Here is a 222,656-nt window from a genome sequence, read left to right on the forward strand (position 1 = left end):
ACACACACACACACCGTGCCTTAGAAATATAACCAGTCCTGTCAATGTCTTCCAAATGTGATAAACTCTGATCCCTTTCATTAAAGAAAAAAAAAAAGAAGAAGATTGGGTTACAAAAATTACCAGCTGCAAAGAAGCATAAAAAATACAGGTAACAAGGACACATTGAACTTGTTGCAAAAGAAATACTACTGCTAGTAAATATATTCGGTACATAAAATAGGCCTTAACATTTATATATTTATGTATTTACTTGATAATTACATTACTAATGTCAACACTAGTCCACAAAATCATTCACGGTGAAGCTCCAGCCTACATGTCTGACTTAATAGACCTACCACCCAGAAATGCTAAAAGATCATCCCGAACTTTCCTCAACCTCCACTTCCCTAACTGCAAAGGCATAAAATACAAAGTGCTGCACGCGTCAACCTTTTCTTATATGAGCACACAATTCTGGAACAAACTACCACGAAACCTGAAAACGGTCTACGAACTAACAGACTTCCGCAAACTACTAAAGACCCATCTTTTTGAAAAAATATATCGAAAAGATCAAAAAACATGAAGTCCACACACACTGCTAGCAATGAATCAATACATTCTTTTCTGTACGCTTATCCCCCGAAAATTCAACACATTTAAACCCAACTTACAGGTAACAACAGAAAATAGTACACCCGAACGATCTCTTGCTATTGCTCTGTTGCCCTATCAGTATCTGTTGCTCTTCTATTGTTTAGTTGTTCTTTTCCATTGTCTTATTATCCTCAACGATACTTGGACCTTGTTTTAAATTAACTCCTCACAATGTAACCATAATTATGTTGTAACAGATTGTACTTCCATTACTACAATGAATTGTAAGCCACAATGAGCCCGCAAATAGGTGGGAAAATGTGGGATACAAATGCAATAAAATAAATAAATAAACACAATACAATAAAAACATCTTAATAGATAGCATAGGGTATAAGCACAGGTGGAAAATTTAAACAGAATAACAGGAATTAATTAGAAAATACGCAACTTAAGGACAAATTGCACATGGAATCAGAAAAGGAGCTAGAAAATCATCTCAGCTGGAGGACGTGCAGATAAGCATGTCCTGCTACAGTGTGTGAAGCTGATGTCAGTCCTTGAGTATGTGACTAGCTAGTTAGTTGCTTCTTCCACAGAAGGCTTTGGAAAAGAGCTAAGCTTTCACCTGCTTCCTGAAGTAAACGTGGTGGGGCATTTTTGATATGATATCTAAATCCAACTTTGGACGTATTGCTGAAAACGGCCATTTTTGAACCTGAAAATAGTCTACCTTTTTGTTTAAAAAATGGCCATTTCTTAGTTGTCTTAGATGTTTTGAGCTCTGTACGTTTTTCTTTTGTGACCAAAAAAAATGAAGGCAAAAAACACACAAAAATAAGACACTGGGACATCTGGCGAGAGGGGGGGGGGGGGGGTAAGCATTCTCAGTAGGATTGGCCACACAGACATACCAGCAGAGCAGTGGGGCCCCGAAAGAGACCCTACAGTGGACTTCACATAAAAGGTCCCAGGTACACATCTCATCATTATCCCCTTATATTGTATGGTGAGCCCTCTAAAACCCACCAAAAACCTGTTGTACCCAACTGTACACCACTACAATAGCCTTTAAGTATGCAGGTGTCACCTATATATGGGTACAGTAGGTTTTTGGTGAGTTTTGGATGGCTCACATTTTATACCACAAGTGTAACAATAACAGTGGGATATGGGCCTGGGTCCCCTTCTCTACAGTGCACTGCACCAACCACTAGGCTACTCCAAGGATCTGCTTGCTGCTGTAATAGAGCTGGCTATAACATCTGAAGCAGTCATAGAGGCTAGTATGTACTGTTTCTTTCACATCTTTAGGGGGTGGGAGGGGGGTCAGTGACCACACGGGGAGTAAGTTGGGGATCGTGCTTTAATCCCTCCAGTGGTCATCTGGTCATTTAGGACATCTTTTTATGATTTGGTTGTTACTGAAACAGGTTTAGACCAAAACATCCAACTTTTAGCCCTGTAAAGTTTTGCTTTGTTCCGTTACGACAGAAAACGTCCAAGTAATAAGAATGCCCAAATCTCATCCCCAACTTGCCCTCCTTGTGATCTGGATGCGCTGCAGATGAACGGCATAGAAAAACGTCTTAAAAATGTGTTTTTCAAAATAGCGATTTGGACGTTTTTGCAAGAAAAACACCCATCTGCCTCTTTGTGCCCTTTTTGGGATGTTTTTCTGTTTCAAAAAATGAGCCCCATAGTCTTGGGTTAAGCGAAGCCTTTCTGGGAGTGCATTCCAGAGTGTGGGGGCTACTCTGGAGAAGGCTTGTGTCACATCGTGTGATTTCCTTTCGAGAGGGTATAGTTAAGGATACTTCTCGAAAGGACCTTAGTGACCGAGGAGGTCCTATTGAAGTACTCTGGCCAATTTCCTTTAAGGGTCTTGAAGATCAGAGAGTGTCTTAAATTTATCCCTGTATAGTACTAGCAGCTAGTAATTTCATTATTTTTAAATTTCTTTTTCTGATCAAGTAGCAGAGAAAACGCTAGTGAGAGACCAAGCAGTAAAATGTGTTTAGAAAGTGCTAACCAGCAGGGAGAGGAGGTTGCTGTACAAAACAAATTTAGCCAACTGCGGTGACAGATTCAGGAACCACAGGACCAGCAGTAAGGAACAGAGAAATGCAGCCGCACAACCACAGGTGGGATGAGTAGGCTGGACTGACCTAATTTGGGCTCAGGCCCACCCAGAATTGGTCATATTTGCTGTGACTGGCAGAGATACCCAAATCCTGACAGTCGAAGACCTCCTCCTCCCGCAGCCAGAACTGCTACCAAGCTTGGCCGTCTGCAACAATGTCTCTGGGCCACAGCACAATGCACATGCATGAAAACTGAGCATGTGTGGGGATGCTGGCGGCAGCTCAGGAACAGTGCCACAGACTGCCGAGCTTTGTAGGAGTTCTGGACACCAGAGGTGGTCTTCAGCTGCATGGGATTTTGCCAGGTATTTGTGACCTGGATTGGCCACTGTTGGAAACCTTTGGTCTGTCCCAGTGTGGCAATATTTATGTACTTATGGGTTTAAGGATCCCTTCCAGCTAAAGTATTTACATTTTGAGCTGAAGCAATGAGGGCGGGAGGGAGGGGCAGAGAGAAAATTTCCTACACATTCACTGGACTAAGGCCCACCCAAATTTGGTGGTCTGGCAAAACTACTGCTGAGATGCTGAGGTTTTTTTTAGGGGGGGGGGATGGAGAGAAAATCCTGTCACTCCTACACCTCCCTTTCTCCTTCCCCCTGGGCACTGTGGCCTGCAGATTATATCAGTGTGCAGGTCATTGCAGTCTAAGAACTGAAGTGATGTCTCAATGAGAAACTGACCATAGAATACAAAACCTATTTCACTCTCAGTGTTGTTTCTGGATACAGTTACGTTGAAGCATAAGTAATTTAGGGGTCACTATTTACAACCCACCTTTTTAAACTCTCTAAAATCCTTGAGACTAATGAAATGTTTCCCACATCATTAGTGGAAGGTAGAGGGAGACTACCTCATTACAGAGACCGTGCTTTTGCATCGGTGATGATTAGTGGCGTTTCTCCACCTAGAGGATTGGGGGCCGGACCATGAATCTTTTAGGTGCATTTGAGTGGAATAATTACAACAAAAAGCAATCATGTTGCAGCAATTCTTTTAATTGGATTTTCCTTGCATGCTGCTTCCTTTAGAGCAAGAAAAAAAAAACCAACTTGTGTCACATATTCATCACCCAAAGCACGGAATATACATTGGGCAAAGGAGTTCAATGCCAATAGGCTCATAGACTGTTTAAGATATGGCATGTTTGCTGTTAGCAGGCAGAAAGGCCAAAGTAATCCAAGATTCCCCTAGGAAGGATTTGGGGGGGGGGGGGGGGGGGGGGAAGAGAGAGAATCAAACAAGTACTAATCTTAGGATCACAGTGGATTGTTAAAAAAAAAAAAAAGTGGTGACTGTTAAAAGTAATTTTGAAGAAAGATGATTCTTGGTCTCTCCAGCACTAAGAAGCCACTGTCCCTCGGGTTCTATATAAGGTGCCAAAATTTGGGTGGGGATCCCAGATCCGCACACACACACAGAGTGGTTAATAATTGCTTGGGTTCCTGTGGCAGAGGTGCCAGCGGGTGGGGTTGCAATGCCTTATGTTACCGGTAGAGTTCGGTGGAGTTGGCCCCCCTAATTTGAAGGCCTATTATCGGACGGCAGTGCTTAAGGCCTTGAAAGATTTTTATGATGAACAAAGGCATAATTACCGGGTCCCCACTGAAAGGGAACTGAATACTTCTTACAGTATTTTTGAGGAGTTTCGGAGGGTGGTTGATCTAGGCCGCCCAGTTTATGTGGGCGCTATGTGGCCTCATTTTTTTGTGCGGCCCTTGATACAGCATTGGGCTCATAAGAATGCTGATGGTTCAAGGCCACTTACATTCTTTTAATCGTTTGTGGAACCACCCCCTTTTTCTACAGCCCATTTTCAGCCCTTGCTACATTGACTAAAAGGATGTAGGTCTCAAAATCTCACAAGGTGTGCTGATTTATTTATGCAGGATGGACTGCTCTCCTACCAACAGTTGCAGGAGCAAGTGGACCATAATATCCTCTTTTTTTCAGTATTTTCAATTGCGATATTTGCTATAGGGAAAGGATGTCAAGGTTAATCTGCCCAGTTGGCCTCCCTAATGAAGACCTATTATCAGGCGGCAGTGCTTAAAGCCTAGAAAGATTTTCATGATGAATAGAGGCATAATTACTGCATGCCCATTGAAAGGGAGCTGCATAGGACCCCGTTGCCTGTGGAGGTGCTCTTGTTTAAGGGGGGGACCCAATAAAAAGCTGTTATCGAACCTTAATAACACCCTAGTTCCCATGCTTTATCACATTAGGAGAGGTCATATTTTAGCCTGGGAGACTTGGTCTGGCAGGAGTATGGGGGTAGGCTAAGGGAAAAGGACACGTTCATGCTTTCTGCTGTTCCCCTGTTGCTGTTTATAAACAATTGCAATCGTATCTCATGCACCAGATTTACTGGACTTCCAGGTTAGCTCAGGGACCCTGGAGAGTGCAGGTGGGGGGGGGGGGGGGCTGTACTGGAGGCACTGTGGGGGTTGGTGGGATTTTGAGCTTATGTGGAGGAACTGCCCTAGGGTTCAGGTGTAACGGGATATAATCTAGGGACATATAATATCAGCAAAATTCGCCCTTTCCTTTCTGAGCACACTACCAGAACCCTCATCCACACTCTTATCACCTCTCACTTAGACTATTGCAACTTGCTTCTTACAGGTCTACCACTTAGCCATCTCTCTCCTCTTCAATCTGTTCAAAATTCTGCTGCACGACTAATATTCCGCCAGTGTCGTTATGCTCATATTAGCCCTCTCCTCAAGTCACTTCACTGGCTTCCTATCTGTTTCCGCATACAGTTCAAACTCCTCTTATTGACCTATAAGTGAATTCACTCTGCAGCTCCTCAGTACCTCTCCACTCTCATCTCTCCCTACATTCCTCCCCGGGAACTCCATTCACTGGGTAAATCTCTCTTATCTGCACCCTTCTCCTCCACTGCTAACTCCAGACTCCGTTCCTTTTATCTTGCTGCACCATATGCCTGGAATAGACTTCCTGAGCCGGTACGTCAAGCTCCATCTCTGGCCGTCTTCAAGTCTAGGTTAAAAGCCCACCTTTTTGATGCAGCTGTTAACTCCTAACCCTTATTCACTTGTTCAGAACCCTTATTTTATCATCCTCACTTTAATAGTCCCTTATCTCTTGTTTGTTCTGTCTGTCCTAATTAGATTGTAAGCTCTGTCGAGCAGGGACTGTCTCTTCATGTTCAAGTGTACAGCGCTGCATACGTCTAGTAGCGCTTTAGAAATGATAAGTAGTAGTAGTAGTACATATTACTGCTTGGATACTGGTAAATTGGATAGCTTTGCCTGGGCTTTGTTTGCTGGGGATTTTAATGAACATACATCACCTATACAATGCTTCCAACCTAAATTAGAACCTCCCAACACTATTAAACTGGTGATGCTATTGCTACTGCCCACCAAGTACATAAGTATTGCCATAATGGGAAAGACCAAAGGTCCATCAAGCCCAGCATCCTGTTCCAGGTCACAAATACCTGGCAAGATCCCAAAAAAGTACAAAACATTTTATACTGCTTATTCCAGAAATAGTGGATTTTCCCCTAGTCCATTTAATAATGGTCTATGGACTTCTCTTTTAGGAAGCAGTCCAAACCTTTTTTAAACTCCGCTAAGCTAACCGCCTTTACCACATTCTCTGGCAATGAATTCCAGAGTTTAATTACACGTTGAGTGAAGAAACATTTTCTCCGATTCGTTTTAAATTTACTACATTGTAGCTTCATCACATGCCCCCTAGTCCTAGTATTTTTGGAAAGCGTAAACAGACATTTCACATCTACCCGTTCAAATCCACTCATTATTTTATAGACCTCTATCATATCCTCCCCTCAACCGCCTTTTCTCCAAGCTGAAAAGCCCTAGCCGCTTTAGCCTTTCCTCAAAGGGAAGTCGTCTCATCCCCTTTATCATTTTCATCACCCTTCTCTGCACCTCTTCTAATTCCACTATATCTTTTTTGAAATGCGGCGACCAGAATTGAACACAATATTTGAGGTACGGTCGCACCATGGAGTGATACAAAGGCATTATAACATCTTCATTTTTGTTTTCCATTCCTTTCCTAATAATACCTAACATTCTGTTTGCTTTCTTAGCCGCAGCAGCACACTGAGCAGAAGGTTTCAACGTATCAACGACGACACCTAGATCCCTTTCTTGGTCCGTGATTCCTAACATGGAACCTTGCATGACATAGCTATAATTCAGGGTCCTCTTCCCCACATGCATCACTTTGCACTTGCTCACATGAAACATCATCTGCCATTTAGATACCCAGTCTCCCAGTCTCGTAAGGTCCTCTTGTAATTTTTCACAATCCTCCCCGGGATTTAACAACTTTGAATAACTTTGTGTCATCAGCAAATTTAATTACCTCACTAGTTACTCCCATCTCTATGTCATTTATAAATAGGTTAAAAAGCAGCAGTCCCAGCACAGACCCCTGAGGAATCCCACTAACAACCCTTCTCCATTGAGAATACTGACCATTTAACCCTACTCTCTGTTTCTATCTTTTAACCAGTTTTTAATTCACAATAGAACACTACCTCCTATCCCATGACTCTCCAATTTCCTCTGGAGTCTTTCATGAGGTACTTTGTCAAACGCCTTCTGAAAATCCAGATACACAATATCAACCGGCTCACCTTTATCCACATGTTTGTTCACTCCTTCAAAGAAATGTAGTAGATTGGTGAGGCAAGATTTCCCTTCACTAAATCTATTTTGACTTTGTCTCATTAATCCATGCTTTTGAATATGCACTGTAATTTTGTTCTTAATAATAGTCTGTACCATTTTGCCCGGCACCGAAGACAGACTCACTGGTCTATAATTTCCCAGTTCTCCTCTGGAACCTTTTTTAAAAATCAGCGTTACATTGGCCAACCTCCAATCTTCCGGTACCACGCTCGATTTTAAGGATAAATTATCAATAGAAATCAAACAAAATAAAACATGGAAAAGAAAATAAGATGATACCTTTTTTATTGGACATAACTTAATACATTTCTTGATAGTCTGACAGGGTGGGAGGATGGGGGTGGGTCGGAGGTATGCATGGGGACATCAAAGCATATCATTGATATTCTAACAGGATGGGTGCATGCATACCTCCGACCCACCCCCATCCTCCCACCCTGTCAGACTATCATAGTAATGCTTGAATGTTTTCACTTATATACACTGTCAGCTAGCACATTTGCTTATTTCCGATCTGACGAAGAAGGGCAACCTTCGAAAGCTAATCAAGAAATGTATTAAGTTATGTCCAATAAAAAAGGTATCATCTTATTTTCTTTTCCATGTTTTATTTTGTTTGATTTCTATTGATAACCTTAAGAGTGGACTAACACGGCTACCACACTCCTCTACTTAAGGATAAATTACATATTACTAACAATAGCTCCACAAGCTCATTTTTCAGTTCTATCAGTACTCTGGGATGAATACCATCTGGTCCAGGAGATTTGCTATTCTTCAGTTTGTAGAACTGCCCCATTACATCCTCCAGATTTACAAAGATTTCATTAAGTTTCTCCGACTCATCAGCTTCGAATATCATTTCCGGCACCGGTATCCCACCAAAATCTTCCTCGGTGAAGACCGAAGCAAAGAATTCATTTAATCTCTCCGCTACGGATTTGTCTTCCCTGATCACCCCTTTTACTCCTCGGTCATCTAGCAGTCCAACCGATTCTTTTACAAGCTTCCTGCTTTTAATATACCTAAAAAAAGTTTTACTATGTGTTTTTGCCTCCAACGCAATCTTTTTTTAAAAATCCCTCTTTGTCTTCCTTATCAGCGCTTTGAATTTGACTTGACATTCCTTGTGCTGTTTCTTATTATTTTCAGTCGGTCCCTTCTTCCATTTTCTGAAGGATTTTCTTTTAGCTCTAATAGCTTCCTTTACCTCACTTTATAACCATGCCATCTGTTTGGTCTTCCATCCTGTTTTTTTAATACGCGGAATATATTTGGCCTGGGCTTCCAGGATGGTGTTTTTCAACAGAATCCATGCTTGAAGTAAATTTCTGACCCTCACAGACGGTCCTCTAAGTTTTTTTTTCACCATTTTTCTCATTTTCACAGTCTCCTTTTTTAAAGTTAAATGCTAACGTATTTGATTTCCTATGTATACTTACTTCAAAGCTAATATCAAATCCGATCATATTATGATCACTGTTATCAAGAGACCCCAGCACCATTACCTCCCGCACCAGATCATGCGCTCCAGTAAGGACTAGGTCTAGAAGTTTCCTTCTCTCGTCGGCTCCTGTACCAGCTGCTCCATAAAGCAGTCCTTGATTTCATCAAGGAATTTTACCTCCCTAGCGTACCCCGATGTTACATTTACCTAGTCAATGTCGGGGTAATTGAAATCACCCATTATTATTGTGTTGCCCAGTTTGTTTGCGTCCCTAATTTCCTTTAACATTTCTGCATCCGTCTGTTTATCCTGGCCAGGTGGACGATAGTACACTCCTATCACTATCCTTTTCCCCTTTACACATGGAATTTCAATCCACAGTGATTCCAAGAAGTGTTTTGTTTCCTGCAGAATTTTCAATCTATTTGATTCAAGGCTCTCCTTAATATACAATGCTACCCCTCCACCAATTCAAACAACCCTATCACAACAATATAATTTGTACCCCGGTATGACAATGTCCTACTGGTTATCCTCCTTCCACCAGGTCTCAACTAAACTAGATCCTGCAGTGCCTGCTAGATTTTATCTATTAATGCAGTGGTACAAATTTTTTAAAACCAAGTGGAAAAGACTATGGGGATTAGTTGATAAAACTTGCTTTTTATATTTTTATTTTGCCTATCACTAACCTACAATTCCTCCTTTAAACCCCAATCTTTAAGTTCCCAAAGCACAAAGCAAAATAGTGTTCACTTACCAGAGAAATGTCCTCTCGGAACTTCACAGAAAGAAAGTTCAGTGGGACCTTTCCTCTTTATATAGTTTTGAATCTAAGGGGCCTTTTTTAAACAGGTTCTTTGAAGCTGGCTCAGCAACCTATGCAAGTATTCTACTTCCCCACACCTTAATTAACACTTAATTGAGGTCGCTGGATGTGCTACCTCTCCAGCAGCCAAGGAACAGAAAATAACTGCCTTTTAGAGCAAGAGTTTTTGGCTGTTTAGTTTCTACCTCTAGAAAAGGTTTCAGTTTAAAACTATGGGGAAAATGCTTATTTCTAGAGAAAATTTCAGTTTAAAACTATGGGAAAAGGGTTTGTACACTATGGCAACTGGTTAATAATGCTTGCTTTTCTCTCTCTTTTTATTCCCCCCTTAATACTGAACAAGATCCTGCAGTGCCTGCTAGATTCTATCTGTTAATGCTGTGGTACAAAGTTTTTAAAAGTAAGTGGAAAAGACTATGGAGATTAGTTGATCAATTTTGCTTTTTATATTTTTATTTTGCTTATCACTAACCTACAATTCCTCCTTTAAACCCCAATATTTAAGTTCCCAAAGCACAAGGCAAAATAGTGTTCACTTAACAGAGAAATGTCTTCTCTCAGAACTCCTCTGTGAGAACCTGGTTTTCCATGTGTAGAGAGCTGCAGCAATTCGACACAAATATGGCCTGACAGAGGCAAAAAGCAGAAGCATGATTGACTCTGGTGCCTCTGGACTTGGCCACGCCAGTCTAATGGGTTTTATTGTGCTTTAAGATGTACAAGAGGTCGGAGGAGAGCTCTGTTGTATGTGGTTTTCTACCTGTTGATGGGTTCTCCTTCCTGTTGGGTCAGTCTTGGTTACAGGGAGGGGTGTGTTCTTTTAGGGGGTGGGTTGGTGGGGAGGGTGGTGAGTGTCTTTATGTTCAGGAACTGTGGGCTTTGAGTGTTGATTGGGTTTCTTTGTTGATGTTCAGAGTATATTGTTCTGAGATTTCCATAGCTTCTCACAGTCTTCTATATGTTGTATATGATGACCACTATTTTTGAATAAACATTTATAACATTTAAAAGCAGTGGAAAAAAGGATCAGAATGAAAATAAATACAGAAAAAAAGCACTGGCAATTTACAAGCAAAGCGTTGTTAAGGAAGGCTAAAATGAGAATTTGTGAAGAAGCTTGCCACAGAGACAAGAACTCATAGTAAACACTTTAAGCTATATTAGAAGCAGAAAGCCTGTAAGGAAGTCAGTTGTAACAGGTCATACTCCTTGGGGTGACAATTTATCTCAACATCCATCTGCATCACTTTCTTCACTAGCTTCACAATTACTTTAGCTGGCTTTCTGCTCTTACCTAGGCACAGTTTCACTTCCATTCCCACCCCCCACCCCTGAGTTTGAATATGGCTATTGTTCCTGTGCACTGGGCAATCACCCACCCTGCACTTGCACCTGTCCTGCTTTGAGGCCCAGAACTTTGACTGCCTGCACCTCTCCTTCTATGGGACCTCTTCCCCCTCTACCTTCTCAGTTGTCCACCCATTCCAATAGGGCACTCGGTTTGCTTTCTCTATCACTGTTACTTTTGAATTGTAGAGCACTTCGAAATAAGACCGCTCTCATCCATGATTTCTTTTCCCTCAACCTCAAATTCTTTTCCTCCTTACGGAGACTTGGCTCCACTCAGGATAAGAACCCAATCTTTCTCAGTGCCTCCCACGTCAATTCTCAGCATTCTCTGCCCATAGATCTTCTAATAAAATGAGCGGAGGTGTGGCCATGCTGGCACCCTCTGCCCTATCACTGTCCTTTCATCTAATAGTTCATATTTCTATGATGTATTACTACATCATAAGGAGGTTAACCCTTCACCTTCCCCTGCTATATTAGAGCCTTTCCCCAGTCCTCGAGGCACACCCAGCCAGTCGGAGTTTTCAGGATATCCCCATTGAATTTAATGCTAGAACAGTAACTGTTCTAGACTTTTTTTTATATCAATACAAAATGCTTTATTAAATTTCCATAAACACATAAAAGTCTTCTATCCTTAATATCAATCACACACTCTCACCATACATACCAATCTAACTTAAATTCTTCATACATTTCCTCTACCACTAGAGAATCTATGCCTGCCAACTAAATTAGTACGCGAAACAGTTCTTTATACATTTCTTAACTTTTTAAACACATGACAAAGTCTTTCTTTCAAATTCCTGTCACTTCAAATACTTCACATCATCATGTATTTACTAAACAAATTGTAGTTTTCATAGGCAGTCTTATGACCAGTTAACTTGCTCTATCGGCTTTCTCAAGCAAATAAATGTTCTCTGCAAGTCACTTAAATCTGTTTGTTTATTTATTTTACAGCACTTATATCCCACAATTTCCCACCTCTGGCAGGCTCAATGTGGCTTAAATCTATTGTTTAAAATCAATACGTGGTTGTTATGCAAAACTCTAGTTTCCGAGGATAACTTTACAACTTGTAAGCTGACTGATACTGTCAGCTTTTTCAGCAAACCAAACATTGCCACAGTTTCTTATCTTTTTTTCTTGCTCCGGTTATCCTTGTATTACTTCTCCAGTTGCAGGTTCAAATCTCCTGCCTCACTCCTCTTCCATGCTAAACCCAACACAGTCGCTGTGTTTCGCTGTAAGCATCATCATGGGTTCAACTAAAAAGTATGGACTGATATTAAAAAGGACACCTACAAAATTAATTCCAAATCCTCTGCTATACCAAAAATTTATTTCAAACCTGTTATATTTCAAAACCACTATTAAACCAGATATTCAGGGCGAGTCTCCTGACAGTGCTTTGAGAAATGGCGCCATGCTCAAACGCCAGTGCATGCACATAACTACTTCTCCACCTCTTTAACCAGGGGTGTGCTGGTAAATTTTTAACAACAGGCTCTTTCTCCAGACGTAGCCAGCTCTGCAGTTGGAAGGGCCATGGGTGGCCGGGGAGGGGGGGGGGAGCAACACCTGCCTCTCTCTCCTCCCTCCCTTCATGCGGTCACGCTAGGCATACCTTTGCTGGCAGCCAATAAATGGACTGCCACCACTCCCAACGTCTTGCTCTGAGCAGCATGCTGGAACTTCTCTCACATGCTCGAGAAGTCCCAGCCTGCTGCCCAGAGCTGGAAACAAGGAGCGGGGAGCAGCAGTAGTCTATTTACTTGGCTAGCAGGGCTCAGCATCCCCACCAGCAAAGTAAAAGATAATTCAGCTGGGGCCCCAAGCCCACAATTTTGGGAGCCAGTTGTTAAAGGAGCCATGGAAGGCCCTACTTTAACAACCGGCTCCCAAAATTCTTAAAAACTTAACAACCGGCTCTTGCGAGCCTATGAGAGCCTGCTCCAGCACACCACTGTCTTTAACGCTAATGAATATTATCACACGTTATATCCCCTAGCCATTCTACTTCTTTGTTGAAGCCTAATGGAGTCACTATTCTCCATTCATAAGTCATACTTTGTTCCCTACTGAACATTTTTTGCAAAATGTTACCTCCCCTAGCTACTTGTTGTCATCCATGTTTCTATCCGTATGTTTTCAATAAGCTTTAGTGATAAAAGTACCTTCCCTATATTGTATTTTAACATTCAAAAACTTCACTGTAACGCCTCCTATTTGTGTCGTAAATGTAATATTTCAATCACCTAGATTAAGATATTGTAGAAACTCCTTCAATAACTCTTCATCACCAACTCAAATCAAAAGTACATCATCTATATAACACTTCCATCCTAATACATATGGAGTATACTATAACACATGGAGTGATTCATATTGTGCCACATATAGGCAAGCTACAGTAGGAGCCACCATGGCTCCCATTGCTACACCTTGAGTTTGTATATAATATTGCTGTTCCAAAAACATCATCCCACTCCATTGAAAAATAGTATACTGGTAGGTCAATTTATGCTTATACGATGTTTATGTCCTAAAAGGAAGAATTTAGTAGTCAAGCCTTAGAAATGAGTGATAGATTTAGAAATAGAGGATATCCTCATACAGTGATCCATAAAGCAATGAGAAGAGCATTCATTTACGCAGATGATGTTACAATCTACATGCCCTTCAGACATGACCTTTTAGAAATAACCAACAAAATCAACGATGGCCTGAACATTATGGACTCCTGGGCAAACTCATTCCAACTGAAACTGAACACTGAAAAAAACACACTGCCTCATCCTCACTTCTCAACATAAATACAAACCCACAACTATAACTACCCCAGGACACACCCTCCCTACCTCAGACAGTTTGAAAATACTCGGCGTCAAATATCATCAAGAAACTTTAGTCAGCCCAGAATACAGCAGCTAGACTCATTTTTGGAACGTCAAAATACGAAAGTGCAAAACCCCTTAGAGAGAAGCTCCATTGGCTCCCAGTTAAGGAACGTTCTATGTTTAAAGTTTGCACATTGGTCCATAAAATCATTCATGGAAATGCTCCGGCATACATGTCAGACCTTACTGATTTACCTCCCAGGAACGTTAAAAACTCAGCACGTACATTCTTGGGACTCCACTTCCCTAGTTGTAAAGGTTTAAAATACAAACTAGTTCATGCATCCTGCTTTTCTTACACTGGCACACAACTGTGGAATACACTACCACTTAACGTAAAAAATATTCACGACCTTACCAACTTTCGAAAATTACTAAAGACCTACCTTTTTAACAAGACTTACCATAATAATCAATAACAGGAACTCCAACACATCATTACTTACTAGAAAATGTGTCTGTTTTTTGGTGTATCAAATTGTTTAATCAGTCTGTTTCTGATTTATTGATTATATCCATTATGTTACACTTGCTCTTTATGTAACCAATTGTTTTATCTACTCTTGATTGGCAATTGTCAGGATGTATTATTGTAAGCCACACTGAGTCTGCAAATAGGTAGGAAAATGTGGGATACACATGCAACAAATAAATAAATAAACATTTGCAGGTGTCCTTTTTAATATCAATCTGTGCTTTTTAGTTGACCCCCTAATGATGCTTGACTGTGTTGGGTTTAGCATGGAAGAGAAGTGAGACAGGAGATTTGAGCCTGCAACTGGAGAAGTAATGCAAGGACAATTGGAGCAAGAAAAAAGATAAGAACTGTGTGGCAATGTTTGGTTTGCCTAAAAAAGTGGACAGTATCGGTCGGCTTACAAGTTGTAAAGTTATCCTCAGGAAATAGAGTTTTACTTAACAACCATGTAATGATTTAAAAAAGAGATTTAAGTGACTTGCAAGTTAACTGGTCACAAGAGTGCCTATGAAAACTACAGTTTGTTTAGTAAAAACATGATCATTTGAAGTATTTTAAAGTGACAGGAATTTGAAAGAAAGACTTTGACGTGTTTTAAAAGTTAAGAAACGTATAAAGAACTGTTTTGCATACTAATTTAGTTGGCAGGCATGGATTCTCTAGTGGTAGAGGAAATGCATGAAGAATTGTTTTAAGTTAGATTGGTATGTTTGGGGAGAGTGTGTGATTGATATTAAGGGTAGGAGACTTTTATGTGTTTATGGAAATTTAATAAAGCATTTTGTATTGATAAAAAAAGTTTAGAACAGTTACTGTTGTAGTAAAAAATGTTGTAACTAGATATAAGTGTATACTCAGTAGGTGAATTTACATTGAATTTAATGAGGATATCCTGAAAACCCCAACTGGCTGGGTGTGCCCCAAGGACTGGGTTGAAAACCCGTGTAGTATATGCTCCACCTTCCTTATACACTATAGCCTAGGACAGTATTTTCAATTTCTCTCCAAGACAGTAAGAAAATTTCCCAACATTTTAATTCTTGGAAACTTCTGTGTTCATGTAGATAATCCTTCTTGTCTGTCTGATAACCATTTTCTAACCTTCCTTTCAAAACTAAATCTCATTCTATACATCACATTTCCTACCCACTTGGCCGATCATACGCTGGACTTAGTTCTCAGTCATCAGCTGGCAGAGATGGGTAGTAACAAAGTATTTGTACTTTGTTATAGTACTTAAGTACAATTAGAAGTACTTGTACTTGTAACGAGTTACAAGTGAAAAGTATTGCAAAAAAAAAAAAAAAGTAACAAGTTACATTTAAGCTGTACTTTGGTACTTAGTAATAAAGAACAAATTTGGAAAGTAGTTTAAAAAAAAATAAAGTATTTTCCATCTCTCTGCTTCTCCCCCTCACAGGATTTCCAAGCGATGTCAGATGCGGCTTGCAGCTGATTGGGCCAGAACCTTCGGGCTCGTACTAATAAACTACCATTGCGGACATGTGGGACTGGAATCTCTGCAGTGCCGATAGTGCTTCCTGCGCCAGGCCTGCTTCCTCTGATGTACACTTCCGGGACTGGTGCAGGAAGCACTAGTGACGCTGCAGAGAGCCGGGTCCTGCCTGTCTTCCATGGTAGTTTATTAGCACGGGCCCAGCAGAGGTACACGGGAGGGAGGGAGAGAGGGAGACTGTGCTGCAGGGTAGCAGTGGATGGGAGGGGAGAAAGAAATTAGGCAAAACTGGATGGTTCAGAGAGAGAGAGGGGGGGGGGGGGGCGATATTGGAAAAAAGGGGGAGACAGAGGCTATGGGCTGAGGGGAGAGAGAAATTGGACAAGTCTGGATAGGTGGGAAGGGAGAGAGAAACAAGACAAAACTGGATGGGAGGGGAAGGAGAGAGACAGATGGGGCAACACTGGATAAAGGTGGGGGGGGGGGGGAGGAGAGACAGAGGCAATGGGCTGGGGAGAGTGAGAGAAATTGGGCAAGAATGGATAGGTGGAGACATAGGAGTCAATTTTTCAAAATGATTGGGGATGCTACAGTAGCGTAGCCAGACCTCATTTTTTGGGTGGGCCTGGGGGTGGACTGGGTGGGCATGACCCACATATTTCCTCTCTGTCCATCCCCTCCCGTAAAGATAAATATCTGGGCTGACGGGGATCTCCGGGCCCTGCCAGCTGAAGAATCTTCTGGAGGCCTCCCAAGGCTTGAGAAGTCTCAGCCCTGCGCCAGTCACCAGCGTGGCGGGAAGCAGCGCGCCTGCCTTTTAAAATAATTCGTCTCCCCAGGCTCCACTGCATTTACTTCTTTGCCCGTCGCAAAACGCTGCCGTTTGCACAGGCAGGTCCGTTCCCCTTTGCCGCGTCCATCCGGCCCTGATCCACTTCCTGTAGTGGATACGTAGGGCCAGATGGACGCAGCAAAGGGGAGCGGAGCTGCCTGTGCGAACAGCAGCGCTTTGCGATGGGCGAAGAAGTAAATGCAGCGGAGCCTGGGGGGATGAATTATTTTAAAAGGCAGGCAGGCAACGCTGCTGAACGCTGCTTCCCGGACCCGGCAGAGCTATGGGAGAAAAGGCAGCGACAGCAGCAGGATGTTGGATGGGTGGGCCTGGAGGGAAAGTGGCTGGGCCTGGGCCCGTCCAGGCCCGCCCGTGGCTACGCCCCTGGGATGCTAAACCCAATAGAAATGACCTCTCCCTGGTTTGCTCAATATTGGCGATGCTCAAGCACCCGCAGAGCTGGAACATCAGTGTTGGAGTTTATAGTGGAAGAGGTGAAGAAGACAGAAGAGAAAAAAATGACACATGAACAGGAGACCCTTGGAAAGTGAGTTAAAAGAAGACAGGAAAGAAGAAACAAGGTTGGGACCAACAAAATTAGAAACATTAAATGGCTAGATAGCAAAGGTAGAAAAAATAATTTTATTTTTAATTTAGGATAAAGTAATGCAGTAACAGTGTTAGTCCACTTTAAAAGTTAATAAATATAAAGAAAAGAATAAAAAAAAATTAGGTGATACCTTTATATTAGACTATATACAATTTTTTTTTTTTACTAACTTTTGGAGACCAAAAACCTACTTCTTCAGGTCAGGACAGTATACTGCTTAATAGTATGCTCATCCTGACTTAAGGAAGGTTTTTGTCTCCAAAAACTAGTCAAAAATATAATAAGTTAATTTTGTTAATTTTGAATGTAGCAATTGAAATATGTAATTTTTTGAAATTTACATCTGCTCTTTTTATATTTTGCATGGTACAAAGGGCCATGTAACTGTTTCGGTTCCAGAGCTTAACTATTCGTTGAGTGAAAAAATATTTCCTCTTATTTGTTTTAAAAGTATTTCCATGTAACTTTCTTGAGTGTCCCCTACTCTTTGTACTTTTGAAACGAGTAAACAATCGATTTACTTCTACTCGTTCTACACCACTCAGGATTTTGTAGACCTCAGTCATATCCCCCCTCATCCGTCTCCTTTCCAAGCTGAAGAGCCCTAACCTATTTTGCCTTTCCTCATACAACAGTTCCATCCCCTGACTCAGTATGGTAATTGATGGGCTAGAATGCTATTCTGCACATAAACTGGCAGTGCAAAAATGTTGCATGTATACATGGGCAGCTGGGTGCCAATACATGTTTTTCTGCTCAAATATGCCAATAGGATTAGCTGTCCTTAGTGTAGAACCTTGTGCACCAATGTCCTGTGTGTTCTCCCTGTTTAATGCACAGGTTTTGCACAGATCTTATTTGCATATAATTTGCTTACTGCATTGGTGCAGAAATTAAGCTCTACGCTTGCGTTAGGAAGCCGTATCAGTGCATGGCTCTAATGCAAGCTTCTTACTTTGGACCCAAAGCGAAGGTAAAGCCAGAGAAAATAATGAGGTCTGCAGTACTTCAGTAGGCAGGAGACTAAAGACTGAAAAACCCATCAACTTGTTTACTTGCCCTCATATTCTAGTCACTGATGAAGGGAATGTTTAGCAGGAGACAAGCGAAATATGGAAACACTTTTAGCTTTTAAAAATGTCTGTCATTCCTCCTTACAATGGAGATTTGTCCAAGCAAAACTCCAGAAGAGGAATGAAGAGAGTTAAACAAAACAAAACAAAAAACTATGCCAAGCACTAGTAATTAAAAAACAAAACAGGGTTGTCATGTTATTCAATTAACAATACAAATCAAGGTGCTGTCCTAGGATAAATTAATCCAGTGGTTCCCAAACCTGGTCCCAGAGGCACTCCAGCCAGTCAGATTTTCAGGATACCCACTCAATGAATATTCATGAGAGAGATTTGCATGCACTGCCTCCACTGTGGATGTACTGAAAACCTGACTGGCTAGAGTGCCTCCGGGACCAGGTTTGGGAACCACTGAATTAATCCCTTACACTCTGAGATGAGGGTACATTCTGCAGCCACTGCCGATCTCACATAGAGCAACTAGCATCCCTTCATGTACAGCAGTCTCACCCAGTGCCTGTCTCCTTTTGAAAAAAATATTCTAAGTTGTGTAACATTGGCAAGACAAGAGTCACCAAAGCACCTACAAGCTTCAAGTCATTGTTTCAGGATTTTTTTTTTTTTTTTTAAGAACCCACTTCACTTATTTTATGTTAACAAGTAATCAGAAAAGTGGCACAAACAGAAGCCTAAAAATCAAGGGAGTAAACTTTAATTTATCATCTGAATTTTAAATTCTTATTCAGAATGTAGGGTTCTTCATATGAAAAAACCCTTCATGAGGGAGGAACGGGCAGCTACTCCCACCAAACAATTCATCAATGATTTTAAATTAGTAACCACAAGTATCTTTATAAAACACAGGAGTGTTTTGAAGTGATAATAAGAATTTATTATGCATAAGGGGGGGTGCTCTTATATTATCCAATTTTGTCAAACAGATACGCTAAGGAGTAATATAAATGCTGATTGTGAACGCTGGTTCCTTTTTTGCATTGTTTCTTGGTTACTCAGGTGACAGTAATATGAACAATTTATGAAGCTAAACCCACGTTCATCTGCGTATGCTCACAAGCTGCTTATTTTCCTCCTCTCCTACATTAATTAAAAAATGTACATGTTTTATCCATAGGGAAAAGTCAGGTGGGGGAGGGGTAATTATCCATCTGGATTGCATAATCAACATCCACATGTCATATCTTGTGTTTAGTTCTATGGTCTGGCTCAGTGGGTGTACCTAGCTTGCTTGCCACCCAGGATGGGTCAACACTGCACCCCCTGAGGCATGTCACACACCCCTCCCTGAGGTGCGTCATACCCCTACCCCTGAGACGTGTCATGACCCCTCTTCCTCCTAGCAAGGGGGTACACGGAGCAGTCGAATAGCTTTCAGCTCTGTCGGTCCCCTGCCCCGGAACAGGAAGTAGCGCCAGAGGGGGCAGGGGACCGGCGGAGCCGAAAGCTGCATGGCTGCTCTGTGTACCCGCTTGTTGCCTGCACCCGGGGCAGACTACTCCCACTGCCCCACCCTTGGTACGCTACTGGGTCTGCTGGTAGTTTGCAACCTTTGCAAGGAGTTCCATTACAAGCTGCTCAGTGTCATAAAACTGACCGGCTCTGGGATGTTTTCTATTCTATATACAGAAAGGATATCTCATATTTGCCCTCTCCTCAAGTCTTTTCACTGGTTTCCTATCCGTTTCCGCATACAGTTCAAACTCCTCTTATTGACCTATAAGTGCATTCACTCTGCAGCTCCTCAGTACCTCTCCACTCTCATCTCTCCCTACATTCCTCCCCGGGAACTCAGTTCACTGGGTAAATCTCTCTTATCTGCACCCTTCTCCTCCACTGCTAACTCCAGATTCCGTTCCTTTTATCTTGCTGCACCATACGCCTGGAATAGACTTCCTGAGTCGCTACGTCAAGCTCCATCTCTGGCCGTCTTCAAATCTAAGCTAAAAGCCCACCTTTTTGATGCTGCTTTTAACTCCTAACCCTTATTCACTTGTTCAGAACCCTTATTTTATCATCCTCACTTTAATATTTCCTTATCTAGTTTGTCCTGTTTGTCTGTCCTAATTAGATTGTAAGCTCTGTCGAGCAGAGACTGTCTCTTCATGTTCAAGTGTACAGCGCTGTGTACATCTAGTAGCGCTTTAGAAATGATAAGTAGTAGTAGTAGTATATCCCAGAGCTGATCATTTCTTATACATGGCTACAAACAGGGAGCAGTTTTATAACTGATAAACCACTCATAATCATCTCAGCTTCAGGAATCTACCTCAGACCAGCCTATCTCAGATAACCTACTCTTAGGATTCATCATATAACCACCAGTCCTTCCTAATAACATCTTCATGGACCATTTTAGACTCTCTTGCCCTTTCCCTCTCTTCCCTTGTTCCTTCTATCCTATCTCATTTGATTGTAAATGTATAACAACTGATCGGGCGACCGCCTTATCATTACATTGTAAGCCACTTTGAGCCTGCACACCAGTGGGAAAAGGTGGGATATAAATGTACTAAATAAATAAATAACAGGAAAGCTATTTTAAGCCTAATTTGTAAAGTCAAACTAGGTGCCTATGTGCCTTTATACAACAGACACCTAGAACCAGCCTCTGAAGATGGTCTAAAAAGGGTGCAATCACTAGGGAGGGAATTTAAATAAATTAAGTGCTAAATGCTATTTTATAAACAGTGCACACCATATATAGAAAAGCATTTAGCACAGATCTTGGGCAACAGACCTACACCTGCTGAAACCCGGTGTAAATGCTGGCACCCAAGTTAGTTACAGTTAGGCAGTATTCTGTAAGTATTCTGTAATTCTGCATTCAAACTTTCAGAATGCCCCCAACATGTCCATGGCTGTACCTCCTTTTGAGATACGCGCCATGAGAGTTGGGTGCCACACCTTATGGAATTGTGCACATCCAGATACGCTCACATTTTTTAATGAGGGCCAATTAAAAATAATTGGTTATTAACACCTAATTATTGATAGTTCAGAGCTCATTATCTGATTTATTTACACACACACATATCGGAAGTGCACCCAAAGTTGGGCCCAAAACTTTGGGTACCATATATAAAATCTAGGGGTATGCACATATCTGCATATTTTATAATAAGCTCCTACATTATATCACTCCACCCACATGAGCCAGGATAAGTGTACACAAATCCTTTTATTAAAAACACCCTGAACAAAGGTGGACCAAATATACTCAAATCTCATGATAAGAGAAAAAGCACGCGATTGGAGATGGACACAACTCGGTCCGTGTGTCGGCTAACAAGCCTTCATCAGGACACCTCATAGAAACAAATAATAAAAGCAGAATATGGACAAAAAATATGCAAGTATTAGAACAGGTAACTAAAAAAATGGATGAAAGTGATGTAAAAAACGTGTGGAAAATAACCCAACGATGTGAGACTTGGTGGTGTTGTGTTAACCAGCATGTGCTCGTGAGCAGATATAATAATTTCAAATATGAGTGGATAACCATGACCATGCAGGAAAAATGAAACAGAGCGAACTATAGGTGGTCTAAAGAAAATATGACTGAAAAAGTACAACACAACAAAATTTCTATCCCGCTAGATCAATGCAAATTACAATTTAAATGAAGACTAGGCTATTACTAGTGAAAAAATACAAAATCAGACATTAACCATCCAAGCTACCTTAGCATATCAAACAAACTCAAATAAAGTTACGAAAAATAAATAGAAAACAAGTAAGTCTTTAACAGTTTATGAAATCTCAGATTGGAGTTGAGATTGGTTGAATCTTAAGGAAGGGAATTCCAACATTGCACAGAGCAGTATACAAAACCGGAACTATGATGGGACTTCTACTTCACATGCTTTACAGAAGGAAACTCGGCAAACGACGGTCCCTAGATCTAAGAGAATGAACTGTTCCCACAGTAAATAACTCTAGATAAAATAATTTGTGGACATGACATAGCACTATCCCGTTAAATCCCAAACCAAGCTACAGACTAACTTATTAAGACAGGAAAAGGAGAAATATGCCCCCCTTTTATATAGAGCCATGCTAGCGGCTGCCAGTGCGGTAATGTCGACACAGCCCATTCAAAGTGAATGAGCTGTGTTGGCATTACCACATGGCAGCCATTAGCGCAACTTTAGAAAAGGGGGAGAACAATGATTTCTACAGAATTCAGGCAAAATATTTCCTAAATGTGTTTTTAAATGCTTACAAAAAGCAGTGTAAGAGCAAAGGGAGGATGATGGGGGGGGGGGGGGGGGGGGAAGGATGTTGGACATAGCAGGATTATTGTTGTATTAGATAGTTATGGGGGAATTGATCTCCAAATGTTTGATATTCAGATACAGTAGGATTACTATTGTATTAGAGGGTAAGGGGAGATTCATTCTCCAAGATTTTGTTACTTGAAGTGTTAATAAAAAGTTTTATAAATCAAAAAAAAAAAAAAGCAGTATAAGAGGTAACAGAGCACAGGTCCTCGGGGAATGAGAGTAGAACTGAACAGCTTGGTAACCTAAAGATTTTTCTACAATTTTCTTATGCTTAATAACAACGAACAAAAAATAGTGACATGTATGCCATATTGTGTTATAAATATATGTATATAAAAGAACGCAGAACATAAACATCTGTGTAGAATAACACATGCAAGAAAGCAGGCACTTTATAAGTGAAAGAGTACTGAACAAATTATATATAGAGAAAAAAATATGATAGAAAAAAAGAGAAAGGGGAGGGGGGATTATATTTCTTCCACAACAAGCAAATGATCCACATTTAGTGATGTCACAATGTACAAAACAGCCTGAGAGAAAATGTGAAATGGACCAAAGTGAATGACAGCAGCTAACAAAGGGCAAACACATGAATTGTATAACAAGAAAAAAAGTTCTGCTGGAACAAGGCTAAAAAGCTTATAAAGAAGGCAAAATGTAGTCCATTGGAGCACTTACAGCCAAAATTAAAGCTAAAAAAAAAAACTATTTCACACTACTGAATATGCTCTAATATCATAATACTAGTGGAACCATGCCCGTTTCCTCAACAATGAAACAGGCCCTAGGCAGGCTGTCATGTAAGCTTTTTTCTCTCTCTCTCCCCTGCCCTCCCCTCCATGTCCAGCGATTCTCCTCTTCCCTGCCTTCCCAACCGTGTCCCGCGATTCTCTCCTCTACTGTCCTCCCATCCCATCCATGTCCATCAATTCTCCTCTGCCCTGCCCTCCCCTTCCTACCTTCCTCCTCTTGATGCCCCGCGATTCTCTCCTCTCCTCGATTTGTACCTGAACATTCTCTGGCTGGCTAGCACTGGCTTCCGTTCCGTTCATAACATCCCTCCTGACGTCAGCTCGCCTCCAGCATTCCCTTCCCTCTCACTGTTCCGCCCTCTGATGTCATTACGTCTTGATGCGAGGGTGGGACAGTGAGGGGGAATGGAACGCTGGAGGCTGGCTGATGTCAGGAGATGTTACGAACCCAGGCAGCCAGACATGGAACGTTGGACGTGCAAATTATTATATAGGATATTAAAAACATTAGACACTGCCTAAGAGGAATAGTTACGTCAAGTTGAAGAACAGTTAAAATCTTTTTACAAACAGAAACTTGTAAAAGATGTGTACATAATAAGTTACAACATGGACAACCTTAAAAACGTGTCTAGGAAAGGCAATGAACAACTTAGGGGTTTTTCTGAAACACTACCTTATTAGAAATATAAAAGGACATATCTGGCACATTAAAAAATAAATGAGGTGCAGGGCAGTGAAGCTGCTCAAAAATAAAGGAACCATAAGGCCTTGTTTACACTTAATGATCCATCGTAAAGCAGGCAAGTAAATGCCAACCGGATACTGTTGCAGCAACAGAGGAATTACATAAATGAAACCACAAGATAAGTGCATGAGAACATCTAGCACCTTTTGAACAATGATGCACAAAATACTACATTATTTTATCACCTTTTAAAAAAGCAGCGAATAAAAAAAAAAAAGTCACGTTTGCCTCCTCATGTAACTTTTCATAAGAACGCATCTGACACATACGCACATTGTCCCTGGGATTCTATATATCACGTCTAGCGTTCCATGCCGAAATCCAAGCACATTCTATAACAATGTGCATAACTTAATTGGCTTAAAAGCCGATCAGCATTTTTAACATCTCTAAACAATCAACAATGAGAACTAACTGGCAATAATTAGAATTTACGCACATAACTCGTTATGTGTATTCTGTAATGCACAGCACCTAAATTCTAATGCACGGAGCCAAAAGGGGCAAGGTTATGGGTATTTTGTGGGCGTTTCCAAAATTTTTCACGCAATGTACGAGAATGCAAAGACTTCCTCCAACTATGGGAGCTCCACTGGCCAAACACACAACCCACCCATAACAAAGGACATACACTAGACATCGTCACCCACAAACTCTCATCAGAACCAAATATTACACTAATAGACACAAAATGGACAGCCAGGCCATGGTCCGACCACTACAGTGTAAACCTTTCCCTCCACTGGAGAACAGAAAAGACAAAACAAAAACAACAAACTTATACTACGAGAGGCAAAATAGACCCACTAACATTCTGGCAACAATTCTACACAGACGAATGGACAACACCCACAGACTCACCCCAATTTCTTCAAGAATGGGAGAACAGATGCAGGACAATACTAGACAATATAGCACCACTTCAAACCAGAACCTCACATAGAAAAAACTCAATACCATGGTTTAACGAAGAACTGAAAGAACTAAAAACACAGGTCAGAAGTCTAGAAAGAGCATGGAGCAAGAAAAAAAAGACGAAAACACACTTAAAAACTGGAAACAACTACAAAGAAAATACAAATACACCATCAGACAAACTAAAAGGACATACTATAAAACCAAAATAGGACCAAACTACAAGGATACACACAAACTCTTCTCACTCGTAAATAATCTCCTAAATACTACCACGGTTACATCCAACAATACAGATACCCCATCAGCAACCAATCTTGCAAATTACTTCAAGGAAAAAATCATAAAGCTCCAACTCATGATACCTACTAATGCAACGAATTAAGCAAATATCCTTGAATGTCTAGACCCAAAACCCGAGGAATGCCCAGCAGATTGATTATGGACCAACTTTGGCATGATCTCATCAAATGAACTCTCACACTGGCTCGGGAAATATGCCAAATCACAATGCAAACTAGACATCTGCCCCAATAATCTAATAAGATCCGCACCCAATGATTTCAAAACAGACCTCACGAACCACGTATATCACAGGCTTCAAAATGGGCTCCGCTACCAAAAGATGCTAAGAAAAGCACAATGGACCTAACCAACTACCGCCCAGTAGCATCTATTCCACTTACAACTAAACTCATGGAAGGCATAGTGACGAAATAACTTACTGAATACCTAAATTTTGCATGACTCTCAATCAGGATTTCGTTCAAATCACAGCACCGAAACTGTTCTAGTGTCCACAATGAACTCATTTAAACAAACAATTGCAACTGGCAACAACATACTACTCCTACAATTCGACATGTCCAGTGCCTTTGACATGGTTAATCATGAAATACTATTACATATACTAGAATACTTCAGAATAGGAGGCACAGTTCTCAAATGGTTCAAAGGATTCCTGACCACAAGATCATACCAAGTAACAACGAATGCGGATAGATCACCCCCATGGACACCTGAATGTAGAGTTCCCCAAGGATCCCCCCTCTCGCCAACCTTATTCAACCTGATGATGTTACCTTTGGCCAAACTGCTAGCCAATCAAGACCTCAACCCCTACTTATATGCAGATGACGTCACAATCTACATCCTGTTCAAACATGATCTAATTGAAATCACCAACGAGATCAACCAAAGCCTCCAAATAATGCACACCTGGGCAGATGCATTCCAACTAAAACTTAATGCAGAAAAAACAATGTCTTGTACTCACCTCACAACATAACAGAAAACACTTCTCTACCATAACCACACCATACTGTTCTCTCCCTGTCTCAAAAAACTTGAAAATTCTAGGAGTCACCATTAATCGAAACCTCACTCTCGATGACCATGTGAAAAACACGACGAAAAAGATGTTCTACTCCATGTGGAAACTTAAAAGAGTAAAACCTTTCTTCCCGAGATATATCTTCCGTACCCTGGTACAGTCAATGGTAATAAGTCATCTGGACTACTGCAATGCATTATACGCGGGCTGCAAAGAACAGACTATCAAAAAACTACAAACTGCCCAGAATACCGCCGCCAGACTCATATTTGGAAAAACTAAATATGAAAGTGCAAAACCCTTAAGAGAGAGGCTCCACTGGCTCCCACTTAGGGAACACATTACGTTCAAGATCTGCACGATTGTTCACAAAATCATTCACGCAGACGCCCCAACCTACATGCTAAACCTCGTTGACTTACCTCCAAGAAATGCCACACGATCATCCCGCAAATTTCTTGACCTGCACTTCCCCAGCTGTAATGGACTAAAGTACAAGCAGATGCATGCTACCACATTCTCGCACCTGGGCATGCAATTGTGGAATACACTGCCTACAGACCTAAGAATAATCGACGAAACAAATATCTTTCGCAAATCTCTGAAGACATATCTCTTCAACAAGGCATACAATGAGAACTAATAGCCACACTAATTGACCCGACAACCCACTCAGTCAAGATAGCTCACCTAATATAGCTACCTTAATTCATCCTTTCCTTCCTCTTTCTACCCTTATCTAACCTCTGAACAATATTAAATGTAACTGTCACCCTGCAATGACAATGTTAACAAAACTATGTAAGCCACATTGAGCCTACAAATAGGTGGGATAATGTGGGATACAAATGCAATAAATAAATAAATATGCCCCTGTGAGTCTAAATCTATGCGTCTGTATTTATGCCACGTTTTCCTTGGTGTAAATAGATGTGCCTAGATTTAGGCGCCAGGATATCAACTGAGTGTATTCTCTATTCTGCACCTAAATCTAGGCACGACTTATAAAATACACTTAAGTGGAAATTTATTCCATGTGGATTTCCAGGCACCATATGTAGAATCTAGCCCTATACGTATATGTGCAAGTATATCTCCTTATGTGTCATCAATACGTCAGATCTGCATTTTTTAAGCTTTCTGTTTTGCATTGTTTTACTCAATGGCATTCATTTGCTGGCTCATGTAAGATTTCACTGCATACATAAGTACATAACTATTGCCATACTGGGACGGGCTGAAGGTTCATCAAGCCCAGCATCCTGTTTCCAACAGTGGCCAATCCAGGTCACAAATACCTGGCAAGATCCCAAAAAAAGTACAAATAATTTTATGCTGCTTATCCTAGAAATATTCAATAGAAAAGACCACCAATTTATTTGTGGGGACTTACCAAACTATACACTGTTAAACCTTGTCCCAAACAACCATACCGTTTTCTATACTCTTATTTTCTTTTTCTCGTTTTTGTATATGTACTACAATAATTTATTTATTTATTGCATTTGTATCCCACATTTTCCCACCTCTTTGCAGGCTCAATGTGGCTTACATTACATCATGAAAAGTGGAAATATATAAAAGAATAGACATTTAGTATTGCATAGAATCTTGAGTAACATGATAATGATAAAGCATGATAGTAGAATAACAAGCAAATATCGGAAGGCAATTCTGGATATATGTGTAGGAGCTCATATTTGTTGATCTTTGTGGTATACCTTGTTAAAGGGATGGATCTTCAGTAGTTTACGGAAGCTAGTCAGTTTGTAGATCGTCCTTAAGTTGCGCGGCAGGGCGTTCCAGAATTGTGTGCTCAAGTAGGAAAAGGTTGACGCACGCGTTAGTTTGTATTTTAGACCTTTGCAATTGGGGAAGTGAAGATTAAGGAATGTGCGGGATGATTTTTTGGCGTTCCTGGGTGGTAAGTCTATCAGGTCTGACATGTAGGCTGGGGCATCTCCGTGAATGATTTTGTGAACTAGTGTACATATTTTGAACGTGATGCGTTCTTTAAGTGGGAGCCAGTGTAGCTTTTCTCATAGGGGTTTAGCACTTTCATATTTTGTTTTACCGAATATGAGTCTAGCTGCGGTGTTCTGGGCTGTCTGAAGTTTCTTGAGTATTTGTTCTTTACAGCCAGCATACAGTGCGTTGCAATAGTCTAGATGACTGAGTACCATTGATTGTACCAGATTACGGAAGACGGTCCTTAGGAAGAAAGGTCTTACTCTTTTTAATTTCCACATTGAGTGAAACATCTTCTTGGCTGTGTTTTTCGCGTGATTCTCAAGTGTTAGGTGTCAATCAATGGTAACTCCAAGAATTTTTAAGGTGTCTGAAATTGGAAGGTTTAGTTTTGGTGTGTTAATGGTGGTGAATTTGTTCGTGTTATGTTGAGAGGTATTAGGCATTGGGGTTTTTTCTGCGTTGAGTAGCATCTTCTTTAGCAATAGTTTTTCAAGCACTGTCATTTTTTACCATTTTTTTCGGGGGATCGTCAGATAATAATGTTGCTCTCACCATATGAACACAAAGTTCAATGTTCACTTATCCATCCAGGAAAAGAATGGTTGAGGCTCAAATCCTCATAGATCAACCCACATCGTTTTTTTCTTATATATATATATATATATATATATATATATATATATATATATATATATAATTATTATTATTATTTATTGCATTTGTACCCCACATTATCCCACCTTTTTGCAGACTCAGTGTGGCTTACAGAGTGTTATAATGATATAGTCATTACATGATCTTAAATACAGTCGATAATAAGCTCAAGGTAGATGAGGATTTAGATGGAAAGGTGTTAGGTAAGGTCGAATGAGAAGTGTTTTTTGAAGCACTTGGGTGGTATAAGGAGTGATTTGTTTCGTTAAGGATATCTTTTGTAGGCCTTGTTGAAGAGACGTGTCTTCAAAGATTTGCGAAAGCTGGTTAAGTTGTCCATGGTTTTTAGGGCCATGGGTAGTGCGTTCCATATCTGTGTGCTCTTGTACGCAAAGGTAGTCGCCTATGCCTGTTTGTATTTAATTCCTTTACAGCTGGGGAAGTTCAAATGTTTTCAATGGATATTTTCAAATGTCTTTCTTAAGGTTTGAAAATTCATGTTTACATCTTTCAGATGTGAAAGATAAGTGTAAACATGAATTTTCAACCCTGCAAAATGATGCACATTGGAAAGAATAATCTGAACCATAGCTACCTGATGCTAGGGTCCACCTTGGGGGTCAGCAGCCAAGAATAAGATCTGGGTGTCATTGTAGATAACAAGCTGAAATCTTTTGCTAAGTGTGCAGCGGCAGCCAAAAAAAGCAGAAAGGATGTTAGAAATGATTAAGAAAGGGATGGTAAATAAGACCGAAAATACCAAAATGCCTCTGTATCACTCCATGGCGCGACCTCACCTTGAGTATTGCATTCAGTTCTGATCGCTGTACCTCAAAAAAGATATAGTAGAATTAGAAAAGGTTCAAAGAAGAGCAGGGCCAGTGCTAGGATTTCTGGCGCCCTCCTGCAGCCTATTAATCAGCGCCCCTACCCATCCAGGGGTGGGATCGCTATGGCTCCACCCCTACAGTAGTCACAACCACAGTAGCCACACCCCTTTTACCAGCCATGGCACACAAACAGGCATCACTAAAAATATTACACCAGTATGTGTTACATTTGTACCCCGCACTTTCCCACTCATGGCAGGCTCAATGTGGTTTACATATTGTATACAGGTACTTATTTGTACCTGGGGCAATAGAGGGTTAAGTGACTTGCCCAGAGTCACAAGGAGCTGCCTGTGCCTGAAGTGGGAATTGACCTCAGTTCCTCAGCTCCCCAGGACCAAAGTCCACCACCCTAACCACTAGGCCACTCCTCCACTCCTATAGGAGAAGAAAAATAACTTGTGGGTTTTTTTTTTGTTTTCATTATAAATAATTTCTGTAAGCTGTTACAGCTCCAGTATACCCAAAATGACACAAACCAAATTAGCATACACACCAGGAATTAGGAGAACAGTCTTGCCAAATCTGAAAAACAATATGTTATCAAAATCTCAGAACCTAACAAACAGATCCTTATTCAGAACAGAAATAGCCCCACTTCAAATTCTTCAAAAATGAACCTGAAGTCCTAAGAAGCTAGACTCTGCATGCAGCACAATACCACACACATCGCTATACATTGCAAAATTAGACAGCAGATGTAGCAGATGTAAATTCTCAAAGTGGACATATTCCAAACACTAAAATTAAAATAAAATGATTTTTTTCTACCTTTGTTGTCCGGTGACCGTTTTTCTGATCATGCTGGCTACAATGTCTGATCCTGCTGCAATCTTTTAAAAGTTTACAGACAAAATATTCTCTCCCCTCCCCCCATCGGACTATTTTGCCTACATCACCTTCACTATGTTTGAAGTCGTCCATGGACAGAATTATTTGAAGATTTTCAAGATTCACTCAATGAGGCTTTCACATTGAATTCCCAGAATCGAGTGCCACTCGCTTACCATCACAAATACTTACAAGACACAACAGAAGACTTTTAACTGTGCTAGCCTGGCTACCCAATGGTCAAGAGATTTGCAAGTAAATGTTACGGCGAAGCACTTGCGAGATGCTTTATTATAAGTTTACCAGTGCACACCTCAAGCCCAACTGTGGGAACATCAATATAAATTTATATTACGGGCTTATGTATCACCACGTCAATCTCATAGGCAGATTTTGCAGCCTCAGCTGAGTGTCCGAAATCTAAATTTAGCCCTGCAACCTTGGGGCACATGTTTTGGAGTTGCCCGGTAGTGATGATGTTTTGGACACAAATAATGAGAATGACTATGAAACAGTGGGGTCGTCCCCTGCGACTGGTCTCCACTCTGAGGATTACAATTTAACTGCTCCTATCCCACCAGGTTTGCTAACCTTTTTGCATCGCTTAGTGTTGATGGCCAAACGAGTGATTTTACAACAATGGAGAGAATGTACTCCACCATCCTCTTCGGCTGGGCGACTGCAGATGATAACCTTGCTTTCCATGGAGAGAATGGATATTACAGATATAACATCGATGAAAGGACACCAATACTGTCACTGCTGAGAACACATTCGGTCTACTTTGCAGCCAGCAGCCCGTAGTCATATACTGAACTGATAGCGGGGTTGGAAGGGTGAAAATGAGGAAAATGTTGTTCTGGGTTTAATTGACGTTTGTATTGCTGCCTATTGTAAGTTCTGCATTGTGTTTGATGAAACTCAACTGAGTCAATAAAATGATTTATACGGGGGGATATTCAGATCCGGTACAGATACAGAGAGGAACTAGACAGGGGTGCCCACTTTCACCTTTGCTTTTCGCTATAGCAATTGAGCCGTTTGCACAGAAGATTAGGGAGACAACACTGATACGAGGATTTCAAGCGGGAGCAGGGGAACATAAGATAGCTTTGTTTGCCGATGATATTCTCTTTTATGTAAGTCATCCGGAAGAGTCTCTGACTCGCATTTGTGATGAGATTCGAAATTTCGGAGAGTTGTCTGGATTTAAAGTAAACTATGATAAATCTGAAATTTTGAATATCAATACATCCCAAATTGTGTTGGAAGCTTTGTTGCAAAAACTTCCCTTCAGGCATGCACGAGATAATTTTAAATATTTAGGAATTTGGATATCAAGAGATATCACAAAGATATACGGATTGAATTACGCTCCGTTATTCCGGGAACTGCGTACAGATATGAGCAGGTGGAAAAACAGACTTATCATGGTGGGGCAGGATAGCGGTGATAAAGATGAACTTGGTTCCCCGGATGTTGTTTCTATTCCAAACATTGCCGCTGGAGGTTCCCACAGCAGCTCTAAATAAATTACAAGCTGATTTGTCTCGGTTTGCGTGGGGGGGCAAGCGGGCTAGAATATCGAAAAAAATTATGTGGGGGAAGGTGGAGGAGGGAGGAAGGGGGCTACCCAATGTATTGTGGTACTATCAAGCAGCGCAGTTGAAACAGGTGGCGGAATGGAGCAAAGGGCATAGATCACCGGTGGCGACTCTGGAACAGGACTTAATACCTTGGTGTAACCTGGAAAGAGGAGTGTGGGGATCTGTAAAGATGTATAACTCTCACCAGGGATATTATAATCCATTCATATCTCACTTGCAACATATCTGGGATGTACTAAAGAACAAATTTAAGAAGGGGGTAAAAACCTCTACCTTAGCATATATTAGGCAAGAAGCTGAGTTTCCCGCAGGGCGAGAGGGAGGGGTATTTCGGGAGTGGAATCGAAAGGGACTGAAAAGATTTAGGGACCTTATGTCTGAAGGGGTGTTAAGAGAGTTTGTAACCCTTCAAAGGAAATTTGAACTGCCAGATTCCGATCATTATGCTTATTTACAAGTTAGGCATTTTATGAAGGGACAAGGGTGGTTGCAGTCCGATCCACGTGAACGAGAGATATTGGAAAACATATGGGTAACCTTGGAGGGAGGAAAGAAGGGTATATCCAGACTATATAGATATATAAGGGGAGACAAAATGAAGAAATTACCCTATATGACAGTGTGGGAGCGAGATCTAAATATTGAACTGAGTGTGAAGGAATGGGAAAGGGTGTGTATGGAGGTGAAAAAAGCATCAATCTGTGTATTAATAAAAGAAAATGCGTACAAAGTTCTAAGTAGATGGTATTACACGCCGGACAGGTTAAAACGAATATATCCCAGGGTATCGGATCAATGTTGGCGATGTAAGGACGGGGTAGGTAGCTTTATACATGTATGGTGGGAATGTCTGCATATACAATCATTTTGGGTGGATGTTACCACACATTTGACACACATTCTGGATACACAGTTTCCAACAGAGCCAAAATGGTGTTTACTAGGTTGGGGAAATAAAAGGGGTCAGAAATGGCAAAGGAGGCTTAAAAGATTAGGGTTGGCAGCCGCAAAGTTGGAAGTTGCGGCCCACTGGAAACAGAGACTTGGCCCCACTATTGCATCATGGAAGATGAGAGTTAAGAATATTGTAGGCCTGGAACAGTTGACTGATAAGAGAATGGGTAAATACAAACCTGATGCTAAAGAGTGGATTCATTTGGAGAAATTATGGATTAATACATTGTAAAAACAGGGGATACAACCAAGAAGTGGACAGTAATGAATAGGGGAGGGTGGGAGAGGGAGGGGGGAGGGGGGGGAGAAAAAAATATTAACACTGATGATATACCGAGATGTAACTCAACTGTTTGATGTATTTCAGAATTTTGAAGGCAGCATAGCCTTACACTGTGTTCTTTAAGTTGTGTCTAATAAAAATTTTCAAATTAAAAAAAAAAAATGATTTATACAAAAAGAACATAAGAGTTGCTATACTGGGACAGACCAAAGGTCCACCAAACCCAGTATCCTGTTTCCAACAGTGGCCAATTCAAGTCACAAGTACCTGGAAAGATCCCAAACAGTAGAACAGATTTCTATGTTGCTTATCCTAGAAATAAGCAGTGGATTTTCACAAGACCATCTTAATAGTGGCTTATGGACTTTTAGCAAACAACAGTTTCTGGCAGTGAATTCCAGAGTTTAATTACACGTTGAGCGAAGAAATACTTTCTATGATTTGTTTTAAATTTACTACTTTCTAGCTTCATTGCATGCACCCTAGTCCTAACAGTTTTGTAAAGACTGAACAAGCGATTCACATCTACCCGTTTCACTCCGCTCAGTATTTTATAGACCTCCATCATATCTCCCCTCAGACATCTCTTCTCCAAACTGAAGAGCCCTAGCCACCTTAGCCTTTCTTCACAGGGAAGTCATCCCATCCTCTATTATTTTCATTTCCCTTTTCTGTACCTTTTCTAATTTTGCTATATCTTTTTGGAAAAGCAGTGACCAAACCTGCACACAGTATTCGAGGAGTGGTCATACCATGGAGCGATACAAAGGCATTACAAAGTATTCTCATTATTGTTCTCCATTCCCTTCCTAATAATTCCTAACATTCTATTTGCTTTCTTAGCTGCCGCTGCACACTGAGCAGAGGGTTTCAACATATCATGAACAATGACGCCTAGATCTTTTTCCTGGGTGGTGACTCCTGATGTGGTACCTTGCATCACATAGCTACAGTTTGGGTTCCCCTTTCCCACATGCATCATTTTGCACTTGCTCACATTAAATGAAATCTGCCACTTGGGTGCCCAGTCTCCCAGTCTCGTAAGGTCCTCTTGCAACTTTTCACAATCCTCTTGCAATTTAACAACTTTGAATAACTTTGTGTCATCAGCAAATTTAATTACCTCACTAGCTATTCCCAATCTCTAGATCATTTATAAATATGTTAAAAAGCAGCAGTCCTAGCACAGACCCCTGGGGAACCCCACTATCTATCCTTCTCCATTGAGAACACTGGCCATTTAACCCTACTTTCTGCTTTCTATCTTTTAACCAGTTCTTAATCCACAGTAGGACATTACTCCTATCCCATGACTTTCTTATTTCCTTAGTAATCTTTCATGAGGTACTTTGTCAAATGGCTTTTGAAAATCAAGATACACAATATTGACAAGTTTACTTTATCCACGTGTTTATTCACCCCTTCTATTCACCCCTTCAAAGAAATGTAGTAGATTGGTGAGGCAAATTTCCCTTGACTAAATCCATGTTGGCTTTGTCTCAATAATACATGCCTATGTATATGCTCAGTAATTTTGTTCTTTATAATAGTCTCTACAGTTTTGCCCAGCACATCAGGCTCACTGGTCTATAATTTCCAAAATCACCTCTGGAATCCTTTTTAAAAATTGGCGTGACACTGGCTACCCTTCATCCAGTCCAGGCGATTTGCCACTCTTTAATTTGTCAAACTGCCCCCATGACATCTTCTAAGTTTACAAAGATTTGTTTCAGTTTCTCTAACTCATCGGCACTGAATACCATTTCTAGAACTGGTACCTTCCCCACATCTTCTTTGGTGAAGACCTCTCCTCTATGGCCTTGTCTTCCCTAAATGCCCCTTTTACCCCTCAGTCATTTAGCAGTCCAACTGGTTCTTTTACCGCCTTCTTGCTTCTAATATACCTAAAGTTGTTGTTTTTTTTTTTTTTTGGGAGGGGGGGGGGTTGACCAGTCTCCTCATTTTATCATAGTCTCCTTTTTGAAATTTAAGTGCTAATGTATTGGATTTCCTGTGTTTACTTACTCCAGATATTATATCAAATCCATTCATGTTATGATCACTGCTATTAAGTGGCTCCAGCACAATTACTTCCCGTACCAGATCATGCACTCCACTAAGGACTAGGTCTAGAACCACTAAGGACTAGGTCTAGAATTGTTCCTCCTTGTTGGTTCCTGACCCAGTTGTTCTATAAAGCAGCTACATTACAAACATTTTGGGGTAATTTTATAAAGAATGTTTCACATGCACAATCTCTCTCTTGAAACTGTGGCCAAACACATGCATGAAAAGTACATATATGGAAGAGTGCACCTGCATATATGTGACCAGTATATAGATATTCTCAAGGACAGATTTTGGGCAGAGTCACAATATACACACATACATGCTTTGTTGAAGCATGTATCAATTTATGTATCACAATGTGTGCCTCTGGAATTAGGTGTGGGTGCCTATTTTATGAAGGTACATAGGTGTCTATCACGCTTATTTTCGCAAGAGAAGGATGCCCATCTTTCGACACAAAATCGGGAGATGGGTGTCCTTCTCGCAAGGTCGCCCAAATTGGCATAATCATAAGCCGATTTTTTTTTACACCCTCAACTGCTTCACGTTCACAGGGGCGTGTTGGCAGAGTAGCGAAGGTGGGACTGGGGCGTGATTAGGAGATGGTCGTCCTCAGCCAATAATAGAAAAAAGAAGGGCGTCCCTGACGAGCACTTGGCCGACTTTACTTGGTCCATTTGTTTTCACGACCAAGCCTCAAAAAGGTGCCCGAACTGACCAGATGACCACCAGAGGGAATCGGGGATGATCTCCCCTTACTCCTCCAGTGGTCAGTAACCCCCTCCCACCATAAAAAACAAGTTTAAAAAAACTTTTTTGCCAGCCTCAAATGCCATACTCAGGTCCATCGCAGCAGTATACAGGTCCCTGGAGCAGTTGTAGTGGGTGCAGTGTACTTCAAGGCAGGCGGACATGGGGGGGGGGGGTTGGGGGGCTCAGCACCCAAGGTAAGGGAGCTGTGCACCTGGGAGCAATTTGTGAAGTCCACTGCAGTGACCCCTAGGGTGCCCTGTTGGTGTCCTGGCATGTGAGGGGGACCAGTGCACTACAAATGCTGGTTCTTCCCACGACCAAAGGGCTTGGATTTGGACGTTTTTGAGATAGACGTCTTTGGTTTCCATTATCGCCGAAAAGCGAGGATGACCATCTCTAAGGTCGACCTAAATGTCAAGATTTGGGCATCCCCGACCGTATTATCGAAACGAAAGATGGACGTCCATCTTGTTTCGATAATACACATTGCCCCGCCCCTTCGCGGCACCATCCTTATAATTGGGCACCCTTTAGACATGCTTGTCCCTGTTCGAAAATGCCCCTGCACGTTGCCTTTCTAAATTAGCAGTGATGGGCAGTAACGGTTACTTCATTACAGTACTTAAGTACAGTTTGCAGTAGTTTTACTTGGAATGAGAAGTAAAATGTAAAAAAAAAAAAAAAAAGTACGTCATTATATTTAAGCTGTACTTTAGTACTTAGTAACAAAGTATAAATTTTGAAAGTAGTTTTTAAGAAAAAGTATTTTCCATACCTCTGCTTTTCCCCCTCTACAGGCTTTCCAAGAGATGTTGGACATGGCTTCCATCTGATTGGGCCCAAATTTCTGGTCCCCAAAACAGCTGAGCCATTGTCTGACATCACTTTGAAACCTTAGTCCCCACCCTCTATGCCCACAGAGGTCAAGCTTTCTTCTAAGATATACTGGGTTCTATTTTTGGCTGCTTTCTCGTTACCAGTTGCAAAAAGAAAGTTTGTCTGGCATATTCTCAAAAGCACTTCTCTCCCATCTCCAACAAAATTCTTCAGAGCTTAGAAAATCGCTGTCTCAGTGCCATTTACTCCCATACCAGTCATATTTTTTCATGAGCATCCCAGCCAAAACTTAACAAGCTAATCAGATGTTTTACATGTTAAGAAAGAACTCTTTCAGATATAAGAACATGCAGCCAGTGCATTAGGCTATGTGAACGCAGCAATGTGGATAAGAATTCTTCACGTACAAAGGTCAGTTGATAAGATGTTAACACCAAGAACTGGCTGATCAATTGGATTACCTAATTCTAAAAATGCCATTAGGAATTAAAGCGCCACATTATTAATGGAATACTTCTTGGAAGAACTATAACTGCTGAGTTTTAGAAACTTTGCTCCCTGTAATTTAAATGAAAATAAGTAAATAAAAGTCATAAGTACAAACGCAGCAGAGGTCACCTGACTTGTCACATGTGTGTGGTGAATTCCACATGCAGCGCCAGTAAATCTTCTAGAGACTCTAGAAGATTCGCTGGTGCTGCACATGGAGGTCATCAATCGCATGCACCAGTAGGTCCGGAATCCTCTGCTGCTTGCCCGTGCATGTGTCAAAGAGGGCTAGAACAGTCTACCATGTGATATGCAGCATGGAGTACTGCAGCCAGGAGATTGGTGCTGCTGCTCGCCTTGCAGTGCTCGCTGTTCACTCGCTCCATAGCAAAGTTTTTAAAAACACTGCATCGATGCAAGGAAGCTGAATTCATACAGCTATTTTACTGTAAAGTTAATAATCGTGATATCAAGGTGTGACATTCAGACTATGATGCACAGTCAGTCATTTTCAAGCTCAAGCACTCTAGCTATAACGCAAGCTGCTGTGGACGACCCAATCCTCTACTTCATTACTTCAGTACTACTACTACTTATTTCTGTAGCGCTACAAGGCATACGCAGCGCTGTACACCACACACAAAAAGACAGTCCCTGCTCAAAGAGCTTACAATCTAGATAAGACAGGCAGACAGACAGAACAATTAAGGGTAAGGGAATAAAGAGGTGAGGATAAAAAGGACAGGGCAAGTGAGCAGTGGTTAGGCGTCAAAAGCAGTGGTAAAGAGGTGGGCTTTAAGTTTGGACTTGAAAACAGCCAAAGAGGGGGTTAGACGTACAGGCTCGGGAAGTTTACTCCAGGCATGATGTGCAGCAAGATAAAAGGAACGGAATCTGGAATTAGCAATAGAGGAGAAGGGGACAGATAAGAGAGAGATTTATCAACAAAACGGAGTACCCGAGGGGGGGCGTAGGGAGAGACAAGAGTGGAGAGGTACTGGGGAGCAGCAGAGTGAAAGCACTATAGTACAGTACTATAGAAATCACCAGCATTTTGAGATTTGATTATGGGCATTCTTCCAAATCAGACAGTTATGAGTAGAAAACTGCTGTACAACGGATTGAGGAACATTTTCAAGAAATGAAGATGAACTTGATTTGAGAACTGCCACAGGTACAAATAAGTACCTGTATAAAATATGTAAGCCGCATTGAACCTGCTATGAGTGGGAAAGCGCGGGGTTCAAATGTAACAAAAGAACTGGAAAATCAACAGTTTGTTGCTACTACGGCAGATTGTTGGTCTATCCATCACAGATCCTTCCCTGGGGTGCCAGTCCTCTGGACATATCAGATGCAGTGGCGTACCAAGGGGGGGGGCAGTGGGGGCGGTCTGCCCCGGGTGCCAGAGGGTGGGGGGTGCTCCGCTCCCGCCGCCTCCCGTGGCCGTTCCCGCGGCGCCGCACATTAAAAAAAACGGCGAAGCGTCGCAGGCAGCGCCTCGCGCCCTGCTTGTAAAAAAAAAAATCAAATCTCCTTCCTTCTCCTCCTCGTCTTGACGTCGACTCGGGCCTTCCAATCAATTTGATTGGAAGGCCCGAGTCGACGTCAAGACATCAAGACGAAGAGAAGGAAGGAGATTTGATTTTTTTTTGTTTACAAGCAGGGCACGAGGCACTGCCTGCGACGCTGCTTCGCCGGTTTTAACGGGACTGAGGTGGGGAAGGAGAGGGGCAAAAGGGACTCGGGTGGGGGTGTTCAGAGGGGAGAAGGGGACTGGGGTGGGGGTCTCAGACAGGGGAGGGGAGAAGGGGACTGGGGTGGGGATCTCAGACAGGGGAGGGGGAGGGGAGAAGGGGACTGGGGTGGGGTTATTCAGAGGGGAAAAGGGGAGGGGAGAAGGGGACTGGGGTGGGGATCTCAGACAGGGGAGGGGAGAAGGGGACTGGGATGGGGGTGTTCAGAGGAGAGAAGGGGACTGGGGTGGGGGTCTCAGACAGGAGAAGGGGAGGGGAGAAGGGGACTGGGGTGGGGGTGTTCAGAGGGGAGAAGGGGGGGCTGAAAAAAGGGGCAGAGAGAGAGAGAGAGGGGACAGATCCTAGATGGAAGGGGGAGCGAGAGGGAGGGCAGACCCTGGATGGATGGGAGAGGGAGGGCAAATGGTGGATTGAAGGGGCAGAGAGAAAGGGCAGGCAGTGGATGGAAGGGACGGCAGAGAGAGCAGACACTGGATGGCAGAGAGAGAGTGAAGACAGATGCTGGATGGAAGGAAGATGAGGAAAGCAGAAACCAGAGACAACAAACTGTAAATAAAATATATATTTTTATTTTTTTTGCTTTAGGATAAAGTATTGTAGATGTGTTAAATGTTTATAATAGAACATGTAAATAAGGTAATCTTTTTATTGGACTAATTTTAATACATTTTGACTAACTTTCAGAGAACAAAACCCCCTTCCTCAGGTCAGGATAGGATACTGTAACAGCACTATACTGTACTGACCCGAGGACGGAGGTTTTGGCCTCTGAAAGCTAAATGTATTAGTCCAATAAAATGGTATTATTTTACTTTCTATATTTGTTTTATTTCTATTTGTTAATTTGTAAAGTGGTGATTGGTACTTGTTAGTTTTTTTCAAATTTATATCTGCTATCTTTATATTTTGCACAGTACTAGGAGACATTTTCTGTTTCTGTGGTGTTGCATTGTATGCAGAGTCTGGCATCGGGGGTTCAGTTTAATTTTTGTCTAAATAGAAAGTTTATGATTACTAATTCTATAGTGGATTAGGGTGTATCTGTGTTTGTGAAAAAGACATGGCTTTCAGTTGGCATTGACTGTGCAGGATCGACGATCTGTTCTATTCTGTCTGGTTTCGTTTTACAATAGGTGAATTGATGTTCTAGTGCTCACTGTAGTGTTTAAGATGCTTTCCTTTTCCTTGTGTGACTCGTAGAAATGACTGCTTATGGTATGGTAGAATTGCTCTATAGGTCCTGAGTGTTTTGTATTCTCGGCATGCCTAGTACTGGATTTGGGGGGGGGGGGGGGGTGTTAAAAAATGACCGGCCCCGGGTGTCAACTACCCTAGGTACGCCACTGATCAGATGACAATGCAAAAAAGATCTGCGGCTTTGACATGTCATCGCCTAAGGATCACAGACATATGGTGTTACTGCAGCTGCATTAGAATCAATTCATTCTGAATTCCACCTCCAAGATAAAATCACCAAAACAACTACTGACAATGGCTCCGATTTCTACAACGCTTTTATCTCAACAAAATGATGATCGAATTACGTCAAATGACCACTATGAAGATGAGATACAATCTCAACTTGCACAACATCTTCTCAGCTGGCGATTTCCATTTGCCACCACATCAGAGTTGTACTCGTCACTTCTTAAATCTGGTTGCTACAAGACAGAGGAAATTCCTGGGAATATGGCAACCTTACCTCAACAGCATATCCAGTAGAGCTCGCAGCCAAATTCTAAATAGATTACCCGGGAATACAATGAGGGAAGGGGATTGTTAGACACTGTTGGTCTTTTTGTCTTTTTTCTTTTTCTCTTTCTTCTTTGACCTGTGTTCATCAATATTTAAGATGTTCAAATGGGTTCCATATAGCTGGTATCAAAATAATAAACGGTGGATCTTAGGGGTGGGGATGGGGTTGGGGGAAGAAGAAATGTAAAACATTGATGAAGAGAATGTTACTATGCTCTTTTGTGAATGTTCTGGTTTCACGGCTCAGTACATGGAGCTTGTTGGTTGTTTATCTTGTCGTTTCATCAATAAAAAATTGTTGAAAATTATAAATCTGGTTGCTACACATGATGCTACAGAAGCAAAATCCGATTCGGTTTACAAAGAGCTGTTATTACTCCACTTTTGTCAAACGCCAAGCATTACGGAATGAACAGTCATGAAGTGCGATGTCTAAGGTTATTGAGCACGCGTTTAGCCTCTATTTTGTTACACCTAATCAGACTCACTGGAACTCCATCTACAACTCAATGGAACGACTTAATCATCTAATTGCAGAAAAAGGCATTGTCATCATGCTTTCAGTTTGCAAACAGTTAGATGTTGCAGAGTTTCGTCATAAAGAAATCATGTTTACCGCAGGAAAATATATCTGTCATTAAATCTTTGATGAAAGCTTGGGATATTCTTTAATGTGAAACTAAAGCATTCATGGCCTACCTTGTGCCCACTCCCTGACATTGACAGAGAAACTACAAACATTTGAGAGAAAAAAAACACATTTCATATGTGTCAGCCATTAGTAAGAGGATTACTAAATGGCACACAGAAACACTTTGAAGAGCAGTTAAAGGATGAGGAACTTATATAGCAGCTACAATATTACATCCAAAGTTCAAGACTGCATGGATCAAGGACCCTAGGCAGAAATTATTAGGAATGGAATTTCTGTTGGAAAAAAAAAACCCAAGCCAAAAGTTCAGTCACAGTTAACTCTACTCAAGTGATGATCCTAGGTCAGCTGCCACCCGGGGCGGATCGCCAGTGAGCACCCCCCCCCCCCCCCGGCTGCAGCACGGCACCCCCCCCCCCCCCCCCCCCGGGTGCATTCTTGGCTGCTGGGAGCAGCCTTGCGGCTCTCGGCTCTGCTGGCTCCCTGCTCCCTCTGCCCCGGAACAGGAAGTAACCGCCCCCACCGCCCCGCCCTTGGTACGCCATTGACGCTACTGCAGATGCCAAAGCTGCTCAGACACAATTAGACGTGGATGATGATTTCTTCACTTTCAACACTCCAGACACCAACACAAGTGGCAAAGCTATTCTGTCTGCCTACATGAACAGTTTCAATTCTGTGGCAGAACTTGTTGGATATCCTGTTCTCAAAGACGTCTTTTCTGAACTAAACGGTGTTTTTTTATCAGCCAGTGCTGCATGTGAACATTTGTTTAGTGTTGCTGGACAGTTGTTTAGTCCAAAAAGAGGTAAAATGACTGATGACCATTCTGAAACATCAGCTACTGCTGGGCCTCAATTCAGCATTTTTTTAAAAACTCAAAATAAGGAGGACTAAAATAATTACACGTCCAACTTATTCAATAACTTAAACAGACATCACACTTCATTGGGGGGGGGGGGGGGGGGGAAGATGACAGATTTTTGGCCAGTCCTAGTTTTCAATTTAGATCTCCAATGGACTATGGTGTTTATAGTTCCTGATTCTGCTTGTTTTTCTGAGATGTTTCATGTTGAGATGAAGACGTGGATGCTGTTTCTTTTCTTTAGGCAAAAGTAAACAAGGGATCACTCTGGTGTGAATGCAGATTAGAGTTAGAAACAATGGTTTCTGGATTTCCTCGGGGCTCCTAATCTAATCTAATCTTAACATTTTTATTCCGCTAAACCTAATAAGGCTCAAGGTGAATCACAATGTGAAATGACATGGACAAACCAATTAAAATAAAATCAATTACTTAAGTTAACCCAAAAGCTTCAATATGAGTTTAGGGGAAGGGTCCTATTCCACCAAAATAGTTTCAGCGTAGGGTCACAAATAAAATTAACAATCTTGTTAAAAAAAAAAGTATTAATTTAAATTTGTAATTTCATTTATTAAGCTTCTGTTCCATTGTACCCTCAGAGATCTAGACAGATTTCAAATTGATAAGTACATATTCACAATACAGTACTGCTTGTAAACATTCTAGATTCTGTGGTCCAACTTGTTAAGAACTTTGTAATTTAAAAAGTAATTTTAAGAGTCTGTACTTTATTACTTTTCCTTGAGGTCTGTTTGGTTTTTTTTGATAAGAGACTTTCTATCTTTACTTCACTACTTTTGAAGCCAGTACTTTTACTTTCTACTTAAGTACTTTTAAAAATTAACTACCCCATCTCTGTAAATTAGACACTTTTTGGACATTTCATGTAGATACCCTGTTAAAACATTAGCCCCTTTAAGTCAGGCATAGCAGTAAAACTAGACAGGCTAAAACATTTGGATTTCTACTGGCACATTAACCAGAACAATTCAGTGGATCAAGCAAGACTGACTTGTCATTTATTAAACAGTTTATACTTTCTCTTTTTAGAAAAAGTGACCCACTTGCTCATAATTTCAACAGCTTCTCCTGGACACAGAAAAGGTAATGTACTGTACTGACATTATGAACATCATGTTATTTGAATGCTCTAATGCAGTGTTTCCCAAACCTGATGCTCAAAACCTATAAGCACTGGACCAGAGTCGGCATTAATCTGTACAGAATGTTCGGAAGGGTCTAGTACAGGAAATGGCTGCAAACTGTATTCTAAAGGACGTTGATCAGGTCTTTTGGTATTCATTCCCAATGCTCAGACGACAACACTACAATGCGCAGAAGAATTGGATGGCTTCTAAAGCCAAAAAATTAACACCAGGTCCAGGGCAGATGACTTGTTGAACTTTTACCGTCTAGAACTGGCCATTCGTCCTGTTTTAGAATTTTTAAAAAACGTGTGCTTTAAGAGCAAAACCGCAAGTAAAACAGTCTTTAATCTTGTTGCGTAGCATGTATGCGTTTGCCACGAATTTGTCAAATACGGGATTTGAAAAGCGAAATTGTACACTTTTTTATGCTGTTCATGTTGCTTAAAAATAACAACCAAAAAAAGGATGGGGCATTTTACTTTGAAGCGATATGCACACAGCAGAAGTATGTTCTTCACCCCCTCCCCCACGCCAACGCACAGATGCTGATGCAAAGCAAAGAGACCAGTGCATATAACAAGCCTTATAAAAATCCTCAACATTTACAGCACTTTTCAGCAATATTTCTGCACTTTACAGCGTGCACATGATGCCCAACCACAGTGCAGGCACACCAGAGAACTGTGTTATTCTGGGCTGGTGTCAGTGTAAAAAATGCGCATGCATTTCACCTACTTTACATTTTGTTGTTAGCAGTTCCACCACGCATATAATCTGAATACCATTACGTTTTGAGTATTGGAGGACTATTTTTCAGCGTTGTTTCTGCAATATTTCCAGGACACAGTTTGCTATAACGCCAGAATTATGATAAATGTCAGCAGGGTACAAATCATATATATAATAGGCAGTACGGAGGAACATTCATATAATACATTTGCGATGTCAGCACGATACAAATCAAATCTCTTAATAGAAAACGTATTAGAACATATATTTACATAAATATGATACACACGACGACAGCAAAATACAAACGACATACCTTAAAGGGCACACATTAGAGCAGTGGTTCCCAGACCTGGTCCTGGTCTCTGTGTTATATGAAATGTTCCTCCATTCTACCTACTATTATGCACGATCTGTACCGTGGATTATGTTATTCCTATTACTAGGATTCAAATTGCCTGTCTCCAAGTTTACTTCATTGATTTTATTTTTGCATATATTTGGTCAGTTTAATATTACTCTATACCATTAACAAATTCTGGGGGCCTTTTTACCAAGCTGTGGGAAAATGGGCCCTGTGCTGGTGGCAGAGGCAGTTTTTCCTGTGTGCCAGGGCCCTTGTTACCACAGTGGGTTAAAAAAGCCCCCAGCACACATAGCCATGCAGTAAAAGAACTCTTACCGTAAGGCCATGCGACGGGGAGCCATTACTGCCACCCACTGATGTGGTAACCGGGCAGCACGCGGTAATGACCGATTACCAGGTTACCACCGCGCAAGCCATTTCCAGGGGTTTTCTTTTTCCCCCGGAAATGGTGCGCGCTTAGGGCGGGACTACCGCCGGCAGCCATGTTGGGCCAACAGTAGTCCCCGAAAGAGCAAACGGTAAGCCCGCATTGGGCTTACTGCTGCTCTGTAAAAGGGCCCTTCTAAGTTTTATACCATCCTCTACCTGCTGTACACTGCCTTGGGAGTAAACTTTTTCTTCCAGATGTTCCCTTGAGTCAGAATTCACTCCTGGCAGCCACACAATGAGGGACTCCTCCCCTCGTGGTTTTCTTGGCATGATACATACAGGATATATGACAAACCTCATTGACCTACCAATCAGAAACATATCTAGTTCATCTCGAACATACCTAAACCTCCACTACCCAAACTGCAAAGGACTCACATACAAAGCAACCTACGCATCCAGCTTCTCCTATATAAGCACACAATTACGGAACGCACTGCCAAAAGCTGTGAAAACAACCTATGACCACCTAAACTTCAGGAAATCACTGAAAACCTACCTATTCAAAAAGGCATACCCCACCGACCCAACACAGACACCTACAATCGGCAACACAGCAAAACCAAAGCTCGTAATGGACACTATATAACCTTCCTCTCATCAAACCACATGTACCTTTATTCGACCACAATATCACCTTGTATTTTTTTTTAATTTGTACCCTGCGCTTTCCCACTCATGGCAGGCTCAATGCGGCTTAGGTACTTATTTGTACCTGGGGCAATGGAGGGTTAAGTGACTTGCCCAGAGTCACAAGGAGCTGCCTGTGCCTGAAGTGGGAATCAAACCCAGTTCCCCAGGACCAAAGTCCACCACACTAACCACTAGGCCACTCCTCCGCTAGGAGTATTCCATGTAGAAGACTGCCCTTGCAGCCGCGCAGGCTTCTGTTTCTGTGAGTCTGACGTCCTGCACGTACGTGCAGGACGTCAGACTCACAGAAACAGAAGCCTGCGCGGCTGCAAGGGCAGTCTTCTACATGGAATGTTGCTAGTGGAATAGCAACATTAACATTCCATGTAGAATCTCAAATAGTAGCAACATTCCATCTAGAATCTCCAATAGTAGCAACGTTCCATGTAGAATCTCCAATAGTATCTATTTTATTTTTGTTACATTTGTACCCTGCGCTTTCCCACTCATGGCAGGCTCAATGCGGCTTACATGGGGCAATGGAGGGTTAAGTGACTTGCCCAGAGTCACAAGGAGCTGCCTGTGCCTGCAGTGGGAATCGAACCCAGTTCCCCAGGACCAAAGTCCACCACTCTAACCGCTAGGCCACTCCTCCACTCTACCAGACTAGGCACAAGCCTTTACGGTACTATGTAAGCCACATTGAGCCTGCAAATACATGGGAAAACGTGGGATACAAATGCAACAAATAAAAATAAAATACAGGGTGTCGATTTTGCCCTTGCATTTTCCTGAGGCACGGAGGGTTAAGTGACTTGCCCAAGGCCACAAGGAGATACCACGGGATTTGAAACCAGGCCTTCCGGTTCCCAGCCTGTTATTCTAACCATTAAGCTAATCCGCCACTCAATGTCTTAATAAATGCGGTTAATACATCCCAGTAAATCATAAATAACATTGGCTGTAGCATAGTGAAAAGAAAACCTGAAGTACAATAAAACACATTTTCATTTGGCATTTCAGCTTCTTGATATAAACAGTGTTAAGTGCTTAGTATATTCAAGCTGGTGTCTACTTTGGACGGTAAACATGGCCTATTTCAGTTACCAATTATATCTCTTATTACTCATACACTCACTAATGTTTCAAGCCACCTTCTTTTCTTTTACACTATCACAAACACTTATTTTATGACGTATGCGCCCACTGCAGCCATGTGTATCTATAAACAACAGGCACAAGCAATCAGCCCAGGAAGCAGAGAAAGCAGACAAAAGCATGATAAAACCGCAGAACTGTAAGCAACAGGTCTGCCCCTCTACCCACCATCTTGCCCTCCAACTCAACTCCGCCCACACTACTCCTGCCAAATTTTTATGCACGCTTATTCCATCCCCACATCACATCTCTGAACCTCTCACTGTGGCTGGTACATCTTCATATAATCTCAATCCCCTCACTCATTAGACCACACAGTACTGCACTCTTACCGCCACTGCCACCGATAGGAACAGCACAATTACACAGCAAATGGCAGCAGATAATAATGAGCTTGGCTCTTGCAGCCTGCCCAAAAAGTTGTCTAGGGTTGTACCTGCTGCTCTGCGAGAGTCCCCCTGCATTTTTAGGGTTGTAAATGTCACTCCTGGCAGATTAAACAATGCGTGGGTGGGGGGAGAGTTAAAGTGTGTAATTTATTCAAGTTTTGCAATGAGTAAAAATTCACTATACTTTGATTCCATCTTCTTGCCATATAGGGACGCTCTATATCTATCCAATGTCTTTTTGAATTCTGTTGCTATTTTCTTCCCACCACCTCCTGCAGAAAAGCATTCCAAGCACCCACCACCCTTTCCGTGAAAAAAAGTACTTCTTGATGATTTTCAGTTTCCCTACTTGCAGCCTCATTTCATGTTCCTCTAGTTCAGCCATTCCCAACCTAGTCCTTGGGGCACACCTACTCCCATTGGGTTTTCAGGCTATCCATAATAAATATGCAAGAAAAAGATCTGCATGCACTGCCTCAATTGTATGCAAATCTAGCTCATGAATATTCATTGTGGATATCCTGAAAACCCAATGGGACTAGGTGTGCCCCAAGGACTAGGTTGGGAATGATTGCTCTAGGCCTCCCCACTTTTGGAAAAGGTTTGTTTGCTCATTCATATCTTCAAGTATTTAAATGTCTGCATTATATCTTACCCATCTCTGCTCTCCTCTAGGGTATACACATTCAGTCTTCAAGTCTCTTCTCATACATCTTCTGGAACAGACTCCATACCATTTTGGTTGTCTCTCTGAACAGGTTTGAGTCTATGTATTTGGCAAGATACGGCCTCCAAAACTGAACACAGTACTCCAAACTGGGCCTCAACTACAGACTTGACCAGTAACATCACCATCTCCTCCTTTCTGCTCGTTATGCCCCTCTCCATGCAGCCAAGAATTCTTCTGGTCTTGGCTACCACCTTGTCACATTATTTCACCACCTTGAGACCCTCAGACACTTGTCACTCTGAGATCTCTTTCTTGGTCTGTGCACATCAGCCTCTCACCTCCTGCTGCATACAGTTCCTTTGGATTTCTGCACACCCAACACATAATTCTACATTTTTTCACATTAAAGCTTAACTGCCAAGCATTAGCCCAAACTTCTAATTCATGTACAGCACTTCTTATGCTTTCCACTCTCTCCAGGGTATATTAATGACAGAGATTTGCATTCACTGCCTCCAACTGCATGCAAATCTATCTCATGAATATTCATTGTGGATATACTGAAAACCTGACTGGCTGGGGTGCTTCCAGGACCAGGTTTGGGAACCACTGTACTAAGATCTAGGCTACATGTGGGAAAGGAGAAAGAGCAGAGGTGGAATTACAAGATTCACAAGTGCTGAGGACCAATTTGTTGAAAAGGACTAGGGAAAAGCAGAAATGCTGAACAAATACTACTGTTCAATGTGAAGAAAAACCTGCAGATGGTTTAGTATAAGTGCTCACAACATACATACTCTAGTCTTATAGTTTTGTCTACCATGGGGACAATTTTTCTTTTAGAAGGCTTGAGCTGCCTAACAAAGGATTTTAAGGTAAAATTATGCATTACCTGATAATTCTCTTTCCTTTTGGTGCAGCAGATGAATCCAGAAACTAATGGGCTGTGTCAATCTACCAGCTGGTAGAGATAGAGAATACTGTACTGAAGACAGTGACCCTGGATGGCAAGCCCTCAGTCAGTATATATTGTATGACAAAGCAGAAGCAGAAGAAATATAGAGAAAGCCTTCCTCACAAATGGAGAAACCATAAATCTCAGCTGAAGAACAGGGTAGATCTCCCCATTCTCTGTTTGCTTCCCCCCCCCCCCCCCACCAAAATCTAAACCTAAAACACAAAATCACAAAGGAGACCCCAAGAAAACACAAACAATCTGGCATGGCTAAACAGGTGGGAGCCTGGATTCATCTGCTGCGACTAAAGGAAAGAAAATTATCAGGTAAGGCATAATTTTACCTTCCTATGTGTCAGCAGCAGATGAATCCAGAAACTGATGGGATGTACCAAAGCAGTGTCCTAACGAAGGTAGGAAGCTGTCACTCCCAGACAACACTGCTGCACCAAAATGGCCATCTGACCAGGCTGCAACATCCAACCTATAATGCTTTGAAAACGTAGGCAAAGAAGCCCAAGTGGCTGCCAGACAAATTTCCTCAAGAGAGAAAACATCCACCCAAGAGGCTGCCTGCACCCAAGGGGAATGGGCCTGCAGCACAGAAGGAGCCATCCAGCCCTCCAAAAGATAGGCCGCAGAAATTATTTCTTTGAGCCAACATGCAACCGTTGTCTTGGAAGTCACATAGCCCTACTGGGTCCTTGAAAGGGGCACGAAAAGATGATCCAAACACTGAAAATCATTAGGCATCTGCAAATAATGGAGGAGAACTTTCCTCAGATCCAAAAACCGAAGCCTCACAAAATCCTCCAGATAATCCTCCCTAGCAAAGGAAGAAGGCAGAAACAGAGACTGATTGATATGAAAAGCTGACAGAACCTTGGGCAAAAAGGAGGACACAGTACGCAATGTAACCCCAGCTTCCGAAAATTGGAGAAAATCATCCTGGCAGGACAACACATTGATCTCGGCCACCCAGCAAGCCGAGGCTATAGCCACCAAAACAGCTACCAGAAAGACATCTTCAAGGTAAGATCTTTGTCGGAAGCCTTGTGCAAAGGTTCGAAGGGATCCCGCTGAAGAGCTTTAAGAACCAAATTCAAATTCCAGGTCTGACACGGATGACGAATCGGAGGTAGCAAATGAAGAGTGCCCCACAATAACTGAACCACATAAGAATGCACTACCGAGGAGCCCGACACACGCCCACAGTAACAGGCAAGTGCCACCACCTGAACACAGAGAGTTATACGCCAAACCCTTTTGCAAACCCTTCCGAAGAAAAAAGTCAGCAGCTGGGACACTGTTGCCTGCAAAGGGGATCAGGCACGTTCAGCGCACCAAGCCTCAAATGTATGCCACGCCCGAGTATATGCTGTAGTTGTAAACTTTTTCCTGGCACGAAGAACAGTAGCAATGATTGCATCCGAATAACCCTTTTTTCTCAATCTTGACCTCTCAAGAGCCAGGCCATAAGACCAAAGTGGGAGGGATCCTCCATCAGAACCGAGTCCTAATGCAAGAGATTGGCCAAGAGAGGGAGCTGCAAAGGAACATCTATTAGAAGACGGACCAGGTCCACATACCATGAGTGTCATGGCCAATCAAGAGCAAGCAGAATGACTGTCTCTTTGTGCCTCTCGATTCTGTGCAGAACTCACCCGATTAGGGGTCAAAGAGGGAACACGTACAGGACAAACAACTAGGGTCAGGGCTGCAGAAGAGCATCCAGGCTGACGGAGATGACCTCTCTACTCCTGCTGAAGAATCGGGGAACTCTAGTGTTCCGGCGAGACATCATTAGGTTGATCTGCGGCGTTACCCACCTATGCTAAATCTGGCAAAATGCCACCTCTGAGAGCTCCCATTCTGCCTAATCTAGGAGACTGTGGCTGAGAAAATCTGCTTGATTCAACTAGCCCGCAATGTTTAGCCGCCAATAGATGGGCCTCTGCCTACTCTAGAGGTTCAAAACCTCAACATCCATCGCAGCACTACGCATGCCAACCTGTTGAGTGATGATAGCCACTGCAGTCATGTAGGCCGAGAAAATATGAACTGCCTTGCCCATTAACAATTCCTGAAAAACACAAAGAGCATTGTTCATCACACGCAGTTCTAACTGGTTGATCAGCCATTCATCCTCCTTTTCTGTCCAACCGTCCTGCTCTTGCCAGTGGAGGCAATGCGCCCCCTACCCAGCCAGACTGGCATCCGTCACTACCACCATCCATGACGGGGAGGTTAACGGCACCCCCCTCTGTCGAGTGTTAACCTGAAGCCACACCACCATACTGCGCCTTGCCTGGGGCAACCTAGAAAGATGTCTGTGATAATCCAGAGACACTGGCAACCACCTTCTCAGCAGCAAGTGCTGCAGAGAACGCATGTGAGCCCTCACCCATGGAACTACCTCCAGGGTGGCCGCCATAGACCCGAGCACCTAACATATTCCCAAGCTCATGGACTCGCCACTGCCAAAAGCTGGCAATCTGCACCTGAAGCTTGTCCCTCTGAGTTTCCAGCAAGAACACCTTGCCCTGTGCCGTGTCGAAGCACATGCCTAGATAATTCAAAGAACTGAGTCAGAACAAGTTGATAATCCATCCAAGGAACTGCAGTAAGGACACCCTGACCGGTGGCCTGGCAACTCTTCTGTTCCAACACTGCTCAAATTAGCCCCTCCTTGTGCAGAAAAGCCGCCACCACTACCATAACCTTGGAGAAGGTCCTGGGAGTCGTAGCCAGGCCAAAGGGAAGTGACAAGAACTAAAAGTGATGGCTGAGCACAGCAAAACAAAGAAACTGTTGATGAGGAGGCCAAATGGGGATGTGCAAGTAGGCCTCCTTGAGATCCAGTGCCGTTAAGGAACGCTACTGGCTGCACCGCCACTACCACAGACCGAAGGGTTTCCATACAGAAATGCCTGACCTTCAGAAAATGATTCACCTTTCTGAGGTCCAAGATGGGATGGAAAGAGCCTCCTTTCTGAGGAACGACAAAGTAAATGGAATACTGACCCTATTGCTCCTCAGATCGAGGAACCGGCATAACAGCTCCTAGATCTAAAAGAGACTGCAAGGTGGTCTGGACAGTGGATCGCTTGGAAGTTGTCCCACACTGGGACTCCAAATACAAATCGGCGATGGGCGAGGAAAATTCTAACCAGTAACCGTCTCGGACAATATCTAAGACCCATTGATCCGAGCTGATTTTGGCCCACTCATCGAAAAAGAGAGTCAGCCAACTTCCTGAAGAGTGGACCAGCGACACATCATTGAGAGGGACGTCCAGTCATGCCCTGATGGGCCGCTGAGCCTGTATTCCTCTTATCTCCCCAAAAGGAGGACCGCAACTGAAAACAGGAGCGCTGAAAACCAGAGCCGATGTCTCAAACCTCAAGCCAGCCTTCGGCTTATCCTCCGGGAGGCACTGTGATTTGGAATCACCCAAATTTTTAACCAGTTTTTCGAGATCCTCTCCAAAACAGCAGCTTGCCTTTAAAAAGCAACTTGGTGAGGCATTGTTTGGATGCCATATCTGCCGCCCAGTGATGCAGCCACAAGAGACGACAGGCAGTGACTGCCAGGCATTTCCTTGGCAAAGGCCTGTACCAAATCATACAAGGGAATCCACCAAGTAGGCCAGCCTAGATTCTAACTGCAGTGCCGAAGCTACCATAGCCGACGAGGAACCGCAATCCTGCTCCAGCGCCTGCTGAAACTAGCTAAGCCACGCCCTAGCCGCATAGGAACTACAAATAGAAGCCTGTAAGGCCAGAGCCAGCACCTCAAAAGAGTGCTTCAACGAAGCCTCCAGTCTCCTATCCTGCATATCTTTCAATGCCACGCCACCCTCTACCGGGATGATAGTCTTTTTAGTGACCACCACCACCACCAGAGTGTCCACTTTGGGTAAGGTAAACTGCTCAACCTGATCCAGTGTCACAGGATAGACACAAGCCATAGCCCTTGCCACCTTCAAACTCGGATCAGGGTCGGACCACTGAGTCGTAATGAGATTCTGAATAGCCTCATGTACAGGAAAAGCCCGGGAGGGTTTCCCCATACTAGCCATCTTCAAATTTACTGCAACTGCAGCTTGCACTTCCGGCTCAAAAATGTTCAGGGCTTCCAAAGCCCCCAAAATGAGAGGGTAATTCCTCTCTATGAAAAATATGAACAGCCGTGGGTTATCAGGCTCCTCCTGGAGAATCTCCCCCTCTTCAAAGTCATCCAGACGAGAGGGAAACAAGGACACCCCTGAAAAGGTCGCCAGAGAAGGGGAGGCTGACAAAAGGGCTACTGACCCCCACCTCAGACATGGAGGTCAAACACTGCCTCTTCTGCGCAGGATCTTCTAAGGGGGAGGGTCAAAAATAGGCCCATGACCCCTGAGGGGTCAATCGGAGGCAGTCCTATCTGCTGAGAGGAAGCCTGAGGAAAAACACGCTTCAAGAGGTAGGCCTGATGTAAAAGGAGAACAAAATCTGAACTTGGACAAGCCTGGTTTACACAAATATGTATGTGCTAGCATACTGATAAACATATAATAATTCTCCACAAAATGGAGACAAGTTAAGGACCTCCTAGTGGAAGTGGCAAAGTAAAAACGGTAAGAGCATTAAAGTGTTATGGGGGAAATGAACATAAACTTGGTACTGTCCATAAGCCTTCGCAACTGCAGAAGCCTTAGAGTCAACTCCAGCCTCATTGCTGTGGTAAGAACAAGCAAGAGAAGTGTGTGTGCAATGCCAGAGATCAGCATTGTATGAATCATTGAAAAAGATGACCAGGCTTGAAATGGCCTACAAGTAGAGGTACAGGCTTGTACATTAACTCATTATAGTCACCCTTGAGAATGATATGGAATCATGGAATTTTATTTTGGGGGATCCTGCCAGGTACTTGTGACTCTGTTGGAAACAGGATGCTGGGCTAGATAGACCCTTTGGTCTGATCCAGTGTGAGAATTCTTATGTTCTTATGGACAGCAGTGGTAAGACATGGGTTTAAGGTCAGGTAAATGTTATGAGAAGAAGGGGATTGTGTTGGTTCGAGCATGAGAATTTTGTAAACTCATCTACTCACAGTGGTAGAATTGCCAGAATGGATGGACTAATTTTCTGCAGTCATTTATTTTAAAAGCACTAAAAAAGCAGAAGTTAATTTATTTACATAAACCAATCAATTCCAATTATATCTAAAAAAAGCAATTAGCAGTAGAAAACCTTAAAACTTCAGAGGTGACAGCATAACTCCATGAACACCCAATATTTTTTGTCCAATCTATTCATTACATAAAATAACTGTTCCAGGGTACTCTGGGATATATTCACCTGCCTTTCAGTGCTGGACTCCCAGAATATTTGAAATGAGAGCACAGGAGTGGACACATCAGAACTCTTAACCATCCATCCAGTCATCCAAGTTACAGTGTGGATTCTTCGCTTCAGTTTCTACCAATTTGCTGCACGGTAATCACGTTTTTATAAAGATTCATAATGGAACGCTACTTTGAAGCGATTATTAAATAATGTTCGGCTCACCTGGCCATCTGTTTGTAAGCCTCTTCTGCCACTGCAAAGATGTGAGGATCCATGTCTCCCATATTTTGGCCGCTGTATGCATAGATGACATCTTCCCCGTAGATTGGCAGCTGTTCGTATGGATTAATGGCAACAAGTACAATACCTAAAATACAAAGGTCCATGGGTAGTATGTAAGGACTGTATTCCAGCGATACTCAACCAATTCAAGGCTGTTATTATTTGTTACATTTGTACCCCGCGCTTTCCCACTCATGGCAGGCTCAATGCGGCTTACATGGGGCAATGGAGGGTTAAGTGACTTGCCCAGAGTCACAAGGAGCTGCCTGTGCCTGAAGTGGGAATCAAAATCACTTCCTCAGTTCCCCAGGACCAAAGTCCACCACCCTAACCACTAGGCCACTCCTCCACTCCAGCAAGCTGTATTCACACTCCATTTTTAATCCTGAAATTAAAAGTATTAGTTCCATGTGATTGTAGGTATTTTTTTTTAAGTTAAAGCATGTGCTTTTTTTCTTTAAATTTTAAGGTACAGAAAAGTCACAGAGAATGCCTGAAAGGCTAAAAATTAAATATTACACCTTTATTCATACATTTCCCTTCTGATCATAGTAGGAACATGTGACCTTGGCCATATATGAAAAACATGATCAATATACATTCCAAGGTTAATGCAACATGTCCAAATGAACAGGGAGATCCCTTCATGGAATATTCCAGAGTAACAGTGCACAATGGCTTAGGTCAGCGTTTCTCAACTGAGTGCTTGAAACGCACCCATGTAAAACTCCCTTCATATGAGTATTGATCCCAATCTTCCCCTCAGAGATGCAATTAAGTGCCACTGGGCAATTGGGGTGTCTGGAACGCATAGCAATCTATTGCCTCTCCTATAAAACGGCATTCCTCCCGCTTTCCTTTCTATTTTGATATTTTTTCTACTTTCATATTTAGTTTAACTTATAACTATAAGTCACTCAGAAGGTACAACAAGTAATGAATAAACTTGAAACCCAACCAGTCTCGTTTTTACACTATCCGCAGTAAATATGTATGAGGTAGCTTTGCATACAGTGAAAGGAGTATGTGCAAATCTGTCTTATGCATATTCAGACATCCCGAAGGCCAACTTACTGTGTTCTGTCCAAACATTGAACACAAATAGACCCTTGCCAAGTTCAGAATAAGTGACCACAATCTTAAAATATGATTATGTAGAGACGAATTAAATATAAACCCAAAACACCACACTCCGCCCGCAGTGCAACACTACAGAAAAAAAACAGCACCCTGCATTCTGCAAAATATAAAGAAATCAGTACAATTTCTTGTAAAACTGACATTTTCCATTCATTGAATTAAAAATGAAATCCTTTCTACCTTTACTGTCTGGTTGTTTTGTTTTTCTGATCATGTTTGTCCTAATCTCCAATTTCTGCTTTCCACCTTCTTTTCTTAACTTTCTTTCCAAGGTCTCCAGTTCGTCTGTCACTTTCTTTCCTACATCCATCTGACTGACCTTTTCCTTTCAGTTTTCCTCCATTTTTTTCTATCTGCTCAGATTTTGTTCATGCTTACTATTTTTTTTTTACTGCATCTACCTACTGTTTTCCACCTCCCTTATCCCAGACCTCTCATTCTTCATCCTATTATTCACCAGTTTTTTTGCTAACTCCCTCCTTTCTTCCAGTACCTTCTCTTTTCCTCTTTCCCTTTCCTCCCCTCTTCACTTTTCTGACCAGTATCTTCTCTCTTTCTTTCACCATCTCCATCCAGTATCTCTCACCATCACCCTAGTCTTCCCTTGTATCAAGCATGTTCCCCTCGCTCTTCTATGTTAGCATCTCCCTATTCCTCCCATGTCCAGCATACCACTTTCTCTGTCTCCATCCCCAGCCAATGTCTAGCACCCCCTTTTGTCTTATTGCCATGTCCAGCATCTCTCCCCTCTGTCTTCCTATTCACCCCATGTCCAGTATTTTCCTTCACCCTACAATCCACCCCCACCCATGTCCAGCATACTCTCATATCCTTTTTTCCTCCCTATCTGATCTAGCATCTCCTCTTTCTTTCCTCCTCCTCTAAGCCTGCATCTTCCCCATTCCATTCCTTCCCTCTTTTCCTCCATCCTTACCTGGCATCTCCTTTCTGTCACTTTACAGCTCCCGTGTCCAATATCTCCACTTTTCTCACCCTTTGATGTCTGGACATTTTACTTTTCTAATGGGGCTGGTCCCACTCTGTTTTCCACTTTCTTTGTGTTGGTCTTCTCCTAAATTCTTCACCAAGTTGGCCTTTCCATTTCTTCTTTTTCCTCTTTTCTTCCTTTCCTTCTCTACATCTGTCTGGAACTTATCTTTCTTTTTATGGTTTTTTCCCCACTTTTATCTTCACTATGTTTATATCAGCCCACTTGATTTTACCCTCATTCTCCCTTTCTCTCACCCTCTAGTTCTTAGTCACCTCCTTTTCACATCTCATCTACCTACTGGTTTTTCCTATTTCCCTCTCATCCCCCCCCCCCAGTACTCCCAGTGCCCCCTCTGTCTTCCCTCCCCTCCATCTCCATCTCCTGTACTCACCCTCTCAGCCCTAACCTACCCTCCACTGCCTTTCATCTTCTCACTAACCCCAGTTCTAACCTTCTCTCCTTCCTTCCCTCAAGACCATTCTTCTTTTACCCTCTATCCCATCTCCTATTGCCTCTCTTTTACCATCTTTTTAACCCCATTTCAATCCCTTCAGAAACCTATCCCCTTATATAAGTGCATACGTATTGCCATACTGGGACAGATCGAAGGTCCATCAAGCCCAGCATCCTGTTTCCAACAGTGGCCAATCCAGGTTACCTTGCAAGATCCCAAACAGAAGAACAGATTTGATGATGTTTATCCTAGAAATAAGCAGTGGATTTTCCCCAACTCCATTTTAATAATGGCTTATGGACTTTTCTTTTAGAAAGCTATCCAAACCTTTTTTAAACCTTGCTAAGCTAACTGCTTTTACTACATTCTCTGGCAATGAATTCCAGATTTTAATTACACGTTAAGTGAAGAAATATTTTCTCCAATTTGTTTTAAATTTACTACTTCATAGCTTCATTGCATGCCCACTAGTCCTAGTATTTTTGGAAAGAATAAACAAGCAATTCATGTCTACCCGTTCCACCCCACTCATTATTTTATAGACCTCTCCTATCCCTCCTCAGTACCCCCATTCCTTTTCAATGCCACTCATCCTCTCTCCATTCATTCAGATCATTCATTCTATGTCTCAACTTTTCCCCATATTTATCTTCTTTCTCTTACCCCCTATTTCACACACTCACTCACTCTCCCAACCCATCAATATAACAATTGATAGGTACAAGTGGGGGGAAAGTAAGTACTCACTATTCCCTAAAAACTCCCACTTGACCTCTCCTATCCGTAACTCTCTGCTCCCAACATCCCTTTCAATCAAGTCCTAATCATCTTCTGCTCTATCCCCCTCTCCTGAGTCCTAGTCATCTGCCCTATTCTCCCTCTCCCCCTAGTCCCATCCATCTTCTACTCGGTTCCCCCTTCTTCCCCCACCCCCTAGTACCATCCATCTTGTATACTGTCCCCCTTATCCCCTACCCATTAGTGCCATCCATCTTCTATTCTGTTCTCCTCCTTCCAGACCCATTTTCTGATCTTTCCAAAGTGTCCTATTTGATACTTCTGCTCTATCTACGGTCATTCCTTCCATACCCTTGTACCTGTCCCTTCTCCTGCGTTACTGTGCCTCCTTGGATCCAGCTTTTCCCCCACCACCCAGGGCCAGCATCTCTCCCCTGCCCCCTCCCAATGGTACTGGATCTACTGAGGGAGAGAGAGAGATGCTGTATCTCTCCCCATCTTTCCTACCTTCAAGCCCTTACCCCCCCCCCCCCCCCCCGACATCTCCCATCTACTCTGGTCACCCAAGCATATTCCTCATTACTACCCCCTTGCTGTCCTTTGGGTCCAGTGTCTTTCCCTCTCTCTTCACCACCACCTCCCTCATTCAAACTCTCTCTTCCTGCTCCCTCCACTCACGATCTGGCACCTCTCCCCCCTCCCCCCATGTGATTTAGCATTTATTTTTCCCTTCTCCACTACCCATAGTCCGGTTTCTCTCTCCCTTCCCTCCTCCCCACAGTCCAGCGTCACTTTCACTAGCAGTTCTCTGACCTTCCAGTAGCGAATCAGCTCTCAAGATAGCCAGCCTCATCCTTTGCCAACCCCAGAAGCTTTCTATCTGCACAACTTCCTGTTCCCGAATAGGTGGGATGCTTACAGAGAGAAAGCTTCTGGGGCCTGCAAGAAGCAAAACTGTCTTGAGAGCTGACACCGCTGGAAAGTCAGAGCTGTGTTGCGGGGGGGAGGGGGGGTAGTAAAAGATGCAGGACTAAAGTGAGAAGGGAAAAAAAAACTACAGGGGCCTCAACCAAGAATAGGGGGCCTGGGACCCCCGTGGCTATGCCCATGCCTAAAACATGAGGCTTCTTAGATTTAAGATTAACGTAGACCAGACGCAGACCAGGTGACCCTGAGGCAGGTAACGAAACGCTGGCCACCGTTGGTCTTGGTCTTACACAGCGTCTTGGGAGTCCAGATGAATTTAAGCTAAGTGTTATTTATAACGAATTTCTAAGTAAAGGAAAAGCAATAAAAGAAAAGTTTGTAGAGGTGGCTGCCGATGATGAAGCAGCCCAGCCCCTGTGAGCTTTCAAATTGTGTAGCCGGGGGCTTCGTGAGGCGTCACCTCTCGTACTTATAAACTTAAAATATGGTCAGCTGAATTGCCAGTTGGATTTTTGACTGCTCCTTTCCATCAATTTATATTGTTGTTTAAGCATAATGCTTTAACATACAATGTCTAGCCCGACAAGAAGCAGAAGAGCAGCAGGTGGTGACAGAGTTGCTGAGGGCTCTGCATATCCCTAAAAGTGTAATCTGGGCAACTGCAACATTGCTGCTTCTAAGGAAAAAGAAATTAGTTAAGCAGCTTCAAGAGACTAGCAGGAAGCCACTGGTCCAGGAAAGGAGAAGAGAACTGGTCAAGGAGGGCCAGGCAGCAAAAAAGGAACAGCACCTGTGATTACATCTAAATTCAATCCAGCTCTGGGAAGTATTCAAGAGAAAAGAACGAAGAGGAGACTTTGGGGATTTGGGAGCCCTGGGAGAAATAAGTGGCTGGTATTATTCTTTGCTCTCTGACTTTACTACTGTTATTGTTGTGAAATCTGTCCTTATTGTTTAAAGACCATTTTCTCAGTAAGCTCTCTGGTTCACAACCCCAATTCTGGCCTGGTCTTAGTTACTGAGTGCTGCTAAAGAGTGGGCGTGTGGCTCAGTTTGCCAACAGCCCCCAAATTATACAGTACTGAATACAGCAAGAATATTTATTTGGATTTACTGCCTTTATGAAGGAATTCACTCAAGGCGGTGTACAGTAAGAATAGATCAAACAGGAGCAGGAGGCATTTAGAGCAGTAAAAATATTCGAACAATACAAAGTATGTCATGGTATACTACTTAAATCCTATCTAATTGCTCCTAATCACATAGGTTTTAATGAGTCTTTGAACCAATAAAATAACCTTTACTAACATGTAGCCTCATAAGCCCATATTGAGAAATAAGAAAGATTGGGAGTAACAACGTGTGAGATTTATAAGATACAGCCTTGGACGGGCTTAAGGAAAAAACAAGCAGCGACTGAGCTTTTGAAAAACTTGGAATGGCAAAGCTAAGTGCACGTATAGAACTGTTCAACCTGGCTGACTTTTGATTTGATGTAGAAATGCATTTTGGTCTTCTGTATTAAGACCTAGTTTAGAGTTTCATAGGTCTGTTTGAAGATTTGATGAGCATTTGAACTGTGAATTTATAAAATTATTTGTCTTCATGAGCCTGGACACTGCAGACTTTTCTCTCATGGTTAAATATAGATAGGAGAGTTTTTCTCTGCGGTGTCAGGTAGGTGGGGTAGCCGATGATGAAAGTCAGTCAGTGGTGTCCTAACAAGAAAGGTACCCTGGGCTTATGAGGCTACATGTTAGTAAAGGTTATTTTATTGGTTCAAAGACTCATTAAAACCTATGTGATTAGGAGCAATTAGATACGATTTAAGTTTCTGATTTCATATTGCTCCATGCAGTTTTGAATTTGTTTGCTTTATGGTATACTACTTGCAATGACAACACAATATGTACTAGAACATTATAATTGGTAGTGAAGGGTAAGGCAAAGTTGTAACATATAGATGAGTAAGAAAGTAGGAAGAATTAGAAAGTAAGGATATTTGATTTGAAGAAAGTTGCACGTGAGGTCAGAGAGATGGTTAAATATTATCTCAGCTAGGGTAGGAGTGGATAAACAGTATGTGCAGCCCGAGTCAATCCTAGTGTGTGTGAGTGAGACTAACAAGTTAGTTACTTCTTCCATTAAAGGCTTGGTTGACGAGCCAAGCTTTCACCTGCTTCCTGAAGTAGAGGTAGTCTCGTGTTAAGCAGAGCCTTTCAGGCAATGCATTCCAGAGTGTGGAGGCTACTCCGGAGAAGGCTCGCTTGCGGGTATCACATCTGTGTTGCTTCCATAAAGGTATGCCCCCAGTCAAGTGTATGATTGCCTTAATGAGTTAGGACAAAAGTGGTAGATATGCCACTTACTGAAGAAAAACTAAATCACTTATCAAGTCAAAGAATACAGTGTATCTACATCTGGCTTAGATAGTCACTTGGAGATTAAAATCCCCAATTACCAGAGGATTGTGGGAGCAAATAAAGAGTTGAGAGCAGTGGCGTAGCCAGACTGCCAATTTTGGATGGGCCTGAACCCAAAGTGGGTGGGCACAAAATTTTCTCTCTACCCCCTCCCCCAGCAAAATTTAGTCACGCTAATCAGATGCATTTGTCACACAGGGTAAAGTGCTGCTATTCAGTGCATCAGATTTCAGAAAATTTATTTAATAGCCTAACACCCTTTTCAGTGAGCTTTCAGAGGCCAAAACCTCCTGCCTCAGGTCAGTATAATGCTGTTACGGTATCCTCGCCTGACCTAAGGAAGGAAGTATTGGTCTCTGAAACTTCATTAACACAGGTACCATATTACTTTATCCTAAATTAAAAATACCTTTCTTGTATGGCCATTTACTTTTTCTCATTGTGTCGCTCCCAGTCTCTAGATTCTGCTTTCCTTCGTTTTCGCTTAACTCTTCTGCCACGGTTTCCTGGCCATTTCTCATTTTTCTTTCCTTTTTCTTTGCTTTCTTCAATATTTTTCTGCCTCTCTCTCTCTGTCCTGATTTAATTCATTCTTACTATCCATTCTTTAATTTCCTTCATCTACTTATGGCTTTTCATCTTTTTCTCACCCTTGTTCTCCCCATGCCCCTTCCTCTTATTCTCCAGTCTTTCACTACTCTCCTTTTCCATCCAGCAGCTCTCTTCTTTCTCTCCCCATCCTTCCAGTCTCCCCTCTCTCTCCCCATCCTTCCAGTAGTCTCCCCTCTTTCTTTCTGAATCCTTCCATCCAGTGTCACCTTTCTCCATACCCTTCCATCCAGCGTCTTCCCTCTTTCTCTCCCCATCCTTCCATCCATCTACCCTCTCTCCTGATCCTTCCATCTAATGTCTCTCTCTCCCTCTTTCTAACCAGTGTCTCTGTATCACTCTACCCTTTTCTGTTCAGTGACCCTTCTCTCTCCACATCCTTCCAGTCTCTCACCTTTCTCTCTGCATCCTTCCAGTCTCTCCCCTTTCTCTCCCCATCCATCCGTTTTCCCTCTTTCTCTCCCCATCCTTCCATCTGTTTTCCCTCTTTTCACCCCATCCTTCCATGTTTTCCCTCATTCTCTGCCATCCTTCCATCTGTTTTCCCTCTTTCTCCCCATCCTTCCATGTTTTCCCTCTTTTCACCCCATCCTTCCATGTTTTCCCTCTTTTCTTCGACGAGGCCCGCCCTGCATGCCAGCGCCAGCCCCAGCTCCCATTGCCGGCCACTGCTGCTTTTCCTGTTGAGCAGCAGGGCCGGCGCTACAAAAAGAAGAAGCGCTAACGGCGCTAAGGACGAGAAATGTTTAAAAAAAAAAAAAAAGCGCAGCACCGGCAGGCACTGTCTAGGCAGCCTTGAGGCATTGGCTGCTGGCTCGCAGGCTCCTCCCGTCTGGGAGGGGCCTGCGAGCCAGCAGCCAATGCCTCAGCAGCCAATGCCTCAAGGCTGCCTAGACAGTGCCTGCCAGTGCCGCGCTTTTTTTTTTTTTTTTTAAACATTTCTCGTCCTTAGCGCCGTTAGCGCTTCTCCTTTTTGTAGAGCCGGCCCTGCTGCTCAACAGGAAAAGCAGCAGTGGCCGGCAATGGGTGCTGGGGCTGCCGCTGGGCGGGCCTGGGCTGAAATTGGGCGGGCCTGGGCCCAGCCAGGCCCATCCGTAGCTACGTCCCTGGTTGAGAGTTGAAGGGGAGTAAACTAATAAGTCAACAGCTGAGGTGTTATAAAGTTAAAAGAACAAGGCCTCAAAAGAACTGGAGATGGGCATTGCCACATCACTACTGAGAAAGACTTTGAATAAAACACCATCACTCCATATCACCTATCTTATGGTCTCTGTTGTAAAATAAGGAAGGAAGAAAAATTTCACGAGTGGGCCTGCTGTAAATACTTAAACTTCCCATCTCTAAACCAAAAAGTACATTATACACAACTGAGCCACATTATCAAGCATAGAATGTGACCCAAAAGACAGTAACAAACACATTAAAATCCAGACTGAATCCTTCAAACAACAAATGAGCAAAGCATGCAAAGCATAATTTATGATATTCTTTCCAACCCCACTTGAGGTGGGGCAGTTGTAGGAGGTAGTTTTGTTTTGGGGGGGGGGGGTTTTGTGTGAGGCAGTTCGTGGGGTGGTCTGCATATATGTGTCTCTCTGTTATGTGTTCTATATGAGTTGTACATGTGATGGATCTGTGGGGGGTAACTGAGTATGGTGGTATAGCCTGTGGGGGTAATTTGGGGGTCTGGGTAGTTTGAGAGATGGTGGGGCAAGTTGCTGCACTTTTTTAATGTAGGGCCTGAACAACTTCAGAAACGCCAAAAGATCAGCCCGCAAATTCCTCAATCTGAACTTCCCCAGCTGTAAAGGACTTAAATATAAGCAGGCATACGACACTACCTTCTCGTACAGAAGTACACAGCTATGGAACGCACTACCCACAGCCCTGAAAACCATAGACAATCTAATTAACTTTCCCAAATCCTTGAAGACATATCTCTTCCAACAAAGCCTACAAAATGAACCCTTAATGACACAAATCGCAACCCAACTCACCCAAATATCAAAATGCAACTCTTACACCACCCTAACACCTCCTTCTCTAATTCCTCATACATCTTCTGCTTATACCGATTGTATACAAGATCCTGTCATGACTATGTCATAACTACACTCTGTAAGCCACATTGAGCCTGCAAATAGGTGGGATAATGTGGGATACAAATGTAATAAATAAATAAAACTATTTTTCTGGGGTAGTTGCAGGATAGCTTTTGGAGGTATGGCAATTTGGAAGGTGGTGGGGTGAGATTCTAGAGCATTTCAGTGGACCTACTTTTAGGGATGGGGCAAGCTTGTAGGGGAGCATTTTTCTGGATGCAAGGCAGTTAGCAGGGTGGTGGAGCACTTGCAGAAGACTTATTTTTGTGGATGGAGCAGTTTGTGCTGTGGTGGGAAAGTCGCAGAGCAATTTCTCAAGATGGGACAGTCACAAATAGTAGTTCTTCAAGGTGGGGTGTACTTGCAGGGTGGAGAAGGAAAGTTTGATGAGAATGGGGATGCTTTGCAGAGTGGTATGGCAGTCGCCATTCCATAGATAAATTTAAGGAAGCAGCTCAATATTGGAGGTGCTCAAGCACCCACTGCATCCACAGAGCTGGCTCCTCTTCTAATGTTAAACAACGCAAAAAATGTGAAAAAAAATAATGCTACACTGGCGAGACATGCCAAACGTTAAAAGTAAAGAAATCTAATAGAAACCCCAACAGAGGACTTAGTAACTGCTTCAACCCTGTTAGTTACTTTAGCTCTATCTTCGATAAAACTTTAATCATGAAAAAAAATTTTAGAAGCAGAGACAATGACTTCCTGGTTTTCAAAGTACGAATATTCCCAGATGTGTCTAAAGATACCCAAAAAGACGCAGACAATTTCTTCTGCTAAAACCAGAGGTTCTCCGTATGGGAGCCACTTTTCTTCTACAATATCCTTGCAAGTGTATTGTATACTGTCAGTCAGTTAAATATGTTTTTTTTGACTCTTTGCAGCTTTCCAAGTTTATAGTAGCCAGAAGTTCTCAACGGTAAAGCTTTGAATGTGTATGAGAACCATAGAAAACCGGTTTATAATTTCTTGTAAAATTTCTTACTTAATTCTCCTTAAATGTTAATCTTGGATCCCATTTGTGGACTGGAAGTACTAACTCAATTAATATTAATATGTTCATAATTCTTCATTAGTAATTTCTGAGGAATGTACTTTTTCTTTTTCAAATATGTTATGATATTTGAAATAAATATATATGATGATTAAAAAAAAAAAAGTAAAGAAATCAACTCACACAGTCATAAGTGTACATGTCGCAGAGAAAACCAAGATGGCATCCTTGTGGGGAGCTCTTTTTGGGGCCAGACAGCTATATGATCAGCATACTTCAAAAGAAACGTAACACAATCCAGGAATGTAAGACTTTTTAAGTTCAATAATTCGGAAAATGTTGCCAAAAACTAGTGGGCTCATTCATTAAGAGGAGAGAAAGAACTTTCAAGGGTCTGTGCTAAGTTTGTGCAGCTTCAAGCCATGAGGTATAATCACTGATCAAAAAAACTCCACTTTAATTAGAAACTCTTTCATCACTTTTGAAGATGCGATTCTTAAACCAGTGATTATAACTCATGGTTTGAAACTGTACAAAGTTGTAACTGCACAGAGCATGAAAATTCTGAGGGTTCTTTTTTTTCCTCTAAATGAATGAGTCCACTAGTTTGGACTATCGTCTGAAACTTCTATTCATTTTTGAGATCGTCAATGAAACTGTGAAAACCCACTCGCTATCTTAAAATGTAATTGTCTGTAGGGAGAAAAAGAAAATCCACTGGCTCACTTACTGTATTAAGATTCATCAAGAGTTGCCCCAGATCTCAACATCAGGCATCCTGCCAGGCATCCAAATGAGGAAATTTATCTATAAGCAGCTTCTTATAAAATACTAACCATAAAAATACAAGCTTCCAAGTAACATGGCTCTAAGAATATTCTTAGAAATATCTGCTTTCATCCCAGAATGTCTTAACTGAAAAGATTGGAAAAACAGGATATGTGACCCACCTTACCCTTCACAGAGGAGAAAAATACCTTATTCAAACAGCTGAGATGTTTTACATATTGACTTTCTATTCCAGCAACCCTAAAGGGGTAACAACACTCAATTTTGCAACATCACAAGGTGTCTTCTTCTACAAAATTAGATTCCCATAGTAACAGTCGAGAAATAGCTTCCAAACTTCCAGTATATTGAAGGACAGCCCTCAAGATATTACAACACAGAGGAGACCTATGTATCAAGCATTATTCCCATGGAATCCAAAGGGGCTTAAACCCTTTAGAACATCGGACCCAGAGTGAATTAATGCATTTTCTCTTTGAGCAATCTCAACGACCCCAAAGTTTATAGGCCCTTCTCAAAAAGTTATCTCCCTACAGATCAAGTCCTGCAATGCCTGAAGCCCACAATTTTAAACAAAAAAAATCTTACCAAACTACCTTTACTTACCACAATAAGTATAGATGTGATTAGACTCCAAAAAGCGGACTTTCAGATTATGTAAGACAGCAGGCTCATGGAGGTAACTAAGAGCAGTGAGGTCATTCTCTCCCACCAGAATGTCAGGGTTACGCAAGAAGGGCAACTGCTTAGTTTTGGAATCAAGAGGATATTCATAGAGCTGAAAGTAAATATAGTTTAAAGATCAATTTTTAAAACTCCTAAAGAACCATCCTGCTGGTGATACATGTTCAAGACACAAGCACCAAGAGCCTTCAAAAACGAGAGACAGTTCCTTTAATTGTAAAACCTGAAAACCAATCTTCCATTGATGGCCCGACATGGGCCATGTTTCGGTGCACAGCGCCTACGTCAGGGGTCTGCATTAAACATAGACCGAATTTGTTAACATATTCTTTCCCTTTTGAAACAATGTGACTGTGTTGACGTTTGCTCACACTGTATGTATAATACGCTCTTTTTTTTAGGAAAAACACTTCACATGCATGCTTACTTCATACATGGAATTATGTTATTATTTTATTAGATTTTATCCATTGTCTTAAATGTACATTATACTTCCTAAATTTTTTTTTAATCAACATTATCTATGTTTTGATATATATTGTTATCCATGTTTAATTCAGACCCCTGATGAAGGCGCTGTGCGCCGAAACACAGCCCGTGTTGGGTCATCAACGGAAGATTGATTTTCAAGTTTTACAATTAAAGGAACTGTGTCTTGTTTTTGAAGGCTCTTGCTGCTTCTTTTTGCGTCTTGGACTTTGTTCTGTACTTTGGACCCTCCCTGCGCTGTTTTGGTAATACATGTTCACCTGGTTCCATGGCCAGTAGCTCAACTAGAGTACAAAAGATCCGGGAGGCTCACTAGACATGGTAGCTATTTAGGACCAGATTCAGTAAATGGTGCCCAAAGCTAGGCGCCATTTTGATCCGTGCTAAGATCGAATTCTATAAGGGTGCTCTGCGCAGTGTGCCCTTTACAGAAAACTAGCTAGGTGCCAGTGATGATCCTAGGTCGGCTGCCCCCCCCAGGTGCAGCATGACACACACACACACACACACCCCCAGGTACACGCCATTGGAGGGGTGCAGAGAGCAGCCACGCGCCTGTCGGCTCCGCTGGCTCCCTGCTCCCTCTGCCCCAGAACAGGAAGTAACCTGTTCCGGGGCAGAGGGAGCAGGGAACCAGTGGAGCCGACAAGTGCACGGTCGCTCTCTGCACCTCTCCAGCAGCGTGCACCCGGGGCGGACCGCCCCCACAACTCTCCCTTGGTACGCTGCTGCTGCTTGGTGCATTTCTTCCACCTAACTTTGGGGGCGAGCACTTCTGCCAGCCAAAAGCTAGTATAAATGCTCATGTCCAGCTGATCAAATTAAACCAAAAGGAAGTGAATCTCAAGCAGGGGAAACCAAAGAGATATGTGGCTAAACCATCCCAGCACTATCATAACTTCAAGTGCTTACCATAAGATCCGCACTCAACCATATAAATCTTGAAAACAGCTTTTAATATCTTCATCTGTATCACCATTTAAATATCTGCATGACTGCACTGTCCTGTGGCCCGATTGAGCCCCGGAACGGATTTCACTGTCCCCGATGTACTTCAATGTCATCCAGGCTAGACTCCTTAAAACTGTCTCTTCCCTTCGGATTGCCACCCCGAAAGTCTCACCTCAGCCACAGGTAGACTGCATCCTACCCGAGCCCCGGTAATGGCCAGACTCCCTAAATCCGCCGAGTTTCTGGCTCCTCAAATGGCTGATGCAATGTGACAGCTTACTGTCAGTGAATCCAATCCACTGGGTTTGGTATTACAGACCCCCCCCCCCCCCCCTTTTCCTTGCAATGGGTCACCCGGTAGAGGGCTGTAGGTAGCTCAGACGTCAGGCAACCAATGACAATCCTTTACCCCTGAACTTCTCTTTTATAACCTCTGAGCTTCTCCTGGGTCCTTCAGTCACTTCACTAATGCCTTGCTGCTCAGGGCTCACTATCATAGTTACCAAACTAACTCAGGTTATACAAAGAGTGGGCCAACCCTTCCACACCACCTCAGATCTAGCACTCATTTTCTAGTGTTATGTTCACTTTAAATCCCTCAATCGCGATAAAAAAATAAAAATAAGATAAATCAGTTATGTGGGTTTTGTAAAATGTGCAATAAATGCATTCTCACCAACTGGATTCGACCAGAGGCCCCCACGCTTACACAGTGGAAATCTTTACTTATCACCCAGGCATCATTGGAATGGCGAGAGTTTGAAGATATGTACACAAGGTTGGGTAAAATAATGTTGTACTGTTTGGGAAAATTTTTAGAACGCACTCATGCCTCTTATATGAGGAAAGGCTAAAGAAGATAGGACTTCTGCTTGAAAAAGAGATGGCTGAGTGGAGATACGATTGAGGACTACAAAATCTTGAATGGTGTAGAACTGGTAAAAGTGAATCAATTTTTTACTCTTTTGAAAAGTACAAAGACTAGGGGACACTCAATGAAGTTACATGAAAATACTTTAAAAACAAATAGGAGGAAATATTTTTTCACTCAATGAATTGTTAATCACAAAATGTACACACTTTAACACATGATGAGAGGTTTCTTTTGTATTATTTTACCAACCCCTGATGCAGGCATTTATGTTATTTGTTATTTTTGTTACATTTATACTCCGCACTTTCCCACTCATGGCAGGCTCAATGCGGCTTAAATGGGGCAATGGAGGGTTAAGTGACTTGCCCAGAGTCACAAGGAGCTACCTGTGCCTGAAGTGGGAATGATCCCAGTTTGCCAGGACCAAAGTCCACCACACTAACCACTAGGCCACTCCTCCACTAGCAACATTCCATGTAGAAGCCTGCCCTTGCAGCCGCGCAGGCTTCTGTTTCTGTGAGTCTGACTCAGACTCAGTGGAATAGCAACATTACCATTCCATGTAGAATCTCAAATAGTAGCAACATTCCATGTAGAATCTCCAATAGTAGCAACATTCCATGTAGAATCTGAAATAGGGAAAGGGAACTGGGACTTGATATGCTGCCTTTCTGTGGGGTTTACATAGTATATACAGGTACTTATTTGTACCTGGGGGCAATGGAGGGTTAAGTGACTTGCCCAGAGTCACAAGGAGCTGCCTGTGCCTGAAGTGGGAATCAAACTCAGTTCCCCAGGGCCAGAGTCCACCACCCTAACCACTAGGCCACTCCTCCACCGAAACACGGCCTGTGTTAGGTCTTTTAATAAAGTTCTGCTATCCCTAACTTGAGGCCCTTGGTGCATTTAATGCTGCTGTTTTCTACTGTGTGCTTTGGACTCCTCCTCTTCTCATTCACTAATTGTTAGCAATCAGTTTTGATGGTGTTTATATGTGGGCAAACTAGTTTTTCTACGGGGAATACCTTGTGGCAGAATAAGCACCTGTCTCTTATTTTTGTTTGTTTTACCTTGTTATTATTACATATGGTTAGTTATAATCCACAGAATAAAAATAAACAAATGTGAATCAACTGCTTTGCGTTCGTCTGCTCCCCAGGTTCATGTTCCAAAACAGGATTATATGCAATGCACTGGTACTGAGATAGTTCACTGGTAAAAGGCGTGAATTATTCACAGAGTGCTTAGAGGGTTTATATTGGAGAAAGTAGGCATTTGTTAATTGTTTTAGGAATACAAACACCAACCCCAAAAGATTAACAAAGATGCCTGCTCAGCAAAAGGACAGCCAAGTAGCACAAATCATTCATGAAAAAATTAATTCCCTAGATTTTTGTTTGGTCCAGCAGTTTTTCTGCTCCTTTTCAGATTCCAGCTCAGCTGGAAACTGCTTCTGTTGAAATACAGTTACCATCGGTCTTCAGCTAGAAGTGAACGCAACTTTACAATCTCACTGCTCAGCTCATCCCAGATCAAAGCAAAAAGTTAATTGCTAGGGAGGCCACAGCTATGGGGTCCTCCAGAACCCAGCTAACAGTCTAGCCCATCAGATGTCACCATTCTGCTACAAGAGTTCTCCTCATGCCACCTCTTCTTAGAGACGGATGTACTACTTTTCTACGTCCACTGCCAGGCCAGAAAGCACAGAAACCGACATTTAAACTAGGTCCTTTACAGGACTGTTCTGTAAGACACCAAGCCAGCCCTTCCAACAACCATGATACGGTTTGGGGAAGGAAAGGGTAAATGGCGACTCTTCTGTTCTATTTCCTGCAAGACTCTGAAAAAAAAATTAATTTGGCTACAATTGCCATTTAGCCCAGATCAACCCAAAGATATGCCTGGTTTTCCCTATTGCATACACAAAGATGTATTCTTATTATGTTCCATAGGAAAAGGTGAAAGGCAATGCCATGCATTCAATGAGGCAAAACCAAGAATGGATCAGCCTCTCCACACAGATGTGACACAGTCACTAAAACGCCATAGTGTGTTGATAACATTTGATAGTTCAGTGACTGATTTTATAGTGTTTTAAGTTGCAGCCGTTATCTCTAGCCCTGATAGCAATATAATGTATAGCAAGAGGAGTAGCTATGTACGTGACTTCCCAACTGGAAATAAGAGGAGTTATAAAAATGTGTAGATGTCAAACAAGAATATAGAAGTCCTAGGTTTGGAGGAAATAAGAGGAGTTATAAAAATGTGTAGATGTCAAACAAGAATATAGAAGTCCTAGGTTTGGAGGAAATAAGAGGAGTTATAAAAATGTGTAGATGTCAAACAAGAATATAGAAGTCCTAGGTTTGGAGGAAATAAGGTCTTTCCCTCTTTGTGCCACCCAGAAGCAGGCTCAGAGCTTAGGAGTCTGGAATTTCCAGCTTCGTATGGTTTAGGCCATGAAGTACCAAACTAGTACTGAAGTTGAGGGAAAAAAAGAGGAGTCATTGATCTTCTGCTTCTTTTCTGCCATCCTCAAGAGAACCCTGACCTCCAGGGCCTCAAAGATTAGGCCCTGGAAACCAACCCAACTGAGGTAGAGAGGCCGAGATGTATTCCTTCGTCTATGGCAGAGATGCCCAGAGAGAAGTCATCCCCAGAGTGGGAGTTGAGAAGTCCTAGTTCCGATAACCTGTTCGAGTAGGATCAGACTGACTAGACTACCTAGTTCAGGATCCTGACAGTCAAGTGTTCTTTAGCATAGGAGCCAGTTCTGCGGGTTCTGTAGGTGCTTGAGCACCTCCAATATTGAACGACTGTGTCCAGGGAGAGGTAAGTTCCATTGGGTTTAGCACCATCCAATAATTTTAAAAAGTTGGCTCCTATGTGAATCTGCAGGATCATACTCACTAGAGGAGGCTCAAGGAGCCACAGCAGAGAGAAAAGTTGGGAAAGTGCCTATTTAGGGTTTCAAGGAACTCAGAATAAAGAAAAGGCAGCTGAGAGAGTTGAAAATGACATGAGTAGCTTTGCAGGCCAGACATGAGAATTCCCGGATGCAAGATGGGAGATAACAGTAAGTTGCAGTGTCTTTGGGACAGATGAGTGAGTTCCTGACTGTGAACCAAAAGAAAAGGAAAGGAGGATTGGAGCAGGAAGGGCCTTGGATCAGAAACTGGGGGGGGGGGGGGGGGGGGGGGGGGGGAAGACATTCACAAGATATAATATATACAGGCAATTTAAAAAGAATGCCCCAGCATATCTTGATATATCAGGCCAGTTGTCCCCAATAAAACCGTGACAGTTTTTCTATCTTCCATCTCATTTTCTTGGTCTTTGTTTGCATTAATTAGTACTTGAGGATTTTCTCTTTTTCTCCATGTAGTAACGTAGTAAATGATGGCAGATGAAAACCTGCATGGTCCATCTAGTCTCTCCAACAATCTGGCCACAGCACAGATTAGTCATAAAATACTCTGTAAAGACAACATACAAAACAATGGACCAATATATCCATCCCTATACTATCCCTAATTACGCAAAGGACAGAATGGGAGAGGACAGAAATCTGAGCTGAGCCTTAAATCGCTCTGATTTACATGAACTAATCTGTGTTTTGTGCAGTTCCTCTTATTTTTAACCAGCATGGATTCCCCATATTTAATCCAACTTGGTTTAGCCATCCATATTTAATAAAATGTTGTCATGAGCAAGTGGAAGAGAATGCAGCAAGCAAAAGGAATGTGTACCTTCAGATTATTACCTATTTAATAGATAAATCAACTTTATTTTGATTGGGTTTTTTTTTTTTGGGGGGGGGGGGGGGGGTTGGCAGCCTCTTGTACCTATTACAGACCATGGGCTGATGATCAGTAATTCAACAGTACAAGTTTAGAGAACAGAAAACGAGAATAAGTGTCAAAATGACACATTTCATAAGGTCACCCTATTTTAAACCACCCCTTTCACTGCTTTTTCTATATTTCCTTGGTGCTATTTTCACTTGGTCTTGCCCACCCTAGACCCAAGATACGCTATCATTTGCCGACTTCACTTACCTAAATCTTAGTTAATTCAGGCCCTCAAAATGCAGAAGGCAGAGACTGGTGGTGCTGGTGAGTAGGGGGTGGGGGGACACAACAGCAAAAGATGTAAATCATAAAGAGAGCACCCCATCCCCTTAACGTGTCAAGTCGATGCCCTAGATAACCTGAAGGTTGTTCTTAAGTAAATATAAACAAAAATAAAAATAGCATGCTCTAAGTTTTTATTTTGTTTTTAATATGGCCAGATATATTAAAGAAACATCCATCTAACCTGCAGGTCAAATAAGACAAGAAAAAAAACTAGCTTCCTTGTATAAGAGACTAGTCTAAATATACAATAGCACCATTGAACTCTACACAAAAAAATAGTAAAACAAGTGATAATAATGAATCGAATCAAATATATGTGAATGTGGGAGTCCTCAGTTCTAAAACCATGACATCCAGCCCTCAGTCTGAAAGAACAAAGGTTCATGAATAAAGCCTCAATATTAGGCTCTCATTAATGCTCTTAATACATCACTAGGCTCCCACAATCTATATTATATATGCAATTGTATTGTAAATACAAACTCAATCACATGAAAGTTAAAAAAAAACTTAGGGCCCTGTTTACTAAGCAGCGTTATAGGCGCGTTAACATTTTTAACACACGTTAACCATGTACGTGCCTACAATATCCCTAAAGGCGCCTACATGGTTAGTGCATGTGCGCTAAAAACACAAACGCACCTTAGTAAACAAGGTCCTTGGTCTCAATAGCATTGTGGTTGCTGTGCTGCTCTCAAACATTTTTTTTTTAAGTAAATGAAAGCACGGTCCAATGCAAATTGCTTCCACGTTATCACATCAATACAGATCAAATGAACTTAACTAAGGAACTTAAGAGCATTAATGATAACCTCTAGTCATTAACCTTTGCTCTTTCAACCGAGGACTGGATGCCATGGGTCTTAAGACTGAGGCCTCCCACAATCCCACATATTTGATTTGATTCATTATCATCACTTTTGTTTACTATTTTTCCGTGTTGCTATTATTTATTCAAACTAGTCTCAGCATTTAGTAGTATTTATACAGGGGAAACTACTTTTTCTTGGATAATCTATTGTTTCTCCACTTGGGTTCATTTTTCTGTCGGTTAAATATAACAGAGGATAATTAGATGCTAAAAACTAAAACAGTGCGTTATACTTTTTTGCTGAAATAACTAACAGTGGAAAATGAGACACTGGCCAGGTAGCGCCGCCTCTTTCAAGAGTGAGTCACTTTCAGCTGGAAAATTCAAAGTCAATTCTCCTTCGCTACTGCACATGCTGGTGAAATATGAAAAATTAAAAAAAAAGACACATTACCCTTTCATCTTCAAGCTTCAGGTGCAGGCTTTCATCTCCCTCCTTATAATCCTTAATGATTTCAGCTGAGATCCAAACCTCGTCAGGGTCGGGAATCCAGACCCGTGTATACTGAAAGAAACCACAAACAAACAAAGCAATTTTAGAGTGAAGATTACCTATTTTCCCCACTCGAGTGGCTTATGGTGTTCGCTAGACTGCAGCTGGGACTTTCCCCGGACTAGATTGGCTGTTTGTTTTTTTTTCTCATTGTATGATCAGAGATGCAAGAGGATGAAAACAAATAAAATGTCCTTATTTGAAATGACTTGTTATCTGGTACAACTTCACTGGTATGAGCAGTTTAAATGCCAGTTTTTGCATGACAATATAAACAAGGTGGATGTAGTACAGCAGAGCGTGGGAGGAAGAGTGGCATCAGAGGTTCAAGCTTTTCTCATAAAGACACACAGTAAAGTTCATCCTCTTCGTGCTGGAAAGCTAGGACCACAGCATCATCTCTTTAATTTCTTAAAACCTCTTTTGCAAATGCTATGTCTTTTCTACCAATTATAAACCTGCCTTGTTTCACTCCAAAATGTTTAATGCACTTTCAGTAGTTTGCCTTCTCTTTTTCTCCCTATTTTGCCACATTCTCCTTTGAAAACTTTTCTGCCCTGCATAATGTCACCGAAAATACAAAAAATGCCAGCAGGGGAGTAATGAGAAAGCATTGAGCTTAACCACAGATGCTGTACAGCCATGCTTCCTAAATTTTTATCCAATATTACCCTGTTGTAAACGCTTAAAAATTCATGTGACCCCCCCCCCCCCCCAGATGATGATGATGAGAATAAAATAGCAAGCCTCCACTCCACTCCCCCATCCACTTTCTACTCCTTCCTGGCTTATCTAGCATATGAGGGCAGTAGCAGCCGCCAGCACAGGGCTGTGTGTGTCTGGGTTCACTCACAGACCCCAGTACTCTGCATGGGTTTCCAGTGTAACAGGAAGTCCATAGAGTACGGGGCAGCACCTGTGAACATTCTCTGAATCAGAGGCTCCATTCTGACTGCAGCTACTAGTCTTAGGTCAGAGTGGAGGTCCAGAAGAGGAGGGAGCAGAAACAGAACTTCACCATTTGCAATTAATACAAGATACTGCCAATAGATTACTAAAAGGGGCAAGGAAGTGAGATCATGACACCCCACTAATCAAGAGCACCGGCTTCCTGTTTCATATAGTATCACATTTAAGATCATTTCCTCAGCTTTCAAAATTCATCAAAAGGGGTTTCGAAATTCATCAAAAGGGGATTCCAGTTCCACTGTCATGGTTGTTGATTCCCTATATTCCCTACAGATCATGATGCTCTTAACAGTACAACCTCTTAGAAATTTTCTCAAGATGACAAATTCATCTAGAATCCATACGAACTAAGATTTTCTGGGTAGTGGGGCCTACACTGGAACCACATGCCTCCCCATGAATGTACGAAATCCTCATACAGACATTACATAAAAACATAAAAATAGCCATACTGGGTCAGACCGATGGTCCACCTAGCCCAGTACTCTGCTTTCAACAGTGGCCAATCCAGGTCACAAGTAACTGACAGAAACCCAAATAGTAGCAACATTCCTTACTACCAATCCCAGGGCAAGCTATGGCTTGCCCCACATCTGTCTCAATAGCAGACTATGGACTTTTCCTCCAGGAACTTGTCCAAACTTTTTATTTATTTTTTTATGATTTACCACTTTTTTGAAGGAATTCACTCAAGACGGTGTACAGCAAGAATAAGTCAGTCAACATAAGCAACAGACAATTTACAGCAGTAAAAATTTTCAAACAATGCAAAGTATAGCATAGTATACTACTTATGTCAACAAAAAACATAATAAAACATTTTTTTAAACTGAGCTATGCTAACCATTGTTACCACATCCTCCAGTAACGAGTTCCAGAGCTTAACTATTCTTTGAGTGAAAAAATATTTCCCCCTATTTATTTTAAATGTATTTCCATGTAATTTCAGTGAGTGTCCCCTGGTCTTTGTACTTTTTGAAAGACTGAAAAATCAATTCACTTTTACCCTTTCTACACTACTCAGGATTTTGTATACCTTAATCATGTCTCCCCTCAGCCATCTCTTTTCCAAACTGAAGAGTACTAACCTCTTTTAGCCTTTCCTCATATGAGAGGAGTTCCATCCATTTTATCATTTTGGTCGCTCTTCTTTAAGCCTTTTCTAGTTCCACTATATCTTTCTTGGCATATAGTGACCAGAACTGAACGTAATATTCAAGGCGAGTTCACACCATGGAGCGATTCAGAGGCATTATAATATTCTTGGTCTTATTTACAATCCCTCACCTAATAATTCCTAGTATCCTGTTTGCTTTTCTGACCGCTGCTACGGCACACTGGGCAGAAGATTTCAGCATCTTATCTACAAAAGACACCTAGATCTTTTTCTTGGGTGCTGACTCCTAAGGTGGACCCTAGCATCAGGTATGATTTGGATTATTCTTCCCAATGTGCATTACTTTGCATTTGTCCACAATAAATTTCATCTGCCATTTGGATATCCAGTCTTCCAATTTCCTAAGGTCAAGAAAATAAGTATTGCGGTACTCGGACAGACCGAAGGTCCATCAAGCCCAGCATCCTGTTTCCAACAGTGGCTAATCCAGATCACAAGTACCTGGCAAGATCCCAAAACAGTACAATACATTTTATGCTGCTTATCCTAGAAATACTGTCAAACAATTGCAGACCGTCACTCTGTCCGATTGCACAAAATATCAAAAAAATATACACAGAGTGTATATAAATGCAAATGAAATAACCACAAGGGCTATAACAATAAACTAAGGCAAGGTAGAGTCTCATATATTATACACGATAGTATTTGTCTCACTTCTGAAGTGAATCGCTTGTTCGTGTTTGTTTCTTAATCATTGACTCAGCCTCCACCATCCTAAATCTACTAACGAAATCGTATGTGGCTAATAGCTTTTTGACTTTTACAACACCCTCAATACTATAATACACACAGCACTTAGCTTAGGCAGGTTGGTGCGCTCTTAAACCCCGACAGGTCCCCGTTTTGTTTTCACTTTGTCAAGGGGGAGTGCCACCAGATCCGGTTACTGCCACGAGCCAGCACACATTGTTTTCTGAGGCAGTAACCGGATCTGGTGGCACTCCCCCTTGACAAAGTGAAAATGAAACGGGGACCTGTCGGGGTTTTAAGAGCGCACCAACCTGCCTAAGCTAAGTGCTGTGTGTATTATAGTATTGAGGGTGTTGTAAAAGTCAAAAAGCTATTAGCCACATACGATTTTGTTAGTAGATTTAGGATGGTGAAGGCTGAGTCAATGATTAAGAAACAAACCACGAACAAGCGATTCACTTCATAAGTGAGGACAAATACTATCGTGTATAATATATGAGACTCTACCTCGCCTTAGTTTATCGTTATAGCCCTTGTGGTTATTTCATTTTGCATTTATACACTCTGTGTATATTTTTTGTTATCCTAGAAATAAGCAGTGGATTTTCCCCAAGTCTGTTTTCATAATGGCTTATGGACTTTTCTTTAGGAAGCTATCCAAACCTTCCCGCAATTTTTCACAGTCCGCATGCCATTTTGACAACTTTGAATAGTTTTGTGTTATCTGCAAATTTAATCATCTCACTTGTCATTCCGATTTCCAGATCATTCATAAATATGTTAAATAGCACCAGTCCCAGTAGAGATCCCTGCGGCACACCACTATTCACCCTCCCCCATTGAGAAAAATGGCCCTTTAACCCTACCCTCTGTTTTCTGTCCAATAACCAATTCCTAATCCACAAAAGGACATTGCCTCCTATCCCATTACTTTTTAAAACTTTCTCAGAAGTCTCTCATGAGGAAATTTGCCAAAAGCTTTCTGAAAATCTAGATACACTACATCAACCGGCTGACCTTTATCCGCATGTTTATTCTCACCTTCAAAGAAATGAAGCCAATTGGTGAGGCAAGACTTTCGTTAGCTGAACCCATGCTGACTCTACTACTACTACTATTTAGCATTTCTATAGCGCTACAAAGCATACGCAGCGCTGCACAAACATAGAAGAAAGACAGTCCCTGCTCAAAGAGCTTACAATCTAATAGACAAAAATAAATAAAGTAGCAAATCAAATCAATTAATGTGAACGGGAAGGAAGAGAGGAGGGTAGGTGGAGGCGAGTGGTTACAAGTGGTTACGAGTCAAAAGCAATGTTAAAGAGGTGGGCTTTCAGTCTAGATTTAAAGGTGGCCAAGGATGGGGCAAGACGTAGGGGCTCAGGAAGTTTATTCCAGGCGTAGGGTGCAGCGAGACAGAAGCACAAAGTCTGGAGTTGGCAGTAGTGGAGAAGGGAAAGATAAGAAGGATTTATCCATGGAGCGGTGTGCACGGGAAGGGGTGTAGGGAAGGACGAGTGTGGAGAGATACTGGGGAGCAGCAGAGTGAGTACATTTATAGGTTAGTAGAAGAAGTTTGAACAGGATGTCCCACTAAATCTTGTCTATGTGTTCCGTAATTTTATTGTTTATAATAGTTTCCACTATTTTGCCCGGCACGGAATCAGGCTTACCAGTGTGGAATTAAAGACTCTACTATATAAAGGTGCTTTTGCCTTCTGAATATAGTGTAACAGTTTTGTCTAGAGAGGCTGAGGACATGTTCCTGGAAACACTTATTACTGTGCTATTCTTACTGTAATTTGGATTGTAATTTTAACGTTTCCCTATAACTTGCACCTCTCCTTGCCTTCTCTGTATACTATTTTATTTATACTTTTATGCTGTAAACCCTGATGTTAGTATTTCCCAAATAGCAGTATATCAAAACCAATAAATTAAACTATATATTTAAGGTATAGGACTCCAGCAGGCAACTAAAACCCACGAATGACCTCTTTTGAGGACTGCACAGATACGAAGTGGACGGTAGTGATCAGTCACCTGCGGTGGCACCTCTTTCTCCTCATCCTGAACAGCTTTAAGCTATGCTAAGGATCCTTTTGTCAACTCAGAACGTCTCCTTGAACAGACCTTTCTATGAAAGATGTCCTCTGGGAAACCCTGAATATCCATGTTTGTTTGCCCAAAGGAGGATAAAAACTGCAGGCACGAATAGACCCTTGAGTGCTCTCTCTCTCTAACCATCCTGTTTATTTTTTTCATCCCGTGCTCTCCTTCCACCAGCCAAGGTCACCATCCCTAATACCCAATTCCTTATAATGTGAGGATTAACTAGGAACAAAAATGAACGTAAAGAATCAGACGAGAATCCAAATGTTTCAGTGAAACCAAAGTAGAATTGTTTTGAACCCCTTTGAACTAATATAAAGTTGTGCTTGGAATTCAGTAACCTAGTTTTACAGTTAATTAAATTTAAAGCTTATTCCTTTTCGGTGAAATAAAAAATGATTATCACTCAGATGCTATTACAGTTGCTCCAGGAAGGCGTGACCCGAGACTGTGCAGCCATGTGAATTTCTTCCACATCATTTTATACGAAATATTGAATTATTATGGTGCTTCAGTACCTAACAGGCCTTTGCAAATGCTCTCAAATTGATCTGTTCCCCCTTTTGTTTTAAATTTTCTGTAAACCATGCTTCAGCCTTCAGGAGAATGATGAAAGGATAGAGCTTTACTCAAACACCCTTCCCTGAAACCTTGCAAATAATAAAACGATCACAAACACTTAACTGTAAAATGCTTAGCACAGATTTATGAGAACTGTGCACTCACGAGATAATTCTATAAACTTTTTCTAGTTTATGTATTTTGTAAAATTATCCTAGGGGTTGCACACAAATTATGCACAATGACAAAAGAGAGCCCGTTTTACGTCATGCCTATATAGGCAAGTTCTGGGGCAGAGAACAGGCAAAGTCGTAATTTATATGCATAACACACAAGTAGGCTTCTGGATCCTACATGAATACATTTACACCTGCTCTAAAGCTAGTTTAACTGTCTCTGGCTTCAATCTAGGCATGATTTCTTTCAGTTTAGCCCTAGCACTTTATTAAGACATATAGGTCTCTTTGTAAACTATGATCCTTCTTACCTATTAACCTAGGTGACCTGTTATAAAATTATTCTCCATCTGGTGACTGCAGTGCAGCTCATAAATAATTTTCACATAAATTAAAGTCAGACCAGTCTCGAGCCACAGCTCGGGAGTTATCTGCTGCTATCTCAGATACTGACTAAAGTAAAGTGTGCTGCAACACTGAGGAATGGGCACCTGCGACTCAATGTTTTTTTTTCCTGCAGTTCAAAATATCTGACAGACAGCAGGTTAAAGAACCCAAAAGACCATTCACCTTAAAACAGATACAGTGGAATTAGAAAAGGTTGAAAGCTGGACAAACAAAACGATTAAGGGAATGGAACTCATCTCATATGAGGAAAGGCTTAAGAGGTTAGGTCACTTCAGCTTGGAAAAGAAACAGCTGGAGGGGGGGGATATGCAGTGGCATAGCAAGGGGGGGCGGGAGGGGCGGTCCGCCCCGGGTGTCAGCTCGGGGGGGGGGGGTGGTCTCTGCCAGCTCCTCCCCCCTCGGCGCAATCGACACCCCCCCCCAGTGCCCACCCTCCTCCATCCAACCAGCTCCCTACCTTTAAAAAAATATCAAATCCGAAGCGAGGCACAGCGCCTCGCGCCTGCACGTAAAAGAAATGTGGACCGTCATGTCTTCTCTCGCTCTGTCTGTCCCGCCCTTGCGGAAATAGGAAGTTGCGTCAGCGGAGGGCGGAACAAACAGAGCGAGGGAAGGCCCGATGAGACGGTGCACATTTCTTTTATGTGCAGGCGCGAGGCGCTGCGCCTTGCTTCGGATTCGATATTTTTTTTAAGGTAGGGAGCTGGTTGGACGGAAGAGGGTGGGCACTGGGTCGGGAGGGTGTCGATGTGCCGAGGGGGGGTGTCATCGTGCTGCACCCGGGGGGGGTGCAACGGCAAACCGCCCTGCCCCGGGTGGCAGCCCCCCTCGCTATGCCACTGGGGATATGATAGAGGTCTACAAAATCCCGAGTGGTGTTGAAGGGGTAAACGTGAATCAATTGTTTATTCTTTCAAAATGTACAAAGACTAGGGGACACTCAATGAAGTTAAATGGTAATACTTTTTAAATGAGTAGGAGGAAATATTTATTCAATCAATGAACAGTTAAATTCCAGAACTCGTTACCAGAGAATGTAATAACAGAGGTTCGCATATCTGGGTTTAAAAAAAAAAAAAAAAAAGGTTTGGACAAGTTCCTGGAGGAAAAGTCCATAATCTGATATTGAGGTAGAAATGAGGAAAGCCACTACTTATCCCTGGGGTTGGTAGCATGGAATGTTGCTACTCTTTGGGATTCTGCCAGGTACTTGTGACCTGGATTGGTCGCTACTGAAAGCAGGATACTGGGCTAGATCAGCGTTTCCCCAAGTACCCCTTTGCCAGTCAGGTTTTCAGGATATCCACAATGAATATGCATGAACTTGATTTGCATACACTGGCTCCATTATATCCAAATCTCTTTCATGCCACTAAGGCGGCAGAAGCCACAATAGTGACAGCATTTAAGGATGCTAGAGACCATCACAAAAAAAACCCTAGAGGTAAAGAAAGGGAGAGATGACCACATCTGTTTTTGGACTCCTACCAGGTACTTGTGACCTGGATTGGCCACTGTTGGAAACAAGATACAGGGCTTGATTGGCCTAATATGGCATTTCTTAATTTCAGATAGATGATCTATAACAGCACAAAAACGGACAAACTGGATGGGGAAGGTAGACCTTATGTACCAGCATGTATCCTTTTAACATTGTTAAGCTGTTCAGTTGAATTTTTTTCTCTCAAGCTAATTATCAACTACCATGAATAAAGTCAACAATCCCAGGCAGCATAATTGTAGTGTTCATTCAAAAAGCTCCCAATTATACTAAGAGGTCAACAGCTGGCAAATTATTAAAGAGCAAGTATATCACTTGTTGGCAAAAGCAATGTTTCACAGTATAGCATAAACATGTTTCTTAAAAAAAATGCACCTTTAATGAGCTCTTGATCCTTCATACTGTATTAACTGAAGAACTACCTTCTCTACCAATACAATGTTTCTAATGCTCCTTCTGAAGCAACACAATCTGAGCTCTCTCTTGTCCCTACTTTGTCCTAGCACTAAGATCTTTCTGTGTCTGCCCCAAGCATGCTTTATTTCAAACGATAACCAAAATTTCACCTTAAAACATCAGGCCTACTTTTTACTTACGGGCACAAAAAGGGCAGTAACTCAGGATCCTGCGTTAAACAGGGACCCTGTTGCCCATTATTTATTTATTTATTTAATACATTTGTATCCCGCGCTTTCCCACTAAAAACAGGTTCAATGTGGCTTACATAGTATTAGGTTATACAGAATTTTGTTAGATAGGTAGGAAAATTAAATGTAGCATAGGAATAGCTTGGATAGGTCAGTAGTGATTGGATGGATAAGTGGAAGAATGGATGGGTTGGTAGGGGTAGGTGATGTGGGAGATGTAGTCTGGGTCAATGTCGTTGTAAGCTCAGCCCCAATTCTGAGCAAAAGGGAAGGGAAGGGAAATGGAACTGAACATGGCCAAGACCGAGGTTATTGTATTCCCACCCAAACCCACTTTTCCCCTCCCTCCACTCTCTATCTCAGTTGATAACACCCTCATCGTCCCCGTCTCGTCTGCCCGCAACCTCGGAATCATCTTCGACTCCTCCCTCTCCTTCTCTGCGCATATCCAGCAGATAGCCAAGACCTGTCGCTTCTTCCTCTATAACATCAGCAAAATTCGCCCTTTCCTCTCTGAGCACACCACCCGAACCCTCATCTACTCTCTCATTACCTCAAGCCTTGACTACTGCAACCTACTCCTCACTGGCCTCCCACTTAGCCATCTATCCCCCCTTCAGTCTGCTCAGAACTCTGCTGCACATCTTATCTTCCGCCTGAACCGATATACTCATATCACCCCTCTCCTCAAGTCACTTCACTAGCTTCCGATCAGGTACTGCATACAGTTCAAGCTTCTCCTACTAACCTACAAATGCACTCAATCTGCAGCCCCTCCCTACCTCTCTACCCTCATCTCACCGTACGTTCCTACCCGTAACCTCCACTCTCAAGACAAATCCCTCCTTTCAGTACCCTTCTCCACCACCGCCAACTCCAGGCTCCGCCCTTTCTGCCTCGCCTCACCCCACACCTAAAATAAACTCCCTGAGCCCATACGCCAGGCCCCCTCCCTGCCCATCTTCAAATCCTTGCTCAAAGCCCACCTCTTCAATGTCGCCTTCGGCACCTAACCATTATACCTCTATTCAGTAAATCTAGACTGCCCCAACTTGACATTTCGTCCTTTAGATTGTAAGCTCCTTGAGCAGGGACTGTCCTTCTTTGTTAAACTGTACAGCGCTGCGTACCCTAGTAGTGCTCTAGAAATGTTAAGTAGTAGTAGTAGTATATGCCGCCTTTCTGTGGTATTTTGCAACTACATTCAAAGCGGTTCACATATATACAAGTACTTATTTTGTACCTGGAGCGATGGAGTTGATCCTGTCTCTAGTTCCTTCTCTGCACAGTTGTGGTGGCTGCAAGTGTGGCGCAGCCGTGCCAGGGTACAGGCCGCTTCTGGAGGTCAGAATATCTTGAGGCACTCCACTACTCACCTTCCTTCCTCCATGTAAATTCCATTGACCACCACCCTCTGGCATCTGTCAACCAGTTTTTAATCCAGTTCTCCACTTTGGGTCCCAGCTTCAGTTTGTCAAGTTTATTTAAGAGCCTCTTATGAGAGACTGCGTCAAAGGCTTTGCTGAAATCCAAGTACATTACATCTAGCAAGCGTCCTCAATCCCATTCTCTAGTCGCCAAGTCAAAGAATTCAATCAAATTCATTTGGCATGATTTACCTTTGGTAAAGCCAAGTTGCCTCAGATCTGGTAATTCATTGGATTCCAGGAAATCCTTTCCTTCAGCAGTGCTTCTATAACTTTTCTAATATCTGAAGTGAGGTTGACTAGCCTATAGGTTCCCATTTCTTCTCTGTCACCACTTTTGTGAAGAGGGACCACATCCGCTCTTCTCCAATCCTGCGGAACCTCTTGTAAAAACGTCTTGTAAAATAAATCCCTGCAGTATTGAAATCAACAGTTTTTCAGAATATCCACAATGAATATGCATAAGATGGATTTGCATACAATAGAGGCAGTGTATGGAAGTCAATCTTAATCTCATGAATATTCATTGTGGATATTCTAAAAACCTGATTGGCTAGGGGTTCCTCCAGGACAGGTGTGGGAATCGCTGATTTAGACAGTTTCAGATGAAACAGAACGAAGCCTTGCAGAACGAAAGAAGAAGAGGACCTCGGTTGGTGGGGGTTGGGGTCCCCCGCCAGTAAAGGTAGGCGGCGGCGGGGGGGGGGTCAGCAATGGCGGAGGGGTGTTGGCAATGGAGGGGGGGGTCAGCGGTGCCGGGGGGGGGCAAAATGTGCCCCCTCACCTCGGGCTCTGGACCCCCCTCCCGCCGAAGTCTGGCTACGCCCCTGCAATGCATATGTCTGAGACAGATCTGTATGCATTTCCTCTGTTCATGCAAATCTATTTCATTAAAAACACTATGCAGCACTGAGGTATCCTGAAAACCAGACTGGCTAGGGGGAATGACATGAAACACACTGCTGTACCTGACCCCAAAACAACTAAGTCACAAAGAATGCCTTAAATCATTTAACAGTGAAAGTTAATCCATCAAACACATTACTGGATTGTGGCCAATTTCAAGATTTTCTTTTTTTGTTGTTGCTGTTCTTTGGACAATGTTATCTGCTGCTTAGAATATCTTTGTCCTCAGCTCAAACAGCATGGCCAGAAAAGCCCTTGAAGGCCCATTTGACTAGCAGGTATAGGCTTTTCTGCAATTAAGAACACATAGGGGCTCTTTTACTTAACCGTAATGTGCATTAACGGACAGAAAATTAGCACATATTGGTTTCTAAGAATAAAAAATTGGCCATGCATCATTTTATGTGCGCTAATGTCCGTCAGAACACATTAAACTTTAGTAAAATGGCCCCATAGCATGTAAATTGGACCAGAGCATAAGTAGTCGTAAGTGCTTCAGGAGTGTAGTGGAAAGGTGGCTAGCAACAACCAGAAAACTGATAAGGCTATAACGGGCCCTTTTCCTAAAGGCTTGCTATGTGGCAACCCAGAACTACCGCTGGCCCGAACGCAGCCATTTCTGGTGCAACGAAAAATGTTTTTTGTAAATTTTTACCTCGCCGCTAATCCAGCTGTAATTGGGCACCGCCGGGTTACCAAAGAAGCCTTTACTACAACCCTCAGTGGGTGGTGATAAGTGCTCCTCAAAGCATGGCCACGCGGTTAAAAATAATGTTACCGCCTGGTCAATTCTTTTAGTGGTTTTTTACCCGCTGCAGTAAAAAGGGCCCTGGCGTCCTGGAAAAACGTTTCCCCCATCGCAGGGCCCTTTTTACCGCAATTTGGTAAAAGGACCCTTAAGTTTTCAGCCTGGGAGCAAATGATAACTACGTTTTTGAAAGGAAATTACGCCAATCTGACAACACGCCTGGTTGGAGTAATCCAAATCAATAAATGCATTTAATACCAGTTAGGAGTTCCACAGTTGCTTTAGAAACAACTTAGCACTGTCAGTAATAAATACTTATCTGCTCTGGGCTGGCTGAACAATAGTTTTAATGTTAGTGCGAGTTAAGTCCAGCCTGCACCATTTTCCTCTGGAAATTCGAGGAATGAAATGAAGTGCATCGATAAAGATCTTTATGACAGATACTGCCAAAGCAGGTACCAAGTGACAGCTTCTAATCACCAGGGATTCAAATGAAATACAAGCATTATTTACTGCTTAAATGTTTAGATATGAGGAAATACATTGATAAACTTCTAGCCCAAAGCTCTATGCATTATTTTAATGGATATTGCAGTCAAGAAAGGCTCTCCGAATATTTTGTCCTTGAATCTTTCTAGATAAACTCAAAACAGTCTAAAACTATGGTTTATCAGATAATTGGAAGCCATGCTCCTCTTTTTTTTTTATTTTTATTTTTATTTATGCTTTTCAAATAATACATCATATCTATACAAAGCAGGATTATAGATTAAATGTAAGGCAATAAAAAAAACTCTTCCTTTCCCTATTAAAGGTACAAAAGAAGAAAAAAAAAAGAAATTAATTAATATATATTGACCACACTAATTGAAGGACAAGATATAAGTAAATTAAATAAAATTTAAGGAAATTTAAGTAATCAGAGAGGATAGCGTAATAAGCTCGCTAGCAGGCATTAACAGCATATTTTCCATGAGATCATTCAGGTTGAAGCATTCCCTTTTTCCTTGGCACTTAAATATTTATGCATTTTCTTTGGATCAAGAAATACATAATTTACATTATTAATTGATACCAAACATCTACACGGATATTTCAAGATATATGTACCACCTGTTCCTCTTTAATAACCCAGATACAGCAAATAAGTGAAAAAAGACTCAAGATGAATGTAAAAGTATAAAGGCCATAGTTAAGCCATGGAGAATTCCTCACTTTACTTTCATGTGCAAGCTTTCCGTATTTCCTAAACTCAAACACGGGTACCCTGCAAGGTAAAGCAAAGTAGCACAAATCCTGCAGACACTGCTAAATTTGGTTAAAGTGAAGCTGTGGAAATTTAAACTAGCTTGGGAACAGGTATCAACTTCCATGCGTACAATACATGCATGCACGTACATCACAACTCCGTGTTCCACCCAAAACCTGCCCCCAAACAGGCCTACACACCCAGCTTGCATAAAACTACTCAAGGGGGTCATTTCATAAGTGGTATTTTATACACACACAGACCCATATAAGTAAAATGCCTTCAGAAAATTGCACTCTTAATGTCCAGCTATGTATTTACCGTTCAGCAAAACCAGACTGTACACAAAATTATTCACGCAGATGCCCCACTCTACTTGCTAAACTTAGTGGACTTGCCGTCCAGAAATGCCAGAAGATCAGCCTGCAAATTCCTCCATTTGAACTTCCCCAGCTGCAAAGGAATTAAATACAAACAGGCATACGCTACTACCTTTGTGTACAAAAGCACACAGATATGGAATGCACTACCTATGGCCCTGAAAACCACGGACAACTTAACTAGTTTTCGCAAATCCTTGAAGACATACCTCTTCAACAAGGCCTACAAAAGACATCCTTAATGAATCAAATCACTCCTTAAACACCCAAGTGCTCCTAAAACCACCTCTCACAGGACCTTAACTAACACCTTTCTATCTAAACCCTTATTACCCTCAGCTTATTACCGACTGTATCTAAGATTTATGTAATGACTATATCATACTAACACCCTGTAAGCCACATTGAGCCTGCAAAAAGGTGGGATAATGTGGGGTACAAATGCAATAAATAAATAAAATTAATTAATTAAATCCCGCTCTGTTTAAAAATAAAAACTTCTTCCACTGCAGTGAGCTCCGATTAACACTGCGACAGGCAACGTCCCTGACCTGCACAATCCAGCAATGGCCACCACGAGCATTAAACTTTAACAAATCCAAATGTTAAGATCTTTACGACCAGCAGTGCAGCAAAATACGATTTTGTTGAATTACTGTAAAATGACCGTTACCTTAACTTAACCCTTTACAGGGACCAAAATGCAACACAGACCACATCTGATAAAAGGTTATCTGTATGGCAGTAGCACAATCTACTGAATTACTCGAAATCAGGCAAAGATTGACCTTCCACAGCAAGAGACTGCATGCAGCATGCAAGCGGATGCCCCTGAAGTTCTTGCAGTGAGAACTGTCCATATCTAATTGGGGAGGGGGGGGAGGGTTGATTGCAGAATAGTTGCCCGGGCAGGATGAGCAGCTTTACTGCTGTCTAGATAGATCTCCTAACCTCCTGCAGTTAAGTGCTAAAGAAGTGGCAAGAGGAACATTGCATAACAGAATATGATCGACAAGAAGGAAAAAAAATGTCAGGAAGTATTTCTTCACGGAGAGAGTGGTGGATGCTTGGAATGCCCTCCCGCGGGAGGTGGTGGAGAGGAAAACGGTAACGGAACTCAAACATGCGTGGGATAAAAACAAAGGAATCCTGTTTAGAAGGAATGGTTCCGTGGAATCTTAGTGGAGATTGGGTGGCGACGTCGGTAACTGGAAACAAAACGGGAGCTGGGCAGACTTCTACGGTCTACGCCCTGATCGTGACTGAATAGATAGGGATGGGCTGGAGTGTAAATTTTAAGGGGCTTCGATGTTAGCTTCAGAACTTAGTACGAGAACAGTACTGGGCAGACTTCTACGGTCTGTGCCCTGAGATAGGCAAGGACAATTAAACTCGGGTATAAAGTATCACATACCATGTGTATTAGCAGATATCAGATGTTATAGAGGCTATAGATATTTAGGTATTTAGTTTATCTTGTTGGGCAGACTGGATGGACCGTACAGGTCTTTATCTGCCGTCATTTACTATGTCACTATAAGGTCACTGCATTAAACACGTCCTATCTTTATGCAGTTCATCTTATGCAGTTAAGGGCTGCATATGAAACTTAACGCATAAGTTTTAGTTGACTGAATACAACCAGGTATTTAATGCTGGTGCTCAGACGTAGCCCAGCATTGAATATCTGGGTGTAAAGCTGCAGCAGACGGAAAAACAAAACGCTCACCACTGCTGACCGAATTATCAACCCCATAGAAAACAAATCCATGTCACAAAATTAAACACAACCGAAACTCTGACACTGCCATGTTTCAGTTCCAAAGTGCCTGTTTTTAGGAGGACAATATATTTCAAAAGTACGTAAAAAATAATAAATAAATATGACAATCAACATTTAAAAACTAATACTTGCTAGTCTACATCCTTTTTGAAACCTACTAAACATTCTCTCACCATTTCAGTGATCAACCCATGATGGACATTATTAGCAACACAGAAATAAGTCTGTGCAGAGCAATAATATGAATTAGTCATTCATAGACAGATCATTAGATATCACAAGGTTGTTTGCTAATTAGCTGACAGTCTTCAGTATGTGGGCACCCTTTTCCAGCATTTCTATACTCAAGTAATGGAACGATCAGGCTCCATATAGAAGAGAGTGACTGCAGCAGCCGTGCAGGGCATTTTGCTCCATGAAACAACTGATCTTTTTATTATTTTTTTAATTCAAAAACATTCTCTCTAATCCTAGGAGTATTAACTGGAGAGGGATTTCACACAACCTATAATCTGCACATTGCCACAGAAGAAAAAAAATCATAATAAAACCTTTTTCCAGTGTATTTGGTGCAGAAAGCTGTGAGGAAGTCTAGAGGAGCGAAGATTAAAAGCAGCACTTAGGGAGGACAAGGCCATTGAAGAGAAACTAAACACAATCTTTGCTTTGGCCCATACCTGAGCAAAAGTCTGAAAAACACCCACACCTGAAACTCTGATGGCGATTCAGAGGAACTGAAATAAATCGTGGTGAACCCTTAACAGAGGAAACGAGAAACTAAAGAGCAACAAATCCCCAGGACTGGAAGGTCTACACCCCAGGGTTCTGAAATATTTCAAAATTAAAATGCAGACTTATTACTAGTAATTCATACACACTCATTAAAACAGCTATTAAAACAAACAAAACGATGATTGTGGCTAATCCAATGCCAATTTTAAAAGGGTGATCTGAAAACTACAGACCAGGTCAGTTTGATGCAAAAGAGCAGCCATTTTGAAAAATAAAATTGCAGTAAATATAAGATGTTAACAAAGGAGAGTCTTGCCTTACTACTCTGCTAGATTTTGAAGGGATTGGTAAACGTAAATAAAGAGAACCAGTCAATATAAAAGTATACCCCACCCCCAATATTCAGTTGCTATTTAACTGGTCAGCAATGGCCCCGGACTGCTTAATAGCGTTTAACCAGCTAACTGCAAATATTAGTGGGAAGTAAATGGTTACTAAAGATTCACGTTAGACATAGCATCTAACCGGCTATATCGCACAATATAGCAGCTACCGCCAACATTCAGCCACCCTGTGCTTATCGGCTTAAACAGGACGACAGAAGAAAGCAGTCCTATCTTTAACCGCTAGGAACTTAACTGGGTAGCGCTGAATGTAGGTTTAAACCAGTTAAGTTCCAGTAGACAAAAATAAAACTGGTTATTTAATGGCGGTCACCAGAAACGGCCCGGAATTGACCATCTGGGGGTCAGCGCCGAAGGCAGCATTTAACCGGGCTGCCTCCCACTGGCTGAATACTGACCCCTATGAATTTAAGAAACCATCAGGCATATTTTCAAAGCACTTTGGGAGGCTAAGTTCCATAGGTTTCTATGGAACTTTGGGAGGCTAAGTGCTTTGAAAATATGCCTACATGTGACAAATTCCCTCAAAGACTCATCAATTGGAGAAAATGAATTATTGTGAACTGTTTAAAAGATATAGATCTGAGTAAGACTAATGCCTTTTGAATTAAGGCACAGTTTCATTAAGGGAGTCTTTTCCTAAGCCACAGTGGCGTTTTCAGCTTACGGAAGAATCAGCTGGTGAGATCAGCCGTGTGGGATACAAGAGCCTTTTGGAATTGGTGCCAGGGCTGCACCAGTAGACAGTCGTCATCGTACAAGAGTGAACAAAGGGCAAGTTTGTAGGGGGGCAGGGCACCCACACTTACATACCATTTGTGTGCATAAATGTACAGAATACCAGCACATTCACGAGAAAGTGTACACTGACGCGCCTAAGTGACAGCAAAGTGAGTAAGCCACTGTTTCTGTAAGGATACAAATAAGTAGATTAGGCATAAATGCAAAGGGGGGGGGATCATTGGAGGGGCATGGCCAGAGCTGCCACTTCTGCATGCAACTTACAGAATACTGTAAGACATGTGATGTCTCGCCAATATATATGCTACCACACTTACGCTATGTCTATGGCTGGTATAAAGTGCAGATGTGTAAATGCAAGGCACGCCAATGCCAGGCTATGTTACCATTCCAATACAGAAACTCAGCACCCAGGTGCATTTATATGAGGGATGACAACTATGGCCCTTGACAGCCACAACCCAGTCTGGTTTTCAAGATTTCCACAATGAATATGCACAAGGTCTATTTGGAAGCAAGTACTTGAAATCCATCTCGCACATATTCATTGTAAACAAATCTTGAAAACCTGACGGGTTGCGGCCATTGAGGACTGTGGTTGCCCATCCCTGATTTACAGAATAGGCTCTCACCGAGCAGCATTGGGCCACCTAAAGTGGGGAGCCCAGTTATAGAGTCACCCCCCTCAGTGGCCAGACTTAGGGTCCATCATTGCAGGACTCTAGAAAGAACCCTGCTGAATGGCTCCTGGCCAATGACTTTCATTGCAATGATTTGGGTAACTTATTCAAAGATATATCAGGGTCTCTCAAGCCTAGCATTCTATCTTCATCACTAGGTCAGTCCCGGTCACAAGTATTTGAAAATCCCAAAATGTTTGGGGGTGGGAAAACATAAAATGAGGGGAAATCCTGGGTAACTGTGGAGGAGTGGCCTAGTAGTTAGGGTGGTGGACTTTGGTCCTGAGGAACTGAGGAACTGAGTTCGATTCCCACTTCAGGCACAGGCAGCTCCTTGTGACTCTGGGCAAGTCACTTAACCTCCATTGCCCCAGGTACAAATAAGTACCTGTTTATACTATGTAAACCCCACAGAGAGGCAGCATATCAAGTCCCAGTTCCCTTTCCCTATTGGAGATTCTACATGGAATGTTGCTACTATTGGAGATTCTACATGGAATGTTGCTACTATTGGAGATTCTAGATGGAATGTTAATGTTGCTATTCCACTAGCAACATTCCATGTAGAAGCCTGCCCTTGCAGCTGCACAGGCTTCTGTTTCTGTGAGTCTGACGTCCTGCACGTAAGTGCAGGACGTCAGACTCACAGAAACAGAAGCCTGCGCAGGCTGCAAGGGCAGGCCTCTACATGGAATGTTGTGGAGGAATGGCCTAGTGGTTAGTGTGGTGGACTTTGATCCTGGGGAACTGGGTTCAATTCCCACTGCAGGCACAGGCAGCTCCTTGTGACTCTGGGCAAGTCACCTTAACCCTCCATTGCCCCAGGTACAATAAGTACCTGTTTATACTATGTAACCCCACAGAGAGGCAGCATATCAAGTCCAGTTCCCTTTCCTATTGGAGATTCTACATGGAATGTTGCTACTATTGGAGATTCTACATGGAATGTTGCTACTATTGGAGATTCTAGATGGAATGTTAATGTTGCTATCCCACTAGCAACATTCCATGTAGAAGCCTGCCCTTGCAGCCGCACAGGCTTCTGTTTCTGTGAGTCTGACGTCCTGCACGTACGTGCAGGACGTCAGACTCACAGAAACAGAAGCCTGCGCGGCTGCAAGGGCAGGCCTCTACATGGAATGTTGTGGAGGAGTGGCCTAGTGGTTAGTGTGGTGGACTTGATCCTGGGGACTGGGTTCAATTCCCACTGCTGGCACAGGCAGCTCCTTGTGACTCTGGGCAAGTCACTTAACCCTCCATTGCCCCAGGTACAAATAAGTACCTGCATCCAATATGTAAGCCGCATTGAGCACTGCCATGAGTGGGAAAGCGCGGGGTACAAATGTAACAAAAACAAAATGACAGCTGATGGTACTAAATCACAGTTCAGTCGCAACTGAGCTGTAAGCCGGAGGAGCAGCAGCAAATTGCTTGGCCAAGGAAGGGAAGGAAAAAAAAAAGAGCATAAATTTATAGTCCACTATTAAAAAAATGCAATTAGCAGTATACGATAGATTTTAATTAGTCTTAATATTCCATTTTAAATTGCTTTGTTGACTTAGCTGTGTAAAGTGAAAGTGACGGACAGAAGCAGAGAGCTGCACAGGTATGTGTGAACCATTTTTAATTTATGGTCTTCTCTAAATTCTACAAAGAGAAGACTTCTGGGATAAGCAAACTCGCACCTTTCTCAAGCAATATATATATATTTCTATCTCACATTTTTCCCTGGGTGACAAGTGCTGTTGCTGGCAGTAAAGCAGGAAAAATTTCTCAGCTGAGGCATGGCCTCATCCACACTGTTAGCCATCTCTTTTCCCTCCCCAGAATGAGCACACACCGCTGTGGCAGATCCTCACTCCTGCTGGCCTGATCAAAGAGGAAATTCAAAGTATTACGTTTCACAAAAATATCACGCCTTTATAATGCTTTCCTTGATTCCCCTTCAGGAACATACGCTTGCCAGTATTGAAAGCATTGCTTATCAATCAGCATTCAGTCTCTATGTAATAAATAACTAGCCAAAACTGCAGCAAATTGAATCCTAAATGGGTCGTAAATTAGTCTGCGCTTGTGTCAGAAGACTGACAAGGAGAAGGCCAATGAACTCAAACATATAAATCCCATATGCACCATAACAAAGCCTCAAGATATTACCCATGTACTCCACTTCCCCGTACTCTCCCCCATTCAACAATCTATCCACAGATAAAAAATGTCTACCCCATCGCCCTCTTGCTATTACTCGATCAGCGTAGTAATTCCCCAACGTCATATCCTTAAGCTTCTATGCCCCAAAGGTGATTGATCTGACTCTGTCTTCCTTAACTATTCACAATGTAAACCATAATCGTAATGTAACAAATTGTACTTCCATCATTTACAATGTATTATAAGCCACACCGAGCCCGCAAATAGGTGGGAAAATGTGGGATACAATGCAATTAAATAAATAAATAATAAATAAATTTTAAAAATACAGAATAAATCCTATTCAGCAGAACTGCGATGCTGATAGCAAAGTTTCACTGACATCCAAACTAAGCACCCGCAGAAACAAACTTCACTATAATTCTGTGATTCAGTCTTTGTGGAGATGAGGGGACACTAAACCTTATTTAAGAAGGAATTTCAATTTTTCAGAATGGGAAAAAGTCCTTTTGAATATGGCCTGTACATCTGCACTGTAGAACTCCACCTTGAACTATAAGCTAGAGGATGTTGACTTAGAGGGGCATTTAGAGATGAAGTCCTGGAGTTAGGAGTTGGATGAACAGAAGACCTTTTTTTATCGTGGTTTGGAAACAGCTAGACAAAGTATAAAAAGTGATATGGAAAAGTTTTTGAGGCTAAGCTATGCAGAGTGTATAGTATAATCAGTGCATTTTTTTTCTAGCAAAAAAGGTGCCGGTACTCAAATTCTAGACCACTCTTCAGGGTGGGGTGATCACTGAGGGACCCACCCCACAATAGCCAGGCCTCCTGCAACTAATCAAAGAATCTATGACAAGGCAGAACTGGTGTGTAGAGCCTGAGCTCTTTCATTAAAACTTGGGGTCCATGGGTCAAATTTTAGCAGACAATGGAAAAGGTGCTGGTACTCAGTACCCCCAAGTACCCCTCAAAAAAAGCCCCGAGTATAATACCACAATAATAAATATTATGGAACTAGGCAAATCTATGATGTGAGATTGGATAAAGAAAGGAATAATCAGCTGGGTCAAGAGTAAGAGATGGGGAAGAATTTTATGGTATGGGACAAAGAAGAAATGAGGAGAGGAAGTGCTATGACAATGGAAGGATGATACCAAACAGGAGTAGAAAGAGTAGGTCAGATCAGATCAGGGATGGCTCAGCTATTTAAGACCAGAATCTATAACAGCAGCTAATTTAATTGCCTACAGTGCCTATCACTGCCATTGTTCTCAAAGAGTTTACAGTAAAGAGCACAGCCCTGACATGCTGCCCGGCATTATCCGTTTTATTTCAAAAACTTCTTGGCCTGGAATAACTGCATCCATAATGAATGGCTTCAAAAAAAGAAGTAAAGCTCTGAGTGAGTCCCGCCCATGGCAGCTTCCGGGGGGGGGGGGGGGGGGGAATAAAGGGAAATGTGCGGGTGTTCCCTCTGAACTGCAGCAGACCTCCCAACCCAGATGGTCTACCACTCAAGCAGACAATTTATCACCTGCTTCACTGGAAGACAAATCAAAGGAGGGGGCTCCCTTGGAAGAAGCAACATTGCTGAGTCCAGGGGAAAGGATTTCCCTGCTCATCCCATAGGAGCTGCTTTCAGATTAAGAGCAGCAGAACTAGTTAAACCAGGCCAGAATGTATCATGGAACAGTCTAAATATGCTGAATGTTCTGTATTCCACCAGCCCAGGTGAAGGACAGATATACGATGAGAGCAACAACAGCCCGGTTTCCAGTATGTCTCTTCCTAAACAGAGAGGCAATGCAAATAGAGGAGGGCAAGGTTGGGGGTGAAGGAGACCACCACAGATAAAGCTATGCCAACCAGCAGAGCAGCAAACAGACTCTGTTTTCTGCTAAGTGTACACAGTTAATTTGGGGAGATATATATTCTTATAAATACGTAAAACCCCACGGTATATCAATGGAGAGGACAGATGATCCACCTGCTGCGAACTGAAAGAACAAATTCGAAAGATCAAAAACAGCAGCACGTCAATGCTTTTTGGAACTGTTGGACTAGGTTCTGGCTAACACTAACACCACATGCTAAAGGGCAAATAATGAACATGTGATAGAGGAAATAAGCTGGAAAGAATACGCGGACTTTAGAATGAACCTGTGGTAGAGAGAGGGGGGAGGGAAAGGAGAAAATGTAAAAAGTTACTGGAGTAGTTCCCATCTGATAAACATTGCGCACCCGAGTACTAGTAGTGGTAGTGAATTATGTTAGACAAAGACAATGTCAAACATTTACTGGATATGTTGTTTTGAACTTCTCTAATAAAAATTATTGAAACATAAATCCTGTAAAAACCCTCATCTGATGAGATCTCCAGCAAAACCTCAGATATCAAACTGTCACCGTTGAGAATAGTCTGCAACATCTAACAGTTCATGGGCTAAGTATTAAAAAGGGACGAAGCAGATACTGTCAGGGCCAAGAGACACCCACAGGTAGAGCAGATAATGGAGAGTTCGAAGGATGCCTCTCTCATCTGCTCTGCTCTCAGCAGGATAAACCCCTGCTTCCAGCTACAGCTTTAAAATGTACTCTTTTCCATTTTTTTTTTTTAATGTGTATGTGTCCTAACCTCACCAAATTATGTCTAATCAAAGCCGGATAGGCACTTGTCAAGTATGACAAATATTGTTATATTCGACTACTGTGTGACAAACACAAGTACCACAGCGTTGCTTCGCTCGCTGCCTTCTACTTAACGCTATTAATATCTTCTCAATCAGTGACTTGTGGTTTTCATTAGAACTAATGAAGCTTGCAGTATAATTAAAGGAATCCGAAAGCTGGTAGGCCAGTATTAAGACATAAAACCTAAGTCCTGTAGCCCAGTAACGTGAATGCATAGAGGGTCTCCAGTGTGTATAGGCAATTGCTTGCTGCTATTCGGCATTGCTAAGATTTGAGGGCAATACTTACAAGAACACTGGCAGGGGAATGAAGCCCTAGATCTCTGCTTCAAAATACCTTTGCATTCCACTTTCTTCAGCTAGTCTATTCATTTATGTTATAATAATAGGCATTTACCTACTGTAATACTTCACTCTTACATTACTGCCAGCTCTATCTTCCACTGATAACTCGTACAAGGCTGCTGAGCTGGCATAACATAGGGCTTTTGGATTACTTGTATTATATAATCCTGATTTAGCCTGGTAAGTGCAAGGCACTCTATGCTGCCATATTCGCTCCTAGACGATCATCATAGCCCTGTAGCCAGACACCTCAATGTAGAATTTTAGAGTTAAAATGAAAAAAGAAAAATAATTTCATACATATGTAGAGACCCTTAAGGTTCTGCCTCAGTTACATGACAGAGACCTCTAGTGGATCTATAAGAGTATTATATTGAGACCTTTTGGGCCACTTACATTTTCCAGAACAGGGGAGGATTCTCTACACCAGTGAGATAATGGTGGGAGGAGACCCCACTTTGAGGGAAATCTGAACTGGCATAAATACCCCTGCCCAAAGCAGTTTCCTTTTTTAAAGCCAGTATAGGGGGTGAAGTGCTTCAGTATACGAAGGAAGAGCGGGACTTGGGGGTGATTGTGTCTAATGACCTCAAAACTTCCAAAGAGGTAGAAAAAGCAATGGTCAAAGCCAGAAGGATGCTTGGGTGCATTATTATTATTAGCATTTGTATAGCGCTACCAGACGCACGCAGCGCTGAACACCTGATACAAAGAGGACAGTCCATGCTCAAAAGAGCTTACAATCTAAATAATACAGACAGACAAGACAGTTACGGGTGAGGGGAGTAATGGGAGCTAAAAAAAACAGCAGTGAAAAGGAAAGAGGAGGCGATAGTGCCATTGTATAACTCTCTGGTGAGGCCCCATTTAGAGTACTGTGTGCAGTTCTGGAGACCACACCTATGAAAAGATATAAACAGGATGGAGTCGGTCCAGAGGGCGGCTACAACATTAAGCAGTCTTGAACACAAAAAATATAGGGACAGCTTATGAACCTTAACATGTATACACTGGAAGAAAATATCTCAAGGGCATAATGTACAGGAAGTGAGGCTTTTTCAACTGGAACAACGAGGCATACGATGAAGTTAAGACGAAATAGGCTTAGGAGTAATCTAAGAAAGTATTATTTCACAGAAAGGGTGGTGGAACCGTGGAAGCATGGAATGGCCTCCCGGTGGAGGTTGTGAAGTCGAGGACTGTTGTCAGAATTTTAAAAGACATGGGATAAGCATGTGGGATCGCTTAGGAAAAGGAAGAGTTAGGGGATACAGAGGATGGGCAGACTGGATGGGCCATTTGGCCTTTACCTACCGTCATGTTTCTATGTAAGCTACAATAGCCATTTTACCACAAATAGGACTCTGGCTAACCCTGTCTTTGAACCAGTACAACAGTCAGTGATAGGGGCAGCTTAGGCAACTGCACTACAGAACTGCTTAGGAGAACCCAAGAAGTTGCTTGGAAAGAGAAAGCCTCCAAGTGTCAGGAAGGAAATGGTTACCACTGCTCCTGGAAAGAAAAGGGGGAGGACACAGCTGAGGATCCTTGGAACAGAGACAAGGAAGGCCAGGTTGTACAGTACAGGCCTGTAATGAAGGGAAGGGGATGGGATTTGATATACTGCCTTTCTGTGGTTATAAACAAAACAGTTTACATATTATATACAGGTACTACTACTACTATTTAGCATTTCTATAGCGCTACAAAGCATACGCAGCGCTGCACAAACATAGACTTATTTTGTGCCTGGGGCAATGGAGGGTTAGGTGACTTGCTCCGAGTCACAAGGCGCGGCAGTGGGAATCAAACCAAGTTACTCTGATTCATGGGGAAAACAGAGAAATAGGGAGTCCCCCAACTACAAGGGAGAGCACCCGAAGTAGTAAAGAGCTTACTTTTAGACTAGTTCTACATTCTCCTCATTAATTGAATTCTTCTTCTTTAATCCTGCCACTCAAACTAAGTAAATTCCTAGTTCAGTACACATTTTGGACTGCACTTTTACTTTGAAAGGAGGTTTTGAGTGGCAACCAGCCTCCCAAGTTAAACTGGGCCTGACCTTGGACTCAGAACCCAAGTGAGGTAAACCTGATAAAAGTCAGTGCTTAAGATGTGCCCCAGTTTCCTGCACAGAGGTAAGAGGTAGTGAGGGACCCTAGATTGGTAGAGATTACACATACTAGGGTGCAAAAAGAGCGACTCTCAAAAAGTGTTCTTAAATATTAATAGAATGTTTACATTTGCAGTTCTAAATTTTTACAAGTCAATATTCAGCTAGTAGTGGTGAGCATTATTTGTAAATGCTGATTACTGCCAGCTAAGGTAGACCTGGATATTTTATGCTGGGCCAATCTAGGCACTGGAATTGAATAGCTGGGTCAGCGGCATAGCTAACCAGGCAGAGTTAGGGCTATTTAACGTGGTTCTAATTGCCCGGTTAGCAACTCGGGCACTGGCACTCAATATTGCTGGTGCCCACATTATTCCTGGAACTGCCCCTGTACAGCAATGGTCAGAGGGGATATTTAGTGATATTGCCCAATTAAGAGCCACTGAATATCTCCTCCTGAGGCCTTCAGCATGATTTAAACAGGCAGAAGCCTCTCTTGACCAATTAAATCCTACTGAATATCAGGCCCTTAATTTATTTTTTTTTTAATCGGGCAGAGGATCATGTCCTGCAGGCTACCAGTCACAATCAAGGTGGCATTGCCTTCACAATGTGTAAGAAAGGCAAAAAGTGAATGGTACGTCAAACTCCATCTCTGGCCGTCTTCAAATCTAGGCTAAAAGCCCACCTTTTTGATGCTCCTTTTAACTCCTAACCCTTACTCGCTTGTTCAGTACCCTCATTTTATCATCCCCACCTTAGTAATATCTCTTGTTTGTCCTGTTTGTCTGTCCTAATTAGATTGTAAGCTCTGTCAAGCAGGGACTGTCTCTTCATGTTCAAATGTACAGTGCTGCATACGTCTAGTAGCGCTATAAAAATGATAAGTAGTGGTAGAAAGATCAAAAAACATGAAACAATAAGGAGAAGGGTAAGGAGTTCATAATTGGGGTGTGATGAAACTGCAAACAGAGTGATGTGTAACTTCTAATTGGATCTTAGTGACTGGTAAAATGATAAATTTGGTTGAAGTAACCTTGTGTGTGTTCTGGTGTATAAAGCAAGAGGGGACTGGCTTTGAAACCCAAGGTCAGAATCATGAACTTATTTCTAGAAATCAGTGGTAGTCCAAAGGTGGATGACAAGGTCAACTTTATGTGCGCCTATATAAAGTTTGATGGCCATGTCTTGGATCATCTGAAGGTGTTTTAAGCACACACACCCCCATTAGCCTTTAGCTGGTATGATGTGGCTTTGTGTTTGACGCTGCTCAGTGAAAGCCCAAGATGAATCTCAGGTTAAATTAATTTTGTGTAGCATATAACCTACTGACAATGACTTCTATTCCACCTACAGAAAAGGAGGAGGTTTTATGATTAGTTTAGGTGAGGGAGTCGGACTCCTTGCATTCAGCTGACTGCCGCTAACCCCCCCCAGTGTGACCTTGTGTTGAAGTTTACAAACTGGCAAATGGTGCTGACAAATCAAGACTACAACTGACCTAACATACTGAAGGGACTTTGTTTTCTTGTGTAAGAAAAAAATGCATAGTACACCCAACCATTATTAGTTGCCTTGATGTCTTCCATGAATTTAAAAGCATTAGACAAATGCATTATTATTTTCATATTACAATGCCATTTTCATTATAAAAAAATGCAGTAAGGCCATTGGTCTCATTTGTACAATATGACAGCCATTTTCCCATTTCCAAAAATAACAGGCTTAAAATCATTACCCTCTTTGCCCTGACATAATTCAGAATACAGCGAACACAGAACGCAAGACTAACCTATCCTACCACATAAAAGTACAGTGGGACTAAGAATCCATTTCTATGACAACAGTAAACCGAGAATAAAATCTTAATGCTTCAGGTACACAGAGAAAAGTAGTTAATGCATCTTATTGGTTCCACAGGTGCAAAAGAGATAGTGTATATTTGATCTTCTGGTATCTTTCAACTGAAGAATTAAGATTCCAAGGTGTAGGTGTTCAAGGTGAATTCAAGCAAACAGCCACGTCCTCAAGCCTCCAAAACGGGCCGACCTCATCCAGAGGAAACTAGATCTACAGCATCAGTAATTGGAGGCTACACCTGAAGCTTCATGTTTCTCTTTGCTTTTTTTTTTTTTTTTTTTTTTTTTTTTAATTACCCATATACTAAGTCTCTTATTTCCAGCTGGTTTGGAATAGATGATACAAGCAAGCTAGATTACTTTTACATTTTCCTGGTGTTCATGAATCTTCTGTTCTAAAGCATTGCAGAATCTGAAGTATCTTGGGGGGGTGGGGGGGTTGAGAAATAACCAAAGAAGTTAGAGCACTGGACCTACCACCTAGAAACGCCAAACGATCGGCCCACAAATTCCTCAATCTAAACTTCCCCAGCTGCAAAGGAATTAAATACAGTCATACGCTACTACTTTTGCGTATAAAAGCACACAGATCTGGAACGCACTACCCATGGCCCTGAAAAATATGGACAATCTAACCAGCTTTTGCAAATCTTTGAAGACACACCTCTTCAACAAAGCCTACGAAAGACATCCTTAATAAATCATTCCTTAAATCACTCAGGTGCATCAAAAACACCTCTCACAACACCTTTCTAGCACCTTGCATCTATAATTCATCTAATTTCAGCTTATGTATTTAAAATCATGTAATGACCTTACATCTTATTCATTTACTCTCAGCTTATGTATCTAAGATCATGTAATGACTGCATCATAACAACACTCTGTAAGCCACATTGAGCCTGCAAAAAGGTGGGATAATGTGGGGTACAAATGCAATAAATAAATAAAATAAAACCCAGTCCTCGGGGCACATCCATCCAACTGGGTTTTCAGGATATCCCCAATGAATATGCACGAGATAGATTTGCATACCAAAGAAGCAGAGCATGAAATCTTTTTCATGCATATCCTGAAAACCTGACTGGCTGGGTGTACCCTGAGAACTGGATTGAGAAGCCCTGAGCTAGAGAACCAAGGATCTCTGCAGATAAAAGCTGAAAAAAATTAAAATGTGAAAAACATGCCCCAATGTTCCCGAAGCTACTTAACACAGAAAAATGTGGCTAGTTTTATATAGTTAACCATTTGCCTTTGGCTTAATTCCTTCAGTGTTTGATTTCAGAAAACGTTACAGAGAGTGGGTACTAAACAGTACATTTTTTCAGGAAAAAAAAAAAAAAAAAGATACAAGTACTCATGAAGGGTCAACCTTAAGGGCGGGGTCATTATCTATGGCTTCACCCTTACAGTAAAGTTGTAACTCATGGCTTGAAAGATTTAAACACCAGCACGGAAATCTTCACTTCATGCAATAACAAAGCTGGAGTTAACAAAAGAAATCTAATGTGAATAACTCATTAAAGACCTCAGCAGTGCTACTTGGTGAGCATAGGTTAACCTCATCAAGCTTTAGGCACCATATTCCTCACTGGTCTTTTAATGGGAATAGTACTTCATATAAATGCTTATTATAGTATTAAACTTATCTTGGGTTGGCTCAGGGGATATTCATCCAACATGAACCATGTTTCGCCATGAGCTTTTTCAAGGATAAGTCCCCTAAAAATAAAATAACCTTTTCAAAAATCTTCAACCCTGTCAATTGGTATACATAGGACGTAGTAGTAGGCAAATACGTTTAAGTCAAACACAAATCCAGAATTAAAACAGGAAACCTTCAGGCCCCGCTAGTATAACACTGGATAAACAAGCAGCATACCATTCAGGATATCAAATGGCGGGGGGGGGGGGGTTTGTTACATTTGTACCCCGCGCTTTCCCACTCATGGCAGGCTCAATGCGGCTTACATGGGGCAATGGAGGGTTAAGTGACTTGCCCAGAGTCACAAAGAGCTGCCTGTGCCTGAAGTGGGAATTGAACTCGGTTCCTCAGGACCAGAGTCTAGCACCCTAACCACTAGGCCACTCCTCCAGGACAAGTGGAAGCAGGGTGGAAGGGTGGATATTGTGAAAAGATCCTTAATTATAGGAAACAGCAGCTGATCTTTTTGTTACAATTAGTTACTCCTACGGGGCTGAATGCTGAGACAGAATGGATCTCGCTAATCTGACGGGGTCTGTGTTTGGTGCAAAATTTAAACAACTGATTCTATAAGTTTGGGGAGTTGTATGCCAGTGCCATCTTGACTGTAGGAGAGTGTTGTCGGCAGGATGGATCTGGCTTAAGGAGTGGTAACGGGATTTTTTAAAGTGGTGGGGGTTCTTTTTTCCTCTCTCGTGGGTATTTTAACATAGTAACAAAGTAGATGGCGGCAGATAAAGACCTGTATGGTCCATCCAGTCTGCCCAATAAGATAAACTCATTATATATGGTATGAAGTGATACATCATATGCATACCTGATCTTGATTTATCCTTGCCATTTTTAGGGCACAGACCGTAGACGTCTGCCTTGCACTGGCCCCATTCCAAAATTTCTGAAGTTGTTGTCAAAGCCTCTGAATAGCTCCACTCCAGCTCATTAAAATCTATTCAGCCTTGATCAGGGCACAGACTGTAGAAGTCTGCACAGCACCGGCTTTGTTACCTAATCTCTGCTAAGCTTCTTTGGACCTGATCCTTCTAAACATAGTTTATTAAGATTTTTGAAAAGGTTATTTTATTTTTTTTAGGGGACATATCCTCGAAAAAGCACATGGCGAAATATGATTCATGTCAGATGAACATCCCCTGAGAAGACACAAGATAAGTTTAATACTATAAGCATTTACATGAAGTACTATTCCCAAGGTGAAGCTTAAACACGTGCACTTTTCATTAAAAGACCAGTGACGAATATGGTGCTTAAACCTTGACGAGGTTAACCTATGCTCACCGAGTAGCATTGCTGAAGTCTTTAATGGAGTTATTCACATTAGATTTCTTTATGACTCTAGCTTTGTTATTGTATAATGTTCACCCTTACAGTAGCCACACCCATTTTACCAGCCATGGCGCATATAAAAAGGCATCATTGAAAATAGTACACCAGTCCCTAAGAGTGACCATAAATAAAATATGTAGATAAAAATTCTGCTGAACCCCCCCCCCCCACACACACACACACACACACAAACATATGCAGGACATCAGAAAAACAAAAAAAATGTTTCTCTTCTTCTGCTATAAAAATAGCAGATATAAAATTTCAAAAAAATATTCAATTTACTACATTACAAATTAAGTTACAATTATTAGCTACCACACTACTTTATCCTAAACCAAAAATAACATTTTTTAATTCCATTGTTGTCTGGCCACATATTTTTTTTCCCCCAATTGTGTTGGTCCCAGTCTCTGGTTTCTACTTTCCTCATCTTCTCTTAACACTATTGCCAGGATTTCCTGTTCATTTTGTCATTTCTATCTCCTCCTTTTCCTTTCAGCTTTCTTCAAATTTATTTTATGCCTCTGTCCTCATTTCATGCTATCTCTTACTATCCGATCTTCAATTTCCCTCTTTTGACTACCTACAGCTTGTCCCTCTCTCCTCCCCACTTCCATCCAGCGTCTGCCCCCTCTCTCTTCCCCTCTTCCTTCCAGTGTCTTCCCTCTTTGTCCTCATCCTTCCATTCAGCATCTCCCCCTTTCTCGCTCCCTCATTCCAGCGTCTCCCCTCTTTCTTTCCCCCTTCCATCTAATGTCTCCCCTCTCCCCATCTTTCTATCCATCATTTCTCTCCTCCCCCCCTCTCCCATGGCTGCTGCTACTTCTCCAGACAAGCTACTACTATTTAGCATTTCTATAGCGCTACAAGGCGTACGCAGCACTGCACAAACATAGAAGAAAGACAGTCCCTGCTCAAAGAGCTTACAATCTAATAGACAAAAAATAAAGTAAGCAAATCAAATCAATTAATGTGTACAGGAAGGAGGAGAGGAGGGTAGGTGGAGGCGAGTGGTTACAAGTAGTTACGAGTCAAAAGCAATGTTAAAGAGGTGGGCTTTCAGTCTAGATTTAAAGATGGCCAAGGATGGGGCAAGACGTAGGGGCTCAGGAAGTTTATTCCAGGCGTGGGGTGCAGCGAGACAGAAGGCGCGAAGTCTGGAGTTGGCAGTAGTGTAGAGGGGAACAGATAAGAAGGATTTATCCATGGAGCGGAGTGCACGGGAAGGGGTGTAGGGAAGGACGAGTGTGGAGAGATACTGGGGAGCAGCAGAGGGAGTACATTTATAGGTTAGTAGAAGAAGTTTGAACAGGATGTGAAAACGGACAGGGAGCCAGTGAAGGGTCTTGAGGAGAGGGGTAGTATGAGTAAAGCGACCCTGGCGGAAGATGAGACGGGCAGCAGAGTTTTGAACCGATTGGAGAGGGGCGAGGTGACTAAGTGGGAGGCCAGCAAGAAGCAGATTGCAGTAGTCTAAACGAGACTACTGCAACGGCAAGCAAAGCAAGGAGTAGCAATTGCGGGGCTGCAGTGCTTGGATATGTGGTGTCAGCTCTGCCAATCCCCTGCCCCTATAATGTAAACTTCCTGTTCTGAGGCAGGAGACCGGCAGAGCTGACACCACATGCTCGAGCACTGTGGCCCCAATGCCCACTACTCCTTGCTTCGCCTGTCACTGCTGCTCATCGGGAGAAGCAGCAGCAGCTGTGAAAGAGAGGAGGGAGATGGGGGGATTAGAGGGCAAGGAAAAAGAAGAGGTGCTGGTACTAAACAGTCTAGCTGCATCATCGATGTGACTATTGGTATATCAAGCCTCTAATAATAATAATAATAACAATACTACTACATTCATTCTGACAATGGACTAAAGTAATGCAACATTACATAACAAAGAAATGAATGGCATGCACTGTTTCCCATTTAGAGCATACAGCTGCAAATAGGATATGCTAATTCCCTCCAGCACATGCACAGAACAGTTGCATGCAAAAAGCACAAATGTGACAGGCACAAACCATAGACAATTGTCATTTAGGGCCCTTTTACTAAAGGGTTGCCATGCAGCAACCTGGAACTCCCGCCTGCCCAACGCGGGTGCCAGCAGTAGTTCTGTCCCCAGCATGCACCATTTCCGTCACTAGCAGGGGGGTTACCTGGCTGTAATCAGGCAGCGTTGCCCGCTGCCTGGTTACCACTAGGTTAGCGTGGGAGTCCTTACCGCCACCTCAATGGGTGGCGGTAAGTGCTTCCCCCCCCTCCCGAAATGGCCACACGGCAAGTGAAAACTTAGCCAAAAATGAAATGGCCGTGCGGTATTTTCACCCGCTACAGTAAAAGGGGCCCTGGTGGGCGGCAATAAAAGCGGCTGCCGCTAGAGCAGGGGCCCTTTTACTGCAGCTTAGTAAAAGGGCCCCTTAGATAGAAGGGGAAACCAGTGACGGTGCAGAGATAAGATACAATCTTGAGAAGAATCAGAGCAGGCCTAGGATTTCAGGAGGCAGGAGACAACAGAACAGAATACAACACAGCCTCCACATTGTGCCAAACCTGCCCCAAGGGCCCCAAACAGATTACAGAAATGTAACCAGAACAAAATACTAGAAAATACAAATGTCTCAATAAACAAAGTTTTACAGTCAATAAAAACAATTAAAAAAAAATAAATTTACAAAACAGAAGCATATTTAAATGGTAGCAAAAAAAAAAAAAAAAAAAAATCAGGTAAAATGGTTAAAAATAAAGATTTTCAGGGAAGTTATTCCAGGTAACTGACACTTGATTTGGAAAACTATCCAGCATTTTCTTGTAGCATATGCCTTTAACTGGTGGAAAGCGTAGAAGTAGGATATTCTTTGTCCTTAAAGATTTAAGAGACCTAGAGAAGGACAAAAAGCAAACAAAGCTCTCAGGGCTTGTATCTTCAAATAATATCAGTGCCCGAACTAACAGTTTAACGTATCACACCTGGACTATTGTAATGCATTATTTGCCGATCTGTCTGTACATTCAAGAATATACCACTCAATTGATATATATTTCCTAAATATGATCAAGTTACACCTGTATTAATCTTCACTAGCTACCAGTTCAAGCAAGAACTATTATTCAGCATAGTTTGCCTTTGTATATCAGTCCGCACAAGTCATGGTCTGTGCAGTAGTGCAAGGCTATAATATGCATGGACCCCCCCAAACTGCAAGGCTTCCCCCCTAGAGCCCTAACCACTCAATGAACAAACATGGGCTTTTTTTAAACAATAGAACATCACAAAACTCAGTTGCCATCTCCGAGGAATTGTCTTTAAAAGTCCACTGCGATAATACTGAATATGAAAAAAAAAATCAAATTAAACAAGCACGTCAATTTAGCCCTGTATGAAAGCTTTCTGAAAAGATAAGTTATAATTCGCAGAGCCCAGCAATTCCTCAGATAGTAAGGGTTGAAAAATGAAAAAGTGGACCTTAAACAGTCACTGGAAAGATTTAAAGCCTGAAATTTTAGAGGAAGAAAAGACGCTACTTTTCAGAGCACACTTTTGGTGTTTTTCAATGTTTTGGTCTTAACCGTAGGTATACAGTTTGAAAGATGGAATTTTATTTTTTATATAAAGCTAGGAATGCACGCAAGTCGAAAGTATATACTTTATTATTATTATTAGCATTTGTATAGCGCTACCAGACGCACACAGCGCTGAACATCTGATACAAAGAGACAATCCCTGCTCAAAAGAGCTTACAATCTAAATAATAAAGACAGACAAGACAGTTACGGGTGAGGGAAGTAATAGGTGAGAAGGAAGGAAGGGACAAGGGGGGAGGGCAATTGAGAAGTGGCTAGGAGCTAAAAAGCAGTGGTGAAAAGGTGGGTTTTCAACATAGAGTTGAAAACAGGTAGAGATGGAGCTAGACGTACAGGTCCAGGAAGTCTATTCCAGGCATAAGGTGCTGCGAGAGAAAAGGAGCGAAGCCTGGAGTTAGCAGTGGAGGAGAAGGGGGATGACAAGAGAGATTTGTCCAGTGAGTGGAGTTCACGGGGAGGAATGTAGGGAGAGATGAGAGTGGAGAGGTAATGGGGGGGCTGCAGAGTGGATGCATTTAAAGGTCAGTTAAACTGAATACTTATTACAGACTCACTAGCTTAAAGGTTTGGAACTTGTCTTCTGAAGTTGGCTAAACGCAGCTTTTTTTTGGGGGGGGGGGGGGGGGGTTATTTTTAGATTTAGATCAAACCGTTTTTGACTGGATTTCATTCTTTGGTTCTTAACATTACCTTTCCACTTATTACTACCTGGAAGCTAAGCAATACTTGTGGTGCTCACACCATTTTTCCTGAAATTGCCAAACGCCAGGTTTCAGTTCATGCAATTACAGTTCTTCCGCGACGTGCCAGGTCTTTAGTGATATGTTTACTAACAGTCAAAGTAAGGCACAACATCTCATAAATCTTGCAAATCTTCTGTTACTTTGTTGAGGAGTAATGCTTACTTGTTCATTTCACACAAGCCTGACCAAACACTTACTTTCAGACTCACAATAAAAAACAAGGCAAAGTTTAATGTTGATACCACCAATTACATTGCTATATTTTGCTATCAATGGAATACACTAAAAATGGTTTTAGGATATCCTTCACACATAATTTATTTGATAACAGCATTCTCATACCCAAAACATTTTTTTAATACAAACCTTTCATTTATTTTGGGAACAGGTACCACAAGGTTTTAAAACCACCTATTATGCCCACAACTCACAATAGAAACATTTGGGGAGATACGTCAAATTGAACCAAATAACAATAAAAAGTTATAGACCAGAGAACAAAATGCTCCAATTACAGAACAAAAAACGAGAATAGACTTGGCAAACCTGTAAAAATGGAGGACTAGCTCAAAAATCATTGCAAAATGATGTCAAGTTATTAAAACTTACACACTAGTTTTCAATAATCATACATTGCCTAAAAAGTTTTAAAGCTGACCGCTTTTTTTTTTTTTACAAATTACAAAAACGTTCGTCTGACCTTGTATGAATTCTACAAAACGCTCAATGAAAAATGTGCAATTTTCAAGTATATTCCGCAACATTGCCACCAACACTTATTCCTCTAACACAAATTACACAAACAGGTTTATTAAATTCAGTAAACCTCAAACTTTTCAAGTGAATTTTATTTTTTTTTTTTTTACTTCCAGTTTAGTTTCTTTTTTTACCCAAGCTCCTCACCTTTTTCCTTTTACCTATTTAACCAATTAGTAAACAAGCCGAGGGTGCAGACAACTGACTGCCTAACACATCACAAATCACCAACCTGTAAACTTAGCAGGTACGGGCGAGTATGAGCTAGATTCCATTGGGGATGGGTGAAATTTCTGTCCCCATGCAACTCTCTAATTCAAGGATCGGTCTGTTTTTTTTGTGTAGAGCTTAGAAACAATGGGTAGAAGTGGACATCGCACCTGCAGCGCTATCAGATTGTGTGGAATTAAGAGTGGGGTGGGATCATGGGAGTAGTAATCCTTATGATGAAGCCTAAGATTCAAGCAGAATTGCAGAAATCTTGGAACAAGTTTGTTCAATGTAATGATTCAGAAGGGAATCCTCTCTAGGAGTGCTATGAGAAACTGGCAAGGTGTATATGTGGGATACATTAATCCAGATAGCAGCAAGGTTTAAAAGACAAAAAGCAGAGGAACGGTTAAAGCTCACTTGAGAGATGGAGGAACTCCAAAAGAGCCCATATGCTGAGAAGTAGGCATTAAGGGTTTGATATTCAAAACCAGTTAACCGGGTAAAATTGCCTTTTTCCTGGTTAACTGGCGCCAAGTGGGTCCCAAGGGAATATTCAGCAGTACTGACCTGTACAGTGCAACTGAATATCCTTTCTAACTACTAAAAACAAAACTAGCTACTGTGGGCAGAGTCAGCACTTAACTGGATAAGGAGCTCATTTTCAAGAGAGAAAAACATCCAAAAAGTGGCATAAATCTGCATGTGGAAATGTTTCTCACAAAAAGTCCAAATTGGTATTTTCAAAACCATTTTTTTTGATGTTTTTCTATGAAGTCCGTCAGAAGTGCATTCAAATCACAAGGGGGTGTCTCAGGGGTGTGTTAAGGGTGGGATCTTGGTGTTCCTAACACTTGGACTTTTTCAGCCATAATGGAACAAAACAAAACCGTCCAGGACTAAAACTATGATGTTTTGAGCTAGACCTGTTTTTATAGCGAATAAGGCACAAAAAGGTTCCCTAAATGACCAGATGACCATCAGGAGTGACTTCCCCCTTACTCCCCCAGTGGTCACTAACCCCCTCCCACCCCCAAAAAATAAGATTAAAAACATTACTTACCAGCCTCTAATGTTATACTCAGGTCCATTAGAACAGTATGCAGGTCCCTGGAGTAGTCTAGTGGTGATGCAGTGAACTGCAGACAGGTGGACCCAGGCGCCTACCTCCCCCTACCTGTTACACTTGTGGAGGAAACTGTGAGCCCTCCAAAAACTCACCAGAAACCCACTGTACTTATATATAGGTGCCCCCTTCACCCATAAGGGCTAAGATTCTGGTGTACAGTTGGGGTTAGTGGGTTTTGGGGGAGCTCAGACAACAAGGTAAAGAGTAATGGTGAGATGTGTGCCTGGGAGCATTCTATGAAGTCCACTGCAGTGCCTCCTTGGGTGCCCTACTGCTTTCCTGGAATGTCAGGGGGATCAGTCAACTAAAAATGCTGGCTTCTCTTACATCCTAATGGCTTGATTTTGTGCATTTTGCATTTGGATGGGTTTTTTTTCCATAAATAGACCAAAAAACAAAATGTACAAATTACAACACCTTGTTCAAAACAGTATTTTCGAAAATCACCTTCTTTCCTATTCAGATTTTGGATGTTTTTTTTGCAAAACGTCCAAAAGTCGGACTTAGACGTCATATTGAAAATGCCCCTCTAAGTCAACTAGCCAAACAGGACCACATAAATAGCAGTTCTATCTTTGGCCAGTTTAACTTAACTGGTTAGGGCTGAATATTGGCAATCATCTGGTTAAGTGCAGGCCATCCACACATACCCAAATATTTAATGCCAGTATTTGGACATGGTCCTACATTGAATAGGTGGGCATATCATCAGGGGCAGAGGTTAAAATACTGCGTAAATATTACTCTCTATGTGTTTAAGAGACTCACATGGGCCCATGAGATAGGAAAAAAAGTGGAATATTGGCTGAAGCTGACTAGGAGAAACTACCTAAAGCAGGGTAGTAGATCAAGCAAACTTAGTTTTGACAGCTTAAAAAATGGGATTCTGTCAGTAAGGAGCATGGTTTGAGGCTCTCTTTCGCATTCTATAGTTCCTGACTTTGTTTTGTTTTTGTTTTGTTTTTTACTTCTGAAAATCGCCTACCTCCTGCCTAAAAGGAAAGATTCCGTGTCTACCTGCCCGAATCCAGTTCCTTTTTCCGCTAACCTGAGATCACCGGCATCATGCAGGCTGTTACACAAGGCGCACCAGCTGATTTGGGTGAGAGGAAAAGCCCGAATCTCAGAGGCAATGTTTTGCATAGCCTCATGGGCCCAAATCCATCTCCAAGCCCGTAAGTAGCTACAGCAGCTGGGCCGAGTACTCCAACGTAAGCACTATTGGAGAACGTGGCTGTGATCTGCAATGTTCCTTGAGTAAGGGATTCCAATAATATTACCAGAGAATACTTTTAATGAAAAAAAAAATTTGCAAATGCTTTCTTTTTGGTCTCTCCCCCCCCAATCCATTATTTGGGTTAATTCATCTCCTTTATAGTTATTAAAGAAAGAAGTGCATTCAGTACTTGACTGTGCAGTAATTTCTAATGGTAAAAATCCTCCGTAGCTTCGAATTTTTTTTTTCCTTTTAATTTAAAAGGGGCCAACCCTCATAAATGTAAGGTAGCCTACATTTCCTTAGAGCGTGCCTGCGCAGTTTCTTCAGAACTTAGATTTAACCTCGAGAGGGAGCCCAGGTTAAACATATGTCTTCATGACAGTCCATTAGAAGCAGAAGAATAAATGCATAACTAATTTACTGAGTGCATCATAAAGTGTTAACAGCATGCAGGAACTATTACAGCAAACTATTTTTATAGTAGCGTTGCTTCTTCCATAGGCAGCGGACTAGGGTGAGTTAACTAGGGCCAGGATCCAACCAATATATTGCCCAACACAGCATCGGTACCTAGAAAGTGTGGGGGAGAAATTAGGAAATAATTTGCTTGTCCCCTCCAACCAAAAATGCATTTTATTGCCTCTGGTTTTTTTCCTTCACCAATCTAATGCCGTAGAGCCAGCACAATTCAGCAGCAGCAAAGGCAAGTACTAAGGGTAATGCATTAAACTGCTGAAAACGCCAACGGTGTTTTGCATGCTGAAATGTGAAATAATACACATCATCCAAAAATCGCATGCAAAGCATCATTTCCAGAGCTTTGGCCTTCATCAGGAATCAAGGATTTTGCAGGCAAACTTTTATTCAAATCAATTATTAATAACTGTCTGCATTGCAAAATAACGTATATAGCACGCCATTGATTTTTACTGCCATGGACTACACACAAAATAGCCTTTCCAAGGCTAGTTTTGAAATAAAAACCTATCATCTCAATATTCAAAGGCACTTATCCTTATAGAAGCAGCTGCTATGCAGATAAGTGCCCTATCGGCCATTATTCCAAGGTCACAATTTTCTTGCAGACTACCTCAGCACTGTTCAGATCCAGTATTTCCTATAGCCCAACGCTCAAAGTTAACACCATAGGGGGCTCCAACATACAATATATACAGATTGTTTTATTACTGACGTCCGAAGCAACTCGGTTCACACGATGTACTCTGTCCTACGGCTCGCTTTAATCTTCATCGGTCTCACCTTGTTTTTATCCTAAATTTCATCTTACTATTCTTATTTTTAATTATTAATTTAAATTATTACTTATTCATTTTAACTACTTTTTAATTATTATTTTTAAGTTATTTTAAGAACTTATCTGCAGAGGACCCCAGTCGGGGTCCTACGTACATAAGTTCTTAAAATAACAAAATAATTAAAAATAGGTTGGGCTTACCACCACTTTGTAAAAGGGCGCTATGAGATTTAAGATAAGCAAGCAAAAATACTCCCTTATTTGGAGGAGTGGCCTAGTGGTTAGGGTGGTGGACTTTGGTCCTGGGGAACTGAATTTGATTCCCACTTCAGGCACAGGCAGCTCCTTGTGACTCTGGGCAAGTCACTTAACCCTCCACTGTCCCATGTAAGCCGCATTGAGCCTGCCATGAGTGGGAAAGCGCGGGGTACAAATGTAACAAATAATAAAATAGATACTATTGGAGATTCTACATGGAATGTTGCTACTGGAGATTCTACATGGAATGTTGCTACTATTGGAGATTCTACATGGAATGTTAATGTTGCTATTCCACTAGCAACATTCCATGTAGAAGCCTGCCCTTGCAGCCGCGCAGCCTTCTGTTTCTGTGAGTCTGACGTCCTGCACGTACGTGCAGGACGTCAGACTCACAGAAACAGAAGCCTGCGCGGCTGCAAGGGCAGGCTTCTACATGGAATGTTGCTAGTTGAGGAGTGGCCTAGTGGTGAGTGTGGTGGACTTTGGTCCTGGGGAACTGAGTTCGATTCCCACTGCAGGCACAGGCAGCTCCTTGTGACTCTGGGCAAGTCACTTAACCCTCCACTGCCCCATGTAAGCCGCATTGAGCCTGCCATGAGTGGGAAAGCGCGGGGTACAAATGTAACAAAAACAAACAGAACAGCTGTATGGATAATGGCTGCATTTCACTGCTATCCACAGAGTTAGTGGCCAGTCACCGTTGAATACGTATATTCAGAGCTATTCAATATCCGGATAGCGGCAAATTATATAGCAGCACAGATTTAAATACTGCAGCCGGCGGACCATGGTGTTTGAATATTGGCCTGTATAACTATGTCTCAATGAAGGGTGGTTACACATGAACCTCTACTGGTGTTTCTTCCGAGCAGCAACTCTATAACCACTTCACAATTCTGGCAGCCATTCCTTCTGACTCCAGCAAGTAAATCCATTTCTTGAGACACTTAACCCCTACATTAAAGGATGTCACCTCCTGAACTGCATCAATGATTTTATGGTGAAAATACTAAAAGGACAACCCAGGAACATTAAGACCTTTGAAATCAAAATGATGAAATATTTTCACATCCACCAGACAGGTCAAATCTGGGATTCTCACATTACAATCCATAAAATTATATTTCTTTCTCACCCTCTTATCAACCATCCATCTCTCCCTGTTTCTCACCTAACCCACCCCACCTCTTCCTGTGAGACTGTCATTGGAATGCTTTTGTGTTTCACGTATATGTTCTGATAGTTGTCAACATTTGCTCATTTCTAATCTAAAGAAGGGGGTAATCAAAAATACATTGTTATTTCAATAAAAAAAAGTATTAGCTTATTTTGTGTTTCTTTTTATTTCTATATATTACTTTTAAAAGTGAACCCGGCTACCACACCAGGATAAGAAACATAACACAAGAAAGCCTTGGGGCTTTGCTTATATAAACTCTACCCTCCTGATCACAACTGTCTGACCTCACAGATACAAGTCCTCGAGTATATATAATACTAGTAAAAAAGGCCCGTTTCTGAGCGCAATGAAACGGGCACTAGCAAGGTATTTGTTTTCTGCCATGAATGTGTTGAAAGTGATTTTTATTAGAATAGTGTGGTGTTGGTAATGAATAATTGTAATTTTTGTTTTATGTGCAATTTCATTTTTTAATTTTTGTTTTTTTTTGTATTGTTTTTTTTTTGTATTTGCACGTACCGGAAGGAGGGGTGGGTGGGGGGTGCCTTGGGGTTTTTTTTGGACTGAGTTGCATAACCAATCTGCATTTCCATTCTTCGGGGGGGGGGGGGGGGGTACGCATCAGTGTATGTTTTTTTTGGGGGGGTGGGGGGGCTGTGTGTGTGTGTGATTGAGAGAGATAGATGCTGAATGTCCTTGTTAGAGTTTGTGTATTAAGTGGGAGTAGGGATTGTGTGAGTGTGTGTGAGAGATGCTGTCTCTCCATGGCAGAGTATGTGTATGTTGTTTGGGGGGGGGGGGGGGAGTTTGCTTGTGTGTGTGAGTGAGAGATGTTGATTCTCCAGGGTAGAGCTTGTGTAACATAGTAACATAGTAGATGACAGCAGAAAAAGACCTGCATGGTCCATCCAGTCTGCCCACAAGGTAAATTCATATGTGTATACCTTACCTTGATTTGTACCTGTCTTTTCAGGGCACAGACCTTATAAGTCTGCCCAGCAGGATTCCCCGCCTCCCAACCACCAGTCCCGCCTCTGGCACAGACCGTATAAGTCTGCCGCCCACTATCCTCGCCTCCCAACCACCAACCCCTCTTCCCCCACCTGCTCCGCCACCCAATTTCGGCTAAGCTTCTGAGGATCCATTCCGTCTGCACAGGATTCCTTTATGTATATCCCAAGCATGTTTGAATTCCGTTACCGTCTTCATCTCCACCACCTCCCGTGGAAGGGCATTCCAAGCATCCACCACTCTCTCCATGAAAAAATACTTCCTGACATCTTTCCTGAGTCTGCCCCCCTTCAATCTCATTTCATGTCCTCTCGTTCTACCGCCTTCCCATCTCTGGAAAAGATTTGTTTGCGGATTAATACCTTTCAAATATTTGAACGTCTGTATCATATCACCCCTGTTCCTCCTTTCCTCCAGGGTATACATGTTCAGGTCATGTATTTTGTGGGGGGGGGGGGGGGGGGGGGGAGGGAGTGTGTGGGTGTGAGTGAGTGAGAGACTGAGATCTAGATTCACCATGGCAGAGTTTGTGTTTGTTGTTGTGGGAGTGGTTGGGGGTAGTGTGTGTGTGTGTCTGAGTGTGTGAGAGAGATGTTGGTTTTCCGTTGTAGAGTTTGTGTATTAAGCGGGGAGTGAGTGAGTGTGAGTGTGAGTGAGAGAGAGATGCTGTTTCTCCATAGCACAGTTTGTGTATGATGCTTGGGGGAAGGGGGGGGGTTGAATGAATTTATGTCTGTGTGTGTGTCTGACAGAAACATGCTGTTTTTCCTTTGTACAGTTTTTCTCTGATGTGAGTGGGTGGTGGTGGTAGGGAGGGGGGTGTGTGGAGGTTGACAGAGTTTGTGTATGATGTTGGGGGGGGGGGGGGGAAGAGTGTAGCGGCATCTTTGTGGCAGAGTCTGGGCACTCACCTGGATAAACTTTTCGTCTGCTGTAAGAATTTGGTCCGTTTTTCAGCACCTCACCGTTCTTCCCTGTTTTTGTAAATAGCAATGGTTGACTATCGCCTGTCAGCGTGTGAGATGACAGCTGGTACTGTGCGCCGGCGAGACAGTGAGCGTAGTTGATGCTTAGGCGCGCTTGTTGTGGGCACGCGAGTCGTTTGGCACGAGTGACAGCGAGAGACAGGGCATGCGCTGCGCAGGCGTGCTTGGTGTGGGCTCACGAGTCGTTTTGCACGAGACACAGGGTATGCGCTGCGTAGGCACGCTTGGTGTGGGCACGCGAGTCGAGTTGTGTTTTTTTGAAGGCACACGCTTGTTTTGTGCACGCGAGTGGCGCGATTCTTTCATTCCGATTTACCCGCCCTCGACATCATGATGTTTTGACGTGAGGGCGGAGCATACAGAGATGGAGCCTGACCTTCGGATGTTACAAACCCTTCACTGAAGCCACGGAGTCAGCTTCAGAACGTTGAGGGTGCTTTTTATTATATAGGATATTAGTAAAGGATACTTTAGAAACACCCTTATATTAATATACAGTATGAATGCAAAGAGTCACCTATATACTAAACAGGCTAAGATTCTTAGGTTTGGAGAAAAAGACACCAAAAGGGATATCACAGAAATGTATAAAATTGTAAGTGGAGGGGGGGAAACAGTTAAATTAGGAACCGCTGTTTAACCTTTCAAACACCACAGAAACAAGATGGCCACTAAACTGAAAATCTTTTTTTCTATGCAGCACATAATTAAGCCATGGAATCTGTTGCCAGAAATTGAGATTGAGAGAGGTTTGGACTACTACTACTACTTAACATTTCTAAAGCGCTACTAGGGTTACGCAGCACTGTACAATTTAACATGGAAGGACAGTCCCTGCTCAAGGAGCTTACAATCTAAAGACAAGTGTACAGTCAAAAGACAAGTGTAGAATCCGTCTGATAGGACAAGCTCCTGTATGAAAAATGATAAGAACATAAGAATAGCCATACTGAATCAGACCAATGGTCCATCTAGCCCAGTATCCTGCTTCCAACAGTGGCCAATCCAGGTCGCAAGTACCTGACAGAAACCCAATGAGTAGCACCATTCCATGCAACCAATCCCAGGGCAAGCAGTGGCTTCCCCCATGCCTATCTCAATGGCTGATTATGGACTTTTCCTCCAGGAACTCATTTAAACCTTTTTTAAACTCAGATATGCTAACCGCTGTTGCCACATCCTCCGGCAACAAGTTCCAGAGCTGAACTATTCTTTGAGTGAAAAAATATTTCCTCCTATTTGTTTGAAAAGTATTTCCATGTAATTTCATTGAGTGTCCCCTAGTATGTACTTTTGGTCATTCTTCTTTGAGCCTTTTCTAATTCCGCTGTATCTTTTTTGAGATACAGTGACCAGAAGTGAATGCAATACTGAAGATGAGGTCGCACCATGGGAGCGATACAGAGGAATTATAATATTCTTGGTCTTATTTTCCATCCCTTTCCTAATAATTCCTAGCATCTTGTTTGCTTTTTGACTGCAGCCGCACACTGGGCAGAAGGTTTCAGCGTTTTGTCTAGCCAGATAAATTTAGGAGTTGAGCTGTGACAAATGTATCTACCTTTTGGGATCTGCTGTCAGAGATTTATTAAGATAAAACTTAAAAGGTGAAAGATTTTTGAAGCTGGTAAATAATTTTGGTGCCTCATTCTATTCATTGCAAAATGGCGCTAGCTTTTATTCATTGTTAAATTGCTTCAATACCGGAAACAGCTGACTATTGACACATGGACGCTGTAGTAAGAACTTTGGTAAGCTGGGAGCATGTTTAGAAAATATAACAAGGCAGCGAGTGAAAGTTCAAAAATCAGTACTTACGCTCTTTTTTTTATTGACAGATGCGGTGATACTCCCCCCTTGATAAAGTGTTACGAAACGGGGACCGGTCGGGGTGCAAGAGTACACCAATTTGCATAAGATAAAGATAAGTGCTGTGTGCATATTTATAAGAATGGCTATGGTTAATTGAAATATGAAGATGTCAGAAGTAGTGTTTAAATATTGAATTGATTGGGAGGTGGGGGATGAGTCTATGATTAATAAAAGAACACGAGCACGTGATTCACCCTAGAGTGAAATGAAAACAGCCGTGTCAGTTATATGAGACTCTACCTCACTGAGAACTATACAGCCAACTCGTTAAACACACTCTGTTAGCAGTTTTGTGATATCATTTGAATACCGAGTGAGGCCGTGAACAGTTGTACAGTATTTCTGGAATAAGCAGCATTAAATGTATTGTACTGTTTTCGGATCTTGGCAGGTACTTGTGGTCTGGATTGGCCACTGTTGGAGGTAGGACGCTGGGCTTTGGTCTGTCCCAATATGGCAACACTTATGTACTTGAGTTAGAGAGAAGCTGTAATAATCTGGGATGTGAAACATGAAATGCTATTTTGTATAGGTCGTCTAGGTCAGAAAAGGGGCATCTAAGTCAGGACATTGAAAAGCTGCAAGGTATTTTGAAAAAGGTTTCTGAAGGTAGAGTATTTTGTAACAGGAAAACACAGCAAAGAAGGCAACAATACAAAATAGTTAGTGCCTGTAATCCTTTATTGCATTTCTAGAAGACTTAAGATAGGCCATGTTTTGGCTATGATGCCTGCATCAGGAGTCTGGTCTGGAGTGGTATCTCCTAATGTGGAAACTAGCATCGTGTAGCTATAATTTGGGTTATTCTCCCCAGTTAGCTAAATCATGTTGAGACTGTTTCATCAGTGTTTGTCTAGTGTTCAGTTTCACGAAAAACTAGGGTTCAGCTCATATCTCATCCACTTGCTTACTTTAACTTAGCCATCTATCCCTCCTTCAATCTGTTCAGAACTCTGCTGCACGTCTTATATTCCACCAGAACCGATATACTCATATCACCCCTCTCCTCAGGTCACTTCACTGGCTTCCAATCAGATACCGCATACAGTTCAAGCTTCTCCTTCTTACCTACAAATGCACTCAGTCTGCTGCCCCTCACTACCTTTCTACCCTCATCTCCCCTTACGTTCCTGCCCGAAACCTCCGTTCACAGGACAAATCCCTCCTCTCAGTACCCTTCTCCACCACCGCCAACTCCAGGCTCCGCTCATTCTGCCTCGCCTCACCCTATGCCTGGAACAACCTTCCTGAGCCCTTACGCCAAGCCCCCTCCCTGCCCATCTTCAAGTCTTTGCTTAAAGCCCACCTCTTCAATGCTGCTTTCGGCACCTAACTCTTACCTTCAGGAAATCCAGACTGCCCCAATTTGACTGCCCCTATCGAACTGACTGTTCACTTGTCCTTTAGACTGTAAGCTCTTTGAGCAGGGACTGTCCTTTTATGTTAAACTGTACAGCGCTGCGTAACCCTAGTAGCGCTTTAGAAATGTTAAGTAGTAGTAGTAGTAGTAGTAACTACTCTGATCCAAGTGTCACTATCAGCTCTGCAGATTTTGGTGTAGATTTTCATCTTACGTCCTGCAGATTTGGAACTGCACTGTAAGCAGCACAAGTGAGAAATCCAACTGGGATGTGCCCAGTGGATGAGTTAGGTGGGTTCCTTAGTTTAATTAAGGCCCCAGTTCTGGATAGAAACATTTTTTTTTTCTGGGTCTCTCTTGTGCCAGCAAGCAATCCTAAGTCTTGTTAAGGCAGAGCCCTAAGCACCACCCAGATCTCATGGAAAAAGAAAAGGAAGACAGCTACAGCATCTACAAAGGGGTTACCCTTGTTGAAGGGATCAGAAACTACACAGAGGTGCCTCCACAGGGGACAGAAGTTTTCAAGTGTACCTAGACCAAGGGAATCCATGAAAGGAACTAGAGAAAGTGAGGTTTTTCCTCAGCAAAAAGTCCTTTTGCCAGGTTCAGTAAGGAACCCAGTAATACAGACATGGAGCCCGGCTGGATGTTTATAGGGTGGAGGAGTAGTCTAATGCCTAGTGCAGCAGGCTTTGATCCTGGCAATCTGGGTTCAATTCACACTGCAGCTCCTTGTGATCTTGGGCAAGTCTCTTAACCCTCCAGCTATGGACAGAGAAAGTACCTGTATATAATGTGTACAGCACTGCATACATCTAGTAGCGCTATAGAAATGATTAGTAGTAGGATAGGGAGGAAGGGTGTCCTCACCAAGGCTAAAAGGAGTTCTACAAATAGAGTGCAAAACAGAAAGTGTGAGAGATAAAGTGAACAATCTCTAAAGGGAAAGAAAGATGGATGGTCTGAAACATTTGACAGACTGGCAATTTCAAAATGTCTTCCTAAAAGGTACTGTACAAAGTTGAAATTCCTTGTTATTTCAAGAAAGTTCAAGTTCAGTTATACAGCTCTATGTGCTAAGGACTTGTCTCCCTCCTCGCTCTCCCCGGCCTCTTGAATACTGATGCTGTAGCCCAACAAATCCATCTTCTCACCAGGGGTTCAATTATACTATTTTTGTCATCCTAGACTTTTAGTTGGCCTATTGCTCAGTAAAGGATTATTTTTGTTCAGCCAAACTCCTGTTCGAACTGTTCTGTGAGTGGTGCGACTGTATAGTGCAGAAAGCATCCATGAAGGTTGAGCCCTGGAAGCGTTTCTCCCACCTCTCCCCCATCCCACACAACATCAAGATTAAGGAGTGATACACTGCATGCACTCTGCGCACTGAACTCTGTGACAAACTGGTGCCTTACAGCGACACTCAGACTGATCAGCATTTCAAGCTAGCATAATGCAGCTCTCTGTAACTGTAAACCACCCAGATATGTCTTTTGATGGGCGGGATAGTAAATATAAATAAACTTGAACTTGTCATTCTAAATGATCTGCTACAGAACATCAGTGAGAAATATGTTCAAATCAGCAAATATATAAGCAGCTGAAAATGACTATTCAGCAACAGCGACCAGAATGCAATGTCTATCTGAAAGCCCTAGCTGATTTCCCTATAAGCATAGGGCTTCTGCAGATATCCCAGCTACCATAGGTACTACTACTACTATTTAGCATTTCTATAGCGCTGCAAGGCATACGCAGCGCTGCACAAACATAGAAGAAAGACAGTCCCTGCTCAAAGAGCTTACAATCTAATAGACAAAAAATAAATAAAGTAAGCAAATCAAATCAATTAATGTGAACGGGAAGGAAGAGAGGAGGGTAGGTGGAGGCGAGTGGTTACAAGTGGTTACGAGTCAAAAGCAATGTTAAAGAGGTGGGCTTTCAGTCTAGATTTAAAGGTGGCCAAGGATGGGGCAAGACGTAGGGGCTCAGGAAGTTTATTCCAGGCGTAGGGTGCAGCGAGACAGAAGGCGCGAAGTCTGGAGTTGGCAGTAGTGGAGAAGGGAACAGATAAGAAGGATTTATCCATGGAGCGGAGCGCACGGGAAGGGGTGTAGGGAAGGACGAGTGTGGAGAGATACTGGGGAGCAGCAGAGTGAATACATTTATAGGTTAGTAGAAGAAGTTTGAACAGGATGCGAAAACGGATAGGGAGCCAGTGAAGCGACTTGAGGAGAGGGGTAGTATGAGTAAAGCGACCCTGGCGGAAGACGAGACGGGCAGCAGAGTTTTGAACCGACTGGAGAGGGGAGAGGTGACTAAGTGGGAGGCCAGCAAGAAGCAGATTGCAGTAGTCTAAACGAGAGGTGACAAGGGTGTGGATGAGGGTTTTGGTAGAGTGCTCGGAAAGAAAGGGGCGGATTTTACGGATGTTGTAAAGAAAGAAACGACAGGTCTTGGCAATCTGCTGGATATGAGCAGAGAAGAAGAGTCAAAGGTGACCCCAAGGTTTCGAGCTGAGGAGACAGGGAGAATGAGAGAGCCATCAACAGAAATAGAAAACGGGGGGAGCGGGGAGGTGGGTTTGGGGGGGAAAATGATGATTGGGTGGCCTTCAGCTGAGGTCAGGAGCCCCTTTAGGTGGCTAAAACTGCAAGACATCAGGCCTCTGTCCTACAAAAACAATCCGTGAAAGAAAAGCATGAAATGAGGTAGGTGGGGTTCAGGACTGTACCAGGCTATATGCGAATCCCCCACTGGCAGTCGCCTGCTTCATCACCACCAATAAAATGAGAGGTGGGCTGGGAGCAATTTTAGCACCTCTCCATGATTGCACCGTGGAGGGCCAAACAGCCCTTGCTACAGCAGAAATGGGATTACAGATAGGCCCAAACTCGGCCTATTCTCAGCCTTGAAGTATTGTGCTTACACCATAAGAGCTATAAAGAATTCTCAATCACACAGTGGCAACATCAGTAAATTTCACAAACCCCAAAACAATCAGAATAAGGAAAGTTTGTGGGGGGAGGTGTATAGAGTAAAAGGTTCCAAGGTTCCCAGCTCTAGAAGACTGTAAACCCATCTACCCAATGCTGAAGCAAACTGAAGCTCAGAATGTACAGGCCCAACACTGTCAGATACGAGATCAGATGGTTAAATATCTGGCGAGATTGTGACCCTCATGACTTGGCATTTTGACATAGGTACTGTACTATTCGTTTGCTTTCTCTTGCTGCTTTGTATAGTTAATAGTCCTATGTATTCTGGAAACTTTCAATAAAAAAAAAAAAGATTGAACAAGAGTATATGGCACCATTTCAAATCAAACTCCGGAGTAAGGCCAAACCCAGAAATATAAGCCACTTAAAAAACAAAACATGCCATCAGAACTTTACACCTGTCTTATCTAAACAGCGTCTAGAAGGGATAGAAGACTAGGCACCTAGAGCAGGAAAAGATGGCTTAAAGCCTTTAAGGAATGCTTTTTACAAAGTTTATAATCTAATCTAAATATTTATCAATCGCTTACTCCCTACAAAGGTCCAAAGCAACTTATACAAAAATACAAAAGAATCACATCACTTTGTGGACCACGTATGGTTCAGAATACAAAATTACTAACTGGTAATGGCACAGATTTATTTTTTAAGCAAATAGGTTTTTAAACACTTCCGAAAAGAGAAGTAAGACTAATTGTATTTCAGAGAGGTAGGCAGATTATTCCAAAGCTGTAAGGCATGAAAAAACAAAAAAAAGATTCCAATTTTTTTTTCTTCTATCAGACGCCTTGAAAGAGGTAAAATTAAGTATTTGGCAATTAAGTGACTACCTGAAAGATGAGGTTAACCAGAGTCTAGTAATCTGGTACAGCACCATGTAATATCTTGTAAATAATACAATTTAAACTTTAACCGAGCGTGAGCGGGGAGCCAATGAAGCTCGTTCAACAAAGGTGTTGATTGATCAAACATATTGCCTAAAAATTAAGTGAACAGCCATATTTTGAAGTACCTGGATTCTTCTCTGGAACTTAACAGCAATCCCACGATATAATACAATAGTCTATTTGAGGCAATATCAAACCCTGCAACAACAATGCAAATTTTTTTTCTAAGAAATAATATTGAACAGCTTTAAATTGTTTCAATCTTTTAAAAAAAACTCTTTTGGCAAGGCAATTTACTTGGTTTTCTAATGATAGAGAAGAATCCAGACTTGAGTAGACAGACCGGCTTATAAAATTACTGGGGCATATGAGCAAGCGCTCAGAAAACAGAACCTACTTTAATGTGATATACTTATAGGTGTTCCCAGAGTTGCAGAATGGGCAGAGAGAAGATGGATGAGCATTTATAAATGTATTTCATAAAAGCACACACATAAGCATTAATTTCACCACCAAGAACACTAAGGTCCGCTCAAGGACTATCACTAACCACACCTTTCCAAAACACATTACACGATGTGATATCCGCAAGCGAGGCTTCTCCGGAGTAGCTCCCATACTCTGGAATGCACTGCCTGAAAGGCTCCACTTAACACAAGACTATCTCTACTTCAGGAAGCAGGTGAAAACTTGGCTCTTCAACCAAGCCTTTAATGGAAGAAGTAACTAACTTGTTAGTCTCACACACACAAGGATGGACTCGGGCTGCACATACTGCAGCTGGACATGTTTATCCACCTCTACCCTAGCTGAGATAATATTTAACCATCTCTCTGAGCTCACGGGCAACTTTCTTCAAATCAGTCATCTTACTTTCTAATTCTTCCTACTTTCTTACCCATCTATATGTTACAACTTTGCCTTACCCTTCACTACCAATTATAATATTCTATTATGTATTATGTTGACATTGCAAGTAGTATGCCATGCCATACTTTGAGGCATATTTTCAAAGCACTTTGGGAGGCTAAGTTCCATAGGTTTCTATGGAACTTTGGGAGGCTAAGTGCTTTGAAAATGAGCTTCTTTGTATTGTTAGTTGAATATATTTACTGCTGTAATTGCCTATTGCTCATACTTGATCTATTCTTACTGTACACCACCTTGAGTGAATTCCTTCAAAAAGGCAGTAAATAAATCCTAATCAATAAATAATAAACAAAATACATTTCTGCTGACATGAAGCACAACCTGACTGACATATGCAGACAAACTTACTCCTGCTTCAGAGCAGGGGTAGCTTTATGTGGCAGTTTTTAGGAAAGCTGTTTTATAAAAAGGTGCATAGATTCACGTGTTGCCTTTATAAACTAGATCTATATGTTGAGCTTACGTGCTTTCCCTCCCTAGGTGCCACCGTCATAAAATAACTCTCCAAATGCACAAAACTAATTCAGTTAGTTATTCACACCCCAAATTCAAGCAATGTAACATAGTACATAGTAGATAGTAGATGACGGCAGAAAAAGACCTGCACGGTCCATCCAGTCTGCCCAACAAGATAACTCATATGTGCTACTTTTCGTGCATATCCTACTTTGATTTGTACCTGTGCTCTTCAGGGCACAGACCGTATAAGTCTGCCCAGCACTATCCCCGCCTCCCAACCACCAGCTCTGGCACAGACCGTACAAGTCTGTCCAGCACTATCCCTGCCTCCCAACCACCAGTCCTGCTTCCCACCACCAGCTCTGGCACAGACTGTATAAATCTGCCCAGCACTATCCCCGCCTCCCAACCATCAGCCCCGCCTCCCGGTCTTGACTAAGCTCCTGAGGATCCATTCCTTCTGCACAGGATTCCTTTATGCTTATCCCACGCATGTTTCAATTCCGTTACCGTTTTCATTTCCACCACCTCCCGCGGGAGGGCATTCCAAGCATCCACTACTCTCTCCGTGAAAAAATACTTCCTGACATTTTTCTTGAGTCTGCCCCCCTTCAATCTCATTTCATGTCCTCTCGTTCTACCACTTTCTCATCTCCGGAAAAGGTTAGTTTGCGGATTAATACCTTTCAAATATTTGAACATCTGTATCATATCACCCCTGTTTCTCCAGAGTATACATGTTTAGTTCAGCAAGTCTCTCCTCATACGTCTTGTAACGCAAATCCCTTACCATTCTCGTAGCTTTTCTTTGCACCGCTTCAATTCTTTTTACATCCTTAACAAGATACGGCCTCCAAAACTGAACACAATACTCCAATTCCCCTTTCTGTATACAAAAACTACACACAGACACACCCAGACTGCTAGATAAAGTTTTCTGTTATAGGATAGATCAAGGACAGGGTTGGGGAACACTGCTATCTCCGGACAGAATGAATTTTTTCCTAAGAGAGCGGGGCAGTAAGTATCCCTTTCACTTGTACATGCTGTGCTGGACCACTGCAATAAATCCTAGGATTTGAAGTTTCCAAAACAAAAAACATTTGACTCCCACCTGCATTAAAAATTGAAGTAAAACCCAGATCAGGTAGCAAGAATATTTTGGCACATTATATAGTATGCCTTAGGTCCTGAAAAGAACTGAGCAGGTCATGAGGGGGAATTGAAAATTAGACTCATGCATTTTCCAGTGAAGGAAATCATGAGACAGCAGTCAGAAAGCACATCCAGAAATAATCATCTCCCAGACTTCACTACACTTCACCTTGCTCACACCCCCAGGGCTCATGCATTGCGGAGAACCACACAGCACTGTACCATGGCGTGGCTGCTCCTTTTCAACGCCTGCTCATGCCAATCGGCCGGCCTCTATTCAGGACAGCCCAGTAACATTACTGCATGAGTTGGGAACCAGCTTGGATATCAGAGTGAGCAATGGCCACTGGGGGGGGGGGGGGGGAGGAGGAGATGGCTCATCCAGAAGTCTAAACAAAAACCAAAAAGGAGGTGAAAACCCTCACGAAACCGTGAAGTATAAAACAAAAAGTGAGGAGAGTAGATGAGGATACCAAAAAAAATTTTTTTATTCACATGAAAATTAAAAATGTAAAAACATTTTTTTAATTTTTAATTTTCATGTGAATAAAAAAAATTGTTTTGGTATCCTCATCTACTCTCCTCACTTTTTGTTTTATATATCATCCAGAAGTCTTACACTCTGCTTATTCTTGTCATGTTTAATTGCTTTGTTGTGTTGAGGGTGGTAGGGGGTTTACTGCATCTATGCTTCAGGCTAGGAACATTTAAAAAAAAAAAGTGTCACATCAGAGCAATAAACAGACAGCTTCTGTTATTTTTTTTTCTGTCCTGGACCATATTGTTTACTTGGCTTTGTAAAACAACAATATACATTTTTCCCCACTGTAAACAGGGAAGAGGTAAACATGCTGTATATTCCATGAGGCATCCGTGTCAGCAACTATAATTTATTCCCCTGGGATTTTTACTTCTTACAAAATCAGGGATAAGAAAGGAAAGCACTCCATTTCTTTATCTTTAATAGAAAGTGCATTAAATATGTTCCAGCACAAGTTTCCAGAACAATCTTTCCTCCTTTACCCTATTTGAAAACAAACATACCCCTTTTTCCCCCCAGTAGAACCAGCTTGCCCGGCAGTGCCAGGAACCCTTGGTGACCCCATGTGCCAACGAAGCTTTCTCTTATCAAAACAGTCTCTCAGCAATGTTTTCTACAGTACAGCAATAATGGCCGTTTCCAGGAACATGTGTCTGCTAGAACTACATAAAAAGAGCTGAAAATGTATTTATTTGGTTTCAGCTCACACCTTTTTCAATAATAGCTCAAGGGGAGTTACATTCAAGTACAGTAGGTTATTTTTCTGTCCCTGGAGGGCTTACAATCTTAAGTTTGTACTTGAGGCAATAGATCATTGAATGACTTGTCCAAAATCACAAGGATCAGAAGTGGTTGTCAGCCCAGTGCTCTAACCATTAGGCTACTCCTCCATTATTTCATTCCACTCCAAACAATTTAATAACGGACAGTCAGACAGTGAGCACATCTCCTGGTTGTCAGTTCCCTGCTGTATTCAACTGGCAGCCTGAAGCAAAGCCAGTGTCCTTAACCAGCACTCAGTGGTGGACCGCAGCATATCCCCTCCGACTCTGAATCTGCCCTCTTAAAGTTGCAGGGGATTTCAGGCCAGTAGTACAGAAATGACAATAAGTACATAAGTATTGCCACACTGGGACAGACCAAAGGTCCATCAAGCCCAGCATCCTGTTTCCAACAGTGGCCAATCCAGGTCACAAGTACCTGGCAAGATCCCAAAAAAGTAGAATACATTGTAGGCTGCTTACCCTTATCATTTGAAAATCGATCAGGTCTTTACATGAGAGACTAATTGAGCACCGTTCGCGGATATTGGCCCATAATCTTGGGGCACCTATTGTTCAACATTGGTTGTCCGAAAAACATACCACAGAAGACTTGAAGTGTATGGTAATTGAACAAGTAATCCAGTCTAAGAGAGGTGGTGATCTAAACAGAAAGATTTTACAGCGTGAAACATTTTGGATCTTTACATTGGACACGATAGAGCCTAAGGGTCTAAATACATACATCCAATGGAGCTGTTTTTTCTAACAAATTTGTTTTAACAATATTCATTTTTTCCAACAAATTACATATATAAGAAAGTGTTTTCATAACACTTCAAAATGTTCTGACATGTTTTTAGAATATCTGTAGATTTGTCATTCAAAACTTTGAAAGTCCTTGTGGTTATGATACGATATCATCTGCATACCCCCTCTAGATACTTAATTACCCCAACCTTGAATCTGCTCATGACAGGCTTACACCGTCAGGCAGTAGCAACCTCCCCAATTAGAAAGGAGCCCAGTATTCAGTAGATAGAGTAATATAGCTTATTAGCATTGTCATCTCACCCAAAGATGGTACAGGCAAGCAGGTATTCATATGATGGTACAGCAGTACACGGCACGTCTCTCTCTCTCCAGCCTTCTGAAGACTTCTCTTGTAGCCTTCCTTCTCCTTCACTCACTGATCTAATACCCCTCAGACTGCTGCTTATATACAATTTTAACCCCATTCATTCCAATGGACCCTAGCTTGCTCACCAGAGATCTTGGTCCTTATCAGTTGATCAAAATGACTTCATATGTTCCCTAACCTTCCTCTAGCCCCCCCCCCCCCCTCCTTTGGATGTTCTCACCCGGGGTGCAGCTGACCCAGTACTATCTCTACATAACCAAAGCAACTCTTGCCCATGATGTCTTGCAGGTGCCAGTCCCAGAGCAAATGCCACCCCCCCCCCCCTCCCTTGCCAGCTCAGCACTTGCTACAGTGAAATGTAACTGTGTCAAAGGTGATCTCTGATTTTTACAGGCCTAGCTCTCTGGGAACTCATTTCAGCTTGAGCTGCAGAAAAATGTACTTTGTATCAGAGATGATGTTTGATTTCTAAGAGAGGCCTAGCTCTTTAGCCTGTATTTTACTGAGAGCAAGGGCTAGCATAACTCTTCAATACTGGGCATGATGGACCTTCAATCTGTCCCAGTATGGCAACGCTTATGTTATTTTTTTATTTACTTTTTGCATTTAACTCACGACCTTTCATTGATATCTCACAGTGAGTTACATTCAAGCACTGCAGGTATTTCCTTGTCCCCTGAGAATTTACAATCAAATCTGTACCTGAAGCAGTAGTACAATCTCAGGGGACAAGGAAATACCTGCAGTGCTTGAATGTAACTCACTGTGAGATATCAATGAAAGGTCGTGAGTTAAATGCCAAAAGTAAATAAAACAACAACATAAGCATTGCCATGGTTAAGTTCAGATATGAACAATGGCTCTACCAAGTCTACCTGGCAAATTATTTTTTATGAACTTTTCCTTATTTCTCTACCCAACCATTGGGTACCTGTTCTCAACCCTTACTTAACAGCACATTCTGTTATCATCTTTATTTGCAATACTACTTACTAATAAACAGCATATCAAAAACTGGTATAAAAACAGTTCTAAAGAATTGTTGGTATTTATCTCCGACAGTGTAGCAAAGGTCACTTTCCTTTTTATCAGACATTCAGGTTGCATGTGCCACTAATTTGAAGCTATTGTCAGTCAACAAGGTGTGTTCCTGAGTTTCACTCTGGCTTGACAAACAGGACAGCACCCATGACCCTACTATGAGCTCATCATGAACCAATCAAGACAGCCCTCCCTTGCTATGGCTGTAATACAAACAGGATAAATGTACACCCAAGAGAAATTACTGCAGGCAATCCCACACAGTGTCAACCACTCAAGCAAAGTGACAAACTGGCTGGCAGTCTACCCATACACAGAAAGAGAAGGAAAATGCCACTCTCCCCTTGTCTTTCCCCCAAAATTAAACAACAACAAAAAAGTACTATTGGGGCTGAAGGAGAAGGGGGGGGCAGTGCCAGGGGCTCTGGTGGCTAAAGAGGTGTGTATGTAGAGAAAGAAAGAACTGCCAGCCCACAGCCATGTGCTATATATATATATATATATATATATATATATATATATATATATATATATATATAGCTAACAGGAACAGAGAGAAAATCAAACAACTTCCTTTCTTCCCAGCCTTTGTCAGCTCTTTCCTTTACAAAATCCTGTGCACCTTCCTGAGGCAAGGAAGGTGACCATTTTCCCAGATTTTACTCTTTGAAGTCCCCAGTTCTGGACCCTGTCTGGCTTTCTTTGTTTTCACGGAGAGCCCTGCTCCCAGATGCCCAGAGAGGACATAGGTATGCTAATTAGGGGTAATCAAGAAAACACAGGGCTAGCAGCCAGCTAGGCAACATTTGGTCCATTTGCCATCCTTACTGATTCCTGAGGGAGTGGGGAGTTCTCAGAAGTCAGAAGCTGGTTTAAGTATGTCAAGCTGCTTTCATTTTAATTTAAGTATGTCCAGCACTCCTGACATGTATGTGCAGCTATCCTGACACTCTGCATATACAGCAAACAGAGAAACAAACTGAAATGAGAAACAAACTGAAATGCAAAATATCAGAGATACTCATTTCCCAAAGCTGACATAGTACAATTAATAAAATACTTTTTCTATCTTTATCGTCTGAGCATATTATTTTTCCATTCACTTTGGTCCCAGTGTCTCTCTCCTGCTTTTTTCTGGGAGGTTTTCCCTGTCTTTGTAGGGTCTCCTATCCATTTGTCATTTCTTCTCTCTCTCCATGTTCACCTTTCATCTTCCCTTTGCATTCCTACCCAGAACCTTTCTTCTCAGCTTATATCTCCCCTACTCCAATCTGGGTCCCCCCCCCCCCCCCCCCCCATACGGGTCTTGCATCTTTCTTTTATCCTCTCCCCCCCCCCCCCCTTCCCTGCTGTTTCCTGTTCAAATCTTCACAGTCTCTCTGCAGGGCCCTGCCTGCGCGGAAACAAGAAGCTGCATCACAGCAGAAAGGGCCCTGCAGTGCAAAGGCCCCAATGTTGGCTGGACGCAGCCTGAGGTAAATACTACTAGGGACTGAAGACCTAAACTGAAGACCACAGGGAACAGGAGAGTGTGTGAAAGATTTAGAGATTTCAGAGTCTAGGCTGAATTTACCAATGGGTACCAATTGGTAAAAGCAGCCCTGGGTACAATGCCAATGACACAAGTTGAATTTTGCCACTAGGGATCCTCTCAACTTTTCTCAGGGTTTCTTTCATTGGTCTACCATCTCCACCGGGAGCCCATTCCATACGATACTTACAATAAAGAAACGTTTTTTTTTATATTGCTCGAGTCTACTTCCTTGGAGCCTCGGTCTTTTCTCTCTTTTCCTAGGTGAAACAAAAAACCTCCGGGGGTAGTAGTGTTAGTCCATAAAAACAAAAATGGCAAAGCAACTGGCAGCACTGTATAGACTGAACAATTTATTGACATGCCTCAAGTAAATTGATTAGTCTACAAGGTACCACCAAAGCTCTCTGTTGGTTTTATTATTCTTCTAAAATACTGTTTCCTCTGAAAATGTTTTCTTCTTGTGCCTGAATTTACATTTTGAAGGTATCGTCCATATCGCCCCATCTCTCTTCTCCTGTAAGGTAATATTTCTCAAGCTGGTCCCAGGGTACCCTCTAGCCCATCAAGTTTTCAGGATAGCACGAGACAAAATTTGCATTCATTGCCTCCGCTGCATCATGTTTATTTTCTTTCTTCCTTTGCTTAATTGCTTTTATCAGCAGATTCAGAGCAATTTACAACCACCGAATCCTCAAACAGCTATATAATAAAATACACTACAAAATATCATCCTTGAACCACTCAGTACAAAAGTAATCACAGCCATTTCAAAATCCACAAACACAACTGCAGAGACCTGTTTGTTTACATAGCAACATAGTTGATGACAGCCGATAAAGACCTGTAGGATCCATCCAGTCAACTCAACAAAAGAAATTCTAGGGCAGACTGCTCTAGGTGGAAAGCAGAGACCTCTAGTGGTTTAAATAAAACACTGGACTTTGAATACACCTACAGCATCAAAGGCTCTCCCGACCAGTAAAGTAATGGCAGAAGGAGACTCCTTTTGAAGAGAAACTAGGGGGGCACTTTTACCAAGTGGCGGTAGGGCTACCGCATGGGTAGTCTGCGGCAAAACAGCGCTATCGCCGGGTGCACCCAGGCTCCCGGTGGTAATTCTGAGTTTGCCACACACCTCTTCCCGCGCTAGAAAATAATTTTTATTTTCTAGCACAGGAGGTGGGGAGTAGGTGTTCCCAGCAGCAAATAGAGCAGTGTGGGTACATTGCCGTGCACTGCCCAATTACCGCCAGGTTAGTGTGCGAGCCTCTACCGCCTTCTAACTAGGTAACGGTAAGGGCTCAGGCAGTAAATGGCTGCATGCTACCGTATTTTTCGGACTATAAGACGCACTTTTTTCCCCCCAAATTTGGGAGGAAAATGGGGGGTGCGTCTTATAGTCCGAAGGTAGAGATTTCCCTCCCTCCCTCCCTCCGAGTTCCGGATCGCCCTCCCTCCCTCCGAGTTCCGGATCGCCCTCCCCCCCGGCCCTGTCACCACTCACGCGATCTTCCCTGGTGGTCTAGTGACGTCGGGGCAGGAAAGAGCCCCCTCTTTGCTGCCCAGCGCGCTGCTCTCCGTCCTCCTGTATGCTGCCTGACGGTCTCGGCGAGATTCAAAATGGCCGCCGAGACTTCAATTCTCGGCGGCCATTTTGAATCTCGCCGAGACCGTCAGGCAGCAATGCATACAGGAGGACGGAGAGCAGCGCGCTGGGCAGCAAAGAGGGGGCTCTTTCCTGCCCCGACGTCACTAGACCACCAGGGAAGATCGCGTGACGTGAGTAGGGAGAAGTGCTGACAGGGCCGGGGGGAGGGCGATCCCGAACTCGGAGGGAGGGATTCGGACAACACGCACCGGAGCACCTAGGTTTTAGAGGAGGGAAAAAGGAAAAAAAAAATTTCCTATTTCCCTCCTCTAAAACCTAGGTGCATCTTATGGTCCGGTGCGTCTTATAGTCCGAAAAATACGGTAATTCTGATATTAGCAAATGGCCATTAACAACTCAAACAAAAAAGCCTTTTTCCTGCCATGGTAAAAAGTGGCCTCAGTATGGGGAAAATCCACTGCTCATTTCTGGGATAAGCAGCATAAAAATGTATTGAGCTTTTTTGGGGATCTTGCCAGTATTTGTGACCTGGATTGGCCACTGTTGGAAATAGGATGCTGGGCTTGGACCTTTGGCCTGTCCCAGTGTGGCAATACTTATGTACTTACGTACACAGCAATCCCACACGCCAAAACTACCACAGGCCACTTTTTTACCTCCGCTTGGTAAAAGGGCCCCTAGGATTGGTAAAAAAAAAAAAAATTCCAACCCTATTTGAATTCTTTGTCTTTAGTTCCTGCTTCCATGGCCCTTGTACCACTAAATGAGAGAAAGGGTCTTTGGCTGTTATACCAGGCTCTGGAGGAGATCGATAACCTTAGCTAGCCCACCCATCGTACCAAGACTACAGAAATTATGAGAGATGAGACTGGTATGAGTTGATAAGGGCAACTGAGACTTCTGCATTTGCTTGGAAGTATAAGCTGGAACAGGGAACCAGCCTACCCCTGCTTCTAGGAAGAAAGTGGAGCCATTGGAGAAACATCAGGGGATGCAGGTCCTGAGAAGCAAGGGGGAAAATGACACAAAGGTTGACCCTCAGATCTACAAAGAGAAGAGAACAAGACAGGTGTTCAAAAAGGATTTACACCCAGATGGAAAAGTGAGCAAGGAAAAGAATCAGGAGTCTCTTACGACTGGAGAGTCCTGAAAGAAAATAAGTGACTATATGTTCGCTCTGTTATTTTTGCTTTCTACCTATGTTTTGCAATTGTTGCAACTCTGTCCTTCTTCCTGAAAGACTATTTTTAAAAGAAACTTTTGGTTAGAACCCCAATTCTGGCCTGGACTGAACGCCAGTAGGACATGGAGTGTGGATTGCTATTGCCAATAGCCCCTCGGTGATTATTGGTCCCAACCTGGACCCATCAACAAACAATGTATTCATAGTAAAGTAAACGCCCCAATAGCCCACATAAATCCCATATCCCAACCCACCTAAGTAAAAATGAAACATAATCCGTTGACTCAACCCAGCAGCAGATTAGACCTATACCTTCATTCTGCCATTACAATTTATATCTAACTGAACAACCATGCTTTCACAGCTTTCCTAAATTGCAAATTATTTGAGCAGCTGCAGATTTTGGCAACTCATTCCAGTACCCGGGGATGACAATGGAAAAGGTTCTCCCCCTCTGATCAGGTTAACAGAAACCTGGCTACACCCCGACCTGATGAACAAAATCATCAAACTGCACCTATAATTAATGGGTAGCCAATGAAAAAGCTGTCTGTGTAGGAGAGATATGATCACATTTCCAACTGAGCAGCTTTTTCTGTATCAACTGGATACAAAAAGGAAAAAAAAAACTAAACATGGTAATCCATAATGAACCAAATTGCAATAATGCAGTCTCGATAGCAGCCATAAGTTAAGGGCATAGTTGACCAATCAGCCAAAGCAAGAAAGATCTAATTAAAGAAGGTATCTGAGGTCCCATGGAAGAGGTGGAGTTGAACTTCATCCCTAGGTTGCTGATATCTGGAACCTATGGTAAAAGCCACACATTCTAATATCACAGATCCTTCTGGCCTACTTATTCCCACTAACCTATAACACCCAAATGAGCAGCATTCAAACATAGCTTATTGGAAAGGAGTCCTCTCCTCACATTCAACAAAAGATTTAACACCCAAATTCCTCATCCCTCCCCTAGATACTGGGCATAAAACTTGAACATTTTCTGCATAGTTATGCTAACAGTCTGCTTAAATATCTCACATAAATGACCTGAAATAGATGTTAAACAAAAAGGCAACAACACTGAAACCTTGTGGGACCCCACTCATCGATTTCCATGGGAAGGGCAGTCAGGAAACCAACACTACCCCTTCTGTGGGCTAGGCTAAAAAAAAAAAAGAAAACCAATTCCAAACTGTCCCACCTAATCCTATATTACCAAAGCAATGAAGCTGACGGGCGTGATTCTCTGTCAAATACTGTAGTTAACTCCAGCATCATGCACACTATTACTACTACTACTTATTTCTATAGCGCTACTAGACGTACGCAGCGCTGTACACTTGAACATGAAGAGACAGTCCCTGCTCGACAGAGCTTACAATCTAATTAGGACAAACAGGACAAACAAGAGATAAGGGAATATTAAAGTGAGGATGATAAATAAGGGTCCTGAACAAGTGAAAAAGGGTTAGGAGTTATTCCCCAAACCCCACCACTCCCACTCCCACCCCCATCCCCCACTCGATGCATCATTCACAACTGTGGTCAGAGCCGTCTTTGTTCACGGATTTATGAAACACCAATTGAAAATCATCCAGAACCTCCTGATGACCTAGCAATTCAAAGTGAACAGGAGAGAGGGGGGTCCACAGCACAGGAAACCAAGCCGAGCAAAAAGAGCACAATCGGCCTCCAAGAATGGGTTGCCATCCAAAGTTTACTGACAAAAAAACCAGACATGGGCCGTGTTTCAGCATAACGTCTGCATCAGGGGTCGTCAATGACACTAATGGAATGGGCTGCCTCAGTTGGTCAAACTTACTCCTGATCACTCGACCTTCAAGAAGCGCCTCAAGACTTTCCTTTTTGGTAGAGCATACGCTTCAAACCCGCCTGGCATCTCTTCCTTCTGAATTCCAACTGTCGTAGAGACATATTGTTCACCACTACTCTTTCCCCTTTTCCCTCCTCAGCTATTTCCCTTTCTCTCTTACTACTACTACTATTATTATTATTATTAAACATTACACCGATTGTTTGTTTGCTGAATTGTTGTATGTTTTTATAGACTGTTGTACGCCACATTGAGCCTGCCCATGGGTGGGAATATTGTGGGATATAAATGCTATAAATAAATAAATATACAATCAGGGCAACAGCCTCAGTTCTTTCAAATACCAGCGGGCAGTGCCAACATATATAAAGGGTAAAAACAATGTTGCCAATTCACACAACTAGGGAAAACAAACGCTGTCAGAGCTCTAGGGCATCAAATGAATAGTCTGTCTCATTGGGCGAACAGGAGCCAAAAGAGGAAGCTTCACCTTGACCTACTAGGGCCAGAACTGTCACGTACTATACTACAATGGTACTAATGATAAATCCATATCTAAGACTAACTGAAGAAAAGAAAAACTACTGATATGAGAGATAGTCAGACATTGGATAAACATCCACAGAAAGATGCCAAGAGGAGAAAGTATGCCAAATACAACAGTGTGCTTTCCAAGTAGAGTTGTTCAGGATTTTCATTCACAAGCCAAACCAAGAGACTGAAGTCTTGCAGACTCAGCTGTACTGGCAGGCCCTGAAAGAGCATATCTCAGGAGATTTGACGTCTGAAAAGGATTAAACTAGGGCACATTCAAACCAATTCACAAATCATTGCCCTCCTGGGCACCTGACTGGCAGCTCCAATCAATGTTTAATTTTCTTGACAGCCTGAAAAGGAACTGGAAGACAAAATAACTGCCACTAAATTCAAAATTATCAGTTGCTATTACTCTTTTCTTCTGATATTTTCTGCAGGGTGGCTAGATTTTCCTGTTCTCAAAAGGTCTCTTTGAGGAATATCCCACATGTGGACAATCTGACACAGAGGCGTAGCCAGGCAACAGGTTTTGGGTGGGCCTAGGCAAGAATTGGGTGGACATCAAGTGTTCTCACCCCCCCCCCCCCAAAAAAAAAAAAAAGAATTATCGCAGCTGGTGGGAAAATGCTTCTTTCCACCTTGGCAGCAGGCATGTACTGAAAACGGAGTATGCGCAGGTGCCGGTGTTGTGGAGAGTAGCATTTTCGTTACCATCAGGGGGAAATGTAAGCCGCATTGAGCCTGCCATGAGTGGGAAAGCGCGGGGTACAAATGTAACAAAAAAAAAAATTCTTCAGTTGGCGGAGCTTGGGATTCCCACCAGTTACCACTAAACATGTGCTACTATTGGGTGGGCCTGAGCCATAAATAAACCCACCTGTGGCTACGCCACTGATCTGACAACTGGTGAAGTTAGGCAGAGGTGAAAAATAAAAAAATCAACAATCTTGGCCACCATACAGTTCTATAAGAGAGACACATGTGGATATCATGCTTTTAAAAATTAAAATTTGTTTTGCTGATAAAAATAGGCACTGATAGCTCTTTGATTTTGCGTGGCTATCAAGATTGTTCTTTTTGACTGCAGCTACTTTTTGCTGCCCCTCAAGGCAACCGCCTAATGGTTGGGCCAGCCCTGCTCCTGGGATATAAACTCATACATCAGAACCAAACACGTTCACCGATTCTGCAGCATCACTGGCTTTAAAGAACAGAGCATGGCGTGCTCACTACAGATAAGGGAAGCGGTTTTTAGTGTTAGACTTTTTACTTTAAAATAGAAGAAATATTTTGCCTTTGTCTGCTTGGCAATTTATAAATGAAATCCCAACCAAACTGTTGAAATTGACTGAAAATGTGTCCTTTTTATTCCCCCCCCCCCCCCCCAAGTCTTACAAATGATTTAGAAGATAGGGCTCTTCATTCTTTCCTCCATAAGCTGCACTTAAGACATTTTTTTTAAAGTGCCACTTGTCGTAATACCAGAAACTTTATAATAGTCATAAAATGCTATGAGAAAAAGATTACAGGAGACTAAGGGTCTCATTTTCAAAACACTAACCCCCTATTCACTAAGCCACGCTAGCGGCTTTGAGTAGACTATGTTGGCATTGCAGTGCGGCTTAGTAAAAAGGGGGGTTAGACTTACAAAGTTCCATAGGCTACTACTTAACTTTGTAATTTTAAGTGCTTTGAAAATAAGCCTCCAAGTTAACTGCATGTTAAATCGTCATTTAAGAGAGCCCTCTCAGCACCAGTTTGGTGATATGCATGTGGGCGAGTTTGAAATACATGGAAAACAGGCTTCTTCAAGAAGTATATTTCTAGTTCAATATTAATCTTATTCTTTTTCTAACTGAATTTCATGATTATGGAGAAATTAGACCTTACCTGCTAATTTGCTTTCCTTTAGTCCCTCTGGACCGGCCCAGGGTTGGACTGATGGGTTGTACATAACCTTCCAACAGGTGGAGACTGAGAAACGTCTGACTCTAGAGAGCCAATAAGAGTCCTGGCCATGGGACCCTAGCCTCAGTATTTGACTAACAAAGCAGAAAAGAAGAGAAAGACCCAACCTTCTGTGGCCTGTGGAATCTAAGCAGCCACCAAGCAGTCATAAACCACGCTTGAAGGACGGCAAAGCTGTGCAGCAAAGCTCATCAACAACTCCGCCAAGGAGAAGAGGTATGGCTTAACAGGATTTTGTTTGGGTTTTTTTTTTTTTTAAATAATAAATAAATGAACTGCCAACTTGCAAAGCAACTCCGTCGTAGAACTCCGGAACTATGTACAAACAATCACTCTTCAAAGAACACGGGAGGGACCTGGGCCGGTCCAGAGGGACTAAAGGAAAGCAAATTAGCACGTAAGGTCTAATTTCTCCTTCCTTAGCGTCCCTCCTGACCGGCCCAGGGTTGGACTGATGTGAAGTAACAAAGCAGTAGACCTAAGGGAGGGACCCCAGTAAACCCGCTGTGAGCACTCAAGTTGCAAAAATCGCCTCCTGCCGACACTGCACATCCAGTCTACAGTGTCTATAAAAGGAACGCAGTGAGGCCCACGTCACCACTTTACAAATGTTTGCGGGTGGCACCAAGAATCACTCCGCTCAAGAAGTTGCTTGTCCCCTTGTGGAGTGAGCCTTAACACCTTCCGGGATCCTTCTCCCAGCAAGCACATAAGCAGAAGCTATCATCTCTTTGAGCCACCGAGACATAGTGGGCTTAGAGGCGGCCAAACCCTTATGCAAACCGGCATGGAGTACAAACAGACAATCCGTGTGCCGAAAGTCGTCAGTAACCCTCGGACAGCGTTTAAGAACTCTCTTAATGTCCAACATACACAACGCCCTCTGAGACCCTGTACCTGAGGAAGACCCCAGGACAGGGAGGAAGACCGAGAGAGATAAAACCGTGACAGTGACTTAGGTAAGAAATAAGGCACTGGGCGCAAAACTATGCGCGCCTTAGAAAACTCCAAAAACGGAGGCCTACAGGAAAAGGCTTGCAGCTCCGAGACTCTCTGAGCAAAAGCAATGGCCACCAAAAACACGGTCTTAAGAGTTAAGTCCTTAAGGGAAAAAGAAGACAACGGCTCAAAGGGAGGACCCGTCAGTGCGGAAACCACCAGGGTGAGATCCCAAGCCAGAAAGGCAGCTTTGACTGGTGGATGAAGAAGGCTGACCCCTTTCAGGAAACGCGAAATGTCAGGAAGAGTAACCAATGACTTACCTCACACCCAGCCTCGGAAACAGGACAGTGCCGCCACCTGTACCTTAAGGGATGAGAGAGATAAGCCTTTATCAAAGCCACACTGCAAAAAATCCAAAATCTCCGCCACCGAAGCCCGGAAGTGAGAATTACCACCATCTGCACACCACGCCTCAAAAATCCTCCAGGTTCGAATATAATTCGGGGACATAGACCAACAACGAGACCAGTGCATGGTTGAAATCACCGGAGTGGAATAAACTCTTTTTGTTAAGTGAGCTTGTTCAAGAGCCAGGCCATAAGACAAAATCAAGCTGGATCTGGATGAAGAACAGGCCTTGCGACAGAAGATCCTTGAGAACAGGGAGATGAAGAGGAGGTGCAGACCGAAGGCGCTGAAGGTCTGCATACCATGGACGATAAGGCCAATCGGGTGGCACGAGGACTATTAGATCCCCATGAGCTTTGATTCTTTGTAAGAGTCGACCCAAGAGAGGCCACAGAGGAAACGCATATAGAAGACCGGGAGGCCACTGATGTAAGAGGGCATCTATCCCCGCTGCTCTTGAGTCTCCTCAACGACTGAAAAAGCGGGGAACCTTTGCATTGAGTCCAGAGGCCAAAAGATCCAGGACTGGAACGCCCCACTGATCCACTATCAACTGAAACACCCGATGGCTGAGAGACCATTCCCCTAGATCGAGGGTGTGACGACTGAGAAAGTCTGCCTGAACATTTTCGGCTCACGCCACACGGAAAGCCGAGATGGCGGTCAAGTGAAGCTCCGCCCATGCCATGAGACTCGCCACCTCCCGTTGCAAGAGTCAACTCTTCGTTCCCCCCTGGCGGTTGACATAGGCCACAGTCGTGGCATTGTCTAATAGTATCCAAACCGCCTTGCCCACTGAGGGAACGAAACTCCTCCAGAGCTAGACGAATTGCCCTAGTCTCTAACCAATTGATGGACTGGGACCCTTCCATGGGAGACCAGAGATACCTGCGCAAGCTTTCCTAAGCAATGGGCTCCCCAGCCCCATAGGCTGGCATTGGTAGTTAACGCTATCCACTGGGGGGACTCCAGTGGCATTCCCCTAGTGAGATTGGCCTCCCACAACCACCAGAAGAGGCTGCTGCGCTCTTGGGAATGCAGGAGCAACCTCACCTGAAGGGAATCTGTCTGAGGGGACCATCTGGACAATAGGGAAGATTGGAGAGACCTCATGTGAACCCTGGCCCAGGGAACTACCTCTATCGTCGCTGCTATGGAACCCAGAACTTGAAGATAACCCCGAGCACAGAGGCCGTGTCTGTGAAGTAACTCCTGAACCTGAGATCGCAGCTTGAGCCCTGGGGAAGGAAAACCCGTCCCTGCGCTGTGTTGAAGGTAACCCTCAAATACTCCAGGGACTGCGACGGTACCAGATAGCTCTTGGCTGAGTTGACCACCCAACCGAGGGACTAAAGGAAACTCGTCAACCAGCCTGTGACCTGCACACTCTCCTAATAAGATTTCGCTCTGATGAGGCAGTCGTCCAAGTATGGATGGACTAGGATTCCCTCCTTCCTGAGGGCCGCTGCCACTACTACCATGACCTTGGTGAAAGTGCGAGGCGCAGTAGACAACCCGAACGGCAGAGCCCGAAACTGAAAATGCCGGCCCAGAATGGCAAACCGAAGGAACGTCTGGTGACCGGGCCGGATAGGAATGTGCAGATAAGCTTCCATGAGATCTCAGGCTGTTAAAAACTCTCCCATACAGACGACGATGACCAACCGAAGGGTCTCCATTCCAAAACTTGTGACTTTGAGAGCCAGATTGACGGCTTTGAGATCCAAAATAGGATGGAAGGAGCCCTCCTTCTTGTAGATCACAAAGTAAATGGAATACCGGCCTTGTCCACACTCTGAAGAAGGAACTGGGCAAATGGCATGAAGGTCCAAGAGCCTCTGTAAGATATCCCATACCGCTCCCGCTTTGAGGCGAGAACGACAGGGAGACTCCAGAAAGGCGTCAAAGAGGCTTGGCGAATTCTAAGGCATACCCATCTCGAATAATTTTTTTTTTTAAGAGAGAAAGAGAAAGAGAGACTAATGGGCTCACCTTCTACCGCCTGCTGGAGACTGAGAAAATACTGAGGCTAAGGTCACATGGCCAGGGCTCTTATTGGCTCTCTAAAGCTTTTGACTCGTAACCACTTGTAACCACTCGCCTCCACCTACCCTCCTCTCTTCCTTCCCGTTCACATTAATTGATTTGATTACTTTATTTATTTTTTGTCTATTAGATTGTAAGCTCTTTGAGCAGGGACTGTCTTTCTTCTATGTTTGTGCAGCGCTGCGTATGCCTTGTAGCGCTATAGAAATGCTAAATAGTAGTAGTAGTAGAAGTTTCTCAGTCTCCACCTGCTGGAAGGCGTGCACAACCCATCAGTCCAACCCTAGGCCGATCCGGAGGGACGCTAAGGAAATTGGGGTTGGCAAGTGCCAGGCTGCCTTGCCATGCTTTTGTTACCCTGAGTCCCCTCTCTCTCTCTTCAGGGCAACAGACACAAACAAACAATAACAAGTCCTCCGATAGAAACGTTCAGGTTTTAGACCTGCAATAAAGCAGGAGCAGATTTGTGTCACTTACAGTAACAAAAACATAGTGTTGTAGAGCACAATTTTCTCTTTCAGATGATACTGTTCACAAGCTGATTGAGGCAGACTCTTTTTTAATAATTGGCTTTGAACTTTGGTACATTTTACCATTTGCGCTGATAGTGTCAACTTTGAAGAGATCCTGCAGGGCGGTTATAGATGCTGGTTAGTTGCAAATCTGGCAGTATTATGTCCAGCACAAGCATAATGCTTGTTCAAAATTTCAAGTCCGTATCTTTGTTTGCATGGAAGTTGTTGCGGTCTGAAAATTGGTCCAAATATGTTCCAATGAGTCGTGACCAATTTTGATGCACACTTTGACTGGATTTTGACTGGATTTTGCATCCATAATGTTAAAATGTATTTCACTGGAATTAGCATCAAAAACTGTACAGGATTTGAATTTTTTAGCCATTCTTATAAATGTGTTTGGATTTTATTAGACCCCAAAAATGGCATTTTGGTAAATGTCGAGCGCTCATGGACTGACAACCTTTCAGAAAAGGGGATCTAGATCTGCAACTATTGTAGTTAGAGACCTCAAATTTTGGGAAACTTCGTTTAACACCTGACTTGTGCAACAGATAAAATTTGAACAAAATTGGAGACATGATGGTGGGAAGGTTTAGACCACTTGGCATGGAATGACCTTTTTGTTTACTGGCCAGCCTGAAAGGAAAGAGGGCAATAACATTACTGCCTTCATTCAATCTTTCATGCCATCTTTCCTCGAATTGTCACTTGACTTGCCGTTTGAGATTGAACCTGCATGTCACTCCCGACAAACCCGAACACGAGGGATAAGTTCCCTAGTCCTATACTTGTGCGTCTTCTCTGATACACTCAAACAGTGGCTGTGCTTCAAGACGTGTGCACCACTGAAGTCAGAAAAACACCATATTTTTTGCACCGGACTTGAGCAAAACTACCGCTAGTCTCCAGAAACAACACTTGGCATACAAACCAGGATCAAAAGAAATAAATGGAGTTTTGTCCTTCTTTATCCCACACGAATGCACATTACATTCAATCATATTACAACTTGGTAATTATTTGGAAGAAATTTGACCCTCACGTATTGATCACACGAGTCTACTTCTTCCCTCCTCATCTGCTGAATTTGCTGTTTCATATAAATAGCTTTGACATTTCTCTCCACTGCTAGTACAGTTACCATATTATGTTTTCCATATCTGCAAATTTTTGCTTGAATGCTTGCTAATACTCCCCTACAACCGGAGTAGGAATAGTCATATGGGGCTACATTACTTTTATATGCACAGACAACCATAACTGCTTGCAAAGTACTACTCAGCATACATGCACGATCGTGAATTACTTGTACACCTATGTTTATACTAAACTCACAGTATTAATTTTATTGTTCTTGAGTTGTTTACTCTCAACTTGAACATGTGTGTACCAATTTACTATCTTCTTTGCTGCCATACAGATTAGATTTATCTAATTAGTTTACTTATCCTGCTTTTCTAGACTTACTGTGCCCTTCTTATTATCAACAGAATCCAAATAAGTATCCGTTAATCTCTGGCCAATAAATACAAAAACTGTCTCTTTTACAAACCAGGATAATTATTGCCACCAAATGATCTCATTAGTGAATATTTTTTATCCTTATTTTTATCTACGTATTAAGGAGCACCCTCAGATATTCCCACTGTAATAACTCACAGATAAATCACTGTGGTTTTTTTTGTGGTACAGCATCTCATTCATCGGGTTGTTCCTTATTTTATCCCAATTCAAGTGCCGTTAGTCTGGTGCAACACAATCCCATATTTTTTGTTTCTCTAAAATAACTTTTTTTTAAATATTTTATTTATCGTTTTTATACATAGTAAACAAGTATAAACTTGTAAAGAAAAATCCACTATTACAATTAAATCTAAAGATATTATTCATAACACAAATTAAATATTATAGCTTCATTTAAAGTCCACAACAGGAGTCCAAGATTCCTAAATAGGAGAAATAACTCTTTTTGTATGTGTGTGCCCAATCCTTCGTAAAACTGCTCACTAATAATCTCAGCTTAACAACCATGCGGGAACTATTGTAAAATATAACCAATCACTTATCTGAATTGTTTATTGGAATAGTGCCCCGACTGCATCAATGTCGCAGGATTGAATTGGATTACATTGATGCAAAAAGCTGAATGGCCCTCTCTCTTCAATGCTCTTATATGGTTCGGCTTCACTCAATCTGCCATCAATATCGATAAAATATTGTATCATGCCCAACCATGACACTACAAATGAACAAACCATCCAGCACTTTACATCCCTCAAGAAGTGACAGGGTTGCTCCGTTACCACTCCTTTTTAATACTGCATTGGAGCCTCTTTTGATGGCAATTCATAACTCCTCCTCAATACAAGGAATCCTCTGTGGTACCAATTCCATAAACTCTCAAGTTTATGCAGATGACATCCTTATTTGCACTACTCCCAACTCAATTCTTCATCTTTTGGACACCATCACTTATGCCAACTTCTCTGGATATTAATTGAATCAAACCAAGACTGAAATTATGCCTTTGAATTGCCCAGAAATCCAAGCAGACATTCAACTTCAAATGGGCACCTCTCAAACTAAAATATCTTGGAATACTCTTTGGCCCTACTTTAGAAGAAACCAAACAGATCAACCAAGACCTATTACTTAAAATTGTTGAGGTCTACACCACTGGCAAGTCACCTTTACGCCTCAGTTGGTGGGGCAGACTGGATACAATTAAAACGATAATAGCTCCTAAAATTAACTATGTATTAAGCATATTACCCTTCTACCTTGACCAAACTACTTAAAGATTGAAAAATTACTTGTGTCCTTCCTATGGAACAATAAACCACAGGATATCACAAAGGATATGGGGCTACACAATGATCATCTACTGTCAAAATATGGTAGATTTGATGAAACCAAATGTACTGAACACTGCAGTTGTGAATCTTCTAGTATATATGTTGAAAAAAACAGCTCAACCAAATAAACCAGAAAAATGTGCTGACATAAGATATGTCAGACACTCTCTTGAGTCTGGTAATGCATTACCAGAATCAAGAGAGGATCATTGTGTAGCCCCTGAAGCAACCCTGCTGGGCGAAACACGGCCTGTGTCGGGCTGTACTGTATATAATCTCTCTATATAAAACGCACCTCCAACATTCTGAAGCCTCCACAAGTCCCAACATTCTAAATGCATGGTGGTGAAACCAGGAATTCGCCCATGAGTGTTGGCCCCGCCCCCCGCATCAGACGTCATGACGACGAGGGCGGACCAATGACACTCAACCAATCGCATCGCGAACCTGTTACTAAGCGACAGAACGTGACATAAGACACATCGCAGAACAATGAAAACCAGCAGCACATAGTTGCTATGCGACATCAACAGCAACGCTAAAAGGACCATATAGATCTCTGATCTCCACACAAACAACGGACATGGTGGGCATAGGAGGGAAGGAAAAAAAACCAGAACATACACACACACTCTCACTCTTAACTGGCTATAATGAGCAACTGACCTGCCACTATCACAGGCACTGCTAGCACCTCCCTCTCTCTCTCTCTCACACACACACACACACACATACAGACGGGACACAGAGGGGATGGAAGACAAGGAACGAATCGTTGGGTATGGAGGGGGCGACAGGGGAGATAAGGCAATAACTGCCTCAAATGTTTGTGCTGTGCTATGTACAAATATAATGCTGTCTCTTCATTTTGACCCTACCCTTTCACACTCTCTTTCTCACAGACGCACACACACACACACACACTAACACTGTCTATCTCACACGCACCCACACACACCTCAAATGGTTCAGCTGTCCTATGTAAAATTTCACTGCTGTCTCTTCATTTTCACCCTACCTGTGCACACACTCTTTCACACAAAGACACACACACACACTTTCTCTGTGTCACACACACACTCTCACTCTCTCTCTATAGCCTTGCTAGCGCCCGTTTCATTTGTTTACGAAACGGGCCTTTTTTACTAATATTTAATATATCTATTAATAAATTACATTTTTCATCACAATCTGCTTTGTTGATTTTCCGTCTTAAAGTTTGCAGACCATCTGCCCCTTTGCTTTCTTGGACCCTTATAAACCATTACTAGCCAGATACACTTGGGAAAGCCACTGCTTATCCCTAGGTATGAGGAAGGAGGATTTGAACTGTTCTTTGAGATCCTGCCAGGTACTTGAGACCTGGATTGCCCACTCTTGGAAATAGGATACTGAGCTTAATGGACCTTTAAAACAAAACATTATGGCAGTTTTTATGTACTTCTGTAGATTGCCTGGGAAAACCAGGGGCTGAGAGCAATGGCAAAACCAGTGCATTTTCACAATTTCCAATATCTGTATCAAATAAGGGCCATTAATACCCTCTCTTACATACATCCTTAAAAGTCTGACTTACTCAGCCCTCGTCTCTTACCACTGATCAGTCTGCAGCCAGTTTCCCTAACATAGGGGTTGTTGCGCCAGCGTTTTTAGCGCATGCTAAAAATAAGCGTGCACTAAACGCTAGAGATGCCCATATATTCCTATGGGTGTTTCTAGTGTTTAGCGTGTGCCAGAGGCGTATCTGGACTTCGGCGGGAGGGGGGGCCAGAGCCAGAGTGAGGGGGCACATTTTAGCCCCCCCCCCCCCCGGCGCCACCAACCCCCCCCCCCCCGCCATTGCTGGCCCCTCCTTGCCGATGACCCTCTCCACCTCCCTTCCCGCCGCCAACCCTCGCCTGCCGCCGTCGCCTACCTTGCTGGCAGGGGACCCCAACCCCCGCCAGCCGAGGTCCTCTCTTCCGTTGCAGCAAAGCTTCCTTCAGTTTCAAATTCTGAGTCTGACGTCCTGCACGTTGTACGTGCAGGATGTCAGACTTAGAACAGGAAGTTTTGCTGCAACGGAAGAAAGGACCTCGGCCGGTGGGGGTTGGGGTCCCCCGCCAGCAAAGATAGGCGACGGCGGGTTGGCGGCAGGGGGGTCCAGGGCCAAATCTGCGGGGGCCCAGGCCCCCATGGCCCCATGCAGATACGCCCCTGGCATGTCCTAAATACGCTAGCGTGTCTTTGTAAAAGGTCCCCATACTAAGTAATCTGTACTCTGCTCTCCCTACTCCCATAGACCATTACTGACTTGCTTCTTTTCTTTGTCTCCTACCCCATCACCAAGCTTGCTTCCACTTCCTTGTGGCTTTCTCTTAAGGCAGTGGTTCCCAAACCTGGTCCTGGAGGCACCCCCAGCCAGTCAGGTTTTCAGGATACCCACAATGAATATTTATGAGAGAGATTTGCATGCACTACCTCCACTGCGTGCAAATTTCTGTCTTGAATATTCATTGTGAGTATTCTAAAAACCTGACTGGCTGGGGTGCCTCCAGGACCAGGTTTGGAAAACAAATAGAATTGGAAAGCTTACTAGAATGTTAGGTATTATTAGGAAAGGAATGGGAAAACAAAAATGAGGATGTTATAATGCCTTTGTATCGCTCCATGGTGCGACCGCACCTCGAATATTGTGTTCAATTCTGGTCGCCGCATCTCAAAAAAGATATAGTGGAATTAGAAAAGGTGCAGAGAAGGGCGACAAAAATGATAAAGGGGATGGGACGACTTCCCTATGAGGAAAGGCTAAAGCGGCTAGGGCTCTTCAGCTTGGAGAAAAGGCGGCTGAGGGGAGATATGATAGAGATCTATAAAATAATGAGTGGAGTTGAATGGGTACATGTGAAGCGTCTGTTTACACTTTCCAAAAATACTAGGACTAGGGGGCATGCGATGAAGCTACAATGTAGTAAATTTAAAACGAATCGAAGAAAATTTTTCTTCACTCAACTTGTAATTAAACTCTGGAATTTGTTGCCAGAGAATGTGGTAAAGGCGGTTAGCTTAGCGGAGTTTTAAAAAGGTTTGGACGGCTTCCTAAAGGAAAAGTCCATAGACCGTTATTAAATGGACTTCGGCAAGATCCCAAAAATGTACAAAACATTTTATACTACTTATCCCAGACATAGTGGATTTTCCCCGTTATTTGTGACTTGGATTGACCACTGTTGAAAACAGGATGCTGGGCTCGATGGACCTTTGGTCTTTCCCAGTATGACAATACTTATGTACGGGAACCATTGTTTTAGGGTTTACCTTGCCCTATAAACTTAACATCCACAAAACTATTGTCACCATCCTCCTCTACTACTGATCCACTCACACTTCCCATTTCCAACCTGCCCTTTATACCAAAGCTAGCCAGCTATCTGATTTCTTAGAAGAAAAATAAATGCCCTTCATCTGTGACAAACAAGCTTTTGGGCACACCAATCGACTGAACATAACTTACCTTGGTTTAATAGACTGCCAGAGTCAAGATTAATCTTAATTTAAAGATGCCCTCCGAGTACCACTTGATTTATGCAGCATATGATCCTGTCAATCACTTGATTCCATTACAGTATCTCTCTGATATTAATATATCTGTACTGCTCTTTTCTGGCTCCAATTTTATCTTGAAAATAGAACAATGTATCCAGTCCAGAATGCTGTCTTCATCCATACCTCTTCCATCTGGTGTTCTTCAAGTTCTATTCTAGGCTTGATGTTGATCCAACATCTGCTTGGCTTCTTTTGCCCTACTACTTCAATCCCCCGGGGGGGGGGGGGGGGGCATATCAGCCATATCTACTGAGCTTGATCATATTTCCACCTGGCTATTCTTAAATGAATTAAAGCTTAATACAATACGACCAAATCAGAACCATTGCCTTTTCCTGGTGTTCCTCTGCCTGCCCCTCTTCCTAGCATTAAAAAGTTGTACATCTCCCACTTAAAGAATCAGAATATTAGGAGCTTGGGGAAACAGTACAACTAGAGGGCACGAGAAGGCTGCAGAGTTGTAGACTTAGAAACATCAGGAAATGCTTTTTCATGGGGAGGATGGTGGATGCCTATAATACCCTCCCAGGGGAGGTGGTGGGGACAAAACAGTGACAGAGTTCAAAAATGCATGGATTAAACAGAGTATTCATATATAGACATACTAGTAAAAAAGGCCCGTTTCGGTATGAAAGGAAACTGGCGCTAGCAAGGTTTTCTTCCCCCCCTCCCTCTGTCCCCCCCCCCAAGTCCCACAGCCCCCTTTCCTCCCCTCCGTTTTCCATGGCTTCCTCCCTCCGTCACTTTCCTTCACTCTGTTCTCCCTCCGAGTTGCAGGCCCCCCTCAGTCCGTCACACTCCTTCGCTCTGTTCTCCCTCCAAGTTGCAGGCCCCCCTCCCTCCCGTCGGCAGCATTGAATAGCGAACAGACTCAGCGAGTGTACTGCCTTTCCTTCTCTTCGCTCTGACTTTGGTTCCGCCCTCATTTCCTGTTTGCGCAAGGTGAGTGTTCATTTGCAAACGTTTTGTTGAAGCACCTCATAAATGAGTCTGTGGTTTATTGGCGAGTCTGAAGGAAACATGATGGAACCTGAAAGAAAATCTGTTCCCATGATTGAAGAGCCCACCCTTGCTTGGCGTCAAAGAAAGTACTAGAGACTAGGAAGTGCTTTTGTAAATACTCCTTTGGACTTAAACAGATGTGTGCCTAGTGAAGGAGGCCTTACACATCTCTAATACCAAATTTTATTATTATTATTTTTTTAAATTTTAGATAAAATGGTGTGGGTAGCAGAATTAATCCACCTTGAATATTGTTGTGTTCAATTCTGGTCACTGCATCTCAAAAAAGATGCTGTGGAATTAGAAAAGGTACAGAGAAGGGTGATGAAAATGATGGAAGCCTATGAGGAAAGGCTGAAGCGACTACGGCTGTTCAGCTTGGAGAAAATAGATGGCTGAGGGGAGATACGATAGAGGTATATAAAATAACTAGTAAAAAAGCCCCGTTTCTGATGCAAATAAAACGGGGGCTAGCAAGGTTTTCTTCAGAGTGTGCATGTAGGAGTGTGTGTGTCCCTGCCTTCTGCCCTTTCTCCCTTCCCCTCTGCTCTCTGTCCCCCCCCCCCCCCAGTCCTTCACTGTTACAAAGAGAGCGATTTCCTGCTATGCTGTGTTTTCCTTCACTGTGTTACAGAGAGAGCGAGGGTGGGGCAGACACTCATGGGGGAAACCGGATATCTCTGCAGCTTCACACTTCCGGCTGGAGGCTTCATTAGAACGTTGGTGCTGCCTTTTATAGAGAGAGATGAGTGGAGTGGAACGGGTAATCGTTTGTTTACTCTTTCCAAAAATACTAGGACTAGGGGGCATACGATGAAGCTACAAAGTAGTAAATTTAAAACGAATCTGAGAAAATTTTACTTCATTCAACATGTAATTAAACTCTGGAATTCGTTGCTAGAGAATGTGGTAAAGGCGGTTAGCTTAGCGGGATTTAAAAAGGTTTGGACAGCTTCCTAAAGGAAAAGTCCATAGATCATTATTAAAATGACGGGGAAAATCCACTGTTTCTGGGATAAGCAGCATAAAATGTATTGAACTTTTTTTTTTTTTGGGGGGGGGGGGGGGGATCTTGCCAGGTATTTGTGACCTGGATTGGTCACTGTTGGAGGAAACAGGATGCTGGGGTTGATGGACCTTTGGTTTGTCCCAGTGTAGCAAAACTTATGTACTTAAAATACAATGATACCTTTTTTATTGGACTAACTATATATATACGGTTTTATGTAAGCCATATTGAGCCTGCAAATTAGATGGGAAAATGTGGGATACAAGTGTAACAACCAAAAAACAGCAGGTAATAGATATAAATTGTAAGATAGTGTGTTAATATATCGGAGAGGGAGAGGACCTCAGACCGGTGACAACTTTTAATCAATAAGATTACATAAATATAATCACCATCCTATAATCACTGGTCCTCTGCCGACCTCCTCCCTGGGTGTTCATTCGTGCGCTTCTAATACTTATAAATACTATATATCACAGCCATAGTGCAAAACATTGCTGCCAAGCACAGCTACTTAGCTTATTGCGGCTCAAACAAGGGCCTCCCCAACGGTCCCGTTTCGCCAACTGGGGCTTCGTCAGGGGAAGAGCGCCCCGCAACGCCAAACTGTGGCAGAAAGCCAGCAAGCCGTTAATACATTCTTTTTGCTGTATTAACAGCTTACTGGGTTTCTGCCACAGTTTGGCATCACGGGGCGCTCTTCCCCTGACGAAGCCCCAGTTGGCGAAACGGGACCGTTGGGGAGGCCCTTGTTTGAGCCGCAATAAGCTAAGTAGCTGTGCTTGGCAGCAATGTTTTGCACTATGGCTGTGATATATAGTATTTATAAGTATTAGAAGCGCACGAATGAACACCCAGGGAGGAGGTCGGCAGAGGACCAGTGATTATACGATGGTGATTATATTTATGTAATCTTATTGATTAAAAGTTGTCACCGGTCTGAGGTCCTCTCCCTCTCCGTTACTAACACATTATCTTACAATTTATATCTATTACCCGCTGTTTTTTGGTTGATATCTTTTATAATTCAGCGGAGTCGTTCCCACAAGTTTTTGTTACCAGGATACAAATGTAACAAATAATTTTTTTTTTTACTAGCTTTTGAAATCAATACCTTATTTGTGTCAGAAATGAATAAACAATGACAACTATCCAAATATATAAGTGAAACATAAGAGCATTGGGGAGGGGGAGGGTTGAGTGACCAGAGGATGACAAAAGCAGTATAATTTTATGGTTTATAATGTGATGTTAAGTCCTGTCTGGTGGGTGTCAAACTATTTCATCATTTTAAACTTCAAAAGGTATGACATTCCTGGATGGTCTTAAAATCTTATTTTAATATTCTCACCATAAAGTCATTGATGCAGAGCTCTGGTCTTGCAAAGTGCTTCCCCACAGAAATGTCACGCTGGGTAGCTTTGTGGTGTTTAACGTGGTTCCTGTAGAAAGTTGATTCTTATCTTTATCTTCTGGCCTGTCTCTCCAACACAGCATCCTTCTTCACATTTTTTGCATTTTGAATGATATATACTACATTTGAAGAAGAGCATGTGTAGTATGCTTTTCCCTTATTATCTTTAAAAATTTAGAAAGCACTAAAGTGTCATGCTTAGCAGACTATCACAGTCACAGATGATCCTCTTTACATAAGTGCATAAGTAATGCCACACTGGGAAAAGACCAAGGGTCCATCAAGCCCAGCATCCTAACCACGACAGTGGCCAATCCAGGCCAAGGCACCTGGCAAGCTTCCCAAACGTAGAAACATTCTATACATGTTATTCACGGAATTGTGGATTTTTCCCAAGCCCATTTAGTAGCGGTTTATGGACTTGTCCTTTAGGAAACCGTCTAACCCCTTTTTAAACTCTGCCAAGCTAACCGCCTTCACCACGTTCTCCGGCAATGAATTCCAGAGTTTAATTACGCGTTGGGTGAAGAAAGATTTTCTCCATTTTGTTTTAAATTTACTACAGTGTAGTTTCATCGCATGCCCCCTAGTCCTAGTGTTTTTGGAAAGCATGAACAGACGCTTCACATCCACCTGTTCCACTCCACTCATTATTTTATAAACCTCTATCATGTCTCCCTCAGCCGTCTCTTCTCCAAGCTGAAAAGCCCTAGCCTCCTTAGTCTTTCTTCCTAGGGAAGTCGTCCCATCCCCGCTATCATTTTAGTCGCCCTTCGCTATACCTTTTCCAGTTTCACTATACCTTTCTTGAGAAGCGGCAACCAGAATTGAACACAATACTCAAGGTGCGGTCGCACCATGGAGCGATATAACGGCATTATAACATCCTCACACCTGTTTTCCATACCTTTCCTAATAATACCCAACATTCTACTCGCTTTCCGAGCCACAGCAGCACTGAGCATAAGGTTTCAGTGTATTATCGACAACGACACCCAGATCCCTTTCTTGGTCCGTAACTCCTAACGTGGAACCTTGCATGAGGTAGCTTTAATTCGGGTTCTTTTTTCCCCACATGCATTACCTTGCACTTCCTCACATTAAACGTCATCTGCCATCTAGCCGCCCAGTCTCCCAGTCTCGTAAGGTCCTTCTGTAATTTTTCACAATCCTGTCTTTGAGTTAACGACTTTGAATAACTTTGTGTCATCAGCAAATTTAATTACCTCGCTAGTTACTCCCATCTCTAAATCATTTATAAATATATTAAAAAGCAGCAGTCCTAGCACAGACCCCTGAGGAACCCCACTAACTACCCTTCTCCATTGTGAATACTACTCTTTGAAAGATCATAGAAACATGATGGCAGATAAAGGCCAAATTGCCCATCCAGTCTGCCTATCCTCTGTAACCCCTAACTCTTCCTTTTCCTAAGGGATCCCACATGCTTATCCCACGCCTTCTTAAATTCTGACACAGTCCTCAACTCCACGACCTCCACAGGGAGGCCATTCCACACTTTCACCACCCTTTCCGTGAAATAATACTTGCTTAAGATTCATCATAAGTACATAAGTAGTGCCATACTGGGAAAGACCAAAGGTCCATCTAGCCCAGCATCCTGTCACCGACAGTGGCCAATCCAGGTCAAGGGCACCTGGCACGCTCCCCAAACGTAAAAACATTCCAGACAAGTTATACCTAAAAATGCAGAATTTTTCCAAGTCCATTTAATAGCGGTCTATGGACTTGTCCTTTAGGAATCTATCTAACCCCTTTTTAAACTCCGTCAAGCTAACCGCCCGTACCACGTTCTCCGGCAACGAATTCCAGAGTCTAATTACACGTTGGGTGAAGAAAAATTTTCTCCGATTCGTTTTAAATTTACCACACTGTAGCTTCAACTCATGCCCTCTAGTCCTAGTATTTTTGGATAGCGTGAACAGTCGCTTCACATCCACCCGATCCATTCCACTCATTATTTTATACACTTCTATCATATCTCCCCTCAGCCGTCTCTTCTCCAAGCTGAAAAGCCCTAGCCTTCTCAGCCTCTCTTCATAGGAAAGTCGTCCCATCCCCACTATCCTAAGACTATTGCCTCTTAACTTCATCATATGCCCCCTCGTTCCAGAGTTTTCCTTCAGTTGAAAAAGGCTCACTTCCTGTACATTAATGCCCTTGAGATATTTAAACGTCTCTATCATATCACCTCTCTCCCTCCTCTCTTCCAGTATATACATGTTGAGGTTCATAAGCCTGTCCCTATATTTTTTGTGTTCAAGACCACTTCCTAATTTTGTAGCCACCATCTGGACTGTCTCCATCCTGTTTATTTCTTTTATACATCACCCTTGTCCTTGAGTATTGAACTGTTCTACCAACATTAACATTAAAAGGGGCACATAAAGCCGACAAGGAATGTTATAAACTGGTCCCCCGGGGTGACCCTAATATGTCAAACATCAGCCATATAACAATGGCACTGCAGGACTGGATAAAGCACAATAAATCCTTAGATCACTTTATGTTTAAGCATGATCTTTCCCTAAAAAGATCATTTCCGCCTCCCTAATGAGTAATGCAAAATTCTCCTTTTCACTACCCACTTCCCAGTACTGTACACGATAAAAGAATAAAAGCATTACCCAATGTGCTCATACGGCTGAAAGGTTAATTCTGCTCCCCACACATTCTCTCACCCACACATTCACCGCTACCGGCAGCTTCATAGAGCGACTGCTTCTCACTCTGTTTATCTTTAAATTTGGTTTCTTTCCAAGTCACTCCACCTCCTACCACAGTTTATATTCTAATTACACATCCCCACGGAAAGCTCCGAGACTCCCTCACCAAGGGATGCTGACCAGAGTTTCACCATGGGGCTTTTGGATAATGTCTAAATGGACCTCAGCTCTTACTTTTCCCTTAGAAATGCAGCAGTGTGTCTCCATATAATGTGTGTATACATTTTGTTTATTTATAGATATGAGAGAGAGAGAGACATATAATGTACAAATATATATCACACATACATATATATTTTTTTTTTTGCAACACTATACTGAATGAATGAACAGTGATGGGGAGGAGTCAGGTACAATAAATCACTTCTTTGATGAACTTACAATCTTAAGTGTGTAGCTGAAACCAGAGTGGAATCAGCCTGGACATGAAGCGATGTGGTCCCTTTGACGATGCTGCAGGTCACGGGGGGGGCATTACGGGCTCCAGCACCCTGGCTCCCTTGACAGCTGGTTGTGTGGGTGATCTACCTAATCTATACATTAAAAAAACCTGCATGTATCACATCTGAATACGTCCTGGAGGGTGAGCTGCATCTTTCCATTAATTTTCTATTCGTACATAATCTGCTGCTACTACTTCACATTTAAATATAGTGTTCCAAAGTCCTCTCCTCCCGGAAAAGAGAAGTATCTCATCTGTCATTCGGCACAATTTAGAAGACAAATATGAAAGAGCAGCCACAGAAATAAACCTCCAACTATTTCTGGAAAAATCAAAAACGGCTGTTGCAGAGAGAATCACTCATCTTTCTTTCCATTTCAAGTCTGGGCACTTTTTCCAGAGCAGAACAATGTGGTTTTCCTTCTGCACAGGAGACTGACTAGCAGGGGGTTCCCCCTCTGGCATAACAATTTTAATCAGTTTTATGCAACAAAACGAAATTTTTAAAATTGCATTTTTGCTCGGGCAGCTTCCTCTTCCTTTGGAGTTCCAGCTCCACCAGAACTGACCTTGCCTTTAATCATAGCTACCGGCCACCTCTGGATTGCAAGTCTGGTGCTCTAACCACTAGGCCACTCCTCCACTCCAATCTAACTGCCCATATGAGATTGGCCAGATAAGTTGCTGACTGCCAAGTTTATGTTTATACTTGTTCATTTTACTATTGTTATTACTTGTTAACAAAATTGTACGTTTGATGTTAAATTGTACCTACTTTACACCACCTTGATTGAATCCCCTCATAAAGGTGCTTAATAAATCCCAATAAATAAATGACATAGCTTCATGACAGTTTACAATAATGCAGTTAACAGAAGGAAGTGACATCTTTATAAGGAAAGATAAGAAAAATACAAGTATGTCTATGTTGACATTTAGTCACCTTTAATTAGCTGAAGCATGCATGCATGTTTTAGAAAAATCACTGGCTAGAACACTATCCTGCTTATAATCGAATGAGAAAAACGCCCAAGTTCCGACCTAAATCGGGAGATGGACGTTTATCTCACAAAAACGAATAAAGCGGTATAATCGAAAGCCGATTTTTGGACGTTTTCAACTGCAATCCGTCGCGGATGCGGACAAAGTTGACGGGGGCGTGTCGGAGGCGTGGTGAAGGCGGAACTGGGGCGTGGTTATCACCCGAACAGAGATGGGCGCCTTTCGCCGATAATGGAAAATAAGTATGTGTTTGTAGCTAGAATTTAGGGCACTTTTCCTGGACCCTGTTTTTTCACGAATAAGGCCCCAAAAAGTGCCCTAAATGACCAGATTACCACCAGAGGGAGTCGGGGATGACCTCCCCTGACTCCCCCAGTGGTCACTAACCCCCTCCCACCACAAAAAAATGATGTTTCACAACTTTTTATTTTCACCCTCAAATGTCATACCCTCCTCCCAGGCAGCAGTATGCAGGTCCCTGGAGCAGTTGTTAGGGGGTGCAGTGGACGTCAGGCAGGTGGACCCAGGCCCATCCCCCCCCCCTACCTGTTACAATTGTGCTGCTTAATGCTTAGTCGTCCAACCCCCCCAAACCCACTGTACCCACATGTAGGTGCCCCCCTTCACCCCTTAGGGCTATAGTAATGGTGTAGACTTGTGGGCAGTGGGTTTTGAGGGGGATTTGGGGGGCTCAACACACAAGCGAAGGGTGCTATGCACCTGGGAGCTCTTTTACCTTTTTTTTGGTTTTTGTAAAAGTGCCCCCTAGGGTGCCCGGTTGGTGTCCTGGCATGTGAGGGGGACCAGTGCACTACGAATCCTGGCCCCTCCCACGAACAAATGCCTTGGATTTATTCGTTTTTGAGCTGGGCGCTTTCATTTTCCATTATCGCTGAAAAGCAAAAACGCCCAGCTCACACATTGTCGAATAAAATATGGACGTCTATTTTTTTGCGAAAATACGGTTCGGTCCGCCCCTTCACGGACCCGTTCTCGGAGATAAACGCCCATGGAGATAGGCATTTCTGTTCGATTATGCCCCTCTATGGGGTTCATTTTCAAAGCACTTAGACTTACAAAGTTCCATAGTAACCTATAGAACTTTGTAAGTCTAAGTGCTTTGAAAATACACTTCAATGTCTCACTTTCACTATTATATTTCTGTTTGTAGATGGTTCCTATGTGTTTTTATTCAGTTTAATATTCATGATTTACTATGTTTAAAATTCATGATTTATTGTTTGCATTTTTTATATATTTTATTTTAATGTTGACATATCTTCTAGTTTGTATGTAGACCCCTGATGCAGGTATTGAGTGTTGAAACACGGACCCTGTCAATGATGTACAGCATCGGTTTATACTACTGATTAAAAGGACAAGTTCTTGTTTTGAAGGCCCATCGTGTTTTTTTTGCTTTGTATTGCTTGTTTTGTACTTTGAATCCCTCTCTGTTTTGCTGTGCTTTATATTGTCCTGTCTCCGGCCTCAGTCCCAGCCACTCCAGCACTGCTCATACTGCTTAAATACATAAATGATATTCAAATTCCAAATGTGAATAACGTTTCAACAGTCATATAATCTCTCTCAATCTCTTAAGAATGTAACTCAGCTCTTTACTCTTCCTGAAACAACTCCTCAGACTTGCATTGTTCTATCGAATTGTTAACCTGTTCAATACCTTTTAATCGGTTCACTTTGTTCCATGTAACCCACATTGAACCTACCAAAAAGTGGGATAATACTTATGCTGGGATAACAAAGCTGAAAATAGCTAGGGCCAAATCCATGAAGAAATAAACCACCAAATCTATAGGTAACCAATGCAGGGCTATTAAAAAACAAACAAACTGGTGTTCTCAATTTTCCTCTTTTCCTTCTCAGAATGATCATTTATCAAAGGGGATTCTTACATGTTGAATTTCAGATGGACTAGAGCCTCTTATCCCCAATCCCCAGTCCTCTATTCCAATATGTAAAACTGCAATCTTGGAAGGAGTTTGTTTTCTAGTAAGTATGTATGAGAGAGATTTGCATGCACTGTCCTCCATTGTATGCATACGTGTTGTGAAAATTCATTAGGCATAGCCTCAAAACCAGACTGTTGGCAGCCCTCTACTGTTTGCTTGACACCCTTTCTACAGGGGTTGATGGCTGGTGATTAAGGTGAATGGAGAAACAGCTGGGGAAGAGACAGCTAATGCAGATGTCCATGAGTCAGTAGTAAAGGGCAGCCTGCCAAAATAAATCAAACCTATGCAACAAATAGAACCAAACCTAATTAGAATTTTTAATTTCCGCATTCTGCAGTTACTTCCTTACTTTTTTTTTTAAATTTTTTATTTATCCTTTTGTCAATACAATCAAGTATACATTATTCATAAACCTGAAAAGATTAGAAATATAACTATATGAAAATCAAAACACAATACCACACAATTATTTAGTCCATAGAACACAGGGGCAAGAATAGTCAAGAAAGAACTACATTGAAAGAAAATGACTAAATATTCAAAGCAGACGTGAATTTGGATGTGCACAGGAGGTTTTTATTGGAGTAAGTGTAGGAATTGACTCATTTAAACTCTATGTTATATAAGGTATTAGACACACTTATAGAAATATTCAATGGACACATGGGTGTGTTTGAAAAAAATTTACAAATACCTTTAGAGAAGTTCTATGATTGAGAAACTTATCCACCCACAGAAGCACCGCTAAGATTAGTGGCACCTTGCTTGGGTGAGTGTATAACTCTGAGAACATCTCTATAAAGAAAAAGATTTTTCATTTTGTATATCTTAATTTGTTTACACGGAGTGATACTGGGTCAATCCCTTCACTAGGGTATCTCCTAAAAGATTTTTTTCTGGTTTTACATTTTTTAAATATCAAAGGAGCAGAAATAAACTCTTTTTTCTTTCCCACTATCCATGATGTATTGTAAGCCATATTGAGCCTGCAAAAAGGTGGGATAATGTGGGATACAAATGCAACAAATAAATAAATAAATAATAGTCCACAGCTGGATGCAATAGTCCAGGGTTCACTTCAGGACTGACTACAACTCCAGTTTCTTTTCTGGCCACAATAAATTTGACCAGCTGTTTAGGCTCAAACCCCCCCTCCCCCCCAGGAACTTTTGTTTTGATAAGAAATACAACATGTCACAGGAAAGCCAGGACTCTCGGCCTAAGGGCCAAGAATTCTTTCCTGTGCTTCTGTGTAGCTTGAGACAAATCGGGAAATGTACGTACATTTGAACCCAAAAACTGTTCATTTGTATGACGGAAATATAATTTCAAAATATAATCTCTAGCATGTTGCAAAGCGAAAATCACAAGTAAACTTGTTTTAGATGTCTCCATCTCTAGCAAACTTTCCAAAAAAGCTGTTAATTCGAGCTCAACAGGAGGGTCTCCTTTTGCTCCAACTGGAGTTGAGCTTCCAGGTTTTTCTCCAGGACTCAGATAGAATGTTCTCAGCAGGGATTTAAGTAATACCTCACAGAAGTATCTGTGCACCATCTCAACCACAGAAACAATCCGAGACCTGGGAAAGTTTAAAAAACTCAGGTTCCTTCCTTACTTTGATTACTCCCTTAGTCTAAGGTAGCTCTTTATCAAGAGGTTTGTCTTTCTGGGAGAATGTGCTTAGTATTAGGTACAGTGGGAAAGCCAGTGTCTGACGTAAAGCAGAAAGAATGGATGCAATTCATCTCTGCTTGTGTCACAGGTATTAAAAAAAAAAAACCAAAAGTGATGGGAGAAATGTGTTGGTTATTTTCATCTGTATGTGGCTTGTTATACAATTCCAACGGGTATAAAAGTACATGCATTGGCATGATGGTATGTACTTGGTTGTTTGGCATGTACAAGTGTGGAGTTTGGGTGATGTGTGTGCAGAGCTTGTTAGTATCTGTATGGATTATAGTGATTTATGCGGGTACTTAAGTAATCTAGGCATGGATGTTTATACCCACTCTCAAGCACAATGTGGGCACAACTTCTGCGACGTAAACTGCGACACAGTGTTCTTATAAAATACTACCTTAATAGGTGCCTGCTTGTCTTCTTAAACCAAGCACCCTCTTATAAAATTACCCTCTATATCTGCCATCAATAAATTAGTAACATAGTAAATGTCGACAGATAAATATCTGTACGTCCATCCAATCTACCGAACAAGCTGGCCAGAGTTGAATCTGTCACTCTGTGCAGGTTCCACTTTTCATGATTAAACACTGGCGTCGTATACATTTTTCGTGACTCAAAATTTAGTGTCACTGGACCAACACTTTTTGGAATGCATTACCTTTTAATTTTGTGGTTGGAACCATCTCTTCATTCAGGTAAGGGTCTCCTCAAATCCTACTTATTCAAAGGTACATTTTTTTAGGGGGTCTTTTACTAAGGCATGCTGGCGTTTTTATCTTGTGCTAAAAATAGGCACATAAGATGCCAGTGTGTTCCTATGGGCGTCTTTAGCATGCGCCTATTTTTAATGCGCGCTAAAAACGCCAGCGTGCCTAAGTAAAAGACCCCCTGTATTTATTTATTGCATTTATTTATTGGACTTTTATCACCACCCCCTCTTTATTTCTTTGTTGCTTTTATTTATGTTTCTAGTAGCGCTCTAGAAATGTTAAGTAGTACTAGTACATGCCTAACACTATATTGTGTATTTGTATTTTACCGAACCGGAGCCTGCCTCTACGGTATTGTTTATGCCACTTTGAGCTTGCAACTAAGTGGGAAAATGTGGGGTATAAATGTGTTAAATAAAAATATCCCGCATTATACTCGCAAACTGTTTTACAGCTGTCCTTTCACCCTTCTTGGGGTTTTGGGCTCATTTCCTAAGACTTTTCAATACCTGAAAGTACTCTGTAATTATTGGATAGTCTTTCCCTAGACCTGAAATTCAAAAAGAATTATACAGTACGTCACTGAGGAAGAATTAATGGTTTCTGCGAGTTTTGTTTTTTGTCTGTATATTAAGAACATAAGAATAGTCAGACTGGGACAGACCGAAGATCCATCAAGCCCAGTATCCTGTTTCCAACAGTGACCAATCCAGGTCAAAAGTACCTGGCAAAATCCCAAAAGAGTAAAACAGATTTTATGCTGCTTATCCTAGAAATAAAGCTGTGAACTTTCCTTTTAGGAAATTATCCAAACCTTTTTTGAGCTAACTGCTTTTACCACATTCTCTGGCAACCAATTCCAGCGTTTTAATTTCATGTTGAGTGAACAAATAATTTCTCCGGTTTTAAATTTACTACTTAGTAGCTTCATTACTTGCCCCCTAGTCCTAGTACTTTTGAAGAGTAAACAAGAGATTCATGTGTACTTGTTCCACTCCACTCAGTAGTTTATAGACATCTATAAACTACTATTCTTGTACTAAGTTCAGAAGCTAACGTCAAAACCCCTTAAAATTTACACTCCAGCCCATCCATATCTATTGTCACGATCAGGGCGTGGACTGTAGAAGTCCGTCCAGCACCGGTTTCACATCCCAATTACTGGCGTTGCCACCTAATCTCCGCTAAGATTCCATGGATCCATGCCTTCTAAATACGCTTCTTTTGTGTTTATCCCACGCATGTTTGAATTCCATTAGAGGCTTTCATCTCCACCACCTCCCGTGGGAGGGCATTCCACATATCCACCACCCTCTCCGTGAAAAAATACTTCCTCACATTAATCCTGAGTCTGCCCCCATTCAACCTCAATTCACGTCCTCTAGTTCTACCGCCTTCCCGTCTCCGAAAAAGGTTTGTTTGCGGATTAACACCTTTCAAATTGTATTTATTTTTTTATTTTTCTTACATTTGTACCCCGCGCTTTCCCACTCATAGCAGGTTCAATGCGGCTTACATATTATATACAGGTACTTATTTGTACCTGGGGCAATGAAGGGTTAAGTGACTTGCCCAGAGTCACAAAGAGCTGCCTGTGCCTGTAGTGGGAATCGAACCCAGTTCCCCAGGACCAAAGTCCACCACTCTAACCACTAGGCCACTCCCTGTTTCTCCTTTCCAAGGTATACATGTTCAAGTCAGCAAGTCTCTCCTCATACAGTTTACAACACAAATGCCATACCATTTTTGTAGCTTTTCTTTGCATCTTTAGCAAGATACGGCCTCCAAAACTTAATACTCAAAGTGGGGCCTCACCAATGACTTGTAGAGGAGCATCAACACCTCCTTTGTTCTGTTAATTAGACCCCTCTCTATGCAGCCTAGCATCCTTCTGGCCATGGCCGTCGCCTTGTCGCATTGTTTCTTCACCTTTAGATCCTCAGACACCAACACCCCAAGGTCTCTCTCCTGAGTTGAGCTTACTAATCCCTCCTCTCCTATCCAGTATCTCTCTCTGGAGTTTCTGCATCCTAAGTGCATCACTCTACACTTCTTGGCATTAAAGTTTAGCTATAAGTTTTATACAGAAACCATTTAGTGTCAAGACAAAACATATATATGAAAACTATTTAAAAAAAAACAATTCTCTGGCGAAATATGGCCCATGTAGGGAACAATGAACACTGCATATTTTCATACGACTCACTGCAAGTCATGGATATAGGGGGTGTTTTTGAAATTTAAAAGTATTACACTGACCTGGATTGGAATTGAACATTATTTGTCTCTTGAAGACACCAATGTGGATCCCCCGGAAGAATACTGCCCTATGCTTCCCACTCAAGTTAAGTAGTTTTTTATTTGTTCCAAGATTGATAATCTGAAACTTGAGAAAAACATTAAGGTAGTGGAGGTAGGGTGTGCTATGATGGTGGAATGGTGATGTTATACATTTCAAGACTCCGGTCTATGTAATATGCCAAAAAAACGAGCACAATCATATAATTTATATAGATATTTATTTTTTCTTGTTTTTTTATAGTTTTCATATATGTTTTGTCTTGACCCTAATGGTTTCTGTATAAAGCTTATGATTACCCTTTAAGAAACAGAAGAACTATTTAAAACCCAGGATATCTACTAGATTAAATTTTAACTGCCAGACCCTCGACCATTCTTCTAACATTTAGAGATCCCTTCTCATCGTTTCTACTCCATCCAGGGTATCCACTCTATTGACTATTTTCGCATCATCCGCAAAAAGGCAAACCTTTCCTTCCAACACTTCAGCAATATCTCCTACAAATATATTAAACAGAATAGGCCCCAGCACCAATCCCTGAGGAACTCCACTGCTCACCTTCCTTTCCTCCGAGCGGATTCCATTTACCACCACTCTCTGTCACCTGTTGGTCAACCAATTTCCTATCCAGTTCACCACTTTTGGTCGTAAGTTCAACTCTTTCAGCTTATTCACGAGTATTCTGTGGGGGAGCATATCAAAGGCTTTGCTGAAGTCCAAGTAGATTACATCTAGCGCACGTCCTTCATCCAGTTCTTTGGTCACCCAGTCAAAAAAGTGAATAAGATTTGTTTGGCAGGATTTTCCTTTGGTAAAGGCATATTGCCTTGGGTCCTGTAACTCATTGGCTTCTAGAAAGTTAACTATTCTTTCTTTCAGAAGCGACTCCATTAGTTTTCCTACCACCGACGTGAGACTTACCAGTCTGTAGTTTCCCACATCCGCTCTCCTATCTCGCGGTACCTCTCTAGTCTCTAAAGATCTATTAAATAAATCTTTAAGAGGTCCCGCCAGAACCTATCTGAGCTGGGATGTATTCCATCCAGCCCCATAGCTTTGTCCACCTTCAGATTCTCCAGCTGTTTATAAACTCTTTCTTTCGTAAATGGCACAGTATCCACTCCATTCCCAGATGTTCCCTCGGCAGCCAACCACGGTCCTTCTCCAGGATTTTGCTCCGTGAACACAGAAGAGAAATAATTGTTTAGCACGTTTGCTTTATCTTCATCACTCTCCACATAGCCATTCTCATTATCTTTCAATCTCGCAATTCCATTCCTATCTTTTCTCCTTTCTCCAATATATCTGAAAAAAGTCTTGTCACTTCTCTTTATATTTTTAGTCATTTTTTTCTCCTCTAATATAACCGCCAGTGAGCCTTCTCAGGATTAGCCCCCTTGCTCTGGAATTTATTCCCAGAGGGGCTACGAATAACTTGAGCCTACCTGTACTTCAGGAAGCAGGTGAAAGCCTGGCTGTTCGCTCAAGCCTTCAAAACATAGGGTGACTGACTATACACCACTCTGCACCTGGACAAGCTTGCTACACATATTGTAACTTAGATCAGTTCCTTATCTCTTGCTTAAATATACAAAAAAACTTGCCTTGAGTTAAGCTAGTCATCAAATTATCCCAACTGACTCTGTACCACTCATCTTGTTCCCATCATATATCTGGTCTTGGTCCCTCAGTTATACAGTAAGCCATATTGTACAAAACCTTTAGCATCATATCTATGTTAGTTGAATATTCTAACGCATGCTTATTAGATGTTATCATTGGTATTATGCAAACATTGTATTATATCTCTGGTATTTGAATTCCAGTGCTGTTAAATGTGTATTTTTATACCGTTTCACAGTAGTTCTAGTACTAGGTTTCAATTTACTGTTTTCAAGTTTACCTCATTTATTGTATTTATGTTTATTCTTGGTTATTTTACCATTGTTATACTGTTAACAAAATTGTAAGTTTTATGTTGAACTGTACCCACTGTACACCGCCTTGGGTGAATCTCTTCATAAAGGCGGTTAATAAATCCCAATAAATAAATAAATACATTAAAATGAATATCAGCCAGAGTTGCTGCTTCTTTATATCAGTGGCAGAGCTCCAGAGGCAGAGAATCAGGTCCTCGGACAAACACTGCTGTGAGCTGAACATTTATAGAACCCAGTTAATGTGCTACTTTCTGTGCTTCTTTCAGCCTCCTACTTGCTGCACATTGCTTTTCTTTTTGTTTGCAATGAGGAGGCGGGCAGCACTGCTGCTTTAAAATTTTCACTCCTAGATCACACACTGCATGTCTGATGCATACACACAATGCACGATCCAGCATGAAAAATGAAGTAGTGACATTGACTCATTCATATTAGATTCCAATAGACTTTCACAGATCACGGAAAAAAGATAACATAATGGCCGCTTGTATTCATTTTGCTATATACACTGATTTCAAAATGATGTACTTTAATTGAAAAATGCCTATATCTGACAACTGTACACTAAGGCAAGTTTTCCCAACCTGTATGCAATGGACAAAATCACCAGTGCCTAATGTCCAGATCCAGTCCAGCACATCAGTGGCATTCCTAGGGGGGCTGACACCCGGGGCGGATCGCCGATGCGTCCCACCCCCAGGGTGCAGCGCCCCCCCCCCCCCCCGGCGAAAGGACACCCCCCCACATGAAAGAACCCCCTCCGGGTGCACGCCACTGGGGGGGGGGGTGCCGCACGCGCCTGTCCATTCGTTCCATGCGCCCTCTGCCCCGGAACAGGAAGTAACCCACTGATTGGCTGTGCCTCGGGTGAAGTCACCAGCCCGACGCACAGCAACAAACCGCGACCCAGCCAGCAGCAAACAGTGGCTTTCCCTACTCCTCCCCCTGCCTATGAATCGGACGAAGAGGGAGGGCAGCGAGCAAGTGACCCAGCCAGCACCAAACAAACAGTCAGTGACCCAGGCAGGGGGAGGAGTCGCAGCCCTCATCCCCATTCACTCAAAACAAAGCACGCAGAGGAAGAGGGAGGGCGGAACACCTGAAAATCTTTTCTTTCCAATGTTTCTCTAAGAAAAAAAGATTCAAGGTCCTAGGAAGAAAAAAGCACTGCAGGTGAGCAGGAAGCCCTCTTTCATTGGTTTCTGCTAACTGCAAAGCAGGACTTCAGGATCACAACTCTCAGGGGAGGGGCTAACGAAAGAGCAACAGAGCCATAAAACCAAGAAATATGTGCTGCACTTGGAGTGTAACGAAAGGAGAACAGCTAAGGGTGAAGGCTGAGGACCCTGAAACTGGGAAAAAGGGAAGGGAGGGGGGCCCCCCTGCAACTGGGAGACAGACCGCAGGGGGGGGACCCAGGCACATACTCTCATTCTCACACACACACTCGCACCGAGTCTCACTCTGTCACACACACACTCACACATTCACTCTCTCTCACACAGTCACTCTCACACACACTCTCTCAAACATACACACTCCGAGGAAAACCTTGCTAGTGCCCGTTTCCTTTAAGACAGAAACGGGCCTTTTTTACTAGTTTTCCTATATAACCAGTGTACCTGAATGTAACTCACCTTGAGCTACTGCTGAAAAAGGTGTGAGCAAAATCCAAACAAATAAATAATTAAAAGGTGTATAGAGTCAAATGGTAAAAGTTGACTGCGTTCACACCCTGCTTCTAACACTCCTCAGAGATCCACAGTCCTGCATTAACTTTTTCCTATCTAAATGTGACACTCCCATGGGAAGTTTTGATAAGGATGAGTAGAAGAGCAGCTCCCAGCAATGTCAGAGCACCAAAAGGGGAAGAACTTGTACAAGAAAAAGAACACACACACCAAAACATCTCAGGAATGAAATAAAAGCTTGGAATAATAAAGAATATTAAATAGTTTGCAGCTAAAAAAAAAATTCACTGCCAGTGATCAGAGCAAAGCGATCAAGGCTTGCAGGACGTCAGACTCACAGAAACAGAAGCCTGCGCGGCTGCAAGGGCAGGCTTCTACATGGAATGTTGCTAGTGGAGGAGTGGCCTAGGGGTTAGGGTGGTGGACTTTGGTCCTGGGGAACTGAGTTCGATTCCCACTTCAGGCACAGGCAGCTCCTTGTGACTCTGGGCAAGTCACTTAACCCTCCATTGCCCCATGTAAGCCGCATTGAGCCTGCCATGAGTGGGAAAGCGCAGGATACAAATGTAACAAAAATAAAATAGATACTATTGGAGATTCTACATGGAATGTTGCTACTACTGGAGATTCTACATGGAATGTTAATGTTGCTATTCCACTAGCAACATTCCATGTAGTAGCCTGCCCTTGCAGATCAGCAACACGGCCGCGCAGGCTTCTGTTTCTGTGAGTCTGACGTCCTGAACGTACGTGCAGGACGTCAGACTCACAGAAACAGAAGCCTGCGCGGCTGCAAGGGCAGGCTTCTACATGGAATGTTGCTAGTTGAGGAGTGGCCTAGTGGTTAGTGTGGTGGACTTTGGTCCTGGGGAACTGAGTTCGATTCCCACTTCAGGCACAGGCAGCTCCTTGTGACTCTGGGCAAGTCACTTAACCCTCCATTGCCCCATGTAATCCGCATTGAGCCTGCCACGAATGGGAAAGCGCGGGGTACAAATGTAACAACAACAAAAAAAAAAAAACCAACATAGCAAAACATGCAAAAAATCAAACAAAGGAAGTACAGAGAGAAAAGGCATGTCCTTCAACTCTACTTCCCGTTTTACATTTTTCTGTTCTGAAATCCAACTGCCCAGGCTATTGGCCACACATTACGCACTAGGGCCAAGAATTTATCAGTATATCTGGCCAAAGTGTTTCTTAGCAAAAAATAAATCTGTTTATTGAGAAATATGAGTACAATTAACCATTCAACCAATGAAACAGTTCCATAACCTTGGAATCTCAATCGCTACGTTCCCCTCCTTTTAAAATTCCCTATTCCCCCATCCCCCCTTCCCATTCCCCAAGCACTCTAAACAAAAAAAAAAACACTAGCCATCAGCTGTGCCCTATGTGCATCATTCACACTCTTGTAAAATCACTCAGAACCAAACCTGCAGCATATCTCACTTCCATTTGTTCGGTTGCATTAACCTTGACATGCACACTTTTTGATCAATGGTGGGTGGTCCAAGTTTAATCCAATTCACCAAGATACAGTTCCTGGACACTAACAAATCCAGGTGTATGAACATTTGCACCCCTTTATACCAGTCCCCAATTCTAAACTTATTCCTCCAAATCCTCAGCCTTTGCAGTTCAGAAGTCTCCATTTCCTGTACATCTAACCTGACAGGGGTCTCTATGGGTACTGCAGAACATTTGAACTAGTAGTAACGTAGTAGATGACGGCAGATAACGACATGTACATTCCATCCAGTCTTATACTCTATTGCTGATTCCCATCAGCCCCTGAGGAGCAAGGGTGACAAATGGGTTTCCCAGAAATTCTTCTTTTGATGGGTCACTATTTAAAATGTACTCCAAGTAGAACTCCAACCATTTTCTCTCCTCCCTCAAAGCAACCTAAAGCGTTAAACTGGCATCTCTCTACCAAACAGGGAGAAATCTAGCCAAACTACTGCAGATGTAGATGTAGTGTAGCATGTTCTCATTTCAACTATAATGTAGGTCATGTTTTGTACATCGCACTCATTCCCCCACCCCCACAGTTCATGTCATTCTATACAGAAGTCCACTTCCTATGTTCTAGTTCAGTCTGTAACGAAGTAGTTTGTCCTGGATCTTGAGTGCTAAAGCAAAAGGTGTAAGTGCTGTGTGTCCTTGTGTGTTCTTATCAACAATCAACGGCCAGTTTCAAAAGCAAACACACAAAACACCATTTCGTCATCTTGCGTAAAGTCCATATATTTATTCTTAGTCTAGTCTTAGTCTCATCCTTATAGCTCTACTTAATGTTTTATTCTTTTTTTCCTTAGCCACTTCTTAGACTGCATATGGATTAGCCACACATACAAATTGTCAGGTCAAAGGTTCTTGAAACTGAAAGCACATGACATGAGGCAGAAAAACACATGAGAGATAATCAAGAGCTGCCAGCTGATCCAGAGAAGTGACAAAGATCCAAATACCCTCCCCTTCTACTACTAACCTTCCCTAAACCCTGCTCTTGTTACTTCCTCACTACAATTTTTCTCTAGGATTACAGTAACTTTCCCCCACCCCCAACACAGATTCCTTCCCTATTTTGCTTTTATACACCTTGCACTGCCAACAGGGGAACAGGAATGCAATAGCGAGAAACAGTCAGCAGGACTAAAACATAGATAACTAGTAAAAAAGCCCCGTTTCTGATGCAAATGAAACGGGGGCTAGCAATGTTTTCTTCTGTGTGCATGTGGGAGTGTGTGTGTCCGTGCCCTCTGGCCTCTCTCCCCTCCCCCCTCTGAGTCCTTCACTGTTACAAAGCCAGCGATTTGATTTCGTGCTCTGCTGTTTTCCTTCACTGACTGTGTTACAGAGAGGGCGGGGCAGACACTCATAGGGAAACCGGATATCTCGCCCCCTTCACACTTCCGGCTGGAGGCTTCATAGAACGTTGGTGTTGCCTTTTATATAGAGAGATGATACCAATATTTAATTAAATAAGATCAATGCTTAAGTGGGCTGACGGATGCATAGAAAGCATACACTCCATAGGACTCAAGAGTAGTACAGGGTGCTCAGCAGCAGGGCCTACAGAATTGACATGCAGAGATTCTCAGAACAGAAGAGGTGCATTCTGCTGAGTGTTCATATCCTCACAAGGTAAACAAGGACCATTTGACACACTCAGTCTATCCAGCCATCCCTGTCTACCTTGCTCCGAGTCCTGCTAAAGGTATGTCCCAGACGTCAGATGCACGTGCTTGAAACACCTGCAGGAGACAGCTGGAACTTTTAGACGAAGCAGCATTTCAAGAAACTGCCTATCAAATATCTGCCAGAATAAAACTGGCCAACAATAAATCTGACAACAGATTATAAAATACTACAACAAACTCATGAATAACTGTCTAATTGAAAGAGTGGTTTTTAAATAAAATCTTTGGTTCACACACTAATTACAAATTCAATTTATCTTAATACCTATTGTGATAACTTTATTATAGTATTATGGACACCATCTTAACTGGGTTTCGCAAGGAGAGGGTATATAAAGTTTTAAATAAACAAAAGGCCAGTTATCATTCTAGGACATGGCATTTTAGCACTATACAATGCAAATACATTTAGATTGTGCATTTACCAACAAAGTTCAATGTGGATTATCAGTAAGATCGACCACCAAATTTTTTATAAATGGAATTAAATTTTAAATTTTGTTAATTCTCAACAGCAATCTCCTAAATATCAACAAAATAGGTTAAATTTTAATTTCTTCCTAAATTACTTAGAAGTTGTTCCCAATCTAATCATATTCAGCAAAGAACCCCAGATCTTTGAAGAAGACTGATAATCAGAAGAGTGTGAGTTCATCTATATTTAACATGATCAACAGACGGAAAATTTAAGCTTTTAACCGAAGGCTTTTGCCAGATGAAGAAAGAGACAACTATATGCGCAAATGACTGAGGCGCCGATCCATAAATATATATTGGCACACATTAGTTTAAAACAGTATCCCCGTAATTCTGTAAAAGTTACCAAAAACTGCACATGCAAACTTGTGCATAATAATTATTGGTACTAATTAAGTTTAATTGAACTTTATTGCCTAAACTTTACACACAATTTGAAAAACGGGGGACGCAGAGATGGATTGATGCATGTTTTGTTGTGGAATTACAGGAATACGCACCTAATGTAGGTGCATACATTTGCACCACATTTCAGCTGGTACAAATGGCTGCACCTAAAAGTTAGGTGTGATTCCCGGGCGTAAGCATCTCTATATATATAAAACGCACCTCCAACGTTCTAATGAAGCCTCAGCCGGAAACTTGAGGTGGCATAGATATCCGGTTTAGTGTCTGCCCCCTCCTCGCGTCACAACGTGATGACGTCGAGGGCGGAGCACTGACACTGAACGAATGGCATCGCCTCGCCAACCCGTTGCTCGGCGGCCTGCAGCGGTGAAGGCGGCTGTGCGCCAGCGAGGGACAACGGTCTGCGTCCTCCTCTCCTGCTCTGCTGTCTCCTGCAGCCGTTACCATGGAGGACTGTCAGGCAGGCGAGAAGCTCTACCGGGCCGAGTACACCAAGAGCGGCCGAGGTCCGTGCAAGAAATGCGGGCACAGCATCGCCAAGGACTCGCTGCGACTGCCCATCATGGTGCAGGTAGGCACGCACGCTGCAGCACATGGGGTCAGGGCTCGCATACTGGCAATCACGCAAAACCTTGCTAGCGCCCGTTTCATTGCTTTCTGAAACAGGCCTTTTTTACTATTTATTCTATAAACCACGCCTAACTAAGTGTGGCTTACAGAATAGTGGGTTTTTTCTACACCATATATAGAATCAGTGGTGTGCTGGAGCAGGCTCTCACAGGCTCGCAAGAGCCGGTTGTTAAGTTTTTAAGAATTTTGGGAGCCGGTTGTTAAAGTAAGGCTCTCCATGGCTACTTTAACAACTGGCTCCCAAAATGTGGGCTTGGGCCCCCCGCTGAATTCTCTTTTACTTTGCTGGTGGGGATGCTGAGCCCTGCCAGCCAAGTAAATAGACTACTGCTGCTCCCCAGTCCTTGTTTCCAGCTCTGGGCAGCAGGCTGGGACTTCTCAAGCATGTGAGAAAAGTTCCAGCATGCTGTTCAAAGCAAGACGTTGGGAGTGGTGGCTGCCAGCAAAGGTATGCCTAGCATGCCCACACGAAGGGAGGGAGGAGAGAGAGGCAAGTGTTGCTCCCCCCCCCCACCCCGGCCAACCCTGGCCCTTCCAACTGCAGAGCTGGCTACGTCCGGAGAAAGAGCCTGTTGTTAAAAATTTACCAGCACACCCCTGTATAGAATCCAGACCTATGAGCCCTCCTACTGATGGCCAATGCAATTCTTTAGCAAAGGGGTAGCTCTTTCCCATTTGTCAGCCTGACAAATCAGCCTAGCTGTAGTAGTTTACAGCAGGGGCGTATCTGGACTCCGGCGGTAGGGGGGGCCAGAGCCAGAGGGAGGGGCACATTTTAGCCCCTCCCCCCCATCGCCGAGCCCCCACCGCCACCAATGACTCTCTCCACCCCCCTCCCGCCGCCAACCCTCCCCCGCTGCCGTTCTTACTTTTGCTGGCGGGGGACCCCAACCCCCGCCAGCCGAGGTCTGCTTCCACCTGCCGCTGCCGTAAAAACATCTTCTTCAGCCGGCGGGGGACCCCAAACCCCCGCCAGCCGCCCCGCGGTGTTTAAAATTCATCTTCGGCCTCCGTGGCCGTGCTGCTGTGATAGGCGCTGTTGAAATCCACTTCGGAGTCTGACGTCGTTGTACGTTGTACGTGCTGCGACGTCAGACTCCGAAGTGGATTTCAACAGCGCCTATCACAGCAGCACGGCCACGGAGGCCGAAGATGAATTTTAAACACCGCGGGGCGGCTGGCGGGGGTTTGGGGTCCCCCGCCGGCTGAAGAAGATGTTTTTACGGCAGCGGCAGGTGGAAGCACACCTCGGCTGGCGGGGGTTGGGGTCCCCCGCCAGCAAAAGTAAGAACGGCAGCGGGGGAGAGTTGATGGCGGTAGGGGGGTCCAGGGCAAAATCTGCGGGGGCCCAGGCCCCTGAGGCCCCACGCAGATACGCCCCTGGTTTACAGTAGATTCACCTGAAAGACAATTATCTTTCTGTTTTCTTTGCATTTCTGTCTTGAATGTAAATTATCTTGAAGCCAGAAAGAAAAGAAGTATACATTGGTAAAAATACACAGACACAAAAGCACGATAAAAAAAAAATCATTCAGTACAAACTTCCTAATTAAACCCCAAAATAGAAGGAGATACATCTAAAGATAAGGTTGACCAGAGGAATAAGAAACAGAAAAGTAGCCTCTCCTATATATACATCCGTGTGTGGCACCATTATAGGAGCTCCATTTTGAATAAAGAAAAACAAAATCTAAACTGCAAGGGTTCATATGTATCCCAAGATAATAATCAAATACATTTATAAGGAACCTAACACCACAAGTCATGACAAGAGGCAAAGCCTCCTGATGCATGAACACAAGCTTTTGCCTATATTTTTGGGGAGACAGATTTGCATACCAAGGAGGCAGGCAGTACATGCAAATCTATCTCTTGAGGACCGGAATTGCCTACCCCTGGTCTAGAAAACTAACCACTGGGTTACCCCTCACATGGAGGAAGGATCAGGCATTAACACAACAAAAACACAAGAGACTATACAACAGGGATGCTCAATGTCAGTCCTTGAGGGCCACAACCCAGTCGGGTTTTCAGGATTTCTACAATGAATATGTATGATTTATTTGCATACAATGATGGTAATACATGCAAATAGAACCAATACATATTTGAGGACATCCTGAAAACCAGACTGGGTTGAGAACCTCAAGGAATGACATTGAGCACCTCTGCTGTACATAAAAGGTTCTTGAGAGGAAGGAGTGGAGAGGGAATCTTTTAAATGGGAAATGTCCCTATGACCACGCCTACAGCTATTAAGTAAACAGTCGGATTTTCAACTGGATTTCCAGATTACACATTTCAAAAATTTTAAAAAGATATTTATAATCATTGTTATGCCATTATCTTTTAAATTTAGAACGATTAACAAAATGTCTTTTGTACTGAAAACATTAACAGCAAAGGCATATCTTCTATACAATACAGTTGCAAAGCAAGCCATAAATAGCTCACTAACCCAACTTTAAAACCAGACAAATCTTTACTCCACACACAGGGCAGAAAGTGTTCATATGAGCTAATCCTGATCTGTGGTCGTCATGTACTTGGAGCTTTGACCTACAAAAATTCTTTACAATTACACGGTTACATGGGAACCCTGGGAGGAAATGTTCCACAAGCTGACAAGCTACATTTTTAATTATTCCACATAATAGCGTGCAGTTTGAGTTAAGCTTCATGAATTTTCAGAAGTGACCGAGAAGAGAGCTGTTCAAAAAATTTTATTGATATTTTTCTTTTTTCACAGCCAAGATAAAATGCTTCAGTAAAAATAGTCAATCTACTTATATCTTTCCTTTGCAAGACAGGTCCTTTTCTTCTGCGATCCCTCTAAGGTGTGTATCCACAGAGCTGCATCAAGAAGATTCTAGTGCAGTGTGGCAACAAAATCCATGTTAACAAGGGACCTATTAATCTAGTTCCGGTTTTACCTCCCTTGTATCTCTGGACTCGCAGTACAGCATTACGTAGATAAACCAAATACAGGGTGCGCGAGCAAGGGTTAAAACCAGGTCTAGTTTAGACTGTCTCTAACAGCACTGAGCTTGCTGAAAATCCTATACCCAGCCAGGGCCGCCGAGGGGGGGGGGGGGCCCGGCCTCACCTGCCTGCCTCCTCAGTTCCGGGCCCCCTGCATACGAAGCAGCAGTCACAGAGGCCCGAAGGGAGGTGATCTGCACCTGCTGCTTTGAATGCAGGGGGCCCGGAGCTGTGGAGGCAGGCAGGTGAGACCGGGGACTGCAGTGGCGCAGGGAGCGACGGGGGTGGCAGGGGCAGAGGTGGGGCGGGCCTGGCCTAGTCTCTCGGTGGCCCTGTACCCAGCACTAAGCACCAACGAAGTACACTGCTGTTAAACCTGCAGCGTTAAGGTAGGGCGATGCCCCCTGCCCTACCAGTTCTCACACAAGAGGTAAATCAATACACAGTAAAATACAAGAGGAAAACAAGATCGCAGTACTCAAGATGCATCAAGGATGGCTTTCTATTCCTAGAAACATTGTTCACAGCAATTAATTTCAGGTGGATTCTCCCTACAGCTTGACCGAACCTTCATCGCCACTTATCTCACTCAACCCCAAGAAATTGCATAGTGAAAGACAAAAAATTAAACTCAAGGCTGAGAAACGATAGAAGGATCTGTGAAATGTGTGATCAAAAACATGGATACTAACCAATCAGAATTTCTTTTAGATTATGGAGGTCTCTGCCACAAAAATATCCCACTAAAGGTTAGTTTTCAGTAGGCAAGGATGGTAGAACCACATTTGCCACCAAACCCTCATTGATTCTAATTTTGCTCCAATGGTTCAAATTCTTTAGGAAAGGCAGAACTGAGTACACAACTACCAATGGGGCAAAAACTGGAACTAGGATCAGCCTATCTGGCTTGACCTGGGCCAGATGACAATGCCAGATAGAACAGAAAAAAAAAAAAGTTGTATTTTTGCAAAAACAAAAGTGCCCTCTCTATGTGGTTTCCAAACACAACATCGAAATACAAGAATCTAGTAGAACTAAGTCCAATTTCTCCAGAGAGTCAATCATTTGGAGGAGTGGCCTAGTGGTGAGGGTGGTGGACTTTGGTCCTGGGGAACTGAGGAACTGTTCGATTCCCACTTCAGGCACAGGCAGCTCCTTGTGACTCTGGGCAAGTCACTTAACCCTCCATTGCCCCATGTAAGCCGCATTGAGCCTGCCATGAGTGGGAAAGGGCGGGGTACAAATGTAACAAAAATAAAATAGATACTATTGGAGATTCTACATGGAATGTTGCTATTAATGGAGATTCTACATGGAATGTTGCTACTATTGGAGATTCTACATGGAATGTTGCTATTCCACTAGCAACATTCCATGTAGAAGGCTGCGCAGGCTTCTGTTTCTGTGAGTCTGACGTCCTGCACGTACGTGCAGGACATCAGACTCACAGAAGCAGAAGCCTGCGCGGCCACATTGGTGATCTGCAAGGGCCGACTTCTACATGGAATGTTGCTAGTGGAATAGCAACATTCCATGTAGAATCTCAAATAGTAGCAACAGTGGAGGAGTGTCCTAGTGGTTAGGGTGGTGGACTTTGGTCCTGAGGAACTGAGTTCAATTCCCACTTCAGGCACAGGCAGCTCCTTGTGACTCTGGGCAAGTCACTTAACCCTCCATTGCCCCATGTAAGCCGCATTGAGTCTGCCATGAGTGGGAAAGCGCGGGGTACAAATGTAACAAAAAAATAAAATAAATAAAAATAACCTGTAAACAGGCCCCCCAGCTCTTCCCTATTATAACCTGGAGGAATATTCTGGATCCCTGTTCCTAATCTGTCCCTTGCCTTGGAGCATGTGGTAATGGAGATAAGGCCTGCTTGTATGCAATGGTAAGGGAGCGTCTCCTCTTGGTTTTGGAGGATGTACAAGGCTCCGTCTTACCACATAAGAGAGGAGAACTGCAGGAGCCCAAAGGGGGCTCCTCAGTCAAACTCCAGAAACTCAAGTCATCCACAAGGGACAGCAGCTGCCCCTAAGCCAACTAGGTTTAAATGAAATGAGTTTTGCTCAGTGAGAAGGAAACAGCTGTTTCCTACCATACATATACCTCATATCACAATATTATTATTTGTTACATTTGGACCCCGCGCTTTCCCACTCAAGGCAGATTCAGTGCGGCTTACATATCACTTTGTATTCATTCATACTATGTATTTATTCAAACCGTAATCGGCTAACACCGTTAACGGTTATATGTAAGCCACATTGAGCCTGCAAAAGGTGGGAAAATGTGGGATACAAATGTAACAAATAATAAAATAATCATCAACATCTGGACTGAAGGGACAGAAGGGAGCAGGGTGAGTAGCTGAGGCACTAAGAGCTCAAGAAGAGGGTCCCAGCAAAACAAATGCTGCTGCAGAGTTGCAATGTCCTCAAGAATGTAAGTGGGAGTCAAAATATTCTGCCCCCATTTGCATGGAGGCAGGTTGCCTATTACTTATATGCATATATTGGATGTTGTTTAGATCGGATTGCGTTGCCTGAAACAGCTTGCAATGCCTCTTTGGACTACAAATCTTAGTTTCCAGGGAGTGCTCTGTAATGGGCTTTTCCTGAGCACCAGTGTTGCCAGGTACTCGGCCCCGAAACCCGCCCAAAAAGTTCACACCCCCACCCCCGCCGTCATCGACCCCGCCTCCGCCGTCACTAGGCCCGCCCAAACCGGCCCGAAAAACCGCACAAAAACCACCCAAAAAAAACAAAAACCAGCCCAAAAAACCGCAACCCCCGGCAGGCAAAAATTACCCGCCGCGGGTCACGGAAAACCACCCAATTGGCAACCTTACTGAGCACATATCCCCGTTCCCTATGCCTTATGGGACTTTTCCTATTGGCTGGCCCTTGTCCCTATGTATGCTGGGCTGTAGCCCACCCCTTCTCTCTCTCCATTTGGGGTTGAGGGAGTGTCTGCAGCATGGTTTTCTAGAAACTGTAAACTGACTTTTCTGTACCTGTTGCATACTCCCCTTTCAAGCTACTGTACAATAAAATCAGCAGCTATTCTCTCTCTCTCAGCTATTGAGACAGACATGGGAAAGCAACTGCTTGACCTGGGATTTATAGCCTGAAATGTTGCCAATATCTGGGTTTCTGCCAGGTACATGCGATCTGGCTTGGCCGCTGTTGGAAACAGGATATTGGGCTAGACGGACCATTGGTCTGACCCAGTGTGGCTACTCTCATGTTCTTATGTAACCTCTACAGCCCAAAATGTACAATTATATAATTTTCTAAATGGCCAATTTTCTGCAGTCTAAAGATCTTTCCAGAGAACTTTCTTCCTTTTAAAAACTTATGTTTTGAGCATCAGAAAGTTCACAGAGACTGTTTGTAATTGGGAACTCCAATATAAACTTGTGCTTCACTACTACTACTACTTATCATTTCTATAGCGCTGCTAGACGTCAGGGGTGTAGCCAGACACCCAAGTTTGGGTGGGCCTGGACCCAAGGTGGGTGGGCAGAACTCTGCCTTGTCCTACAAGTGATTTGGTTTCTCCCTCTCTCGCCTGCATGCCATATGGTCTTTCAAACATCCCCTCTCCCCCGTATACCTTTTAAATAGCAGATTTTCACTGGCAGCAAACAGTTGTTGGGAGATTTTGACTGGTGGGGCTTGGGGTCCCTGCCAGCCACATTATAGGTATGCTGCTACTTGGTGGGCCTGAACCTAAAGTGGGTGGGCCTGGGCCCACCCCAGCCCACCCTTGGCTACGCCACTGCTAGACGTACGCAGCGCTGTACACTTGAACATGAAGAGACAGTCCTTGCTCGACAGAGCTTACAATCTAATTAGGACAGAAACAGGACAAATAAGAGATAAGGGAATTACTAAGGTGGGGATGATAAAATAAAGGTACTGAACAAGTGAGTAAGGGTTAGGAGTTAAAAGCAGCATCAAAAAGGTGGGCTTTTAGCCTAGACTTGAAGACGGACAGAGATGGAGCTTGACGTACTCTCTCAGAAAGTCTATTATTATTATTATTAGCATTTGTATAGCGCTACCAGACCCACGCAGCGCTGAACATCTGACACAGAGAGACAGTCCCTGCTCAATAAAGCTTACAATCCAAAATAACACAGACAGACAATGGTGCAGCAAGATAAAAGGAATGGAGTCTGGAATTAGCAGTGGAGGAGAAGGGTGCAGATAAAAAAAGATTTACCCAGTGAACGGCGTTCTCGGGGAGGACTAGAGGGAGAGATAAGAGTAGAGAGGTACTGAGGAGCTGCAGAGTGAAAGCACTTGTAAGTCAATAAGAGGAGTTATTGAATTGTATGTGGAAACAGATAAGGAGCCAGTGAAGAGAGGGCTAATATGAGCATAGAGACACTGGCAAAATATTTTATTTATTTATTTATGGAGAGAGTAATCCACCTGAGTGGATGAACACTAACTCCCGTGTAAATATAACAGTGCAAAGAGAGTGGGAAGTGGACCAATGACTCCAGGGAAACGGGAGAGAAGATTTCAGAGTACCACTTTATTCAATGACTCGACGCAGAAACTGTGTTTCGGCCACAGGCCTCCCTCAGGAGTCGGCTCTTCTACACAGCTAAAACAGGAAGTTTAGCTGTGTAGAAGAGCTGACTCCTGAGGGAGGCCTGTGGCCGAAACACAGTTTCTGCGTCGAGTCGTTGAATAAAGTGGTACTCTGAAATCTTATCTCCCGTTTCCCTGGAGTCATTGGTCCACTTCCCACTCTCTTTGCACCATTTATTTATTACATTTGTATCCCACATTTTCCCGCATAGCAGTAGGCTCAATGTGGCTTACAGGTCCCAGAGAGGAGAGTACCAACTCCGGGAATATATACAGAGTGGAAAATAGAGTAACAGTAGGTGAAAGGAAGCTGATAAGGTTCCGGAAAAGAGAATACAACTCTGGGACAAATATATAGTAGCATAAAGAGAGAAGTAATCCCAATGAGGCTGCTAAGTCTCCGGAGATGGGACTACAGCTTCTAGTAACATAGTAAATGACGGCAGATAAAGACCTTTACGGTCCATCCAGTCTGCCCAACAAGATAAACTCATTTTACATGGTATGTGATACTTTATATGTATACCCGAGTTTGATTTCGTGCAGCAGAATTTTGAACAGATTGAAGAGGAGAGAGATGGCTAAGTGGGAAACCTGTGAGAAGCAAGTTGCAATAGTCAAAGCAAGAGGTGATAAGAGTGTGGATAAGGGTTCTGGTAGTGTGCTCAGTAAGGAAAGGGCACATTTTGGTGATATAGGGAAAGAAACAACAGGTTTTAGCAGTCTGCTGAATATGTGCAGAGAAGGAAAAAGATGACCCCAAGGTTACGAGCTGATGAGACAGGGAGGATGACAGTGTTATCCACTTTTATATAGCCTCATGTCGGGCACATCACATGGGCTCATCACAGTTACCAGCCCCACATCGGGCACATCACAGTTACCAGTGCCTGCCTGAAGTGTCGGATGGTGGAGGCCACATTGGGCCATATGTTTTAGATTTGACCAATACTAGTGAACTTTGGAGACAGCGGATCACTAGTGTTATCTCACTTGGAGAATGTGGTGTTCATTTTGATTCCCTGCTTCTGTTGATTATTAATCTTTGTCCATAGCAGTGCCTAAAGGTATGAAAGGATTTGTACGCCACATAGTGCTTATGGCTTAAAAAAAAAAACTATTCTGTTGTGCTCGTTCTCTCCACATGCACCAATCATTCAGCAGTGGAGAGCCCATATGCAGGCCCACCGACAGGGGGGGCAGTGGGGAGCAAGATTCCTGGGCCCGATCTCGAAGGGGGGCCCGGCTGACCCAGTAGCATGGGGGGCCTGGGCCCCTCCACTTTGGGCTCGGGCCCACTCAACTGCAGTACCTTGAATGACTGGCAGGGATACCCAAGTCCCGCAAGCCAAATAGCTCCAAAACCCAAACCTTCCCTGGTGCCAGAAAGTCGGCAGCATGCTTTCTAGCAGCTGACACCAGCACTTCGGGCATGCTCAGTTCACACACACGAACTGAGTGTGAGGCATGCCAGCATCAGTGGTTAGAAATCATGCTGCCAACTGCGTTACACCAGGAGAGGTTCGGGCTGCAGAGCTATTTAGCTGGTGGGGCTTAGGTATCCCACCCAGCAAAGGTAAGGATTTTAATGGGAGGGGAAGGAATGAAGGAGAGGAGGGAATGGAGTCATGGAGAGAGCAAAAAGGAATGGGTGGCCCCAAAGTAACCCCACCCCATAGGCTGCTGGCTACACACCTGTGTTTGGTGCAGCGGGGTCTCCTAAGAGTGTTTGCCCTGGGCCTGCTTTTGTCTCTTGGCGGCCCTGCCCATGATTAATAAGGTGGAGCAACTGACCATTCAGGATATTTCCTCTCCATTTCGATTACACTTTCAGAATATCTGGAGTAGGTTCTGGCACATACTTCCATATAGAGCCCAGAGCCATCTACTAAATATGTATGCAGATCATGCAGGATGTTTTGGGGAGGGGGGGCGGGGGGAATGGGGATGAGATATTGGAAGGGATGTATCCACATTATTCTTATGTTTCAGTTTGTTTGTTGTATTTTCTTTAATAAAAATGATTTCAACCGTAAATTTCCTAAATGGTGACTTATTTTGCCCTCTTTAAGTTTGTTTTTGATCTTTTATTATTTCAGCAACTTTAATGGCGGGATTTGTTTGTGTGTTTTATAATCATCATTTGGTCCCTGAGGAAGACAAGCGAAATGGGGTACCGTGTTGGATGGCGTTTCAGACATACCCAGAAGTCACCGTTTTGGGCAGTTGCAGGATAGCCTAGGGCCTTGGTTACACTGCTCATGGCTTGGCTTCTTCAGTTCCACTTTCAGATTTCAATTGTTTGTTTCTAATTTGTTGGCATTTAGGGGACAATTCTAAAACTGGATGCCTCCATTTAGGCACCCGAAGGTGGGCAGTAGAAGCCTATTCTATAACGGAACCTAGGTGCCTACCAAAAACAGATACTGATGAGTCAAACATTTATCACAATCCACGAACAGGAGAATCAAACATTTACACACCCACGCTTACACTCTAAATGCAGGAGGGGTGCATGAAACAAGTTAGGTGGAGCTCCCACTAAATGTCCCGCCCATGCTCTGGCCACGTGTACAGCCTCTTGCAAATTCACACTATGCAAGATATGCATCTATCTACAGAATTGCACTTAGGCAGCATAATGGCATATACACTCAAATCTGTGCACACATGTGTATATGCTAGCAATCTAACCATTTTATTTTGTATTAAGTGAAGAACTGTCCACGTACTCTGTGGCTAAAACGTAACATGTAGTATTTGTGTAGAGATTTAACCAAGTCCTCCTTATTTTTTGTTTTCCAATAAAGGTGTGTTCTGGGGCAGAGCTTCCTAAACTGTGGGTGGGAACCTCAAATGGGCTCAGAAAACCTGCTTTTGGGGTCACAACCTGTGAAGGGAACGTCTGATAATGTTTAATAGAGTTCTACTACTACTACTAATCATTTATTATAGCTCTGCTAGATGTACGCAGCGCTGTACACATCATATGCAGATACTTTCTCTGTCCCTAGAGGGCTCACAATCTCGTTTTTTTGTACCTGGGGCAATAGAGGGTTAAGTGACTTGCCCAAGGTCACAAGGAACTGCAGTGGGAATCGAACCCAGGTTGCCAGGATCAAAGCCTGCTGTACTAACCATTAGGCTACTCCTCCACTATGTAGCTTATATTGGTAATTGGGCAACTAGACATTTTTTTTGTGCACGATCAAACAAAAGACTAAGTTACTCTGGTTTGGGGAAAATATCCCAGATAATTCTGGTGTTTTGGATTCTGGTGAAAGTTTGAAAACTGAGGTTTGTTCCAAAGTACTGGGAGTTATCTTAGATTCTACTCTTACGTCTGATAAACAGGTTGGTGCCCCCAAATAAAAGATTCTTTTTTTTTTTTTTTTTTTTTTTTAACTTAGACAATTACATCTTCCTTATGGAAAGAAGATTTTAGACTTTTGGCGCAGGCCACTCTTCTTCCCCTATTAGGCTACCGTAACTCCTTATATTCCCAGATTAACTGTAAATTGAAAGCTCGTCTGCAATTAATGCAGAACATGGCAGCCAGACCAATTTCTGGTTAGGGTCGGTTTGACAGTGTTTCACCTATATTGGTTATCTATTGCACAGCGTATCTGATTTTAAAACAATACATTTACATTTTTTATAGCGCTTTTTGGGTCCAACTCAGAAAGGTTGGTGGAATTATTAGAGATTCCTTCTTCTAATCTTTGTTATCATTGGATTATAACATTAGGTTACCCTTCCATGAAAAATGTCCGATTAAAATCTATTCTTGAAAAATCGCTCCCTTTTCAAGCAGCACGTCAATGGAACGCGTGACCTATGTTCTTGACAACAACCATCTTTAGGAAGATGCTTAAGACCTTTTTAATTGAAAGTTAAGTTCATGGTTCAACAATTTTTTTATTGATGATCATTCAAAATATACAACACTCACTGAGAAAGAAGGCAAATTTTTGATATAATATCTACATCGGTTCAATTATTGGCAACGTCAACATTATTCCTTCCCATCCCTCCCTTCCTTTACCACCTGCCCTTCCCTCCCTTTCCCACCCCCACCCCCCCGAAAGTTGTTGTTTTTTTTGTTACATTTGTACCCCGCGCTTTCCCACTCATGGCAGGCTCAATGTGGCGGGCAATGGAGGGTTAAGTGACTTGCCCAGAGTCACAAGGAGCTGCCTGTGCCTGGAATCGAACTCAGTTCCTCAGGACCAAAGTCCACCACCCTAACCACTAGGCCACTCCTCCACTTTGCTTTTGGTTTTGCACATTTTTTTTTCCTCTGTAAAGTATTGAGATTTCTCTTACATGAACCGCTGTGAATCCAGTTTAGGAATAACGGCCGGAATACAAGAACGGAACAGAATGGAATAAATGTATCATTATTCTGCACCTCCAGAGGGAATGTCACAATTTTATTTGGCCACAGCCATGGGGTCAGAGGCAAAAAAAAAACAAAATTGGGAAGCACTGTGCTAGGGACTGGTGCAATATTTCATATTCTACCTTTTCATAGCCTTTGCATCTGATTGCAGTGGTGTTTTAGTGGTCATGCTGCAGCCCCATAAGGACAACTCTGCAAATGCGAGTGCCGACATCCTTTTTTCTAGGGCAAAAGCACCGGTTGCAACCATGGCTGTTCTGTGCAGGTTATGCCAGGTTAAATCCTGTTTCTTACGTTGGTCTTATGATGTTCTTAAATGGCACTGGGCAGCAGGGTGTCAAATACCATATATTGTACGGATTCTTAAACTCAGCTAAGAAGGCCAAAAAGAGAATGTTCTCAGATCATAGCTTAGTTCCTGCCTTTGGATCTTAGCCAGAGGTCCTGCAACAAATCAGGCCTGAAAGTTCATTCAAGGCAAGGAACCGAAGCAAATATCTGTCTTCCTGAACCGTACCATCCATAGTGATCTTTTACGTTTATGTTAACTTATACACCACGTCTCTTGAACACTGCTAATGAGTTTCATCCCCTAATTTGATAATCAAATTGTAGGAAATACACAGTGATCAGACATGTCACGTTCCCACATACTGTGTGAAACCACTGCTCAGGATATCAGAGCACATCTATTGTATATACGCATGAGAAAAATATGTATACAAATGATCTAATTTGACTAGAAAAAGCTGAAAGTACATTGGTTATCCTGAAAACCTGACCATTTGTGTACCACACCTGCAATTTGTGTTAAAGCCGTGGTTCTCAACCTGGACTCGGAGACCACCCAACCGGTTGGGTCTCCGAGACATCCACAAATGGAAGAGGAAAACGGTAACAGAATTCAAACATGCGTGGGATAAACAAAGGAATCCTCCTCAGAAGGAAGGGATCCCCAGAAGCTTAGCCAGTGGTGGGAGGCAGGGCTGGTGGTTGGGACGTGGGGATAGTGCTGGGCAGACTTATACGGTCTGTGCCCTGAAAAAGACAGGTACAAATCAAGGTAAGGTATACACAAAAAATGGCACATGTGAGTTTATCTTGTTGGGCAGACTGCGTAACCCTGGCAGCTCTATAGAAATGCTAAGTAGTAGTAGTAGTAGTGGTGGACCGTGCAGGTCTTTTTCTGCCGTCATCTACTATGTTACTTGTGTGTCGTGGAGGCAGTGCACAATTCCAGCTCTGCAGGACAGTGGTGTATTTAGAAACCCCCTTGTCAGCCCTGGCTCCTCCCACCTTAAAATCCTCTGAGTGTGGGCTGGGGGGGGGGACAGTTCAGGAAGGTCCTGGAGCAGGCCGCAAGCAGCACAGGAGTGCTGCTGCCTGGGTGAAGACTAAAGCCCAGAACTTAGATTTTAAGGTGGGTGGGGTGGGAGGAGCGGAGAAACACTCCCTGTAAAAAGTTCCCTGCTCTGTAGGGCAGTGGTGTATTTAGAAACTAGGTGTGTAGTGGCCTGCACGTCTCCTGTCAGACCCGGCTCCTCCCACCTTAAAATCCTCTGGGGGTGGGGTGAGGTGGGGGGCAGGACAGTTCAGGAAGGAAGTCCTAGAGCAGGCCGCAAGCAACCCATGAGTGCCACTGCCTAGGTGAAGGCTAAAGCCCAGAGGATTTTAAGGGGGGGGGGAGACACACCCCCCTGTAAAAGGTTCCTGGCTACACTACTGCTACAGGATGATCACACTATGCAAATTAATCCAGTTCTTAAAACTCAAGGCACAAGAAATCATCTTTGTGGATATTCTGAAAATCAAACCAGTTTGTGGTCTTTGAGGAGTGGGGCTGTGCACCCCCTGCTCTGCCGCTGCAGGATTTACAGCTCCGTGGAAATGCTGAGCCACCACTGCAATAACTCTCTGCTTGTGAATAATTTTTCACTCCAGTGATCATGCAACTGCAGCTAATAAGAAAAACAACCGATTGAGGCCAGTCCAACAGCAAATCAAAGGATCTCAGTAATGAGGCATTACAAGGACTGTCCCCAGCAGAAGAGGCAAACAACTTGATACAGGACATAAAAAGCCATCTCAGCAAGACATAGAAACCTCTAGTTTATTTTAACCATTTATAACCTGCTCTATATAAGCAATTCTAGGTGGCTTACAAAACATACACAGGGCTCCATAGATTAAAAGGGCTTACCGTGGAATGCACTGAGGAGTCTTATCTTCCGCCTGGACCGATATACTCATATCACCCCTCTCCTCAAATCACTTCACTGACTTCCGATCAGGTACCGCATACAGTTCAAGCTTCTGCTACTAACCTACAAATGCACTCGATCTGCAGCTCCTTACCTCTCTACCCTCATCTCCCCTTACGTTCCTACCCGTAACCTCCGCTCTCAAGACAAATCCCTCCTTTCAGTACCCTTCTCTACCACCGCCAACTCCAGGCTCCACCCTTTCTGCCTCGCCTCACCCCATGCTTGGAATAAACTCCCTGAGCCCATACACCAGGCCCCGTCCCTGCCCATCTTCAAATCCTTGCTCAAAGCCCACCTCTTCAAAGTCGCTTTCGACACCTAACCACTACATCTCTACTCAGGAAATCTAGGCTACCCCAACTTGACATTTCGTCCTTTAGATTGTAAGCTCCTTTGAGCAGGGACTGTCCTTCTTTGTTAAACTGTACAGTGCAGCGTAACCCTAGTAGCGCTCTAGAAATGTTAAGTAGTAGTAGTAATAGTAGAGTCCTGCAGTGAAAGCTCAATTTGCATGCACAAACCACATATTTTTCTCTGAGGGAGCGAGTTTAGGGGTGGAGAGTGGGCATAACGGCACAAATCATTTACCGCACGCTAACTGATTAGCGCAGAATTAATGTGTGAGCCCTTACCAACTACAAAATAAGTGGCAGTGCTAATTTTTGGTAATGGCTGCACACTAAATGGAAGAAGTAGGCAAACTAGAAGAACGAACGATGCTAGACAGAAGCTTATCTGGCTTCAAAGCATTCGCTCTGGGGTCGTTTTAATAAGGTGTGCTGAAAAATGGCCTGCGGCAGTGTAGGCGCGGGTTTTGGCCACAGGCAGGATCATTTTTCAGTGCACCTATAAAAAGTGCTTTTTTTGGGGGGGGGGGGGGCGAAAATGGACGTGTGACAAAATGAAAATTGGCACGTGTCCATTTTGGGTTTGAGACCTTACCGCCAGCCACTGACTTAGAAGTAAAGTCTCAAAAGTTAACCGGGCGTTAATGGTCAATGCGTGTCAGAATGCCGATTACTGCCCACTCGCCAGAAAATAAAAATATTTTCTGGCGCGTGTCCTCAAAAATGAAATTACCACCCGGGCTACGCGGTAGTCGGGCAGTAACTCAGAACTGGCACGCGTTGGGGTGCATGTAGGTGCTTATGCAGCTTAGTTAAAGGACCCCTCTGTGTTTTGGAAAATCTACATTGTTTCCAAGTAATGTTTACTGGTCTGACCTAAAGCGACCCCTGAGGAAGGCTGTTATGCCAAAACACGGCCCATGTAGGGTCAACTTGGGCTACCTCTTCACTGCACTGAGGATTATTATTATTTCTTTGAGAAGCTCTTACTTCTATTTTACCTGTGTCTTTTGGAACAGTCCTATTCTTCCACTTTTGGTTTGCTCCTTGACTTTTGTGGAAGTTGTTTTGTCCCTCTTTTTCGCTTGGACCTGCACACTAAATGGCAATGTTAGCACAGGGCCATTAATTTGAAAAATTGGTCATTTTCAGCTTCAGAAGTTGGAGAACCAGGCCACTGCTAGGCAGACCTCTACAGGCTGTGCCCTGATCCAGTGTCGTAGCTACGTGAGGCCTGAGGGGGCCTGGGCCCCCGTAGATTCCAGCCTGGACCCCCCTCCTGGTGAACCCGCCGCCGCCTACCTTCACTTTTGCTGGCGGGGGACCCCACTCCCCGCCAGCCGACGTCCTCTCCGTCCTGCTCCTGCATGCATTGCTGACGTCCTGCACGTAAAACGTGCAGGACGTCAGCAATGCATGCAACAAGAGCAGGAGCAGGATGGAGAGGACGTCGGCTGGTGGGGAGTGGGGTCCCCCGCCAGCAAAAGTGAAGGTAGGTGGCGGCGAGGGAGGGTTCGCGGCGCCGGGGGGAGGGCTAAAATGTGCCCCCTCCCCTCGGGCTTTGGACCTCCTTCCCACAGAAGTCTGGCTACGCCCCTGCCCTGATCGTGGCTGAATACATTTGGATGGGCTGGAGTGGAGCTTTTCAGGGGCTTGGACGCTAACTTCAGAAATTTTAGAACAAGGACAGTGCTGGGCAGACTTCTATGGTCTATGCCCTGAAAATGGCAAGGACAAATCAAAACCAGGTATACATGTGAAGTTATCACATAGCATATGTAATGAGTTTATCTTGTTGGGCAGACTGGATGGACCGTACAGGTCTTTACCTGCCGTCATCTACTATGGTATTATGTTATTTTCCAGCTGTGGTAAAAACAGACTTTGTGCACGGGAAAAACCCGCGTAAGGGCACGCTAAGGCCACTTTTTACCGCAGCTTAGTAAAAGCTAGACTACCCCAACTTGACATTTCGTCCTTTAGATTGTAAGCTCTATTGAGTAGGGTCTGTCCTTCTTTGTTAAACTGTACAGCGCTGCGTAACCCTAGTAGCGCTCTAGAAATGTTAAGTAGTAGTAGTAGCTTAGTAAAAGGATCCCATAATCAGGTGGAGGACAACAGAATGAAATTAATACAAGCATAAGAAAATAAGCCAAAATCAAAATGCTTAAAAGAATAAACACACACACTAGACTGAATAGATATGCTTTCAAACCTTTCTGAAAATGCAAAAAAAGAAGTCACACTAAGTCAGTCTAGTAATGAAACTACTCCACAAGAGGACTGGCAACAGAAAAGATGTGGAGTGGAGGAGTGGCCTAGTGGTTAGAGCACTGGTCTTGCAATCAAGAGGTGGCCAGATCAAATCCTGCTGCTGCTCCTTGTGATTTTATTTTAGTTACATTTATACCCCGCACTTTCCCACTCATGGCAGGCTCAATGTGGCTTACATGAAGCAATGGAAGGTTAAGTGACTTGCCCAGAGTCACAAGGAGCTGCCTGTGCCTGAAGTGGGAATCGAACTCAGTTCCTCAGTTCCCCAGGACCAAAGTCCACCACCCTAACCACTAGGCCACTCCTCCACTGTTGCTACTATTTGAGATTCTACATGGAATGTTGCTATTCCACTAGCAACATTCCATGTAGAACTCGGCCCTTGCAGATCACCAATGTGGCCGCGCAGGCTTCTGTGAGTCTGACGTCCTGCACGTACGTGCAGGACGTCAGACTCACAGAAACAGAAGCCTACGCAGCCTTCTACAGAAACAGAAGCCTGCGCAGCCTTCTACATGGAATGTTGCTAGTGGAATAGCAACATTCCACGTAGAATCTCCAATAGTAGCAACATTCCACGTAGAATCTCCAATAGTAGCAACATTCCATGTGGAATCTCCAATAGTATCTATTTTATTTTTGATACATTTGTACCCTGCGCTTTCCCACTCCAGGCTCAATGTGGCTTACATGGGGCAATGGAAGGTTAAATGACTTGCCCAGAGTCACAAGGAGCTGCCTGTGCCTGAAGTGGGAATCGAACTCAGTTCCTCAGTTCCCCAAGACCAGAGTCCACCACCCTAACCACTAGGCCACTCTCTTGGACAAGTCACTTAACCCTCCATTGCCTCAGGTACAAACTTAGATTGTGAGCCCTCCTGGGATAGAGATATACCCAGTGTACCTGAGTGGAACTCACCTTGAGCTACTACTGAAAAAAGGTGTGAGAAAAATCCAAATAAACAAATCAAAGATCTATATCGTTCTGCCTAACCTGGTGGAATGGCAGTACAGCTAACAGCAACTTTCTGTGGATCTCAAAATGCATATACATTAATAAACATGCAGGGAGGAGGCTAGCAATGCTGATAGAGAAAAAAAAGTTAACCATCTGCAGTTGTGGGGGGTGACGGAACAATTTCACATAATTCGCATTATTAAACAAATATATTTCTTCAGGTCTAACTGAGGCTTTTTTTTGGGGGGGGGGGGGGGGGGGCGGGGATGAAGTACTTCAACACCCTCTAACCCCAAGATGACACTTCTCTCTAGTTTGTAAAGAACCATAAAGTCTAATTTTGCATAGGGCATTTTAGGTCAGAAACAGCACGTCAGGACTATTACAATTTTTCCAGTCTATTTTATAAAAGGCCTGCTGGGCCTGTTAGAAAATACATATAGGGCAGTGGGAAATGCATGTGTTATTTTCCTCAGCAGGAGCAAGCACTTTAGAAAAACGCATGCAAGGGCAGCATCACTCAGTGCCTTATGCAGTATGCTTAAGTCCGGAAAATGAAACTTAAGAATCACAAACTGGTTCAACAACACATTGTTAAAGGCCCTTTTACGAAGGCACAGAAGGCCTAAAGCAGACCTACCGTAAGCTAAAAGAGCATTACCGTGTGATGTGTTGGGGGCGTCCTGTGATAATATTCCCACTTATTGTGTGCAGCGTGGGAGGCATGACCGTGGGCAGAGAGCAGATCTATCAGGTAGCGCGAGCACATTATCGCGTGTTACTCAATTAGCATGGGGTTAGCACAGGAGCCCTTAAGACCTCCTAAAGAGGTGCCAGTAAGGGCTCCCATGGTAATAGCCAAGTGCTAATGGGGAAATTAGCTCGTGGCCATTAAAAAATAAAAGGCCAAGGCAGCCGTTTTACTGCCACGCTAAAAGTGGCCGCAGGGTGCAGAAAACCCACATGCTGACAACAGCACCAGCCGCTTTTTAGCGCAGCTTGGTAAAAGGACCCCATAATGAGGAAACCAACTGCATGGCAGCAACATATGTAGCTCTGCACATATAAATGCAAGATGGCAAATGGAGTTCAAGAGTTAAACAAAATTACATTCCATTATGTTTCAGCTCCGTTTACATTGCACATTTATGTATATGGTTCAAAGTGGATCACAATAAGATAATCCAGCTACGTAACAAAGTATACATAACCATTTGCAGTTACAAATTTAATCATTTAAATATCACTTAAATAGAAAAGGTTTAAGCGTTTCTTAACTATTTCACTGTTTGTTTTCAGCCTAATTTCTGTTGGCAAAGCAAAACTTTGCAGATTGGTAAGTGATCGGCAGAGAAAGGGAGCAGGATTTGAATCTGAATCTCTGTTCACTCACTCTGCCACTGAAGAAAACCCCTCCCTGTTCAAATGCATTCTCAAATTCTGGATTTAGCTCATGCCTTTAGGTCAAGTGAGTTACATTCAGCTTTCTACTTTTGATAGTCTATTAATTCCAGTTTTGTTGATTATTGGAAGTTGACTTTAAGCAGGTTCCGACGCTTAGGATAAAGTTCTAGTCCCGCTTCCCGATTTCACCGCCAGCCTGGAGTTCAAGCTTCCAACGTGCAACACCAGGACCTGGGGGCAATCTAATAGCACAAAATCGGTACTCCAAACCAGTATTTCCCCAAGTCCAGTCCTGGAGTACCCCTTGCCAGGCAGGTTTTCAGGATATCTACAATGAATATGCATGACAGAGATTTGCACATAATGGAGGCAGTGCATGCAAATCCATTGTGGATATCCTGAAAACCTGACTGGCATGGGGTCCTCCAGGACTGGACTTGGGAAACACTGCTCTAAACCGGAGTAAAGCTGGGGCCCATTCCTATCCTTATAACCTTGCACACCTCACAATCCCACAACTTCCTCAGGCATGTCCTACCTCACTGCAAAGCCCCTGTGATCATATGAAACTGGACAGTTTCTCAGGGCTGACAGTAAAGGAACTAGTAAGACACAGTGGCGTACCCCCTCCTGGCGAAAGGATCCCCCGGGTGCACGCCGCTGGGGTGGTGCCGCACGCCTGTCCTTCGTTCCATGCTCCCTCTGCCCCGGAACAGGAAGTAACCTGTTCTGGGGCAGAGGGAGCATGGAACGAACTAAGGACAGGCACCCCCCCAGTGGCGTGCACCCGGGGCAGACCGCCCCCCCTCCCTTGGTACGCCACTGGTAAGACAGCACTGCTATCTGCAGACTTCTATGCCCTGATCGTGACTGAATAGATATGGATGGGCTGGAGTGTACATTTTAAGAGGCTTCGATGTTAGCTTCAGAACGTAGTACAAGAACAGTGCTGCACAGACGTTAACAGTGGGTGCCCTGAGAAAGGCAAGGACAAATCAAACTCGGGTATACATATAAAGTCCAACCAAAGCACAGTGCAAAGTGCAGCACCTGATGGTGCAATTCAGAAAGTGACCTCAGAGGAATAAAATGGAGCTTCAGTACAAAGGGTGTTCACTTAAAGTAAACCTGACAGTATAATTAACTCGCTGCTTTCCACAGGCAAGAGGTCTTCTGCGTGAGGGTGCAGTACAGCCCCCTCCCCCCCCCCCCCCGAAAAACTCATTACTAAAGGGGCATGAGGAAAAGAAGAAATACCTGGTATACAAAGTGAGCTACCTAGCGTGGATTCTGAGGCAAGCCAAAGACAGGAGCTGTGCCCTTTGCAAAAAGATGAGAACAGAAAAGCATGGTGACAACCAGGGAGAAAAGAAACACCATCTGTCAGACATTCTGATTTCCATGTGTATGGATTCAGGGATTGCCATCAGCGCTGGCAGGCTTGGGTGAAGCCGATTCTCTCCGCTGCCATTTTCATTTCTAACTAAATCGCTCTAATGGAATCCAAACAAATAGTCATGCACCTTCAGCCAGACTTTCATACAGCCACGGAAAAGGCTCAGTAAAGTCTGTGAGTTTGCTTGTGTCTGAAACATGAAAAACAAGCTCAGCTCCATGCTGTAGTGAATTACTTTCATTTGCATCTACATGTGGAAAAACAAAACAGGGGATGAAATTTTAGCTTGAAGAGTCGCATCTATCCATGTGCACCAATGCTGTAACTCGCTATTGCTTCAGCTATAAGAGGCTGTTACACTTGTTTAAACAAAAATCTATTGGGGACCGGGAATCTCCCTCTTTATTTTTTTAATTAGATTTTTCTTAGTATCCAGCTGGCAGTAAAAAAAAAAAAAAAAAATTTATTGTGCAATGATTATATTTAACTGAGATGCGACTAGCACTTAAGTGTCTGAGCAGTCTCTATTCTTATGAGCACAATGTCGTAAAATTGCAATATACTTTTTTGAGTTTTGATTGTTATTGTAAAAGGGAGTTTATTTTTCACAATGCCTAATTTTCACCCTGTATTTATTCTCACTCCCCCTTTTTGTGTAAGTCACTATTGTGCAGCCATCAGTCTCTCAACTGGCCCTGAAACGTTTCCAGCACTGGACACCCACCCACCCCCCAACATGGTTGCCCCCCCTCCCAAAAATAAATCTACCTTCCACCTCCGACCAAGACTGTCACAATCTAGTTTGCCCACTACGGACCTCTATGGAGGAGTAGCCTAGTGGTTAGTGCAGTGGACTTTGATCCTGGGGAACTGAGCTCGATTCCCACTGCAGCTCCTTGTGACTCTGGGCAAGTCACTTAACCCTCCATTGCCCCTGGCACAAAATAAGTACCTGAATATATGTAAACCGCTTTGAATGTAGTTGCAAAAAACCTCAGAAAGGCGGTATATCAAGTCCCATTTCCCTTATCAAGCTGCGCTAGTGGTTCCCACCCGGCAATGTCGACAGAACCCAAAGTGAACAGGCTTTGTTACTGCACCAGAAGCCTGATGATCAAAGGTAACTGGAGGTGCTAGAGGCCACTAACTTTGGAAAAGTGCCTACATTTACCTTTGCACCCATGATCATCGGGCAAACAGTGCCCGTGCCCCTCAATACCGCTGAGCTAAGGCGTCAATGTCAGCCCGAGCTGCCACCGTATGCTGGAGGGTCCAATGGGCCCCCAGACCCCCACCATCGCCAAGGGCCTGGGGGGCTGGAGATCCACTGATCTCCAGCCCCAACCCCCCCCCCCCCCAAAAAAAAATCCCTGGTGGCACAGTGGGCTACTAAGCCAAACCCCCCCCCCCCCCCTGCTCTCTGTGGTCTAGCAGCCAACTCCTCCCTTCCAGTACCTCCTCACTTATACGGTAGAGAAGCCCCGCCCAGTGCATCCCAAGACGCACTGGGCAGGGCGCAGCCAATTTGAAGGCAGCACTGGAAGAGGAGGCAGTGTGCTACTCCCTCCTCCATCACAGAGGTACTGAGGTGGGGGGTTGGCCACTAGACCACAGGGTAGGTGGGGGAGGGGGGCTAGGTTAGTAGCCCACCGGCCCACCAGGGATTATTTTGGGGGTTGTGGGGGTGATAGGGAAGATGGAGATTAACCGGATCTCCAGCACCCCAGGCCCCTGTGTCGCTGTCTGGGTAGGGGCTTTGGGGGGCACTAGACCATCAGGGCTCAGCAACGGCAGGGGTCCAATGAACCTCCGTCTCCTGCGTTTGACAGCCCAGATCTGTCAAACAAGCGCGGGAGGTCTCAGGCACCATCCTCCCACACTTTCCCTCTATGATCAGAGCTAATAGCATGCCTAAATTTGCATTCTATTAGTTCTGATCATGGAAGCATTATTGCCCCCGCACTGTTCAAGTGCTAATTTTAGAGCGCTGTTTGGAACTGTGCGGGGCTTCTGATCATCGGGGCCCAGGAGCCGCTAGCATAGCTTGATAAAAGAGGCCCTACGCCTGTAGCGATTGGGTGAGGGTGGGAGAAGGGAAAGGGGTGGCATTCTTCAACTATATATTTTTGGGTGCTTTAAAAAAAACAAACACACACACACACACACTCTCAAAGCTTGAATGTCTTCTTTAAAATTTTAATACCTAGATAATCAAATGAGGAGAAATAACTTAAGATTTCTTAATTTCCCCAAATCACCTTTGATTCCTGCAGGTGACGTGATAAAAAAAAATACTTTGCTGAAATACTGGGACTTCCGAAGGAAGGGCTGCCACCTATTGTAAACCCTACCCACGGAACCTCAGTCGGAATTAAATTTAACGGAATTTTTGGAAAGTTCTTTAGACGTAATAAATGAAAGAACAACCCTCCTTGTAACTTTTGCGTTTGAAAAAAAAAAGACAGAAATAATATATTTCGATTGTACTTCAAATATACGACTGCACAATTCCTGGGAGCTAAGGTACAAATATTTCCTGGTTTAAATAAGGATACACAAAAAAGAAGGCGGGAATTCATGGGATTGAAACCAAGAATTGTCGCTCTGGGTGGAACTTTCTTATTAAAATTTGCCTGTATATGAGATTTTATGGATATGATACAGACTATCAATACATGCACCTCTCAATAACGGTAATGGAAAAGAGAGGGGGGTTCATGGGAGAAGGGAAGAAGAGAGGAAAGCCCAAAATGAAAACATAATGGATAATGAACAGTTAAATAACTAAAATATCATAGTATGACCAGTTGTTTTGGAATTAAAAAGTTATGCAAATTGGTAGAGCAATACTAACTGATTAAAGATACCAAGAAGATGGGCATGGGGAGGGGGGGGGAAACGATAAAAGCTTGATGACAGAAGATAACAAAATGTATTAGCTGTTTGCTTATTCATGGTTAAGTTATTGTACCTTTTAAAATGGAATGTGGTAACTATTTTGCAATGTCATCAATAAAAGCGTTGAAACATAAAATTTGCCTGTAGATGTTTATTTTTTTTTTTTTTGTTACATTTGTACCCTGCACTTTCCCACTCATGGCAGGCTCAATGCGGCTTACATGGGGCAATGGAGGGTTAAGTGACTTGCCCAGAGTCACAAGGAGCTGCCTGTGCCTGAAGTGGGAATCGAACCCAGTTCCCCAGGACCAAAGTCCACCACCCTAACCACTAGGCCACTCCTCCACTAGCAACATGTACGTGCAGGACGTCAGACTCACAGAAACAGAAGCCTGCGCGGCTGCAAGGGCAGCCTTCTACATGGAATGTTGCTAGTGGAATAGCAACATTAACATTCCATGTAGAATCTCCAATAGTAGCAACATTCCATGTAGAATCTGAAATAGGGAAAGGGAACTGGGACTTGATATGCTGCCTTTCTGTGGGGTTTACATAGTATATACAGGTACTTATTTGTACCTGGGGCAATGGAGGGTTAAGTGACTTGCCCAGAGTCACAAGGAGCTGCCTGTGCCTGAAGTGGGAATCAAACCCAGTTCCCCAGGACCAAAGTCCACCACCCTAACCACTAGGCCACTCCTCCACTAGCAACATTCCATGTAGAAGCCTGGCCTTGCAGCCGCGCAGGCTTCTGTTTCTGTGAGTCTGACGTCCTGCTAGTGGAATAGCGACATTAACATTCCATGTAGAATCTCAAATAGTAGCAACATTCCATCTAGAATCTGAAATAGGGAAAGGGAACTAGGACTTGATATGCTGCCTCTCTGTGGGGTTTACATAGTATATACAGGTACTTATTTGTACCTGGGGCAATGGAGGGTTAAGTGACTTGCCCAGAGTCACAAGGAGCTGCCTGTGCCTGAAGTGGGAATCGAACTCAGTTCCCCAGGACCAAAGTCCACCACCCTAACCACTAGGCCAATCCCAAGAAAATGCAGGAATTTATAATATCTAAAGAAGGGAGGGGGGGGGGGGGTCTTACTCTGATTGCGCCAACAGGTTAATAATGCTGAAAATCGTTTGCAGGCGTTTTGTGCTCCTCTCTCATAGTTTTCTTTTAGAAGTTCCTAAGTATTATTTCCTTGTACCTTGTTTTAATAATGTGGACAAATTTAGAAGTTAAATTTCCTCACCTTGGTTAAAGGGGTAGATGTATCTTATTGAATCTTATCTCAATTTCAATGCATTTATGTAATATGAATGTAAATAATTAAACTCATTAAAAAAAGAATGATCCAAAACAATCCATATTATTTCTGTTTGCATTCAATTTTTGTTTAGCCAGTCCATCACCGACAGTGCTTATCTGATGCCAATTAACGAACTGCGTTTTAGAGAACTGTTCCTGTGAACATCTTTTTCAGGATGAATCTGGAGCAGATGACTAGGGTACTGCCCTGCCTGGGACCTTGAAGGGAGAAGAGGAGGAGAGAATCCTACCAGGACCCTCAGAAGAGAAGACTAAACAAGGCGTTTAAAGAAGGCACCTGATCAAGATCCAGGGACTTGAGATGAAGAATTGTTTTGGATTTTATTATTAATTTAACGCTATTTTTCCGTTTGCTGCTGCTGCTTTATAGTTTTGCCCTGTATACTCTTCTTTTGGGGAGCTACCAAATAAAAAAAGGTGGTTTTACCTAAAGACAGCCCTAGGTATAAACTTGTATTTTTATACGACTACTAGTAAAACATGCCCGTTTCTTGCGCAAATGAAACGGGCACTAGCACGGTTTCCTTCCGAACCTGCCCCCTTCCCTACTCACCCCTTCGGCGTTCTGAAGGCACTGACCGCCATTGTTGCGGACCTCGGCACGCCACCTTCAATCTGCTGATTCGTTGGTTGTGAAGCCACTGACGCCATTGCTCCGCCCTCAACGTCATCACGTTTGACGCGAGGGTGGGGCCCCAACACAGTGTTTTCGGTGGCTTCACCACCACGAAGGCTTTGAACCGGAAGGAAGTGCCCGGAGGACCTGACAGTGACGTCAGTGTCCTCAGAACATTGAGGGTGAGTTTTATTATATAGGATAGGATATGTCATTCCAGTGAAGGCCTTGGAGAATTTTATCTTCCCCATCTACCAAAATGCCTTCAAAATTTAGTATTTTTCTAGTTGTACCTAGCCACACAGCAGTAGTGAAATACCTATATAAGCACAGGTGTCAATACCAAAAGCCCCTGATAAACTTAAGATCAGACCCAAACCAAGAATTAAAATAAAAAAGTATCTCTAAAGAGAAAACAAAATGGTCCATTCAAATATGCCACATATCCCATTCAGTCAGATGACACAGGGAAGTTAATACCTCTGTTCAGGAGACTATCATCCGTTGATGTATCCCAAAGAAAAGCCTTTCCCTATTTATTCTCAGCTTATCTAGAACTAGGCCTGGGATCCCAACGCCATGAGTCTTCACCGGAAATTTCCCCAAGATGTTTTCCTCATTTGAGTAGACCCACTGTGCTTAATCTGGTTATTGCAGTCACGGTCTTGAAGCCAGAAGCCATTTTATGCAGGGCTCCTTTCCATTACCCTATCTCCCAAACTCTAATGCAGCCACTAGGTGTCACCCTTCCTGATGACCGACAGTGCCCTCACTGGCTGTGAATGCTGCATCTGTAGAATCTCCATCCAACTCAGAAATCAAACCAGGATTCTTTTGCCAAGCCATCGGCTCAGACCCTTTTTGATCCCACTTTTAATTATACAGATGATACTAGGAAGGGCATTCCCCTCAGAAATGTACAGTCAGCAGTGCATCTCCACACCATGCAAGGGAGGTGGGAGCGACTCTTGTCTTCTCAGCCATAGCGCGGTGGGGTTGAGTCCCACAGGGAACAATTCCAATGAAGCTATTAAGTAGTACATTTAAAACAAACCGGATAAAATATTTTTTCACTCAATATGTAATTAAACTCTGGAATTCCTTGATAGTGAATGTGTTGCATGCAGTTAGCTTAGCAGGGTTTAAAAAAAAGGTTTGGACAAGTTACTAAAAGTCCATAAGCCATTATTAAGAAGAACTTGGGAAAATCCACTGCTTATTCCTGGGATAAACAGCATAAAATCTGTTTTACTCTATCTTGCCAGGTACTTGTAACAGTGGATTGGCCACTGTTGGAAATAGGATAGTGGGCTTGATGGATCAGTACAGCAACACTTATAATAAAACATGCACACAAAAAAAAAAAAAAAAAAAGAAAAATCCACACCAGACTAAGCCTCTCCAAAATATACATTAGTTCAAAGAAAACGTGTTTCACCAAGTAGCAAAGTAATTCCCAAATGCCTCGCCTCCAAGACTTTCAGAAAACAAGCACAGGTTCTGATACATCAAGGAGCCTGATAGAAAAAGAGGAACAGAGCAGCAGCGGGGTGCATCACCCATCAGATCATAGAAGGGGTTGAAGAGGTACATGGCAATAACAGTACATGTCGTCGTAGAACAAGAATTGCCCTCCCCCCTTCTCACCCATTACTTCCCTCACCCGTAACTGTCTTGTCTGTCTGTATTATTTAGATTGTAAGCTCTTTTGAGCAGGGACTGTCTCATTGTATCAGGTATTCAGCACTGCGTGCGTCTGGTAGCGCTATACAAATGCTAATAATAATAAAGCTGTGAACACCTTCCTCTTTGCAAGTACAGTACATTACTTTGTTTCCATGGACTGCTTGCCTCACTAGTTTCATATCCTTGTTCTGTACACATTTTGGTGTGTGTGTGTGTGTGTGTGTGTGTCTGTGTGTGTCTGTGTGTGTTTTAGGACAATCCTAAACCGTACTGCTTGAGAGACTTTGTTATATGTTTTATGGTATCGGGCTAACAATGTGGAAAACCCAAGTAAAATAATACAATGCTCCCAGCTCTGTGCAATGCCTACTTATATTCCTCTGGAAGGGATACACTTCAAATTGTGATCTTGAAGAGTGTGCATGTTTTGTGGAGGAGGGGGGAAGACTGAGGGAGCAAGAAGAAAAGGAGGTTTTGCCCCCTAGAATTTCAGAGAGAGGGTGGCCAGATGGGTTCTTCCTACTCAAGTCTCGCAAACAAGTCTTGTTCACACAGCGACTCCGAAATAGAACTCAACTGGGTTCCTTGACCAGAATGGTACTGTGCTACATCCAGTGCATTTTTTTCTACCAAAAAAGGTGCCGGTACTCAAATGCTAAGCCACCCTTCAGGGGCAGGGTAATTACTGAGGGACCCACCCCATAATAACCAGGCCCCCTGCAACCAGTCACAGAACCTATGACAAGGCAGAATTGGTGTGTAGAGCCTGAACTCTTTCATTCAAACTTGGGGTTCATGGGTCAATTTTAGCAGACAATGGAAAAGGTGCAGGTACTCAGCACCCACAAGTACCCCCTCAAAAAAAGCCCTGGCTACAACAGAGGAAGAACTTAAGCAATGATTGTGAAATACTAAAATATTCACCTCCAGTGGAGTAACCAGATCTGAATTTAAAAAAAACAAAAAAAAAATTTTTTTTTTTTTTTTTTAGTGGGGCCTCAAATTAACACGGGCAGGCATTAGACAGTTCTCTCACTGGCCCAAATTTGACCATCTCCTGAACATTCATTGTGAATTACCTGCACACCAAGCCTGTTTGGGCAGGGAGGGGAGGGGAGGGCTGAACTGGAAAAAGTTCTGTACTAGTTTGGAAAAACAAATTACTAAACAGAATATTTCTTCTCAAAAAGAGGTGAACAGGGGGCATGGCCACCTAGTCAGTGGCAGCATTCATTGGCCAGTGAGAGAACTGTCTAATGCCTGCCCTCCTTAATTTGAGGCCCCACCAAAAAATAAAAAAAAAAATTTAAATTCAGATCTGGTTACTCCACTGGAGGTGAATATTTTAATATTTCACAATCAATCACTGCTTAAGTTCTTCCTCTGTTGTAGCACAGTACCATTCTTCCCTAGAAAGAGAAAGTACCATGTACACACTATGTTGGGCCACAAACCTTCAAACAAAACTTAACTGTAGGCAACAGAATCATTCAGGCATTACTTAACATTTATGTGGCTAGCTTGTTACACTCCCTGCATCATGTCAGGAGTTAACGCCCATGGTTGCTGTCTTGTTTTCTTTCTTGTGTGTAAAACTAAACAAAAACAAAGGGTGAGAAAACCACCAGTAACCTCTTTACCATTTCCTCACATATAACAGATGTATGCCAATTTTAGCATGGGAATTGTGCCAGAATGCAGCTAGCCTTCATTTCATATCTGGAAAAGGCAAGTGATAAGTCTAAAATTGACTTATAAGTGCATTCACTCTACAGCCCCTCACTACCTCTCCACCCTCATCTTTCCCTACACTCCTTCCCAGGAACTCCGTTCACTAGGCAAATCTCTCCTAATTGCACCCTTCTCCTCCATCGCTAACTCCAGACTCCGTTCCTTTTGTCTCGCCGCACCTTATGCCTGGAATGGGCTTCCTGAGCCATTACGTCTAGCTCCATCCCTGGCCGCCTTCAAATCCAGGCTAAAGGCCTACCTGTTTGATGCTGCTTTTGACTCCTAACTTGTCGCTTGCTTGTAACCTTTATCTTGTCTTCCTCTCTTCAATAGTCCCTTTCCCTATGTGTCCTTCTGTCTGTCCTACCCTTATCCTTATTGGTCCTGTCTGTTTGTCCTGATTTAGATTGTAAGCTCTTTTGAGCAGGGACTGTCTTTTCTTCATGTTCAATTGTAAAGCGCTGCGTGCGACTGGTAGCGCTATAGAAATGATTTGTAATAGTAGTAAAATATATAAATACACACACAAATCTAAACCATTGGCTCTTAACTCCTAAACTGGATGGTAACTCCATTAGCTATAAAACAAAGTTCAAAATCTGGGTTTTATTCAGGGCAACTGTTGGGCCAGGCCAGAAACTGGGAGGAGGCCCAAAGCCTGACTGCAAGCTATGCCTCCTTTAGTTCTAGGCAAGCTCAGAGCCTCCTGTGACGTATAGGCCCAAAACATTTACCCTGGTTACCTTCTTCCCCTAACACCAGCCCTGACTTTATTAACCCTGTTTTTAAAAACTTTAAAAAGCAGATCTGAGTTATAGACGCTCACAAAGCTACCACAGAAAAGATGTATACCAAATTCATGACCCTATGTGGTTCCACAGTTGTGCCCTTACATTGAGCCCCGTGACTTAAGAATGACTATACAGGCCTCGAGGAACCTTGCATTTAGACTACCGTAACCCCTCATATATGGGTCTTTCAAATAAACAATTTACACAATTAAAAATTTAGCAGCCAGGACTACTTCCAGAATGAAAAAAGAAAGCAATTAAACGTGGCTTACAATTTAACTTTATGCGTTTGAGGCGTTCAGAGGTTAGAACTCCATCCTGTCAAGATGAATGGACCGGCATACAATATACTGACCACAAAAACATGATTTTTCAAATTAAGTTCAAATGGAAAACATTTGCTACTAATTCTCCTTTGATCATTTGAATCTAGTGAGCCCTTTTGTTTTCAAAACATAAACATTATTTAAAAAAAAAACAACAACAACAAAAAACAGGTACACAGCGTCGTTTGCATCTCAGCCCCCTATCTTCTCCATACTAGGCTCAATTTCTCTTTTGGCATTTAACAGTTCCTCATACCCACTCATCTAGGTACAAGTCAGAGACTGTCCCGAAACAAAAACAAGATTTCTGAAACGCTGCAGCTAGGCCAGGTTTATATTCTACACAAGTGACAGAACACCTGTTCACGCCAGAGATATTTAACAGGCAGAACTCGCACAGTTTTCTCATGCTTGTATCGATATTCATTTGCCCTGATTACATCTGGGGTTTGGGGGGTTTCGATATTGCGATATCTGTGTATTGTTATTTTATTTATGTTTTATTGTTTCCTACCCTGGATAAGGGTGGGTTATAAATAATAAATCTATATAATTTGCTTTTCCCAGGCGAAAATACACTTCTAACAGCTGAGTGTGTGGTTCTGCGGTGAACGACACTTATCAGTCCAAGGCTGATCGAAATGAGCCACATCTGCTGAACATTCTTAAAAAGTGCTGTACGATTCTTACAGCTCGAGTATGTGGTTTGTAAGAACATGCCAATGACCTTATTTGAGTTACATGCAGTTTTAAAAAGAAAAACCACACCCTCTGATCTGTTCTGCCTTTGAAAAATACACCCAAGTGGTAAGACTTGCCCTGTGCTGATTATTAATTATGTTCTAAGACGTAATTTCTCAAGTTCTTCAAGGTGCTTCCTGCACTTCCTATGTGCATCTCAAAGCAGCCAGGTTACCTAGCCAGACAACCTGTCTTTCACTTAGCCGTGACGGAAATGTAAACAGAAGATATTACAGCAATGGTTTCCAAACGGTCTTGTGGGAACCCCTAGCCAGTCAAGATTTCTTAGGATATCCACAATGAATATTCATCTCCACTGCATGCAGATGAATATTCATTGTGGATATCCTGAAAATCTGACAGGCTAGGGGTTTCCCCCAGGAACAGGTTTGGAAACCCCTGTATATATTACAGGAACAAATGGAATCTTCCCAAACTTTTAGCACATGTGAAACCATTTTTAATACTGTAAAAGGGGACCTTTTACAAAGTGAGAAAGTTTTTGCATTTAGCACGCCCTAACAGCAGAAATCAGCATGAGAGAAATGCAGGCACTGCATGGTAACATAGTAACATAGTAGATGACTGCAGAAAAAGATCTGCACGGTCCATCCAGTCTGCCCAACAAAATAAACTCATATGTGCTACTTTTTCTGTATACCTTACCTTGATTTGTACCTGTCTTTTTCAGGGCACAGACCATATAAGTCTGCCCAACACTAGCCCCGCCGCCCAACCACTGGCTCTGCCACCAAATCTCGGCTAAGCTCCTGAGGATCTATTCCTTCTGAACAGGATTCCTTTATGTTTATCCCACACATGTTAATCGTTGGGAGGTGTCAAGCATGTCCTTTTGGAACACATGAACATCTGCATTAGCATGTGTAGAACATGGTCACAACTAGCGCCTCCTACTGAAGAGTGCTAAGTGCAGCTAACAACACATGAAAGTTAGCTCGCGTTAATATCATACACTCACCACAGTAGCTATTAACGGTTATGGCAGCAGCGCACTCGCATGACCTAATTCACAAGTTAGCAGCTTAAATGTTCTTTAGTAAAAGACCCTGTAAGTTCACAAAAACCTCAGGCAACTACCAAAACTTCATTAGTGGATCTTCCAGTATGTATTTTATTTATTTAGATTTTGCTCACACCTATTTCAGCAGTAGCTCAAAGTGAGTTACATTCAGGTACTCTGGATATTTCTCTGTCCCAGGAGGACTCACAATCTAAGTTTGTACCCGAGGCAATGGAGGGTTAAGTGACTTGCCCAAGATCACAAGCACCAGCAGCGGGATTTGAACCGGCCACCTCTGGATTACAAGGCCGGTGCTCTAACCACTAGGCTACTCCTCCACTCATTAATGTATGTGTTTTGGGTTTTTTTTTAATTTGTAGTTTTTAGTTCTAGATTATCATCATTATCTGAGGCAGGGGCATAGCCAGAAGTCCATTTTTGGGGAGTCCTTAAATGTGGATTGAGGGGCGGGGGGGGATCAGGTATTCTCTCCCCCTTCCCCATGTTAAAATATACCTTTGCTGGCTAGGATGCCAAGCCTGCCAGCTAAAAATGGTCTCCTATGCAAGTCCCACATGTGCTGCCAGAGAGGTACTCAAGTTGGTAGTGCACTCCAGCCACCAATGTTTGTCATTCCCGGGCATCTTCAGCTCAGTCTCTGAACTGAGCACTGCACGAGAAAGCCGGCACTGGAATCCAAAGCACACCTGCTGACTTAAGTGCTGCTTGGACAACACAGGCAGGACTTGTGCAGGAGACATCTTTGGCTGGCGGGGCTTGGCATCCCTGCAGCCATCAAACAGAGGGTGCCTGAACCCCCTGAGGACCCACCCCCACGGGTATGCCAATGATCTCTATTCTCACCCAGCCCCTCCTCAACCCTCCGCCCACACAAGTGTCAGAATTCTGAGCTTCCTCATGCAAATGTTTAAAAAATAAACCATTACTCAAACAGCCACAAGTGCCTTAGTCCTATCAAGGTTCATCTATTATACCTCCATGACTTTTTCCCCCTATTGTCCTCTGCATCCACCTTGTCCAACCCTGCTTCTCCATGTACTGGGATATAGTGCTGCGCCAGTTGTTGAAGGGGGGAGAGAGGAAGAGGAGGTCATTCTAAGGTCCTGCAATTCCTTGCTTTTTACATCACTGCTCGGTTCTTTCTTGTTCTTGTGCTGGCAGCATTCACAGAGGCTGGACCCCTTCCTACACAAGAAGGATCCTGGCTCCTGCTCCATCCATGTTCCCAAGTGGGAAGGGGCCCACCCTGCAGGCTCTCTGCAGCCCCTGGAGTAAAGGCTACATGATCACCACACTTTTGCATAGGCCACAAGCAAGGCAATGGCTTGCATATAAAGGCTCAAGGCAACCAGTGTCTTATCTACTCATATCCAATATTCACGGAAAATTACCAGTTTATTATGTTTCTACATAGCATCTCCTTCTTTTTAAAAAAATGTATTTATGCATTCTTGTATCACACTATTATCCAAAAACAAATTTCGGTTCAAAGTGGGTAACAATTTATATCTTGGTGGGGTTACAATAGTGTTGTGCAATGTGGAGTGGGCATCTATAGGTCATGTGGTTATTCATAAACTTTTTAAAGAGATAGATTTGAAGAGGAGAAGGTAGTGGTAGCTTTTGTGTTCCGTTGTTCCTATCAGACTGACTGCTCACGTGTCCTTTAGATTGTAAGCTCTTTGAGCAGGGACTGTCCTTCCATGTTAAATTGTACAGCACTGCGTAACCCTAGTAGCGCTTTAGAAATGTTAAGTAGTAGTAGTAGTAGTATATAGTTTTTGAAGGGTAGATTTGAAAGGAAGGTGACAATATATCTTTCTGATTAAACCTTAGAATTTTTTTTAAGAGGTAGATTTTCATTTCTTTTCTGAATTGGAGGAGATTTGTGATGCTTCTTATGGTTTTTGGTGTCGAGTTCCACCATCTGGAACCCTGCTGTGTAGATAGTTTTATAGATGGTGTTTTTGCAGTTGTGCAGATGTAGGAGTAGATCATTTCTGTTTACTGGGCTAGCATTTCTTGAGGCTACTTCAATCATGTTAAGCATATATTCGGGTGCCATTCCAAATAGTTTCTTTAAGATTAGGGTGCTCGCTTTGAAAAGTATTCTTGCCTTGACAGCCAATGCAGTGTTTCAAGCAGTGGGGTTGCTCTTTTGTGTTTCGATTTGTTGAAAATCAGTCTTGCTGCCATGATTTTGGTGTGTTTTCCTTGCACCCCACATATGCTGCATTGCAGTAATCTAGTTGCAATAGTATCGTTGATTGGACCAGTATCCGGAAAGATTGCCTAGGGAAATAGTCTTTTATTCTTCTCAGTTTCCATAGTGTTCTGAAGCATTTTGATGTTACTGCTGATGTTTGTAGAGAATGATTCCTGCTATTTTAAGTTGTTTCTATGTGATAAGTTTGTTGGTTGATTGTGAATTTTTGGTAGGATGTGGGGTTGTGTGGGCAAGATAGTACTAGGAATTTGGTTTTGTCTCTGCTCAGTTTTGAGTTTGAAAGTTGTAGCCCATTCTTCCATGAGGTCCAATCCTTTTTTTTTTATTTTGTCCTGTATGTTTGTGATATTATTTTGGAAAGGTATGAAGTTGGTGACATCATCTGCATATAAATGGGTTGAAATCCATTAATTCAGTTCTTTTTCCAGGTGGCGCCATCATTACATTGAACAGTATTGGTGATATTGACGACCCCTGTGGTATCCAGCACTCAGAGATCCATGAGGCTGATGTTTGGTTGGACATCTTTACAATGTAGGATCCGGTCTTTAGGAAGCCATTGAACCACGTTGCCCCTGAACCACTGATTCCTATGTTGTCGAGCAGTGCCATTAGTGTGGTGTAGTCTACTAGGTCAAATACACTTGACATGTCAAATTGCAGTAGTAATACGTTTGGTCCTTGGAATATTATGTTTCTGAATTTCGTTATCAGGGTGGTTATGACCGTCTCAGTGCTGTGCTTTGAAACCTGATTGAGATTTATGAAGAAATGTGTAGAAAGGTGTGCTTTGATGTTTCACTTATATATACTGTCATCTACCAACATTTGCTTACTTCCGATCTGACGAAGGGCAACCTTCGAAAACTAATCAAGAAATGTATTAAGTTATGTCCAATAAAAAAGGTATCATCTTATTTTCTTTCCCATGTTTTATTTTCTTTTATTTCTATTGATTACTACTACTACTATTAAACATTTCTATAGCACTACTAGACTTACGCAGCGCTGTACAAATTAACATGAAAAGACAGTCCCTGCTCAACAGAGCTTACAATCTAAATTGGACAGACGAACAGACAGCTAGGGGTGATAAGTGAGGGTGTTGAGTAAGAGAGTCATGGTTAGGAATCGAAAGCAGTAGCAAAGAGGTGGGCTTTAAGCCTAGACTTGAAGACAGCCAGAGACTGAGCCTGACGTACTGGCTCAGGGAGTCTATTCCAGGCATAGAATACCATGAAGAATTGAGAATTTTGTCAAGTATTCCATTAGTTGTTGTGTTACTAGACTTTCCATCGTTTTGGTCTGTAGTGGTATTGAGGCCACTGGTCTATAATTTGTGATATCACTGATCTTGCTTTTAGTGTTTTGGGGGATAGGCACGAGTATTATGTTGCCTTTGTTTGTTAGAAATTGACTTCTTTCAAACATGTGATGTGTTTTGTGAGGTAGGCGATGAACCAGTCTGGTGGGTTTTTCATCATGTAGTTGGGGTATTTGTCAAGTAGGCAGTATGCATGCACGTATTTTGTCAATAGTGTCTTTACTGTGTCTAGTTGGGGTGGTTTGAACGTGGTCCATATTCTGTCTGCTGCAGTGTGGTTGTTGTGTGTTTCACAGTCCTGTAGGTAGTGTGATGTCTATTTGTGGTTTTGCAAGGTTTGATCTTGTGTTTGTTATTTTGTTTTTGAAGTATTGTGCAAGCTCATCGGCAGTTGGTGATGTTCAAGTTGTTGCCAATATGTTCTGGGTCTTCAGTAGTTTATCGGTTCAAATATTTTTTTTGTATTGGTCTGGTCAGGGTTCGCATATGTACTGTTGTGTTCTGCTCTCACTTTCTTTATGCTGTCTGTGTATGCTCTTATGGCTTTTCTCCATATGGTTTTGTTAGTATCTGTTTTGTTTTTTGCCCAAGCTCTTTTGAGTTTCCTACAGAGTTTCTTCATGTTTAATAGTGTGTCATTAAACCAGGGCCTTGGTTGTTTTGTGATTTTTGTTTCTGTTTTGAGTTCAAGCTTCTCCTACTAACCTACAAATGCACTCGATCTGCAGCCCCTCCTTACCTCTCTACCCTCATTTCCCCTTACGTTCCTACCCGTAACCTCTGCTCTCTAGACAAATCCCTCCTTTCAGTACCCTTCTCCACCACCGCCAACTTCAGGCTCCGCCCTTTCTGCCTCGCCTCACCTCAAGCATGGAACAAACTCCCTGAGCACATACGCCAAGCCCCCTCCCTGCCCATCTTCAAATCACTGCTCAAAGCCCACCTCTTCAATGTCGCCTTTGGCACCTAACCACCACACCTATACTCAGAAATCTAGACTACACCAACTTGACATTTTGTCCTTTAGATTGTAAGCTCATCTGAGCAGGGACCGTCCTTCTTTGTTAAATTGTACAGCGTTGCGTAACCCTAGTAGCGCTCTAGAAATGTTAAGTAGTAGTAGTAGTGGTGCTATTTTGTTCAGTGTGTTTTCACTTGTTTCGTCCCTGTTTCTCTTGAAGTGTTTATCCTCGGGTGGTGTGTCATTGAGTTCATTTAGTAATGTCGTCCAGAGTGTATGGCTGTCTACTTTTCCTCTGGTTGTGAATGTGTGTTGGGTTCTTGGCCTCTTTCCTTGATGTTTTCTTTCCATTGTAGTGTGAAAGTGAGCTTGCTGTGGTCTGACCATGGTACCTCTTCCCATGTGTGGTTTGATAATATGTGGTTGTTACTCGTTGAAAATCTGTGGGCTAGTATGTCTAATTGGTGTCCTTTTGTGTGCAATGAGACTTCTTGTGCTGTTATGAAGTTCCATTAGTTTATGAGGTTCATTAGTATTTTAGTATTGTGGTTTTTTTTTTAATTGTTTTCATTGTTCTATTCATTTGAGCATGTAATGTAACACCTATTGGAACATCATTTTTTATACATATTTTTGTTACTTTAAAAATATATAATAACAATAATAAAAGATTTAACTCAAAAGCGCCCCACTTCCGGTCAGGAAAAGCCCAGACATAAGCCATCCACTGATTGGCTGTTACTCTTGCTTTCACTCTAGCTTTTTCATTGGTTAATACAATTCATTCCCACTAGGTTACACACTCCAGTATCTGGCTCTCCAGAAGTAGCTGTGTGCTTGACTTTTTAGGATGCTGTTCTGAAGAATTCAAGCTGCCTACTTAATTTCAGCAGCAACGACTTGCCAATAAAAAACTTTCTAACAAAAAAATACACTGTGCAAATATATAGTCAGGTCAATATTCACCCTGTGGCAGTATTTTTTTTAAACAGTAGCTACTATGGATTTTTTTTATATATACTTAAATATTCAGCACTGACCAGCACTGAATATCCAGGTATACAATGGGCACCAGCACTTAGCCGCGTACTGGTGATATTCAGATGGTATCCAGATAAAGTTAGGATAGAAAAAGAGCAGTCCTAACGTTATCTAGTTATTTAGTCCACTAATCAGGCAACGATCACTGCTAGCTGGGCAACTACAGGCTCTGCCTTAGCTCCACCCCAATACCGTCGAGGTGGTCTGACTGGGTATTCAGTGGCATAACCTGGTTATGAAGAGACCCAGGTACGAGTCGTCCCTACCTGGATTAAGTCTCGCTGAATATTAACCCCTGTGTTTTTCTTTAATGCTTTGTCTCATTTTGAAAAGGGGTCTGTGGTACCTTTATCATTGCACATTGGAGGGCCAGGTTTGGTCTCATAACGAAGGGGAAGGCAGATCTGCAGCAACCATAAAGTATAAAAGCAACATTAAGAGACTGTACTGCCTATTAAACATCTCAGGCTGTTAAAAGAGGGGTGGAAGGGAACAATTTCAGTCTAATTAGGAATCCAGGTACTCCAAAACAGTGGATAAAGTGTACCATTCTTCCATTCCAATTTATTTTTATAACCCACACTTGCAATTATGTATGCCATGATGAAGTAAAAAAACATAAAATACTGTTACAATCTCATAATGGCAGTATAATACATCACACTAATAAAGTCAAATCTACAACTAGCAAACAGAACTCCAGGAAAAAAAAAAAGACATAATAATAGAATCAGTAAATATTAGAACTGTCTAAACAGACAAAATTACCTGTTCAATTATTTTAGTAATTATCAATCATTAATCACCTTCTGAGCGGCTCATAAACATACATCCTCCAAAAGCATTACAAATGTGGAAACTAAAACTGCTTAGCTAAGAATACTTTAGCCAGAGCTTAAAACTCCGGGTAGGACCCTAATTATTAAAAGCAGAAAATCCAGGCCTAAAACATGGGTATTCCAACTCTCAGGTTTAGAGCTTCAGAAGGGCCACCTACCCAGCTGTAAAATTAGCCAAGCCTTACAGACCACCACATAGATAAGATACCACCATGCCACTACCCACAAGACAAGACAATAGTACAAACAACTGAAAAGGCAGCTCAGGGCAAGAGATTCTTGACTATAAGAAACGAACACTTTTTGTATTCTTCTCACCTCCCCCTTCTGAAAGACCCTATAAAGATATGAATGAAGAAAGGCAACCCAGACAAAAAGAGTACACTACCGAGACGTCTTGTTAAGATGCTTAGAGCATCATACATTTGGTCTCCGAAGCAGAGTTTCAACCACATGAGCATCAAGTCATTTTACGGCTTAATCCAACTGGAATGTTTCCGTCACAAAGTTCTTTAGTGCAAGACACAGGTATTCCCCTCTTGACTTGTACTCGGGTGGGACAACAAGCAGGGGTCCTTTTACTAAGCCGGGTAAAAAGTGGTCTGCGGTAGTGCGAGCGTGTCTTTTGGGCATGCGCTGGCCCATTTTTTCCCCGCATCTAGGACAAAGGGCCTTTTTTTTTTAAGGGGTTGGGAAATGGACGTGCACTACAACTGAAACCAGCGCATGTCCATTTTTGGCCTGAGCCCTTACCGCCATCATTGACCTAGCGGTAAAGTCTCACACGCTACCCGTGCGGTAAGCATGCAGTGCATGCCAACTGTTATTTACCGCCGGGTATGCAACCTGCAGTAGAAAACAGAACATTTTCTACTGCGGGATTTGGTACATGTCAAATTCAGAATTACCGCCCGGCTCACACGATAGCCGGGCGGTAATGTCGATTTGGCGCGTGCTTTACACATGTAGGCTCATACGCAGCTTAGTAAAAGGGCCCCTCAGTACTCAAAGCTTGTCTCGTATAACATCCATTAAAACGCTTTCAGCACCGACACTACCTCCTCCACCTTGTGGTCTTGTATTTTTATGTTGCTTGTTCTATGTGGTTTTTATTTATGTATGTATGTATATTTGGAAACTGACTAGATTTTAGGCAGGGTACAAGTTGTTAAAATAAATAACGTGCTAGTCAACCTGAAGGATTTGTAGCCAAAAAAAAAAAAAAAATGGGTCAGACAAGCTGGTGTGTTGCGCAATCCAATTGAAAATGTTCATAAAGGGTGTGTCCTTCCCAGACTATAGGATGTGAGCTCTGTCATTTGTAAAATCTCCATAATAGGACTCGATTATGTTGATGCAACAGTGCACTGTGACTCCAGCTGAGATCTTTACAAATGTTCACTACTGCAGCACTCCTCGCCCTAGAACTACTCCCTCTGTGACTCAGGTTCCCCAGGGTGGCTGTTTCAGAGCACACAGCTTGCAAATACAAGGAGGTTTTAAGGTGAAAAGGGAGAGGTGAGTCCAGGGAACAATCCCATCCTCACTGGCAGATAATTGAGAAAACCTGAATACACACATACAATATTAAAAGGCAGTGCAGAAAATTTGCTGTGAAAATCGTGCATATTTTAAGATTCCACCATCAATTTTCAGTCCATTATCTAACAATGTGACATTCCATTTAGAACTGTGTCCCATGAGATGCTGAACACAATCACATGGCATTCAAGAGTCCTACTCTTCCTCTACCAACATGTGCAGGAAGGATCCCCTGTACAAAGGAAGCTGAACGCTGTATACGAAATGCAAACATTGAAACTGTTGTTGTTGGTATCCAGGCACTCCCTGCTCGGAGATGAATGCACCTTAGCACAATTTGTTAATTTCAAAACTTAGGATCAAAGAAACCTTTAATACATTAGCCACGACTACTGTGTGCATTTTAACACTTATTAGAATCATACTAGTACAGAAATGCTCATATTGATGTTCGATTGGGTTCTCTCATCTCTGAATGATCATCCCAGGAAACATATCAACAGCCTAGGTTCGGGATCTAAATTACAGAATGACACGGGGACAAAGTCTGTCCCCATCCCCGCGGACTGTGTCCTCACCTGCCGAAGCTTCGAACACTGATGATTTTATATTTAAGTCTAAGTAACTAAAAGGAATATTCTGTACAACTTATTTATAAAACCACAAATAGAAACAACCAAGCAACTGAAATAACCTCTCCCTCCCATCCTCTGCTTTTCCAACTCCAACAATATCTGACTTTTACTACACCAAGAAATCCTAAATCATCCCTGTTAAAATGAACAGGGGGACAAAATACACCCCGCTCTGTATGCCCTAGCAAGGGAGAAATATGCCCTATGAAGCACTGTTATGATTTTTTAATCTGTGGATGAGTAAGTCGTCAACAATTTCACGATTCAGTCTAGCTCTCCTTTCTTACATAGTCCTTCCCCCAACAGAAAATGTCCTCTCATAAGAAGAGCTGGCAGCATGAATGTACAAGATACTCCGGTCAAGTTTTGCCAGTTTGGGCCGGCACTTTTTGTTTTTTCCAGAAAAAAAAAAAAAAAAATCAAAACATCGTCATCTGCATCACTCGAATATAAACAACTGTCCAATTCATTAATAAGGGCCTTCAAAAGGAGGCATTGTTTCACAAACGTTGCTTAGAAAACTGCTGACATCCATTTTCATTCTTTTGGAAGGGAGCTCTTTTTGGGAATGTGGATTGCGGAGGATCCAGAGTTGTTGATGATGATGGACTCGAGCCTTCCATTTCGATCCGGTTTTGGTACAACCTTCTTAAAGATTTGGTTGCCTGTGCTTTTAAATCATCTGGGAAGATAATTGGATTGTCTTTCAGATGTGGGTGTAGAAGAGAACCAACACTGTAGTGGATGAACAGGAAAATAAGTATCAATTAAGTATTGAAAATGCTCCTTGATGCCAACAATAATGGATGAATCTGTTGCAGTAACAGTAAGACGCTTGAGCAACTGGGCATGTGATGGAAGAACATTGCTGATGCACTACACAAGAGAGTTTAGAAAACCTCTTACATAAATAAAGCCGATTATGTAGTGAGTGTGATGCAGGAAAATCGGGGCTATAGCTGGCAAGGACATGGGAGGGCATGATCTGGCCAGGTGCCAGGGAGGGGAAGAGTGAATAACTTCCTGATGACAGGAAAACACCCCTTCCAGTTCCAGGACCACCTAGAAAGCATCCTGAGAGGTCGCAAAAGAAAACAAAAAGAAGACACAAACCCCGAACAAAAAGTTGAGCTTACATAGTAACATAGTAGATGATGGCAGAAAAAGACCTGCATGGTCCATCTAGTCTGCCCAAGATAAACTCATATCTTGCATTTGTACCTGTCTTTTTCAGGGCACAGAACGTATAAGTCTGCCCAGCAGTATTTCCCGCCTCCCAACCACCAGTCCCGTCTCCCATCACCGGCTCTGGTACAGACCGTATAAGTCTGCCCTCCCCTATCTTAGCCTCCCAACCACCAACCCCTCTTCCCCCCACCTGCTCCGCCACCCAATTTCAGCTAAGCTTCTGAGGATCCATTCCTGCTGCACAGGATTCCTTTATGCATATCCCACGCATGTTTGAATTCCGTTACCGTTTTCATCTCCACCACCTCCCGCGGGAGGGCTTGAAAATTGAAAGGAGCTGGTGCTAATTTGGCTTGGGGTGTACTGCAGTAATAGGTACAAATGCTTTGTACTTGAAAACCCCATTGCAAATTCAGTTATCTACCATGTGCTGTGTGCTCTTCAATGAGACACTGAACCCCAGTTAAAACACAGGGGACCATCTATCAAAACTCCTAGGGGTCTAATGCATTCTGATGAATAGATCCTTTTAGCTTGAAAGTTCTTTGGCAGAAGGTGTATTGCAAACATGTGCTGAGCTCCGCACACCAGTGGCATTATATAAAACAATTCTATTAGCTACACAGCACACGCTGTCAAACCTGAATAGAATGCCCATTCCCACGCTTCAGTTTTCTTTAGCCTGCATTCTGACATTATAGATACATGAGTGAATATATTCCAATGATCATACATGTGAATTTAAGCATAACACAGTATTCCTGCACAGGACAATTAAGCCATATTCCATGTGCAACATGCAGAAATATTCACCCTCTCTGGGTGAAACACTTTTCCATTTCATCATTATTAGTCTTTTTCAAATTCTTTGAACAGTTTCTCAGCAGTTCCTGGAATTTCTCATACTAGCCCAGCTCCAACTTTGACCACATCACCTCAGATGGGGCAGGCGCCTGATGCGCCAAGCCCACTCTAGCTATAAGAAAAATACTTGGCATATCAAGCGCCCACGGAGAGGGCATCAAAACAAAATGGACCACCTGGATTGGAATGTGAGACAACCTGGGCCTCTCTGGCCAACACATCTGGTTTCAAAGCCCAAGCATGACACAGGGTTTCTTATTCAAATCATTATTATTACAACAGGACAGTAAATTTTAAGTTAGTGGACAGAAGGGCACTTTGGACTATTGCACAATGCACTGAAAGAATCATTTTCAGGCAAACTTTGCAAACAGAACCTACATAAAACAAAAAAAAAGTTCCTAATGATCGTTGCCAGCAAATAATCTTTTCCCAGCTGCTGCCAGGCTGCCTAGCTGAACAGCGTTAATTACTCTTACTGGGAGATTTTTAGTAACCAAGCACGGGAAGGGGGTGAGTCAAATCGCGGGCAATCCCCTTTTCCCATATAATCCACTTCTCTAGAAATTTCACAGGTACGACAGCAAATGCATCAAAGCAATAATTAACTACAATTATACAATAAATCTTTGCACGCAGTAAAGGAAGGAACCAACCCAAAGTGCGGGTCCCTCTTTCGCAGGCAGATTTGGGACCGGGGAGGGAGGGGGGGTCAGAGGTGCCCCTGGACACTGCCTTCCTTGCTGACCGCTCTCAGGACAACTCTTGACGTTTCAGGGAGGAGGAGAACTGCGGATGGTCCCTAACTTTTGCCGAAACTGCAGTGAAACTTCCGCCCCGCCTGCACCTGTCTTGCGCTCCCACCTCCCCACTGCAGGGGCCCCAGGCTGGGAATGGGGGGCTCCCGAGTATCGGAAGCGTGCAAGCGCGCATTTTTAAAAGGGGAGCAGTTCTGCAGTTTAACCCCCTCCTACTCCCCGCATGAAAGGAGCAGCCCGGCCCCGCGGGGATTCCCCCGCTTCACTTACCCGGGTGTAGAGCTCGCAGGCGGACATGTCTGGGCTCTGATAGGGAGGGAGGAGAGCTGGGCTCCGATCACGCTGTTTGCCTGCGCTGTGCCCTGGCCATGGTCTCCGCAGCCCAACGCTTCCTGCTGCTGCCTCCTCCGCTCCCTGCCCAGGTATGGAGGGCAGAAGGGGGCGGGGAGAGCAGGTGACACGGTAGAGGGAGGGACGCGGGGAGGAGGAGAAAGCGCAGGTGTTGGCCAGAGCCGCGCTTCAGCTGTGCATCGCTTTAACACTCTTTGAGTCTCTCTCTCTCTCCTTCCTGCCGGTCTCTGCCTCGTTCTTTCCCCCTCATCCACTCTTTTCCTCTGTATTGGGTCCCTCTTTTGCACTCTTCCAGTATCCTCGCTGTCTCTGGATCCCTCTTGTTTTCTAAATACACGCAACCCATCTCCCTGTCGTCTCTGCATTGCCTTTGTAAATATAATCTTTCCACTCTCTCTGTCTTGGATTCATGGGTGTTGTCCACTCGATGAACTATCAAGGTCCTTCTGCCCCTTTCTTCCCCTACCTGCTGTTCAGCTGCTCTGTATAAACGATCAATGTGCTGCCGCCCATGAATTCCAAGCGAGCCCCATTCAGGCCGGCATTAACCATTGAGTAGGTCCTAAGCAATATATACCTGTTAAGTCCCCCATCATAATATAAATGCAGTTCCCTTCCCCCCCCCCCCCCCACACAAAAAAAAAAAAAAAACAAACCATATGTGTTTTATTAGCAACTACAGCTAATCCTGTCATGTTAACCTTGTTTCTTTGGACTTAGCTCACATCTCTTTCCGTAGTTGCTCAAGGTGGAGTTACATTAGGTACAGTTGGTTATTTCCCTCTCCCCAGGAGGGCTTTTAGTAAGTACATAAGTATTGCCACACTGGGACAGACCAAAGGTCCATCAAGCCCCCAGCAGCCTGTTTCCAACAGTGGCCAATCCAGGTCACAAAATACCTGGCATGATCCAGAAAAAAAGTACAAAACATTGTTATACTGCTTATCCAGAAATAGTGCAATTTTCCCCCAAGTCCGTTTAATAACGATCTATGGACTTTTTCCTTTCGGAAGCCGTCCAGACCCTTTTTAAATCCCACTAAGCTAACCAGCTTTACCACATTCTCTGGCAACGAATTCCAGAGTTTACACGTTGAGCGAAGAAACGTTTTCTCCGATTTCGTATTAAATGTACTATTTTGTAGCTTCATTGCATGGCCCCCTAGTCTTAGTATTTTTTGGAAAGAGTAAACAAATTATTCACGTCTGACTGTTCCACTCCACTCATTATTTTATAGACCTCTATCATATCTCCCCTCAGCCGTCTCTTCTCCAAGCTGAAGAGCCCTAGACGCTTCAGCCTTTACTCATAGGGAAGTTGTCCCATCCCCGTTATCATTTTTGTCACCCTCCTCTGTACCTTCTCTAATTCCATTAAATCTTTTTGAGATGAGGCAACCAGAATTGAACACAATATTCGAGGTGCGGTCACCGATACAAAGGCATTATAACGTCCTCAATTTTGTTTTTCCATTCCTTTCGTAATAATACCTACATTCTATTTGCTTTCTTACCCGCCACAGCACTGAGCAGAACATTTCACGTATCATCAACAACGATGCCGAGATCTCTTTCTTGCTCGGTGACTCCTAACGTGGAACCTTGCATGACATGCTATAATTCGGGTTCCTCTTTTCCACATGCATCACTTTGCACTTGCTCACATTAAACGTCATCTGCCATTTAGACGCCCAGTCTCGTATGGTCCTCTTGTAATGTTTCACAATCCTCCCACGATTTAACAACGTTGAATAACTTTGTGTCGTCAACAAATTTAATTACCTCACTAGTTACTCCCATCTCTAAATCATTTAATAAATAAGTAAAAAAAAGCAGCGGTCCCAGCACAGACCCCTGAGGAAACCCCACTATCTACCCTTCTCCATTGAGAATACTGACCATTTAACCCTACTCTCTGTTTTCTATCCTTTAACCAGTTTTTAATCCACAGTAGGACACTACTTTCTATCCCATGGGGTCTCCAATTTTCTCTGAAGTCTTTCTGAGGTACTTTGTCAAGCGCCCTTTTGAAAATTCAGATACAGAATATCAACCGTCTCGCTGGCTACCACAAAAGTGCAGTAACGTTTTTGCAGCATATTGCCTCTGCGCTAATGACGGAGTTAATTTATTTTTATTTAGTTGGGAGAGGATGTGGTACACGCTAACTGGATAACATAGACTTAACAAGGGAGCACATCGCCTCCATAGTGTTCACATGTTAATTTTTCGCAGGCCCTGTGCCTTATGGAAGAATTAATGTGGAATCTGACTCTGGGCAATTTGTTGTCACCACTCTGACTAGAGTGGGGAAGCTATAGGGATCCATTCTTGAAACATTGCTGATGGAGGGGGGAGCACATCGCCTCCTAGTGTTCACATGTTAATTTTTCGCAGGCCCTGTGCATTAATGGAAGAATTAATGTGGAATCTGACTCTGGGCAATTTGTTGTCACACTCTGACTAAGTGGGAAGCTATATGGGATCCATTCTTGAAACATTGCTGATGGAGGGGGGAATTTTGCCAGTGTTGGGAGGGGGAGCGGGGAGGTTAGGTTGAGGGGATGAGGGCAGGGGGGGGTTCTCCATTGGGGGGGGGGAGGGCGAGATATTACAAAAATGGTTAGAAATCGTAGAGGGTCATGCGCTTGTAGTTTGTTGGGGTTTGAGAGTTTATTTGCTCATTGTTAAGTGGAGGTTGTTTTCCTTCATTGTTGCTTCTGTATTTGGCTGCGGGCTGATGTTATTTTTTCTCTTGTTTGTATTGTGTCTCTCAATACTAAATAAAGACTTCTATAAAATTAATAAATAAATACAAGTTGGTGTTTTTTTTTTTTAATCCTAATAAACCCCCATGTTAAATCTGGACTTAGCACATGGGAAGGTCCCATGTTAAAACATGTTGAGCCTTAGATTTTAACAACATTTTAGTAAAAGAGGCCCCTGAGTTTGTGCCTGAGTCAATGGAGGGTTAAGTGACTTGCCTAAGATCACAAGGAGTACCAGCAGGATTGAACTGGGCTTCCCTGGTTTTCAACTGGTACTCTAACCACTCGGCTTCTCGAGCAAATCTGAATATTCAATTGTATTGAAGAGTAAAGAAATCTGATACTTATATTAAAATATAGAATAATTTCAAAACAATTGGTTTGGATACATTACTTCTTGTCAGAACCTGTGCCACACCACTGCCGGGATTCAAATATCCTCCCGGGAACTCCGTTCACTGGGTAGTCTCTCTTATCTGCACCCTTCTCCTCCACCGCTAACTCCAGACTCCGTTCCTTTTATCTTGCTGCACCATATGCCTGGATAGACTTCCTGAGCCGGTACGTCAAGCTCCATCTCTGGCTGTCTTCAAATCTAAGCTAAAAGCCCCACCTTTTGATGCTGCTTTTAACTCCTAATCCTTATTCATTGTTCAGAACCCTTATTTTATCATCTTGACTTTAATATTCCCTTATCTCGTTTGTCCTGTTCGTTTTGTCCTAATTAGATTGTAAGCTCTGTCGAGCAGGGACTGTCTCTTCGGGTCAGGTGCACAGCGCTGCGTACGTCTAGTAGCGCTATAGAAATTATAAGTAGTAGTTAGCAGTTCTACCTATGAAAAGTAAATGCTGCAGATATTATATGGAACATAGACCGTGGCGTGAGAGTGAGGTTCATGCCTGAAATGGTGTTGCATAACAAATCCAGGTTGGTAGAGGCCCGGAACACCACGTGTAAACCTCCTAGTGTGAAACAGAGCAAAGTGGAGGGTAACAGATCCCTACAACAAAACACTCACCTTCTGTCACATGCAGAACTCAAACCAATGTGCACCTAATACAGAATAAAGGGATCACAAATTAGAAACATTCAAACAACCAATAAGGCAGACACTGCATGTAACACGGAGAGCTAGAAAAATAAAATACATTGCTTCCTGAACTATACAACATTGAAAGAGAGAAGAGATGCACTTTTTTTCCCCGAAGGTACATATTCCAGTAACTAAAAACTGAAAATAGAGTGCTTTATTTCTGCCTTTATTGCTTGGACAGTTTTGTTTTCCGATTCCTCACTCCTTTCTCTTTCCTCTTGTTAGTCTTTTCCATTTGTTCTCTACTACTTATCATTTCTATAGCGCTACTAGACGTACGCAGCGCTGTACACTTGAACATGAAGAGACAGTCTCTGCTCGACAGAGCTTACAATCTAATTAGGACAGACAAACAGGACAAACAGAGATAAGGGAATATTAAAGTGAGGATGATAAAATAAGGGTTTCTGAACAAGTGAATAAGGGTTAACAGTTAAAAGCAGCATCAAAAAGGTGGGCTTTAGCTTAGATTGAAGACGGCCAGAGATGGAGCTTGACGTACCGGCTCAGCGAGATAAAAGGAAGGGACTCTGGAGTTAGCAGTGAGGAGAAAGGGTGCAGATAAGAGAGATTTACCCAGTGAACAGAGTTCCCGGGGAGGAATGTAGGGAGAGATGAGAGTTCTCCCTTCTCCTCTATTCTGCCCTATATCTGACAATGGTCTTTCCTTTCATCTTCTCTGTTTCTCCCCTCTTGGCCTCCCTATTGCCCCTTTTTCTCAAGCACCAGTCCTCATCCCTCTTTTCACCTCTCACCTACCATTTTCTACTCACTCTCATCCTCCCATCTCTCACTTCTTCCCCAGCTTCCCAATCCCTTTACTTTCACTCACTCCTTAGTCCCCCATTTCCACCTTCTTCACTCCCCTCCTGTAGTTCTTCATTTCCTTCCCTAGCATCTGGTCCCCTACCATCCAGGGGCATAGCCGGGGGGGAGAACTGGGATGGCCTGGGCTCATCCACTTTTGCCTCAGGACCCTCCCAGCATCCAGGCGGACCAATCGGTGGCTGGCAGATATCCCAAGCCCACCAGCTGAAGAATTCTGGAGCTGGCCCCAAGTCAGTTAAAGTACAGCAGTCAGCAGCAGCCGCAGCCGCTGAGTCACTGATGTCAGCACTGCGAGGAAGCTCAGCTCTCACATATGCTCAAATTCATGCACAAGCTTTAGCGATGGGACAACTCCGGATTTCTTCAGTTGGTGGGGCTGGGAGATCCCCGCTACCAAAGGGGGTCTTTTGCTAAGGCGCGCTCACGTTTTTGGCACGTGCTAAAATTGTAGGCATGCTAAACGTTGGAGATGCCATGGCGTCTCTAACATTTAGCGCGCCCATAATTTTAGCGCGTGCTAAAATCGTGAGCGCGCTTTAGTAAAAGATGCCCTAAGTTAATTGTAATTTTCTTTTTTTGGGGGGGGGGGAAGATGGAGGAAGAAGGGGGAGGCAGACAAAATGGGGTGCCTAGTGCCCATCCATATTAACCATTACCCCTTTAAAAAATTGGTTCTGAGTATGCTACTACTGCTGTCCCCTTTCCCCCAACACCTCAGTTCCGCCTAAGGTTACGAGATGGTTCCAGTCATGGAGGACAGTCTGGACTAGTCCTCGTTTTATTTCTATTCCACTCAATGGAAGCAACAAAAGGACTTTCTCAGGTTGCCCTACATGACCTGCAGCCATCTGGTAATTGTAGTTCTCCCCCCAACAAGCACTTGGTCTCTGCCTCCCCACCCTTCCTCAGCTCCCTGTTTCCCTGCAGCTGGTTCCTGCCTTTCCTTTCACCTTCCCCTGCATCTGGCTCCTGGTTACTGCTTCCCTTCATTTCCACAGGATCTGGTTCCTGCCTCCACCTTCCCCCTTTCCCCCCATTCCCAAGCAGCTGCCTCCTGGCTTCTGCCTCTCACTTTCCCAGCATCTGTTATACTGCTTTTGCCATTCTTTGTCTCTCTCCTGGCACAGCAACCAGTTGAAAGTTCATGGACCAATCTTCCTCTCTGCTGAACTTGTCAAATCATGATTAGAGACCGCACTGCCAAGTTCCCCAGTTCTAGGAGGGAGAGTTTTTAGCCAGTCCTCGTGTTAAACTTATATCTCAAAGCAGTATGGGATTTGCAGTTCCTGACTCTACCCATTGAAATCAGTGCGAAAGGTCCCATAATGCACCTGGATGAGGTTGGCAGAAATCCAGGACTGGCCTGAAATCTTCTTCCTGGAACTGGGTAATTTGGAAGCTCTGTAGAGAGGAAGTTTGAACTGCAAGCTTTCAACAGGTTACTGTCTGTGTCAGAAGACAGACCGATTGTAAAAAGAGTGGCAACAGTGGTATAACAAGTTCCAACTGCTTCTGCTACCACCAACTGTCAGCAGATCAGGTGCTGGGGAAGATAAAAATGCCAGCTATTTGATCGGACCCATTCCTTACTGCCCCACTGGAACTGCCACCCTGTGCAATCACATGGTTTGCACCAAGGAGGTTTGATTGAAAGGAGGTGGTGTCATACGAAAAGGCTGAAGCCGTGCACACCCAAGGAGGTTTAATTGCCTCCCTACCACGCAGCCACCATTTTGATACACTCAAAATACCTTACTTTGTATGGCGGCAAGCTCCGCCTACTGGCTTCAGGCCAGATCATGGGTCAAGCATGCTTCCGCCATCTCCTTCAGTGAAACCTCCTTGGTTTGCACTGACCTTGCCCCATCCCCCAAGATTTTAATATTACATTCAGCTATCAAGATTACCCCAACATCACCCTTCCCAGAGCAATCCTGTGCAAAACAGCCATTATACTTGGTTTTGTATATATTTACATAATAAACCACTACTACTTATCATTTCTATAGCGCTACTAGACGTACGCAGTGCTGTACACTTGAACATGAAGAGACTGTCCCTGCTCTAAGATGACTTTCCAAAGCCATTTATTCAGGGAAATAAGCTGTTTGAAAATTGCCAGCACTCTCTGAGGGTAAATGACATACTGGTGGCTCTTTGTGTTTGTGTGACTGTCAGGACCTATTGTTTTATCTTGAATGCATTTGTTTTTTTGCCGCCTACCCAGAAGCTGCCATCCTAGATGACCACCTAGTAGTTTGTCTAATACCAGCTTTGCTGGGTTCTTTATTCCCTGCATGCTTTCTCCCTGCCTGTTTCTGGGTCCTCGTCTTTCTGCCTGCATCTTGGTCCTTCTTCTCTCTGACACAGTCTCCCCTGTTCCCCACTTGTCTGTGTGTCCCTCTTCTCCCTGGCACACTGTCTTCTGGTCACTATTTTATCTTTGCCAATGTGGTGTACCCCATCCGTAATCTTTTAGTTGTAGCTATATGGCACATGCATGCCCCCTGCTGGTCTCAGACAGCCACAACAGCTTATTTAGCTTGTTTTCCTTTGGTGTAGGAAGTAAGACAGCAAGCAAGACAGTATGTGGGGCCTTTCACTAGCAATTAACCCCTTTCCTGATGCAGGGAGTGTAGCTTTCTACAGCTAGTCACATAAATGCTAAGTAACCAGAATGATAGTATTGCTTGCTTTATTTATACTTGTTTGTGGCCAACACAGCATACAAGTTACTTCCTTTCTCTAGGGAAGAATGGTGCTTTGCCACAACAGAGGAAAAACTGAAGAAGTGATTCTGAGATACTAAAATATCCGGCTCCAGTAGCATAGGTTGATTTTTTTTTTGTGGGTCTACAATTAACATAAGCTGGCACTAGACAATACCAATGTTGACACCACCTCCAGTTCTCCTCTCATTGGCTCATAACTGCTGCCACTCCAAAGGGATGGTGCCAGGCCCCACCCAGGCCCACCTGTGGCCACACCCCTGTTCATCTCTCTTTGACAAGAAATGCTTTATTTGTTTTTGTTTTCTTTTTGTTTCAAATTAGCACAGCAGTTTTTGTTCTATTCCAGCCCTCCCTCAAGGGAATCCCCTCCCTACCCAAACAGGCTTGGTGTGCAAGTTATTTACAATGAATGTTCAAAAGAAATCTGAATGTATTTGGTCAAGGAATCCAAGTGAGTTGTGTTCTGAGGCTACCCCGACAACAAGGCTTGTTTGCAA

At 42.9% G+C, this 222,656-nt stretch overlaps 1 protein-coding gene across 1 annotated transcript; it reads right to left on the bottom strand.

The window, feature by feature from the left end:
* Positions 1-54,846: 54,846 nt before the first annotated feature.
* On the bottom strand, positions 54,847-214,821 carry LOC115462880 (unconventional myosin-Vb-like). The gene is made up of 4 exons (XM_030192940.1): positions 214,658-214,821; positions 74,481-74,591; positions 66,688-66,859; positions 54,847-54,996 (listed from the first exon to the last, which is right to left on the bottom strand). Exons 1-4 carry the CDS (start codon positions 214,682-214,684, stop codon positions 54,848-54,850), a joined length of 459 nt encoding a protein of 152 aa, XP_030048800.1. The 5' UTR covers positions 214,685-214,821; the 3' UTR covers position 54,847.
* Between the last annotated feature and the right edge of the window lie 7,835 nt (positions 214,822-222,656).

The sequence above is a fragment of the Microcaecilia unicolor genome, chromosome 2 (assembly GCF_901765095.1).
Source record: "Microcaecilia unicolor chromosome 2, aMicUni1.1, whole genome shotgun sequence".
NCBI lineage: Eukaryota > Metazoa > Chordata > Amphibia > Gymnophiona > Siphonopidae > Microcaecilia > Microcaecilia unicolor.

Coding starts and splice junctions, on each gene's coding strand:
- LOC115462880 (XM_030192940.1), bottom strand. CDS start 214,684: ATGTCCGCCTGCGAGCTCTACACCCGG. Junction 66,860..74,480: donor TGAAGCTTGAAGATGAAAGG/GTAATGTGTCTT, acceptor ATTTACTTTCAG/CTCTATGAATATCCTCTTGA. Junction 54,997..66,687: donor TCACATCTATACTTATTGTG/GTAAGTAAAGGT, acceptor TTTGTATTTTAG/GTATTGTACTTGTTGCCATT.